Source organism: Cheilinus undulatus, linkage group 11 (assembly GCF_018320785.1).
Source record: "Cheilinus undulatus linkage group 11, ASM1832078v1, whole genome shotgun sequence".
Classification (NCBI taxonomy): domain Eukaryota; kingdom Metazoa; phylum Chordata; class Actinopteri; order Labriformes; family Labridae; genus Cheilinus; species Cheilinus undulatus.
In genome coordinates this window covers 32,511,799-32,752,980 of record NC_054875.1, presented here as the reverse complement: position 1 = coordinate 32,752,980, position 241,182 = coordinate 32,511,799, and the positions used below count along the sequence as shown (strand labels likewise).

General features: G+C 39.6%; 3 protein-coding genes across 3 annotated transcripts; 1 reads left to right on the top strand and 2 right to left on the bottom strand.

Annotated features, from left to right (window-relative positions):
- Positions 1-89,794: 89,794 nt before the first annotated feature.
- On the bottom strand, positions 89,795-130,522 carry slc9a8 (solute carrier family 9 member 8). Its single transcript, XM_041799639.1, has 16 exons — positions 130,179-130,522; positions 127,999-128,180; positions 123,807-123,887; positions 122,715-122,773; positions 108,195-108,278; positions 107,490-107,591; positions 107,233-107,267; positions 103,774-103,917; positions 98,941-99,082; positions 98,753-98,858; positions 98,536-98,652; positions 98,364-98,446; positions 98,169-98,280; positions 94,276-94,496; positions 93,453-93,599; positions 89,795-91,017 (listed from the first exon to the last, which is right to left on the bottom strand). Exons 1-16 carry the CDS (start codon positions 130,421-130,423, stop codon positions 90,904-90,906), a joined length of 1,974 nt encoding a protein of 657 aa, XP_041655573.1. The 5' UTR covers positions 130,424-130,522; the 3' UTR covers positions 89,795-90,903.
- An 887-nt stretch (positions 130,523-131,409) lies between these two features.
- On the top strand, positions 131,410-184,579 carry b4galt5 (UDP-Gal:betaGlcNAc beta 1,4- galactosyltransferase, polypeptide 5). The gene is made up of 9 exons (XM_041799280.1): positions 131,410-131,942; positions 172,999-173,118; positions 173,395-173,508; positions 174,002-174,129; positions 176,698-176,814; positions 176,906-177,093; positions 177,187-177,309; positions 177,771-177,872; positions 180,624-184,579. The coding sequence occupies exons 1-9, from the start codon at positions 131,834-131,836 to the stop codon at positions 180,769-180,771; spliced, it is 1,149 nt and encodes a 382-aa protein (XP_041655214.1). The 5' UTR covers positions 131,410-131,833; the 3' UTR covers positions 180,772-184,579.
- Positions 184,580-199,945: 15,366 nt separating this feature from the next.
- On the bottom strand, positions 199,946-230,844 carry LOC121517139 (EMILIN-3). Its single transcript, XM_041798680.1, has 6 exons — positions 230,224-230,844; positions 206,678-206,800; positions 205,415-205,737; positions 204,008-204,354; positions 203,559-203,909; positions 199,946-202,696 (listed from the first exon to the last, which is right to left on the bottom strand). Exons 1-6 carry the CDS (start codon positions 230,406-230,408, stop codon positions 201,578-201,580), a joined length of 2,448 nt encoding a protein of 815 aa, XP_041654614.1. The 5' UTR covers positions 230,409-230,844; the 3' UTR covers positions 199,946-201,577.
- Positions 230,845-241,182: the final 10,338 nt, after the last annotated feature.

The following is a 241,182-nucleotide window of genomic DNA, read 5'->3' as shown; positions in this document are numbered from 1 at the left end:
GGAATCTATGGGAAAGGGGGGAAGTTGGTTGCTTAAAGCGCTTTAAATTCAGGTGTTTCAATCAGACCCCTTACCACAGGTATATAAAATCTAGCACCTAGCCATACAGTACAAAATGGGTCTTTCAGTGACCTCAAGCATGGTATGGTGATGGATGCCACCTTTGCAATAAGACAGTTCATAAAATGTCATCCCTGCTGGATATTCTACAGTCAACTATAAGTGATAATTTTAGAGAGTGCATTGAATTGGAAGACCGCAGAAAATCACGATGAGTTAAGGTGTCCCCAAAGCTCTGATGATTCTGTAGCTGAAGAGCTCTGAACCTCCACTAAAATTAAATTAAACAAAAAACTGTTTGCCACCTGCATTAATCCTGACATCACCAAATCCAATGCAAAGCATCAGATGGAGTGGTCTAAAGCACGTTGACACTGGACTGTGGAGCAGTGAAAACCTGTTCTGTGGAGTCACACTTTTCTGTTTGGCAGTCAGATGGGTAAGCCTGGGTTTGGTGGATGCTGGTAGAATTTTGTCTGCCTGACTGGAATGTGCCAAATGGGAAGTTTGGTGGATGAGGGAAAATGGTATGGGGCTGTTTTTCAGGGTTTGGGCTAGGCTCTTTATCTCCATTGAATGGCAATCTTCCACAGCATACCAAGACATTTTGGACAACGCTATGCTTCCAACTTTGTGGCAAGACTTTGCGGAAGGCCCCTTTCTTTGCCAACATGAATGTGCCTCAGTGCACAAAGCAAGGACTATAAAGACATGGTTGAATGAGTCTGATGTGTAGGAACTCGAATGACCTGCACAGCGCCTTGACCTCAACCCATCGAGCACCTTTAGGATGAAGTGGAATGGAGACTGCAAGACAGGCCTTCTGTTCCAACATTAGTGTCTGACCTCATAATTGCCCGACTGAATGAATGGGCATAAATGCCCACAAGAACACTCTCAGGTAGCTGGTGGTAAGTCTATCTTGGATGGTTATAACATTATGACTAATAAGTAGATCTACAATAGCATCATACATTGAATTGAGTCGGTTAGTGATATCCAGGATGTTCTAAAGCTTTTCTTTATTTCCAGGTTGATGCATCTCAGCCAGTTTGCTAATGTTGCTTCCCATAATAAAAATAAACAGGATGGCTGACAGTAATTCTGTGTATATGTTGGGAAACTTGCTGTATAGTATAAAGGCACCGATGCGCTCACTCAACGGCGTCTGCAAACGAGGTTTATAATTTTAACTCAAAACATACAGCCCATTAAACTATGTCTTCATCCACCCTAGTGTCTTGTGGGATATACTTTTGTTTCTTATTTTGATGCGGGGGTGGTTTTTAATTCTCAGTGTGCAAATAATGTTGTATTAAATTGCAATGCAAATGTATTCAAATAAAGAGAGGAGCAGGTTGCACAAGTCCTCTCCACCGCAGTGTTTATTTCCCTAAATGACGGCAATGTGGTTGAAGATAGGATTTCCTCTGCTATGAGTGTGGAACACAAGGGAATCCTTTTTTTCCTGCATTGCTTGAAACAGGCAATTACCTTTGTTTGTTTATCTGATACTGTGGAGATAGCTCAAAAAGAGTTCCTCTCCTCACACCCCCCTCTGGCTATCACTGCTGTGTCTCGTGGCTCAGTGTGACCACTTAAAATACGTCAGCGATAAATACAGGGGTCAATCTGAAGCAACCATTTCGTACACTGCCTGGGAGTTTGCTCAGGTCAAATACACACAGATGGATTTGATAAAGAGGCCTTGTGAGACGTAGTAGAAATACACCATTGTTGGTGTCCTTTTAAATCAAGCCTTTGTCCCATCTGTTTGTGCATCTTCTAAACAGAGTGTGGATACCTTTAATGCAGATTTTTAGACACAGGAAGTATCTTGAATGCCAGAGCTGATGATGGGTAAATCAAGCAACAGATTTCCATCCCTCAAGCAGAAGCATAATCATGAAACAAATAAAAGAGTCTTACTGCACCATGGTGCTCCACAAACAATTCACAATTCATCGAAGTAAGCTGTGATTGAAAGACTGCCTAAGTAGTGCAACTTTAATTCCAAAAAAGCATCCCCTCTTCTTTTAACAACACTCAGTAAATGTCTGGGAAGTGAGGAGACCAGTTGCTGGAGTTTTTGGAGAGGAATGTTGTCCAATTCTTTTCTTATGTAGGATTCTAGCTGCTAAACAGCCCTGAGTCTATTTTGCCAGATTTTTGTTTTATGATGCACCAAATTTTGTCTCTTGGTGCAAGGTCTAGACTGCAGGCAGGCCGATTCAGCATGAAGGCTCTTCTACTGTGCAGTCATGCTGTTGTGATGGATGTGGTATGTGTTTTGGCATCATCTTGCTGAAATTTGTGATGCCTTCCCTCAAAGAGATGTTGTTCGGATAGGAGCATTTGTTGCTCCTCTTCATACTTTTCAGCACTGATAGTTCCTTTACAGATGTGTCGCTGCCCACGCCATAGACACTAACACGACCCCATACCATCAGAGATACAGGCTTTTGAACTGTGTGCTAAAACAAGCTGGGTGGTCCCCCTCCTCTTTGGTCTGCAGGACATGGTTTTCCAAAAGACTTCAAACTTTGATTCATCTTATCAGAGAACAGTTTTCCATTTTGCCTCTGTCCCATTTAAGTGGGCTTTGGCCCAGAGAAAATGGTGGCATTTCTGAATTGTGTTCACATATGGCTTTTTCTTTTCATTATACAGGTTTAACTTGCATGTGTGGATGGCACGGTGTTGATGGACAGTAAATTCTGGAAGTTTTCTTCTGCTCATGTAGTGATAACCTTTGCCCTTCAGAGATTTCTCCAGATTCACTGAATTTTTTTATTATATTATGTACTGTAGATGGTGGGATACTCAAAGTCTTTGCAATTTTACATTGAGAAATATTTTTCTTCTATTGTGAATAAAATATGGGTTTATGAGATTCAAAAACCATTGCATTCTTTTATTTTACATTTTAGATTCCTACAGTGTCCCAACTTCTTTGGAGTTTGGGTTATATTTTAAATGTAAATTTTATTTTTTCTGACTTCACATTCTTCTTTTAGCTACCTGAAAGAGGCAATGCCAACAATTTATTCACAGAATAAAACTTTCCTTCATTTTTTTTTTTTACTATTTTTCAATCTCAGCATCCCATTTTGTTTAACGTGTGCACACTACACGCATCTTGCCCCCAACGCTGTGAATCCCAGCCCCCTTCCTCATCATCATACATCATGATCTCGATCCACCCCCCAAAATGCACATGTATGAGGAGGTTGAACCACTTCACTGACCACATGTTGGGAGAGCATCAGGTGATAGAGTACTTTTCTGAACTACTTTGTCCTTTGATAAATAACCCACACAGATACGGTTTCAGGGCGTGTGATGAAGCAAAGCCTATGGTGAAATTTTTTTCCTTTCATCAAACAGTACTGAGAGGTCACAGTGAAGTGTCAGGAGATTTTACTTACATTAGAGACTTTTAATTTGAATGTTCAATGAGAACTCGGTAGGGGTGTATGTTTTTTCACATCCTCAAGATGTATGCTGTGTTGTATAGGATAACAGGGCATAGTTTTAGGATCTTTCACTTAAAACACTTAAATCCCCAGAGATTAGGGAAGTAGATCAAAACATGTATTTTTAATCATTGAGTTATTAAATAAATGCAAATACAATAATATGTACGGCATATTGCAAAACTGTGTATGTCTGGCTGGGCAGATCATGCAGGGGACAGCTGGAATATCTCATAATTGAGAGAAAGAGACACGGAGAGCCTGTGATGTCTCCCTCTGTCACTGCAGACAGGATCTGTTTGGAATAATGGCTCAGATAAAGCTAACACAAAGACGTGCAAGGACTTTTTTTCTTTTTTTTTTTTCAATATGTGAATACTATGAAGACCTTTTAACATGGAATAATTACTTTTATCACAGGATGATTACTTTGAGTTTACGTTTTTGAAATTCAAGTGACATCACGGCAGCACACATATTCTTAAAGCACATGTCCTGGAAAAAGGACTGTGCACCACAGGGTTGGTGTTTTACAAGGTTTCTAAGGCAAGAAGTCCAGGTGATACAAATGGTTAAAAATAGATTAATGCTCAGAGTGTTACATATAACGTGCCACTTGAGATCTTCTGATCCTGTAGAAATTTTTGTTTTATTGGGTCATTCAGTGCTGGATGTGATGGGACAAACCAACCCAGTGTCAAGAGTCTAGGTGTTGTTGTTAGGTGCTCATGTATTGTTGAAGATTGGTGTTTCTGCAGTGTTTTACCTTATTTTTGCAGAGCTTGAATATTGTACGACACATGTCCAATCTCCAGCTTTCTGGTGTTTGAAGAAACCAGCAACAATCCAGTATCTTCGCTTTATGTCCTACTCAGAGTGGATCATCGTCCTAATTAGCTACAATTTGTTTAATGTGAAGCATGCATCACATCATACAGTTTAGTGTCTCCTGCCATCTGTTGGCTCTTCTGTTCTGTTTGTTGTCTTGCACTTGTAGCGCTGGCTTTTTTTTCATACTTTTGCATATGAATGAATAAATGAATAAGTTTAAAATCTGGCACCCACAAACAAAAATGTGAAAGTTAAACTGTTTATATAAGTTAGGGTAGGTAGGTCAGAGAAAACATGGAGATTCATAAAGGAGGGCATAGATTTCCCATTTTATTATTAATAAAATGTACCATGTATGATGACATGTCTGGATGTGGGTTGCTTTGAGTAGTAGTTTAAGGTGTTTTACACAAGTTTCAGAGGACATGCCTAACAGAATGTGTGCAAACTCAAAATTGTAACAGGGTGATTATCATGTGGATATGCAGATTAACTGTATACGGTATGGTATCTCTATTTATTCTACTTTTTCAGTATACTTGCATGCATTCAATAACTGTGTACAAGACTCTTCAGGCTGAGTGGCATCACACTGTTAGATATGGTTTACATTGTATACTTTTTCAGTCTCTTTGGGATGATTAACCAGGATTTATTGTGTACATCATCCATCCCAAGGATTTGAATGGATGCCTCAGCAGGTGAACAGGCAAACCTTGTGCATTCAAAGATCAGTAGTCATACTACACAACAACCATGACATCAGCACTTTCCTGAATGTATCACATTTCTCATTCTAGGTCTCTCTCTCTTGTCCCTCTTGACTTTCTTTCTCTCTTTGTTTTATTGTTGACTTTGTGAAAGGCACCCTTTACATGTAGGTCAGAACTCTTGCGGTCTTTATTTTTGGAAAAAGTCAGAGGAAAAAGAAACGACTCACAGGAACAAAGGGAGGGAAAGCTATTTGGCTGGGAAAATAAAAGAGAGAACAGAGTTGTCACGTGCAGCGACACGATGGGCTGGAACCAATCAATCATCCTTGTTTCTGTCAACGCTGGTCCAGCAGGAATTGAATGGGACACATGCAGGTGCACTTCCTATGATGCTGACATGAGGTTATCGAACACCACATGTGACTTCAAACGGTTCTCACACTGAACAATATGAGAACACGAGGAATTAGTTCCGCACGTTTGGAGAGATCAAAGCTTGTTCAAATGGTCTTCAAATGTGGATAATTTTTCTTTTTCATGTGTATCACTTGCTCTATTTGAAGCTGATCGTGTTTTTATTCTATATGCATCGGGCTACAAAGGTGACACTGGAGTTTCAAACTCGTGTAACAAATATATTTCTTACACCTGCAGTTCTCCTGTATAATACACATATTTTTATTGTTGTCAGACTGTAGCATGCCTCTATGTGACAATATGCATCAACACTGAGTGCTTAAAGCAGGCCATAACAATGTTATTTTCTTATTATGTCCACACATGTGAGCAACTTATCAAATATAACCTCAACAGGCTGCAGGGATACTTTACACGTAGTGCTTTTCTCATTATCTTACTACTCAAAGCACTATTTTGCACTGCAGGTCATACATTCCAACCCACACGTGTTGGGGTTTAATGCTAGATTTTGGTTATTCTGAAAATATTATATGGTAATATGATATATTGATAATAACTGACCTAGCTTTTAAACCTTTGCCTTTTCTTGAGGGCCATGAAGTGTCTGCCCAGGTCTTAACCTCTTGATGATTTTTAGGCCTGTCTTGAGGGTTTTGTAACTAAATGGTCCTCAGGGTTAGGGTCAACAAAATCATATTTAAGGCTTGTATGTATTTGTGCTGGACCTGTCTTATCTTGAGGCTGATAAACACCCTTGACCTGGAGTTGTATGGCCTAAAAAGAATTACTTGTGAAACAAGAGTCTGTTTTACAACCTATTACGCAAACTGTTTTGTAAGCATGCAGATGGATATAAAAAGAGGACTGGACATACCATACACACATTCTGCCATGGTAATGGTGTGGTCATGGTCAGTGTGTCGCATGAAGGTGTAAATAAAACCCAGACAGTTTCTCTTACTGATTGTTGTTGTTGTCTTAGTCTTTTGGTCTTTTTGAAATTTCCACCACAATAAGTATAAACTAAGTTTAATAAATAATGTACCATTCTGGAGAAAGGGAACAATCACCAAAGGGTGCAAAAATCAGAATTAAATAATACTAATATACTATACTAATTTCTTACTCAGATATATATTTTTTTTTTTTACCATTTTGTCTTGCCTGGACTCAATGTGTTGTAATGCTTGTAAAACGTCAACCATGTGGTGTACAGTCAAGCTTGTTCTCGCATCAATTAGGGACCAAAAAATGAAAAATAATTGTTCTGTGGCAAAAAGTCTTCAAAATATTTACATCAAAAAAAAAAAAAAGGCCTTGCACTTTTTCGGACTGGGTGAATTCAAAAGCAATTCAAAGCACTTCCTGTCTGCAGTGACAAAGAGGGCCACGTCACAGCCTCTCTGTCTCTCTTTCTCTCCATTCCGGCTGTCTCCAATGTTAAGATGTGTGCAGTTTGGCAAAGCATGACATGACAACAGAACAGCCTGCCATAAGTTGTCAAAGCCCATGTAACAACCTTTGTAAGAAAACAATTTGGTGGCTAATGCTAAGCTGTTGGCAGAAACAACTGAAAAATTTTATTAAAAACTGATTAATAAATGTTAAACATCAAGGGTCTTTAAAGATTTTGTTTTCAATCTTTAAAGACCCTGAAAAGTCACCCAAGTTCCAGGCTTGCTGGAGAAGCATCTGTAAGGGTTACGAAGGTGAGGATAGTGTCATTAGAACAGCAAAACAGCAAAACAGGGGATTTCCAGAGGGGGAAAAGTAAGTGGCTACAGTTTATGGCTCAAAACCTTTTAAAGAGATATGCTGGAATATGGTTGCTGTAAACATGTGAAAACACTGAGATCTACATGTGGCTGAACTCTGGATTTTGACTGTTTGAAAGTTTTTCACCTCTTTCTGGGCTTGGTTTAATTTGGTCAGGGCAAATATGTGGGCTCGTGATGAAACGAACAAAAAAGTTTGATCTTATCCTAATGACTGCAGTGAATGACCCCTTTTAATTGTGAGAACATACTGAAGTCTAGTGTCACTGTCCCACAAGCAGGCCAGCATGTTTGGCACACATGTTTGGGGGCTCATCCGGGATTTAAAGCCTGGGTCAATCAGAGCTGTTTTCAGAGCTGGCAAAAAAATCAGATCTTATCCTAATAACTGCAGTGAATGACCTTTCAAGAGTGAGAACATGCTGAAGTCTAGTTTCACTGTTCTGTTAACGGGCAAGCATGTTTGGCACACATGTTTGGGGGCTCATCCAGGATTTGAAGCCTGGACCTTTCAGAGCTGTTTTCAGAGCTGGCAAAAAATCAAATCTTATCCTAATGACTGCTGTGAATGACCCTTTTCAGGTGTGAGAACATACTGAAGTCTAGTGTCACTGTTCCGCAAGCGGGCTAGCAAGTCTGGCACACGTTTATGTCAAATAAATGTTTACAACACTTCCATAGATACAACATTCAAGGCTGTTCAACTCTTTCTTTCCTCTGGCTCTCTGGTTTCCCTTCTCCTTCTGGCTGCAAGATACCTGAGTGCAATTGACAATCAGAGTGGAGAAAGGGTATACTGAGGAGCAGGGAGAGCATGAGGTTGGGCGCACACACACACACACACACACACACACACTCTCTCTGGGCAGCTTCGGTTGAGTAGTTACTGTGTATCCCACTTACTGTTTGCAAGTATCTCTTGTTGTCCTTATGCATGTTTAGATTGCTAGGTTTTTTTATTTTTTTCGGACTGGAGATTGCTGAGAGCCCCATTTCTGGTCTTTTTATTTCCCATTAGGTACACTTACTCTTGGTTGACCAGTTTCAGGAGAAGATACCGAGTCCCTTTGCTCACCACTGGGCTGACTCTGTTATCTCCCCATCTTTTGTTCTGTTTAGCTAGCGTCTTCAGCCTTTTCGGGGGGTTTTTTGTTTTTTTGTTTGTCTTTTTTAGTTGTCAGTAGATGCATTTTTATTTGATTCACAATAAATCTCAATTCCTTCATTCTTCAACCCTGTGTTGCATTAATATGTGTCTGCAGTGATATTGTGTATACTCTAGGGCAGGGATGGACATCTTCAGAGGCTGAAGAGTTGTTCGAGCAGATAGAGACACAAAACAAAGTACAGGTGAAGAGAGAGACTCCCATGTTGCAACCCTGTCAAAGTGTTGTTTTATTGCTACCCAACAGTCTGCAAGGCTGACTTGTTGGAGGAATACTAAGGCCACAACTGGGTTTAGGGATTTCTTCACCGAGCGCTTATCCTTTTAGTATCTTGTGTTTACATCAGAACTTTTGCAGAGCCTCTGGCCACGTCTGTGGTGAGTTCATGTGCCCGTTTGAGAGGAGGCTCAACAGCTCATTGGATTGAAGCAAAGTAATTAATAACTGAATGAGTTCCCAACTTGACAAAGCAATAACTGTGACCTTGTGTTGTAATAAACAACAAGTACAGGATCTTCTGCCTCTGGCATGAACAAACATGCAAGTACAAACAAATCTGCACCATATAGAGAGGTTTTCATTGTTTCTCTTTTGTCATCCACATGCACACATACACATATTGACTGCATGCAATTATGTCTACTTGGGGAATACTGTATTGTATGTGCTGTGATAGACAATCCAATAAATATATGCTGTCTCGTTGCGCATAAATCTCACCATCCATGCAAGACCCAAGTACATATTGACTTTATTCACATCAAGAATACTTGATGTAAAAGCTCTGAAACACCGGAAAGTTACCTGTTTGCATTATTTGCTATTGAGTTAGGAGTTTGCTTTGTTGAAATTTGTTGAAAAGTTTCCACCATAAAAATCTTTGAAATTATGCAAAATGTCAATACATAGTCCATATTATTTAATCTTTCATGAAAAAACAAAGAGAGCAAACCACAAAGGGAAACATAAAACCAGAGATTGTGTACTGCCTGAGGGTTTAGTATTCTGTTTGTGTGTGTTTTTATTCTCTTTCTAACATCACTGTCTGTGTGCACAAGCTTTCTGTGTGTGTTTGGAGACCGTTTGTCACACAGTAGGCAATTAATCACTGTTTGCACTTGGCCACCCTTAATCTTCTCTTATTGTCTTCATTTCATTTCATTTGACCTCTTCCCATGTTGGACTGCCTGTGTTTCATTTTTTACACCTGCTGCACATTTGAAATCTTTCCTTGGCTCGTGTTGCCCTTCAGGGAGAGAAAACTGCATTACGTCCTCCACTGCCTGCTGCCTCAACTTATTACTCCTCGCTCCTCTCCTCCTCATGGCAGCATCTCATGTCTCATGCAACAGATTTGCAGACCCTTTCTTTGTTTGTGCTCGATCTCCCTCCATCATTTGATACATATTAAATGACGTCCTGTTGGAAGCCCTCCCTTCATTTTTAAGTGCTGCTCAGAAAGCATCTTGTAAAGCTCTCAGCCAAGAGCCAAAAATAATTGAAAGGCTTAAGGAATGCTTGGCCAGATCCATCACAGGGTGACTTTATACACAATATTGTCAAGAGGGCTTGTAAAGATGAAAGAAAATCAAACAGTTATGACTGTCAAATCCAAGAGTTTGCAGCTCCAACAACATGCCATATTGATGATGCTGGCTAAATTAGCCCCAAAGCCTACACTGCCAAAACGTGGCACGTTCAGCCAGGTGGGAACAGTTTATAAAAATACAACTACTTGAAACATTACTTGGTGAAGAAAAATGTTGAATTTAGTAGAGCAGATCAGTTAATGTTATCAGTAATTTACTAAAGTGAAAATTAACATTAACTGGTATCAAGAACAACAAAGAGGTGAGCTTTTTGCTATGCCTGTTGTCACCACAGCGACTCTCCAGAAGTATTTTACTTCACTTAGATTTGTATTTCACGATGAAAGCACCCAAGAAAAATATGGGCATTTTGGCTTATTTTTCAATGAGCTTTCTTAAGCACTAATTCTTGAAGTCTGAATAGGAACCCATGGGTGCGTTGTGGGAGATTTTTTGAGATTACTTATAACAATAAATAATTTGGACTTTTGGGGACCTGCAATGTGCAAATCTTATTTTGTTTTTTGTTTTTTTTTTATGTTTTCCTTTGTCTTAGCACCTGTCCACCATAGTTTGGCTGTGCATGTAAAGACTTTATTTGAACTTCTGTACACATTATAGCCACATTGGAGAGCTCTACCCTATAACACTCACCCTATCTACCATAATAAAACGTGAAACAGAGTTTTACTGCCACTGGATAGCAAAAGAGCTAAAGTAAGAGTTATGGATGCTTAGCGAATAAAGAAGATATTGTCCACACAAGGTAGCCTCTAAAGGCCTAAAAGGCAGAGCATTTAAAAATGTGACTTAAGTAAAGTTACAGGTCAGGACTGGATTGAGTCCAGAATTAATGTTATTAAAGTTAACACTGACCAGCCAGCCAAAGATGGCATAGACGGCAGACTTGATAATGAATAACTTCCATGAAATGAAGTTGTAAGCTTACAATGGCCTGTGCCATCTTAAAAGTGGATTAGCAGAAAAAAAATCAACAGAGTTTGGTAATTCATTCTTACTGTGTTGAAGTAGGTCCCCACTGGAGGGACTGAGAAGGTAACTTCACTCTTGGTGCAAAAGCGTCTAATGCCCAGAGACATTCAGAACAAAAATTTGCAATTTAAGGGATAATTGTTGAATACTTTAAGTACAATTACAAAAAATACTTTGATGTATTAAGTATTGTTAACGGAAAATTAAAACTGTGTTCCATCAACACAGAAAAATAGAGCGGAAATAGTATTCATCTTTTTTAATGGATGTATGTAATGCCATAAGCCTATTACTTTATTAAGATAAACATTTTGTGTTTGGGAAGTTAAAATAAAATTTTTCAATTGAACATTTTGTGTGTTTTGTGTGTGTGTGTGTGTTTCTGATTAACTTACTTTTTCATTGTATGTTTTAAACATCATACATTTTTGTTTGATTTCTTGTAAATTCATAACTTCATAAACAAAAAAAGCACTTTTTTTTCTAAATTTACCAGTCCTTTTATTTATTTATACATTCATTCATTTTTAAAGGCCTTAATGCACCTTTGTAGGTCAGTCTACTCGAGAGGCAAACTATAAATCAGGACAGGAATTTATTTGGTTTCAATTTTGTTTTAAACAAAAGCATTTCATTTCATTTTAAGAAAACTAAGATAGTCACTTTACCTGGGATTGGGAGAACAGCAAAAGTTGACAAACTAGGCAAAACTTACTTGGTTGACTATCTACCACAAAATCTTGATTTTAAGTTGCAAAGTCAAACCAGTAAGACTCAGTCTGTCTATTTATTTATTTATTTATTACAAGGGACAATGCGCATTAATGAACATGGACATGTAAATGTGCCAGATTGTAGCCTTAGGTTTGTTTCCATCCATAGTCCCCGTTAGGTTGATGGTATACAACAAAGAGTACATTAAAAATCTGCATAAAAATCAGACAACACCAAGCGATCAGACAACATAGCCAGTACAATAAAATACAAAGACCCAAATATAATGATACAGTAGGGTACTGCATGACCTTTACTTAAAATAGACCAGGAATAAAGCGACCATTGCAGCTGAAGTGCAGAAGGCAGAGGGTAAAGTGCTGTAGTACTAAAGTGCATGTGTGCTGATACATTGCACATGATCATGAGTGTGCTTAAAGAAGAGAGAGAGAGAAAGTCCTTGGGCTGGTTAATTAAAGTGCTATTATTAATACACATAGCCCTATTGCACATAGTTTGCATTAACAGATGTGTTTACGCATGTATTATTGCACCAGAAAAGCTACATAAGTGTAACTATGTATGTAATATTACACAGAGCATGCATAAAGATATTGAAATGGTTAAACATGCTCACAATTCTGGTTTGGGGGTCTCCAGAAGTAAAAGGTTGAGTTTGTCTTCCTGCTTGACAGGTTCAGTTGTGTTCAGCAAAGTCCACAGTTGTTTCTGTGGAGCTCTTTCAGTACAATCTTTTTTCTTCATGGAGAAATTGTAGTCCTGCTTTCTTCTACAGTAATTGACCTTTCAGCCTCTGCTGATAGTTGTGGTGTCCTGTGCATGCCACAACTGCCAGCATACAACCCATCCTGCTGACAGACAGCTGGAAAGCCATTCTAACATCACTCTCTTTCATTCTAAATATTTATACAGCACTATTGTTCTAACTGAATAATCTGATTGGACAAGAGTTCACAAATATTGAATACAACAGCAAGAGGTACTTGTTTGATTGTTTGGCATCTGGTCTCATACCGGTCTCTTCATGGGTTCATACAGTTTGCAATTTAAATGCCTTGATTTTAAGCTTGTGGTGATGGTCGATGTGTTTACTGGTCAATGTATGGATCCAGTTCAGCTGTCATGATAATAGACTTTAGGCTGATCTTCACACAGCAATGAAAGTTAGTTTTACCTCTTGTTCTTAACTGTAACCCTTCATGGGGAAAGAAACCATTTAAGTTCACCTCGGTCAATCCTTTATGGCCTCCCCTCAACAATCTATGATACAGTAGAGGCAATATGACTTTTCACAGCCAATCAGTGGCGATCAGTCCACGCCACTGAAAATACCATCATAGCATCTGGCCAATCAGCAGTGGCCCAAAGCATCTCAGACCTCCCATTTTCACCAGCCCTAAAAAAAATACAATTTTACATCTCTTTTGGTTCTGAAAATATGGGTCTACTCTTTACTTATCATGGTAAGATGATGGAACTCACTGGATTTCTAGCAGATACTGCAATTTTAGCATTAAATATGGAAGCACCATATTTGGACATGACTGTAAAATGGTGCCTTTATTAAAACATATGGTCAATTCATCCTCCAGTTAACATAAAGGGTATTTTCTTGACAAATAACTTTTTTTATAATATAGGATAACAGTACCCAGTAGTGTAGTTAGATATTGCCACAGGTTTGTAAAAAAATTAATAATAATAAAGACTGATCCAGTGGTAAATCTGGTTGATTCATTAAGTGTTCAAGATATTAATGGCTAAATCAGTGTGACTTTGGCCAGTTTTATAACCTTTTTACAGTTTTATTACACATTTGTGGTTTATATCGGTTCATATTTTCACTGTGAGCCTTATTTCTGCTTAAATTAATTAAAAACATTCAATATTTGTGATTTTTGTTTGATTTCTGATGAAATAATGGGAAAAATAAATGGAATAAACAATGAAATATATGTTAGTTAAGTCATTTTTACAACAATTTAACAGTGTTATTATACTTAACTGCCGTATTATACAATTACTCATTACTGCTTAAATTCATTTGATAAGTCCTAACACTTTGTGGGTTACTATTTGTGGATTTTTTAGGTTTCCTGTTAGAATTATAAGGCAAACTGGTGGTACCAGCATTACTTATACAGTATTCTGAAGTTAGCTTTAGCTACAATCGTGAACACTCATGTAGGTAATGCTAACTATGATATCTGTAACAGAGCTATGTAGCTAACATAAGTATGTAGCTAACATTGCTTAAGCTAAGCTCACAAAACCGCTTTGTAAGCTGCATAGGTATGCTATCTACAGAGCTAGCTTTGGCTGCATTAACTTTAGCTGAAGCTCACATTGCTAAAGCTAACTTAGCTACATTGGCTTATGTAGTAACATTAATAACATAGCTAGTGTAGCTACATTAGTTTTAGCCAAAGTTAAAGAAGGTAAATCCAGGCACTTGTCATGAAACTACTTCTAAAAATGGTCTATACATAATTTAATCTCAGATTAGACCTCTGATAATTCTTCTGCTTTGTTTATGAAATGTTTTTTTGTCTGTAATGTTTGCAACATTGTTATGTCATGAATGTAACTACTTTATCAACAGTATAAAGTTGAATTTAAGAATGATCTAAAACTGGGAATAGATTGTACCGGTAAATTACGGCACTTCCTTTCTGAGATTTATAGCGTCTCAGACGAGCCATCTTTAAAGACTGCCTGTCAGAAATGTACAGTCTTAAGCCAGACCCTTTCAGAAATGTGGAAAAAGAGAGAGGGGGACTGACAAGCACTTAAGTTCCCCAGGAATCATGAGTCAAATGTTGACAAAAGGGACCAGGACTGCAGCCTCTGTAAATCAGGCACTTACTCCACCAAGTGAGCTTAACTAGTGTTGCAGTTTTGGGGCAAATTTTAAATCCAGGTAGGATGAGTTCTGCCAAAAACTCAGTCATGCTGTTTGCATATAAAGAAAATACATGTTGAGTTAATTTGAAGGTAAACATTTATAGACAGTTAGAATACATACAAGTTCAAACACCAACCTCAAGGTAAGTAAACTGGCTAAACGCCGGGTACAGAAGCTAAACTATTTGGGACACTCGATTCTTATTCTTTCTTATTCCAGAAAATATTAAGTTTTCTGTCATTTTCTGTTTTCATTAGTGCAGGATGGTACAAACCCCTCCACAAATAGGGGAAATGTACAATTCACCCTCTGGTGCTGACGTTTTACAGTGTGCTCAGTGCCCTTTTCTTCACTCTTTAAAACGATTGGGATGGAGACAATATATACTCACTTACAGTTCTGATGAGGAACCATTAAGTGTTTCCTCATTTTGACAGCCAGTTATTTATCTACTTTTTGACCTTAAAGCGGAGGGGACACAGGAACTGAGGGTTCAAGTCATCACTTTTGGTTAGTGCCCCCTTTTTCTGTCTTGTGTTTTTTATTCTGAACTTTTTTTCTGGTAACCTTTTGCTTTGATTTCTTTAGTGGTGAAAAGACTTCTCACTTAGGTCCTACTCATTTTTCAGCTTTATTTTTCTCACTCTAAAGCAAATTGAAAGGATAAATGAATGTGGACAGAGATAAATATTGTTTTGCCCCATCGTAAATGAGGAATGAACAACACTGGAAGAGTTCTAGAGAGAGGAAGTGAAGCAAGGAAGATGAAAAATAAACATGGCGGGTATTACCCCAAGCCGAGCCCAAAGCTCACAGTTTTAGAGAAACTACAGTGTCCTATTATAGAGTGTATAGTCTGCAGAATAAATTGCATAAGGCTGTTTGTATTAAAACCAAATTGTGTGTGACGAGGAGTGTCTCAAATGACTCATTTCAAATAAATTGGGCTGACATACAAAGATGATCAAGCAGCCATGCTTAAACTCACACCTATGGTCAATTTAGTCAAAAGTTGGTCTCTGTAGGTGGAAGCAGAGAACATGCAACCCCAACACAGAAAGCCCCAGTCCTACCAGGATCTAAACCAGGAACTGTCTTGCTGCGAGGCAACAGGGCTAACCCCCATGCCCCCATGCAGCCTGCTCCACACAGGAAACCCCCAGTCAGGGTTCAAACCTTGAACCTTCATGCTGCACAAGTCTTACCCATCACATTACTGTGCTTCCTTCCAGTGCTTGCTTTTTGCAAGACAGTCTGGCTGCTTTCAGCTTTCAGAGCTTGCATGCCACTGCTGTGAAACGTTGCCTCTATCTGGATAGGAATACACAATAAAACTTTCAAAATAAAATGGGATTGAACCTTTGGTTAGGTTTAGGGTAAGGGCTCAGGGAAGGGTTTGAATTCCAAATGTTAAACGTAAAAAACACGACCTGCAAACCTGAAAACAAAATGTTTAATAAAGTCAATTAAACAGTCTGCTTAGGGGAAGTTTATCCTCTGTGTAAATGCTCTAATGCACCTATGTAGCAAAGGTGCATTACCTTCATGCTGTAGGAGGCAACTTTAAACATTTCACAACTGCACTGCCTGCCAGTGTTTGCCTTTGTGGGATTATATACTTCCCAGAACATTACAGTACTCCAAAATCAAAGTCTGCTTTGCAATGGAAAAAATCCACAACAGACACAATCCTGAAATCCACTGGATGAGAGGTGGCAGTACCATTACAGTGGTATGCCCCCCTGGACTATCTTCCTCTATCTGTATATGTACTGGCTGGTGCAAAGCTCAAGTGATACAAAGCCAGAGCACTAAAGCTAAGGTTGAAGACCCTTGATGAGTTGGAGTCCAGAAGCTGATGGCTGTGAGATGGTAGAGCTTATACACAGCAAAAACTGGAGTGTTGAATTCTCAGTGTTCAACATTTCAGTTTTGATTTTAACACTCAAAGTGTTATTTTAACTCCATTCAGAGTAAATGGTCTTCAGTGTTGGAGTTATTTGACAGTGTTAAATCAACCAGTGTCATTCCAACACTGTAGAGAGTCAGTTGATCCAAGCCTCACCTACTGTAATTTCAAATCTGGGGGGGGGGCAGAGTTTTCCAATCATGCCTTAGTGCAGAGTGTTAAGCTGGGTTCAGATGTTTTTAGATGTATTTAGATGATTAGCTGTGTTTTAGATGTTGCCTGTTGTACAGGGGTCACTGCTGGGATTCACTTGCACATGTTTCTTGAATTATCTTGAGTTCCTAAGTTTTTGATGCATAAACACTTCTGCACCATGAGTGTAGTTGTCTTGTAGGTTGGTCAAGTCTTGGCAGTGGTGACAGCTTATTTGTAACTGTGGAGTGAGAGCAGATTGTCATCTCAGGACAAGTTTTGTCTTTGAATCTGCCTTATAATTCTCTTTTCACTGTCAAATACCTTACAGTGTGAAGTGGTAGTCATTATTGTCAGGTGTGTTTGACTACCAACGCCCATTTTGTGAAACTTACATGTTTTCTTACTTGTTATTGTTAGGTTGATGAACGAGGGGCAGTTGCTATCCACAGCATTTTACACCTGCTGAAATTAATTGTAATACTCACCTTAGTGTTAATTTTTTAACACTGATGCCGGTATTGAGTACTATCAACACTACTCAGTGTTCACCAGTGTAAAATTTTGACACCATACAGTGTTGTAGTAACACTGGTTCAGTGTAAAAAAAGTAACTCTTTGAAAAGTGTTAAATTAACACTCAAAAGATTGGACACATATACACACTTTTCTAGTGTTAGATTTAACACTCTCAGTGTTAATCTAACACTGGCGATTTTGCTGTGTACCATCACACTAATGTGCTGTCCTTGTGTTTTTGGCATTATGGGTGTATGTACTGTCCAATATCTTGGGGTTGGGTAAATATTGCTCAAGAGAAATAAAGCACTTAAGCTCCAGTCATGAAGGGCCTGGCCATAACTCACACCCACTACAATCTCAGTTCAAGGCAGCAGTCACAACCACCACAGAAACATGCCAGCTTGCAATTCTTGCTTGTAGGAATTTATGTTTTTTCAAGTACATGATAGTAGATCAATACCATTTTTCATGCTCCTGTGGGAGAACCCTCTTGCACCACACAGAAAGGCCCTGACAGGGATTAAAGGCCCCATCTAAACAGAGATGAAAACGATATATTGCAGTTTTGTTTTGAAAAAGTTTTCTGTAAAGACGAGACCGTTTTAGGAAATATCCACATAAGCACGGAACCACTGAATCGACTGAAAATGCTGTAGTTCATATGCCAAGTCTGTACGTGGCGCTGTAACGCTGCCACGGAAATGCACTAAAAGTGAGAAGAAGATCACAGAAAACTGACACAAACTTTCTTCTTGTTTCCCTTCTGGTTGTTCACCGCGTTGGATTTAAGAACATAAGGTGTATGCGTTTTGTGGTGGTGGTAAAGGAGCATCAGATTTTGCTGTGAAAGCCATAATAAGCTCAGTAGCTTCTGCAGCACGAACACAACCCTGTAATCAGCTATTGTTGTTTTGGCTGGACCTGTGCAGATGTCTTAAGAGAGCTAAGCTATGTGTGATGTAGTCATTTCAAAAAAGATGCTGTTGGCCATCCATATGGAGATGAACCAGCAGTCGTTAATGGATTTATGCACTCTGGGACCCGTTTACAGTCATCCAAAATGCCGTTTAGTGTGGATGAAATGTCGATAGGACAAAAAACTTTTGCGTATACTCCTGAATTCGTCTCCGTGTGGACGGGGCCAAAGCCAGAACTCTTCGTCTACAAATCACCACTATGCTGCCATGTACCACTGGCTTGCCCAAGCGAGGGGAAGCAAAGTTACTCTAGCTCAACAAGTCCATGGCCAGGGTCATGGCTGTTGTAGTCTATTCCAAACTGGTCACTGCCCCACTGTTACCACCTCAACCCATTTTGTTTGCTTACATTTTTATGCATGACTAAATAAAGTTGGCTCAAATAATGATAATAACTACATGTTTCTTGTTGACATTTATTAGTGGATGATGAATTTTACGTTTGTGTATTGCCGCTCTCATATGAGTAATGGAACTAGGCTCTCCCCAAGCACTGTTTGCTCTGCTCATTAGTGTCTTTTGATGCCCTGAGGTTTGTGTTTGCACAGATAATAGGATGCTGCTATGCAAACAATGAGGGCACAACCACAACCCAGCACACAATGTGAAATGTAACTGTACATCTGTTTTAGTCAACTGTTATGCAAACACTGAGGAATGCACAACAACCCAGTACAGTGGATTCCATGGATGAGAAAGGTTGGCTGTCACAGAATATAAACAGTTATCTAACAGGTTGCTGTATAACAGACTTGGCTAATAGGTTATTTGATTAAAGCTAGGCACAGTGGCTTTTGTTTGTTGAAAAATGCAGTTCCATAATGCCAGAGGACAATGTCTGGAATTTGTGCCCATTCATTCTGCAGAGCATTTATGAGGTCAGGCACTGATGTTGGATGAGAAGACCTGGCTCATGATCTCCATTCCAGTTCATCCAAAATGTACTTGATAGGGTTGAAGTCAGGGCTCTGCGCAGGCAAGTCAGAACTCATCAGACCATGTCTTTATAGTCCTTGCTTTGTGCATAGGGGCACAGTCATTGTGGAATAGAAAATAGCTTTCTCCAAACCGTTGCCACAAAGTTGGAAGCATAGAATTGTCCAAAATGTCTTGGTAGGCTGACGCATTGATTTTCCTTCACTGGAGATAAGGGTCCAAGCCCAGTCTCTGAAAGACAGCCTCATATCATTATCCCACCTCCGCTAATGACTCCGATATTGAATTTCCCTTCGGGGATAAATAAAGTTCTTGTATTGTATTATTGTATGTCAACATTTTTTTTTACTCTTCGTATGGCCCTAATACTCCATTGTAGTATAATACTTTCTCTGTTGGAATCATTAGGGATATTTAGTAGGATAAGTTTGTTAACCATTGAGCTATTCTGTGCTCTCTATATTTTGCTTTTGTGGGATTTTTAGTACTTTAATTTTTAGCTCTTTAAATTTTTCCAAAGGAGACTGAAGCAGGTGATACTGATGTCAGAATTCATTATTTGAGGATACATGGTACATGTCATTGATAGTGTTGTGCAACTTTAGAGCATGTGACCTCTTATGCAAAACCAATAGGTGAACTCATAGTGGTTACATCCATTATTCATGCATTATTTATCTTCCGTATCTTCCATGTTATTAAATGCTTTTCAAGTCTTTGGAAGTGGAATTATGAGTCGGTCTATGGAGTTTTTTTCCCCTTTTCATGAAGTCTAAAATGCATTCTGTCCCAACATTGTGAATCATATCAGTATCATCCTGGCAGACATGCATTAATATTTTCATCCATACATATAATGCTTTTACTCTTTTCTCCATTTGCCCCCTTAAGCACTCAATTTCATTCTAGCAGCAGCTCTACCTCTGAAGTTTCTCGGTATGAATCAAAAGAGGCTGACTGCGTTAGTTATTTTCTCTATAATGACCGCAGGAGTCTGGGTCCTAAGCACACTGTTTATGATGGCTCTGAGTGCAGTGAATGCTAATAAGATGTCTTCAGATGGACTCTTATGTAAGTCGTATGTTATGCTGTGATTATGCTGGAAGAGGAAAAAGATGAAAGTCGCTTTTTTATCTGTGCCATATTACCTATTCTCTCTTAACATGAATTCTCTAATGTTGTAGTGCAAATAAGAACAGTTGGACATTACAATTAATCTTTGACCTGTTAAAGTTCACCACTAGGGTGAGAAAAGAAAACTTTAAATGTCTCACATTTAGTTATTGCTGATTACTTAGAAAAACTGCCCAGCTGACTTGTGGGGGTCAGTATGAGGGGCCTAAATGGGTTTCTTTACTGAGCTCTTAAACTTTCAGTAGGGCTCAAGTATGCTTACTATAAAATCAGTGCAAGCATGAGATCAAAGAGGTTACTCATCAGCACATACTGTCACACCCCAGTCAATAGTCCTGTGTTTATTTTCTTCAGTCTATGAAATTACACTAGCTTTATTTGGAACAGGCTTCAATAAGAGAGAGACCTTTAATAACTGTCTTTTATATAGACCCTTTTCAGGCTGACATCACAGTGGCCTCATTGTAGCGGCTGGAGGCAAGAGAAAGCTCAGTATAACTAGCAAACACACGGAAGAAAGTGGTCAGTCAGAAACTCTGTATACTTTGCTGAGGTCGTTTTCACACCTTCAGGGAGTCTAAAGGGGCCTGCCAGCTCTCTCCCCATGATTCCGGCCAAAAACATGACCCCACCACCTCCTTGCTCACGTCACAGCCTTGTTGGGACATAATGGCCATCAACCAACCATCCACTGCTCCATCCATCTGGACCATCCCGGGTTGCAAGGCACTCCTCAGTAAACAAGACTGTTTAAAAATGAGTCTTCATGTATTTCTGGGCTCACACCGCTTGTGAGCATTAGTTAGGGGTGGCCGAATAGTAGGTTTATGCCCGACTGCAAGCCTCTGGAGGATCCTACACTTTGAGGTTTGTGGGACTCCAGAGGCACCAGCAGCTTCAAATACCTGTTTGCTGCTTTGTAATGGCGTTTTAGCAACTGCTTTCTTAATCCAATGAAATTGTCTAGCAGAAACCTTCCTCATTATGCCTTTATCTGCATGAACCTGAATCAGCCACAAATTTCTTCACAGTACGATGATCACACTTAAGTTTTCATAAAATATCTAATGTTTTCATACCTTATCCAAGGCATTGCACTATTTGAGGCTTTTGGGAAGCAGAGAGAGATCCTTTTCCTTTCCCATATTGCTGAAACCTGTGGCCTGCTTAATGATGTTGAACATCCTTCTTAAGTAGTTTTCCTTTAACTGGGATCACCTGGCAAAATAATTATAACAGGTGTCTGAGATTAGTTTCAGTGATCAAAAGAGCCCTGAGACACAATTTTATTTAGCTGCCCTTGACTTGTAGCTGATCTTAGATCAGGATTATTTGGCCATATTTTTCATGAATTACACAACTTATGTTTAATTGTGTCCCCTGGGTTTTAACAGCTGATCCACACAAGGAGGATAGTTCCAAAATAAATAAATATGATCAACAGCTGAAAACTTATAAACCATTTACAGAGGAGGTTCATATTTAACATGAAATCTCACCTCTCTCATACATTATCAGGACTGTAAATCTCATTTTTCTTTATCTTCCTCTCTGTCTGATCAGCTGCAGATACATTTACACAAGTGAGGCTACATGATGGAAGGACAAGGGAGGATCATTCGCTAGTTTATTGATCGTGAACAGCTTGATACAAATGATAGACGTGTCAACAAAATCACAAAAATTGTCAAGACTTTGTCACAGGTCTGTAACTGTATCTGCAGGATGCATAAAGAAATACCCCCTGTAAAATCCAATGTGTTCTGCATTAGCCTACCTTTTTTTGTAGCCTTCTGAATCTAAAAACAGTCACCTTCAGTGTGTTAGTGATTGCTGTCGTGCTGCATTTCTGTGTTTTCTGTCAGAAATGTGAGTAGTTTATGGTTTATCAGAGACTTTGATTTTACCTTACAATGCATCGTTACACACACTGATGTCAGGGGAAATTCATAAATCATCAGAGGTCCAGAGGTAATACCAATCCCATGTTAAAAGTGCATTCGTCCTTGCTATAGCCTCTTAGTTTTTCTGTCAGAAAGGTGTAAATGTTCGTCCAGTCCTTCAGTCCTGTCACTCATCCAAATGACAGCGTACAGGCCGGCCAGCCTTCTCTTGTTTGTTACTGTTAACTTTCTAAAGTAACATTCTCAGTCCTGAAGTGTTTGTGGCCTCACATATTCAGATATCACAGTTATTTCTCCCTCCATTGCCAAAAACAAGCCTCAAAAAACTTGCTTGCTATCGCTGGCTAATGACTGGAAATGAATGTTTTGCCTCCGGCTAAGCCCCGCCTGCCAAAATACATCGTACTGTTTACTAACACTAAAAGGGTCTATACACCCAGATATACAGGCTCAGCCACTGCCCGGGTCAACATTGTCCCCATCAGGTGTTGGGCATCCAGGGCAACAGGGGGACTTGGGTGGAGAATAATGGAACTGCGAGAAAACCAGTATGCCAACAACCCTTGTGGAGGATGATATACTTTATATGCTGAGGATGTGGGAACTTTGATTAGATCAACACCCAACATTTCTAGGCTCACAAAGAACTGACTACTCATTTACTGTTCCAGAGACAAAGAACTCAAGAAACTTAGAAAATTATAGGTCCAAGCATTGTTATTAGGCAACTGGTGCACTGGCCAAGTGCACCAGTTGGTCTCACGTCTGAACATATTGTACGTTTGACTTAGAGTTATAAGTTATAAGTGACTTAAAGATATTGTTGACCCTGAGCACTACCTGGACATAAGCTCTGTTTGAGTGTAGCGGGGTGTAGTTGGCTTAAGTTTGAAAAGTCGGACTGAAGCAATGTATTGTGAACAGGGATTGGATAGCAATGGTCATACATGGTCATTGTGGATGGATTTATCAATGAAGAGGCATAAAGTCAACAGAGATAGAAAGTCATCTGTGATTGGATGCTAAACCCCAAAGAATACTTTGACAGTCAGCTGGTTAAAAAGCTTTGTTTTTGTAGACGACTTCTATTTGAATTAACAGAATTATATACCCAAAATTTGGTGCAAGATGTGTCAGGTGGAAACACGGAGCTATCCCTGCCTTGCATGTGCTGATCCTCCACATAAAGAAACTAGTGATATACTATGTAGTAAATAAACGTGTGATTGATCCAATTTGATTGAACAGACTCCATAAACCAAGACAAGGGAGCAAGGCAGGCACGAGGGGCATTTTAAACCCCCTGTGAGAAGCACGTAATATTTGAGCATGGAAGTCAGTCGTATCCCACATAGGAGATTAGACCGGCTTTATTTATGTCGAGCTGGTGCACAAGGCTCCAGGTGTTTATCTGATGTGTAGCATCAATGCAGTCCTGGCAGTTAACACACCTAATAGCTAACTCAGAGAAGATCTCTGGATTTTCCCAATAAACCTCAAGAGGACACACAATGTCATTACACCAAAATAACCAGTGACAAAACACTGGCATTGGTGTCAACCATCAGAAAAATTGCAGCAGATCCCAGGAATGACATCATGGATCTCTGTTCAGAAGAGCGCACTCCCAGGAATACCTAAGATACTCCGCAGAACCCTCAGACTCCCCGGCCTCTAGTAGTGAAGCTTGAAGGGGACACTTGATCTTAAAGGGAAAATGATAAAGCGTAATGCACAGAATGAAGGAATTTTGCATATTATGTCCCCTTTAATACTGAATGGGCTTCGATTCTAGTTCTGTTAGCTTATTTGTGGCAATTGCCATTATGTGCTATCATTAAGCTAACCAACTAAGATGCAAATTCTAGTCCATCCATGCAAAACTGAACAAGCTAAATCGCACATTAGCTGCTGATATTAAGCAAAACTGTAACATCTTGACATGGATTCATATTTAGTACATAGTGGTTTATTTTTCACCCAAAGGCCCTGAACAAAGACATATACTGTTTCATTTGGAAGACTGTCAGGTCAAAAACAATAAATATATGAAAAGCTGTTACTCTGAGAGTGTGAATAGCAATCTGATTAACCATCAACAACAAGTCTGCAACAATCCCACCCAGTCCAAGGATGTGGAGGCTAAAACCTCTGCCTCCCTGTCTGTATAGTTCTCCTGACTCACCTCCTGGCCTTGGCTGTGGGCCAGGCTTCTGTCGATCAGTATTCTGTGGTGCCATCTGGACCAGCCTGAACACAGCTTAGCAATGCAACATACAGTATATAAAGAAAGGTTAATCAATTCCACCCTGCCATTGCTGTTATTGTCATGTCTTTGGTTGGATGACTCAGCATGTACTTTGTACAGCATTGGTGCGGTAACCACCATCCCAAGAAGGGCACATGTGGACTCCACACTTGTTTTGCCTGTTTCTAAGGTGTTTCTTTTTATGTGTCAGTGGTTTCAAAAGGAAAATAGATTCACAGCGACAGCTTGTCCACTTCAAGGTGACTGTGGACAGAAGCTCAAGCAAGGTGCATAAAGCGTTCCACGACACACAACCAACAACTTTAAAAGAGAAAACTCAAAAATGACCAAGCAAGAGAGCTGCTCGCTCAGTAGAGAATCATTTAATTTTGAAATATTTAATAAAAATGTTAGAAAAATTAAAAAAAAAAGGCAAACCTTCAAAAATAAACTTGAGTCATCTTGTATTATTTTTTTTTATTGTTTTGCTTTAGGTTTCATCACTGCCCCTGCAACAACATCACTTGAAGCTCTGTATTGCAAGTGGTGAAACTGATGCGGAATCATTACGCGGAGACGTCTGGTGCATTTATACCTAGCGCCGGCTTCCTTTTCGCCGAAACTGATATTCTCCCAAAAGCTAGGGGGCAGTGTCTTCAAGAATCACGTCTGTAGCATGTTTAATGTAAGTCACAGAGGAAGATTTGTTGTTTGCATCATGAAGAACCATGAAGATGAGCTGCTGTGTTTACTGGTGTTGTCACAGCATAAAAGAGAGAGGAGATGGTCCATGCAGTCACTCAATCAAGAAAGGAAGGACGAGGGGGGAGAGACTATGTGAATTTGGATCATACATCGACTCATTAAAATATATGTAATGTTATCTCTGTGCTTGTTAACCCGAAAACTCGCAAATTTTTCGTCTACTTGTACTTGGCGCACCTGCTTCTATTAACATGGCGGCAACTCACAGAAAAAACAACGAAGCAGACGTTTAGTTCAAGTGACTTCTGCTATTAGAAGACGAGGCATGGCGGCGATTTTCTGACTTCCACTGTAAAGTAGAGGTTCTCGGATTCATCCAGGCACTCCTGAAACACGAAGGTGCTTTAGCCCATTAATTAAAGGCATTTTAACTTATTCAAAACAGTGTGCCTTAGTTTTTCTGGCTATGACTCTTTTTACCCTCGACAAAATACAAGTCTGACCCCCCCCCCCCCCCTTCTTTTTTTGGTATCATGAACTTTTCCTTGTGACCTAAGAGCACCTGTGTTTAATACTTACAAATATGTGAAAGCAGCACTCCTAAGCCATCTTGGCCTTATTTTTTATCAATGGTCTGACCAGGGCGGTTGACTCCGAACCCAAGTCCTTACAGACTGTGCTACTGCTGAGAGGTCATCTCATTCGTAAGGGCCATCTTATATTAAGGTTAATATGATGCATATTTTTCATAGTAATTACACTGCACAGCTAAAAGAACGGCCCAGTGTGAATATTTAATACCATGCACCATCAAATAAAAGCGTTGGCCTAACCTCCCTTATGTTTGGCTGTCAGCTGAGCCAACAAAGTGATGTCACTGAGATTAATAAGGAGGCTCTGTTTTATGATGTGGTGCCGTTCTTGGTCTTAAAGCAAAGAAGAGAGAGAAATATTTCCAACATAAAACACTGACTGAGACCTTGAATTTCATCAATAGTTGAGAATTTTTCAGCCCCTCCCTATATATTCTTTGTATCAGTCATTGTCTTGGTATCCTCTCTGACAGTCCCACTGATGGATTTTTCTCTTCAGCTGTTTCTGGAAGTGCTTCACTGGCCGTGCCATGCTGTTACATGTGTTCAGGTTGGGTGTTCAAGTGTTTTTGTGCTTCTAGGACAAGAAGTGTACATGAGAAGAAGTGGGAGTCAGCTGACAGCAGGTCAGGGTGAAATGTTTGATGAATGCGGTCTTTGAACACCCTCGCCTTCTCAGCTAATGAAAGGGTCAGGGGCAAAAACCTGACCTCCCTGGAGTGTCTCTGGCTTTGGCCCACTCACATTGGTCATTTACTGACCGTCCTAGAGTTTCTTTGTAAGACCAGAAAGCAGTCTTATCTGTTTCTGATCGATAAAATCACCAACAGCATGATGATGGTCAACAAATTTTTTAAAAGATCGTTCATCCTTTCTAGCTTAAGGATGAAATTTCTAAAGCTGTAAGCCACAAAGATAAAGCGTGGAAGAATGCAGATGTTTGTTTGTAATTGATGTGTTATAAAGAACAATGATAAAATTACCGGTTTTCAAATTTTGGAACGTAATCATCACCTTACACCAAGTTAGGAACCAATTACATATCATCTGTTGCAAAATATACCTCAAAAGCAGGCCAGACTTGAACCTGGGCTACCCACATAGCTGGGGCAAGCCTTAAACCACTACACCATCTCTGCCCCACAATTAAAGACTTTAAGCATAGATCATTGCATTTGAAATTCTGTATAACTTCAGGGTTTAATAAATGACTTTTAGAGTACAAGTCTGGTAGATTTTGCACTTTAGCAGCTCTGTCCTCATTGCACCAGCTCTCTGACACATCCCTCAATGTTACCAACAAGGACAGCCTTTCTAAGACTTAGAAATGCGTTTAGAAATGCCAACCAAAGTTAATTTAGTTATTACTTTTGGGAGGATTTTATACCAAAAAGCCTTTTCTTTGGTTTTAAATGTCCCTTGGTTGTCCTTGAATCATGCTATTTTGAAACTCCACCATTATATTACTGCTAACAGGGTTCTTTCTCTTCCTCAGTATGGTGGCAGGGCTGTGCATGGCAGCATTCGCATAAATGAAACATGTTTGAACCTCTGAGTTAAACATTAAAGCTGATAGAAGTGCCATCCCTTGTAAACACAGAGCTGAGAACAACATACCCAGCAGGAGTTGTGCATTTTCTCATGTTGCTTAATGGAAGGTTAGTTAGTTGGAACTGGCCTTGAGAGCAGTTTTCCTATATGCACTAGAAATCTTCCTGACAGCGCTCAGTTACCTCCTTGTAGACCGCTACCGTGAGACGCCGCCTCTGTCGGGACAGAAGCAACGGAAACCTGCTGGCACAACCTGTTGTCCGTTTTAGAAGTCAAAGGTCTGATCAGGGATTTCATTTTGTATAGACCAGTTTAAGATGTAGTTAAGTGGGTCGCGGCTAACTTAAGCTTATTAGCTTTAGCTAAAGCTAAGGTAGCTACACTAGCTACTTAGTACATGTTAAGTTACTTTAGCAACATGAGCTTTTCAGATGTAGCATAAGTGATCATAGCTTTGTTAGCTTTAGCTATGCTTGCTAAAGATATGTTAGTTTTAGCTTTAGCTACATAGTTAAATTACCTACAGCTAATGAAGCTGCGTTAGCATTAGGTACATTTGCTCAAGCTTGCATTGCTGAAGCTGAAGTCAATATTGCGTCATTGGCTTGCATAGGAAAGTTAAGCTACATAGGTTACGGAGCTATATGGCTAATGTAGCTTGATTAATTTTAGCCTTGGCTATGTAAGCTGCATAGGGGTATTTTCATAGGAAAAAAAGCATTTTTCTTGTAAGCAGACTATTTACTCCACTTCATTAAACCCCTTCTAGTCAGGTTTGCAGGTCAGGTTTTTGACTTTTCACTTTTTGTATCCTAACCCTTACCTCATCTGTTGCCCTTATGCTAACCAGAATTTTAATCCATTTTTATTTTTAAAGTGTTAGCATGCTTTGCCTTCCTGTCAGACATCGCGTCTCACAGTAATGCTCTGCAAGAGGGTGGCGGTCTGCAGTCAGACAGTCTTGACCATTCCTGTCTATACGCTGCTTTAACAAAAACACTTGCCTCTATGTCAGTGCTACTTAGTTTGACACAGCGGGGTATCAACCAAAGAGCAAAAAGAACAGAAAATGTCATAAAGCAATTTAAATGAGCACACTTAGATCATCATGATCATTCACTATACAGTCTTTATTTGCAGAATATAAACATCATCACTCCCTACCACTCATTTTGGTGAATTTTCCTAAGAAATTCCCTGTTGGGATCTCATCAACATTACCTTACCCCAACGACCTGCTGAAATGTACTTGGAGTCTAGCAGGGAGGAAGAAAAACATTGACTGTCAGCGCTCACAAAACTACAGCCGGAAACTACAAGAAGTTTGCAGGAGTTTTATAAATACATGAATCAGGCTAAAAGTGTCATTTGAAAAAAGTGTTTTCCAACTTTAATGTGGGGTCATTTATTAAACCCGAGCAGTTGCTGTTTGCTTAGATCACTAAAAAAGACACATTGCTACTAGATAAGATTTTGTTGTAGTTTGTGTTTTTCTAAAGAAATAGGACGTTTTTACGTCTTTCAAGAAAAAACGGTTGTGCATTCTCAGCACAATGCAGAACTTAAAGGTGCACACAGTGAGCTCAGTTCCGGTACGTGATGACGTTAAGACCAGCCATGCCATTCAGGAATCAAAGCAGATAACAACATGCCTCCACAGCTGCTTTTTCTACTTTTGTGGTTTCCAGCTCTGAATCTGTGGTCAAGTATGGTGCTCAATAATGCCTCAGGCTTTCATTAGCCAACAACTACAGAGCCTGGTGTCTTTGAATATGTGAGAGGAGGTGAGATTTTCAGGTCATGGCCAAGATGTGCCAACAAAGACATTCAAACATTAACATGTAATACCTGTTTTAGAGTTTCCTGCAATCTGATTTGATGTTATGAGGTAAATCAGAAAAACACTGTGTTTCAGAACATTGGATCTTGAAAAATCTTTTTATGAGGTGAAACACTTATTTCAATAACATATTTGGGAATTAAATGGGGTTTAAAAGGCGAGATCACACCTGCCCTTTATAGACAGGATTATTACCTGTTTGAAGAATAATGTTTCTTTGAGGTAACTGATCACCTTAAAAGCTTTTATTTGTATCCAGTAATGTTTTCAATAAGATCTATTAAAATTATGAACAAATAAAAATCTAGACAGTGATATTATATGTAGAAGAAATGACTTGCAGTAAAGATAATGGTACCCCAACCCAGGGGTCGAGCTAGGGATTTTCGACCCCCAGACAGAATATTACACAGGGGCCCCCTTAACTGGCTAGCCAAGCAACAAATATTTAATCATTTTACCAATATCACTGCATTTTAATGTATTTTTGAACCATAAATTCCCCCAACTATGAGCAATAGTTTTACTATATTAAATTTACTTTGCGATTTCAACCTAACTTTGAAACAGTTGTGTTGGAATGTCAATCTTTTATAATGTACAACCAAGAGTTCATGATTTATGTACTCACACTGTTCGGTTCTAAGTTAAATGGCAACTTGAGTGCCCACACTGTACGAGTGAAGTCAGGATGGATAATGATATCAGTCAAAAAAATGTGGTTGAGGTCTGATTAAATTGCCATTTTTCTACAGCTACATCCAGGCTAAAGCTACAGTGGTGGCAGCCATTGTATACACCAGCTTATAGTACAGCTTAACCCCACCTGTAACGATGGTAAACTCATACTAAAGCAGGTTCAGAGAAAAGCGAAAACATGTTTTCCATCATGAAAAGTTTTCAGTGTGGTTCTTTGTGCTTGTCCAGTTTTGATAAAACTGTCGCTATGCTATAGCTACATCCGATCTAATTGCTACACCAGTGGCAGCCATTGCTATCAGCTTCCAGTACAACTTAACCCCAACTGCAGCTACCATCTCGATCTCTTGAAATGACCATGACCTGCGCAAACTTTTCAGATTGGAGCTTTTCAAGATGTATTTGCCTGATGACAGATATGGAGGTGCAAGGTCAGTAACAAATGAGAAAAAAGAGAACGACTCTCATTGTTACCACAAAAGAGCCGGCTCTGACAACTGGCTTGGCCAATATCAATGCCTGAAGCCTGGCTTCCTTTGATGCCACAGGACCTTAAATTAGGGCTATACTGTAGATGAGTATGATGGTGCTTTTAATTTTGTACTTGTTGTTTTCCAGCTGTTATTGTTAGACAGTTACTATCAACCATTGTTAACAATCACTTTCCAAAGTACCCCACCACCACACACGGACACACACACACACACACGCGCGCACGCATTTGGCCATTAGAAAGCAGTGCACATGCTTCTTGACACTGATTTAATGCTTGTTACCCTTGCACGTGTCACCTTAGCAAACTGATGGATTTGATTGAATCGAAACATTGAGTCAGTGTCACCTTTTGGGTTAAATATTTGACCTTAACAAATTGATCCTGATGGAATCAATGCCACCCTACTATCTGGATTGAGACAGGTTCTGCAGATCTGTTTCAAATCAGTAGACCAAACATAACTAAGAAAGAAGAAATACATGATTTTGCAGTGGTCAGAATTCTTTCCAAAGGTATTTAAGATAAGACTCAAATTGTTTTTTTTCTTTGGTGGTAGTAATGTATGACCTTGAAAGGCAGATGGATACGCCTGCTTTCATGTTTCTCACCAGCGAACCCATCTTGCAAAGCTCCCGTCTGAACCCGGTTAGAAAGTGACAGGACAAATCAGCATCGAGGGGCATAACTTTCAGGTGCAGTGGAGTCATGAAGTGAGCAAGCAGCAACAAGAGACTGGTGCTATTATGGCAGGAGACATTAGCGTGGATGCTTCTGAAGCGCCATTTTTATCAGAACTTGACAACATTTCTTTGTTAGAAGAAAGAAAAACAACATTGAGTTGTTTCTTTTCAAAAACGACACAAGTCATGTACTGACATGTCTACAGTTGCTATGGTTCACATTGTGGCCCATAGAGATGTGACAGAACGTTCATCCAATCACCCTCCCAGTTGTTGTTCAAAGGCTCTGCCCTTTCCCAAACGCTGTCTATGAGAGGTTTATCAGATGGATGTGTTTCACACGTGCCAGGTTAGGTAATGTACTAATCAGCAGGTATTTACTTTTGGCCTACCCAACTACTCAAACCTTGTTCCCTCTAGATTTACATATGAAATGAATAGTGTGCTACTCATTACACACAGAATGGTGCGAAAAAATTCAGAATTAGTCTTCATGATTTTCAGCATCAGGGAATCTGTTCTATGCTTTTATAATATTCACTTTGCAATAAATACTCCATATGGACAAAATTATCAGCCATCTGACTATTACACCAACCAGCTTTAGTATGAGGCTGCGTACCGTACTCATGTGCTGGTATAATAAAAGGGAAGAGACTAGATTAAACTGTGTGCATGCACTGCATAACCACATTTTAGGGGGGAAAAGCTAGGTGTGTAATCCAATAGTGGCCCTTTTCTGACAAAGAATATCATATTATGCTGTTTACATGACTATACTTTAGTAAAAAAGGCAACCCCAGAAATCAGATAATAATTGGTTTATTAGTGTGCATGTAAAAACATTCATTAGAAAGGGTTTTATGTAAACCACAGCTCCTCCTTCTTTGACGTTTTGCTTAAATAATGGAGTCATCTAAACCCTCCCCCAGCTTAGATCTATTTTCTCATGCATTGCCCTGCTTGAAATTCCAACGTCCCACATCTACTCCTCTCTGCATGACTGAGTACCATTCTAACAGCTGTCAATTTGAGAAAGAATTAGCTGACATTATTAACTCCCTTTTCCGTCACTTTGATTATGTAATTTGCCAATCAGGCGGACACTGAAGATGACTGTGCAATCCCTCTGAGTCCTGCCTCACGCTGCTTGTCATCTTGTATTAATTGCCATCATTAGTTGGGGTTGATCCATGCACCAGTGCCACATAATAGTTGAGATGATTACAGCCGGCACAACAGGACGTATCTGCACCTAGATATTCATATTCAGTCTTGTCTATAAAAGAAAATAACATATATCGATAGCTGCAAAGAAATTCATTTGTATTTCTGACATTTAAGGTGTCATAATCCCACATTCGATGTGGCAAATGCATTGATCCATCCTCTTTTGCTCTAGCTGTTGGATATTTATCAAATGTGGTGATGATTTTAGTAAAAAACTTTGTCGTGTATGAATTGCTCATGTTAAACAATGATGCATGTGCATGTGACTCACAGGATCTAGACTGTGCGAAAAAGCCTGCCATTGGCTCTCTATTTTAGATATACACTTTTTTGCCTATGATGGTGCAAACAGCAAGTTTAGACATAGATTGCTTCTTTTATATCACAATCTCAGCACAGGTCTTAAAAGCTTTAAGTGGTATGCTCATCTGCAGGGGTTAACAAAACCCCTGCAAAAGAGCGCTCCCCCCTACACATGCATTTTTTTCCTCTTGGTTGTACTTTGCGGGGACAGTGTCACAACATCCTGGGCATAAGGCTGTTGGAATTTCTTTTAAAAAATTCCAACCCAGGGAGTCTTTCTGCCTTTAGTTCAGGACTGCAGTGAATTCAGTCTGACTGTTGAATGGATGGAGCAACAGCTTGAGTGTAGCCAAAATATATTTATAGCTTTCCCCTCCTGGAGGCAGGTAGTATAGGCCAATGGTTCTCAACTGGTGGGTCGGGACCCAAAAGTGGGTCACAGATATGTTTTCAGTGAGTTGTGGAGTTTTACTTGGCGAAAAGGGTTGCATAATGTCTACAATGTTATGAGGCCGTGGGGGGAGGGGGGGGGTATATAGTGCTGATAAAAAGTATACACCCCCTTGGATGATTTACCCTTTTATTTGTAGCTTTCGTTGTATGCTTTGGGTCATTTTCTTGCTAGTAATTAAAATTTCACCCAAGCTGTGGTTCTCTTGCACATTGAATAAGATTGTCCTCCAGGGTTTTCCTATATTTGACACTCGACCTTTACAAGCATTCCATAGCCAGCTGTTGAGAAGCATCCCTACAGCATGATGCTGCCACCACCATGCTTCACAGTGGAGATGGTGTGTTTACGGTGATGGGCAGTGTTTGGTGTCCACCAAATAGCATCTTGTCTAATGGGCAAAAATCACCATATTGATCCCAGCAGATCTAAGAAGAGTTTTCTTCCACACTGTCTTCCTCTTTGACTGTCTCCCATAAAGCTTTGTCTGGTGAAGAAGAGCTGTTGTATGCAGAGTCTCTCTAATCTCAACTGCTGAAGCTTGTAACTCCTTCAGAGTAGTCATAGGCATCTTGGTGGTCGCTCTCACTAGTCTACTTCTTGCACGGTCACTTAGTTTGTGAGGACGGCCTTAGGCAGATTTACAGGTGCTATATTCCTTCCATTTCTTCATGATGGATTTCACTGTTCAGGGCCTTGGAAATTTTTTGTGTCCATCCTCAGTTACTTGGATTGTTCTTTTGTCTTCATGGTGTAATGGTAGCCAGGACTACAGATTAACCAGTGACTGGACCTTCCAGACACATGTGGCTTTATACTACAATCACTTGAGACATTCACTGCTCTCAAATGGTCCCCATTTTACTTATTGATAGACTCCCATCCATCTTTTTGCTTATCCAGGGCTGGGTCTCAGTGGTAGCAGGCTGAGCAAGTCAACCCAGACATCCCTCTTCCCAGCAACATTTTCAAACTCCTTCTGGGGGATCCCAAAATTTCCATAGACATTTGTGTCACAATATCTCATTAAGGAGGTGTTGGTGGGAATGAGGATAAACTAGGTGAGAACCAATGGTATTGGCCTCCTCCACCATAACAGATGGGACATGGGTCAAATATTTTAGTCAAAATACAAACACTATTGATATTAAAAAGACCAAATACAGTGTCAGGATAGACAACTCTGCTGGTAAATATGACTCTTCCATCGCCATGCGGCCCTGCCTTGCGCTGCATCACTCACATGCAGTCAGGACACTGCAATAAGAATCAATGTAAGCAGGCTGATGTTGCTCGCTAGCACCACATTCAGTTAGGACAGGGTTTTGCATTATCTAAGATGTTTTTGTCCCTTTCTTTCAGAAAACTTGTTATACTAAGGATATTTCTTGCTAGTTGAGTACGGACAAAACTGTATTTTTCCCAACAGAGAAGCTGCATTCTCTTGTAGTAAAGTTTCATATTTTCAAAATTTCAAAAAACTTCAAACCAGAACTAAAGCGGGTTCTCTACATACCTTAAACGGCCAAAGGGTAAAATCTACCCATTATTAGAGTGCTTTCATTTTCATTTTCATTCTGATCAACCCCAGAAAGTGAACTGGATCCCTGTTGGATGATGATCCGGCCCATCCAAAATCCTCTCAGGAGTGATCACTCTATTCAGAAATGGCTTCACTGTCAAATTCGTCTTCAATCTGAGAATATCTTATGACACTTATGATCTACTGGCATGAAGGATTTGCAAAAAAGAATGGCAGAAAATTCCCCAATCCCGGTATGCAAAGCTTTTTGCGCCATATTCAAAAAGACTTGAGGCTGTAATTGCTGGCTCAGGTGCTTCAATTAAGTACTAAGTAAAGGGTCTTAATATTAATGTCAGTGTTAAACTTCAAAGTTTTTTCTTTTTATTAGTGTGCCGACATTTTTAAAGTTCTGTTTTCCCTTTTTCATAATTAGAAACTAATTATAGTTTAATGAGCAAATTTAAATGGTAGTAGCATCAGGCACAACATAAGAAAGTTGAAAATCAATGTATGCATTATTTATAACATGCTGGTATGGATTTGCTTCTTTTTTGTATGTTTAAAGTTTGTTTTGAATAAGAAATACAGCAGCAGCCTATCCTCTACTTGGTTTATACATCCTCCTAAAGCCTTTGTGTGGACCTAAGTGTGACTTGAATTAAAACTATTCAGTAAGGGAGAGAAATGAGATGAACATTTCTTCAGTTAACTGGATAATTAAAGTGAGCTGGAGGAATAGATAAGGCTAACAAGTGAGGAATAAACTTTTTTTTGGTTATGTAGGCACAAAGGAGCTTAAGGTAGCAATTAAAAGTGTTTGATTGATATAGTCTCTGGTTTCAAACTCTGACAGTTTTAATTAAATATGATAATAATATACACAGTATTACCTTTCACTTAACTTTTCACTTCTACCTCACTTTCCTCATGTACAAAGAGCTGCAGATTCAATACAAGTTGTGAAAGTAAAGCAACATCTGCAGTCACGATAAGCTTGAAGGCATGAGGCACTTTCAGCAGCCTTTGCAAGCTCTTTAATGAGGAGAAATTGAATCTATCGTGCAATCATAAAGGTTTCCAGGAAGAGAAAGCATGCGTGTGACATGGACAAATTTAATGGGTTTTTCCATTCTCCAACCCTATCACTGCTTCACACTGAAAACATGCATACAAACACAGAATGCATATTTATCGCATGCATCTTCAGTTGCATTCTGCCAGGCAGACGCTGCTTGGTGGCTAATGTCTGTGAGGAGCCAGATGCTGAAAGCAAAATGTGCAAGAAAAAAACATGCTTGGATTGCACCACACGCCCCACTGCAGATTACAGATTCTTTTCACAGGGGGGCTCAACTTGATTGTTATTGTAATATTTCATCTTTAACCCACCCAGATGAAGTGAAATGAAGGCAGCATGTGAACTCTGTATGTAAGCAGAGAGAAGTTTCATGCATGTGCCAGCATATTGGGTCTTCAATATGATTATGCTTGATGGAAGTGGCAGACACAATGAGGACTCAGTTACCAGGCCACTCCAACAATGTGATGACCTTTAATGAAATCCAGCAGCTGCCTGATAACCCAGAGATGGATTGTGGGCCTATAATCAACATGTAAGAGGTTTAAACTGCTCGAGAGAATAAGGTGAAATAAGCCTTTTTTGAAATGCCTCAATCACTTACCTCTTACTCCCAGGCTGGCGCAGTGCTGCCAAATAGTCAAATAGCTTAAGGGAGTCCAAGCGTGTGTGCCCTAGTTGCTGCATTTGTGCATGTTTTCTGAATCACTTGGTGATGGATTTCCATAGCATTACTCGGTCACACAGGTCAGGGTTGGTGCCTGCTACCTAGATGATATGATGTAAATAGGCTTGATGATTGCAGTCGAGTGATGTATTTCAATAACCTTTGTCAGCTTGTAAATTGCTTCTGCTTTTGCTGAAAGAGTCCAGCAATCCCCTTTACCTCAAGTGTGGAAATGTGCACGCCTGTATGCGTGCAAGAAGAAAAAAGTGCTTTAGCTGCAGGCTTTAAATTAGACATTTTATTTGGTAGTGAATAAAGACTGCCCACACACCAACACAGTGTAAACAGCTGAGAGGATCAAACTCACACAGGCAGGCCGGGAACCACGCATTAAGTCGGTACTTTGATATAGCCCTTTAACGAAAGAGATTTCATTTTGTTCCTGACAATAAAAACTTTAAACACAGATGCCTGTGTAGACACGATCCACAGGCATTACATGAACAATAAAAGCCTTTTATTAAACTTGGTTTATTTTCATTTACATTCACTTGAAGAAAGAGAAGAATGAACCTGGAATACAATGAGTTTTTAATGTCACTGAGCCCCTCTTTTTTTGTCCAGATCTGATCTGAAAGCTTTTGTGTAAACTTTTATTTGCCAGCACCCATGCACAAAGCTGTAGTATGTCTTTGCAGATTTTGTTTTGTAGATTGTGTTGCCTAGTGGCGTTTGCCACTTCAGGGGTTGACTTTCTTGGTTTTCGTGGGTTGGCTTTTAAAACTTTCGTTGGAGGGCTTGTTTTGTGGGGAGTTGGTAACAGGGCAGTTCAGCCAGATAGCTGGGGACAATCCACTGTCATCCTCTTCAAGCATAGGACAGGCAATGCTGTGAGTAGTTGTATTATTGTTGAGATATTAGCTATTATATTTTATAGGATATTTTTAAAGTATGTTCGTCTAATTTGTAGTTTTATTTCATATGCATGTGAGATGCAGTTGTTTTGTATTATAATAGAGAGTGAATGTTTTTGTATTTCTTTTCTTTTTTTTTTTTTTTTTTTGTTTGCAGTTTTCACCAAATGTTAATGTGGACAAAGTTGAGTAAATGACAGAAACCTGACTACGACTCCATCTTCATTGACATGGTTTAGCTTGGTGTTACGTAAAGAGTTACACACTGGACAAGAACACTATATAGATGCTTAAAGGTGAAAAAAGGCAACATCTAAATAAAAATGTAGCAGATATAAAATAAATGCTAACTAAATAGATGAGTAAGAGCTTTCTCTAAAGAAAAAAGTAAAACTCCTGGATTTGTTGTTCTCAGCTCATTGTTCACGCAGGTGGTTTATGTTTTACTTGAAGGCTTAAACATGCTGCAATAAGAACTGCCATCACATAAGGAAAGAGAGGCCCCGCCCCCTCAGGACCACTCCACTTAGAGTCAAAACAACAGAATACAACCATAGACTGTTGAAAGAATTGGAACAACCCTGTGTGACGTCAGTTGTCTGCTTACAATAGGGGGTCTAAAACAGCTTTTGAAGCCAATCCGTGGAGGCTTCCATACTGAAATCGCGGTCTCAGCCGAACCTAACGCTGCCCACTAAGCGCAACTTCCTGTCAGCCTGCTAGCTAGCATTCTGGATGACAGAAATGGAGCCTCTGCCTGCCGAGCTATCTGTCAATCAAATGAGATGCGCCAATCAGCTTTCATCCTAAATATAAGCCAAACGATTGTGGTACAAAAAAAATTCACCCCCCGTACAGTGGGAGCACAATAAGACACTAGCTAATGAGACATGTTTGGTGTTTAGAACCAGGCTGCAAACCAGTTTATTTCTAGTGTCAAAACCAGCTGTTTAACGTGTGTCCAGACGGGACTTCCGCTGTTCCTGCAGCCAGCCTCAAGTGGACACTCGTGGTATAGCAGTTTTTTGCACTTCCGCACTGGCTTCATTTTTCAGGATCGGAGGTTGCTGCTTGGCTTCAATGAGAGCAGCAAGGCCATCACTCTAACATTTCTCCATTAGTGCATGTCCATAGGGACCCTGTTTGTGCATGTTTGCATGTAACTCAGCCTAGGAGTGTGTAATATGTTCAACAACGGTGTGTAAACTGTGAATTTCCCTTCAGGGATTAATAAAGTATGTCTTCTTCTTCTTCTTTCCAGCACTGGAAATGATAAGTGGATAATCTTTTAGAATATGACAAACCATGAACTTCATGAGAAAAGTATGCAACTTTTAGATTAGGTAGTATAAGCAAATGGTTTATTTTTATATGTGAAGGGAAATCAGATGGCCAAACGGCCCAAAGTACGAAACAAACAGTATATACAATATTTAAGGTTTAATGTCCATTGGAATCATGCATGCTCAATTGCATTTTTCTGTAAATGTATTAGTTTTTGTTGAGTTTTGTCAGAAATGTACGTATTTTAAATAAATTCATGTCAATGCATCATAGATATTAATGTATTAAACCTTATATCTTAAGGTTTCACATCACAAATGATATCAACCAATCATCATCTGGCTGTAGTGGCATGATTTGCCAGTACAATGGATTTTCTGTTTTTTTTTTTTTTTTTTTTTTTTTTTAGGTTTTTATTAAGATAAGATAAGATAGGATAATACTTTCTTGTCCGATTGCTTGGAAATTTGTCTTACATCACCAGCTCATCCATCACCACAGTACAATCACATCACACTTAAAATAAGAGCATATCATTAAAACATCATAAAAAGGTTAAAAAAAAAATCAGACTATCCAACAACAGTCAGAATATAAGTTGTGCCTAAATACATAAGAATGTCCAAAGTCAGTGTCAGGGGTGTGTAGGTGGAGCTGACCCACCTCCAACCTACTGTTTGTTAAATAAAGAAATGGACTGAGGAATAAATGAGAGCTTGTACTTATTTTTCTTACAGTTTGGCACCCTAAAATGTCTCCCTGAAAGCTGATACTCCTCATGGAGGACATGAGAGGGGTCTTTTGTGATCTTATCAGCCAGTCTGAGGGTTTGCTTAGAGCAGCTGCTAAGAAAACAGTTCTCAACACTCTGCCCCACCAATTTTGAACAGATAATCAGCAGCCTAAGAATCCTTGCTTTCAGTTGGCCTGTGAAGCCACAGAACCAGACTGGGCCTCCATACTGCAGGACACTTTGAATGGTGGAGCAGAAGAACAGGTGTAGAATCCTCCTGCTGGCACCAAAAGACCAGAGTCGTCTCAGAAAATAGATCCGTTGTTGGACCTTATGACAGATAAAATCTAACGGGGGTCCGAGAAAGAAAGAACGCTATCTACATGCACTCCCAGATATTTAAAAGAGGATGACTGTTAGTATTTCCAAAAATGACCTCCTCTGTTTTCACAGGGTTTAATATGAGGGTGTTTTGGTCACACCACTGGACTACTCTTCCTACACTCTGGTAGTACAGGTCTGGCTGCTCACCCTCTGCCATCAGTGCTACTAGTGCAGTGTCATCAGAGAATTTGATGAGATGGTGATTAGGTACACTGGTGACACAGTCATTGGTGTAGATGGTGAATAATAAGGGTGAGCTTACAGATCCTTGTGGGGCACCGTTGCTTGATGTGACCAGAGGGGGAGTACGTGTTGTTGACTCTGACCAGCTGCTGTCTGTCGATGAGGAAAGAGTGATACCAGTGAATGAAATGTGGATTAATCTCCAACTGTTTCATTTTGAAGAACAGATCCGGTTTCATGGTATTAAATGCAGAGGAAAAATCGATAAACAGAACCCTTGCATATGGTCTGTTTTTTGAAGTGTCCAGATGTGTTGAAACTAGGTGAATGAGGGTGGCTACGGCATCTACAGTGCTGCACTTGTGCTTGTAGGCAAACTGGTAGGGGTCAAGTTTGTCCCGTATGGAGGAAGAGAGCAGGTGGATGATGATTTTTCTCCATTGACTTCATTAACACAGAGGTTAAAGCTACGGGACTAAAATCATTACACCCTTTGGGGCATGTTTTCTTAGGTACAGGGATTATATGAGAGGTTTTCCAGGCTGTTGGGAGAGTGTGTGTGTCTAGTGAGGTCTGGAAAATTGGTTGCCATACTGGGGCACGTTCCTCACAATAGTGCTTCAAGACAGAGGCACAGAGGTTATCAAGGCCAGATGACTTGTGTGCATTTAGATGTCGAAAGGTATTAGCCACCTGGACCACTGAAATTTCCACCCTGTCTTCTGGATGTACCTGCACTGAGCTCAACATGTCGCCACAGCGCTCTCTAGATTTAGAGTCCTCAAACCTTGTAAAAAAAGGTGTTAAGCTCCACATCCGAAGCCAGCTCATCATTTGTTACAAAAGGCTTCCGCTGTGTATTTGGCATCCCTGCCATGTTCTTCATGGTCTCCCACATCTTCCTGGGGTTGCCAGCATTAAGAGCCCCCCTCCAGGTGTCTCTTATGCACCTCTTTTGCCTTCCTGATCTTGCCTCTCAGCTCCTTGTTTCTTTTGTGCAGCTCCAGAGAGTCCTTGTTTTGAAGGCTAGTTTCCTCAAATTCATAATCTGTTTAATGTCTTTTGTTATGTAGGTTTTGTTGTTAGGAAACACTTTAACAGATTTTTTTGGGATGGTAGACTCTACACAGAAACGTATGTAGTCAGTTGTGACTGTGCATGCAGAGTCCAAAGTGCCATCCCTTGGCGACACCACCATTTATGTAAACACAGACACCTCCCCCTTGCGTTTTCCCCGAGGATTCATTCCTGTCAGCCTGGACAGGTGAGAAGCCGTCTATGTCATATAGAGAGTCTGGAGCAGCAGCATGCAACCAAGTCTCAGTGAAGCACAGCAGAGCAGCCAGAATTCAAAAGAGTACCTTGCATGTATCCTCAGCTCATCCATTTTGTTCTGCATGGAGCGTAGGTTAGCCAGGATTATTGCAGGTAGTGCCAGTTGGAGCTTCCTTAGCTGTAGTCTCTGCCTTATTCCTCCCCGTCTACCTCCCGTCCTCCTCCGGGAAGCCAAGAAGCTGGGCACGCTGTGAATGGAGACAAGCGGTCAGTGTCGCCCACTGTGCCGGTGCGGTGACCGCTTCAGCTCTCCTGGAACATTAGCCAGCAGTCTGGAGGGTTCAGCTGTTAATCCTGCTGAAATCCATAGATCCAGTAGCGCTTGACGAGTGTATCTCAACACAGGATGGCTCTCTTCGCATCACTTAAGTTCCATCTTGTCACTGTTGCACTTGAGTGGCATCAGCACAAACAAAAGAAGTCCAGTAACACTAAGGGCCAGATCTACTAAAGGTTTGCGTGTATTAAAACGTCTGCAAACTCACTGCACACGCAAAAAATGTACAAACTGATTTATGAACAGTGTGCGCTAAGGGTTGCATCTTTCAAAGGTGCAAAATAGCGGGGCTGCATCCAATTAGTACGTCCGCTGCAATGAATATGCAATATGGGGCGTTTACACGCAATTGTAAGTGTACTGGGAGGAGAAAATGTATATATATTATTTTAGCACATGCAAAGCGATTTATCAAACCTGAAAGCAATTTTGCTCATAGAAACTGCGTCTGTATTTAACATGTCTTGAAGGGAGGTGCAAACTGTTTGTGTAACTGTCGTATGTGTAATTGTGCACACATGGCTGCGCTTATTGTGGCAAGGAGTAGACATGAAACGATGAAAGAAGATGCAGAGAACACATTTTTCACCCTCGTGTGAACATTTTTGAAATGAATGAGGAAACAGTCATTAAAACATATTGCCTATCCAGCCTTGCAATTTTGGAGCTGAAGGACGAACTCAGAGCGGATTTGGAGACAGCCTCAAGAAGGAGTCACGCAATACCTGCAATGACAAAACTCCTTGCAAGTTTACTTTTTTGCATTTGGGTCATTCCATTGTACAGTGGCTATTACAGCTGGGATCTCCCAGTCGTGTTTTTCTGATACTCTGTGTGAAGTTCTTACACTTAACTTTTCTCAAGCTGGCGTTAAACACACACAAGGGGTGATTTTTAAGGAAAATAGAAAACCTTTTAAAGTAAAGAATATATCAAAATGCAATACAACAATTCTGAACAAATATAATCAATAAATCTCTCAAGAGAACGTAAAGAGTTTAAAGCGCTTCCCATTTAATTAACACCTCCCCAGAACATAAGCACACGTTGTGCATAAACTCAAATGAAAAGTAGGTCCCAACAAAATTAAAGATTTTATCTCAGTCTTTATAATTTCATAATAAACTAAAAGTCCAAATCTAACAAAAACAGCAACCTCGTCCTTACCCGAACACTTTTAAGTGTCTTTTAAGTCTTTTTAAAATTTCTATGACTCACATAAATGCAAAGGCAAAAGTTTATAATCCACCAGTCTCCTCAGAAAAAAAAAAAACACAATAAATCCACAGAGCAAAAACACCCAAAACACCCAAATCCAGGAAGCATAATCTAACAGGGAAAACTCTTTTTTTCTTCTCCCCGACTCCCTGAGGGCTTCTTTGCTGCAGCTCATTTAAGTGTTTGGCTTCATCCATCAACTCCTCTAATTCTGTAAGGTTGATTTCATTTTGCATGTTCGGCTCTCATGCTGCAAACCATGAAACACACGAAATCCTCATTTAAATAGGTGTGTCTCCAACACGTTCGCACCTCTTGTCTTTTGCGCAGTCACTCTCAGTAAATCACCCGCAAACCGCGGTCCAACCCAAAACGCAAAATTCTAGATTGCACACACAAATCAGTACACGCAAATTGGGATCTTAGTATATCTGGCCCTGAGGGTTTTCACCACTCTTGGCCCGTATAAAAACATTCTACTTTGTTTTTTGTTCCCTAAGTAAGTGTTAAAAAGAAACCCCGAGCATTAGTAGTTCCCACAAACAAACATACGCCACACATGATTGTCAGAGCAGCGCCATGTGTAAATTCTTTTTAATTCAATTATTTTAGTTACGTTCTTGAAATAACCACATTTCAAACATTACAAGCTAAGTGACATTTCATACAGGAAATACAAAAAAGGTTGGCGGTCTAATGTGGTTAAAAATATGTATAGACACGATTTAGAAGTAGTTATTAGCTTTAGCAACAGCTAATGTAGGTACACTAGCTATGTAGTGAACATTAATTTATATGCCAATGTAGCTCCACTGGCTGCTTTGTAGTAACTCATGCTTAGTGTCTTTGTGTATGCTGCATACTACTTCATATTTGATTATGATTAAAGATCATAAAATAAAGGGCAGGACAGGAATCTTGAGGGCAGATTAGACTATGAAGTATGCACTGCCAGGACACATTTGTGGGCCTCATTTGACGAAGTCTTTGATTCGCCATTGTGACATAATCAGTCCTTAAATGGAGCCTTTAAACTGGGAAATACATCAGATATCTGTAGTTCAACTGGACTGATTGTTTGATCCTTGTTTCTTTGTAAATGTCTATCATATTGCTTGATGATTTTCAATGCCACATTGGTGGAATTTTCTTTTAACTGACTTTCTGTAAGATCAATCAATTCAGTTTAGTACCGCAGCATCTACTTTCGAGGAGGCTCCCAACATGATACACTTTTTGAGGATTAAAGCTGGAGAGTGCAGCCAGATGGCCAATTAGACAGCTAACAACCTCTCATCTGAAACAGAGAGACAAATGAAGACTACTCTATTCATAAAAGACAGTACTGTGCATTCAGCTTAATGACTTTAGATTCAGAGTCCTTCATTAAACATAGGCTTTGGGCTTTCTGGTGGCACTTCTTCCCTCATCAGTACTTCATTATGGTTGGGATTTATTTTCTTTTTATGGTGTATTACTGCTAGTCAGCTTTGCTGTAGAGCCATATGAGCCTCTTTGACTGCACCAAGGTTCTGAAACTTTCCTCGTCTTGCAAAGTCTTATAGTTTTCCCTCACTTGGTTTGGAGTCAGATGAGGTGAAGACATTTTTTTTGGGCTGTGAGACACCTCCCGTGTTTCTAAGTATCAATCCTGGTCCATGGCAGCATATTTGACTCGGCCCCTGACTGATAACTCAAATCGATGCGTGCTGTTGCATCTGTCAGTCAGGGCCAGCCATCGTATCCGTGGTCTCATTTCTCCAAAGATTTGTTTCCCATTTCACGATTTTTTTTAAACATAGTCATTTGAAAATAAAATAATGCTCTGATGGAAATGTTTCAGGTACTATTTATAGGGAAATATAGACATCCCTAAATGACCAGGCCTGCTCCCCCACACCACAGCTCAATTTTCAGATTTATTGACTTTATACGGTGCACTTTAAAACAAGCTAGCACTTGGATGAAACTAGATTCCCAACACTATAAAAGTGTCCAGCCAGATTATCAGAGTCTCTTCCTGGATTCTTCAAACTCAGCAGGTGATTTCTATGTAATGATCCACACTGCCATGAGGACAAAGCACACAAATGGCAGCTCAATAATCAGTCCAATCAACATAAAAATCAACACGTTGACCTTTGAGCTTCATTATGCCCTCACAGTAATTGGAAGATGGAGACACACTGTGACTTTGAAGTCTTTGAGTTGATGAGGAGAGGGTTAGAAGATTTAGACAAAGGAGGAAACGTGGTGCATGATGTTATGTCTTGTTCAACAAAACTGTGAGTTTTAGATAAAATATGAAGTCACTCAGGGAGGTTATGCTTATATTATGCTATATTATGAAAAGAGTGGAGTTTAAAGATTGCACTCTGGAGCCTTACATGTCAACGAGCAGCCAACATGTAAAAAAGGTGTCGATTTTCAGATAAGATCATTGTCATCTACACATGGCCAAAGGCACACTCTCCAAAAAACATTAAGCAAAGTGATTTTAAGTACAATAACCACATTTTCTTCTAGTTATACAGTTCAAAGAGTGGAACAAGGTGCAGAGATTTTGGGTTAAGTTGCCAGTGTGTTTTTAGCCAATCAAATCAGTGCAACAGCTCTTATTTCCTTTAAGAGCTAGGTGCACCTACAAGCTTGAACGTTGTTATTTACATGGCAGGATTTGGTCTTTACTCTTGAAAAGACCAGAATGAAGTTGGTTCTTTTAACTTTTCTCTTTTCATTGTTACCTAAACACAATGAACACTTAACGGGACACTGCAGGAAATCTGTTAGTTTCATTTCAAGCATTTCTGCAACATTTGAATGATCAGAGTCTTCCCAAATTAACATACTGGCAGCCAACATTTTCATATGAGGCACAAGAGCGTGTCCTTATTGACTATTCAATGCCCAGGCACACTAATGGTATCAGACAGGATTTCCTTGTGTGTTTATTAACTTATTAGACTGAGGGTGTAATGCAGCATTCATTTGACAGAAGGCCTAGTGTGTTAGTCGAAGGCAGAATTTTTGCATCTCTGGTGACTGGTAAAGAACTAAGCAACAATTGGTGTATGCAGAGTCTCTCCCATCTCAGTTGCTGATGCGTGTAACTCCTTCATTGTAGTTGTAGGTGTCTTGGTGGCCTCTCTCACTAGTCTCTGATGGATTTAACAAACTCTGGGGGATGTTCAGTGCCTTGGAAATGTTTTTGTTTCCATCCCCTGACCTCTTTGAATTGCTTGGAGTGTTCTTTTGTTTTCACGGTGTAATGGTGGCCAGGAAAACTGAGTAACCAGTGATGGGACCTTCAAGATACATGTGTCTGTTCCTGCATCATTAATCATGTAATGTACAGAGGGCCATGCTGGCCAACCACGGCTCTGCTGCTCCCGACTGGTTGGATGGATTTCTTTACAACTGCACACAGATGCACAGTGAAAGCAGAACCAAGAGCAGAATCCCCAACTCTAGGGCATTTTTGCCTCCGAAACTGGTTGACAGTATTGTAAATCACCATGACAACAGTAGAAATGCCTTTATATGTGCCTTCTCTGACTATAATGAAACATAAACAAGATGGAATAAGGCCTAAATCTCCTGCTGGTGTAGAATATTTTGTTATTATTTAGCTACTAGTTGTGTTTGCTTGTTTTTCAGTTTGTGTTTTTGTGAGGGAGATAGCAGGGGCACTTTTGTCACTGTTGCTAGTTATTTGGATTGTGAGGTAGGTAACGTCACTGGTTTTTTTCAAAGCCTGTCCCAGCTTCGCTCATACAATGAGCACTCAGGTCATGCCTGACTGTCAGTCGGAATATTATAAGCCCATAAATCATACACACTCAGCTCATACAACTTAAATCATTCAAATCCCACTCCTTTCCTGTCTCTTCCGGTGTTCCCCAGGGTTGTGTTCTAGGCCCCCTTCTCTTCATTATCTACATATTTCCTCTTGACCGTATCTTCTGTAAATATTCAACATTAATTTCCACTGCTACGTAGATGACACCCAGCTCTACCTTTTCACCAAACCCAACTCCACCCTCCCTCCTCCCTCTGTGAATGCCTACAAGAAATCAAATCCTGGTTCTCCCACAACTTTCTAAAACTCAACAGTGATGAAACCAAAGTTCTTCTTATTGGCACTAAGTCCACTTTAGCCAAATCTGACAGTTTTTCCCTCACAGTTGATCAGTCCACAGTTTCTCCCTCCCCTCAGGCAAAGAGTCAGGGTGTCATCCTCGACAGCACACTATCTTTCCAACCTCACAAATATAACGTTAACAGGTCTGCTTACTTCCATCTACGCAATTTTAATCGCCTTCGTCCTTCCCTCACTCCAAGCTCTGCTGCTGTTTTAGTTCACTCACTGGTCACTTCCCGGATCATCTACTGCAACTCCCTCCTCTTTGGTCTCCCCCAGAAACCCCTCCACAAACTTCAGTTAGTCCAAAATTCTGCCGCCCGCATCATTTCCAGAACCCCATCCAGCAATTACATCACCCCTACTCTTCAGCAGCTACACTGTCTCCCGGTCAGCTACCACATTAATTTTAAGATTCTGCCCCTGACCTTCAAAGCCATCCATAACCTCGCCCCTCTATCCCCCTCTATCTCTCTGACCTCCTTCACATCAGCACCCCCTCTTGCACTCTCAGGTCCTCTTCCTCTCTCTCCATTTTCAAATCCCGTCTTAAATCTCATCTTTTCAAACTGGTATTCAGTCTGACTGATGTCTTTCAGTCGACCTACACTGTTTAAATCATTGTTTTAACTTATTGCTAACTTGTGTGTATTTTGGGGACTAAACTTTTCTTGTAAGGTGACATTGAGTTCTTTGAAAGGCACCTAAAAATAAACAAAATGCATTATTGCAAACCTTGTGGTGATTTAGTCACACATTTTGAGCTAACGGACCACCACAACTGTCTACAGAGTTGGGTGAAATCATACGCCATGCTTAAGGTGCAGCAGACCTCTAAGAGATAGCAGTGAGTAACCAGATCTCAGATCTAAAGAAATGTAAAGATGATGGAGAAGGGACAATAAACGCTTTCATCCTCCTGGCACTCTGTGTCATGAAAAACTCAGTTTACATGTGTCAGGACATGCAAAAACGTATAACTGAGGGATGGGAGCACTGCTGTTCATCATTGTGTCTTATACTATAGGAATCTGTTATGAATTCATTTATGTAGGTGCTCCTTTCAAACGTGCCTTATGATTATCAGGAGCTTGGACTGCAGCTTTTAGGCTTGGTCAGTTAGAAATGTGTGCACCTGACCACACCTTTTATTAAGACAAGAACACCAGTGGGTGCAAATATGAGCACAAATCTGCTAGGTTTGAAAACAACGTATGTACTTGTTGTGAAAAAGACATGCTGCATCAGATGGAAAACTGGAAAGACGTATGCTTTACTAATGTTCAATGGGTTCCTTTATCTTTCAATACATGTGTATTTCCTGTGCCTGGGTGTATGTGTGTATGTTCTGTTCATAACATTCATAACAGCATGTGTATCCGTGTGGGAATGTCCACAGCAGGAAGTCTGCGCTCACCTCCAGGGGGTCTAAACTTAGACCTTATTAGTATGAAAGATCAAAAGAAGACACATTATGTCTGTTTTACCCTGAGGACATGAAAAAGTTTCAGATGAAGACTTTATAAAGAGCTCAATGCTGTTTTGATCAGCACCTCAATAGGAACCACTGATGAGTCTTTTACACCTCGCAAATTGCAGGGAAATCTACCCTGTAGTAGAGATAATTTCTCTGATATATCTACAGATTAGCAGGCACATTGCTGAGTGGGAAACAGGCATGGATAAATATGGAGTGAAAAGAATCTTTGTGACGCCAGACAGTCAAAAAGCATACATGTTGATCAAATTTTCCTTTAATGACCCCTGTGCTGTAAATAGAGAACCTTGTTGATGAGTACAAACACCAGCCAGACACATAAAATGGAAGAGAGACCAGAGCAATTTATCAATTTTCATACATATTTTATGTTTTTACTTTTCATCACTGAACTCTTTGAATGCATCCTCTAAGGTACGTGATGTAAGAGGAGTTATGAAGAGGAATGAGCGCCAAGGTCTAATGAAAATTACTCCTACTGGGATGGTGAAGGGTACGGAGAAAAGAGAACAGGAAAACACTTGAAATAACCAACAAGGAAGGTTCAAATGTTACTTAAAACTTTGCATCCATTTTGTAACATCACCTTGTTTTGCCTTTCACCTCTCTGACACGAACACACTGCAGAAGCTTAACTACCAGTTAAATATAAAAATCTCCGGACTGCTAAAACAACAGAGGTGGTTCAAGATAATCAAATTTACATTTTCTTCACTAATTTTCTTGGAAGATGGTGACATTTTTGTAATGTTGCTTGATTTTAAAATTCTCTGCCATGGTCATGCCAGCTTAAATTTTCAAGGATGCTTCCACTCACATATCAGTCAAATATCCTCACTACAAACACAAGCATCTACTAAAGCCCTGAGTGGACAAACATCTATTCATTCTTTTTTTTACATTCTTGTGTTAAGAAATTTCCAGTGGTTTAGTGAAGATCTCCACTTGTCTATGATGTTATCTTGACACACTGGACCCTGTCATATGCTTGGCACAAAGCGTTTTGGCGTGCAGTGCCGATGTCTCTCTTACTTTCCACATGATAGTGTTTTCATGTTTATGTGCACTCAAGGCCACCCAAAAGGAGGGATAGAGGGGAAAGCCTTCTGGGACTGAGCCAAATGGGGGGCCAAGGAGGTTAAGCTGTGATAACCCTTTAATTCTTTTTTTTTTTTACCTGAATAATAACAACCCTTAACAAAAAAGTTTTGTATTTATTAATGCTGCCGTACAATAAAGCCTTTTTGAATATGTAAACCCATTTCACAAAACAAACAGAATTACTGTTTTTTCTTCTTCTTCTTCTTCTTCTTCTTCTTTCTTTTTTTTTTTTTTTTTGCTAAAGTTGATGATATGGATTGGCCCATTGAAGTCATTGGTAAAGTAATGTCAGACTTCAGGTGCCAGGAAATCAAGTAAAAGAAACTGAGACAAATTTGGTGAAAATTAAATGATTGCCAAATGAAGCAAAAAGGGGTGAAAGTGGCTGAAAGTGGGTAAAAAGTGGCAAAACTTGGTTATAAGTGGTCATAATGGGTTTAATTAGGCAAATATTTGAGGAAAAAGTGGTGAAAATGGGTCAAAAGTTGTAAAAAAGTATCAGACATTGGTTAAAAATTGCAAACAAGGGGGCAAAAAAGTAGTAAAAAATGGGCTTAAGTGGCAAAACTTTGTTCTATGAGGCTGTGAGTTGCAAGAATTACTTTAATTAGGCAAAAAAAAAAGTTAAATAGGCTAAAAAATAAGTTGAGAAAATGGGTCTATGGTGGTAAAAATGGGTCAAACATTGAAAAAACAGTCAGAAATGGATTCAAAGTGGCAAAAATGGTGGTTAACATGGGTTAACAGTGGCAAAAAATGGCTGAAATCAGTTAAAAGTGACTGTATAACTTGGTTAAAAAGTGGCAAAACTTAGTTTGAAGTTGCAAAAAAAGGCAACAATGGGATAAAGTGGAGGAAATGGAGGAAAGTGTTTGTTAAAAATGGCACGAAATGGGTCGAAAAAGTGGTCGAAATGGGTTAACACTGAAAAAGGTGGCTGATATTGGTCAAAAGTACCAAAAAAGTGGGGAGAATGGGCTAATATTGGCCAATATGTGGCTAATATGGGTTAAAAGTGTCCAAAAAGTGGCAAAACTTGGTTAACAGTGGATGTAATGGGTTTGAATAGGCATAAAGTTGTTAAGTTGGCAAAAAAGTAGTGAGAATTGGTCAACGGTGGGCAAGATAGGTTAAGTGTGGTAATGAAAATGGGTTAAAAATTGCAAAAAAGTGGCAAAAGAAGGTTATATTGGCAAAAAAGAGTGGTAAACATGGGGGAATGTGATTACAAGAAGCAAAAATGTGTTAAAATGGGTATAAAAGATTTTAGAATGGGCAAAAATTAGTTAAAAGTGCCAAAAAAGTGGCTAAAATGGGATTATATGGGCAAATAGGTGTTAAAATAGGAAAAAACAATTGATTAATATGGGTCAGCAGTGGCAACATTTAATGAAGACAGGTTAAAGGTGGCAAAAACTGGCAAAAATTTATAAGAAGTGGTGAAAACATGGTGAAAATGGGTTAAAAGTGCAAAAACTGGTGTTAAAAGTAGTGAAAAGTTGTTTGAAATGTAGCAAAATTAAACATTTTTAACATCAGACCCAATAATAGCTTGACGTACTTCTCACCCCCAAAATGATGGAACTGTTATCCTGGACACTAACACCAATGCTACTGATCCAACACACACGCACTGATATAAATCACAGTAAATCACAGATGAGGAGGGCCCATTCTAATCAGGGCCCAGCTAATTCTTTGTGCCCTCACGTTCTTTAAAAAGCAAATGAACCTGACATGCTTACCTGTACGTGAGGAGTGGTCAGCAACAAAGCAAATAAGTGGCTCCACTTTTATCACCTAAAACCTGATCTAAAGTCTGAAGACTGTGGTACAGTTACAGTATAATATTAGAGCATGAGCATACATATCGGTGAGTAATAACACACCTTTTTCATTTCCACAGAATGTATGACAGCACACTTTCTCCTCACCTTTAATTCCGTTTAATATCAGGGCATTGGCTGATAAAGTTTTTAAAAGGACTGAGAGTGAAACTGTGTTTCTGTTGATAAGTTCTCTTGCGTGTGTGTTCTGTCTTATAGGACACAGACACACATGCAGAAGCGCACACACTCCATCCTTTCGTGCAACACAGAGAGCAGGATTCATCATAAATCATATAGATGAATATCATTCGCATGAACGCTACTGTCAGTATATCCCACAGATATTAATACAAACAGCACCCTTTACACAGGTTACAAGCAGACATCACAGAATACACCCAGAGGCAGCAGAGAAAATGAATATTTAAAGGTTTACATCCTGCTGTTATATCATGTTGAACTCGCAGATTATTTACATAAATCCTGTCTGTATGTCTGGGAATGTTATGTGCACATAACATAATGCAGAGCGTGTTTAAAAAATATTTCTGATATTCTGATAATGCTTTAGTGAAATATAGATTAGAATCCTCCCAAGTGGACAGCTGAGGTCACGTTGTAATGTACATGGTGATAGTAATTAAATTAGCCTCAAGAGATTGTTTTGTCCCTTTAAGAAGTCCAAAAATCAACACTGGCTTAAATATGCACAATACAGGAAATGATGATGTTTCTTTCTGTCCAGAAATCCTCAGTTCATTTTTTTGAGGTGCAACTATTTGACTTTTTTCTTCCACCTCACTATACAGTCTTATCCTCTGACCACCTTGCTGGATCTTAGAGCTGTAGTGAGGTCAAGTGCCGGGTACTGGAGTCTACATCGTGTTTGCCACTTTTAACATATTTTTGCCACTTCAAACCTATTTTCCTATTTGCAAAATCCCATTTCGCTACCATTTCTGTCCATTCTTGCCCCTTTTTAACCCCTTATCACTTTTTATGCCAGTTTTTGCCACTTTCGCCTATCTTTTATGTTTTAGCCTTGTTAAACCCCATGTTTTGCCACCTTAAACCCATTTTTGCCTCCTTTCGCCCAATTTTTTTCCACTTTTCAATCCTATTCCACTATTTTTTCTCCTGTTTTTGCCATTCCTAACCCATTTTTACCACTTTACATGTATTTTGCTTCTGTTTTAACAATTTGCCACTATACCTTTAAACCTGTTTTTATGCCCATTTTTCCCACAATCTGCTTATTTTTTTCCTCTATTAACCTCTTAGTACCACTTGAAGCACATTTTGCCACTTTTAACCCATTTTAACGATTTAAAAAAGGGGGTTTAGGGGGTGGGGGGTTACGAAGAAGGCTTCATACTACGGCATAAACAAAAAAATAACTTGTCGGTTGCTTAAAAAAGAATGGTCACTATCTACAGTTAAAAGATGAAATATGGTTATCACAGCTTGACTTTAAAATTGACCATGATTTTGCAGACCTCCATGGCCCCCCGGTTGTTTGGGCCCCAGAAAGCTCTCCCCTTCATCAGCCTTGCTGAAGATTATTCCACAGTTTAAATATCCATTTCCTTCTGCTTATACAGGGTCACATGGCGTTGTCAGCAGGCTAAGCAAATCAGCCCAGACATCCCTCGTCCCAGCTTCATTTTCCGCCTCTTCCTGGGGGATTCCAAGGCGATCACAGGCCAGATGAGATATATAATCCCTCCAGTGAGGCCTGGGACTACCCGGTCTCCTCCCAGTTGGATGCGCCTGGAAGACCTCCACAGGGGGTCATTCAGGAAACATACTAATCAGATGCCAAAACCAACTGGCACCGCCTCTACCTCGAGCTCCCTCCGGATGTCTGAGCTCCTCGCTGCACTAGGGCTGAACCCAGGCACCCTCCAGAGGAGCCTCGTTTAGAAACCGCAGTCTCATTCTTTCGATCATTACCCAGAGTTCACGGCCGTGGGTGAGGGCCGGAACAAAGATCAAGCTGTAAATTGAGAGCTTTACCTTCAGGCTCAGCTCCCTCTTCACCACAGCGGTCCAGTAGAATGTCTGCAATACTGTCTGCTAAAATCTCTTGTGGCTAATAGAAGTGTTATTTACAGGTGCATTATACAACCCAACTTCAAAACTACCAAAATATCCTCTTAAAACAGATTGAATCTTTTACTCTACAGTAACCAGTTCTTCTCCAGGCTGAAATCAGTGACATCAGTGTTTTGGTAAAAACACTGGTGTGAGTCTTCTTACAGGGAAGAGCAAGTCCTGCTTGGGGAGGTGACCTATTTGGAAAATAATCCATGACTTAATGTGTGCTTGAATCCAAGGCTAGCTTATCAGAGCATGTACCTCTCAATTTATCTTTATCTCTCCTGATCTCTCCTCACCTCACTTCCTAACTTTCCAACCTTACCTGTTTTCACTCATAGTTCCATCTCTGGGTATATGTTTGAATTATGATATTCCCAGCCTGACATTATAGGATCAGTTAATCGTGAATTCACACCCTCTTAGGACTTCTGTAAAATGTATATGTTTGATCTAATATGAAGTGTCCTCATTTTTGCCAGCATTTGTTCATGTGTGATTGTCTATTTATACATTTACAGCGTGTACATTCATGTTTTTTATGCCTGCATGTACTTATGTGTATGCCACTAGAAGTCACATCCCTGTGTGTGTGTTTATGTGAGCACTTACGTAATCCAAACCCCAACAGTGAGAAATAATAAAAGGGAAAAAACATTGCAGAAGTCATTATGGGGATGAAGCTTTCCCCTTCTGGCTCGGGCTCCTGACACGACTGCAGTTACTTAAAATAGACCCCCATGTTGTTATCCACACGAGGGAGTCAGCCGCATGGATGGAGGCCAGGGAGGGAGAGACGGAGAGCCTGATGCGGGACATTCAGATTGGTTGTGGGATAAATGCCAGGATGTGGAACTCTCTGTGTACTAACAGTATGTTTGTGCCAACAATAAAATAAACAGGACTTGGTATTGTATCGTTTTAATCTTACAATCTAACTGTGTCTCTGGCTCCTATATCTTATGAGGTGCTGGTACTATGTGCAGTTGTATTAATTTCTAGGAAACAGGCTGTTTAATTCAAGATTTTTTACTACGCTTTTTATGCTCTTTCTGATTCTATGTCCCTACTTCATGATCAGACTTAAAAATTATGACAATACTCTTATCTTGCTTTTAGAAAGCAACATGGCTCCCCATTTCTTTAACAGACACCAAAGGCATCCCCTCAGCGTGATGCTGCCACCACTGTGCTTCACAATAGGGATGGTGTATTTGTGGTGTTGTGCAGTTTTTGGTGTCCGCCATAGCATATTGTTTGATGGCCATGAAGTACCATTTTGGTCTTTTAAGACCAAAGATCTTTCTTCCACTTGACCATGGAGTCTCCTACATGCCTTTTGGTGAATTCTAGTTGAGATTTGATATGAGTTTTCTTCAACAGTGGCTTTCTCTTTTTTGGAGTTTGGAGTTGCCTGGAGTGTTCTTTTCTCTTCATGGTGTAACTGTATCCAGGAATACTGATTAACCAGTGACTGGACCTTCCAGATACAGCTGTCTTTCTACTACCATTACTCACCACCATCAGCTGATCCCCATTTCTCTAATTGTGAGACTACTAGCACTAATTGGCTGGACCTCTTTTGAATTAGGTCAGTTGCTTTGAAGGGGGTGAATATTTATGGAGTCACTTATTTTACATTACATATTTTTATTTAATTGATGTTATTTTGTAGAAATCTGTTTTCCCTTTTACGATAAGGAGATTTTTTTTTTCTAAAAAGGCAAATTACATTGACCATGATTGAGTTATAAAACCAATAAAATGGTAAAACATCCAAGAGGTGAAACTTTCTAAAGCCGCTTTACATATCATCATGCCAGTGGAGTAATAAATGTTGCTACTCCCACTACTTAAGAATTGGTTTGAGACTGAGATAAACCCCATCATGCTAACATGGGGATCCTTAGCCTGTACCATGTTTACCATTATAGCCAGCTTGGTTAAGCACTTTGCTGGCATTCACTATTTGACAGACATTTTGATAAAGGATTTATAACCTTTTTATCAGTCAGCTGTAGCCTTTGTGTAAATGGCACCTTCTCTACTAACTGAGCAACATTCATGTCCCTAGCATAAATGTTCATATGCTTATAAAGAGGGATTTTTTAATGTCATGGATCGTCCCAAGGGAAGCACGAATGCATTTTCCAAATGTTGTGCTTGTCATCCCAGTAACTATTGAGACATCTGTCATCCTTCTATTATCTACCACTAAAATCCATCCATCCATTTTTTATACTGCTTGTGCCGTTGGGGGTTGCAGGGGGGCTGGAGCCTATCCCAGCTGTCATTGGGCGAGAGGCAGGGTACACCCTGGACTGATCGCCAGTTAATCACAGGGCTGACATATAGAGACAGACAATCAGGCACACTCACTTTCACACCTACGGCCAATTTAGAGTCACCATTAACCTAATGAGCATGTTTTTGGTGGTGGGAGGAAGCTGGAGTACCCAGAAAGAACCCATGCACCCACGGAAAGAACATGCAAACTCCCTCCACGTGGAGGCCTGAACCGTCCTACACACAGCGGAGTCCATTAATCCCTTATAATTGGACACCTCGAAGTGCATTAACCTGCTTATACCATGGTCACTTGCCAACAAAAATAATACGACTAATTTATAATTTCATACGTTTTGTGATCAAAATAGAAAGTTTTACTAAAACAACAATTTCTTTCCCCTAGCAACACCTAAGGGCTTGACTAATAACTGGAATAGCCATTCTAATCCCATAACGTTCTTAGGGAATGTAAATGTTTTTCAGTACTTCAGTAAATAGGGCAGGCCATAGATACGATGTCACAACGGGAAAAAAAACTAGTCTGCTCAGCGCACTTTCTGAACAGATTTATCAATGAAAAGACATGAAGACGAGTGAGACGGAGAGTCATCTGTGATCAGACTATAAACCTGTAAGTTAACATGAACAGTCATCTGATAGAGAGCTTAATTTTAGCAGACCAGCTGTTTGAATAAACAGAATAATTCCTCCTTCTGCACTACGAGGTCACAGACGTGAAACAGAGCTGTCCACGCCCTGCAGGTGCTGATATTTATCAGATATTATCGTGTCAGTTTATCAGAAGCATTTCCTTTGGCTCTACAAAGAAATAATGGCTTCTTTTCATTTGTTTATGTTATTTGAATTTCTGACAATAGTTTATAGCAGTTAGAACAGGAGGGAAGTGAGTTTTTTGCAACACTCACCTCTCAGTGTTAAGGTGAGCCTGGAAACAAGACGTACATCCGATATAGAAGATAAGAGCGTCTTACGTTACTGGTCTTAAACCTGGAGTCTGTCATTTTACTTATGTCAGTTACGTGATGGTTGATGCCGGTCCACAGGCTCCTTAAGTTGACAGTGCCGTACTCCCTGCTCAGAAAATATGACTGTCTCAGGTCGCTATGTAACGGCTTACCGCTGCTGCACATTAATTTGGAACAATGTAAATGATTTTTTGACCGGAACTACTTGTGAAGTTAGAACGGGGTCCATCTATCAGAAGTTAATGGACACCAAGGGAATTTCCAGAGCCAATCAGAATCGAGTGTTTACCAAGACCATGGTACAATGACTCCTTAGTTGTTACATCGACAAAAGGCCGTCTCTTATAAAATGGATGGATTGGTTTAAAAATTCAAAATTTTGTCTTGAACTTTTTTCCACCAAAAAAGTGGGAAACTTTTGTTGACTTTTTTTTTTTTTTTTCAAAACATTTACCAGACAAACTTGAATCTTTCATTTAAAGGGGTCTTTCTTTATTTTTTAAGGGTTGTATAAGGTACTTGGCAATAGTATTAGTGATTTTTGGCAAGTTTTGACAATATTGCCAATTTTTAAGCTCTTTCACTCAGAAAGCCTTTGTGTTTGGCGCTTATTATTTCCTTTAACAAAGCCCACAGACCCAAACAGCTGTTCAGATACGCTGAGGCTAAAGGGCACATAGCAGGACCAGTGCCACTAGTATCATCAAGCTCCTTTTACAACCCAACTTTAAAATTCAGAACTATCCCTTTAACAATTTCATATAGTAGGACTATTTTTTTAAGGTATGTATTGAAAGTGTTCATCAAAGCTGAAGCTGGAGCACAGGGATAAGATGCCAATTCCAGCAGGTATTTAAATTTTGAACCTACTTGTAGTGATGCCGCAGCATCATACTCTCGTGCCACCTTGCAGCCTCACTATTTAAACACTTAACTTTTCTATTGCCACATGGGTTTGCTAAAACATTAGGATTCATCCTCTGAGAACTATAAGCATCTGAATTAAATTCTTGGTGGTCCAACGATCACAGGCCTGAATGTAAACAGGATGAAAGCTGCTGTAGTGAATGAATGAACTATGTGAGTCTACTGGGCCAGTGGACTAAAACAGAGGTGTTGAGAGGTGACCGCAGGAGGGGAGGGGGAATCACAGGGCAGAGCGGTACTTGTTCATGATATCCTCCTCTGTGACACCTTCTCCCTCCGGGTATTGTGACATCCAGAGGACACGTCCAAGCAACTCTTATCAGCCTCTGCAACACTCACACACATTTACACATGTGCGCTCTCAGTCAGGGGACTATTCCCACTCTGGCCCCAGCTTGAGGAGAGTGTGCGCCATGTAGGTGTGCAATGACACGACTGTTCTAGGAGATTTATTTGACGTCTCACCCTTTTAGTACGGATTCTTTGCTGTTATGGTCTCTGACACCAGCTCACGGACCCCTTTCAATTCAAACAGACAATTAAGTAAGACAGATAATGACTTTGATGTGAGGGCTGTGTGAGCTGCACCGACTTGCATATGTGCTCTGAATCATTAGGGGGCCTCTTTATCTTCAGACCTCCAGTAAGCCAGAGACTGCTCATGGTTCATTTAGGCAGGGACTATTTCTGTCCTGCACATCATGCGGAAAGCCCTTCAGTAACATGTATGAGGGGGCTCCTCTCACGTGTGGCCATCATGTGCTCGGTATGTATGACACTTACAGTACATGGCACTATGGGGACTATAAATGGCTGACACTGAAAGAAGATAAACACTGGCACTGTGTTAGGCAGTTTGCTATGCGGGCCTTTAAGAAGTGGAGACAAGGTGATAAGCACCGGAGGTGTGCCATTTGTTGTTATGTTTGAATACTGGTGTTTGTGGTGAGGGAGAGATTTCATTTAATTCCATTCAGAAGTCTCTGAAAGTTGAATACGTAGACGCTAATGAGAGACATAATCATTCCAAACTTTATTGATACAGGACCCTTCAGACAAAAAATAAAGGCAGGGTGCAGGCAGCCTTGGGTTCAAATCTGGCCTGTGGCGCATGTCTCTCCCCACTCTCTCATCCATGTTTCCAACTTTCTCTACTGTCCTCCTCTATCAAATTGAGGCACAAAAAGCCCAAAATAAATCTTAAAAAAATAAATACATAAAGCCTGAAAATTCAAATAAAATTCCCTCAAAAATCCACATAGATTTCTGAATATTTTATTAAATACAAATATTATATAACCACAGTGTTCTAGTGAGCCTGGAACTTGGGTGACGTCCTGGGACATTTAAAGATTAAATCCACACCAGTAACTCTGATACTGAAAGGGTTTTTTTCCATTTCTTAATTCATTTTTGACTGTTTCTGCTGTCGGCTTAGTATATTGCATCCCAAAATGCTTTGTAACAGGCTGTGACTACCAATGGTAGGCTGTTTAGTCGTTGTGTCATGATGTGTTAAACTGTGCATGTCTAACTCGGCAGCTAAAGCAGGAGATGGTCTTAATAGCTCATGATGGGGAGACAGAGAGCCGTGATGTGACCCTCTGTTTCACTGCAGACAGGAGCGGCTTTGAATAATGGCTTCTTTTAACTAGGGATGCACACAGTTAGCCGCGCTAAAGAGCTGAAATAGAAAACAGAATGCAAAAGGTTAACCAGTTGCTAAAAGTAATTAAGTATCCTTTTTTAATGGGCCTGAAATTCTGTCAAAGGCTGTTATAAAACTGTAGAAAAGAACCCCTAGTGTAGAACCATGAGTAGCCGCTTTAGCTTCAGTTGATACCGCTCCCTTCCTGCCAGAGTTTTACCCGCTGCACCTTGCCAGACATAAACATGAGAAGCTTAGCGGTAACTTAGCTGTTAGCATATCGTAGTAAGAGTATACCCATGTATAACTACTCAACTGAAGTGATGAGTAAACACATTAAGCACAATATTAATCTGTAAAGAGGAACAAAGGCTGACAGAGCTGCTAACTTAAGCCACGCTTTACCAGGCACAGCAGCCCCACATCATATACCCACTTGTGATGACTTTGTTTTCCAAGCATTTACTCCCCTTTAGGATAACCAGATAAATGCAATTTAAACACCAAAAACCATCATGTTTAGTGGCTCCCCGCGCCAACTAAAATGAATGGCTTCATCTCAAACCAGGTTCTTTCCTGCATCAGAGCTTGGCTGAATTCTGCACACTTAAACATTCACACAGCTGTATTTTCAAAAATAAAACAGCACCAGACATTAAACGAGTGTGTGCGTACGAAAGCAGCTGGAGGGAGCAGATGTAACATGGTGTCTCAAGGGTAGCAGGAGGCAGAACACCATCTCACCCTGTCCAACTCTTACACAGACACACTGGCAAACAGGGAGGACTAGACAGGCTGGGTGCTGCAGGGGGGCCAGGGCAGGGAAATCTGCTAATCACTGATGCTAATTAGTACTGAGAGAAGAACTGTAGCGCACTGACTCCAGCTTTCATAATCAGAAGGGTCCGATTCCATTTTTGCATGCTCTTTCTTGCACCCTCTAGTTTTTTTTCCTATGTAATCAGTGGCCTATTTGTTTCTTCTAAACATCTGTCCCTTCCTTATAGTCATGCTTTTATCTGTTTCTCCTTGTTCAAAGAAAAGCTTGTATGTGACTGCGTGTCCCTCCAGTTCTAGGAATCTAAGCAAGCATTGGGGTATCTATTAGTTCCAGAAATTATCTAACAATATGATATAAACATGGCTCAATATAACCTAAAACCATATTTTACCAATATGTAGTTAAATATGTCATACCACAGACAAGGAACCCTTTTCTATGTCTATTATATAACAGTGCTTAAAATAGGCATCGCCTCTACACAGACATTGCAGATAATGCAGAAACTATTCATTCACTCTTTTTCCCAGGGATGGACTACCAGGAACTCCTGCTGTGGTTTCTATACTTTTTCAGGCTATTTAGGTATCTTTGGCCTATTATTTCTGCCTCAATGCTATTCTTTTTCATTGGAGTCCCAGCAATGGAGTGAAAATTGCCCCTTAGCTGCAACAGCAGGCTTGTATCTATCTTTCTGTGTTGAGCCCTGCCCAGCAATCTGTCCAGAGAGGGCTGTCCATCAGGAGTCCAGGTGGAGATGGAGGCCACAGGAATTATTTATTTCTCTAATAAATAATAAATAATAAATCTCTTGTCGCTCTGAAATGTTTTAGATCATCAAAAAAATGTTCATGTTAGACAAATATAACCAGAGTAAATACAAAATACAGTTTTTAAATGATGATTTCATTTATTAAGGGCAGAAAGCCATCCAAACCTGCCTATGTAAAAAATAATTGCACTCTAAGCCTAATAGTCTTTTACGTCATGGTGGAGGAATTTTGGCCCATTCTTTGATTCTTTGATGATCCTCAACTGAGTCAAATGAGGCATGCAGGTCTTTAAATGTTGCTCTCTTGGAGTAATTTTGGTAGGCTGGCCAATCCTGGGAAGGTTCACCACTGTTCCAAGTTTTCTCCACTTGTGGGTAATGGCTCTCACCATTCGGTAGAGTTTCCAAAGACTGATAGATGTCAGTGACTTTGTTTCTCATCTGTTCTTGAATTTCTTTAGATTTGGCATCATGTGATGCATTTTGAGATCTTTCAGACTACTTCACTTTGTCAGGAAGGTTCTATTGAATTCTTTGATTGAACAGGTCCAACAGAAATCAGGCCTGGTTGTGGCTGGGAAAATTGTACTCAGCTTTTCTAAAAATGTGGTTAATCACACTTTTTCATGGCACTTTACCTCATGTAGACATTGTGTTAGAAGGTTGCCATCTACACCCACAGGGAACACACCTGATCCATTATATAATCATAAAGAGAGAGAAAACATCTCACAATATTGTTGAACCCAAGCTTTTTCTGCAGGCTTAATAAAACAGCGACAGAGTTCACATGCTATACACTTATCAAAACAGGCAAAAAGCAACGCACCAATGAACATCCATTTTATATATTTCTATTTAATCAGCTGAATCCAGCCTTGTAACCTGTGGGATACACGGCAACACCAGACTAAGTGCTGTCTTCTGTGTGAGTGTGTGGTTTTTTATTTATTGGTTTGTTCAGTGCAGTAGTGAACTGTGATGGTTTCTTGGTTGGGGCTCCTTTTACATGAATCATCGCATCAATGCAGTGTGGTATGGAGGCGATTAGTCTGTGGCACTGCAGAGGTGTTATGAAGCCCAGGTTTATTTGATAGCGGCCTTCAGCTTGTCCAGCTTGTCTGCGTTGTTGGGTCTGGTGTCTCTTTCTCTTGACAATACCCCAGAGATTCTCTATGGGGTTCAGTTCCGGACTCCTCCTCCAGACTCTGGGACCTTGATTAATTGCCTTCCTGCCTATTCAAGACAAGCAATGTCAGCAATGCTTCATTTTCTAACTAATGTAAAATGTACAGATGGATGAGAAAGCTACTCACACTTATGTTATTCTGTACATAACATGAAATCTTGGGGTATTGTTGAAGTGAGGAGAGGGGGAGGGGATGTCATTACCTGACTTTCCTGGCACCTGACTTGGAACTCATTGTAAGTCACGTCACGCCTCATAGCACTCAAACTAGGCAACGTCTTGCACGCATGGTCAATTGTGATTCCTCTTGGCTGCTTTATTGTGTGTTTGGTAGAATGCAAGGGGTGTTTGTGCTCAAGGGCAACTCCCTGTAGAGTAAATGACACCGAACACCCAACCAGCCCCCTCCCAGTCACTCCTCATTGATCCAGCGTGGGGGAAATAAACAGTCTTAGTGATTTCTCTGTACCTGCTTTGGAGACCATTCCCAAATATAATGAATCCTGTGGAGGAACATTTGAATTTAGCACACATGAGCCAACAGCAGTCTTTTTGAGTAATGCTCTCCATTTAATTCAATAAACCTTTGTATTTTGGTCCAAAACTGATGTGGTCTTTGCAGCCATTGTCCCACTATGATAACTTTGCAAAGCTGATGCACTGACCAGATTCCATGCCATGAAACACTTGTTCCCAGCCAGCAAACGACCGGACAAATCAATGTCATTTAAGGAGAAAGAGGAGGTAGCAGGTATGGTTTAGTCTTGAATAGAATACAGTAGATAGAAGGGGAAAATGCTGTAGAATTTTGGAAGCATTAGCAACCAATCTGTCATGAAAAGATCCTAATTTCCCTTTGGCCTGACATTTCCATAGTTTGCATGACAGCAGCACAGATAGCTGAATGGTTGAAGGCTTGGAAACTATTTTTATATAGAAAAAAGATCATCCAAGGTAGAAACCACCTGAAACTATAATTACAGAGGGAAACTTTTCATATTAATCGTACCAAGGCCACAGTGGATCTAGGTTTAATTTCACTCCTTTAGTGTGAAATTTGGTGTTGTGTCTTTGTGTTTCTGCCATGTGCATCAGTTTTCTCTATCCATTTAGATGGAAATTTTGCATGCACCCATGATGATTGAGTGTTTGACTGATGAACTGTTAAGGGGCTATTGTGTTGTTGTTGTGTTTATTGTTGTTTTTATGTATTGTGCGTATTTGGTATTGTTTCATGTCAGGACACCCTCTTAAAAGCTTTTGGAAGCTTACTTGGATGTCCTTTCATGCGCCTATCATTCCCCAGCTGTTTTGTTCGATGTCTGTTGTTTAGTTGGTGTATGAATTAAATAAAATAATAATGATGAAATGAAATTTCTCATTTGCTCTTCTTCTTTATGTTGCAAAGCTCTAAGTGACCGTGCTCTTGCATTTACAACAGTGAGCTCAATTATCTCCTGCTTAGCTGCCTATAATCACATGGCATAAGTGGCAGTCTGTGCTGAGAGCTACATCTGGAGGATGTTCTTCATGCTGTGTCATTTAAGTGGATTGTTGCTTAGCCTTTTTTCCCAACATGAATTGTTCTCATAACGATGAAGTAGTCATGAGTATGCTTTTAATTTTTCCTGGAGAGGATCCTGATTTATTCATGTTTTTAGAGTCATATCCAAGGAAAAGCTGAAGGCTAGCATGTAAATCTGTCAACTAAAGACAAAATTTCCACCATTAAGGTGTTGAAATGAAAACTTTAATTACCAGACCATGATACAAAAGGAACTTAAAGACAAGTGCATTAATCTTAAGCCATTTTCAATTTGAATTCTTGAGAAACAACACAAATTTCACTATCAATTAAATCACTCTTGTTATAAATGAACACTTTTCATCCTTTCCTGATGGAAAAATCAACAAAATAAGTCACTATATTCAAAGTTTAATCGCCCCATTTCCCATAAACTAATTGGGCAGGCATCCATAGAGCAAAGAGGCATTGTTGCTGCAGACTGCAGATCTTCTGCAGACCACTGCTGTGAGACACCACATTTGTCAACGCTCTAAAACTTTCAAAATAAAATCAGATCAAACATCTGGTTAGGGTAAGGAAAGTCAAAAATTCTGACCTTCAAAACCTAGCTGCAAATGTTAAATAAAGCTGAGTAAGCAGTCTGCCTGCAGGAAAGAAGCATATAATGGAAACACTCTAACACAGCCAACGTAGCCAAGGCTAAAGCTAAAGCGGCAACATTCCCTTCGAGCTAATGCCGCTTCATTAGCTTTAGTTACATTTGCTGAAGCTCGTGTTGCTATGGTGAATGCTGGTGTAGCTACATTGGCTTAGGTAGAAACCTTTTTTACTATGTAGCTAGCATAGCTACAATAGCTTCAGCTTAAGCTAATACAGCTGATGTGAGCCAAAGTTAGCTACTTCTAATACAGGTCTGTACATAACTTAATCCCAGGTTATACCTCTGACCTTTTTCTCTGATTCATTACAAGATGTCGCTAAGTCTGTAATGTTTGCAATGTAGTTATTACCTCCGCCAAGGAGGTGATGGGATCGGGTGGGTTTGTTCGTTTGTTAGTTAGTTGGTTTGTTTGTTAGTGTTTTAGCAACATAACTCAAAACGTCATGGACGGATTTTCATGAAATTTTCAGGAAATGTCAGAAATAGCATAAGGAAGAAGTGATTACATTTTGGGACTGATCCGGATCACCGTCTGGATCCAGGAATATTTTAAAGGATTCTTCACTATTGGGAGATAGGGCCAATGGCGGAGGTCTGCGCTGTTACCACTCTACACCAGGAGATGGCGGACATGAGTAACTTCAGTCCCAGCTGCATGTTTTTGGTGTGTTTCTATTCAAAGTTTTGGAGTTCACAGAGTTTGAAAGACGCACGCCCGGTCGAGGAGACAAGTCGGAGTGTAACGGAGAGAAAGCCAGCGAATTGTAGCGAGAATACTCACAATGCTGGGAGGAATAGAGGAATATTCACCCTCTGCTGTGACTTTCAGTTGTCCGGTGAGACCATGGGTGCTTCCACCATGACAGTCCACAAGTAGCAAAGCCAGCGCTTTGCCTCACCGTGTCTCCACCCCACCGGGGAGGGAGTAATCGGCAAATTAGATTTTTTATGAATAAAGTTGGGGAAAAAAACCCTCCTAAAACTTTGTCCTGGCAAATTATGTCCATTCCGATAGAGGTGGGCTCCACAGTAGCGGTCCACAATTGGCAGCGTCTGAGACCCCTCTCCTCTTGTCTGTCCATCATGTAAGAAAGGAGTCAAATATAACTTTCTGCTCATTGAAGCTTTAAACCATCATGCATGATGCATGATGTTGAATATCACTGGGCTATTGACCATCGATTGCGCACTACTTTTTACAGTGCATTGTGGGATATAATGAACCCACTGCCTAGTGTATAACAGTGTTTAGATGTCACTGCAAAGTGCCGTATTCACTGTGCCAGCATGTTCATGTGGGCCCCACATGGGTTATAGCAGGCTACAATATAGACCCCATGTGGGTTTGTCCATGGGTTCCATGGTGGCCCACATGGGATTGCCCATGTGAACTGTAAGTGTGGATCAGCCCATAAGAGACCCATCTAGAGATCCTTGCCATTGCCAATGTTTACTACAAGTAGGATCAATCACTGATCTCTAGAGATGGGGCTTATATGGGACTCATATGAACTTGCAGTTCACAGGTGGGGCCACCATGGAACCCACAGACAAACCCACATGGGACCCATACTGTAACCCACATATAACCCATGTGGGGCCCACAGCTACATGCTTGCTGGGAGTGAATAGGGAATGATTTTAGACACAGCCACTGTCTTTAGAAGTGATATGGTGCTACCATTAGTCTTTTTTAAAGCTTTTGTAGGGTCTTCTCATGCCTGGAAGGTATAGGATAATGCCACTTGTAAAATGGACAAAATCTTAAAGCATGTAGGAATGTTACATAGTCGTTATCTACATTGCACTTATTCTAATGCTATATATACAGCTCTGTTTGATTTACATGGCACATTAAATCTTCTTTCACACATCATTTACTTTAAATGTGTTTTTGCCTTCTTTTCTTCCTTTGAGACCCATCTCTTACCTCTGTTTTATGACTCTTACCTTCAAGTATGACTACAACTCTTCAGACACTGCAGTACATACTACAGAGTTTATAAATTACCTTGGGTGAAGAGGCAGCTTTGCTCAAAAGCATAGATAAAGTCCTGAGCCATTTTCAGCCAATTGTCCTTCCAGGGCCTCCTACAGGAACATATTTTCTCACTCAGTGACCAAGAAATATGACCAATAAAAGGCTTCAAACTCTATCTGGAAACCTCTCTGTCATACTATGATGAAAACAATTATTTTTCTTTGTGCTGGGTAGATTGAGTTGCCTCTTGCACAGGAAAATACTTAAACTTAATAACAGTTCATTTGATTTGAATAGGGATGGGGCTATAGTAGCAGTTACAGTCTTAATGGTTGCTGTGCCCTTTGTTTTATTATAGAAAATTGGAACACATTTCAATTTTATATCAAGTCACATGCACACAAAATTTTGAAAGGGAAGCGTAATGTCATCTGAATGCAGATGCATATGCAACCAGGCCATAACATCTTCTGACTGAATGGATCTACTGTCCATGCATCCCCATGGCCTTACAATTTGATTCTGTGCATTGCCTCTCTGAGATAAACCGTTTCCTTTCACCTGAGGAGGACACGGGGGAAATCATCAATAGATATTGGGTAAGTACTGTAAGACTACAAAGGCAAGGCTGCTAAAATGTTTTGACTCTGTTCAGTACAGAGTAAAACTGGATGGTGAGAACAAATGTTGCAATATTCTGGACACAACCGTAGAGATCATCAGCTGCAGCTAAAAGCATCTAGTGTGCTCTGTGAAGGGAGACAAAGCAATCGAACATATGGGCTAAGGCTCCATAAACATTGAACAAAGCAAGAGTAAATCTCTGTAATTAAAGTCACTGGGGTGAAAAAACCCATAATATGACCCACAGCTCTCCCTCAAGGGCACTGATGTCATATATGTATGTGTGCTATTTCTGCAAGCTGCGCATTTTGTGTTGGTTCCAGGAAATAAAATTTGGCGATAATATGTGGATTCAGTTGAAAACAGTTTCCTCTCTTAGGATCAGAGGTGCATTTTCTGGGCATCTTGTGTTTCTTAAATTTTCCCATGAGAAGAACGAAATGAACGGAAAATAAAGCAAGCTCCACGCCAAGGTTGATGTCATTTTTGCAGCAGTATCTGTGATAAATTTCTTAATCATATGCGATTTAAGGCTACATTCATGACCTGGAAAATAAAAGGCCAGTTTTTGAGTCACACAAGGTGCAATGTGAAAATTTCACCAGGGGAAGGAGTGGCACACCAAAAAGATGATACCGGAAACTCAGCAACCAACAGATTATTTATGTACAAAGGATACAGATGCAGTGTAAATCACAAAGAGCAGGTAGATATTCAGTTGTTCAGCTGTGAGATAATCAGTGACAGAAATTTCCAATTGACCTTGGACTGGAAGAAAGATCAGCACCATGGACAGCAGCCAGAGAACCCCCTTGGCGTCCTGTGGAAATGTCAGCACAGCAGCCGGCTCATGTTTACCGCCACATCTGTGCACCAGAGGTACGGAGAGTGCAGTAGTAATCAGTTTGGCATTTGCACATTAACACAAGGAAAGTTTCTTGCAGGAGAAGAACATGATTTTACAGTTTAGCTGACATGCTCACCAACATATTCAGTACAGACTTTTAAAAGTTATTTTTATACCTGTGAGTTTGACCTTAATAGGCCTTTCTTAAATGACACAAATCACTTTTTAAAAACTGTGTATGACACTCATCTGCAAGATAGTGCTTAATGTCTACATTCAGTTCCAGGTTTGGGTTTTGCCTGTGCAGACAGCATTAATAGTCAGAAGGGGAACAAACGTGAAAACCAGAGAGCTGTCTATGGTTGAAGAACAAGTGATTGTGGAGCTGAGAGAAGATGGGAAATCAATCAGAGCCATGGCAAGAAAAACAGCAGCAGCTAATGACAGAAACATTGTGAGAGCTGTAAAGAAAGACCATAAAACAACTGTTAGTGACATCAGCAACAACCTCCAGAGGTAAGGAGTGAAGGTATCATCATGTACTGTGCAGAAGACTTCATGAACAAAAGTACAAAGGCTACACTAAAAGATGTAAACCACTTATGAGCAAGAAGAACAGGAAGGCCAGGCTGGAATATGCCAAAAAGGTACAGACAAGCCTAAAAAAAATTGCGGGGCAACGTTTTATGGACTGATGAAACAAAGATGAACCTTTACCAAAGTGATGGAAAGGGTAAAGTTTGGAGAAAGAAAGTATCTGCTTATGATTCCAAACATACAAGCTCATCTGTGAAACACAGTGGAGGTGATGTCGTGGCTTGGGCTTGCATGGCTTCTTCTGGGACAGGCTCATTAATCTTCATTGTTGATGTAGCACATGATGGTAGCAGATATAAACTCAGAAGTCTACAGAATTGTGAATTAAAAAAAAAAGATGAAACCAAACTGACTGGGAGATACTTCATCCTGCAGTAAGATAACGACACACACTACACAAAACAACAAAGGAGTTCATCAGGGGAAAGAAGTGTAAGGTTTAAGAGTTGTGTAACCCAAATGTTTTCACTCTAGAGCAAAAATAAAGGAAATGGCCTCACTGATCCAATGCTTTTGGAGGGGAGTGTATATCAAGGGCTGGCTGGGGTATGAAACCTTAGACATGAGGGGTCTTCTATTGTTTTATTTTCCTGTAGGTTAAATGTGATTCAGTTAGTTAGTTAGGAGTGTCATGGTGTAAGTAATGCACCTCTTATAGTAGCTACCTACTACTCACTCTGGTGACAAATGCTCACTATACAGTATATCAGTGCCAATCACTGGGGTATCTTGGCTTCACTTCACTTTGTACAATAGAGGCAGATGGAGACAAGCTGTCCAAAATCTTTGTTGTGAATATATTTATCTCAGTAATGTCAACAGTGATTGTGACCATAAGGATGGGTGACACTGTGACCTTCTGAGTCACAGCAAATCTCACACTCTCATTGTGTTCATATTTTATTCCTCTTTCTGTCACTTTTCATTGTCTTCTCTTCACCAATTCAGCTTCTCAAAGACTCAGACACGTCTGCTGCACATTGCACTTTGTCATGTTAGGTGAGAGCAAATTGTTGATGGTGCAAGATCCAAGGTTGATTGCCTCTCTGGATGTTTGAAAGAAAACGGTTTAAATATTCAGCTGAGATGAAGTAAGAATCTCCTGACTTATTTACATTCCAGTAATGTCACATATTTATAGACACCCTGTGCATAATGCTTTTGATGGTTAAGGTCAACATGCAATCCTGAGCATTGTGAAACACCATCCCACTGGTAATGAAAAGTTTAACATGTAATGTAAGTGTGTTTGTATCCCTGATTAGATGTGTTTGCTCAAACACACGCAGATGCCAGAATGTGATGCTTTATGTGTGATCATGTGAGCTTTGCAGATTATAGACAAATACGGAGTCCTCAGACCTTAGATGCAACTCTGCATACAAATCAGGGATAAAACTGCTGCCTAGTTAATGTCTTACATGTCATACAATGTCATTCATGTCATACTATACAGTGGATCAATGGATGGATGCATTGGTGTTGGCTGGGTTAATTTTCTTGTGGTTAATTGGTTGTGTGGTTGTACGGATGGAGGGATGTTGATGTATGGATGGATTGATGGAGGTTGGTTGGCTGGATTGGTGAGCTGTTTGACTCTGTTCTTGGTTGGGGGTTGTGGACAAGGGATGGAAGGATGGTTGATGGAAGGATAATTGAATGGATGGAAAGATGCTTGCTGGTTCTATGGATGGATGGATGGATGCTGGAAAGTTGTATTGTGGGTCACTGAAATGGATGGGTAGATGTATGTATGTATGTATGGATGGATGGATGGATGGATGTTTGTATGTATGTATGTATGGATGTGTGGATGGATGGATGGATGGATGGATGGATGGATGGATAAATGGAAATTGGATGGATAGATGGATGGATGGATGGATTTTGGGTCATTGAAATGAATGGATGTATGGATGTATGAATGTATGGAATTTATTTTCTTTAAAATGTTAGATTATGATGCACAGCAGTAGTTTAAAAAAACGAATCATGGTAGAAACAAAAGACACTGTGTTATGAGAAATGTAATATATGAACAGAAAATACATGTTAAAAGCACACATACACATTCTGGGAGCTGGAGGTGTTAATGTGTTAAACATCCTCTGGATCCATGTTTTCTTCTAATTGTTTTTCATTTGTTAAAAGAACTTTTTAAATGACAGCAGTCACAGAGTTTTTCTTTCTTTCATGCATCAAATATGGAAGTCTCTAAGTCAGATTTTCATCATCAGGGCCAAATACAGATTCGGCAACAGATATTTCTTTAAAGTTTCACCAATCTGTTTGATCTTTTATAACTTCAGAGTTTTGAACATACAGAACATTCACTGTCATCCTACTTGTAGTGTGTCCAGAGTTCCCACTGATGCCCAGAGTAGAATGAAAAAATAAAACAAACAGCTGTCGAGAAAGTCTAACTTGTGATTAATAGTATTAGACTGTGTGTACATTTCTGTATCAAAGTAATGACAGACAAGGCTCGGCTGCTAAGCACTGTGGGGGAAGTTCTGGGAGACTTGAGATGTTTTATATACAATATTTGTTGATACGTTCCTATGTTCTACTTTCACTAGTATGTGCTGTTATGTCATTACAAACCAGAAAGACTTTTTTTTTTAACAAACAGCACTGAACAAAATAGTTTCCATGCTGCCTAAACCCATCCTGACAACTCTTCATAAATGAACAGGAAATTCTTCAGGGCTTAACCATTTCTATCTGTGTTACAGTTTTGGTTCGTATCTTTGCTGTGACACAGACAATCACTCTTGAAAACCTACCTCACTCCCTTTCTTTACACCTGTGTTCATGAATTATGCAAGCTATTGATTAGAGAGCAAATACATCTAGGATTTGCATGCACATGTGCTACTGACCTTTACTTGTAAATGTGGTAATACAGCAACACATGCAGTATGAAATTGTCTACTTTAAAATAGTAAATTTTACTTTACACCTGTTATGTTTTATAAATATCATTCAAGGTGGATCCTTATTCATTAAAGGAATGCTGTTATGAAGAATCTGCAGGGTAAATTGGGACACAGGGCAAAGACAAAATATCAAAAAGAGATTCATTGAAGGTTTGGGGGAATTTGCTTTGGAATTTTTGGGCATTTGTCAAGGCAAGACAGGTTTATTTATAAAGCACATTTCAGACATGAGGCAATTCAAAGTGCTTTACACAATTACTGACCAAAATAACTTAAAATTCTTTCCATTTCATGGAAATTAAAGAAATTTGGAATTGATCTTAATGAGAATTTATCCTTTTTAACCCAGGCCTGTTTCCTAACTGACCTAATAGTTAGTTTCACCCACTCTTATTCAAAGTGAGTCAGCATGCAGACAGAAGAAAAGAGAGAAAATTTCTGTATCATGAAATAGAAGCTACAACCCCATTTCCAAAAATATTGGGACATTGTATAAATGTCCATCCATCCATCCATCTTCTACCGCTTAGCCAGGGCTGGGTCGCAGTGGCAGCAGGTGAAGCAAGTCAACCCAGATTTCCCTCTCCCCGCAACACTCATATAATCCCTCCAGCATGTTCTGGGTCTGCCTCGCGGTCTCCTCCTAGTAGGACATGCCCGGAGGCACCCAGGAGGCATCCTGACCACCTCAACTGGCTCCTCTCAACATGTAGAAGCAGGGGTTCTACTTTGAGACCCTTCCAGATGTCCAAGCTCCTCACCCTATCTCTAAGGCTGAGCCCGGCCACCCTCCTAAGGAATCTTGTAAAAATGTTAAAAAGATATTTTCTTTTAATAAACACAGGATACTTGTGCCCTAGAAAGGATCAGTGCTAAGTGAATGAATCCCTAACCACTGTTAAATCCTCTATTCACCCCTACAAGTCAACCGTGCAGGCCCATGGGTAGCAAAAAGCCAACTCTTTACTGTGGTTGTCAAGTGGAAACCCTCCGTTGTCAGTGTTTTGTCTAGTTGGTCCCAGGACACCTCTCCACCAGGTAGTGACAATGCTGACTGTCGTCCCTAACACCACTCAACTCTGCTTTTTGCAGATAATATGGTTCTGCTGGTTTCCTCAGCCAGGAACCTCCAGCAGGCACTGGAACGGTTGGGATGAGACCCAGCACCTCCAAGGCCTGAGGTCATGGTTCTCTGCCAGAAAACAATGGATTGCTTCCTGCTAAGGAGTGAGTCTCTGCCTCAGATGAAGGACTTCCAAGTATCTTTGGGTCTTGTTCACGAGTGAGTGAGATTGACAGGCAGCAGTACTGCAGGCGTGGTGCCAGACCATGGTGGTGAAGAGGGAGCTGAAAAGCAAACCTGTGTGGCTGTGATCATCAGGCCCTCAGGTAGCTCAACATTAAAACGCAGCCACCATTCTGTCCAGTAGCTACTTCCAGTACAGTCCATCACTGCATTTACAAAAACAAGCTGACACTAACATGTAAAGAGGAAACTGTATCTGAACCAGATCCAGTAATTTTGCAAACCTCTCTGGGCCAGACTCATTTAGGAAGGACCGAGACAAAATGGTAAAGTGTGTTTTGGTCTCACAGGAAATAAGTTGAATTTCTGTTTGGAAATCATTGCCACATTTTTCACTGAGATAGGAAAGAGACCAGCTTGCTTGCTATCAGCACTCAGTTCAAAAGCCAGCATCTGTGATGATATGAGGGTGCATTAGTGCATATGGGGCATCTGTGGAGGCACCATGCAGCATGATATAAACCACTCTAGAAGTAAGACGCCCAGCTAGCAGATACTGAACTAGACTGTGAACTGCATGGTTTGATCCTCATAAGAGCAGTCTCACCATATAAAAGCTATACCTCGAATATATGATTGTCTAAATAATAAATAATGAAAAGAAAAAAAATCAAAGAAAGAGTAAGGATGCATACTGGATTTCTGAAATCATACCATAAATCCTATAATAATAGCAGTGGCATAATGGGGGGGGGGGGGGGGCAAAATTGCAACAATTTTGTTTTTTTTGTTTTTTTTAAATCTGTACATATTTATGATTTTGTCACAAATATGCACATTTTCAAACCGATACACCCAAGAAGTCTTCTGAGTAGTGTCAAGGACAATTGCACGCCCTGAAGAAGACCCTTTGTCAGTCAAAACAGGCTGGCATTCTCTGTGATTTTGTTGTCTTTTAGTAGATATGCCCTGAGCTATTAAAGCCTTTTTCACTTAATCCTTGACTTGAGCGAGTGTACCTAAATATAGCCCTGGTAGCTTCTCCCTTTTTTTGACAATTGGAGCAATGTTGTGGCGTGCAAATCGAGACAGACAGACAGACACGCCACCAATTAGAGGCTACCAGGCCTTTATAAGAAGGAGGCTGTTTATTTGGAGTCAAGCCTTTATTTCTAATTCTCTTTATCTAGGAAGTACAATTGCTCATGTCTGAATACAAATCAAAAATCATAATTAACTTAAGTGTTGAAAGTCTACAACACAATGTTTTATGAAATTTGCACAAAGTAAGGAAATTTGGGTTTGATAGGTATATTTTTGCTGTAGCAATGTTCATTGGCAATTAACCCTTAAACTGTTTATTCTCCTTTTAAATTGTGCCACATTTGACTATAAAATCATATTTTGTGAACTATGTTCTTTCTTTATAACTACATGATCTTTAGTCTTTAGGGTTTTTTATTTTTTTACATTATTATTTAACTTCCTGATACACTTTCAGCACTGAAAATTCACATCTTCTCTGTAGAATAGGTCCTAACTTCTTCAGGTGCCTGATGTGTATGGAGTTTCATTATTAGTATTCTGGTTTCTTACTCTTACTATTTGTAGAATTTAATGACTTAAATGGACTACTCTACAAGGGAAGAAAATCTGAGCTAAAGCTTTCTTAGTTGCTTAATTGAGGTTGCCATAGTGACCACTTACACTGAAGAAGATGTGCTTTACCGTTATTAGCAGTAAGACATAAATCAATGTGACAGTTATTCAGTGAAACATCCACAGTTATGTAACAGCTCATACGTGTCCTAAACATGTGCAGTGTGATTAGAATCCATCGATCAATCCTATCAATTACTGAGTCAGGAGATTGTGAACCCCAACCAAAAGAACAAGAGGTGTATTGAATGAGGTGGTACATTTTGGAAAATATTGGGAAAAAGATGCAATATCTGATTAAAGCTGTAATATCTGACACCTTATTTAACGGTAAAAACATTCCATGCACTTAACACGGGTTTAACAACTGTTATTTTACAAGTTTTGAAATGTTTAGAAATGTGCAATGTCTTTGACGGCTGGACTCTGTTGTGATGTCTGAATTTGAAGGGGTGGTGAGATTGACAAGATAGTGGTGGTAATGATTGAAGGAGTGGGATAAGATTGGCCCAGACACTGATGAGGGGACTTGGAAGTTTAGTGATGAAGGGATGCAGGATGTACTGAGAAGCTGGACCAGAGAACTGATAAGATGGCATGGAGGTAGCTGGGGTGGAGGAAGATTGCAGCAGTTGCAGTGAAACAACAACAGATTTTAATATATTACAGCAGAAGGATGATTCGATTGAGAAAGGCCATGGCAGAACAGGATTGCCTCAGAACTTAAAGTGAGTAGACATCCAAATTAAGAGGAGGAAACAGAGCTGGAAAAGGGAGACATGTGAGACAGTGATTATGAATGAATAAAAGGAATGTATGGAAATGAATCAGTCTACCTGCTTGAACCTAAAGCCTAATTTCTATTGATGGAGTTCTACAAATATGTCAAACCATGACGTTCTTGAGGCTGAAGTCAAAACTGCCTGATCAACAACATGTAAAAAATCAATCAAACAAATGCAAAGTGCTTGTAAAAACGTGTTATCTGCTTTTTAGTTCAGATGAAAAGCTTTCCTTTACAATAAGAGCAATGTCTGTGCAGGTGGCTGATGTGTGAATCTCCACAGGATGGTGTACTATGATAAGGATGGGCAGAGATGGATCCTGCCAGTGAAAACTGTTATCAGAACAATTAAAGAATTAGCATATTGATTCTAACTAGAGAAATGAACCATTTTAAACCATTTTCAGATCAATTTAAAAGGTGTATTTTATGTTAGTCTCTGAGCATCTCTACAGCCTGATATGTTGCGTTTGTGTTGCTGGTCATATGGTTGTGGCCTGTGGCCTGAATGAATCTAATCCTTTAATAGCTTTGGTCCAGTGATGTTTATTATTATCTAGATTGTCTGTGTTGGATGTGTCTATGCGTGATACCCTTCTTTCTGTATCTGTGTAAATAGCTTTGCCCACCTCCAGGAGGTGATTTATGGCTCGACTTCCTGCTCGTGTCGGTGGGTGGGTCCCGCTGTGACTGCTGATAGGCTGTGACAGAGGTCTTTCCCTACCAAATGAGCACAATGTCACCACCTCAGCACAGAGAGAACCCTATCTCTATTCTCCCAAATGGCCGTGCAATGTTAGCCTTAACAGAGCTTGCAGTGAGTTAATGTTCTGTTTGACGATGTAGATGTGAATCACCAGTTTACTCAGCCTTTTCTGCTGTTTTTCAAGTGATAGCACATGCATTGTTTACAGTATCCCAGGAACTATAAGACAGCTCTCTAGCTGTGTTACCATCAGTCTTAAATTTTGGCACCAGAGACAAGACAACAACTTCTTGTTAGCCTGATGATCAGTCACGTTGTACCAATCTATCGTTTTCTTATCAGTAGCAACCAATCACAGCCAGCCAAAGATCAACAAGTGACAAGATAGTCATCTGCCAGGAGAGGAAAGAAATAGTTCTCCTCTATGGCCCAAAAAATAACAGATGACATTTGCATTCCTAAAATGGGATTCATGAAGGATTCAAACATTCTGATATTCAAGGCTGTCCTGAAAAAGAATTAGATGTCCAGAACTTGATTGGGTTGAGATTCAAAATGAACATCCAAGGGTTAATGCATATTTCAGGCTACAAACAAACAATAATAAAAGCAACACAGCTAACCATTAGAAGTCCTCCTGCATCTGCTGATCATGATATTTCTTTAAAAACAGTCCTGCTGCACCTTCTGCTCAAGAAAAAGACCCCACAATCTACATCAAGGCAAATATCTAGTCCCAAAACATCTGAAAAGATCCATTGACTGGTGTATGATTTCCTTTTTTCTTTTGTTCTCAATAGTCTGTCTGTAATGTGTTTTTCCTGGCAATTATTAACAGTGGTATATAAAAAAATGGCTGCCAACCTCTGACATTTAGTTTGACACCTCATTTGATCAGTTGGGACTTTCCTTACTCAGTCTAGATCAGTGGTTCTCAACTTGTGGGACCCAAAAGTGGGTCGCAGAGCAGTTTTCACTGGGTCCTGACAAGGTGTCTTTACAAAAAAATGGTGGTAAAAGTCCTGAATTCCTTATTGGACATGCATCAATACCTTTTATTACCTTCGCCAAGGAGGTTATGTGATCGGGTGGGTTTGTTCGTTTGTTAGTTTGTAAGTTTGTTAGCAAGAAAACTCAAAAAGTTGTGGACGGATTTTGATGAAATTTTCAGGAAATGTCAGAAATGGCATAAGGAAGAAGTGATTCGATTTTGGGACTGATCCGGATCACTGGCTGGATCCAGGAATTTTTCAAATGATTCTGTACTATTGGGAGATAGGGCTAATTGCAGAGGTCTGGGCTGTTACCACTCTACACCAGGAGATGGCGGACATGAGTAACTTCAATCCCAGCAGCAGTTTTTGGGTGTTTCCATTCAAGGTTTTGGAGTTTATAGAGTTTGAAAGACGCACGCCAGGTCAAGGAGACGAGTCGGAGCGTAACAGAGAGACAGCGAATTGTAGCGAGAATACTCACAATGCTGGGAGGAACAGAGGAATATTCACTCTCTGCCATGACTTCCAGTTGTCCGGTGAGACCATGGGTGCATCTGTTGGCACCCATAGCAAAGCCAATGCTTTGCCTCACAGTTTCCGAGTAGTCAGCGAATGCCGTGGTGGGGGGCACATGGGGACGGGTCCAGGAATTTTTAAAAAGATTCTTCACTATTGGGAGATAGGGCTAATGGCGGAGGTCTGCACTCTCTGAGTGCTTTTCTGGTTTTATCATGTTCTACTGTGAAATTGGGTAAATTTAAATGTTTGATCAACTTTTCAACCAATTTATTTCCTCTACTTGATAATGTTACTTTTCTCATCATAATGAAGTAATTTGACAAGTTGTCTGGAAAATTGGCAAACATTGTTAAACATTGATGGGGAAAAAGGATATACAGTTTGTCAGTTTTGTCCCTTTTTTATATCAGGTGTTTTAGTCCAATCATGCTCCAAACTGAAAACATATTCAATTAACTAAATATCCTTTGTTGGAAATTTCTTGGAAACTTGGGTCACGATCTGGTGTAAGACAGACTGGTGGGTCCTGAGGCCAAATTAGTTGGGATCCACTGGTCTAGAGCCTACAATAGCCAATGAAGTTGTGAGTTGAAGGAAAGTGCCCGCCTTTCTTATGATGTCACCAGCCCCACCCATATAAGGATTGGTATGCTGCCAGAAACATGAAAATTAATAATGTCTACAGTTGTGTAAATATGAATGAGCTGTAAATGTAAAATTTATGTTTTTATTTATACATCATGAAAGTTGCTTTTTTTCAAGCTCATTAATGATTCACAAAGGTACAAAAAATTAATTTAATTTAATTTATTCCTCTATTTCCATGCCAGTAACACTGATAGTGATTCTGGACTGTGGATAGGATTCCTCTGAGTGCCACCTTTAATAGAGACCAATATGATGCCTGTATGGTGAAACATTTCAGAGTGGCAGCTTTTTTATTTTGGGCATATGTCAATAGTTACCAAAGGTCTTTTTCAAAGTCTCCAAATGAAAACACCTGGACTTTTCCTTTCACAGCTGTAGTTGTCTACAGTCCTCTGTTTATCAAAACAAGAATTTTTTTTTTTTTTTTTTTGTTAGCAGCTACAGTGACTTTTAAACACAGCATCCAATTGGTTTTGGGTAATCCTGGATATGCATTTCTGACTTTTTTAAGGGGTTTAAACCATTTTTCCTGTTTTCACACCACACAATATATTACCAAGACAATCCAAGTAAACAGGAAGAGAAGATATCTTGTTTGCTCTCTGGTCTAGTAACCATGTTTTAGATGTCTTTAGTGCTTTTCTGATCTTTGATTAATCAGGCAGATCTCCCTCCAGGCAACCTGAGAGGCTCACAGAGGAGCGTATATCATTCTGCCATTCAAAGTGAATTAGCGTAGTGCTGCTGGCTACTGCTCTGTTAGCTTGGGTAATAAATGAGCAGCAGCTCTCAAGACAAAAGGAATCTAAAATTGTGTTTGAGATTTAATGTGGTTTAAATGATTTCTGCTTATTGGCTCAAGATTGAACCTTTATTTATCATTCGCAGTATATATCTCACATCATCTCATGTTGGGAAATCTTTACAAAGATGGTGGTCAGATGTCAATCACTCAGCCCAATCCTTTGATCCAGACTCAAATATTTCATATGCACTCAGGTTTTGATCCCTGTGCTATATGGTGCAGATATTCAGCGTGCCCAGAGGAGACATCTTAATGACCTCCTGATCCCCTGACTTTAGCTCCATCATAGATCAAAGTTTGCATTTGTTCTGTGAAAGTTCACAAAATCAACTTTGATGGATTGCCACGTAATATTATCAAAACATTCAGGCTTCCCTTCAGCGTGAGTCCATGTAATTTAGTTGATCCTTTCAGCTTTGCTTCAGAACCACCATGAGATTGGCACTCATGCTATAAGACCTTCAGTTTGCTGCAGATATCAATAAATGTGGTGGTCTTTTTATCTTTAGATAGTGGCCCACTCCATCATAATGAAGCAAAATATTTGGTTCTGCTGAAATGAACCCAAAAAAAAAAAAACGTTGTTTTTGTTGTTTTGGTCAGTTCTGGTTTCTTTTTGTTCCTCCTCTTTTTCCACAGGCACAACTTCCTGTTTTCATACTCGTCACTTCTGTATCTGATCCTAGAAAACAAAAGTTTGGTGCCGCCTTAAGGACTGAAGGTGTCATGACAAAGATGTTGCCATTTTCAGTGGAAACTAAAATGTCCCTTACAGTTGGTCAGCCAATGAAACATTAATGGTGTTAGCTGCCATAAGCCTTTCCAATCATCTAATTACCTCCTAAATGTTAATCATCAGTCTGTACCATGGTACATTGATCACTCTTATTGTCACCATTGACTTTATGCCTCTTTCTGCTGACTGCTCAATTGAATCCGCTCACATCCACTCCATGTCCAGCATGAATCAGTTTATCAAGGGGGCACACGGGCATAAACATAAGCACACATGCAACTATCTTCATTGTTACACACAATACAGCCTGTTAGATGTATTGGAAAAGTGTCCAGGTGACACCACAAACTCACAATCACACGTCATACATCACCTCTGAGCCAAAAGCCATTAAAGTCTCATTGTGTAGTCTCCTCCCTGTCTCAGTGAGACACCAGTTCTTCAGTACTGCTGTCACTGTGTGAAACAAAATCTTACAGTTCACATTTTAAATGTCATGATTTTAGCACTCAAAGACATTGTTACACTCAGGGTGGTCAGAAATGGCAGCATGGATAAATAATACAAATCATATACTTTAATTTTTTTTACAAACTTTTTTTGCCTTAATATGTTGATCAAGATCAGACCTGATGATAAATATCAAATATTAATTAACTTTTGAGAATTTAATGATTTAAATGCCAAGTAAAGTGCAACAATCCTGATATTTTTAATGTAAAAACATCAAAATAAGAATATTTTTGATATACTTCATGCAAATTCATGCAAACCTTATTAAATTACACTCTAGTAGTAATATCAATAAGTGCCCCCATGCAATTTACTTGAAAATGTCAGCCCTGCAGTTCCACTTTGTTTAACAAGTGAATTTGTTTTTTTTTTTCTTTATGTTTAGAAAAAAGTGCCTGATGTGCTACACAATCAGAACCCTGAGGTAACCATAAAACTGTCTGTAATTAAATCTAAATCCCTCTCTCCAAATCCCCCAGGTGTTCACTTTCTAGTTGAGCATCACAGGGGTTCTGCTTTCAATGCTTTAGTCATCCGAGCACCCCGACTGTGCAGTCAGCCCCCTGCAGATCCCCACAGGACATCCACACAGCACTCTCCTAAGACTAACACTCAGCTTTCATAAATGTGATTGCACACCCTTATACTACTGTAACGCTAAATTCCAAGAAAAGAAAGTACAGGATACATCCTTTACTCTTCATTTCTGACATTTATCTGCTCTTTAAGGTTGTGTTGCTTCAATTTTAAAGAGAGAAAGAGAAATAGAGTGGGAGAGGGAAAAAGTCCCTGTACTCTATAGTTGTCTGTAGTGGTCTGGTTGTTGGCTTTGGGCAATCAAATTAACTTTATTTTACCTCAGTGGTAAGGACTAAGGGTGTTTTATTTTAAATGCATTATGTAGCTCTTCAACAGACTTTATCCACAGAGGACTTTATAAGAGAATAATAACTGTCTCTGAATAGCTGCCAATACTCTTTCATGAATTTCTAATTTGGCTTTTTTGACAAAAGAAACTCTTTAATGTCAAAATGAAAACAGATGTCGATAAAGTAATGTCAATTAGATAAAAAATATGTAATGACAAGTAACTGCTTGAATAAATGAATGTCTTTAAACAATTTCTGTGTAGCTTTCACTGTAGCTTCAGTTCATTGTCTTGCTGGAAAAAAAAAAATCCTCTCCCAAGCCGTAGTTCTCTTGCAGACTGAATAAGATTGTCCTCCAGGCTTTCCCTATTTTTTGTCGCATTCATTTTACCCTCTACTTTTACAAGCCTTCCAGGGCCAGCTGCCAAAAAGCATCCCCACAGCATGATGCTGCCACCACTATGCTTCACAGTGGGGATTGTGAATTTGTGGTGATGTGCAGTTTTTGTTGTCCATGAAACATCTTGTTTGATGGCTAGAAAGGACCAATTTTGCCCCATCAGACCACTTGACCACAGAGTCTCCCACATGCCTACTGGCGAACTCTAGTCAAGTTTTAAACAGTTTTCTTCAACGGTGGCTTTCTCTTTGCCGCACTCCAATAAAGCTTTGACTGGGGAAGAACCTGGTGAACAATTGTTGTCTGCAGAGTCTCTCCAATCTCAGCTGCTGAAGCTTGTAACTCCTTCAGAGTAGTCTTGGTTGTCTTGGTGGTCTCTCTCACTAGTCTCCTTCTTGCACATTCTCTCCATTTGTGAGGATGGCCTGATCTAGGCAGATTTACACATGTGCCATATTCCTTCCATGCTGGGTCACATAATTGCAACGCACTGCTGTGTCGCCTCCTCACATTGCTGCGTAGTGTCATGTCAATTCGTTGCATTGCACTGTCTCACTGTCCTGACACACTGTCGCATTACTTTGTTGGGTCGCATTGTTGCGTTGCGCTGTCGGATTGCTTTGTTGTGTCACATTGTCACCTTACATCTCCGCGTCACTTTGTTGCGTCTAATCGTCGCATTGCACTGTCACATTGCACTGTCGCATCATCCCATCACACTGTTGTGTTGCTTTGTCACATTGTCATGTTGTACTGTCAATACCCACTGTCGTGTCGCATTGTCACACTTCAGCTTTGTGTCCAATTGATGCGTTGCATCGTCTCATTACATCGTCGCATTGCATCATCGTATTGAATCATCCCATTGCATCGTTGCATTGCACTATCGCATCATCCCATCACACTGTCGCGTTGCTTTGTCACATCATCATGTTGCACTGTCAGTTCGCATTGGCGTGTTGCACTGTCGCATTGCATCTTTGTGTCACTTTGACACGTCGCATCATCATGTCGTATGGTCATATCACAATGTTGTGACGCATGCTTTGACGCATCGCTTCGTCACATTGCATCATTGTATCTCATCATCGCATCACATCGTTTGACCCACCTTAAGTGCCATCCTGAACATACGCTGGTAGTAATGTGCCACCTGTCAAACTCACCACCAGCCACTGCTGAGCCAGAGGCTTGATACCAGATCACTCGGGCTTGCAAAGGTCCCCAACTTATTCTGCACCTCGAACGGAAGATGGTGCTAAATTTCCTCCTCCATGCTCTCACCACAACCAAGCTGCAACCACGACAGCTAAGATGTACAAAACTGCTTTTCTCTCAGGAAAACATTCTGCCAGGTGTGGCCAACTGCAATGGGCATAGTGCAGTGCCATTTTTTCCTTTTATTCAAAAGAAAATTTAGTTTAATATTGAAATAATTAAAATTAATTCTCAACTACTGTGATGAAAAATTGTGTATAAAGGAGCAAAGAGGCCAGAGAGGCTCATTGGAACTGATAAAGAGCTTTTGACATCCCAGAGGAGTTTTTTCCCCTCTAATTCAATGCATATTAATAAGTGAATTCCCCCACCGCAGGCCTGTTGTTCCAACCATCTCACACACGTTTACATGCAAATACAAACATGTGGACATAATCAGAATATGTCACCCTGCCAGTGTGAGATGTCAATTCATCGACAGATGAATTATTCAGAAAACATCATTTTCACTTGCCTCATGGCAGGGCTCTCACTTCACTCACTGCCTGCTCTTGATATTTAATTTAATCACTGACACAGCGCTGGTAAATCATGAAAGAGATGGCACATTCATTGTAATTCAGAATTTGGTGTCATGAAAGTAAAGTGCATTTAGAAAATATTCAGACCCCCTTCACCTTTTTCAGTTTTGTTATTTTGCCGCCTGATGCTACAATTATTTAAATAAATTTTTCTCTCATTAATCTACACTCAATACCCCATCATGACAAAGTGAAAATAGAATTTATGAAATCAGGGCTCCTCCAAGAGCCAGTCCCACAGCCAAAGTGAGCGATCTGGGAGAAGGGCCTTAGTCGGAGAGGTGATCAAGAACCTGATGGCCACTCTGACTGAGCTCCAGAGATCCTGGGTGGAGATTGGACAAAGTCCCAGAAGAGCAACCATCAGTACAGCCTTCCACCAATCTAGGCAGAATGGCAGAATGGCTGGACGGAGGCTTCTCCTCAGTGCAAAACAAATGAAAACCTACTGGAGTTTGCAAAAAAAGAAAAAAAAAAACACTTAAAGGATGTTCAGACTGTGTGAAACAAGATTCTCTGGTTTGATGAAATCAAGATTGATCTGTTCGGCCTCACTTCTTAACATCATGTCACTCATTCACCTGCCCACTACCATCCAAACAGTGAAGCATGGTGGTGGTAGCATCTTGCTGTGGGGGTGTTTTTCAGCAGCAGGGAGTGGGAGGCTGATCAGAGTCAAAGGACAGCTGAAGGGAGCAAATTACAGAGATACCTTCAATAATCCTCAGGTTTTTATCTGTGATATATGTGCAAAACTTTCTAAAATTCTGTTTTCACTGTCATGATGGGGCACTGGGAGTACATTAATGAGAGAACAAATTAATCTTAACGATTGTAGCATCAGGCTGCAACATAACGTTGAAAAGTGAGGGAGGGTCTCAATACTATCTGAATGGACTGTATACAGGAGAATACTTGTTGTTGTGATAATGGTTTGTTGGTTGTTAGAACACTTGCAAAGATGTTTATATAATGTCACAATGTGTTTAGGAGCAGAGCACCCCTAAAGCTCTGGAAATCTAGTCCTTCATGTGATACTGAGTATCAGTCTTTGTCATGAATCTCTCTGGTACGTGATCCTTCAAAAGTATACAGTCAACAGTGGTTTTCAAAGTGTGAGGCGGGCCTCCCCTGGGGGCGCCACAGAGCTTCAGGGGAGGGGAACCATCAACCAGAAAAAAAGGTGATTTGCTTTGTAAACCTGTGCGGTGCATGCAGCAAAATGGATAGACTTATAGTTACTATAGGGACTATGCTATAGAGCAGTGTTACTCAACCAAAGAGCCATATTGTTGAAAAATACCTTTGCAAGAGCCACAATCTAAGAGGTGAAAAGTGGCAAAAACAGCTTGAAGTAGTAATAAAAACAGGTTAAAGGTGGCAAAATGGTCGAAAAGCAGCAAAAAATAGGTGAAAATGGGGAGGAAAAGTGGAAAAATGGTAAGAAAATAGTAGAAATGGGTGAGAAATTACAAAAAAGTGAGTGGAAAGTGACTTAAATGGGCAAAAAAGCAGTAAAGAATGGCAAAAATGGACAAAAAAGAGGAAACAGGTGGTAAGTAATGGCAAAGGGTAGTTTTAATGGGTAAAAAGTGGAAAAAGAAATTGTGAAAAAGGGCAAAAATGGGCAAAAATGGCAAAGAGAACAGGCAAAAATTGGGGAAAAGGGAAACAAGTGGTATTAACTGGCAAAGTGTAGCTTAAATGGACAAAAAGATGCGAAAAATTGTAAAAAAAAAAAAAAAAAGGGGGGGCAAAAAATGTGATTAAAGTGGCAAAAAGAGCAAAAATGAGCAAAAAAATTTGAGAAAAAGGGATATCTAATGATGAAAGGTAGCTTAAATGTTTTAAGATTAGACAGAAATGTTTGAAATGTTGTTGTTTAATTTTTTTTTCAATTTGAATCATTTTGTGGTTGGTGGTCCGCTGAAAGAATAATTTCTTCTTAGGGGAGGCTCACTCTTCCACAGTTTGGAAAACCCCGTTTTAAAGCATGCCCTCTAGTGCAGCAGCCTTCTCACGTGCTGATAGTTATATTTATTTTCTCATATTCATTTTACAGGCTGTTAACTTTCATCCTTTATCTAACTGCTATTAACATAAAGCTGTCACAACGCTGTTGCTGACTGTGTGATCACTGCGTCAGATAATGTCAAATATCTCAGCGTTGTGATCGCTGTTCTTGTGTAGGGTGGCGGATGTGAAGGCATCCCTCACAAACAAAATCCCCATACAATCCAATCTGCTTTGAATGGACTCACTTTCATTCAGTGTTTGGAGAACATTTCTCCTCTTTATTATTAACAAAAGTGCTCACAGATTTTCTCCTGAGGGAATCATTTAAGGGCAAACATGTGAAATCTGAAAAACTTTGAGTTTTCCCATGATCTACTTTTGCGTTAAGGGAAAACTCTTTGAAAAGTCCTGATTTATTTTTGTCACTTGGAGCAGATCTTTCTACTTACAGGGCTCTATAATTAGGGCTACCACTGTATTAATCTGCTTTTTTTTACCATTATCATTATTACAAATAAGAGAAAATCAACACACTGAACACTTTCATCATCTTGAAGGCTTATAGCTGTGCCATGAATGAGCTTTTACACTCACCCAGAGCAGGTTATGTTGTGGTTGTATTTTTTCTCAATGTGTGCCAGATTTCTTCTTTTTCACATTAGTAATTTCTACCAGTGTCTGTCAGTGCAAATTTTAAAATTCAATTCAACTGGCTTTGTTGGGCTGAATGTAACAATAACAATATTTCCAAAACCTTAAATGATAATAATTATCAAAAAAAAAAAAAAAAAACAATAATGATCATTAATTATCAACAAATGGTGTTCTGACAGCTGAGTGTTAATAAAATAAATATGAAAGATGATCCAAATAATACAAAACTAAACTAAACATGGAAGAAAAACAAACATTACCTTTTTATTTTTTGTTAATGAGTGTTTTATGATGTCTGATTGTGTATTTAGTCTGTTGTTTGTGTGTCTGTGTGATATTTCTTATATCAGAGGTGTTGAATAACAACTGCTTCATTTGTGGATTTGTTGTGGATTGAGACTCCCCCTACTGGCCATACATAAGTGTTACAAAAATGCTCCACCAGCCAATCTGAAATCTTATGAGTAAGTGATTCAATATAGAAATATTTATCTTAAACACAAATACATTTGAAAGGACTGAGCACAGCTTCTTTAGGCAGTCAGGAATTGAATGGAATAACTTGTTTTATTTTGAACATGTAAAAAAAACTCATACAACACAAAAGTCATTATTTATAAATGTATAAATCTATTACCCCATTGTTTACTTTTTATCTAAATGTTTATATTGTCCTCAAAATGTTATCACTCCTTGGCCTGTGCATGTGTATGTAAGTGAGCATCAAAATAAAAGGAATTTGCAGTGAAAAGGATTATTTTTTAAAAGATATTTATCATTATTCACTTTAAGTAATCATTGATTAAGTAAATTAATTGTCATTATTATGATGTTAGTTTAAGATGTGATTTTAAGAATTTACCCATTAGATTTTAAGATTTTACTTGTCACTTTTTGAAGCATGGGTCTGGCAGATCTGGCTCCAAGCTTTACATCAGAATTATCAATCTTACAGCCTTAGATCCTCCGGTAGGGGCCTCCTGGTCATTCCAAAGTCGGGGCTAAAAACCTAACATGAACAAACATTTTCCGTCAGGGCCCCTTGACTTTGGAGTGACCTACCTGAGGAGAGAGACTGTGCAGAATCACTGCTATCTTTAAAATCCCTCCTTAAAACATGTTTTTACAGATGCTTTAATGTGATGCCGTCTTCTTACTTAGCCTTATTTTCTAACACATTTTTGATTATTTAGCATAGTTCAATCCTTGTTAACCTTTAGTTATTTCATTGCCCTTTTGGCTGTTTTTGTTATTGCCATCCTCATTTTAATGGTTGTATCTCTTTTATTGCTTTTCTTCTCTCTGCCTGCCTGTCTTAAAACATTGATGCATTTGTGGTCAGACTTTTGTAAGAGTAATGGTTTAAATGCAGTAGAAAGCTGCTTCCATACTGTCCTCTCTTCATTAATGAGCCTAATGAGATCCCAGGGGACATCAGATGGGGACATGAGGCTGAGGCTGCTTAGGGTCAGACCTACTGTATTAGTTCTGCCTACAGATTACAGGATCTTTTTCCCAGCATGACGACACATTAACCTTTCCATGGGTTCTAATTACTGGAAAACCAGGTCAAACTGCCTTTTGTACCCTGACTCAGACTGCCAACACACCGATGACATACGAATTATGTTTCAGCCAGGTATAACTTAATACAAGTTTAAGAATAACTTATTTTACAAGTTTGAAAATCTGTTATACATTAGGCAAGTAGACTCCATTATGATGTCTTTATGAACTTCCGAGGAACTTGACCCAGATGAGATGAATTAGAAGTAGCGATGAAGGAAAGCAGGACGGCACAAAGGAGCTGAACCTGAACACTTATGTGAGGTCATGAGGTGGCTGGGGTGGAGGAAGGCTGCAGCGGATGCACTGAACCTACTCACTGTTGCGGAGAGACCAGATTTTAAAACTTGACAGCAGCTAGCTCGAATCAAGAGAAGAGTGGCAGAATGGGACTGGCTCATGAAACAAAAATAAAGTACTGTAAGGCTTAAAAAAATGAAAAATGTTTATCATTTTATCAGGATTAGATAAATATGGAAATTCTTTTGGAACTTTTAAAGGGGGAAAATGGGATATTTTGTCAAAATTTTAAGATATATTTTTTAAATACTTAAAAATATTCAGTTTAAGGCACAAATATTTAATCAAAAAGGCATAAATCTGGATTGAAGTCAGCGGAGAGTTAAAAAAACCATTTACACTCATTCAAGATCACTTTTCTTGCAAAGTCTCTGATTTTAAGGCACAAAATGGTGAAGAATGTAAACTCTAGACCAGGGGTGTCAAAACTTTTTCCACTGAGGGCCACATACAGAAATATATAAGGATGGTGGGGCCACTTTCATTTACCTCACCTTAAGGACAATAACACTGGTAAAAAGCAGTCTAATTTAGGCTAAAATATGCTTAGTGACTGAGTATGCCACTTGCTGCCATCATCGTTAGAAATCAAGACATATTTTGGTTTGAGATATGTTTACCGTTTACATCGTTGCCTCAGTTTCGTCTTGAATAAAACAAAGAAATTCCCCTTGTCAAAATGTTTGTTTACAGAAAAAAACATGTGGCATGGCCTTCTGCTGAAACTATAAAGAACAATATAGTCAAGCACAAGCTTCATGTTCTACTATGGGCCACTTCATTTTTGGAACTTGCTGTGGGCCAATCAAAAATATACTGCACGCCACATTTGGCCCCCACGCCATAGTTTGGCCAACCCTGCACTAGATGGAGATCACTGCAACTTTTTTTTTAAAATTCCTGTTTCTTTTATTTAAACCCAAAGGAATGATCAAAGATAAAGGGAATGGTTATTTTTTAGTTTTTACATCTTTGAGACTTTGCTTCTTTTTGTCCTGTGAACTATAACATTTTAGAAATCTGTGCAATTTAAGGTTCTATCCAAAGTTCTTAGATTGTAGCTGTAACGGTGGTCAGACATGGAGGTGATAGTTAACATAAAAATCAATAAACTTTCATTATGCTAAAAATTTAGAAGACAATATAGAGAAGTAGACCGAACCTTTACCAAAGCGACTAATGGTTTAACTAGACCACTTCCCTGTAGAGCATGATTGCCTGTAATAAGGGGGATTGATTCTCTCATTTATTATTTTCTCCATTGCCAAAACACATGTAAAAAAATAGTTAACCAGACGTAATAAAGTTCTTCACATTTGGAGTTATCTGGAAGAATGCAGCAGAAATGAGCACACAAGACCCTGACCTGAATTTCCAAAATAAAATCAGTTTATCCTTTAGACTGAGCTCTTGTTCAATTGAAATATTTCTTCAGAGGTTGGCGAGATATTTGATTTCCAATGAAAAGCTAAAAAACGACCAAAAATAATGTTGATTAAATGTTACTATTTTAAGACTTAGAAGTAGTAACTCATGCAATATTTAATCATTCATTTTGTCTGATTTAAACATAGGTGTCATGGTTTAATCTGTGTTGGACTAACTGATGACACTCTACTTCCCACTTTCAGAGTCCTCCTGGGTTTTTGGAGACATTAATGCCACTTAGAAAGATTTTGCTGGGCTGAATGTACGTTTACAGAGATGACTTAGAAAAGAACATGTAAGTGATTTTGCAGATGCCTGATAAATGGCACCAGCTCATTAATTTTTACTTTGTGACACCACAACGAAGCATTTTCACTGAAATCTCCTGATTATACAGCGAAAATATTACAAAGAAAAGGTAAATACTTTGATTCTCATGTTTAGTTGTACAAGGGTTTAACGGGGCCCAGAAGATTTTCATTTCTCAGATTGGGCTGCAGCAATCTGAAGTTTTGGAAAGGCTATTCTAGTGTATTTTTATCCCAGAGTGAAGTGACCTTTGAACTTTTGGGTAACAAATGTCATCACTTCAACATGTAAGGCTAATAAAGAGGTTTAGCATTTGTTTAAAATGGTGCAATAAAAGTTTGTGGGTTCTTAAAAAATGGGGGAAAATCTTTCTCAGGACCTTGACATTTTACTTTGTCTTTAAAAGTTGCGCCTCATTGAATCTAAGGGAATGTTTTTTTTTTTTTTTTTTAATAAATTTCAGGAAATTCCCAGAGATGTGACGTACAAAAGAATGAGAAGAGCAGAAATACGTGCAGATGAACTACAGAGAAAGAAAATGCCTTGGAGCTCTCATAAAAGGAAATCTAATGACCCATATCCCTGAATAGCACAAGTCCTTTTTTACCATACTTGAGCACTTTAGTGAGCAAAGTCATCCAAGTCTAATTTAGCAGACTTTGCATAGCGTATGTAACCCCTGTGTCAGTGTGTCTCAAAACCAGGAACGTCTTTCTTCAAAACAACAACAACAGCCCTTTCCCTTTAAAAGCAGATCAAAAACAACATTTCTGGTGTCAATATTTATTCATATTTATTCATTATAAACATCTTCTGCTCTGTGGTGCTCAGAGCTTGTATAAAAGCCTTTATCCCATACACAAAACTTAAATATCTGACATATAAATAGAAAAAAAAAACATTCAAATAAAAATTTTCCCATTACCCTCACATTCATTGGTGTGCATCTTCATTTGAAATATTGAAAGAAATCACAAAATTAACATTTCTAGTTCTTTTTTCACATAGTTTAGTGGCAAGACCCATGACAGAAAGTAAACAGAGAAAAGTCATTGAGGGAGTCCACGCTGGGAGTATCCTTCAAAATAAAAGCTTTTTCCAGTTGTCTGGTGCATAACTGTTCTCCTGTGAGCCACATCTTTAATGCAATATAACATTTAGTAAACATGTTTCACTAGTTTTAACTCTCTCTGGTGTGTATCTGCTGCTGGAGGGTGAAAGGCTAGCTCATGCATCACTGTTGCTGTTTTATTTTCATTACATAGTGTGGATATAGGTGTTAACTCAGAATCATTAATGCATACAAATGCAAAGTAAAACCCAGAGAGGACAAAATTACTGTTCAAAGCAGCCACTTGTGACATATTACATATTCTACTTTAAAAATATAGCCATTAGCAACCATATAATCCATCCTTCTCCCTATCACAAAGAAAAACCTCCAACAGACCATAAAGAGCCCAGTGCTACAGCGCGATGACAAATATAAAAGGGAAGAGAAGACGTGAAAAGGTGCTTCAGTATTGCTTTGCATGGAAATTATCCCACTCCACTTCCCTGCCATTTTCCCTTCAGGCCTAATTCTAAATAAAAGAAAAATGTAGGAAGGTAAAAGTTTGGCATTCATACAAGGAAAGTCATTTTTCAGCTAGTTTTCCAGCAACTCCACCGTGATTTGACACATTCCAGTCAGTCTGAGTGCGGACAGCCACTCTTCAGTCACATGAAGACAGAAGCAAGTAAACAAAAATGTGCATATGACCGACACTGACAAAAGAAAGAAATAAAACAACAAAATCCCACAGAAACGCACACACACTCCTCAGTCAAGGACACACAATGTCAATTCATGCGTCTCCACAGAATACAATGGTGTTTGATCCGTTTACAAGAGCTCTGCTTCATCCTCATCATCCTCCGAGCCCGAGGGTCCCTGGCGAACTTCTTCATACCACTTATTTGTGAGGGTCTTCATTTGGATCCGGCCGTGTAACAGATCCTGTTAGAGACACAAAACAAACAACACCTATAAGTATGTCAGCACACACAAAAATGAATGAACATACATGAAGAAGCAGGGGAACTAAATGTTCTTACAGTACAGAAGCACTCAAGCTGATTCTCTGAACTTTCTCTAGTTTATCTTGACAAAAGTTTAGATGTTAAATTCCTTGGCATTTCTTGCCAACTACACATTGTTTGTAAATGCTTCGTACACCGTATCCTCCTACGACCCTGCATAAATATATTACATATACTGAACATTATAGTTTGATTATACATTCATGCTGTTTGTATTTTAGATAATGTCCAGAATGTCCATTCAAGGTGATGTGATTTGCTTCAATGTTAAGAGAATTTGCTATGAGACTGCCAGAGAAATTTTAGAGGCTGTTTGGATATTTTTAACGTACTTTCAGGAAAATTTGGGGGATCTGCTGATATATTATTGTAGTGTTTATCTGTAAAACTTTAGGGGATAAATTTCTTTGAAATGCTAGGAATCAGAAATTTGATTGGATTTTTTTTTGGAGGGGAGGGGCCCTTAAAATTTTCAAAAATTTTGATGGGAATTTTCAGGAAATTTGTCGGATTTCTGGGTGAATTTTCTGTCATTTTCATTAAATAATGGGGAATATAATTTTTGGAAAATTCTACAAAAAATTTAAGGGGAGTTTTGCTTTGAAATATTATGGCATTTTCATTGGAATTTGGGGAATTTTGTTAGGTTTGGGGGGAGTTGTTTGAATATGTTCAAACATTTTTAATCATAATTTAATTATTTTTTGGAAGAGTGTGCCTTGAAATGTGTAGGTATTTTCAATAACTATATGTTAAATTTGGGGAATTTGATAAGGATTTCTGTGGGGATTTGCTTAAAAAGTTTCGAGAATTTACATGGAACTTGACTGAATTTGTTATGAGAACTTTTAAGTTTAATAAAAACGATTCACTTAAACATCTGGGAATTATTTGAAGAAATTTTGGGGTACTTTTCAATAAATATTAAAAAATATATTGAAGAATTCTCACAGAAATTTAGGAATTTTGAGGATTTTTGGAAGGAAAATTTCCCAGAAATTCACAGTTTTTAGTGGAAATTTTGTTTTGGTCCGTCATCAAAATAACAACAAAAATGACTCCCATACCTCTCTCAATGACTGACATCATTTTCTTTGGTGCAGAGTCAAGCTTGAAGCACCCTTTGTTTTTCAGACAACCTAAGCTTAAGGAATATGTGTGCTGCAGCAGTGTTTAATAATAATAATAAAAAAAGTTATGGGACTGTAAATTAAAAAGTAAACAGAAACAAAACTCAAAGATTTTTATGTGTGACACACAGTAAACAATAATGACTAAGAGTTTTTTCACACAAACTTGTTCCCCCATCTCTGAGGGACCAAAAAGGGAAAAATGATCATTCTGTGACAAAGAGTCTTAAAAACAAAAACAAAAACATCCTTGCGCTTCATGCATTCACTGTTTATGAGCCATTACTCAAAGCAGTTCCTGTCTGCAGTGACGCAGAGGGACACTTCCCAGGCTCTCTGTCTCTCTTCCTCTCCATTCAGGCCGTCTCCATGATTTATGATTATTATATTTATTGATTTAAAAAATGGGAAGACGTTCAATATCAGATTTACTGGTGGATTTAAGCTTTAAAACCCCTGGCAAGTCACCCAAGTTTCAGGGTTGCTAGAAAAACTTTGCTAAGGGATTCAAAGGCATGAATAGCATCAATGGAACTTCAGGAGGAAGCTTCAAGAGGAAAAAAATGAGGCCACAATTTTTGTTTCAAAAGTTATTCAAGATTTAATAACATGTGTTATGTCTTGTCATATATGCCATAACACTGGTTAGAGAGGGTAAGTAACTATACCGCAACATGCCAGCAGAAGGAGCTCAAAATATTCTGGCTTCACTCCCAGGCAGCTGTTTCTCTGTCCATCTTAATATACAGTCTTTGGTTCAAAATGTCAAATAAAACCTGCATTTTTGTGTAGAAATACAAACATATCTAGTGAATGGGCAAAATGACCAACTAATAAATCTATAATGTTATGCTACATCACCAGTACAGTATTTATTTTGGGGTTTATTTAAGTTTATAATATTCATAGTTGATAAAAGGCATGCTGAGCCTATTGAAGGGGCTAATATGACCCCCAGATCACCAGTTAAGCAACAGGGCTCGGCAGCCTTACAGCAGAGGATGAGTTCTTATTTTTCTAAAGAAAAAAAGCTTCAGCACTGAAATTCTCTCTGTGTTCAGCCACAAACATCATTAAATTGGTGTTTACTTTGTGGTTGTTGCAATGCATTGCTTATCTGTTGAAAATCTGAGCGCAAAGCAGCAGGACTTGAAAACAATAAAATACATTTAAAGGATTTTGACTCCACCAGTTTACTCAGATATCTCCCCCTCCCCCTTACCTCCTGGGTGAGCCTGCGAGTGAAAAAGGGGTTAAGGTATTTAGCATCAAGCCACATAAAGCCCTTAAGATCTTGTCTCTGGTAGATCTGAGCCTCGTACTCCTCCTCTGTCAGTTCTGATAGGTGCTCAGACTCAATGGTGTTGCCCTGGGGAGAAAAAAAAAGAGGGGGGAGTTGGATGAATTGCATAAAATGAAAGGAGAGGGGCCAACAAATGAAGCCGAGTCGAAATAGATGGAAGAGAGGATAGTGAGGTGAGAGTGCTGGAGTCGAGATAACACGGAGAAAGGACCAGGGATGAGGGAGATAGAGCAGAGGGAGCAAAGAGATTACATCAAAGCCAGCATGAGAGCTTTAAGGACAAACGGAGAGCTGATAGATGTAGTTGATGGAACTCTCTGGTATAATACTGAGCTTTAGAAGACATCAAACATGCAAATACAACTCGTAAATCACATAACAAACCAATAGTGACCTCTGGTAGGATGTCGTTAAGCTTGCAAGGTCTCTAAAGTCTGTTACAGATCAGTCTGTATTAAGTTGTCTTGCAAATTGTGTTACTGACAGCTGATAGGGTTCGTTTGTACTCACCAGAGTTTGATTGTTTCTATGTGTGAATTTTTGCGATGAGAGAGGTTTACCCCCTGCTTATTTGATGTCCTTCACACAAGCCACAATCAAACCTCTGAGGCCTTTTAACTCAGGAGAGAAAAGAAGAGTCTGATGGCAGATAAGAGGATGGCACAACAAGTGCAAAGTAGCAAGCAAACTGCACGGATCTGTATGTGTTTGTGAGTGCACATCTAAGTGCCTAGACCATTACCATTTTCTGTGTCTTGCTGAGATTAACGTCTTTCTTGTTCTTTCGCCTTGACTGGCTCTCCTCAATATCCATGAGGCGAATAAGTGGCATCGTCCCGCCCCCGAGGAAGAGAATGGTGAAGAGTACAATGATGATAGTGGTGGTGCCGATTAGCTGTCGTTTCTCAATAGGCTCCAAGCCAAGATGAAGGCTCAAGGCATAGGGAATAGCACCTCGCAGACCTGCCAGACACAGAAAATACACTATTTACACCTGGTATCAACATGCGGTTTTAGGGATCTGCTGCAAATAGACTGCACTTGAGTAAGTAATCTATCTCAAGCTACCACTGTGACAGCGTTTTCATGTGAGGAGGCAGTGCTGTTCACTCACTTCTAAACACTGCCACTACACTGGGCATTGTGCAGAACCTCACGATTCGATTCGATTTCGACTTCTTAGGTTTCAATTTCATTCGATTCGATATTGATTTAAATGCGTCGATGTCGATTCAGTAAGAAGTAGAAATACACAAATAACCTGTTAACAATTTTATAATAATTATTTTCATGCCCATGTGAATATATATGGTTAGTCACCTCACATTTGTCTTAGCAATAAAACATCAGAAAATAAAAATTTGCACAATATTAACTTATTTTGCATATGGAGTACAAAAGTAAAAAACATGACAGTTCTGTATAAACACTGAAAAAGTAAAGTGCATGTAAACTTACATAATATTTCTTTCCTCTTGGAAATTGTGATAAACCTCACATAACATACTTATGGTTGGTTGTTGTTTGGTTAAGTGTGGCCTCCGTCCACACAACGCGAATCACATGCACCCACAATGGCCAGGAGGTGAATCGATTCAGAGGATTTGCTGATTCGATATTGAATTGGGAGGGGACATATTGCGATTCATCGATTAATTAATATTTTTACCCACCCCTACATATGATGTCAATTAAAAGGCAGCCTTGATGTTGCCAAGAACACATGGACCCTTACTGTTTTAAATGTGCAACAGTTTGTAGGGCTGAAGTTTATCACATCAATTTAAAAGTGAGGAATCACTGGGGCAAAGACGAAGGTCCAACTTAAAGGCTTTTACTTTCAGGCTGTCAAGTGGTGTTCTATAATTAACAAAAGGGAAAGGTAACATAATTGATTAATTGATGGTTTTCAAATGACAAGTACATTTAACACAGGATAAAACAATCAAATTTGATAAAATATATCTCTTAAATCAAATACCATCAAATAATGCTTACTTTTGATGCACTTGACAGCCAGTGTAGGAACAGATCTTGACAGCAGCTGAGCAAACTGAACAATAGGCTCTGGAGTCCTTTATAGACCTCTGATTAGGCCTCAGTGGCTGCAGCTGTGGCTAATTGTTGCAGGCTGCACACTTGTGCCTGCTGATCCCAAGAGGAGCCACACAGACATGAAGGATCTCAACACTTACATTATCAAATAAAACCAAATGGGTCCAAGACTTCCTCTCTATGGGGTTTAAATGATGTAATCTTAGCCATCAGCCATTACACATTCACACGTAGCATTAATGCTGCCCACTTAGGATCTAATCATCCAGGAGGAATGTTAATGCAAGATTTAAACTCAGCAAAAGTTCAGGTGAAAATCACTGATAGTGAGATTTTTGATTATCCATGAATGCATTTATGAATGCTCAGATCAACACTTCATAGATTCATTGGTAACTGTCTGAAATAGAGACTGACTTTTGCAGCATCATATCCTACAATGGTCAGTCAGAGCCAACTCAAAATAGAGACGGCGAAAGACTGCAGGTTTAAGGAAAGATGAGACTGCTACATGCCAATGTGGAAGGCTTGAAACAGATGATTGGAAACTGAGATGCCAAATGTATTCTAGATAATACATTCAAGATGACTCAGAATCAGGCAAGACATAGACACGGTCTAACCTGCTGTCTTTATCTTACAATAAAGCTCATAAAAAGTTCCAGTCACGCTTTGCATTATAATTGAGTCTCCACAACTGTTTCTGCTTTAGTGTTATCAACAGTAGACCATCTTTAATTAAATCACTTCCAAATATACAGTGCCAGTATTTGGTTTCACCCACAATGTGATTTTTAAATCAGCTGATCCGCATGAAGAAGTTTAATGTCTATTAATTCACAACCAGAACCAGCATGGGAACTGTATGGAGTTTTATAAAAAAAATCACAAACTAAACAAAGGCAGGAGTTGACAATTAACAACAGAGGTTGAACGATGAGTGGATTAACAGGAGAGCCACTTTTTACCATGTTGTCTCCCCCATTAGTTTATAATTTTGCGTTCAAAGAAAACAGGTAGACTGATAGTTAAATATGCCTTGTTGATTTGACTGAAAATACCTCAATAGGTTCTTTGCAGATGAACCTTTGAGGGCAAGTAGTGATTTCTGTAGAGATGCTACCAAACAGCCATATTTTGAGCTATTTACCGCTATGCTAAGAGTTCAAAGTGTTACTGTAGTATTACCTGACAAAGTAAATTAAAAAACCATGTGTATGAAGCCTGGTGGTGTCACACAATCCTCCTATAAGGTCCGTGTCCACAAAGCGGTCTGGATTGGTTCAGTACAGTTTCACCATGGTTTGGCACTCTGATCTTACCAGTATTTCCATGGCTGATGTCCACCCAACCTCTTGTTGTGACTGGAACTCAGTCTCTTTTAGGAGAACAAGATCATTTTTCTTAGCTCAGTAGAGTTGGTTGTTTGGCTCTTCATTAGGTTGCAGTTTAGCTTTTAAATGTTGATCCAATGATGACAAATCAATGACAAAAGGAAACTGCAACTCAAATGGACGCCAGCTACCATGCTCACATTAAGGAGCAGTTTCATAGCAGAGGCTCGTTCATGAATGGCACATCATCACTCGGTCGACCACCCCACAAGGTTTATTCAGTTTATTCTGCACCGCCATTTTGATTACAAGCTTGTTTGTGACAAAATTAATGTTTATAAATGTTAAAAGCATCCTTAAGACTCTTGTCTCCCTTCATCTGTCTAGACAAAGCTAGATGCTAGGATATCTGCAGTACTGGGTAATGTGTGATACTGATCACCTCCACGCCAGGTAAATTGGTTAAACTGTGGGAAATCTTTTTTATTTTAAAGTGTAGGGATCATTCTCAGCATATGTAGAAATTATTCAATGAGAATTGCAGCACACAGGTCCATTTAGAGCTTTAAAGTGCTAACTTTCGTCCATTCCCATTCTGCTGTCCTTCACTTCCTGACCTCCAACTGTTATTTGGGATTACATGATTGCAAACAACCTAATTAAGTACAACAACTGACCAGAGGAGATTGGCAGGGTGACTTGCGGACTGTGCCTCTCAACTTCACAACAATCATTGCAGGCTTAGCTTTAACTATAGTATTATAGCTAGAAGAGGTTCAAACTCTGGATGGCCTAAACACATGATGAAAGAGCTACACTGCTACAGAGACTGGATGTTGTTGACTTTGCTGAATGCAAAAGAAAATGTCACACCAACCAGATTTTTTTTTTTAAATTACTATCACAAGTTATCAGTGTGAATACTTGTAGGTGAGTGCTCGGTCAACATACTGTCTGATCAAACAGACCATATGCTAATGCAAGGTAAAAGAGGGCCAAGTGTGAGATGGCTGCATGACAACACATACTTGGATACATCTTATATTTAAGCACATTAGATATGGTATTTACATGCATTTTACTTAAGATAATTATATGTACGTTGACCGAAAATGTAGGTATGAGACTACTAAATTTCTTTCATTTTCCTGATATGCGGGTCTACAAGTGACAGTTCATAAAATGTACATCTTTGTTTGAAAAAAGCTATATTTGTCAAAGCCAAAGGTTCTTTGTATCAACTCACCACTAAACCACATAATGAACATCATTTTAGGTGTGATCTTGTGGTCTCTGAAAAAGTTCAAGAGGAACGACAGGGGGAAGATGTTCACTGCTCGGCCGAGAAGAACCAAAACCTATGGAGAGAACAAAAGCCGTCATGTTGGTAGTCATGAGAAAGAACAGATTGGACTTTTTTGTAACAAGAAAGAGCACTTACTATACACCAGATGACAAAGGATATCTCGAATTTATGAGGAAAGCTGAAGATGGACAGACCAAGGAAGGCGAAGACACATGTCTCTGGAGAGGAATATTTAAAAATAGTGTTGAAAATTTCTTCCAAATGAACAGAAAAAAATAATAGTGGCAAAAAATGGGAATTCACCAACCACACATGAAGGCCACTGTGCGCAGTGTCTGCTGCATGAGGATCTGTGTGACGGGTGACAAGTTATGATGCGTGTAGTGGGACATCACGATTCCAGCAAACAGGATGGACATTATTCCTGCAGGTAAATCAGAGACTGTTAGAACAAGTTCATGAAAGTAAAACATAATCACATCACATCATTACAAACCATGACATATAAGAGTAGGTGTACTAACCAGACAGTTTGATGCCCTCTGCCAGGCCGTAGGGGAGGTACGCAAAGATGATCATCATACCAAACTCCAGTGAAGGGGTCTTTCTCAGATCGAAGTGTTTTAGAAACTAGCAAATGAGTTAAGGAGTTTCCTTGAGGTGAAACCAGACAGTTTTAAATTTCACTCACACACATTATGAGTAAGGATACAAGAGCTGAGATGAGTCCAGTGAGGGTTCCCAGGGCGGCAGAACCAAAAAACATTTTGAGGAAATACCCCAAGGCTTGCAAAAAGGTCTCCCAACCCGTCACCATGGAGTTGTCTGACTGGGAAAAGAACCCCTCTGCTGTGCTGAAAGACAAAAAGACACAATTTTACTTTCATTCATTCTTTGTTGTAATACATTTATCTGACTCTAGGGGGCAGACACATTCCACTACAGAATCTGTTTGTCTGGGTAAACATGAGGTAAAGAGTGTGTTTGTAATCTATCAAAATCCTGTTTGCTTCAAAGAGGTTGGATTTGATTGTACTGGGCTGTTGATATAACATAAATGTATTTAAAAGGGATTTACTGGGTTTAGTCATACAAAAGAAACAATTGTCAGAGCAGAATATACATTGTGTTAAAAACCTGATCATTAAACAAACAAAATTAAAAAAGGAAAAAAAAACCCTGTAGAAACTATCAACCATTACAACTCTTTGTTCATAGTAGCTCTTCAACTGTGTTTTTAACCTTGACCTTGTACAGTCAAAGACATTATTACCAAGCTTGTTTTTGGAGAAACTACATTCAGGAAATTCACTTTTTTGGTATTAGAACACACAGAATCACTTCTGTTGTACAATTCAAATCTGTTGTGGCTAGTGGTCAGACAAACAGTGCAGAATCTATTAAGTAATCTGGTTTTAAACTTATAAAAAAAGCAAAACATCGTCATCCTCGCTCTTATCTAAGCAAGAGTATTTGTCTAATTTGGAGTCCCATATCTAATTTATAACAAACCACATTTACCTGACCAGTCCGGGTAAACATCTTACTGTACATAAAGGTATCAAAAGCAAACATTCAGGCCAGAATTGCATGCCAACAGGGGAGGATTTTTTCTTAACCATTGATGAACTTAAATAAAGACATTATCCAAATAAGTTGGTATTATTTCCTTTCTTCATCCAAATTAATCAGTATGAATGTGGCTTAAAACAAGAGCAATTAGTTTTTGTTTTTTTTTTTTAAAATTCAGACAAATACATTGCATTCAGTAAGGATTCAGACCCCCTTGATTTTTTTCATTCATCTTATGTTGCAGCCCGATGCAACAGTCATTTACATTTTGTTCTCATAAATCTACACTCAGTACGCCATCATGACAAAATGAAGGCAGATTTTTTTGTTGTCAATGTATGAAAAATAAATAACTGAAATATCACATTGAAGGTGTCCTAAATACTCTATAAATGCACCTTATATCAATATATTCAAAAACGACATAAAGGAAAAACAACATTGTTTCTACAGGTTTATTCTGAGGTTGAAGTTGATTAAAAAAAGCAAAAAAAAAACAAACAAAAAAAAAAAACAAACAGGTATAATGTTTAATAAAGAGTATTTAAAAAAAGAGCCATACACAGTAATGCTCTTATTGACCACAAGATTATCCATTTGAAATAAATAAATTCATTTTCTTTTGGAAAATTTATAATGTTAGTAAAAAGTGTGGGTGCTAATAAATGTTTGATACCTCACAAACTAAAATAAAACTCCCAGATGCCCAATAGTTTGTGATTAATTGTTTTAATTGTTAAAATTGTTGGCAAGCTCTTGCTGACTGTCTTAATTTCCCAAACATGTTGGGAACATTTGTGGAATTGGGTGTGAGCAGAACTTTCACTAGTTTTTCCACCCATGCTTTCAAATGTTGCCAATGTTTAGTGTAATCTAGACACTGCTCTTTCTCTCTTTTGGTTAAAACTATGACTGCTATTTGTATTTTTGATACCACAGGTCACTGGAATATTGCAGATTTCATGATTTAAAAACACATGGTATTTCAGATTAAAGAAGAGATTTCAAACCTCAGGATGCAGAAATGTCGCCAATGTTTTTGTAAAATTAAGAAATTCTATTTGTCTGCAATTTTTTATCAAGAAAAGCTAAAGGTAGCCAGATATTGAGCTCTGGGCCTCAAAGAGGTTCAAAAATTGTTTCATTTTTTCTAGAATCATATTAATATGTATCCAACAGTATGGCATTGCCGAAACCACTTGTTATTTCTTTACAAAATAAATTAATGAATACATTAAATAAAAAGCAGTTCAATGTCCTGTGTCACCATTCAGCCAAAAGTATTGAGATATGATTTTTTTGTCCATACTTACCCCCCAGCCCCAAAACACACTTGCTTAGATTGGAGTTTAAAATGTAAACAGCACTCGGCCGTTTTGTGACGTAGCTTTCTAAGAAAGCTGTTCGGTGAGGTGCTAACAACAAGCTAACAGCCAGAGCTGTTGAGCCTATCTATTATTCATGCACTCATTTACTCTTCGGGGCCACGCAGACACTTGAGATCACTTTGCACATTTAGCTGGCTGTGAGTAGGAGAGATAAGGCACGAATGAAGTGAGTACTGAGACGGCAGATAGGATGACAGCAACACATACAAAAAAGCGAATCCTGCCAACTGTCTGTTTCCGTCTAACTTGTCTGTCAAGATTTTGTTGGTGTGCTGGCATGTGTGACCCACAGTCAGTTCACACAGCTCTGTCTTTGTAAACAGTCATGAGAGACTGGTGCTCTGATGACTTTTCCAGGTGACATTTTAAAGATTTGTGGCACTTTCTCTGAAATATAGTGAAATTTGAACACTTATTTCTGGTGATCTGGGTTTCAGGTATGACACAGTTAGTGCAAAAACATTCCATCATTAATCCTCGTCTGGGAATTTCATGAATGCCATCCACAATCATCAGACCAACATTTTAAGGCCCTAAGACCTGGAGAATTTAGATCTATCAGACTTCAGCACCATCATCTACACTTAGGAAAACAAGGCGCTGTCATTCAGTTCATTTTCTTAGCCATTTATTGGGTCACTTGTTTAAGCCTCTCTCCCTGGATTACAGTCAGCAATGTAAACAAACATTAAAGTTCATTCATGATGAAAGTTAAACTATTTACTTAACGCACCTACTTAAAACTTGACCTTATGTTTTCATCATAGTTTTCAGGGAACTTATGTTCACATCAAATAATTATGAGAGTCTTTGTAAAGCAGGTTTTGAGGTTTGAAAAGTCAGAGTGAGCTAAAAAGTCTGCACTGTAGGCTTTCATGTAAATAAGTGCCTGTTTAAAATGTTTAAAATGTCAATTGAGAGCATCATAAAAAATACCATAAGATATTAAAGGAAGCAGAGCAGATAGCTTTAGTTGAATGCTTTCTGTAAAGATTAATTTTTTAATGATGCTGTAGTTAAAAAGTTTGTAGGATGAAGTGGAGAATACTTCTAGTTGTGTATATTTTATTTCTAATTAATTACTTAAAGGTGAAGCTTTAAACTCACACCAAAGAAAACTGATGCCCATAGGGGAGGGATGTCCAGACTTTTTTCACCAAGCACTACATACAGAAAAATATTAGACTGACACAGACACTTATATATCCCCCACTTTTAGTGATTTAAAGTTAGTAAAAGCAGTCCAGTGCAGCTCAAGTTATGCTTACTGAATGAATATATACTTCAAAAAAAGAAAGCCAGCTTTAATGACATTAATGGCTGACAACCACTCACTGACCGTCCACCTGAGACACCATACATCCCTGAACAGAAATACATGCTGAACTTATGAAATAAAATTGGATTAAACTTCTGATTAGGGCTAGGATAAGGGTTGAGGTAACAGAATACCAGAAATTAAAAGCCTGACCAAAAAACCTGAGTACAAAATGTTTAATAAAGCCGAGCTAACAGTCTGCCTTCAGGTTCCATAAGCTACGTAGCTAACGTAAGTGAAACTAAGCTCAGAAAAGCAGCTACGTAAGCTACTTATCTGCATTATCAACTAAGTTAGCTTTAGCTAAGTTTGCTCAAGCTCATGTTGCAAATATCTAAGTCTGCTATAGACAATATAGATACGTATCTAATGTAGCTACAGCTAAGCTCACATAGCAGCCATGTAAGCTACATAGCTACATGATCTGTTTCTTTGGCTATGTTTGCGAAAGCTCATGTTGGGAAAGCTGACTTAGCTACATTGTCTATGTAGTGATGTTAGTTACTTAGCTTGTGTAGCTATGTTAGCTTTAGCTAAAGCTAACGAAGCAAAAGCGAGCAACCATTCACATAACTACCTCTAAAACAGGTCTATGCATTATTTAATCCTGGTTTATTCCTCTGACCTTTATCTCAATTTTATTTATGAAATTTTGCTTGGTCTGCCATGTTTGCAATGTGGTTATTTCATGAATGTAACTCCCAGATGTTGTTTATGAATATGAACGTAGATATGCAGTGTCTCGGATGAAGGGTCCGTGAGAGCGCCTGTCAGAGATTAACTGTCTGCAGCCACACCCCTCTCAGCTCATCACCAAATTCAATATGTTGAACATATTACTTACATTTAAGCACAAGTCTAACTTCATAATTTTTGGTTTTATTTTAATTAAACAAATTTAGGATCTATCTATTTTAAATAATGGAAAAATGATCACTTTGAATAATTTCAAACTGCTTTTTGTTTTTGGGAAACATCCCGCAATCCCCATTCAGTGTCTGCCAACGCCTACCACTGCTTTAGATGGATGAAAACTGCTTCAGAATTTGTTCTAAATGTGTTCCCCTACATTTCCACACAGAAGTTACAGTATGGTAATATGAAGAAACAGCATGAGATATAAAGTAACTGAATTATGTCTTGAAAGGATGCCACAATCAAAGGGTACCTTTGATGTCCATAGTGTGAATTTTATAAAATCTGTGTGTGAAGATGTGTGATCTCTGTTCAATAAATTAGGCATGAGTAAGTTGATTGTGACTCTTACTTTGTGAGGACAATGGAGACGGCGTCGTTGAGGATGCTCTCACCAAATACCAGCATGTTGAGGACTGGGTCCACATTGAGGGCGTTAAAGATGGCAATGGTAGCCACAGGGTCCACAGCCGAGATCAGGGAGCCAAATGCAAAGCTACAGGAAGAGTTTGAAAATAACCAGCAGTTCCACAAAAGATATGAAATACTTTTGCGGTCATAACAGACTTTAGGGAATTATGGGTGTGGGAAAAAACAATAAGAAAATGATACATGAAATTCCAGAGAAAGTCAGAGGGAAGGAAATGCGTCAGAAACAAGACATCACATGCATCCACTAATGCAACACAAGCTTTTAAATTACTATTGTGTACTGCTTGTTGTTCAAGTTAGTGTGATTTATCTGAGAGTCCCTTGTTAAAGTCTGTGTCAAAGAGGCCACACATACAACAACTTGCTCAGTAGGCTTTTGAAAGCAGTGTCTTATCACCAGCAGATTTATGCAATATGTTTATTGTGTCTTATTAACTGAAAATAAACATAAAAAGAACTTTTTCATGACTATTCATATGCTGTTGGGCAGAGAAATGGCTGCAAACTGTGAGCAGAATGTGGCTGGTAGACACAGCACTTGTTGACATAAGAAATCCCGGGAAGAAAAAAAAAAAAAAGCAACATTTGGGACTTCCCCCACCCATTTCTAATTGAGTCTTTCTTGGCTCGTGCTCTGAATTCCCCAGAAGTTCACTCAAACATGTTTAGCTGCTCCAAAGCCAAATGAGACTGGAAAGACATCCATGCTGTTCAAGAGAAAATATAAAAATACCTGCTGTGCCCACACACTTTTACTGCTTTCACATGCACTCTATTGTTCTGGTAAGGATGGGATTTAAAGTATTTCTTAAGTGTTTTACACATGTAAGCAGCATTTCCTGTTTTTGGAAATCTGTTTAAGCCTTTATCCATGTTTTAAGAAACCTGAAACTCAAACAGAAACCAAGAAAATGTGTTGTGTAAACATAATCAGAGTTTCAGAATATTCTTAGTGGGTGAAGAAACTGGTCTCAACAGACTAAAAAAACAACAACAGGTTTAGTGTGTTCTATATGAAATCCAAAAACAGACTAAATCCAAAATGAGGTTAAAGACTGTTAAACCCAAATAGTAATGTTAATGTAAATACAAGATTAGTATCAGTAAAAATACTCTAAAGAACAAAGGGGCATGGAGTGGTGCTCTGCTCATCTGTCTATCCTCTCTGGCACCTGCATCACTTTCTTTCACAGCGTTGCTAAAAATTAACCCCTTCTTCTAGTCCTTTCAATTATAAACTCCTGAGACCTGAGTTTTGTTTTCTTTTTAATGCATTTTAAGTTTCTACCACTTATTTGTAATCAGTAAGACCCGATACGTATAAAACCCCCAGCCTTGTCTTTGAACAGGAAGTATTTTCTTTTTTTTTTTCTTACCAAAATGGTGTTCACAACTCCCCTGAAGGTCCTGTTCAGAAAATACAGCACTGGGTTGGTTTTTGAGATGATGTTTTGGGTGTGTTGGCCATTTGTTAGGGGTCTTCAGTCAGTCAGAAATGGTGTTAGTCAATGAGAGAGGAAGAGTGGAGTCATTTTCTTGCTATTTTGATGATTGCCCACAAGGACTTGTTAAGGCAAAGTGGCAATGGAAGTTCTGAATTTCTTTTAAGTATTCCTTTCCCAACTTCCACACAAATTCTCTCAAATTTCAAAGAAACTACCTAAGATTTCTGAGAAATTTCTTTATATATTCCCCAATGTTTCAGTGAAACCTCAGCATAAAGCCAAAAAAATTGAAGTAAAGATTTCCCCAAAAATAACATGTAAACTTGAGAACATTTTCTAGCAAATTCCCCAAAAAATCCAAAGGAAATTTCTTACTAAATTCCCCCAAAAATACAAATACTTCCCTCAAAATGGAAGAACATTTCCAAGACAGTCTGGAAGCAGCCGGTTAATTTGTGATGACCACTCTTACAACGGTTCATCTTGGAACGGAAATACATGCTTAAAACTTTTGAATTAAAATCAGATTAAGCATCCATTTAGGGTTAGGGTAACACTTTTGTTCACCTAAAAATTTGGTGTTCTGTTACAAATAATGCTATCTTCTAAATTGTGTATCAGATCCTGATGTAAATACCTGGAAATAAAAGCTTGAATGTTGATCTCTTGTCTCATATTCATCTTTTGATGTTAAACCAAAATGTTTTCAGTCTACAACAAAAAGAAAGGAATTGGCCTCACTGGTTCAATTCTTTTGAAGGGGACTGTACATTCCTCAAAATTCCATTTAAAAAAAGGAAAAAAAAAAAAAAAAAAAAAAATCTAATCATGATTCAAAAACATTTCCCCAAAACATGAAATTCTTGAAAATACAAAAATTACAACAAATTTCATAAAATATATCAAAACCTTTCCAAACAAATTTAAAGTTTTCAAATTTCCATGAAATTAAAAAAGAAAAAAAAAAAAAACTAAAGCAAATACTTGAAAGTTTAAAAGCTTCCACACTCTCCAAAAGATTCAAATGAATTAGTTCTATTTTGGTAGCGTTTTAAATTTAGTCTCAGTCTTCAGATAAACAGTATTTTTTTGTGTGTTAGTCACATTTTAGTAACATCTAATCTTGAAAGTTTAATTCCACTTTTAGTCAACAAAATAAAAATAAAAAAATAATCAAGTTTAGTCAATAAATTGTCAGGCATTTTAGTCTTTCATTTAGGCAAGGTATTTATTTTCTTTGTAATTATTTAGTCAACCAAGTTGTAAAATTAATATAAATGCGAAGCACTCACATTAATGAACTATCACTACTATAACTGATTTAAAACATACCCATAAAAATGCTCACATACTTTATATGCACAGCAGAGAATTATGGATTTTTAACATCCAAAAGTGCAGCACTAACATTTTAGTCAAGTTTTAGTGTCCATGACAAAAAACACAATTACTTCTCATTAGTTTTTGCTAGTCTTAATCTCATCTTCCTTTTTGAAAAAAGTTGTGGACTAACATTTTTATTCATGGTTTTAACTGACAAAATTAACACTCAAATGAATTCCCTACAATTTGCATGAAAACTCCTGAAATGTACTGCAAATTTCATAAACTTTAATAACATCCCAAAAATTCTAATAGCAGAAATGATAACTATGTTGTAAATGTATATATGAAAAGCCAAAACGTAATGTCCTTATATGCACATGCGGGGGTCTCAGGAGGTTAAGACAGACTCTTAGTGTCAGTGTGTGAGAGTATCATAAAATACAAGTATCAAGTGTCTTGGAATTCATTACGGGCACAAAGAGTTTTGTTCATATGTGAAAGGCCTGCAGGCAAACTTTGATAGAAATCCCCTGTTACTCTGGAGCAGGAATGGATCTTCAAGATAGTTGCAAAATAAATGCTTTTTAGAAGGAAGTAGTGATACGTACCTATCAGTCATGGACATCTTATAGATCACATCAGCCTGAAAAAAAAAAAAAAAAACACCAGGACACAGACATTGTTAAATGTACACAAGGAAATCTGAGGCCACTGGAGAGATTTTGTCAACAGATAATAATGGCTATGGCAAATACAGCTGGATAAAGCACACACACAAATATGTGTAAAAGTTCCCACTCTTTCTCTGAACAGGCCCTGGCAATGCCCGACTTGTAAACAGATACTATACTCCTAAAATTCTCACCTGCCCAAGGAAATAGATCCCTCCTCCTACGATGAAGGCAGAGAAAGCCGTGCCAATCACAGCAAAGAGAGTGATGGAGCCTATGTTCTGGAAAAAGTTTCCCTGAAAGAACATGGACACAGCTTGAGTACTCATGGGTTCAGTAGCATGACATTTGAAGTTACACTGTGTTACACAATGTGCAGGCAACACTGAAACGGAAAGCCATTTTCTGTCTGAGTAGTGTTGCAGAATATACACAAATAAGACATCAGAAGAAACAGAAGGCCATTGAGATCATTAAAAATGCATCACTATTTGTAATAACTTTGTATTTGCCGCTTTATTTTCAACCCCAGTTTGGAAAATATATAACAAAAATGCTTATACATGAACAATGGAAGAAAACAGCAGTCAAGCAATAATACAGCTGACAGAGTGCAGAGCTGCTAATGCTTTTATTCTTTCATGTCATAGACGGCCTGCGGCATAAGCAAATGTGGAGCCTGCTTACGTCTGTTTGTTTCTGTATTACCATAAGTGAATTGTATTGTGTTGCACTAAAAAAAAAGATTCATAAACTTTATAATTGAAGTTACCAACAGAAAAAAGTATGTATACATTATCATTCTTGTACAAATGCTTATGCAGCATTCATTTTGTGCTGTGCTGAATAGCTCATCATGAGCTGTGTACATTCATCTACAAGCAGAGCCTGTGTCCTACCTTATGTAAAGAATATCCTGATTCAAAGATGATGGGCGGCAGCAGCAAAAGGAAGAACATGTTGGGTCTAAACATTTCCTCTTCCTGTAAGATAAAGACAAATCAGGGCCAAGAAAATGAAATTTTGAGATTATGAAAGTAAAATAGCATGACACAAAATAAGAAATGCACATTTTTTTTAATTTAAAAAGTTGCGAAAGAAAGAAACAGAAGGGTCCCTTCTTATTTGACAGGTATATTGCATTTCTGGCGTTTCCAACAAACCATTCAAGCTCAGTGGGCTGCAAGTATATCAGCACCCTTCGAAGTGACTGATGGGGTCAGACAATGTAGCATTTCATCACCTATCCTGTTTAATTTGTATATGAATGATTTCTCTGGGCAGTTAAAAGCTTGTTGGACTAGATGTATGGTGGCTGATAGACTTGTTAACCATCTCATGTATGCTGATGATTTAGTCATCCTGTCACCTTTCAGTGCTGGCTAGGAGCAACATCTCAGAATCTGTTCTAGTTATGGTGGGAAGTATGACATTGAATAATACAGTAAAAGGAGTGTCATAATGATAGAGGAAGCCAAAAACGATCACAATCAGAAGCAGCATTTACTTTTCTTTATCTCTGATCAAGCCCAGATGACGATGATGTGTAGTGTCATTGCTGCAAACTGATGTACAAGCTAATGTGCTGGCAGGCAAATTTCTTGATGTATATGGACAGTATTAAAACAGCCCTTTATGTCAAATAATTCTCATCGGTCAGATCTCTAAAATTATTAATACTGTGGTATCCTTTATAAATAGAACCTTTCAACAATAGGGTTGGGACCACTTGTTTTTTCCCCCAATACTGATACTAACTCGATAATTTTAAAACGGTATCTGAAACTAAACTTTCAGGAGAAAAAACAGGCTAATGGTTAATGACATCAACTCTTTAAACCATTGTGTCTGGTCTGGACTTTTTGTCTTTAAAAGCTTTTAGAACATCAGCCCTGTGGTGCACAGTCAAGCTCTTAGCATCATTTTCTTCAGGGCAACCTGCGCTTTAAAAATATGTGCTGCAGTTATGTCACTTGAATTTTTCAAAAAGTTATGGGACTATAAAGACAAACTTGTTCTCCCATCTCTCTGGGACCAAAGAATCTAAAAAATCATTCTGTGACAAAAAGTCTTCAAAATATTCACATAAAAAATGCAATGCACTTTTGGAAATTGGAGTCGTTATTTAAAGTGGTTCTTGTCTGCAGTGACTCTGACGGCTACATAATAGCATCTTTGTGTCATCTTCTCTCTATTATGAATCTTTCAGGCTCTCTCCTCCAGTTTATAAGTCTGTGCACATGTGCTGTTTGGCAACTTTCCTCATTTTTGTGTAAAAGGTTGACTATTTTCTCATATTACCTACAAAAATAATACATCTAACCGTACACTAAAGTGATCTTTTAAGTCCTGTAAATTTACAACTTTAACTATTAAAATTATGTCTTGAACCTTGAACTCTCTGATTTTTTAAGCACCTAAAAATCCACTGTAAGACAGAGAAAAGAGTTGACTTGCACCACTAAAGACAAGCATGTGATCAAGTCACAGACATGTGATTTTAACCTTTCTTTTAGTTGCACACTAGTTCAGAATTAAAGATTATTGTAGTGAAGGAAAAAGCCACGTTCAACTAGGTGCTGGGAGTAGTGCCAGCATTCAGAAAACACTTGAGATGAAATAAATTAGGGCATGTATCCATATACGCCCGTACTGTAGCCTGGACATCACGCCGTGTGTTGCATGGCGAGCTGTGTTTCACATGGACGGCTATTTGTGTGGCACAATGTACTTGTTTTCTCTGTTACTATAATGCAACATGCATGATACGAGGTGTGAAAATCACGAAGGAAGAGAAGTTGATGCAGTGATGCTTACAGGCACGCGTCCTGCGTTTTTACGCAGCCACTGCCTGTGGCTGGCAGATATGGCAATATGCCGGCACCAGTGAACCTACGCAGATCTCCAAGTCGATCTTGCCTGCATGACTCGCTGGAGTGAGACAGCACTCAGTTTGTGTCTGCAGACTTTAGGGAATTTCATAAACTTCTGGTTTATTGTGCCGACGGTTTCACGGAACACCGTCAGGCGTCACGAATCAAGTCCTGTTTTGGGGCTTCCCTCTCTCTCTCTCTCCCTCTCTCTTTCTTCTGCAAGCGCACTCATACATTTAATTATACATTATTTAAAATTCAGCACACTGATGTCTTGATTGCAGTGTATTTTTCAAAAAGTGTCACCATCCAAAATAATTTTTTATCACTTATATTGACAATAAATTCACACCAGTTAAATAGAAACAACCTATTGCCACAGACATTGACTGAGACTGAATAGGTCAAAGTTCATCATCATATAGTCAGGATTCAACAGGTCACAGAAGCAGCTCTATCCCTTAAAATGCGTTCTCCATGTCAGTGGATGGTCTTAAAAGGTCATATTTTTATGGTGGATGAATTCACAAACAAAAATGCGAAAAAAATTAAAAGTGAACACGCTTTGAAAATTCATCCATATTCCTGTAATCTAAAGGTTCACCTTTCAGACATCATCAGACCTCTGTGTGAATGATGGAGCTGTATTCTTGCTATAATGTGAAATATTACACTCATGTATAAAGTAGAGGATGTTAAAATGATTGTGTCCCTTTACTTTAATGACAAATTGGAAAATAAAAATAAACTACAATAGAAGAAATAAAGTGTTAGCACCCAAAATTTCCTGGGAGACGATCCCTAAAACCCCAAATATGGCATAATCTAATGTCATTATTTAACTTCCTTTCCTTGTAACATTAAGAAATGTAAACTGTCATCAGAACTTCATTGCACTTTGTAAAATATATTTTCTTTAAAGAATAATACCAATTTTAAATATAGAAGTAGGTCATGTAAGGGACCCAGCTTCTTTTCTCATTTCTCTAGTACTACTTCTCTTGAAAAAGGCCAAAGTGACTGAACAAAAATGCAATATTTCTTATTAGAGTACTTGATTAATTGTCAGAAGAATCGACAGAGTACTCAACTACGAAAAGAATCTATTACTGCAGCCCTAAAATAAATAACAACGTGCAGTGACAACATAATGTAATAAACTTATTTCCAAATATCTTTGCGATAGCAGAGATGATTTGTATTTTCTCACGCTGTTTTATCTTTTATGAGCCCTGAAAGGCTTTAAAGACAACACACTCATGCTAGTCAGTACAGTTACACACGGACATGTGATAGGATGTGTCGCTGACAAATAGCATGCTTCTGGTCATTATGCAATCCTCAACAAACATTCTCTAATATTCAACAGTCACATCAGCTGACTTCAGACTGAGTCACTGAGGAGGGAAAAGGATGCTGGGCGATAAGGAAGGCACGCCTCAGCTGTTACTAACAAGACATCTTTGACAAAAAAATTTGGATGTTGACTTCTGGATGGCAAACACACACAATCATGCACACCACACAGACACATGGATGTATCAGATGCTCGTCAGGAGGAATGCCTGCCTGGTAGCCAATTCCTGTTCACCACAAGCAACAAGCTCTTTCTTTGACATAAACTGAAAGAGGGACATGTGAATTCCTTTTATTTAATCTCAGGGTCAAAGACACACTCACGGTATCCCAGTGACCTGAGCTCTCTGATTATTTCAACGATATAATGAAATCATTGTTGCTTCTCGGCTAAACGGGCCAGCCTGCCAGATCAGGCGTAGGCATCATGTGCCCGTGCATTACGCTCTGGCTGCCAATGTGTCTGTGCATGATGCACCATGTGCTCTTGCACAGGCCAGTGTACAATGTGTGTTTGTGGTCTGTGCATTATCTATGTTTGAAATATTGCAGCGGATAAAATAATGCATTAGTGATTTTTTCAAGGAGAAGATCTATTTCCTGTCAGTGGTTAGCACAGATGAAAAAGAGCAGGCCTGTATTTATTCCATCTAGCCAACAATCAGTGTCTTTGTCCGATGGAAACCACTTTAGATAGCAGCTGGATGAGTCCCACTCTCCAGCCCAGTGATCGCCCCACAAACAGATGGACATGAAGTCAGTTCCTTCAGCTTGTGGGCGGTTTTCCTTAAAGATAACATCATGACACGTCTTAACACCAAAACCTTCAGAAAGATGATGACCAAAACAGTGCAATTTATATGTATTCCTTTAAACCTTTTTGTTCGATGCTAAGAATTAAATACACAGAGGGACTTTCAAAATTAACTGCAATGCAGCTAGCATAAGAAAAATCACACATTTTGCTATTTTTACTGTAGACTCTTATGTCTTCTTATTCTCCTCATTCTTCTATTTGCCTATTTCCATATTATCCTTCATTGTTTCCAATGCTTTCTTGCCTTTAATTTTCATGTTCACGTTTTTATGATTTTGATATTTTGTGCTATTTATTGCATAATCTGGTTGTTTCTCTTCATATTTCTGCTATCTCATTTGAGAGCTTCTATCCCCTTTTATTGTTTTAACACTTCCAATTGTGTTTTTATTCTCTTTTCTATTGAATATTTAAAAAAAAAAAGATAGAAATAGGCAATCAAAAAAGGAAGAAGTTACATGTTCTCAATTCCGTCCCACAAACAGAAATAAATAATGAATTAGAAAAAGATTTTCATACATCAATGGGATCCTAAATATGCCCATGTTGTCAAGAATACCCCCTAGTCTCTACATAGGTCTGATCATCTGTCTGTTAAACTCTTGTGAACACAGTATCTCATGAACACAATGAAGGATTTTTGGCAAACCTTGCACAACCATCCCCTCTGAATCAAGGGCAAACTGATTTGATTTGGAGGTCTCGGGATGCTGTGACCTCAAATCTTGTGAGCGCATTATTTCAGGAATTTTTGTCCAATCTGGCACAGACCTACACTGGGACTTGAGTATGAACTGATTAGATTTTGGAGGCCAAAGGTCACTGTGACCTTACATACTGAGAGGTCACAGTTACCTCATACCATATTGTAGCCTCTTAGCAGCCATAGCTTCCTTTAAGCATTTCCTTTTGTGACTACAAATTTGTCTTCAATTATTTTGTGCATCAATTTGACCATCATAACTTTACAAGCATTGTTAACCAATGTTTATTACAAAATATGCACTTGTACCGTTACCCATGACAGCAATTACAAACACACCAGCCCCTCTTCATGACCCACCACTGTACCAGTGTTATTTTCATCGACTAAAACTAGGACTAAGAATGTTCCACGATTAACTATTTTATCCACGAGGAAGACTCGGCTAAGACTAGCAATGCAAAACTCTGACAAAAATTAAGTTACATTTTTGTCAAGGAGACTAAATCGAGACTAAAATGTAAATTTTTTTTATCTAACAATAAAATCCACAATGTGAGAGAGCACAAGCTGTTAGGTAGGGCAAATCTTCAGCTCTTTTGCCTGTCAGCCGTAGAGAGCAGGGGTACCAGGTTTTGCAGTGCATAGAAGACACAGGTACAATTCGCACCAGAGTCAAACAAAGAGAATACATGTTTTAGACTAAAAGTTTTGACTAAAATACAAAGAGTCTTTATGGACTAAAGCTGGACCAAAAAGATTGTTTCTTTTTGTTTATGAAAACTAGACTACAAGTATGGAGAATACCACAAAAATGTGACTTAAACTAAAGAGCATTTCAATCTGAGACTAAATTAGAAATAGATATCAAAATTTACAGTGAGCTGTACTTAACATGCCTGGAAATTGTAAAGCTCACAGAGAATTAAAACCATCAGGCGGTAGTTTAGTTTCTTCTTGTTTCTATTACTTTTAATTTTACTAAAATCAGTGAAGAACTTCTCAGCGGTAATTTTTTTTTTTTAATTATTATTATTTTTTTTAATCTCATGCAAGTATTTCTTTCCGTCATATTCCTTGCTTAACTTGTGTAGCTGGGCTCTTGTGTTGCCTGGGTACTAGTGATGTTTGGGTCTTTTGCTATGAAGTTTCATAGCTATCATAGCTATGAAGCTATGAAGTTTCATACTGACTTTTCTTTGTTTCTAGAGGAAGGGGGAATTTAATATTAGGGTTCTTAAACTTTCTCCTATGTATGCCTCTGCATGTATGACATCTTACTTTGTAACCCCTTGTTTTTAAAATGCTATACAAACAGACTGATGATGATGATAATGATGCTGATGATGAAAAATCTGCACCAAGATTTACCATGGACTCAACAGCGTAAGTAATGTTTTCTGTTTGCTTTTGTCACTAATTATTAATTTATTGTACCACAACACCAAATCAGAGATCTCATATGAATAAACCTCCTTACCAATCATCTTTAATATTGAATCCAGACTGACTGTACCACACAGAAGGTTAGGTTTTACACAAGGAAGGTAGCTTATCAATATACAATAAAAATTCTTTATCTCCATCTCACCAGTCATTCAGGTTTACGATTATAGAGCATACTGCTATTAGGAAATTAGGTAGTCTGGTATTACCCAACACTGGCTAATTAACACCGTACATGTAAGTCAAGATGATAACCGCAGCTCCACTGATACATTTGTCAACACCATCCCTACACTATTCTTGACAGTAGCCCTTCAAAGTAGGTCAGACATAAAGAGTAGTCTATAAAGTACATATGATGGAATAAAAAAGGCTTTGCTCATGCTCACGTTGTCATATTACGCATTCAAATTGCTGGAAAAGTAGGTCAGCAAGGAATGCTCCCAGGTTTCCACTTTTTCCTTGACACTTATCTCGACAGAACTATTCCCTTCCAGGCAGGTGAAAGGTCAGCAATGAATATTAACACCTGAGTAAGAGGAAGGTATGCTGTAAAAGCTCAATGTTCCAATATCTACAGCTGTATTTCTGCTTGAATTCATGTTTGCACACGTTTCACTGACACATAAAAGTGTAGTCTAAGCTGGATATGCACACTGATTTACACACACAGATCTAAACAAGATGATGGCATGCTAGTACTCTACATGATGTGTTGAGAAGGCATTAAATGCATGATTTTGTAAAAGCGTAAGTACAAAGAATATGCAAGACATTATAAACAGAACATGCAAATGTAGATGTGATTGTGCATTATGCATAAGTTGCAATAACCTCCGTGTATAACACTGAACCGTGTGTCAAATAAACAGGGTGTTATGTATTAGTTTAACGGCGAAGTTTGATGAAAAGTTTTAATTTTAGTAGAACTATACTGATTGTACCCATGATACATAATTATAATAATAATAATTTCACTTATACCATACTTATACCATCAATACGTTAGCATAAACAGTCAAGCTAAGGTTAATGCTCGGTTAGGTAATTTATTGGGCAACTGTTTTTTTCCCCAGAACAAAAACACTGTGGGAGACTCTATTGACAGACTGCCTCCCTCCACTACTGTCAATCTAAAATAACCCATTTCTGCTAGTGAGTGTTGGACATTCTTCCTGTTGACCTTGCTAACGAGTTAGCAAACAGCAAACTAGCCAAGACAGGAAGCAGTACAGTTAATGGAGTTACTGAAAGACAATAAGCAACTATACAAACAAGTGTCATAATACATTATGAGACATGATAGAACTGAACCAACAAATGTTTGTCCAAATTTAGCAGAAATCATGAGAAGTATAAATCAGGCAGAACATCTACAACCAGACGTGTCTGTCTCCATCACATCTGACATACACTTAAAAGGATCCCATGAGACCTTTGGAGCAGCCTTTCTTCCAAGTTCAGTTCTGACCTTTAGAACAGACAGTAAGACAAGATCCTGGGATCAAAGATTATAAGCTCCTGTGCTCTTCTGACTGATGTAGGTCAGGAGGTATGAATGAAGTAGACATAGAATAGGCTTTTTAATAAGAATATGCCAGTCTAAGTGTAGAAAGAAAAGATCGTCCAACATGTGCACGCAACCTCAAATCTCCATGATAAACAGTGTCCACAGCGTGTAAGTCGTGAGACAAGGCATACCTTAGTCCAGTGCAGACACAAAAGTGGCGGCAACCAGTCTTTGTTAAGATGCAAAAAAGAGCAACATTTGATCCAGAAATTAAAACCCAGTTTTAGTTTGAACCGTTTAAACAGCTTCTGAATGCGAGGAGCGAAAGAAAGAGATCCACTGATTAAAATACTAAGATCTTAGGGTTCACATCAGTGTAGCCTGAGATGTGAGGATTAAGGACAGGTTGAGTTACTTTTTTTAGCATTTGATTTTATAAATCAACCATGGTCAATATAATTTAGATTTTTTTGGAAAAAAAATCTTTAATGTCACAGTGAAAACAGATTTCTACAAAGTAATGTCAATTAATCAAAAATATGTAGCCTAATGTATAATAAGTAATAAATATTCACCCCCTTCAAGTCAGTATTTAGGAGATTTACCTTTGGCTGCAATCACAGCACTGAGTCTGTGTGGATGAATCTTATTTTGGCTTGCACATCTGGACACTGCAATTTTACTCCATCCTTCTTTACAAAACTGCTCAAGCACAGGGATCAGGCGTGAACAGCCCTGTTCAAGTCCAGCCACAAATTCTCTATTGGATTGAGGTCTGGCCTTTGACTCGGCCACTGCAGAACATTCCCCTCATACTCTTTAACCCATTTCTGTGTAGCTTTCGCTGCATGCTTTGGGTCATTGTCTTGCCGGAAAATAATTTTTCTCCCGAGCCGTAGTTCTCTTGCAGACTGAATAAGATTATCCTCCAGGATTTTCCTATACTTTACTGCATTCAGTTTACCCTTAACCTACACAAGCCTTTCAGGGCCAAGATGCATCCCCACAGCATGATGCTACCACCACAGTGCATTTGTGATGATGTGAATCATTTGGTGTCTGCTAAACATGCTGTCTTCTTTGGAGGTCGAAAAGCTCCCTTTTGGTCTCATCAGACCAAAGAACTTTTTTTCACTTGATCACGGAGTCTCCCACATGCCTTTTGGCGAACTTTAGTCCAGATATGATATGAGTTTTCGTCAGCAGTGACTTTCTCTTTGCCACTCTCCGATAAAGCTTTGACTGGGGAAGAACCTGGGCAACAGTTGTTGTATGCAGAGTTTCTCCTATCTCAGCTGCTAAAGCTTGTAACTCCTTCAGAGTAGTCCTACTAGTTATAGTCTTGTTGGCCTCTCTCACTAGTCTCCTTCTAGCATGGTCACTCGGTTTGTGAGGACAGCCTGATCTAGAAAGATTTACTTATGTGCCACAGTTATTCCATTTCTTGATGATGGATATAACTGAACTCTGGGGGATGTTCAGTGCCTTGGATTGTTTTTTTTGTATCCTGTGTTACCTGGAGTGCTCTATTGTCTTCATGGTGTAATGGTGGCCAGGAATACTGATTAACTAGTGAGTGGACCTTCCAGACACAGGTGTCTTTATACTACAACCACTTGAGACACATTCACTGCACTCAGGTGAACCCCAGTTCACTAATTGTGAGACTATGAACACTACGTGGCTGATCCTCTGTTAAATTAGGTCAGTCACTTTAAAGCGGGTGAATATTTATGCAGTTACTTATTCTTATTGTCCATGATTGACTTAAAAAATCAATAAAACGTTAAAACATCCAAAGAGGTGAATACTTTTTACAGGCCCTGTAGATATGTTAGTCTGACTTTAAGAAATCTGACTTTGGACAATCTCAGTCAGACTATTTTATTTGAATTGCATGCTGACTCACCTAATGATATAAAGCAAAGAAAAGCAGGAATTCATTCTAACTGATATTAAATACCAGTTCATTTGTGGCACTATACACAACAGATGACCAATTCATCAATTAACAAAATTGTTAATAATGTAATCACTGTTGATTGATTATTGATTAAGCACAGCGGTGAAGGTCAAAATGCCCAAGGTGCCTAGACAACGTGAGAGGCATTCTTGGAAAGGGTAATGAGATTTTAGAAACACTGATAATGACAGATAGCAGAGAAAGCACATTGTAAGGGGCTGAATGATGAAACGGATAAAACTAGAGAGCAGAGGATGGGCGTACTTGGGGAAGTGCTTTGGCAGAGCTCAAACTAAATGAGAAAAGATGAATGCTATAGATGAAGGGAGCACAGTTAAAAGAGTGTCGAGAGATAACAGAAAAAAAATGAGCAGGAACGATGTAGAGACCTTCGTTGAGAGTGCAGGCTCCCCAGAGGCTTGGGTTTGACACATGGTGACATCACCGCATGGGAAAAAGGCCCCTCAAACCACAATTAAAACTGCTCTCCCTGTGTCGCTCTCTCTCTTTCCACAGCATGGGAGAGATCTATTAAAAGTATGTGCTGCCCTTTGGGGCTTAAAACACACAACTGCAGCCACTGAAGAAAAATGATGAGCCTAGGAACAAGCAAAGGCTTGAATACTAAGACTAAGAGAGAAACCTACGTTCCTACCTGGAGTAGACGGGAGATGTAAATATATTCACCTATGTATACCTCTCTGTGCATTGCCTGACAGACATATTGTTGAAGCATGTTGCTTTGTAACAGCATTTTATTTCTTTTTTAAACTGTGTCAGAGGACAGGGGAGAGATGAGCAGATGAGAGAAAGGGAAGAGGTGAACAGTACCAGAAAGCACACAAGGGAAATACCTCTCCTCATATGCTTGATTGTGGTGAGCTGACTGGAGAATTGATAGCAATAAGCAAAGAAAAAAGAGGGCTAGTTAAAGGTGAGAGTAAAGCTAGTGATGGCAGGATGCTGCTGCCTGTGGGTGTTTTGTACCCTCTTTGACGGCTGTGGGGTTTTGATGATGAAGGCTAGCTATATTAGCAAAGAGGCCCAGCTTAGAAACAAGCTTGTTTAAGCATGAAGGGTAAGCAAAGCATGAAGATGCAGCTTGTTAAATTCTGCAGAAATGTGCTGCTGGTTAAATAAAAAAAGATGAGGCATTTTCATATTGAAATATAACCATTTTAAAACAGCTGCAGTCATTAAAGTGACACTGAAAGAATCAAAGCGTTGTTACTGGCTGGTTTACTCACTGGACAGGTTAAGTGTTGCATGCTTTTTCATATGAGCTCTCTCAGAAGCAAATATGTTGGACATAATAGATTTCCTTCACAGCATAAGATGTCTTTAATAGCCTATAAGCAACACTGCATTTGAATATCCCCACAAAAAAAATTGTGGCAGTGTCACTACATGAGACTCAAAATAGGCTGTGCTAATGTGCTAATAGGCCATAAAAGCCACTGCCTACTACATATGGACAGGTGAGCAGGGGTGCTGGCTTGGAGCAAAACACAAAACAAAGAAAGCTGTCCAGAGATTCACAGGACAGGGGGTAGAGCAGGGAATGGGGCTCCGAGGGCTCTGGTTACTAGTGCTGATGATTCAGCAACGCCCTGGGGCCCCCAGGCTAAAAAACAAAGGGCCCCAGTGTGCAAGGAACATTGACACAACCTGTCCTCTTTTCCTCCCTGCCCCCTCACTCTGCATTTCTCTCTCTCTCTCTCTCTCTCTCTGTCTCCCGCTCTTGTTCACTGGTTCTCTCGCTCGCTGGCAGAGAACAAGGAACGTTAATTAAAGGCTTTGAGAACCAGGAGAAAGAAGCAGGGCTCATAGGGACAGAGAGGGAACAGATAACAGGCAAAGAATGGTTCGTGTCACTGTGGATAGGTAACACAGTGGAGATACAAAGATTAGATTTGTGACAAAAATGGTAGCTAGTAAATGAATGACTGAACAAAAAGAAAATCATAGAAAGAGAGATGAAAAACTACAATACAGGGACAATAATTGTTTATTGGGTTGGAGTGGCTTTCTGTGAACTGTGAGTTTCTAGAGAAATTACCATTAGATTAAATACTCTCATCGTTTATATATGTTTATGTTTCTGTCTGATCCAGTAGCATAATGGTCTAGATCAGTGGTTCTCAATTGGTCTAAAGTCAGGACCAACCCCTGCCTCCTTATCCATGAATCGCTATCCAAATTTCTTAAATTTTTCAATAATAAACAATTGTTTCTAATGAAAAATGGGGAAGTTTGGACTTCGGGTGGAACTCAAGATGTGATGAAACAAAGAGATGGAGACACATCCTTCAAAATAAAAGTGCATCAAAGACTGTGACCCACTAAAAATGGCTTTGCAACACACTTTTGGGTCCCGACCAACCAGTTGAGAACCATGGGTCTATATCATCTACTCTCATGTGCCAGTGACATTAAATGTTGAAGGTCACTGAACTTTTAAAGTTGAAACTCAATACTTCAGCACATGCTATAGCAACCTTGGTCTGCTACAAAATATGACAATAAAAGCCTTGGGATTTTAAGGGCGCACTCACACTAGGCGGTCCATTAACTATACAGAGCCCAGTGAAGAGAGAGAGAAAGAGGTTCACAGCAGAGAGTTATCACTCACAGCATATAATCTTGAGCCTGATCAGAGTTCAAAGCACTTCTGCTGAATGAAACCCAGACATTTTAACTTGTATGAACCCCTACGGTCATTACTCTGCGTGTTCGTATACTATCTGAATCCCCCTGGCATTCCTTTATGAGCCATGAATTGTGCCATCTCTCTGCGTCATTATGGATGCTTTTCAGTGCTGCACCAAACAAGCTCTCATGCATTGGACAGCCTGTGTCCAGAGCAGGGTTAAATGTTCAGTGAAAAGATTTTTTTAACTGTGACAAGAGCAATTTTAACCATCTGAATGCCATAGGAGTAATAAACGATGTTCTGTTCAAACGTCAGCAATTCAAAATCCCAATTTTACTCCTTGATAACATGAAATAGAATTAAAGGTAGGTTAATTCAGTGGATGATAGTATGGCATTCTAATTTTATAAGATAGGTTAAATCTGCCGTGTGATTAACCCCGGCACACACTGTCCTCTTTTCTTCCCTTCCTCCTCTACTTGTTGAACTACAAAGAGACAAAATATATAGATCTCTCCAACTCTTTAGAAAAAATCCTGCTGTCTCTAGCATGCAGCTGCTGCCTGGTGTGCTCTGTACTTGTAACTTCATGTTACATTACATTCCCGTGCTTGTGTTCCTTCATTTGCATCCATGCCTTGCCTAGGCCCACCTCATCCTGCCGTGCTGGGGCCGAAAAGCATGCCGTGCCAAAGCGCGGAAAGATTGCAGTCACACTGGCCAAACGTACAAGACTTTAGGCTGAAACGGGCCCAGGGATGGTACGGATGGCCTAGTGTTAGTGCGCCCTAACCTTGCAAAGCAGGTGGATATGCCCGTTTCTGTGTTTCTGGCTGGCAAATCCATCTTGCAAAGCTCCCATCTGAACTGTTTGGGCCCGGTTAGAAAGTGACAGGACCAATCAGTGACAAAGGGCAGTACTTTCGGCGGAGTCGTGACGTAAGCAAGCAGCAACAAGAGGCCGGTGCAATTATGGTGGAAGACATTATCGTGGATGCTGCTAAAGCACCAGTTTTATCAGAACTTGACCACATTTCTTCGTTAAAAGAAGAAAGAACAGCAGTGAGTTGTTTTCTTTTCAAAAATGACAAAAGTCGTGTACTGACATGTCTATGCAGCCCTCCATGGAGTTTACTCCTTCAGTAAGGGCGCAGCTCGGTAGCGGCTACGTCAGGTGTTTTGTTGCTCTGACTGGCCCCTAAAGATGTGACAGACAGAATGTTTATCCAATCATCCTCCGAGTTTTTTTCCAAAGGCTCTGCCCTTTCCCAAACTCTGCGTATGAGTGGTTTTCCAGATGGATGTGTGAAACAAATCCATCTACCAGGTTACTGGGAGTCATATTTGATGCAGATTTTTGTTTTGATGCTCATGCTAAAAATACTTCCTGTCCTTTTTTTTCCATCTGACATGAATTTCTAAAATTTCCTCACTGTATCCTGCTAATTTGCACTGTTGGCTCTCTGTTTTTAAGCAGGCACACTTTAAAGCCTCAAATGTCCCTGCCTCTATCTTTAAACCCCCTTATGACCTGGTGTTTCTTCCAGCTAGTTATTCTAAGCTGCCAGATTTTAACTTAAGGTGACTGAGCCTTTGCATTCAGAGCACTCAGACTGTTGAATCCTCTGCCAACACAATAAGACAGTTGACATATTTAGCTTCTTTTTAATCTCCCTTAAAACATTATTTTGGACAGGAGGACCACTGGACTCCTAATTGTCAGCTTTTTTTAAAATATCTTCTTTTAACTCCTGTCATTTTTTTACATTTTTTCTTCTGTGCTGTTTGCATATACTTTTCTCCTCATGCTCTGCATTTAGTGTTTTAAACAGTGCTTCATAGATAAAGCTTATTATCGACATTTTAACTTGTTTACAAATTGAATCAGTCCTTTTATAGTATACAAGACATTACTGTCCAATGATGAAATACACTATCTAAATGGAACAAGTTTGAGTAAAAAACGTTCAAAATTTGCTTTTTTCAGTTTACTACTTCTTTGTATGTGTTTTATGCTTAATGTAAGCAAGAGTTGTGGTCAGGGCAGTGTGCACACATGGATCGAAAAAGGAGGCGTAAACAACAAGTTGAACTATACCTTCCAGTTGGCAAGTTCCTGGAACTCAATGATCTTAATGAAGCCTCCCATTAGAATCCCTGAAAAGAGCAAAGAGACATGAAAAACAATGCCACATTTTAAATATTTTTATATTTCATATAAAAAAATCAATGCAACCACAGTACAGATTGAGTGAAAACCAGAGGCAAAGAGCTATTCCAGTGGTTAAAACAAACAGAGGCCTGACTAATGTCCTCTAGGGATAAATTAGACACGAGGAGTGGGGCACAAGGCCTATTGTCTTAGGTTTGTCTTTGAGAAAGTCCCTTTGGACCTAGAACCCTCTTGTTACACAGCCGTGAAGAACATTAATTAAAAGGGCAAGGAAAACACAGAGATGTGTAAAAAGCAGAGAATGAGAGATAGAAGTTGTGAAAATAAATCAAGCTCAAGCAAGTTCAAAGCATTGTGTCAGACCTGCTGGCAGATGGAGAAGGATATTGCAGAGGAAGACAGCACAAAAAAAGAGTTGTTGGGAGTCAGAGGAAGCGATGAGGAAGGAAAAGCAATCCTTCCTGATTTGTAAGCAGAGTGTTATCTCTCTTCAGCAGATTCCCCAGCTCCTGACAACTCTGAGATGAGCTACATCTCACTTAAAACATGTAAGGCATGTAGGAGGAAAAGGTTTTCAGGGTCAAGACAGGTATGTGTCACTGAGCTTTGAGTGAGCGTAACTGCGCATGCATGCACAGCCGGAAACAAGGGAAGTCTTTGGAGGACGTCAAGTAAACTGACAGTAATCTTAAACAAGCAGCAACGGAACTCTCTGGGGTAAAAGCAAATCTGTTTTAAAAACAAAACCTCTTCCTTAACTCCCTACTGGACAAATATTTATGGGCACTCATGTAAGGAATTTACAGTCCAAAATGATATGTCCAAGAGAGAAAACACAAGCAAGACACGTTGGAGAAAAAGATGTAAATCCAGAGAAAAGGCATCAAATCCATTATTTAAACATGTCCTAAAAAAAGAAAACATCTTCTAAGAGAGAATTTAAATAAGGAAGCACTGTTATGGTACTTTCCTTGACCCAGCCGGTGCACAGCAACATGTTACATAAGAAATACTCACCAAGGGACACGACAGCCACACTCTCCGGAAGAAAATGTAGCTTGAACTTGATAAGCAGGTGCACCAATATGATGCAGATACCTGAGGATGAGAGCAAGACTAGTGAATGAATATTCAGGTCATATCCATCCATGTCCCAGCCATCATGTCACACCAGCTCGAATCAGCCCAAAAATAAACCCCCATCGTAAAGTGTTAACATCTTTTCTTTGGCTGCTTTCCGCCCCATAAACTACAGACTGGACGCAGAGAGAGTCCCCATAAAACATGGAATTTTGCTCTGCTAAAATTCTCTTTTAGACCATCTAAAGTCACGTCATTTTTGTCTTTAAAAATGTGTTTCATGTAAATTAGTTCACTTACACTTGCTTGACATAAATACGACTACAAAGCAGTTGCTTGACATTTAAAATTAGAGTAGTTAAGACAGTACAATAAAGGATAATTGCCCCAATTAAAATGGAAAATTAGCTTGTAACAGTACCATAGGGCATTCACCGAGTATGTCAATGTGTTAAATCAGTGCATATGCACATTAGCTAATTACGATGAGGAACCCCAAGGCCTCAATAAAGTAAAGCAAACAGCAGTTTATACATAATGTAAAAATGCAGTTCAGAAAATGAGATAAACACAACACACAGAGTGTGCCAACAGAGGTCTGATCATCAAAGTTAGACTGTTTTCTCAAAAGGGAGACTGAATTCAGGCTTAAATAATGCTGAAGGGAAATGGTCCATAATGTTGGCAGTTTCCAGAAAGTGCTATTTAGGACAAATGGTTGCTTTCAAGTATGTAATTTGAGGTTTTCTCTCATTTATTGACTTATGAGAGCAACAAACTGCCCCTTGGACATTGTTCCCTCAAAATTATTGAAACAAGTGTTTGCCACGGTAGGGCCTTCGATCCTGGTTTTAATTAATGCTTCTTTGACCTCTGGATGTGTCCCAGATGCTTTTAAACATGCAGTAGTGAGACCCTTGCTTAAAAAAACAAATCTTGATTTTATTGTTTTATCCAATTTTAGACCTGTTTCTAATTTGTCTTTTATTTCCAAAGTTCTTGAAAAAACTGTTTTTACACAACTACAAGTGTTTTTAGAATATAACTCCACTCTTGAGAAATTCCAGTCTGGGTTCAGGTCCCGACATAGCACAGAGTCTGCACTGTTAAAAGTCCACATTGATATTGCCCTTTCTGTTGATACCAAGCACCCTGTTCTTTTAGTACTCCTAGACCTAACTGCGGCGTTTGATACAGTCGGCCACTCTGTCCTTTTATCTCGCCTAAGAGACTATGTCGGCATTTGTGGGACTGCACTTAAATGGTTCAAATCATATTTGAACAACAGGACTTTCTCTGTGATGATTGGTGACCTCTCCTCTTCTGCTGCATCACTATTCTGTGGAGTGCCCCAGGGCTCCATTCTGGGACCTATGTTGTTTTCTTTGTATATGTTGCCACTGGGATCAATCATTGCAAGGCACAACTTAGCATTTCACTGCTATGCAGACGATCTGCAGCTTTATCTGCCTGTGCTCCCAAATCAAGGCGATGCTCTTAAATCCCTGACTGATTGCATCTCTGATATTAAGCTGTGGTTACGACAAAATTTCCTCCACTTGAATGAGGAAAAAACTGAATATATCTTGTTTGGTGATGCAGCCCTTTCTGACTTCAGTCTTTTAGATTCAGAGCTCAAGTCAACTGTAAAAAAAACCTTGGGGTTGTATTTGACAGTAATTTTAGATTTGACAAACAGATTGACAGCGTGGTCAGAGCTAGTTTTTATCAGTTACATCTTTTAGCCAAAGTAAAGCCCTTTTTAAATTGCACTGACTTGGAAAAAACAATTTATGCTTTTATCAGCTCTAGAATTGATTACTGCAATGCACTTTATGTTGGTGTCTCCCAGTCCTCTCTCAGTCACCTCCAGCTGGTGCAGAACGCTGCAGCACGTTTTTTAACAAACACCTCTAGACGTCAGCACATCACCCCTGTCCTTTACTCCCTCTACTGGCTTCCAGTTTCTTTTAGAATTGATTTTAAAAATTTACTTTTTGTTTTTAAAGCTCTTAATGGCCTTGCTCCTTCATATCTGTGTGAACTTTTGTCTGTCCGCAACCCAAACAGGGCCTTAAGGTCAGCCAACCAGCTCTTGCTGGAAGTGCCCAGAGCCAGATATAAACACTGGGGAGACCAGGTATTCTCTGTGGCGGAGCCCAGACTTTGGAATAAGCTGCCCCCGGACATGAGAACCATAACCAACTTTGGCCTTTTTAAATCCAGACTTAAAACCTATTTTTTCAAACTGGCTTTTAACATTCAGTCGTGACACATTACTTGTATTCGTTTTATTGTAGTTTTTTATTGGTTTTATATTGTTTTATATTGTTTTATTATTCCTACTGTTTTGATTTTATCGGAAAGCACTGTGGTCACTTTATGTGTTGTAAAGGGCTCTACAAATAAAAGTTGATTGATTGATTGATTATATAATCTACAATTCAAACTACAACAAATGGTTTTTCACTGCAAGTTATGCTTCATTTAGCAAGTCATAATATGTTGCTTTTTATGAATTTGTTATATCAATATATGCAACACAACTAAACTACAATTTTCTGTGTCTATTAAGTGAATTAGTGCAATTGTTGGCCTTATGCATAATTTACGCTGATTTTTGGTAAGCCTTTACCTTAACCCCAAGTGACAGCAGTATGGAGCTATTATTGTTGCAAAAGTATTTGCAAATGCGTACAAAGGTCTGTGCACAAATCCACAAGATTTGCAAATGTGTGCAAAGTTTTGCAAATTTGTACAAAGATCCACAAATGTGTGCACTAATCTGCAAATATGTAGACCAATTTGTAATTGTGAACTTAATTCATTTTGGTTCAGATTCTGCCTCTCAGTTGGCTGTCATAGACACGTGACTTTTGCAACACTTGTATCGCGCACAATTTGTACTCAGATCTGTAAGCGTGTACTTAGATCTGTAAGCGTAAAGGCTGGGTCTGTTGCCCTCAGTGCAAGGCTCACATGCAAGGCTGCCTTTCTCATCACATAGGCCTGAAGCAGCAGTTAAGACTTAGTAGCGGCTCTATATAACGTCAGTGTGGAAGGAGAAATGTTATCGTATTATACTGCTATTGTTATTATTCATATTGTCATTAAAAGAGTGAATAAAATAATGACTTCCTTATCTCCAAAATGGTATCACAGCAGTGGTTGAATTGCCATTTCTACAGGACAGGGATTCATTGTGTTGTATGTAACAGAAATCCCCATTATGACGCTGTATGAGCCAGGTGATTTTAGCGATAAGATCAATGGAGTTGTCTGTAACATTTCTATTTATATAAATAATAGGGGAAGGGAAAGATTGTCGGTTTTGTACAGAGCTCAATGGCACCGACCAATACTGACATTTAAATCACATCACTTGGGCAACATTGGATAGGTGGATGAAGTGGCAAAGTGGCTGTGTCGCGGACTTTCAACAATATAATCCAGGGTTCGAATCTTGAACTGTCTCGAAAATGTATTTCTTATTACCTGGCCAGGAAACATATAGGACTTGAAAATCTGCTTCAATGTGTGATCAAAACGACTGGCCTAACAAAATACTCATTTCAGTCCATTACAGTTCGCACCAAACAGTCGTTTTAATATTTTGATTATCTGTTCTGACATCACGCCGATAGCTCCGTCATCTGCCCTTAAAATAGAAAATCGCTCTGCAGTCCCCTCAGCAAAGGAATCCCAACATAAAAACAAACTGTTTTGAAAATTTATTTCTTATTACCTGTTTGTTTTTTGCTGGTAACTGCCAATTGAGAGGCAGATTGTGAACCAAAATGAATTAAGTTCACAATTACAAATTGGTCTACATATTTGCAGGTTAGTGCACACATTTGTGGATCTTTGTACAAATTTGCAAAACTTTGCACACATTTGCAAATCTTTACACGGATTTGCAGATCTGTGCACGCATTTGTGGATTTGTGCACACATTTGCAGATCTGTGCACGGATTAGTGGATTTGTGCACAGATCTGTGTACGCATTTGCAAATACTTTCACAACAATAATAGCTCCATACAGCAGGAGACGGCAAAATAAAAACAGATAGAAAAACAGAGCGAAATATTTTTTTTTTTGCAATAACACAACAAAGATGGACAACTCACCAATAACCAGCAGGCTAAAAAATATGGTCAACCCACTGGACTGCTCTTCTTCTTGGGCCTTGACACCTGTCTGCACGGGCAGAATAGGTTTGGGTGTAGGGGGAGCTGGAGTCGTCGGCTTGGTGGCAGGTGTTGTAGACCGGAGGGTCTCATTGCTGCTGTTGTCTGTGTCATTGGACTTGCTGCAGAAAAGCAAGCAGAAAAAATGGAAGTGCATAACATTAAATCTCCAGCAGGTAGTTAGGCGAGGATCTGTATTTAAGATACCAGTGAGGGATGCACCAACACCAGACCAAATGTGAGCACAAGTACTTACATTTGGCTACTCATCGATACCAAATACATATATGAGTACCTAATATTACCATAACTGTTCTTAAAATTATTCAATTTTTTTTTAACAAATAATAAGTGCATAATTTTCATTCTCCTCTATTTTTCATTATCATTTATGTTGGAGTTATCACCAAACTGCAGACATGACTCCAACTTTGACTTCATAATGAGGTGTTAACTTCATGCTTTCAGTATATTCTTAGGAGTACGAGTACTAGTTTTACTAAGTTTTTACTGCTGATTTGTTTGTTTAGTTTAGTATAAATTCTACAAAAATTATTTTTTTAGTTTAGTCTTTATATGTTTGTGTTGGTTTTAGTTTTTTTTAGCAATAAGGGATACTTTTTAGGGGTTAGACCAAAAGGGTCAGAAAAAGTAAACATTATATACATTTTTAAAAGGCATTCAAATTGGTCACTTTTCATTTTATGTATTCAAATGTGTTTTCCTGATACAACTAAAGACCTCAAACTAACCATTATATGTTAATGGTTAATTTTAGTGCTGTTGCATTAAATGTTGTTATTTTCAGCAGATGTTCCTCAACCCTCTTCTTGACAATTTATTAATGCATAGTCTTGATTCTCCTCTACTTTGTTAATCATCATTTAAAAGGAAGGTGCCTGGTACTTCCATCACAAGCCCGGAGATCACTAGCCTGACTCTTCTCCTCTGCTGTCCCTCAATGGTGGCATGCATAATCCAACTCCACTTGATCCCCAGAGTCCCTTTCTACTTTCATAATAAAGCTAAAGACCCAGCTCTTTAGAGAACACTTTGCACTTACCTAGACTCTTCTCCGCTTTTGAGTAAATGAGTCTCCCAACTACTGTTGGCTCACACTGTCCTGCTCTACTTCTGGGGTTTTGCACCCTGTTTTTTGTGAGTGACCCAGCACTTGGTACTTTGGTTACTATTTGTTGGTAAAATATGACCAAATTGCAGACATGGCTGCACACACCATTTGACTACATGCCTACATGCTTACACAGATGCTAACCTTATGCTCTAAAATGATAATTGAGAACAATATCTGCAATGTTTTATGAGTTTAAGTATTTAGGCCTGGTATCAGCACTGATACACAATACCAGTATCTGTCCATCTGTGCATCCCAACATAATATAAGCACCATTGTACACAAGATAAAAGTTGACTCCTTCATTCAAACCTCTTCAAAAATTAAGTCAAACATTTGTTGCAAATCAGTTTCAATGACTTGAGTTTTTCTTCCCCTACTAGTATGTAAACAGTTACTACATATCTAACTTACTATTTCTTAATATGCACATTCTTAATGATGAAATAATGAGTAAACGTACTTTACTTAACATGTGTTACACTGGTAACAATTATTACACCTGATTAAGCTACAGAAAACTGAAAGATGGGCCCTATCAGTTTTGTTTGAGATTATTGCAGACTTATTATAGAAACGTCCATTTTAAACAGTACCCCAAAATGATTTTCTAATTCAAACACTATCTAAACAACCTTGTACAGTTTGACTACTGTCATTTTTAAAAGCATAGTGAGATACTGTTAACATATTGCATGAAACGTACATATTATTAACAGTAAAAGTAATAAAAGTAGTTCTCTGTCAAAGCTAATTGTACTGCTGACATTACTGACAAAAAAATAGTATTTTCTTGCTTATTTTTCCCTATTCTTCATTGTGTGTCGATAAGCTGTGTCAGTTATTATCAGGTAGTCATAACAAGCGTGGCAGATATCATGACCTAAGACTTATATTGACATTTTGAAGCTATTGCTAGCTAGTTAGCAACGTTTGGCTAAGGTACTGCAAAGTCAAACTGAAAAAAAGCATTATAGGTAAAAACCTGAGAGACTGGTCATCCTTCTGCGGCCCCTGCTGTGGCTCGACTCCATCCCCATTCTCGTCTTTAACAGCTGTTTGCTGTTTTTTACTTGAAGTCTCGTCGTTGTGGTTTACATTCTCTCTGTCGTCGTCATCTCTCTCGCGTAGGTCCAGCGAGTCTTCCCTTTTGCCACGCTGCGACAAGCACGAGTTTACGAATAACAGCAACAAACACAGCCACAAAATTTTGTGACTAACGCCTCTCATTCTCAAACAGGGGAATTCAAAGACGAAAACAGCATTTAGTGATAAAAATGACTTGGAACTTCATATCGACAGCACACAGTATCTGTTGACACCACGACACTAGTTCCTGGAACGGGGTCGAAGGGAATTGTAGTCCTTACTTAGAATGCATGACAAGAGGCTAATATGAGGAAACTGACATAGTTTTTTTTCAGCTAATGCGAGAAACAAATGTACATATATCACCCATTTTATGATAGTTTTAGACAGAAGATTGAGAATAAAGTGTTGTAGTTTGTCAAAAAAAATATTTGAAACTCAGTTTCCCATGAGCCCCAGTAATGTCGATTCAGTCGTCTGCCTGGTAATTATGGATAATGTAGTTTTGCATGTACTGCTAATTACCCACAGATGTTGGGTACAAAAAATTCACCTGTCACCATGAGAGGGGGTTAAATGAATGTTTGAAAATTAATATGTGAAATAAATACTGTAATGTAAGAAGTAAACAGATAATAAACAGGCATATCAATGTAGTAGTAACCCTTTAATCTAAAGGAATGCAAGTCTAGTAAAGATTTAGGATCTGTATAGCTCTGGTGGATCTCTTACTGTCTACAATGTTTGTGTACAAAATCTTTGAAACACCCACGCAGTTAAGGATCCAAAAATGCTTACACGTGGCTTTTTGTAGCCTCTGGACTCCCCTGCATAAGGTTTAAAACGTTCATTAATAAAGTTTAAGCGGGAAAACTGCTGGAAAACGATCCTATTTAGATAACTTAGCGCTGTAAACGCTCACTAATAAAGGGCAATGTGAATCCTGTTAAGCTAAGTAGCTAGCTTAATCATTTCATACGCCGTACTGCTGTGACGAGGCTGCGACGGTTGTCAAAGTGGACATAAATTTCTTTGCCAGGTTACGTTTTTGAAATAGTGTGAGTACGTAGGCTACTTGTTTGTTGGGTAGTGTTAACGCCCACTTTAGGTATTGCTCATTTTGCGGAGGGGCTGCCCCATTCATAGGGCTTGTAGGCAGGGAAGCAAAGCGCAGGAGCGGCCAAACACCATCAGCGACGTAGTGTGTGAGCCAAATGATGGTCTCTCACTGAAAATACCAGGCCGGGTAAAAACTGCGCTATCATTACCAGGCGTTTCGACATCGGAGACACTCTGTTTCTTAACCGTCCTCTCAGGAATGGGATTTGAATGTCTTGACTGAATACTGGAGGTCCTGTGCTAGACCTGCCGCGGAAATAGACTTCCTAGCCGCCTCTGGTTCCTCACCGCTGCCGCAGACCGGCCACCCTACTCGGCTCATTTAACCCAATCTGTCCGTGGACCACTGGCTCTGGCATCTGGACACATCGGAACTGGTCTGTCGTCGTTGGAAATACGCGAAACGTGCCTGTGTGTGCTTTTGCCGCCTGTATGATGCCGACACATTTGCGGTTCCGGAGAAGGTCATTCCTTGGGCTTTTATTCCTTTTTTCATTGTCCACCTCCGCATTGTACTTCATCTACTCCGCCCCCGGAATCGGTAAGTCAAATTACACTGATTTTATTTATAATAGCCCACTTAGACGTTAGGATGGAGTAAGGTTGTTTGTATCATGAACTGTTAGGTCATGTGTGACAGCTCGGCTTGCCATAGGGAGTGTAAGCGGAGGGGCCATGCGCCTCTGTGAGCCTTGATCTCTCCCAATCGATGATGAGACACGGCTGGATGCTGGAGCTAAATCCTTAAATATGCATGTACCTGGCCCTGATAATAATAGTGCTACTGATGAGCATCATGGCCACTGTAATCATGCTGATGTAGGTAGGCCTAACAGCTATGATTACTATTGTAACAGCTGGTTCCACAGGCCAAATATGGCCTTTATTTTAGGATCATTTTGGCATTTATGGAATACCCGAAGTTGGCACATGTGTAGGTTACTCCATAATCCTCACTGACTGTCTTTTTTTAATCTGGCAGTGCAAAAGGTCATGCTAAAAGTAGCTCACACACCTAATTAATATCTGTAAAGTCAGAACATTCAGGGATAACTTTAGATCATCACTAATACCATTAGTTGCCTTTGAGTCACATGCAGTTGTGTAATATCCCATGTCCCAAATCCTTCCTATCATTAATTACTTTCACATCCTCCCTTCCCTTTTCTTTTGTCTGTCACTCTTTGTCTTTCTCATGGAATATGTGAGTGGACTTGGGTGTCACGTCAGTGTTACTGGGTGTCTTTGATCGCACCCCATCCTGTCTTGGAGGGCCTCTAGCTTAAGTCATGATCCACTTGTCCTATCAGCAGAGATAGGTAGAGCCAATCATGGCTGCTATTTCAGTCATTATCACACATGTGATGTCCAAACAACTTTCACTGCATGGCTGCTAATCGAACAGAGCTTATCTAGAAACATAAAACTTGATGTAAAATTGGGACTCTGAACAGATTCTGTCCTTGACTCTTTGCCACCAAGTAGACTGAAGACTTTGATAAATGCACAGATGGGCTGTTTGATAAGTTGTATTATTCTAGGCAATGAAAGTAACAAGGAAATATTTAAGGCTACCTAGGGTGCTACTTGGACTTATTTCCTAGATACAGCTTAAGCCATTGTTGATTAGATACTCTGTTGTGCTCACTGAACAGGCATCCTTGGCGCTGCTTGGCTTTCTTGATCTGGCTTCAATTAAACTAGTTATCACCAAGAGATTGGTATCAATAACCTCAGCTGAAAACAATAAAACAGCAACAAACAGAATGAAAGATTTTGATTTACATCAGTTTTACAACCAGTGTGTTTTGTCCTGTGTGACAGTAAGGGCCTTTCATGTTGTAGTGGTAAACTAGTATTAATGTCATACTTAAGTAGCCTTTCTAAAACATCACAGACCAGGCTGGTCTGTCTTACTCATCAAAATGGATATTGATCCATTCACGCTTTTTACCTGGAGTGGACAAGTTAATCAATAATTGAATCAATTCTCATATGGAGGGCACATTACTGACAGAAATAGCCCATGTAACTTGCAATAATGCAGAGCAATGATCCCACTTAATGGGAAATAAATAAACATTTAAATTGTTGCAAGAAGGATAAAAAATAATTCATCTTCCACTCCGCCACTATTTTTCCATCTACAGTATTGATGGTGCCTGTCTGGTTACAGCCGTACACGTCCTCCTGGGTGTCGACTCTTGTTGGGCTGTAATGGCCACATGGTTTTACTGGGGGTTAGTTGAGCAACAGAACAAGGACCAGCAGCACCAGTCCATTAATTATAGATCTGAGCTGCATCTGCTGCTGTTACTAAAAGCTACGGTTTAGGCTTTTACACAAGAGGGTGTCTAGTGGTGGAAGGAAAAACCAGGTGGGGATTTAAGAGCAGTGTTTGAAGGGAGTGGTGCACATTTTTAAAATGATATAAGATTTAATTACAGGGACACTGATGCAGCAATAATAGGCAATTTTTTTTTCAAATCCTGTGGTCAGACATGCATCATTTCTCAGCAGCTTATGAAACCCCATGTAGAGTTAAATGCAGCCAGTTAACAGAATCAAACCACAACACTGCATTAGCATTTAAATTTATTACGCCTGGCACAAGCAACTCGGCTTTATTGGCTAGAATCTCCTCCCCCGCACCCTCTTTTTTGAGAGGCAAGTAAGGTATCAGACATACAGTGTGATCATGGGCATAGGCGGAGCCAGGGGGTGGCTTACAGGGCTTAAGCCCCGGATGTTTTCTCAAATCCAAAAATCTTTTAGGCTTGTGAAAGTATTTTTTCTGCTAAGTGTTATGATAAATTGCTGCTAAAAAATCATTTATAGTATGCAAATGGACATAGAAATTTCCTCCTTGTACGACAACTGAATAAAATAAAACTTTTTTTAGAGGAATAAAAATACTTTTAACACTGTACTAGATATAAACATTTTCTTTTTATATGAAAATATATCGAAATCTAGAACCCTGCATTTTGTGGTTTCTGCTTGACCTGTGCCAATTGTGAACTTCTACGCTAAATTTGAACCCTATCCATGCTGATTCAATTTCAAAAAAAGAGATATCGGACAGTTTCTGCCTGTTTTTAGGTAGTAAAAGGGAACATTTTGATCCCCAATACAGTGTATTATGGTTATAGAATGACAGGCACACTTTAGCAACTATAGCATTTAAAATAAATGAATCTTGGCGTTAGTTCATGCAGGACACGGTAGTTTTACGCCCAGCCATGATCAGGTGACGGCCAGCTGATCCCAATTCCCCCCCAGCTCCCAAACCAATCACACCTTTTTATCTCAACACAGAGGTGTATTCAAGTACAGCTTAAATTCATCCCCACTCGCAGTCATTCTGATGCACCCCGCTGCTGCTGGCAAAGTGAAACCTCCTCCACCCCAGCCTCCTCCATCATAGCATAAAGCTTGTTGCACACTCATTCAGATTCATGCTACTATGGATTAACTGCTTTTGAACTAATTTTATTGTATTCAATACACATTGTCATAAATGTCTATCCATATGGGGGCTTCTAGCCACGCACTCCCTGGAAAGTCAAGCATGCTGGTTGACTAACTCTGGGAGCATCTTTTGAACAGAGCCTTCGCCGCCAAGTAAAACTGTAGATCAATTTTGCAATAAAATAGTAAAATGTTTGATGAGAGTGTCCATGACTGAAATTATGTTTGCTGTAAAGGATGCTTTTTAAAGATAGGGCTGCATCATTTTTGCCCAAGTGATGTATAAATTGGTTGGTGGTTTAAATCTAAATTTATATTAAGATTACTTGAAAACAGTGCATATAGGTGCTTCATGAGCAAAACTCAAGAGGGGACCCTTCTAAGTTTGGGCTAAGCCCTGGATATCAAACACTTTTGGCTCCGCCCCAATCATGGGTATTTTAAAGTGTTATTTACTGTTACTTTTCCTGCAGCCTTGCTTGAAAATATGACAGTAACATCCTGTAAGTTTCTTTAACAAACATGCTGTGTCTAAAAATGTGTCCTACCCCATTAAGAGCAGGTGGAGGCAGCAGGGGCTTCAGAATACTTCTAATCCTTTTTCTATACTGTCTCTCTTAAAATGAGAATGTGAGTTCGCTAATAATGGGAGTTGTCTACATTTATGGAAACATCCTGCTATTTCTTTGGCTTTGGACTCTACAACACACCTCGTCAGATTACAGCCCTATCCACAAATGTGCAAATCATTGCATGATTGCAGACATACTTTTAAGGTGAACAGATTCACTGAGAGGGATTTTGTATGATATGAGGGGACACAATGAAGAGTAAGCAGGATAATTTAGAGCTATAAGAAGGATGGAAAAGGGCAAGAGGAGGAGGAGTGGGGTGAAATGGAGGGAGAAAGATAAAAGAGATGATCCAAGCTCCTTTCTTTCTGCTGGTTTGCACATTGGGGAACCCGCCCAGAACACCTGAGCAGGACTTCCTATGATACCCAGGTGGCCTTTAGTGCAGAGTGCCCCAGTTTCACAGCTTAGTCCATTTCTCTCTCTTTTTCTACTCGTCTGCTCCTCCACTTCGCTGTCTCCATGTACTCATATGCCCTGACACCCGGCCTCTATGTTGCCCCCGAGCATGGCTGTTGACTGATGCAGGCTGGGAATGCAGGGCACAGCTGGGCCTGATTGCAGCAGTTTATTTAATTAAAACATGAGAAGATCCCACTGGAGCGAGAGCTAGGGAAGACACAGGCTCTATTTATAGGTTTGAACGCAGATGCACACACACACACACACACCTCCACATCCGGGGAGAGCGAAGTAGACAGGTGCTTCCCTTTGCCTTCGGAGGCCAGGCTCCATCTCCCATCTGAGTGGCTAAGTGTGTGGGGGTGTGTGTCAGGCTTGTTTTTATCCTTCTGCGTAATATAGTACAGTAAATGTCTCTGCATTTACTTGATTTGCAATAAGGTGTGGCCTGCTGGCATCCTTGACAGCATCTCTCAGGTTGTTTCACAATGTTAAGCAACTCAGGGAGGGACACAGTTTGCCAGAAATGCAGGAATCTGCAGCTGTAGACCACCCTGCATGGTATATACACAAAGGTGAGATAAGAAAAGGCTGAGAGTTGCAACCTTAACCCAGCTCAGCCAAACATTTGCAAACTGCGTTATAAATGTAGATGTCATGTGTTGTGCAATTGGACATTTGACCTTGAAGTGCTCTTACCCTTTTTACCCCTCCTCAGTTTATTGACACACTCACATGCCTCATCCTGTCAGCCCCTCCGTAGAGCATTAGTGAAGGTGTAGACTGCCTCAAAGCAAATGATAGGCTAAAGCTTCCTGCTCCTTTGCCCACTTAATAATTGCAGGTGTCATGTCTTCAAGTTAGACTGCCTCATCAGCATATCTTAGTAACAACTACTTATAAACATATTACTGCTGCATAATTCAGTGTTTATGCAGTTCTAATGTGCAGCCTTATGAGAAAATGTCTGCTCTTGTATATACGCCCAGTGTCATGTGACTTTTTCACAAGGAAGATGTCTGAAGTCTAAACAAAACAAAATATTTAACTGAATTTAGAGACAGAAGGCAAATTTGCTAGCTATTTGCTTGCTACCTTTGAACTTTGAAACGTCAACTAAAGTGCCCTTGCTCTGTTTTTAGAAGAGAATATGAGGTATGGCTATTAAATAATGAGACTGTGCTCATGAGGATAAAACCATGTGGTTCACAGTCAAGTGCACATGTTTTTGCCAAGGTGTTGGAAATGATTAGCTAAAATACAATGCATGAACTTAAAAAAAAAATATTTACATTGTAAATGAACTTAGGTGTATGAGGAACACCGCATGCCATGTGCTCGTGTGTTTGAATGGCACAGAAGATTGAATTTATTGAAGGATAGCCCCTTGAGATGCAGCATCTCGTTTTCAAGAGGGTCCCAAGAAGATTCTGTGAAGGCAGAGAGGATGTCCAAGAAGATGAACGTTCTGTGCACATCAAAAACTTCTGAAAACATTCAACAGATTGAACCAATTGTTTGAAATGATTGACGACTCAGAGACAGTTTGACAAATTTTGCATGAAAATTTGAACCTGACAAAAGTGTGTCCCAAAGTTGTCCCAAACCACCTGACTCCTGATCAAAAGGAAAAAAAAAACTACATTATTATTACTGACTAATAACTGGAATAGCCATTCCAATTCCATAACGTTCTTAGGGAATGTAAACACCATTTAGTACTCCAGTTAATAGGGCGGGCCATAGATACGAAGTGACAATGAAACAAAAAACTACTCTGCTCAGCGCACTTTCTGAATGGGTTTATCAATGAAAAAACATGGAGACGAGTGAGACTGAGTCATCTGTGATCAGACTATAAACCTGTACATTAACATGAACAGTCATCTGATAGAAAGCTTAGCTTTAGCAGACCAGCTGTTTGAATACTGATAATGTTATATAAATCTACTTCAAACCAACAACTTCAGTCCTAAAACACATGTTAAAATCTAAGGATGAATAAAGTAACAAACTTTCTTTGGAAGACTTTAAGGTTTGTGGAATGTGGACGTATAAAGAAAAATACTCCGGCTGATGTAAGTCTGTTGGTCCAGCCTCAAACACAAATTTATTCTAACATATGGCTGATTTTTACAGCCAATATAGGCAGTTGTTTACAGCTGATATATCATCAAGATTTTCATATCTTCTGATTTTAATAATTAACTTTATAAGCTACTATCTACCAAAACCAATCATGATAAAAATAACTGTAACAACGTACTGCCTTTGATTCTATTGAAACAATGCAAAACATGGTAGCTTCTTTCTCCACAGTTAATCTGACAAATACATTTATCATAACAAAATATCATTAATAATTTGTAATTATTGGTCTGACAATGAGCCAATTTTTTTATTATTTTTATGACATAATGTTCCCATCCCCTCCATGGCACAGATATCAAATACTTCTTCCTTGATCATACTGGCACCATACTCTTTCCACTGCCCTGCCACGGTCTCTCTACAGTGTTTGCAGGAGGCTTTTTTTCCCAGAGCTGATTCTACATTTCCTCTGTTCACTTCCAACAAACTGTGTAAGTGTACACATAGTGTACAGGACTGCCCATACACTCCTCTTTCTATTTGTTTGTGCAGCCACCTCCTACAAGACTGACTCTAGCATTAACATTGAGTGGCTGCCATCTGCCAGGAACATTTGAATCCTAATTTGAGTGAAAACTAGCCCTGGTAAAGATCAAGAGATTTTCTTGGGGCTGTTTGGTGTGTTGCATGAGGAGGAAATGAAAAGGTTTCTAGTTGACATGTGTTTGTTGCTGCATTATGAAGATGCTAAGCTGGCCAGCTTTTGTAGGGTTTCTTTATTAACTTTATTGAGGTGAAAGATGAATGGAATTTTACTTCCCGCCTATTAGCCTTGTGCTTATCTTGCAAGATGAAGTAATTCATTACTAGTTTATCACCAGGGGTCAAACCTCATCTCTAAATCCAAGCTGTGGTTTGACTGCCTCTATTAGTGTTTTAAAAGTGGTTGTTTACAACTAGACACTGAAATCTGGAGCATTGTGGTAACCATTGAGCCTGAATTGGCAAGAACTAAATACGTACCCACTGGTGTTTCAGAGTTGTAGCCCCAGGGAAAGTTTTAACCCAGAAATATCTGATTTGATTTGGTAGACACATTGGTCATCCCAAGACTTAGAATATAAGTGGCAAAAATGGGTAACAATGAAATGAGAGCAATGACTTTAAAGTGACGAAAAAAGAAAAAGTGATTAAAAAAGTGATTAAAGAAGCTGAAATGGGCAATGTGGTAAAATGTGTATAAAGGAAAAAAAACTGGCAAGAAATAAGTGGAAACAGTAGTGAAATAAGGTTAAAAAGTGATCTAAATAAACAATTTTAACATCAGAACTGAATTTTTATTTGACACACTTTCTACCTCTTCATAGTAGCAAAATGAGGGAACTGTTAGCTGTTCTAACAGTACTACTGATCAAACACACTTGCACTAAAATCCTTTAAAGCTAGAGAGGGCCCTTCCACTGGATTTTCCAGCGGCCAATTCTGTGGAAAAGCCTGCATGGGGAATCCCAACAGTAATATAGCCATTTTTGGGACATAAAAGTAAAATTGACCAAATTTTGCCACTTCCAGCCCTCCTGTAAGTATGAACTCCTACTAGGACTATAGTTTTACCCACTTGAAATTTGGTTTACAGCTTGAAGAAATTTTAATGACTAAATGTTTTTCAGCGCATGCACAAAACTAATAGGATGGGGCAATGGCAAGCCTTGACATTTGTATGTATGTATGTAACAACTAAACAGGAAGCAGATTTAATCTTAGTGGTACATGCTCCAATCTGACTGATACTTGTAAGTATGAGCTGGAGTCACACCACAGTAGTTTTACCCATTTTATGCATAGTGGTCATGCTCCTTCTGTGCTGACGCCTCTCTTTAAATGCACTTGAGCTTTTCGTGCACTCTTACAGCCATCCATCTCTAGTTCTCTAGACACACTGTACAGAAACCCCCAGCCCTTCCCCCGTCTCTGCAGCCTAATTGATCCATCCATTTAGCTCGATCCAGGCAGCATCGTAAGGCTAATTTCTAGGGAAAAAGCCGAGGTGAAATATTAACTTGGTGCCAAGCGTCCTCCCATGGACTCCATTGTGAATAACCAAGCAAGCTACATGGTGATAAATTATGCAGCTTCTTTACACAGTCCACATACAGTAGTTCTCACGGCTATTTGAAACTTGAATATCACCACTTTAGAAATAATTCATAGAAACTGACCATTAATAAATAAATAAATAATATAAAGCTGCCTGAGGTGGAGGAGTTCAATCACTAGAATTCCCTCTGTTCGAAGCACTTCAGGTTTGTCGTTTGACATTTCCACTGCAGTTGCCATGGTTCCCTGAGGGCTTGTTCCCATCCGGGACTGACTCTTTTTTTATATTGTCACAGCAACCACTGAAACATGCCATCCATGTTCCCATGATGACTGGAGTGACAACAAATCCCCAAGGATACATTCATTGCAGTCATTTGGGACAGAGCCATGAGCCGTCTCTTCATCTGGAACATCTGTACACTATACAGGGCACCGTCCAATGAAAGTTGTTCAAAATAGTGTCAATGCCTAAAGATATGGCCAGACTGTCCTCACTCTTTAACCCTGACAGGTGAGAACAACACAACCCCCATTATTTTAACAAACACTTCAAAAGTGTTAGTCCTTTTCCAGCTCGACCTTTTAAACTTGCGTAAATCTGCCTGCTGTGGTGGTCTTTTACACGCCTGCACAGTCCAAGGACATGTGACTCGAAATATTCCAGTAACAAAGGAATTTAGTTAAACATCAATAGAGTTGGAGTTCATTGCACCTTGTGAGTCAGTCAGAGGCATGAGCAATCCTCTTAAAGCCTTTGGTTGACCGTGTGACACCATATCTGTTATCCCCAATCTCTAACACTTATCTGCTGTACCCAGAATATATGGTGTACTGGAAAGGGCACAGATTACATAACTTTTTAGATCATAACCATAGAAAAAACTAAAGTAAGCATAATTCTTTGAGATAGTTTGGTTTATATTAATCCCAGTATGATCCATGACTCAAAGCTGCTGCTCTACTTTTTTTTATATCGGAATAAAAGCGTGCAAATTATGTCTGAGTCCCATTGTAGACCGCTTTACCACTTTCTAGCTTTGTAGTCAGCTGTGTCTTCACAGATACCCATTCATCTCTTTAAAGTTGTTTGAGGGTTCGTCTCCCTTTGCTAAACGTGCATGGTCCTTTGGTGAGTCATACCTGCCTTTTTTTTTTTTCAGGATATCCTATTAAATCAATGATGGGGCCTTTCCCTTTAACAACACTCCTTTGTAGAAAGTGATTGAAGAGTTTTTGAAGAACTTCTTTCTTCATTGTGAAGGTTTTTCATGCTTACCTCTTTGGTTAATGTTTAGGTTGTGAATCACAGAGATTTAGTTCAAAATCTTTTTTATTCTCTCTCATATGAATAAAACTGGTTCTATCCAGGCACCTTACTTCCCCTCATCTTACCCCACCTAGTGCAACCATGCTACGGCTGAGCACCAAGAGACAGGATTACTCGACTGCAAAAAACCTATTGCTGTTAATTTGGGGTAATCATGATCCTGTTTTTAAGAGACATGTCTTTAATGCCTAAATGACTAAAAAAACACAAGCGTTTGCCAACATGTGAGTCTGAATTTACTACTGCTCTATTTTTCTCTTGGCAGATTTGGTTGACAAAAAGATCTGTAGATTTTTTTCAAAACTAGGACTATTAAAAGCAATTGTATCATTTAAAAACACGCATTTAAAATCATAATCAAGTCTTGTCTATTTTTTGAGACCCATAGCTCAGATGGTACATTGTATATATCTTTGTGAAAACATTGCATTTTCTAATTTAACTGGAAATCATGTGAGTTGAAGTTTCTTTAATTAAATATTGAATGAAGCAGTTGTGTTTTTATTATGTGGGTCTTGAAGTCAGTTTTATATTTCAGGTATCACACACATGTGTACCCCTTTAACAGTAGCTTTGAGAGACAAACACAACAGAGGAGGAGGAAAAGAGGACAGACAACAGATAGAGGGGTGACTATTCTGTTCATAAACTTTACAAATGAGGTTCAAAGTTAGATTTAATCATGATCAGCCCTATGAATGCAACTTCTATCTAAACCAAAGCTCACTGTGTTGACCTGCTGTGACTCACACACTGAGGTGCACACCTGCAGCTTTAACGTAAACAACTGGCATGTTTGTCACTCTAATGTACCGTATATTAATGAGAACTGGGATAGCAGGAAAACACTCATTTAAGATCTGCCTCGTGTTATTCAGCATCTGCCTCGAGCATAATGCCAGTGTATCTGTGACAGCAGCAGTGTCACCTGTAGCTTATATGTAGCCTACAGGGACACACAGATGCTGCATGTAGAGGGCTCAGTTTTGTGATGATGATCTCAGATACACTTTCAATGCAGATTAGTCATTTTCACCTGAAACCTTGTGGCTGTGGTTTTCACACAGAAGTGGCAGCATGATGTGCTTAAGGTCACAACTCACCACACACATCCTGGGATTCGGCTCTCTTGGACCAAGTGTCACAGGGGAGCCCATGGAGATTAGCAAAGACATGGTCTATCCTAAATTTTTATCATTTCTAACCTTTTATTTCAAACCTATCAACCTTTAATTACAATCAACAACAAGGCAGGCCTGTTGATCTAAACTGTTAGGACAGTAATGTCTGTACGTACAGCCATGCTAGAACCAGCTATAAACTTTTTTACCCATCTACTGTAAAACTGATCAGAGCCAGGCCCATGTGGCACGTTAACAAGGAGGCAAGTTCTACCAGCACACACTGGTTTTACAAGCACTAATGATGTGATTATTAATATTATTAAATAACATCCGGGGAAGGCCTATTTATTGTGCCTTTCGGTGGCCCAGCCATTTCTGTGGGTGGGCAATAAAACCAACTGTTCAGCCCTAATACAGATGCTATACAGAGAATAAAACTAGTATAATGTAATTGCCTCAAAATAGGTAACAACAAACAACAACAGCAGATATTAAGAAAAAGACACATTAGTAATTGATAAGAGCAAATGAAATAAAAGACACAGTTTCCAATTGAGATGAACAGTGCATAGGTGTAGTACAGTAAAACTCGATACTAGGGTATTTAAAAATAGCCACAATATTGTTGTAATTACTGTCATGGAAACAGTGTGGTGCAATGAATGCATGTTTATCGTAAATGCCTTAAGTGTGTGTGTTACTTTCCATGAGCAGCACCACTGTCTGTGTGTAGAAGCCATAAAAGTGATGACAGAAGTTCTGTAAATGATGTAGGCCTCATTTGTCAAACGATAAACCTGTAATAAAAAGGACACAGACGCACAGAGGGATAAGAAAAAAGAGACAAAATTTAATTTGAATTTAAGATGCACCAATTGTTTAAATTAGGACTGATGCAGAAACTGATGTTTAAAAATGGTCTATCTGATGGCTCTCAGATGAGAATGTTTTTATTCATTTTATTATTTTCTCTAATTTTTGGCAATGAAAACAGATCAACATTTGTCCAGTAGGTTACTTTTTTGCTTATATTTTATCTTTTCCCTGAATTAGCCATAAGGTATCCTAAATGTCATTAGAGTCCCTGTAAAGTGATAAAAAAAAAATCTTTATTTTAGGTTTGTTGTATGACAAGCCACAGTGTTATGAACCACCATGCAAAATTTCCGTCATGAAAAACATCCCTGAGTTTATAAAATTAAGCTTCAAAATCATGAAAAAAGAGGCAGTAAAATCTGCTTTAGGATGGTGTGGGCGTGTCAGTTGAATATGCTGAAGCCACACCCCTTCACGAGAAATTCAGTCCTTTCAGACTTGAAAAAATGCTCCTGATAAGAGCAGAGAGACAGAAGTTGGGGATTAGAGTTACTGTTTTCTGGCACATATCTCTCTGTTATGGTGCTTTTAATGAGCCTCAGGCCACTGCTTCTGAAAGATTCGGGAAATTTATCTCATAATGAGTGGAAACACAGCAGCTAACTGGCTGTTAACTTTCAGTGAAGGAAGTGACATCAGCTAACAACAGACTGTATTGGGATGCAGACACAAATTTTAACTTTCACTTTACAGGGCCTTGAGTTGATATGATAAACCACTTAATATCTGCTACTTGTATCTATTCATGTCCACATTATTTCCTGTTTGCCTGTGGGTCAACAGGGCCAATACTGGTAATAGCATTGAACCGATGCATCTGTGCATCCCTATAAAAAATGGGCACCATCCAAACCAAGAGCGCCATAAGAATGGAAACAACCCAAATTCCTGTCCCCACTGTAAAACCATGTGATAACATCTTTCCTTAATAACTCAAAACACTGACTCCTAATTATGTGTTTTATAAACAAGACTTAATAATAAGTTTTTGGAAAAGCTGATGTATTTTTGGCAGGCCCATATTGGCTGTTAGTATCGGCCAGCGATACACTGGTCTAGCTAGAACATCTTGTACATCTGATAACTATAATACATCCTGTTTCCTCTGCACTGTATTTAAAATCTATATGGAGTCGACATTATGTAAACTTCCATTTTTCACACTGTTTGTGATACTGACAACCCCACCTTTCCTCATCAGAAGTTTTCATCTGTCTTATTTAACCTCAGCAAATGTCCATTTGGTCTTCAACTAGGAATACACAGCATGCACGGCAGCTAGAAGTGATCCCTACACACATCGTAAGATGTCTGTAAGACGACCCATGCCCAACCCCTATAGTGTGGATATTTGACCACAGACAGATGGTGGAGCAGAGTGCAGTGGGGTGAGCGAGGGAGGGGTGATGGAGGTGTACCAGAGGATGGATGGAGAGATGTGACTCATTTCAGAGGCAGACTGAAGGTCTTGTGTTGAGGCACTAATCATTTATGTAACCTAATCACCCTGAGGAGAATCCCCCGTCTTTGTTGACCTGGTCTGGGCCTCCCTTTGTTGTTGAGACTGTTGCCATGGTTACATTGGTCACGTGTTGGAGAGCAGTAAAACTGTAACTTGTGATGAGCTGGCACGCAGCAGGGGTGATGTCAGTGAGGGATAATCCCAACACAAGTGTTGATAACAGGGGTAATAACAGGTGAAATGAAGTGGTGATTGTAGGGATGAAGGTGGTGATGACTGCACAGTCTGTGTTCAAGGAAAATCATATACTGTGTTTAAATGTAGCTCATGGGCACCCATAGATTCCCTTTTACTTTATGAAGGCTCTTTATAAGAATCACAATGTTTATAATACACCTCAAGGGCCTAAGCTTGCTCGTCATTAAAAGTAGACATATGTATGGATCACCTTTATGCCTTCAGCTGAGTATTATATTTCCATTGGGGATATAATAGATTTTCCAGCTAATCCTTGTTAATTAAACACCTTGCTGCAGTGACTTAAATGTCAAAGTTTCCAAGTGTCTCAGACAATATCAAAACTAATACCAGCTTTAAGTTGCCACTGTGTAATTGAATTACAGAGGCAGTCTTTGTGGATGTCTGGCTGTTGAAAAGGTTTGCAAGTTATGTGAAAACATCAAAATATCTGGGAACAATTGATTTTTGTAAACCCCAGGAGACGGGCTGGAATGCAGCATAATCTCTTTGTTGTGTTTTTACTGTGTGGAAAGAAACAACAAGAAGGTGTGGTGCTGCTGTGAATGTGTTGCTACAGGTGCTCGTGCTATGATGACATAAAAACCGTTAAGCCCAGGATAATGGTCGATTTGCTTGCCAGACACTAATGTGGAGGAAGATCACTTGGATGAGCTTCTGTGATCATTGGACGTAACGTCTAGGTAACATATAGACAGGCCATCACTTAAAGAATAATACCATCCACACGTGCTATGTCAACAGTAGCCTGTCCTTTATTGTACAAGCAAAGGTGCTCACTCAGAGACTTCTCATTCCTCTACAATGACCATTTCATTTTTTAAAGTTGTGTCCCAACAACTTTAACCAATTGTATGAAGCAGTAGCAACCTCTCTAGTCCATTTAGGCATCTCTGTTCCTCATTCAACATAGTAGTAGAGCAACAGCTTGTCTATGTGTAGGTATGTTAAAAGGCCAGTCAGTAATGTTGACATCAGCAAAAGTTTTGTCATGCCATGGAAATGAAGTACAGCATTTAGCGATTAGCACACGATTAGCTGTCTAAATGCATACAGTCTGATCTCTTGGTAGTCTGCACCAAAATTATGAGTCGGTAAACCTAATTCTTAATATCTTTGTATCAGTTCAGGCCTAGAGTCTTGGTTGGACTCCCCGTCTTGTAAAGCAGCCTCCTGTCTCTAATAGCCCACGTAGCAATTCTTAATGTCTAATCTTAGTCGGATGCAAACAACAGTGAACAGATATCATCAATAGCATCTTGTAGGAACAGCGTGGTTTAGCGTCATTTTTATCTAGAAAATGGGGATAAAGTTATTGAGAGGTTGTAAGGTTATGCTGACACAGCTAAAACGCTGAAAGATAATAATCAGTTCAGCAGTGTTAATTTCGTCGACTAAAACTATGACTGAAAATGTTCGTAGACAGCCTTTTTTTCCATGATGAAAACTCGACTAAGACTAGCCAAAAATAGATCTGTGATTACTAAAACTGACTAAAAGTAAGTTTAGTTTTTGTCAAGATGACTAAAACTCGGCTAAAATGTAATGTAGTTTTCGTCAGACATTAAAAATCCCTGATATTTCTCCACTGTGGGTAAATCTGTCAAAAACAATGCATCTGTATCTCTTTTGCCTCTTAGCAGTAGAAAGCAGGAACCCCAGGTTTGACAGGGTGCATAGAATACAATACCATGATTTGGTACCAAATTTAGGCAAGAGAATAAATGCTTGGACTAAAAGTAAAGACTAAAATGTGAGGACTTCCTATGGACTAAAACTATAAAGGGTAGAAATGACTGAAATGTGACAAAAACTAAAAGACATGTAGCTAATCAAAAGACTAAGACTAAAACTAAAAATAGCTGTCAACACTGCAGCTCAGGAATGTGGTTGTTAACCCACAAAGAGTTTAAGGCCAGCTGTGCTAGCACTGCGACATTACCCAGCCCCATTAAATGTGGCTATCATGTACTGATGCTAAATCAACACTTTATGAATGGTTTCAATGCCTAAACGTTGCCTGAATTGATACTTTTTAAAAGGAAAAAAAGGCGTGTTAAAAGTCATAGTGTAAATAAAAGCATATTGGAATTGTAAATAATTCATAGAAATGTTAAAAAATGCCAATAGAACATAAGATTATAAAGGAAACAGAAGCCCAAGCAAAATTCCACAACCTTTTCTTGTGCCTTTCATTTGAAGTGGCGGGGAGTACCGAAATGAGGCATCTAAATCTGTGTTGTAAATCAGTACAGCAGGTACTGTATTTTGATACACATCCATAATTATAATCCCGCATCATAATGGTGTGAATTGGTTTGTCAGTACAAAGTGAAGTTGGTTCACAGAATGTGCGTACTTGTCTTCATACTTGTCAACTGAATGCATAATGATAAATACCCTAATGGCATTAAAAGCCAAAAACTAAATTTCCCTAATCTACACATGAATGCTGTAAACAGAGTTTCTAAAAATCTTTACCCTGGAACTAGTTTTCTCTAAGGTTATTTTTAGTGTCCTAAAACACTATTTTGCATATCTTTGAAAGGCCAAAATTAAATAAAACTTCCATTAAAAAATAAGATACGGCTTATGTGTGGACAAATACAACAGCATGATGTTAAACTCTGGAGGTGCAAGGAGATCTTGCTCTAATTAAAGGGCCAACACAGTATCTTGCTTTACACTGACATTGCACTCTCCAGTCTACCTTATTCTCAGGTATCCAGATCAACAACACAGGTTGGCCATGGCAGCAAAAAGCAAACAATCAGCACACAAACTAAGTGGGAGCTTCATTAAAAACCTCAACTAACAAAACCTCATGAGAGCAGTATAGTCCATGAACAGAGCACAGCAGAAGAGCCTCCAACAGATGATCATTCCTCAAATGTTTATTGAGCAGCTGCCTTAATGTTACTTTAATGTGTAACATCACTAAAGTTTAACATTAAAGCAGCATGATTACAGCTGATTTGATACTTCACTTATGTTGGAACTTGTTGTTAGAGTTAAAGACTTTTGGAAGTGATGGGGTGTAAAAGAGACTGGGATGAGAGAGTGGGGACTGCCAAATGACATAATGGCGAGGGTCAGGAGCAAACGCAGGTCACCTGCTTCAAGGACTACAGCCTCTGTACATCACATAGCAGCTGTGGCACTGACTTGTGCAGGAATGCCCTGAAATCCATGCACACAGAAACGAAAAGCATGCAACAAATCTCCCCGTATCTACTTTAACCACTAGCCTTAATGTAGAAGATGTTAGGTCACCTAACCTGACCCTGAGCCTTTGTAAACTGGCTAGATTTGAATACTTCACACAGGAAAGCAGCCTAAAAAGAGGACACTTGGCTACTTTTACTATTTCTGTTTCATTTTGGATTAATCTGCTGTTTGATGGACTTCCCTTTTGGATAGCGGGGAGCTGAAGGTGACATTAGACCAGAGTTGAATGCATTCCAGTTACTATTAGTTGATAATTTGGGGTAATTAAAGGGATACTTCAACATTTTGGCAAATTCGTCCATTGCCATAATTCCTATAGTCTTAGCAATAGGTTCGTTATCTTCAGTTGTCGGTGCAAGCTGTTTTTAGATCGGCCGCTGTCGAGTTCAGACCTGCTGTGCCAACTCAATGTAAGCAGACGGTATTCCGGCTTTCCCTCATCAAACTCATCAAATACACAATCCAACAACTCCAAAACGCTCTTGTGGACAAGTTGTGACCTGCACATGACCTGCTCAGAGTTTCAGAGTTCAGGGGGTCATTGGGGATGACATATCTGACTGGTATCTTGGAATTTCAGTTACTAGATGAACTGGAATGCACCATGAACCACAGGATAGCAGATGTATGGATTGAAAGGAAATAAGCAGGGGTGGAAAGTAAGTAATTAAATTGACTCAAACTAATGTGATTGAACAGTTTTAATGTGTATTTGTAGTTTTTGAATAGTTTTTTTTATATAAGTAATTTTACCTTAAGTATATTTAGGTTGAAGTACTGTACTAGACTAAAACAAGCATCACATTCTGAGTAAAAAGATTAACACTAAAAGCCAACATAAGCAGCTCCAGGCTTTCTGTCAATGACATGAAACTGGCCAGTAGTTTGGCTTTGATTACACATGATGGTTAGCAGCGCATAACGAGGAACTCATTCCACCATTCAGCCCAAAACAGCTGTTGAATTTTTACTTTAGGTTAAGACACAAAATAACCTGATTGGAGATTTATATTCTCTTGTTGTTATTGTACATTAAGGAAAGATCAGATTTCACTGTAAAAGCTCCTTGAGTAGCCAAAAATAGCAAGACAGTCTGGCTGCAAACTGTTCATCTCTGACAGCCACTCTCACAGACTGTTATTCTGAGATGCCATATCTTAGAACTGAAATACACCCAAAGAGAAAAGGTTGATATTAGGGTTAGGATACCAAAAGATAAAAGTCAAAAACCTGACCTGCAACACCTGATTACAAAATGTTTAATGAAGCTGAGTAAGCAGTCTGCTTACAGGAAAAAAGCTTGTCCTCCATGAAAAAATTCTTACATAACAAGCGTAGCTCACATAGCTCCATTAGCTGTGTAAGCTACATAGATAACAGAGCTACATAGCTAGACCTAAGCTAACAAAGCAGCTATTTAATCTACATATCTACATTATCTGCATAGCAAAGTTATCTTAAGCTACATTTACAAAAGCTTATGTTGCTAAAGCTAATTTATCTATGGATAACAGTAGCTAGCACAGCTTGTAGCTAACATATCTAAAGCTAAGCTCACAAAGCAGGTACGTTGCACTTTCTCTGTTTTATTTATGAGATGTTGTTTGGTCTGTAATGTTTCTATTGAGGTTATTTCATGAATGTAACTGCCTGACTTTGTGTATGAATACAATTAAATTAAAAAAAATCTAAAATGGAAATATGTTGGCAAATTATGCCACTTCCATTCCGAGATACATGATGTCTAAGATGAACAGTCAGTGAGAGTGGTGGTCAGAAATGTACGGTCTGCAGCCTGCCCCCTTTCAAAAATGGCTACTCAGTACTCAGATTTATTTTGAGTAAACTTTGGATGAACTACATTTTAAATTCTGCTTCAATCAGTTCTAACCAAACTGTGCTTTCACTTGAGTACAACAATATTTCCACCTCTGGAAAGGCAAATTCTTCATAACTCAAGATGCATGTGACTTTTGACTTCTCCACTTTTTTAAAGTGAAATGAGACATTAAAAAGCAGTCGTTTACTTATTTCACATCACTGTGGCTGCAGGGGGACATTGCGGTGACCTTACCACAGTGTGCTAAAAGTAACAATGAAGCCTGTGATTAATGCAGACTAAATTATGCAGTGATTATGAACTTAAATTGCACTGTGACAATCCAAAAAGTGAATTTACCAATGTCTTGCAGGTAGCAAAAATATGTTAGAGACAATCAGACCCACTATTAAAAAGATCAAAAGCAAAACATAAAAGTATTTAAAAAAGGCAAATATTGACAAAATCGTAAAAAACTCCAGTGTGACATCTACCGAAGAGCCCGTAGCTTAGTTTGAAGGCGTGTGCATGAGAGTGTTGATGGGTTGGGAATGTTCTCCCTAGAAGGCTTTGGCATAGATTTATGAGGACATAAAATGGTGGCATATAAATCTGAAATTCATAAATCCTTTCATTGCAACTTTGAGTTGATTACTCTCAGTGTATTAAGCAAACTTTGTCATTTGAAATTAATAAACAGGAGCCACCAGACCTTAGCAGAATTTGAATGTGTTTCAATGAAGACATTTACTACATACAGTATGAGAGGATGCATTAATTTAATTATGTCAACATTTTTTCCCTTTTACGATGATGTGACTCCCCAGGTTGATGCCTTGCAATGATTTTAGGTGTGTTCTTGAACCACACTGTAGTGCATAACTCCTGTTGTGTAGTGGTGTTACAGAGGCGTTGAACAGTTGAAATTAGATGTGGAAATCCAAAGGGGAAGCACATGTGTGGTTTTTCTGCATCTTGCCCAACTGTACGTAGCTACTGTGACAGTGCGGTGCACTAGCTGCCTGCTCTGGCCCATTTGTTCAGTCAACAGGAGTAACCTCCAGCTGTGAAGAGACCTCATCTTTCTGCAGGGAGGAGGAGAGGATGGGGGGGGGGGGTAGGAAAATAGAGCAGGCAGGAAAAAATAGGCAGCACGGTGTGCATGTGAGTGTGTGTTAATGTAAGGGTCATTACATGCTCATGTGTGTTTGAGCGCATACGTGTACCTGTCTGTTTGTGGGTCCTCCATACACCGAGTACAATGTCCCACTGCAATAACACAAGAATGTTCTGGACAGCTGCCAAATATAAAAGCAGGCGGAAATGGGCTGGCAGAGGAGCAGCAGGGGTACTGCAGGAATGAATTACTGCCCGCCAGCCCGGTTCTATCAACACCACAACAGTCTCACTTACCGTTCGTCCTGACATTGAGGAAAGGACTTGATCTGAAATATACTCTTGTAAACTCTTCAGTGGTTTCAAACAGATTATGCATGCACAAGTTATGAAGTAATTACTCTCTCTGTCATCAGAAATTGTGAAAGGATGCAACAGGGCTTGGCTAGCAGTGTTTTTCACCAGAGAGAGAGACTGTGGTGAGAAAGGAGGCCGAGGACACATGGAGAGAAGACACAGGAGTGTATCTTGGTTTGATTTATTGACCTGCAGTGTGGTTACATTTGGCAGGAGCTGAGTTAAAGGGTGATGAAACCCGCAGTTTCAGTCCTTTCTCTGCACACATAAAAAATGCCATCACATGGAGAGGAACAGCAGTAGACAGGGAGGGGAAGCAAGGGAGGGGTTATCATCTCATGGAGGCATACTTACAATAAATGCCGCTTGAGAAGGCTGGCCAGAATCTAAAGCTGATTGTCTTTGGTCCTTGTTATCTGTTTCTCTGCATGCTTGTGTAGAGCGGGTAGCGTGCATGAGATTTAAGGGCATTCTGGCTCAAAAGACTTTTATGCAGTGGTTAAAAATGAGCCAGAATAGAGTTGCTAGAGTGAAAGCAAAACAGTGTTGCTGCAAAGCTGCACAGAACCTACTGGAGTTGCAGATTTATTCATAACTGGATGGAGCTTGTAGCGAAAGTTCCTGCCACCTGCTTAGATGAATGTGTTGTTTTTGTAATGCACACGAGATATAGCCGATGCCATGGCTAGAGTAGCAGAGTGATACGTGACAGACAACAGCTCAGTTTGAGTTGGTCATCAGCATGTTTTGCTCTGACACTAAAGAGCCGTCAGATAAGAAGCCGTATGTCACCCATTTGTGTCAGTGTAATCAACGTGAGGCACTGCAATGAGGTAAAACATGATCTTTTCTCTTCAAGTTTAATGTGTAAAAAAACAGCAACAGACAGCCAGTGTCCTGAATTCGCAGAGTACCTCTCATGGCCTATCTGAGACTTTAACACAAGTGGTGGGCTGCATCGATGACTCAGTTCAGCTTGAGCCCAGCCCTGCAGCGGTTCATATATGGTTATGGTTATGGTTATTAAAGCCAAGTAAACAGTCTGCTTACAGAAAAAGGCTTGTCCTCCACAAAAACATTCAAACGCAGCCAGCATAGTTTACGTAGCTCTGTTAGTGTCATAAGCTACGTAGGTAACATAGCTAGAGCCAGGTCATTAAAGCAGCCATAAACGGCATATATATGTTACCTACGTAGCAACGTGAGCTTTATCAAACTTAGGTAAAGCTACGTTTACTAAATCTCATGTTGCTAAAGCAAACTTAGCGATAGATGACAGAGCTACATAGCTGAAATAGCTGCGTATCTAACGTAGCTAAAGCTAAGCTCACTAAGCAGCTATGTAAGCTCCATAGATATATTATCTTCATAGTTAGGTTGGTTCTACCTATGTTTGCAAAAACTCACGCTGCTAAAGCTAACTTAGTTACAAATAATGAAGCTTCATAACTAAATAGCCAAAGCTAAGTAAGCTCAGCAGCCATGTAAGCACAGTAGATAGCTTATCTAAGTAGCTACGTTGGCTTCAGCTACATTTCCAAAAGATTACTTTGCTAAAGCTTAACTTAGCTACATTGGCTTTGTAGTAACCTTTATTACGTAGCATAGCTATGGGAGGTTCATGAAGCTAATGCGAGCCAGCGTTCACATTACATCTTCTAAAAGGGGTCTATGCACAATTTAATCCTGAATTAGACCTCTGAGCTAATCCTGTTTTATTTATTAAAGCTTTTTTAGTCTTTAGTGTTAGCAATGTGGTTATTTCATGAATGTAACTACCAGACAAACTACCAGTTTATGAATAAAGTTGAATTTAAAGTCGAAAATTGACCAATTATGGCACCTTCTTTCAGAGATATACAGTGGCCGTCAGAGATGAACTGCCTGCAGTCAGACCCCTCTCAGACTAACTTAGATAAAAAATAGCTGGGAAAATAAACACTGCTTTGCTTTTATACTCTTTTAATATAGACATACAGACATAATATTTCATGACTGTTTGTTCTAACTAGAATTAAATCTGGTTTAAAGTTTCTGTTATCGTGATAACCCTTGTGTATAATACTGTGGCAGATGATGCCCTGATATCCCACAGATGGCACCTCAGGCAAAAAAAAAGTCTGCATATTCATCAGTCTGCATATCAATGAGCCTTGTCTACCTGCTGGTTCTCTCTGTAATCTCCCATCAGTACTCACATTACCTTCCTCAGATGGTTCACCCGACTACAGCAGTGCTTGTCCCTTCTAATGCTGTTTTAAATCAGTGCACTGGCTTTTGCCACGGCCATGAAGGACTCAGCATTGAGAGGAACAGCCCTACTATTCCCACCCTCAGATACTCTCTTACCCATCTAGAAAATTATACAGGCAGCAGGAGAACAGAGACAAATATAAAAAGGAAGTGTTTACAAAGATAAAAAGTGTCTCTCTCGCACCGACACACATGCACATACACACAATCTGTCAGTCTCCCACTCTGCATCTCTCACTTTCCCTCCCTCAGATCTGTTTTCCAGTATTTGCCTGCAGCAGAGTGAAAACACGGGGTCCTGGCACCACTGTGGCGTTTATGTAATTCTCTTCACCGCGTCTGGTCCCTTGTTTTTTTTTTTTTTTCTGCCATGTATTGGCTCGGCAGACACACAGACTCAGGGGAGGCTCACACATGCACTCATACATGCGCACGCACATACACATGCACACTCTTGGGACTGAGGAGCAGATGGAGGGGCAGAGCGGCGAGTGCAAGACCAAAAATGAACTCAATCTAGACCTCGTGTTGTTCCTCCTGGGACGCTGTGTCTGAGTGTGATGTGTTATTTCAAGAGTTGTTTTTTAGCTTCTATTATACATTTTCTGTGACATGTACAGTTTGCCATTACACAATGAATGTTATCAGCTCTGCTCTCTCATCAGTCAAGAGTATCAGCATGAAAAGCTCAACACCCCTGGCTGTGATAAGTGTTCTGCTGTGTTTGTCAGTGAAGACAGCACTGCCGTTTTCTCTCCAGCTGGAGGTTAATCAATCGATTAGTGTTATTGATCAACACGGCTGAAGAATATCACTGTGAGGAGGTTGAGTTTGACACTAACAGTATACTGTATACAGTAAAGGGTTGTAAGAACTGCAGTTCTTCATTTCCTCTTCTCTTTTTTTAGAACAGAGGTTGCAGACTAAATCAAGCATTGTTGGGTGTAGCACTGCAGGGAAGTGACCACAAAGTGGGGGTGGGGATGTTGTCATTTATTAGACAATTCTTTTATATTTACACCACTTCCTCTTGCTCAGCATTTTCCTTTCTTTTGTAGTTTTACAGTAAAGATGACATAAAAGTCCAAAATTTCAACTCCTGCTTGACACTATTTCATTTGCATTCAAACAAAACACCCTTCAAGTTTTTCCTTTTACATAGCATGCTGCAATTATTATCCTTTAATGTAGTGGTTCCCAACCTGGGGTCCAGGGTGGGAGACCCTGTATGCTCTGATGTCAAAATTAGATGTACATAGTTAAAAATCATGATAGATCATGATCGTGTATCAGGGCCAACCCAAAAGATTACAAAAATGTAAAGAATCTGTTAATTTTTGTGCAAAAAAAGTCTAATTTTTGAGGATAAAACAAAATATTGAGATTTTAAAGTGATATATTTACAAGACAAGCTCAAACAAAAATGTTGGAAATTTACAAGAAAAAATGAGAAGTCTACAAGTTTGAAAAGTTTTTAGAAGTGTAATCTTAAAACTGTGTAATGTCTTAAATTTACAAGAAATCAAACTAAAGACAGTGGGTTGGATTTTTGACCTTTGAAGTTTATTTGGTTACAGTACATTTACTTCTTCTAGGGTCATAATTTTCTATTTTTTTCTTGAACAGATCCTCTTTTTTTATAGAGTGACCCTTATACACAGCTGTGAGTTTATGTGGATCATGTCTGACTCTGTTGGCCTGTCATGTTGGGAGAGCAAACGAACTGTGCCCAGGCAGGTGGTCTCGGGCGCTATTTAAGCGGACTCCGGCACGGTTCGGATGAGATGTGAATGCATCCACGCCTGGATACAGGACACTGGTCCTATCAACTTTATGACATCATCGGAAACTGCTGTATCTGCGCAGTGCGAGCCCATTTAATCTGACCAGTACATAGATGTGCAGCTATGAGGAGCAAAGTTGCTGGCATCTTAAAAAGTGATTCTAAATCATCCATGGTGGCAGGATGGACTTTTTTACCGGGTTAAAACAAAAAACAGTCTTCGCTGAGGTCATGACCCGAGTGGTTGCCATCGTAGCATCTTCTTCTCTCTCCTCCTTGGCGGGGTTGTAAACCAGCTCTGTGCATACCGCATAATGCTGTTTCAGACTGAGTACATGCACAAGTGGGGCGGGGAATGGATCAGTGATGCTAGTGTGAAAGCAAGCCAGTGGGGGTAAGGGGGCGGTGCAGTTCGAAACAACTGGGCCTAATGTGAAAGCGCCCTTAGATACAAGTAGGGCTGGCCCTGAGGAAAAAGGTTGGGAACCACTGCTCTATCTAGACCGGTATCTAGTAAAACTATAACAAAGAAGCCATGTTTTTGGTATCTTTTTACACTTAATGTCCATGAAAACATATCTAAATGTCATGATTCATGTCATAATAAATATTTATCAAACCTTAGGCGTCCAGGATCATGTGATCTCAACATGTGCGATTTGTCATGTGATGACATGAAATCAAGGGGCTGCACAGTATTAATAGCCTAAACTTCATAATTTCCCATCTCTGATCTACACACAGAAAGAAAAAATAGCATGTTTTGAACCTCACGTTGCCTCGGATGACATTACAGCCAGTGGTGCATGTGTAACAGTTTCATTAATCAGGTCGTTAGCAGGGTTTCATTTATCACATTTATAGCATCTTCACACACAGACAGTGGTGCTGCAAGTGGAGACAGACAAATATTCTTGAGGCATTTATTGTAAACATGCACTCATTACACAGCACTGTCTTCATGACGGTAAGTAAAGCAATAACACAGCTATTAATACCCCAGGATACGTGCAACTATATTACCGCCCATCTGTATTCAAGTCTGTAATCCTCAATTCGGAAAAAAACCCATCATAGATATGTTGTATTTTATCAAAACAGGTCATAGATTTAGGTTTAAAAAATACATGTCTCCAAATATTAACTGTTGTGTGTTCTATACTTGTGCTAGTTGTTCTCCTCTTGTCCGTCTGTCAAGTATGAGAGAAGTCAAAGGTCATTTTCTCCTCATTAAAGCTTTGAGCAACAATGCATGATGGAATCTAAGGTAGTAGTTATTGGAAGTGCACTACTTTTACAGTCCATTATTACACTCAGTAATAAATCTCTTATCCTCATCAGCCATTAGAAGTGCTAAATGCAAGGCATTTAATTGATAAGACACAATAGATAAGACTGAAGTTTATTCTATCATGGGACTTCCATTTGTACTTTATTCCAACTTAATCGATCATCGTCAAAATAAAATGCAGATACTATAATCATCCAAATATTGGCCTCAGTAATTGACCAGGTTAATAATCAGTTGACCTCTAAATAGGACCATAAGTAAGCACTGCATAATGCAAGTTATGGTTTAAGCTGTGCTACAGCTTCTGCCGTTGACATCAGTTCATACCATCATTATCTGACGATGTCTGATGTCTGTCAAAGAGCTGATAATACCCTACTGATCCATTTACTGATATACTACTACTCATATACTGATATATAGCTTTTTTTTCACCATTTTGTCTTCCCTGAACTTCTTATCCTAAATAGTTTTTAAAACATCAACCCTGGGGTGCACAGTCAAACTCTAAACATCCTTTTTCCACAGCTTCAAGTATATGTGTGCTGCAGTAGTGTCACTTGAATTAAAAAAAGGTTATGGGACTATAAAGACAAAAGAAAAAACAAACAGAAATAAAAACTCACAGAAACATTAATGCCAGATACTTTTTTGCACAACCTTGTTCTCCCCTTTTTGGCGACCAAAAAGTGAAAAAATAATCGCTCTTTGACAAAAAAAATCTTCAAAATATTGACTCATTTACAAAAGAAGTCCTTCCTCTTTTTTATATTGGCTGATTATGGACCAAGAAGTTCCTGTCTGCAGTGGCACAGAAGGCCACATCACAGGCTCTCTTTCTCAGTTTTATAAACTATTAAGGCTGTCTCCTTGTGTATACACATGCGCTGTTTGGCAAAGCATGATGGGGTGATGTAACAGCCTGCCATTGGTTGTCACAGCCCATGTGACATCCGTTTTAGGAACTTCATTTGGTGACTAATGCTAAGCTAGCAGAAGAAGCAATTGAAAAAAAAGATTAAAAATGGAGAAAAGGTATGTCAAAACCCATTGCAAGAGTACTTTGGCTTCATTTAAGTACAATGACAGAAGACCAAAAAAGCCCTGCCCTTTTGTTATACTGTCAAGGATTTTCTCTTATACTACACTGTAAATATCAGTCACTTTTATTAAGAAGTCCTGCCCTAACTTCCTTTTTCAAAGGAAACATTCATGACAGTAAATGGCACTTAGCTATTTCGTGAGAATTTCAGATGATGGTTGAGGACCTACTCTTCTCATATTTATTTTTTTTCACAGTATAACCGCTAATTGTGAGTTTCATTGGCTCAGGTGTAGCAATGATTTTAGTGACTCAGACGTAGACCTCCATGAGAGACAGGAAACACAGACGCTTTCATGTCTGTTAGCACACTGCAACGGCTGGCATCTTCAAAGCTGTCTTTGACGTGCCTCAACTTTCCCTTATTTAATCAGAATTTTATGCATGCATTTCAAATGTAGTCTCTTAAACAAAGCTTATTTTTGTTTTCATTTGATACATTTGGGCAGGAGAGTTTGTTGAATAAAAAGTCGCCTTTTTGAATTACATCATTTTTATAATGCATAAAAAGAAAAAAGTGACTTTTATCTTGCTCGGATCGTTACTCAACAGTGTGACTTTGCTCTCAGGTAACACTTTGTAGTGACACGACTAACCCAAAGTGTTATCTGAGAGGTTTTTAAAGCCCAGCACAGACTGCCATCTCTACGTCTGTAGGCCCACTCTGACCTCTGACAGAGAAAGCGTTGAAGAATGTGACCCTAGATTATGTAATCTCTCCAGTTTCTGAAATCACACCCTTAAAGCTGATATGAAAAGCAGTAAGCATAATGGAAATGTGGTATCTGCATGTGTGCTTTCCTGGGTGTGTGTGCAGCTTGTGGGTGGAAGCGTTAGAAAGCCTTGTGGTAATGTGGAGCGGCAAACATCACATACAGAAGAGCGAGTCATATAGAGAGAATAAAAGCCTCTGAAATTTCTCAGGAATGGCTCACCTGCTAGTTTTTCCAATTATTTTTTTCATGTGAGATTTGAGAGAATGTGCATAAATAAACACAGGAAATTTTCAAGTACCAGAGTGAAAGTTTTGTTGATGTTCCACTGAGGGTTTTTTTATTTAAATACACCAAAGAAAACAGTCCAAGATGTTTTCCTTTGGGGTGATTTTTGGAAATCACTCTTTGTTTTCCCTCCCAGGCAGCTGATTAATCCCAGTTCCAGAGTGATGTGATGCCACAAAAAGAGCAAGATTTGGGAGATGGATTCCAGTGAATGAATGAATGAAACTGACCGGCCAAGAGGAAGTGGGAAGCAGAGAAAAAGGAATGGGAGTGCATGTGGTTCAGATGCTCTCAGGAAATGGGCAGAAGGCCAGGGACTGTTATAAGCGCTGACGTCATTTCTCGTTGCAGTAAATGATGAGTACTCAGTCCGTCAAAGAGACATCTGCTCTGGGAATCTTTTCTTTCAAGTTTTTTTTCTTTTACTTGCCGGCTGGAATTCTTGTTTTCTTTATCTCTTGTCTATAAGCCAGCCAATCTCTTTCAAATTTTCATCCTCCAGTCCAATCAAGGAATGAGCTCTTAGGAGATTTTTTTGAAATCCTGTTGTGCACATGGTTCAGGAGAGGCGGGCAGAGTTTAAGAAGATTGTCATAAAGTATAAGTGAAATTTCTTTGACCAGTTCTACATGAGCAGAAGTAAAATCACAGGTATTTGAAACTACTGAAGTTAAAGTAAACAGTATAACATTTAACATCACTTAATGTACTGAAGATCTGATTTACTAAAATAGGGTTACAGCCACTTATGGCTCTAAAAATTGGCAATAATTTTCTCCCACTATCCACCCCATCTCAAGGTCTCATTCATAAAGTTTACTCATTATGATAATAGTTGTACATGCCATCAAATTTGGATGAGAAGCGGAAGTTGTAGAGCAGTTCACCTTCCTTGGCAGCATTATCCATCGACCTGCTGACTGCTGAGCTCAGCCACAGTCTTGGACTTGTGCATGGGCCGATGGCTTTGATGAGCAAGACAGTGTGGCACACTGTGTCTCCAGTCCTTGGTCCTCCCGGTCTTTCTTTACTCTTGTGAGGCCAGGACAATAACTAATGGTCATAGGCGCCAGCTGGACTCCTCTCTGACAGCTTCCGCGAATTTTTGGCTATCGCTGGCACGATCGTGTGTCTAATGCTGACCTGCTCTGCAGGGTTGGGTATCATTTGGATTTTTCCAATACAGGGGCTAGAAGGCACCAGTGTCTAAACGGTGCCTGTATCGACACTTAAAAAAGAAAAAAAGGAAATAGAGAAAATTAAAGCCAGCCGCTGAATGAATGCTGTCTCTGTATTGTAAATGATTCTGACGTAAGATGCCAGTATGGCATTGCCTTCCTTTGGAGTGACAAGGATCATGTTGGGTTGGCAAAGTGCCGAAATAGAGCACTGAAATCTGTTCTGTAATTCAGTACAGTAGGTATTGGATATGTTGGTACTAGTACTGTGTTGGTACTGGATTACAACATTCATGCCTAGTGCTCAGTAGATAGGAGATGAAACAGCAGCTACGGCATATGCTCCCATACCTGAGCTGTCCTGCTGTTAATCCCAAAAGGCCACCCAGTACGTGCAATTTGCTCTTGTTTTGCATCTTGAATGTGGAGAAAAGCTATCTTGAAGTTTATTTGGTGTATAGCTCCCCTTAAATTTTTAATTCTGTCCAGATGTATGAGAAGACAAATTTTTTCAGAGTTGTTTTGGTCCCAGATTTGAAGAATGTAATATGAGTTTTACCAGTTAAACAAAGCTCGTCAAATGGAAAAACAAGTTCAGACCATCTCCACACATGTAGACGAAGTATCAAGCTGCTCCAGACTGATGTAACCCATAGTTCAATCAATGATAGAAATGTCAAAGTAGGCGGTGCAGATGGCCAGGTGGATAGGATGTGCTGGTGGCCTCATGTCTCACCCCCACTCCCACATCCCTATTTCCAATTCTATCTGCCATCCTCATCTCTAAATGTAGACATAACACACCCAAAAAGATATCTTGAAAAGGAATGTCAAAATAGTATTGACAGACTTTGTATATGATTGTTTTGGCTGAATTGTTTTCCTGATCACTGGAAAGTTTGTGTGTGGAATCTCTGATAAATACTGCAGCACATTTACCACCTTTAGCACACAGTAACATTTACACTGCAACTGCACAGGGCATGGGTGTTTGTGAATAATGCACTTTTTGCAGTGAGAGAATTTGCAGCAGACATTTCTAACCAAATCTCTGCAAAATGGTTAGTTCAAATAAGCGCAATAGGCACCAACGCACTTGATCTGCAGCACAGTTAGGGGACCATTTATCGATTTTTGCGTGCTTTGTAAATCAGGCAATGCTTTTATGGGTTTACAGTTGACTTATTGCTGCTCAATCAAAGAACATCTTCTGGGTTATCATCAACATTACTAGAGCTTTTAGCTAGGTCTACAATTGAGTGCAGGTGGACTTTTTCTCTCTGATCTATCTATTCCTGACCGTTGTGTGGTCCATGTAAGCCATTATAGTGGCACACATTATAGTGGAAAGCTTGTATCTCTTTTTAAAAACTACTCAAAAACCACAAGTACACAAACTCACAATAACTTTTAATGATATTTGTTACTTTCCACTCTTGACAAGCTCTTTGGCTAATGCAGTCCTGTCAGTTTCCTGTCTTTGTAGTTGTGCTCACTCACTACTTGGGTGTGGTGTAAAAGGGAGCTGGATTGGTACATCCATGTGTGTGTGTGTGTCCGTGCAGTGCAGCTGTGTGGTTTGGAGGAAGCCGCATGATCCACTTATGACTGAGCACCATGTGATCAGAACTAGCACTGGACAGTTATTGTCCTCACTATCAGCTGCAGCAGCTTATGCTCATGCTGGCATATTTCTGTAAGTTAACAGCCAGGAAAAACACTTCAACCAAAATCAAGCTGCTTTTACATTAATTTAAGTGTTTTTTCATGTTAGGTCCAGAATTACACTGACATACATCCTCCATCTTTGGCTTGTGTCCTCTTACTTCCTGTGGTGAGGGCCATATCCAGGTCTTGACAGCTAAGCTCACTCCTTACTGTACCAACCAGTTGATCTATAGATATGTGTGACCCTCCCTTTAAGTAATTAGGCAGGAGTCACATGACAAACAGAGAAAGACAGACTTATGAACAGTATTCAAACCACAGGCTTTAGCTGCACTGTGCTAAATAAACAGGTGTAACACAGGTGAACGCCTATGAATGTCTGAGTTATGAGGGTTTAGAATTAGTTTAGTGTTACACAGCACTTTTAAAAGTAAAATATTTCATTGAGCGTGGGTAATTAAACACGATTTATTAGATCACCCTACTGAATAAAACATGGCCAACTGCAATTTTCAGAATGCAGAAGGTGCAATATTTCTTTGACATGAAATGTATGTCAAAATAGTTAACATATTTTTTGCAGTAAAAATCTTCTGCTTTATACATCATGCAAACATTGGAGTGGGATATTTTTCTAGAATGGTTTGCAACAATCCTACTTTCCTATTTTTGTAGATTTTTTCATATCGAAATGAAAATGACATAAAACAAGCAGTTGCAATTAGATATTTTTTCGTAACTGTTCAACCCTGTCTGTGATTTTATTTCACTTCTGATTTGAGTTTTTTTCCTTTTTTTAACCAGTGCTGCAATCAGTGATAAAATGTACATAAAATAATTTTAATATAGGAAAATATATTAAATAAGGTATTGATTAGAAATCCAAAAGTTCATATAAATTCATGTTTATCCTCAATTTATGTAGCCTATTTTTTTCCTCATTATTTTGACTTTTATTTCATGTTAAGACTTACTTGCATATAACCCTGGCTTTTATCTAGAATATTTTAGACTTTCTAACTAGCATTCTCAACTTTTCAATTCAAAAATTTGCTCATTTTATTCTTGCATCATCACGACTTTTTCCCATAACGCTTTCTCTTTTATTTCATAGTTACTATTGACTTCTTAAATTTTGACTTTTTATTTTGTGATATTTTTACCTCACAATTTTGGCCCCTTTACCCATAATTCTGACTATTTGCCCTATAACTTTGGCTTTTATGTACTAATTTTGAGTTTATGTTGCTACTAGGGGTGTAAAGGTACATGTATTCGTACTGTACGGTCTAGTACCAAAATGTTGCAAATAAATACCCTCCCCCTTTTCTTTGCAAGTTGCACAGTTTGCAGATGTTTGTCTTTGAAATTAATTTTTTTTGCCCCTTCTTGCAAATGTTGACATTTTATCTGAATGCTGATGTTTTCTCAATATGACTTTTATTTTTTATTATTTTTTTATCAATGATAATTCAGACTTAAGTTATCAATTCAACCTTTTATCTAATTATTTAGATTAAATATTAGCATTTTTAACCAGTTCTCTGGTTAAGAAATGTCCCCTTTTTTATCCATTTGACCATTTCTAAATGGTCAGATTTTTTTCAGAATTTAAAAAAAAATTTTGCATAACTTATAAGGAGGCAGTTTGGGCCAAAAATCAAGGCTAAAGTAAGACGTAGATGTGGGGAGTAATCTGCCTGAGGGCACCATCGGGCAGGAAGGAGGATTGACACCACCCCTGTAGTGCTCTGGATGTCCTTACATATTATCAGGTGTATAAATAAGCTAGAAAAAATAACTAAGTCTACACCTTTAAGGCAAAGTAAGGGATGGATGTGGCAAGTCAGCATTGCCCAGGGTACCGTCTTGGCAGGTAGTAGGGTTGCCTCGATCCCCTTGTAATGCTGTGGATGTCCCAAGGGCCTAAAATCGCAGTCAGTCCCTGGGCGTATTATCAGGGTTGTTTTTTGCCCCTTCTTGCAAATGTTGACATTTTATCTGAATGCTGATGTTTTCTCAATATGACTTTTATTTTTTATTATTTTTTTATCAATGATAATTCAGACTTAAGTTATCAATTCAACCTTTTATCTAATTATTTAGATTAAATATTAGCATTTTTAACCAGTTCTCTGGTCAAGAAATGTCCCCTTTTTTATCCATTTGACCATTTCTAAATGGTCAGATTTTTTTCAGAATTTAAAAAAAAATTGTGCATAACTTATAAGGAGGCAGTTTGGGCCAAAAATCAAGGCTAAAGTAAGACGTAGATGTGGGGAGTAATCTGCCTGAGGGCACCATCGGGCAGGAAGGAGGATTGACACCACCCCTGTAGTGCTCTGGATGTCCTTACATATTATCAGGTGTATAAATAAGCTAGAAAAAATAACTAAGTCTACACCTTTAAGGCAAAGTAAGGGATGGATGTGGCAAGTCAGCATTGCCCAGGGTACCGTCTTGGCAGGTAGTAGGGTTGCCTCGATCCCCTTGTAATGCTGTGGATGTCCCAAGGGCCTAAAATCGCAGTCAGTCCCTGGGCGTATTATCAGGGTTGTAAATGGGGTGTGCATACATCACCAATAACAGTAACAGTCAATTGATTATTCAGCTTATTCTTGAACAATATGAGCTTAAATCACTGAAATTCACTTAATCATGACTAAGTAAATTTTGAAGCAGTGTTTATCAAATGGTGGGGCTGATGGAACGCATTTAAACATGCTTGTTTTGTTCTGTCTCTTTGACTTGTCACGTTATATACTGTCTGAGGTCCAAACTGAGTTCCCTGAGTTAACCTCAACGATTAAGAATCACTGTTTTGAAGCATCCCCGTTGGCTGGCATATAGTCCCAGCACTTTCTGTTTTCCCCTTAACTGAGGTGTATTTTCTTTCCCACTGAGGATGCAGCTACTTTATTCCTCTGTGTAGATGTGTCTCTGGAGGTGTGTGTGTGCAGAATGGCCCCTGGGGAAAGCATTACACATTTCTTGCTTACATAACCTCAAGTTACCCATGACAACAGGAGTGGATGGAGGTGGGGAGGGGTGAGGGTTACAAAGGAAAGATAAATAAAGACCGAGATAAGTGACAGTGAGTAAGACTGAGCATGGATGACTGAGATAGGAGGTGAAAAGTTACACTTTGAAGAACAGTAAGACTTTTCCATTACAGATAAACAACGTGGTGTATTCAGTGTGGCCCTTCTGTTACTGTAAAGAGGATGTTTCTACTAGAGTCACCAAAACTACACTGGAGATGGGATCTAATCTGCAAGTCAAGTATTTATAAATACCAGAGCTGTGCAGACTTTCTTGTGTGGTCCAGGTTTAGTGTCTGTGACCTTGGAAAACATCTCCTAACAAAGGAGGGAAATTACACAGAGATTTGCACAGAATTTCAAAAGCTACAGTTTACCACAGGGTATGACTTTTATCCTCTGGGGACGCTATTTTAGCACAATGAGTCAAATTTCAAGAACCGTCATGTTTACACAAAGCAAGAGGAAACTGTGTGGTTTTTGGGAATTCTGTTTGTGTGTGTGCAAAGGGCATGAGTGTTTTTTTTTAAGTGATTGATGGCTGCAAGTAGGATGCAGTTATCTTTATGTGGGTCTGAGTGATAAACTGACCCCCCCCCCCATGACACTGAAGGGCCCTCCCATCCCGGCACATGTCAGGGTTTGTGGCAAACTCGGGTGTGTGGGAATACTTGGGTGAAAGCAACCCATGGCAGAGAGACCATGAAGGTTCTCCCAGAACTCTCATTTAAAAAAAAATGTATTGTGGATCAGTGTGTGATCATCCTTGTGAAGTTTGGTGATGATTGAAATAAACACTGAAAAGTTCTGAAGCATTATGGGGAATTTTCACTCCAAAAAATCTACCAAAAGTAGTTTAAGTCTGGGCCTGTATTAAAGCCCCGCCGTTTGGTGAATAGTCCTAAATAGCACAACTTTAGGTCTCAATCTTGTCTAGTATGAGCAAAAACATTCTGAAGTCAAGCAGATTGTCCAGCCCATTTTTTGAGTTTTGTCTAAAATTATGTCAATTTGGCTTTTTTCTTCTGTTTTTTTGGTGTTGTTTCACTTCAAATAAAGGAAATAAACATATATATACCAAAAAAAAATTGTAATTGCAACAATTTCTTGGAGAAATGGTGTATTTTCTGGGAAAAATTCCAGGGGTCCCAGTACTTTCATCCATGACTGTATGTCCGCATTTCCTGTACATTTTAGAGAATGGTTCCAAGAGCCTTTTTTTTCTGTCTTATCATCATACAGATATGTACCAGTTTTCATGCAAATAGGTCTTACCCAGTCCTGCATCTCACGTCAAAGGCCACCATGGAGCCCCTGCGTGATGGACTTCCCCAAAACCACTAAAGTACTATAATATCCACTGGGGGAAAATTTTCTGGAAAGTTTGGTGAGATTTTGAGCATGTTAAAGCTCCCAAATAAGCAATTTATTTTGCCAGAAGAAAAAAAATTGCACTTTGCAGTTTGTATATGAGGTAGTACTGCCGATCAACAGTAGGTGCCATGACAATGGAAGATGCTTATATGTAAAGGTGATCAAGCCAGAACCAATATTTATTGTGCAAAATACAAAGAAAATGGGATGTATTTTTTAGGAGTTACAAATAGCTTGTTAGAGTAGGTGGTGCAGCAAACCATGGAGTTAACATTTAAATGTGAAGAAGGCAGATCCTGATTATACTGTATATGTAAGGGAAATTTGAAGATTTATCACAATTAGGCCAACTTCCTGTGAAATTAGCGAGACATTGAAATGCTGGCCATCAGCAGCGAGGCATCCTTTAATAAGACATGTCAGTGTTGTGGACAAATATTAAATGACTTTTGTTTAAAATATGAGCTTGATAGATTTATTTCAGTAAGAGGCTACAGCATAGCGGAGAGATAAAATAATTCCTTCAGTTTTAATAGGGTCCTCACTCCAAGGTTGGTGCTAATGAGTTTTTACTTTTGCACTCTTTTATTGTGATTTATTTGCATGGAACAACTCTAAAGTTGTGTCAGTTACTTTAGCTTGGAATTTAATGTCCATTAATTCAACAATCTAAGGTATAACTTGAGGGAAAGTATGGTATCACATGTATTTGTCTGTGTGTGTGATTTGCATATTGACCTGGAGGCTTCTTGTGTGTATGTATTGATCAGCCACATCCTCAGGGCTTCTCTGCACTGCTTACAGTAGGTTAAAGGAGGTAAAAACACGATAGTCCCCTCACATAAGATCCAATAATGGTTCAAAAGGAACACAAGTGTGTTTAAAACTCGCCCCGGAAATCTATAATCTTCATCACCATCACATGTTAGCTCTAAACATCCTCAATACATCAATACAGTGAAATGCAGCAGTTGTTGCAGCTAATTGTGAGGGATTTAGAGCTAATACTTTAAGTAATTGGCTGTTTACTTTCCAATAAGGAATCAGAGTGCACTGCTAAATCATGTATAGTCAATTTAGAGTGTTACATTGCTGATAGTGCCATTAATTCAGCTTTTACACTGACATAATACAAATTCAGCATTCAGCAAGAAACGATTTATATGCACCCATAGCGGCCTACTTCCTGGATGTCTTTATGCATGTGCCGGTCTGTGGGTGTCGCTGATACGCAGTGGCAGGGAAAATGACCCTTTCTGTAAGTGACAGCTTTAAACGCTGAAAGCTATGAGTGTATGTATGGTGTATCGCTGCATGTGTGTATGCCAAAGCCATCTCTGCAGGGAGAGAAAACAGCCTTTCAGCTCTTATCAGGAAGCTTCCAGAATGGTACCGATCACCTCCTACTGCTGAGCTATCAATGTGGAGTTAATTGCCTTTCAGAGGCAAAGCATGTTGGTGGGCTGGAGGTAAGGGTGGGGGTTGTGTGTGTGCTTTTTTTTTGTTTTTTCTTTTCTTTTCTTGATTCACCGCAGTTACATTCTAGTGCCTGGAATGGCATCAGGGCCTGCAACCCTGCAATCCATCATCTCCTAGATTATTTACTTAAAGGACAGGAACAATCGGACCAGACAGAAACTGATACAAACCACATTACACAGAGACAGCCGCTCTCAGAGATGAAGAGGGATGATATGGAGGAAAAGACAGATAAGTGGAAGGAGGGATGTGAGAGAGGGAGAGAAAAAAAAAAGAGAGAGGTGGGCTGGACTTGGCATGCGGACGGCGTGTTCTGCTAGCGCTATAGAGGACAAGGTCATTCAAGGTCTGCTGTCATGCTTGATGGGTTACAGTGGGGGTTTCTGATAGGATAAGAAGCAGTGGGGGTAGGGCTATGAAGGGGTCATCAGGAAGTTTTGTATGCATGAGAAGTCCCATGCTTGTGACATATTAAAAACCTGCATGTGTGCCTATGTGCGTGAATGCTCATGTTTATACGTCCACTGCTAATGGCCTTGTGTTGCAGCGTCCTCTGAACTCTACATCTCTCATGTCTAATTGCATTTGTCACAGTTTGTAGCCTTGAATACCTTGGCACTAACCATTACTCCGGTCTCTGGAGTGCACGTTTGATGGAAGAGAAATTGTGTGCTTGCTGCTTTTTGTTCACATTCTCCATTTTTTTAGCATGAACACATTTGCTGACCCCTTAAAGAAGGCAACTTTGACCTTTTGAAAAGGAACTGAGAAAGGCTCCGAGGGAGAATACTGTATGTAAAGTGCACATGCACGCTGCTACACTTCCCGATAGGGGCATGCAAAGATAATGTATCTCCATACGTTCAGCAGGCAGGGGAATGAGACGCCAACATGTCAAAATATGTCGGTGCCTGCAGGACTGGATCACACCCCAGAAGCCTCTTAGCATTTTTCCATCATATGGCGCCCCAGAAGGCCATCAGTGCCTGTGTGTGTGTGTGTGCACGATTACTGATCCACTTCTGCATGTGTGGCAGTGACAGCAGACAGGATCTAGTCTGTGCTCTTCCTTTTCATTATTGCTATTATTATCCATTGCAGATTTGCTTTGGCCTGCACTGTAATATCTGCATGTTGCAGAGGTGAAATGAACATTGATTTCAGTTACTGCTTAGCCACTAGTCTCTGCAAGCCAGGCAGTTTGTATAAAACAAGACGAATGTGATGGAAACTGTAATACAATTACTAATGACAAATCACATCCTGTAGTTTTCAAGCTCAGCAGTATTACGCACTCGCACACAAGCATGTACGCAGACACACATCATTTATGCTTCCAGACTGGTACGGGTCCTACTGGGACTGCTTTAAGATAAAAGAAATGATAGAATTACTGGGAGGTATGGTCAGATTCAAGATCACAGAAGAGATCCATCAGTGTGCAGGCATTCTGTGCCCATTCAAGAGTCATAGAAGTTGGAAGTTTTTAAAAAGTATAAATATGAAGTCATTTGAACAGTCTTTTATATGAGCCTTTTCTATGGTCACAGTCCTTTCCAATAAATCTGATACGGATTCAGATTCTCAAAAAAGTATGATACTGCCTCTTGCAGGGTTGAATAAAGTTGGAAAAGTAGATCTTGTGATGTCTTTTCTTTCTGAGATATACAGTGCCTTTCATGATCAAAATAATTTGGCTTTTTGACAAAAAAAACAGGAAAAAACTCTTTTTATGTCAAAGTGAAAACAGGTTTCTACCAGGTAATGCCAATTTAGTAAAATATGATATTCCCAAACTATCCCCACTGTGAAGCACGGTGGTGGCAGCATCATGCTGTGGGGATACTTATTGCCAACTGGCCCTGACAGTCTTGTAAAGGTAGAGGGTTGAATGAATGTGGCAATTTAAAGGAAAGTTTCTGAGGACAACTAAACAGTCTGAAAGAGAACTACAGCAAGTCAAAGACCAGACCTCAGTCTAATAGAGAATTTGTGGCTGAGCTTTAACAGGGCTGCAAAGGAGAATGGACTAGCATTGCAGTTTCCAGAACTATCAACACAAATTCAGTGCTGTGATTGCAGCCAAAGGGGCATCTACTTAGTACTTATTTGAAGTGGTTGAATATCTATGGAGACATTCACTTTGACATTGAAGATTTTTTTGTTAAAAAAATGCCAAAATATATGACCATGATTGATTTATAAAATCAAACAGGTAAAAGATGTAAAGGGGTGAATATTTATAGGCACAGTACACTCTCTGATCACCGTATGAGGCATTCCAGCCCAGCTGCACATTGGCCAATCAGCCAATCATATGGCAGCAACTAATGCATTTAGCCATGCAGTCATGGTCAAGATGATCTACTGAAGGTCAAGCCTAGCGTCAGATTGGAGAAGAAAGGTGATTTTAGAGACTCAAACTGCCATGGTGGTGCAAAATGGACTGGACTGATTATTTCAGAAACTGCTAATCTGGGGTTTTTACACCCAACCATCTCTAGGGTTTACAGAGAATGGTCTCAAAAAGAGAAAACATCCAGGAAGCATCAGTTCTTGTTGATGCCTTGTTGATAGCAGAGGTTGTTAGAGAATGGCCGCATAGACTGGCACCAAAAACTGAAATTACCAATCATTACAAATAAGGTACACAAAAGAGCATCTGTGAACTAGGGCTGTTGTCAAATGAAGAAAACTTAAGCTGAAGTTACATCAACATACCGACAATCATTTAATTGTTGGGGGAAGAAATGAAATTTAAAGAGAAAACTCCAGTTAGCTGACTAATTAGTTGCAGGGTGTTTCTCATGAGTCTTAAAAACAATCCCACACTACATTTCCAACAGTTACATCGAGACTTAGCTAATAGCAAGTTTTAGATTTCTCAGACTGCTCGAAAGCAGTGCAAATAGCCTTTCTCGTTTATTGTGATGAATTCAGACTTTTGCTACGTGTTTTTTGTGAAAGCTCATATTTTAATACTGCTAAAATTGCAGTTTATTTTGCAGCCCTATTCTCCAGTAAAATGGGAACACATATCTACTGAACAGAGACACCCTCATGCAAGTGCACAGCTCTGGCCAATGCTGTGCATTGGAGGTGTGCAAGAACTCACAGTTAGACCACATCCCCCCTCTGTTTCTCTGCTTTTTATCCACAGAACTGCCTTCTCTTTGGTAGGTTGACCTCAGTTGTGACATTATATAGGTCAAAGCAAACTGAGCGGAATTATAACATTAGCAGTTATAACAAGTGTTTGGTCAATTTGAATAGGGGATTTTCAACACCACATATGAGGACGGTCTTGTGATTGAGTGACAGCAGTTTGTCATCGGTCATCAAGTTTTACAGTTTTATGCAGGCATATGACGGGTTTTGCAGACACTGTTTAATTCTGGCAAAAATCTTGAGTACTTCCCCTTTTTGTGTGGCTATTTTTCCACTTTGGTTTTGTCCTGTGCAATCACAACTGGCAGCACAGTATTATTAGTAGTAGTGCAGCATAATTAGGAACAGAGAAAGCCATCCAGTCATTCATTTTAGTTCTGGAATGAGTTGTAAAATGTTCCCTCTTCAACTCCTATTGTAATGGATTAACATTCTAACAGTGGGCTCCTATGGAAAAAAAAAAAGCCCCTTGATGTGTGGTAGAAAAATCCCCTTCATTAAGTCACCATGGCAGATAATCAGTTTTGGCCAGATCAGGTGCAAGAGTGTGCTTACAGCAGAGCAGGCTTTAACATGCTTGTGCTACAAGTTTATTGTTGTACTGTTTGCGTTGATCTACAGAGGGAAAAATGTTGGTCATGAGTTTAAAAACTAGTGAAGATAACACTTTCCTTCAAAACAAAAATCATGAGGTAGTAAGCTGCTTTTTGTTTCATTATTTTAAACCCGACTTTCAAAAAAGTTGGGGCATTGTGTAACATGTGACTTAAGATATGTAGCATCAAAATTGTACCTCTTTATTGAAAATATGCAGACTTTCTAAATTGAATGCTTGCAACATGTTCCAGAAAAGTTGGGACATTGTGTAATGTGACTAAAGATATGTAATGTTCAAACTAATATGCTTATTGAAAATACACACACTTTTTAAAATTAAAGCATGCAACATGTTCCAAAAAAGTTAGGACAGCATGTAACATGACTTAAGATATGTGATGTTCAAACATTTATACTTTATTTGAAGTATGCACACTTTCTGGATTTAATGCACACATTTTTCCAAAAATTTGGGACACTTTGTAATGTTCGATCTGTTATACTTTATGGAAAATATGTACACTTTTGATTTTTTTTTTTTTTTTTTTTTTTTTGCATTTATATCCCATTAAAGTTGGGACAGGATTAAAAAAGACTGGGAAAGTTTAAGAATAAAAAAACACAACTGAACAATCCACAGATATGTAGGCAAATCAATAACAAGTGAAAAGGAGCACACTGTCAGTAATGGTGCAAAGTTCTCCATTTTGTGACTGCATTTGCAAAAAGTCCAACAGTTTATTAACTGTTCCTTCCAACAATGAATTCCCATGACCCTTAATCCCTCAGATGTCCATTAGGAAGGACTGCTTTAAAAACTGGCATCATTCAATGATGGATATTGGTCACTTGCATATCCATGAAGGCACCATTAATACTGAGAGGTAAATACTGGTCTTAAGGCGACATATGCTTCCATTCAGACCATGTCTTTTTCTGCAGCACCCCTGCAGCATGGCTTCACAGGAAGAGTGTGGGTGTTAGACTGACCTTCAGCCACTCCAGACCTGTCACCCAATGAAAATGAAGGATGTATTATGAAGCACATAATGCAACAATGGAAGCCCCACACTGTTTTAGCAACTTCAGATGTTCAGTAATCACGAAACAGGAAGAAACTTTCAGTACTTCAACAATTAGTGTTTTCAGTCCGCAGAAGCTTACAACGTGCTGTTAGAATATCACAGTGGTAAACATCCTCCCATCCCAGCTTTTTTCAGAACACATTGCTGTCTTCAATTGAACATAAGTTGAAAGGATTTACATGCAAACTACTGTATTCCCTTTCATACCAGCCGTGTATCTTAAAATCTGCAGGTTAAAAAAACTTCTGACTTTCCCACTTTGTCCAAGATTGAACTGGTTTAACTCTTTGTCCTTTCCTGCCTTTTGTCCACAGTGAATGAGTATGTGTTCATGGTCCAAGCCAGAGGGATCCAGATCAGAGAGAACGTGAAGAACATTGGGGCTCAAGTTCTGGAGCAGGTGGTGAGAGGGGCTTACAACATCAATGGCACAGGTAAAAACACAAACACAAAAGGTGTTTTTCTTAGAAACTGTGTGCAGAGGAATGTAGTTTTGGCCAAGGTTAAATAAAGAGAGTATGAGCTGATGTGGTGCAGTGTGTTCCAGCCCGCCTTAGATATGCATACACGGTGTTAAGCTAAGGCAGCAGGGAAAGAGGTGAGAAGATTAAAAGCATCAAAACAATAGAGCACAAAACTAAGCTCATGCTGATAAAGAGTGGATTAAGCTGCCTCTGATGGAGATGCTGGTACTTTTTTGTGTGTTTCAGATTATTCATACGACTTCAACGTGAGCGAGAGCGATGCTCCTCCCACCACATTCCTCCCTGAGGACTTCACCTACCTCCCCTCACAGGTCTGCCCTGAGAGGCTGCCCTCCATGAGTGAGTGCCCTGATTTTGACTTCAAGTTTGCCTGTGATTTGAGCCTGGCTTCTGATTTTGTAACTTACAAGTATTACAAGTTTCCTCATTTGACCTTTGAGAACTGAAAACTGTGCTTATTTGAGCGTGTTTGTTTTAACAGAGACAACTAAAATGGTTAAAAGCTTTCATTTTATGTTAGTTCTGATGGATAATTCAGACAAATGTGTTGTAATGGAACAGCTTTGTTTAAAATGTATAACAGATTGCTCAATCTTTACCGGTTTTGACATGCTTGTTTTTTTTCCCCTTCCTTCCTCCTTTTCTTTCTTTACATCTTTCAGTACTATTTTGGTCATCCTATTCCTTTTATTTGATTCCTTCTTCCTCTTTCACTTTTTCATGTTTTTTGCATGCACATCATGGCACACCTCTTCTTTTTCTTCCTCGCTCTCGAATCCTTTTTTGGGTAACATAAATCTAATCTTGTTGCTCACTGTTTTTCCACACACAGAGGGAAGGTTGGAGGTGAATATGAGTGAGGTGTCTCTGGAGGAAGTGGAGAGATCCTTGCTGAAAGGAGACTCTAGCATGGCCTCGGGAGGCTACTGGAAGCCTAAAGACTGTCTACCTCGCTGGAAGGTAGGTGTGGATGTGATTGTGTGGAGATGACTGTTCACTGAGAAACAGTGCTGAAAATACACAAACAAGTGAGTGGAGAGACATAAACAGATCCTGCCATCAAGAGGTCCCTTGATGTCTTTGTATAAAAATGAGTGCAGACCAAAGGGGAGATATTGCTCAAACCAAAGTATTTAACCCTTGTTGAGTTGAAAACATACATGAGTTAAATAATAAAAAGGGCACCAGCTGAATGCAGTGTGGCATCAAACACCACCCACAAAAGGTGGTGAAGGTTACCTTATAGGGCACTTTATCACATATTGGCCAATGATAGTGTATCCCAGGGGGTAATTTATCATGTTTGGTCCACTCTTTTTGGTTGATAAATGGCCAAGAGGTCAACCTAGGGGGCACTTGGTCATTGTCCGCATTTTGACCACTGAGAGGGCGGTCTAGAAGGCACTTCCATATTTGGTTCTCTGGAAGGGCAGTTCATTGCATTTTGGCAACTAAGAGTTCATCCTACAGGGCACTTTATCACAGTTTTGCCACTTAGAGGTCACCCTAGAGGGTTCTTTTATCTCATTTGGGCTAGTTGAAGGGTACTTCATCACATTTGGGCCCCCAAGAGCTCAACCTAAAGGGAAAGTTATCACACTTTGTCAACTGGAAAGGCACTTTATCGCATTTCAGTGATATTGTCCTCACTTAGAGCGAACCCTAGTCAACACATGTCAACTTCAAGGGCGTTTTACTAAGAGGTCACCCTGTAGGACATTTTATCACATTTGGGCCACTGGAAATGCACCCTCACAACTTTGGTGGTCAACCTAAGGGGGGCACTTTATCACAATTCTTGCTCCTAAGAGGTCAACCCAGGGGGCACCTTATCACAATTTAAACTCCTTAGAGGTCAACCTAGGGGGCAATTTATCACAATTTTGGCTCCCAAGAGGACAACCTAGGGGGCACTTTATCACAATTTTGACCCCTATGAGGTCAACACAGGGGGCACTTTATCACATTGGTCCAATGAAAGTGCACCCCAGAGGGCACTTAAGCTCATTTGCTTTATTTAGAGGGAACCCTAGAGGGCACTTACTACATTTTGACCGCTGACAGGGCAGTCTAATAAGTACATTTGTTTCACCGGAAGGGCACTTCATTGCATTTTGGCTACTGAGAGGTCACCTTACAGGGCACTTAATCGTATTTTAGCCACTGACATGTCAATCTAAAGAGCATTCATCACATTTGCATCACTTAAAGAAGCCCTAGAAGGCACTTATTATATTTTGACCACTGAGAGGGACTAGTGCTGTAGATAACGGATGTATGTATGGATGATCAGGCACATCACATTATGTTGTTTGTATGAGTACTATTCAGGTAACTCCACAAATCAGATAATGCAGAGATTCTTAGTGTGCATGTAAACAAGTAAATTCTTTATTGATTTATGCTTCAGGTTGAATGTCTCAAAGCATTAGAAATTTACATTAAATGCATGAAAAGGAAAGTAAATCAAGCACAGCTATCTAAAAGATTATTTAAAAACCCACAATAAATTGGTTCAAAGGACAGCAAAATATAACAGGCAGGGCATAAAAGTAATAAGGTTTTCAACGAAAGTAGATATTAATATAGCTTGAAATGTAGAAGGCATTCAAATTTGATTGGAGAAGTCTTAAAAATATGACTCAAAAAATTTTTACATAAAATGCCCCCTTTAAAATCATACAGGGGCAGAAAATCTCCCTCAGATTTTGAAAGTATGAAGTGTTCATAGTCATACATTCCACATAGTTCCAAGTCAGTGTCATATGCATCCCATCACTTCCTGCTTATTCAGTCTTTCACTATGCAAATCAGGATGATGTGCTTGCAGCTCTTTCCCACATTTAAAAGCACACAATGTACACATTTTTCCCTAAACTAGTACTGGTTTCTATGTGTCTTGTAGAACAGTTTCAGTCTCATATTCATTCTCTACTGTTTTTTTTCAGTTTTCTTTTACTTTCCTTTTATGGCTAACTGCAGTCTTCTCTGCCATCTATCAGTCTCTCACATTCACGCCCTGAGGGACTGTGTCAGCTGTCTTTCTATCGCTCTCATTTACCAGCAGTCATATCCTTATCTAGTCTGCATCTTTTTATCTTAAACACCCTTTGTTTCCTCATGCTTTTGCTTTTTATTCCTTCTGTTTAAAGTTTGCTTTTTACAAAGCTTTAAAGGAAACTTATGAAAACAGGGGCTGGCATCGCAGTAAGTAGTGGTCTATGGGGGAAATAAACACCTTAACAGACGTTTAGAGCCTCAGTCTCTCTATGATTGATGTGTGCCACATCTCATTGTGGAGATTAGATTTCAAGGACTTGACACTTGTTTGTCATGGATCTTTATGGTAATTAGCGTTTTTTTTTCTGTCTTCACCCACACTTTCTCATTTACCTACTGCTGAGAGCTCACATCTCCCTGAAACATTCATTTAGTACCATTTATTTTCCTGTGCTTATGTGTCTCACCATATATTTACACACAAGTCTCTTAAAATGTATTGCACTCTGTTTCTTTTGTGTCCCTTAGGTGGCAATTCTAGTTCCATTCAGGAACCGACATGAACATTTACCCATTCTCCTGCGGCATCTGGTACCAGTGCTGCAGAAACAGAGACTCCAGTTTGCCTTTTATGTCATAGAGCAGGTATGAACTTGAATATTAAGAGTCAAAAAGCAAACCCTGTCAATTAAGAGAGTCGAGAGTTACTGTTATAAATGTGATTTTTGTTTCTTAGGGAGGTATGGAGCCGTTTAATAGAGCCATGTTGTTCAACGTGGGCTACAAAGAGGCCATGAAGGACCTGGACTGGGACTGTCTGATCTTCCATGACGTGGACCACCTCATGGAGAATGACAGGAACTACTATGGCTGCACAGACATGCCCCGACACTTCGCAGTCAAACTTGACAAATACTCCTACATGTGAGTCCTGGCTGTGTCCCCATGTTGGGAATACAGTAAATGTAATCCTAACTTAATAATGAATCTAATATGTATAATTGTCTGCCCCTGAAGGCTTCCATATAATGAGTTCTTTGGTGGAGTCAGTGGCCTGACGGTGAAGCAGTTCAAAAAGATTAATGGATTTCCTAATGCATTCTGGGGCTGGGGAGGAGAGGACGACGACCTCTGGAACAGGTGAGGGGAACACACAAACTACACGAGGCAGTTGGTATTGTTGTCATGCACTGTATTCAAGAGATAGGTTAGGCCAGCTTGGACCACAGCAGGCTTTTGTAATAGTTTTCATGTTTTTTTTCATCTATTTGCACTTGTCACAGCACTGTTGTCCCTCCTCCTGCCTACGCAGCTCTCAGGCAGCTGTACACACTCACTCTTCTCAATAAACGCACCATCAATTCTGACTGATTGGCGGTGTGTTTTTGTTGCTGTTTGTAATGATCCCTTTTGTGTGCTGTTGCTGTGAAACCTTCCCCTCTTGTACATGTGTATCTTGCAGCACACAAAGTAAACAGAATTGCAAAGCTAACAGGGCAATCACTTGTGTGCTTCCTTTGAAAATATAACAATAAAAGACATCTACTGCTTGCTCTGCTGAGTGTACACTATAGATTAATAAGCGTTAATTGTTTGTATAGGGTGCAGTTCGCAAACTACACAGTAAGCAGACCACACGGAGAGCAGGGACGCTACATGTCAATCCCACATCATCATCGCGGGGAAGTCCAGTTCCTCGGGAGGTTAGTATCCACGCATTCACAAACACAAATTATGGGGAAAAGTTAGAAGCTGATAATTGGAATGAGGCTTAGCCTCATGTGGTGTAAGCCAGTCACATGAAAAGCCAGAACAGTGACTTTAAGAGAATTTCAACTCTTTCAAAGACTTTGCATGTGATAGGCTTGCATACTTCAAGGCTGAATTCCAATCATTCCTTCTCCTGGTGACATAGAGCAGCCCTAAGAATAAATCTTTCTTTGATTCTTTGATAAGAGGTAGAAAAAAGTACATTTTCCTCCTTCAAACAGATTTATTTTTGTCAAGCTTCCATAAATTAGTCATGATTAATGTAGTGTGCTCAGGCTGACTACACTGCAGTGATCTACAGATGAGTCATTCCAACAGAAAGAAATGAGCAACCGCCACTTTTTGTCTGATGCTCACTATGTCAGACAACTTTCCTGTTTTGTGTCACCATGAAGGAAAATGAGACCAGTTCTACTGCTTACCTCTTTGTTCATTAATCCTCATGTAACTTGTCTAACCTGAATATTAAACTTGTTTCCTGCCTACAGTGCAGATCTGTTGTTTAGTATCTAACTGCAGACACAGAGCCAAAACCCCAGGTTTGACAGAGCCCCTAACCAGACAAAGTCCCAATCGTGACAGAAACGGCGTTTATGATAATTGTTTCTTGGGAAAAAAATCACCATGGTGTGCCGGTTTAGCTCAGTTGGTAGAACAGGCATCCATAAAAAGACACTGTTTGGTGCATGTCTTCCATTATTTCTTCCTGTAGATCTTGTTTGTCTTCAGCTGGCCAGTCATAATAACGGAAAAAGCCCAAGAAGTCATCTTAAAAAAAATCATGATGTACATTTCCTACCTTACAAAGTGGCAATAAATTAAGCCGGTTACTTTTTTCAGCTAAAAGTGATACTATTTCACTTTCTTCTTTTTTTCAGTGAGCATCATACAGTAAATAAGCCCCCTTTGAAAAAATAACAGTAAATAATTGAATAATAATAATAATTGTCCAAGTTAACTTTAGGCAAGCAAACCAGTTGTCTAAAATGCACCAAAACATCAGTGCAGGAAATCTGTAGTGATAATTGGCCTAAAGTCTTCCTAATTGTGTTAATAATACATCATAACAAAAAAGAACAAATAGGCTAGGTTGGTGCAGCGCAGTGATCATGTGTAGTTTACCTTGAAAGTAAAACAAATCTTGCTCATATTCTCAGCATTGCTGTTTTGTTATTGTTTCTAAAACCTTAAAATCACCCAACAGTAGGAAGAAAGGTGCCCAAATTTCTTCAAAACATTCACTTTTCCTTTTCAAGATACTGACTATCTTTAAAGGAATTTTAACATCACCAGAATATTGTGTTGTAAGACATGTTTACTTTGAGTTTAACATCAAGAAGTAGTGATACAAAAAGTAAATAAACCAGCCCTGTATTTTGATCATTTGTCATTTTAGCCTTTCAATCTTTCAAAACCTATATAGACTGTTTCTTTCATGTCTGTCTTTATTTTAGTGTTTCTGTTGTAAATAACTGATAAAGCAGCTTGTAATTTTGTAATCAACGGCTGACAGCCGTCGTTTGCAGGCCACTTGACTATTCAGCAACATCATTTGAATAAGATCGCCATCATAACACTTCTGCCAAGGGCTTTGTCAAGCAGGGGCTTGAGCTCTGGATCTCCAGCTTGACACTTAAACTAAACCTAACACAAGAAGTGAGGAAATTTGTGCTTGGTAGATTAGATTTTTCTTTGTTGCAACAATGCTTCTTGGCAATAAATCTTATACCATTGGAAAGTCTGTTTATTTCCCTTTTAATGGTGCCACATTTGTAAGGAACATGTATTTGTGGGATGAGCAGTAGAGCTGAGTATGTGGGCTGCGCCTATGAAAAAATTGCCAAATTTTCTCTGCCAATGCCAAACAGCTTATTCTGCCATTGACTATTGTTTGGTGGATTGGATGAATAAAGTCTGGAGAAACAAGACATACTAGCAATTTAGGAATTAATTTATTTAACAAACAGGAGCCTCAGTAGCGTGTGGAAGAACCATACACTGCCACAACAGCCTGGCACCTCCTCCTCATGCTGGTCACCAGCCTGGTCACACACTGCTGTGGGATGGCATCCCATTCTTCAACCAGCATTGTGGTTGTGTTGGTCACTCTGGCACAAACAGCTGACCCCACAAGTGTTCAATGGTGTTGAGGTCAGGACTGCTGGCAGACTCTTCACTCCCAGATTCTAGAGGTAGTCTCTGATTAACCCAACTCTGTTTGGGCCAGCATTCTCATCGGCCTCAGACTGTAGAGATATGGGATTTTCACTGGTTTCAGAATCTCATCTCATTATCCCTCTTTGTTGAGATTGCCTCTATGATGACAATCAGACCCCTGATGTAAGCAACAGCAAAATATGTGTTTTTGTCATTGGCAGGGAAGATTTGGTAAATTTTTATTGGCGCAACCAACAAACTCAGCTCCTCTGCTTATCTCACAAATACACGTTCTTTATACATGTGGCTCCATTTAAAAGCGAATTAAACAGGCTTTCCAGTGGTATAATATTTATTGCCAAGAAACACTGTTACAACAAAGAGGTAATCTACCAAACACAAATTTCCTTACTTTTAATACTAAGTTTATTATTTTTTAAAGCCTTCCCATGTCTGCTGACTAACTTTCTTTGTTTTGTTTTGTTTTTTGTTGTTGTTTTTTTTTTTTGTTGTTGTTTTTTTTGCAGGTATAGTCTACTACGCCACTCAAAGGAGAGACAAAAAGTGGATGGTCTTAATAACTTAAACTACTCCCCCCTAGTGTCCAGGAGGCCTCTTTACACCAACGTCACGGTCAGCTTGAGCAGAAAGCTTGCACCTGTAGCTGACTACTGATGTAGGCACAGCTGGACTTAAAAAAAACACCTGGGAATCAAAGTCCTCTGGGACATCAGCCATATCTCACCAGTTGCAGCACTGCTTTGGACTTTTAAGTTGATTGATTCTTTGCTTTGCTTCTTTTGTTTGTATGCAAAAAAAGGAGACTCAAAAAAGAAGGACGTCAGATAAAACATAAAAAGAAATTAAGGATAAATGCTGCACTTGCTTGTGCCACAGTCCATCACTTCTCTCATCATGGCTTCTCTAGTCTGCAGTCTCAACATGCCTTTTGCACCATTTTGGCCTTCAGCATCCATTCATTCATTTACGTATTCAGTCAACGATTAGGACAACCCTACATTTGTGTGCTTGTTCATTGAAATAAGCCATGATACACACACATTAGCACACACATTAGCTGGACTTACATGTACTGACACAGTCTCCGAGGTTTTGACTTATTTTTTCTTTGCTCTTGCACTTCTTTTAGCAAATGCAGTAAACCTGTGAAAACATTTTGCATGCACACACGACAACATAACAACTTTAACTGAGTGGACTCTTGCAGCTGGTTCTGCAGAAGGTATGCCAAATCTAAGGAAAGAGTGAGAGAAAAAGCCCTAAAAAGAGAGTGTGTGTTTTCAGCTCTGTATACTGTATGTGAAATCCTACACTTAGAGAGTATTAATACCTTAATCATCTCTCACCGACTGTGTTTTGTCCTGTGAACATACCATTTAAAGACTGTGATGTTTGTGTTTGCGTAGTCGCATTTGACGTTCTGGCTGCCTGCAAGTGGCTGTATGTTGGAGAGCAACGCTCATCCTGTTAGCAATAAGCTCTAATATCTGACAGCAGAACTTAGTCATGACTTCCTCACTCCACAGATGCAATAGCACGGGTGCTAGCATACCCTCATTGGACTACAGAGACGGAGCGACTGCGTATGCAAACTTCACACTGAACACACCTTTGCCTAAGCAAACATGCTGCCCATTTCAGAGCATGTGTGTGTGTCTGCGTGTGCATCTGTGTGTATACAATTGAGGAAGAGCTATGCAAATGGCCTGTATGTATCCTATTGGCAGTGTAAAGCTCTTCAGGGTGACCTCCTGGAGACTCTGAAACTGTGACAGATTGACTTGAGACCTCACTCTGTGTGCGGTGTGCAAGTCCAGGCCAGGGAGGCAAAATCATTTTATTTTTTAGATCCCACAATACTTACACACCCTCATTTCTATGGAAAATGAAGCGGAGGGAGAATACTTGATTGCCGTCACTGTCACTGGTGTTTACAGAAGCTTTTGCTTTGTTACTTTTTAGATTGTGTAGTGTTTGCAATATAGCTAACCAACCCTCGTCCACTGAGGGCGCTGGCAAAACTGTATGTCTACAAGAACCAATCTATGGCTGCCTTTATTTTTTTAATAACTCTTCTAAATCCAGGTGTGGGTAGGGAAAGCAGACGAGAAAGCAACACGTGATAAATCACTGATTAGCGCTGTTAGCATGTGGCTAGAAAGTGTCCTCATGTAAACCTTGGGGTGTTTTGATCTCAGAAAGTTGGGTGGCATGCAGCACTGTGTATTTACATAGAAGTTGCTAGAGATATCCCTTTTCCCGATTTGTGTGCTTGAAGCTGTCAACTTTGAGTAAAATATCCCAATACTGTAAATGTAGAGAAAAAAAAGACAAACATACAGACACTTTCTCCTCACTGTCTGTCCTCTGGCTCTGGTCATGCAGCTACTTCATTTCACACTGATCGCCTTGTATGCATTTCTTAACATGTATGTTTAAGGGGGAATAACATAAGTGATTGACAAAATGTTGTGTTCCCACAATGAAATAAGAAGTATAGAGGCTGGACCTCATTTATTTATTTGATCTTTAATGGATTATTTTCTGTAAGTTTTTATTTTTCTTGCGGTTGATGTGACGATCGAGCAGGTAACATATGACAGACTGTGTTAAATGCACTGAAACCTGTAGTTATGTGTACTTATGTGGGATTGTGGGGTTCAGGTCTGTGTAAACAAGGTGCTGCTCCATTCCAGACACAGGTTTTGATGGAATGGAACAGGACCCGTCACCTGGTGTGTGTTAACCTGCTGAACAGACACGATGGAGGAAGCCATTTTGTGTGACGACCACAGGAAGAGCAAGACGCCTAATCAGAAAACGCAAGCAGCCCCTGTCTTTCACTGAGCACCTCCTTTTATACTAATTGATAATCAATGGTGCTGATCTGTCAGAGCTTCCTGTAAGGAATCCTCTGTCTCTCTACGTGCTCACTGGAACCAACGATTTCACCATAAATGCTAGTGTCAACAGGCAAAATATTCTTCAACTTTATACGGCTCTTTCACATTATTCCAACCTGCATGTCAGCGATTGCTTTTGCTTCCATGTAAGGTTACCCTGGCTCCTTTTCATCCTGCCAGGTGAAGGTGAAGCTCATTTGTGTATTTATTTTCCTGCATTATCACAGACAGGAGCACGTGTTTACCTCTTAGCCAGGCACTCAGGAGGTGCTCAGTGGAAGCCACGGACAGTAGCGGTATATGTGTTAAGTTTTCTTTTCCATGTGTGTTTGAGTGAAATGGCTCACCTTTCAGAGGTCTGACTGTCCTCCATGTAGATTATATTATTTTGTTTTACAGCACTGAGATGTAGTGCAACCTGGTTGTGAACAACTCACAGGTCCATTTCTAGGACTTCACACATACATGATGTTCTGTATATTATCATTTCTGTTTGCATTGCTTTAAATTAAAAGCTAAATGGACATATAGTAAAGGCCAATTCAGGATTTAAGCAAAGAGGCCCTCTTTAAGTCTGTTTTTTGGGTCTCTACTCCTCAGTGTAGATTGAGCTGACAACATAACAAACAAGATGATTTTTGTCCAAAATGGGCTCTCTTCTGCTTTTTATCCTCAGTACAGGAAATAGATTGTTTTCTGTTAAGAGCATGCTGACAGTCGTGTTCCTGTTACTGTAAATGGTCTCGATTCAGGCAAGACCAGGCCTGCTGCTCACCTGAGAGGATTTATCATCCCGTAATCTCACCTTCTCTGATCCATTTTATGCCAGTTTGAATGAAGGGACCAAGCTTTGGCCATCTGACAAAACTGGCAGCCTTAAAGCCTCTTAATTTATTGCAGTGTTTTGTTTTGTTTTTTCACTCAAGTTTTTATTTTTTTTTATAAGCGAAAATATTTAAATTGAAAAAAGTGCATATCAAGAAAAAGGTCATTGTAAATATTGTTGTGTGTAGTGTTTTAGAAGTTCTATAAGGTCTTAAATCACTACAGATGCTAGCATAAAGAACAAGGCTTTTGGAGGGATTTGGCTGGAGGTTTTACCGGGTGCCATTTAAGTGCTAGTAAAGCTTACACTGCGACATCAATGGCTTTACATCACTGCTTCCCTGCACAGCCTTTTTTTAACTAAAGATATCCTTATCCCATGAATTTTTAAAATCCCTCTCTCGATCTCCGAGGTGCTCTCTCTTTCCGGAGGCCTCCCCTGCACGTTCTATGTTGTCGCCATTGAAGAGACATATTACGCCAGACATGGGCATCAGTCTTCACATGTTCGTTCACTGTCCTCGTTTCTGCCTGTGATGTCTCTTTGATAGTGACAGCAGCGTGGGGTAAGGCGCCGGTCAGAGGAAAGCACTGCAGGATGCCGAGTGTCAGCCAAAAACACCATATGCTTACAATGCAACAAAACACAGGCACCCAAAACCAGCCACACAATCCACTCTAAAATCTACACTGATTCATTTTTGTATGAAAGCTTACTATTAATAAAAAAGAAAACAGATTGCTAAATTTAGATTATATCTTCTCTGATTGTAAGGAGAGAAACTCTCCTTGAATTGAAGCCATTTGAAGCCACTTGTCAAAACTTGATGTCAGCCTTATGTGAATCCGTTTGTGTATCGGCATATTATCTTTTGATTATTGAAATTTGTATGATGGAGATTTTTCTTTTATACCATCATTGTTATTGTCAAAGTACACCAATAAATTAAACTTGTAAAGATAAAGAAGCCCTTGTCTCTGTTTTCATCTGTCAAACCTCAGGTATAACATATATTATTTGGACAAAAGTATTCGACCACCAAACCATTACACCAACTGGGACTGTATTGATGTTTTCAAATTCATGTTATATGGAGTTGTCCCCCTTTTGCAGTTATAAAAGCTTCCACTATTGGAAGACTTTTCCCAAGATTGTAAGTGTTTTTTAATGTTTTAGAGGGAATTTGTGCCCATTCATTCTGTAGAGTAATTATGAGGTCAGGCACTGATGTTGGACGAGAAGGCCTTGCTCGCAATCTCCCTTCCAGTTTATCCCAAAGGTGTTTGATAGGGTTCTGTACCACATGTACATGATTGATGTATCTCATCAAACCATGTCTTTATAGTCTTTGCTTTATGCACTGGGGCACAGTCATGTTAGAGTAGAAAAGGTTCTTCCCCAAAGTGCTGCCACAAAGTTGGAAGCATGGCATTATCCAAAACACCTTGGTATGCTGAAGCATCAAGATTGACCTTCACTGGAGATAAGGGTCCTATCCCAAACCGCGACAAAAGCCCCACACTATTATCCCTCCTCCACCAAACTGCACAGTTGGTATGATGCAGTCAGGGAGGTAACATTCTCATACCCAGACTCACCCATCTGCTGCCAAACAGAGAAGAAAGACACTCCACTCATCACTCCACAGAACGGTATCGGTGGGCTTTACACAGTTGGTTCTCAAGTGGTGGGTCAGGATCCTAAAGAGTTTTGTAAAGCCATTTTTCAGTGGGTTGGATGTATGCCTGGGAAAAAGTATGGAGTAGATTAGATGGATACTTCACTGATCCTGAATGAAATTAAATGCAAAAAGTACAGAAATTAAGGGGAAAAAATGGCAAAAAGTCTACAGTGTGCTTTTATTTTTAATGAACTGACCACATCTCTTAATAAATCCAGCTTAAAGCTTGAGTATGTATCATTCTATGAGAACTGTGTAGAATCAACTGTACAGCTGTACTGGACAGCTGTAGGGCTAGCCAAGAGGGCAGCTATCTGGTCAAGTTCTCAGATGACACGGCTCTGCTGTCTCTTCTTCAGGGTTCTGAGTCAGGCCATGGGGATGCTTTATCAATGTTTGTTAAATGGTGTGAGGACAGCTTCCTTGACCTTAATGTCCAAAAAAACTAAAGAACTGGTAATCGATTTCAGAAAGACTGGCCAGGGGCCTTCACCTGAGGCCAGCATCATTCATGGTGAAGATGTACAAATTGTTGACTCTTACAAGTATCTTGTAACTGTGTTTGACTCTGAACTAAAGTTTGTTCCGAACACAGGCTCAATAGTCAAACGTGGTCAGCAAACGATCCACTTGTTGCGGAAGCTGAACTCTTTTATTGTTTCTGAGGGCATCTTATCTTGTTTTCATCATTCTTTTATTGAAAGTCTTTTAACTTTTTCTTTTGTGTGTTGGTTTAATGGACTGTCTGTAAAGGACAGGAACAGTCTAAACCAGATAATCAAAGTCTGCTCCAAGATTATTGGTGTCCAGCTGGAGGACCTAAGCTCCCTCTGGAAGAAACGTGTGGTCCAGAAAGCCAGAGGAATAATAAATCAGCCTGACCAGATTCTCTCCTCTGACTTTTCTCTTATGCCCTCTGGACGGCGCTATCATGCACCCCCAAGGAAAACCAAGAGATACTCAAACTCATTTATCCCTTCAGCTATCAGGCTGCTTCATACTGAGAGGTGAACAGAATCTGATTGGTGTGTTTTGCTTATTAATGCATCCTTGACATTGTATTAATTGTACTTATTGTATTTATTGCTGATCCTGTGGATCTGTTGGCACTGAATGTGGTTGCTTATTTGCTGCAGTGAATATTTTGGATTTGTTTGTTTTTGTTCCCTGATTGTTTAGATCATTTCAATAAGGCAGGGTAAACTGTAAACTGAAATGCCCTTCAGGGATTAATAAAGTCGTCTGAATCTAAATCTGAATCTGAATCAACTCTACACCCCCTCTCTTCCTGTTCTTCTCCCTGATTGAGCTCCATAGCTCCACCCCCCTTCTCACATACCTCCTTGCGAATATGCATTTCCATTGAATCGAATACTGTCTACAGGAAAGCTCTCGTGCAGTGATTTTGCTCCACTTTTAAACTGAAATCAATGGCTGAATCACAGGTAAGAAAACAGTTTGTCTTAGCATGAACAATTTCTGCATAGGTCCGAACACCGCCAGTAACTACGCCATTGTATCAACTTCTCACTGAGCTGAGAGGCGAAAGCACACCTACCACAGTGGCCAATAGGAATGCTCCCTCTGACCTGACCCTCGACTGGCTGCGAGTACTAGCCTCCTAATTGGTTGGAGCCTCGTCCCTTGGTGGTTTTCCTCAAGTGAGAGTGCAGCGTGAAGAGGTGTTGCAGAGGTGGGTTATTCTGTTAGATGGCTTCAATAACAAGACCCTGATGGGTTGTGCTGTTTCTGTGGGCATACAACACTAAAATTAAATTGCTTACTACAGCTTTAAGCTGTCTTCATTAACTGAACTTGGCTATGATTGAAAAATACAAGAAATTAGGGCCATGATTTTATTATTAATGAGGTGGTCATGGGTCCTGACACTAAACGCGTGAAGAACCGCTGCTATACACCACTCCATCGGACTCTTTGGCATTGGACTTGGTGATGTGTGGCTTGCATGCAGCTGCTCGGCAATGGAAACCCATTCCATGAAGCTTCCACTGCACAGTTTCTGTGCTTACAGTAATGCCAGTGGAAGGTCATAAGCTCTGGAATCAGCAGGGCGTTGGCGACTATTACGCCTCATGCACTTTAGCAGTGGTTCACACCACCTTGTTATTTTATGTGGTTTTCACTTTTGTGGCTGAGCTTTTGTTGTTTCTAAATGCTTCCACTTTCTAATAACATCACTTACAGTTGACTGTGAAATGAAGTTTTGCATACTGTCTTAATGCTTGATGGCATCCATCACAGTACCACACTTGCAGTCACTGAGCTCTTCAGAACAGCCCATTTTGTATCACAAATGTTTGCAAAAGGAGACTGAATGGCAATGGGTCTGATTGGAACACCTGAATTCAATTATTAACAGTTGTGGCCAAATGATTTTGTCCATATATTTCATTCATTACACTTTTTTGAGCCACATTCACCCACTAAGTCCAGACACTAATCTTTTTTGTTTTATCATTAAAAAACACAATATAAAACTATCGCACATAACTTATGACGTATGATAAGCCACTTTCAACAAGGTGTGTGTGGAGCTGCTGTGCTCTGCCCCAACTGTACAGGAATGCTGAAATGCTCTGTGAATAGATGCAATATCACACCATCTTAGCTTCAGTATGAATACCGCAAGGCATGAAGACACTTCGTAAAGGCGTTGCTGTTGAAATGCACTGTGATAACACCTTTATGTTAACTTGTCAGCAGGCCATAGTTCTCTCACAAGAGGCGCAAACAGCTTTACAGCAATCATTCACACACCAGCCTTTAGCTCAAAAGATGCCACTTTGCATGTCTCCATACTGTCTGTGGGCGTATTTATAATGTTCTCTAATTGGTCAGAATAACCTCTACTGGTAGACAACTTTGAGACATCAACCTGAAATAAATACAAATGAAATAAATTATTTTGAGTCATGATTAATCTACAATCTAATTAATGATGAAACAGTCTAGATCAACATGTTTCTGAAGCTCCTTCAGGTCTGCCTGTGGTTTTCAACACATATTTCTATGGCCACAGTGGCTGGTTCAATCCAGTAAGCTAAATGCTTTCTGAGTTAGGCCGGATCAATGTCGGTTCATGTTATGAAATGAAGCTAGCTTCATAAGCTGTAGCTTAAGCAAACAGAGCTACACTAGCTAAGTAGTTAACACTACTACATAATCCAATGTGATATTTAGCTTTAGCTATGTGAGCCACGTAGCTAACAGAGCTACATTTGCTACATTGGAATGTTTTCTTGGCGCAAGCTTTTTTCCTGAAAGCAGACTGTTTACTCAGTTTTATTAAATGTTTTGTTATTAGGTTTTGCAACCTAATAACGTTAAACTTTTGGTATCCTAATCTAGGGTGACCAGATGTCCCCAATCCCCATTAATGGGACCTGTTCTCAGGTTGTGCTGGCCAAAGAAATAGAAGTAGCACTGGAAGTAGAGACACAAACTGTGATGTGCTTAAGCCTTGTCAGCTTTGGCTAAAGTTAACATAGCTACACTAGCTATGTAATTAACCCCACTACTTAAGCCAAAGCAGCTAAGTTAGCTTTGGTTGTCAGCTTTAGCAAATGTAGTTATTAAAGTAAATGTATCTATGTAGCTAACATAGCCACATAGCTAACATTAGTTTTATAGCTTTGCAAGTATAGATATCCATGAGCTTTAGCTAAATTAGCAATATGGCTCCTTTGTCTATGTAGCTTACACAATTAAAAGAGCTATATTTGTTAGCAAAAGCTAACATAGCTATGCTGACTAAGAAGTTATCGTTACTACATAATCCAATACAGCTAGGTAAGCTTTAGCAATGTGAGCTTTAGCTTTAGCTACTTAAACAGCATTAGCTACATTAGCAATATAGCTCCATAATTTTATACAGCTAACAGAGCTACATTTGGTACTTTTAAATGTTTTCAAAGTGGAGGAGCTTTTATTCCTGTTAACAGACTGTTTACTTGGCTTTATCAAATGATTTTTAATCAGGTTTTGCAGGTTAGGTTTTTGAGGTTTAACTTTTGGTGTCCTAACCCTGACCTCAACTTACCTTAACTTAGTGAAAGTTTAATCCGATGTTTATTTGAAAGTTTAAACGAGTATTTCCTTTCTGACCGATGTGGGATCTCACAGGTTCGGTCAGAGAGAGGGGGCATCTGAGAGCTTCAGTATGGCGTCAGACCCCTCTCCCATAGCCTTGCTTTGACAGGTACAAAAAAACTCTGATCAGTTTCTTTTAGAAATTTCATCTAATTCTAAAGACAAAAGTTTTCTTGCCACGCTTGCAGATTTTCGTACTTGTCAGGTGAACGTGTTTTTGCACACATGGAATGAGATATTTTAGACAATAAAAACACTTGCTTCGAACAGAGTTTGTGCAGTGTCACTTCTATGCTCTGGCCTTGGCTGAAAATTTCCTCTCTGTGTAGAAGTCACAAGAGGCTCTATTTTAGATGTTCAGAATAATGATGCGGTTGTTCTGCGTACTATAGCTGCTTCACAGAGTGTAAACAGGCGCACACAGGCATGCCTCCTATAAAAAGACATTTGGTTCGCACTTCATTACTCAGACAATACGCAGAGCATGAATTTGGCAACGTTCTGATCATGAGCTGCCAGTGAGGGGGCTCTTCTGGGAGAATTGTACTTTTGTTTGAAACAATGGCCGTCACTTTTTGTAGCCTGCCTGGCCCAGAGGAGGAAATGATAGTAACACTGAGATGTTCATTGATTGTGTCCAAGAGTATTTCTTTCATTTGCTTAGTTTGATTGTTTTAGGTTCCTCTATTTGCAGATGGTTCATTAAGTTTCTTTGCAGTTCAAATACTATATTTCTTTGATCACAGATGGTCCAAAGGATATCAAAAGGATCAGCCATTTCTCATGCACTTGCCTAAAACAGTGAATTCTTGTCTGTGTTTTCAGCTCTTGTGATCCACATCTAAATAGCAAATCCCCTGTTTGGTGCAGTTCTTTTAATAGTCCCACTTGTCACTGTGTGCACTGTGTGTGTTCTTCATCCAGATCCAGAGACAAAGATGCCTCTTGTTCCATGCTGTCACCCATAGATGAAAAACAGCGATCAGAATGAGATGCTTTGACGAGGGGTCACTTAAGATTCAGTGAATCGGAGCAGCTCCAGCCCTGTGGCATTTAGCACATTAACTGCACATCTCCTCTAGTTAACAGAAGTGACAGCTGATAATTGAATTATGCCGCCTGGAAAGGAAATGCTAAGTGGCAGGAAATATACATGGTAATTTGAATGCATTCCCTTGAATTTTGAGAGTGGTCTGGCTGCAGACCATACATTTCCATGGATTTCTTCCAGGACACAACCACATTGCAAACATTGCAGACTAAGAAACACTTCAGGACTAAATGAGAAAAAAAGGTCAGAGGTCTAATCAGGGATAGAATTATGCATAGATCTATTTTAGAAGTAGTTACACGAATAGTAGCTTGCTTAAGCTTCGATAGCTTTAGCTAAAGCTAACATTGCAAGGGTAGCTATGTAATTAATGTTAATACATAAGCCAATGTAGCTGAGTAAGCTTTAGAAATATAAGCTTTACTTAAATAATGCACCGATGTAGCTTTCATAGCTGCTTAGTGAGCTAAGCTTAAGCTACATGAGCTACTTAGCCGCATTAGCTATTTAGGTAACATATCTACGTTTCTTATATAGCTGTTTTGTGAGCTTGGATTTAGCTACTTTAGCTATATTAGCCACATTAGCTACACAGTTATGTTATCTATAACTAAGTTAGCTTTAACAAGGTGAACTCTAGAAAATTTAGATTAATCTAATTTGCTATGCAAATAATTTAGATGTGTTGCTTATGTTGCTGCTTTGTAAGCTTAGCTTTAGCTATGTTAGCTAAGTGGCTACATTATCTCTTGCTAGGTTTGCTTCAGTAGTGGGAATTTTAGTAAACGTAGTTTAATCTAGTTTAGCTATGTGGATAACTATTTGTGTAGCTTACATAGCCACTTTGAGAGCTTAGCTTTTGCTCTGTTAGCTCGGTAGCCTCATTATCTACTTAGCTAACAGAGCCATGTAACCTATGCTTAATGCATTAGAGTGTGTTCATGAAAGAAAAGCTTATTTCCTGTTGGCAGACTGCTTACTTGGCTTTATAAATGTTTTGTAGTAAGGTTTTACATGATTGATTAACAATATAATCTGGGGGGAAAAAATATGCTTAGATCGATTCTGGAAGTAGTAACAAGAATGGTGGCTTGCTTTAGCTTCATCCACTTTGGCTAACACTAAAATAGTTTACTAGCTATGTAATTAACATTTCTACATAAACCAATGCAGCTAAGTTAGCTAAAGCAATGTGAGCTTTACCAAACATAGCTAAAGCTAAAATTGCTATGTAGATATGTATCTTTGTATCTTATATAGATGCTTTGTGAGCTTAGCTTTAACTATGCTACATTAGCTATGTAATCTTACCTTTACCCTTACCCTAAGGGTTATCAATCCAATTTTATTTAGAATTTTTTAGTATGTATTTCTGTTCTGATATATATACATGTACAAATATTCACTTTGACTTTAAAAGACAAAATTGGATGCAGGGTTGTGAGAGTAGCCGCCAGAACCAGGCTTCAGCCACTGTCTTTCAAATTCTTGCATCAATTTCCAATTCTGTTTTTCTCTGCAAAAGCGAAGAAATAATGTACATATGCTTCAATTTATCCCGTATAAATATGTCTCTGCTTGTAACAGTGCTTTCTGTGTGTGAGAGAGGCTTGGCAGAGGCTCAGAGCCCGGCTGGAGTAGCCACATCTTAATGGAGTCTGGGAAACACTGGGCTTTGGAATGCTAACACTAGTGTCACTTAGCTGTCAGACACACACAGAGGGCAGCTCTTAAGATCTCAAGAGTCATCTTGGCGTGTGTGTGCAACACACGTCGGCACACATACACATCCGTTTTTAATTCATCCACACGTTCCCTCTTGAGTGTTTTGCCTCTCGCAGGCTTTGATGCCTTTGTATGCTGCTTGTGTGCCTGTGTCAATGCACTTCTCCCTGCCATGTCTTAAACTGGAATCTGCATCAGGAAGTAGCAGAAGAACTGAATTTGTGGCTTTCATTGGCGCTGAATCACATCACGCTCATCATGCACTCTTTTTTTCTTGCGTCTTTGTTTGCATAGAGTGTACCCGCTCGGAGACACAGCCAGAGAGCCATGCCCTTTAGCTTGGACCAATTTTTAGCTTTGTGTATAGCTTCTATACTATATATGTGCTGACATCATGCATTAAAGGGCCCATCCTCTCATATCTGCTTAAATCAGATGTTTGAGTAATAGAGCACAACAGTGCCTTATGGGAGGCTGTGTTTGTGTGTGAGTGTGCTGTCTCATGCATGTGCAAAAGAAGGAAGAAGAGGAAAAGAGGAGCCACTGCTCCTCCATGTGTAGATGTCACATGAATTTGTAATGTCGCTCTGTGTTACATAACTATTCGTCATGGTTTCAGGTTTGAGCATTACACAGCGATACAACTTCTCTTTGCTTCCATTAGTATCCTTCCTTGTTTTCTGTGTCTTTGGCGGGTCACAAATAGGAAGCTCCCTTGTGTGTCGCAGCCTCCCAAGGGACGGCAGAGCATCCAGCTGCTGTCAGGCCCTGGGGTTTAATGTAACACTTCTGCTGTTTGTGTTTTGGTGTACGCTTATGCATGTGAGCAAGCGCGTATTTTCTACTGTTGTGACTCCTGTCTGCTTTCCTGTCAGGATGCAAGGGATGGAGCCGTCATCCCAGAGGGACCGGGAAGGTTGTAAACACATCTGCTTCCCGCTCTGGCGCTCTTCATCCTCTTTGACACGACTGTGCTTTCTGTCATGATGTCCAACCTTTGTTCTCCTGGCCGCCCTGCCCCGTCACATCCTTGTCAAGAAGCGTCTCATCACGGCCTTCTTCCAACATTGACTGTCACTTCTTCTACATCGCATTCTCAGATTTTTTTTTTAACCTTCCCTGTATCACCTACTCCCATTGTTTCCCCTGTTCCCATTCTATGTTGTATTTCCATATTTGCCTTTGCCTGTGACCTCCACCCACTCCATCCGTTCCAGCATATTTATTTCATGTCTAGCCTCTGGTTTTCATTATGTTATGATTGCTCCATCCTGTTCTGGTTACTGAGAGATGTTGTGTTTCAAAACTATGTGCTGATGCTGTGCAGAAGACCTGCTGACGGCGCTTCACTCGTGCAAAGTCAACTCGCTTTCACAGCTCATTTCACTCAGCTTCATTCATTATCATTGTGTCTCACCCAACCTCTGACTCCACAAACATTGTTATATCCTCCCACACTTTTCACCTAATGACCTCACCTTATCATCTGACCGCTTCATGTGACTGTGGTCTTGTGAGCGGGGTGCAGCTTTGGTGAGATGTAGTCATGCTGGTCTGAGCTCATTTTGATCAAATAGACACATTTTTTCTCTATGTATCAATTTGATAGAGTCAGGGGAAAGAATTTCACTCACAGAACTGCTTACTGTGTGCAGTCATACCTCAGATTCCTGCAGCCAATATGCTGCGCAGCATTTATTAATGATACACTTCTGGTCCCCATTACACACTGACAGCCGGTTAATCACTGAGAGATGTTGCTGTCTTAAACTATGCGCTGATATTCAGCAAAATCCTGCAGACAGTGCAGCCTGACGAGGCCAAGACATAATTCAAACTGTGTTTGCTGTCCTAAATCTGTAGTAGAGATAAAAGGGGAAGTAAATGTGATGTAGCTCTTTTAAAATTCCTCTTTGAAGCTCATTATTTTCAGGTGGAAGTGATATTATTCAACTGGAAGTGATATTATTCAACTGGAAGAGATATTATTAGAAAGTGGAAGCATTTAGGAACAACAGAAACTCAGCCATGAAGGGGAAACATCACAGAGCTGGGTTAACGACTGCTAAAGGCTTATTTATTCTCTACATTTGAACCACATATGGATAAAGGACGGATCTTTTTTTTCATACTCTGCGTTCATTTTATGTTTTTTTGTCTGTTTTCTCAAAGCTTATGGATTAGGACCAAATGTTGCAATATAGCCACCAATTGTGGGGGCAGTGTTGAGCAATGCACCCAAAGGTTTCAACCCAGAGTAGCAAAACACAGTGATGAAGAAATATTTGGGAGAAAAGGCGCAACTAAATTGAGATTTGTGAGGACATACAGTATCAACGAATATCAAGTAAGTTTTTAGGAAATACAAACATATGAATGCTGTTAGCTCACCTAGGCTAAAAGACAGATAACTACAAGAGCACAGCCGAGCAGGGGATGGACCATTCTTTCTTCAGTCTGTGGGAGAAAAAAAGTAGCTCCATGGAAGACAGCTCCCCCTAATGGAGTATTTTTCAGTGTTCTGTCCCGCATAACAGATACAGGTAAGTATGAGGACAATGATGGTTGTAAAGTTCAAAACACACACATCTGTTTTCATGCTTGCATAGAGCATAAATGAGCCTGGAGTATGGTACGCCAAACCACCAATGCTCTACTGCTAAAGAGTTCCCACTGCCGTGTCAAAGACTGTGCTGCAGGATCTTCATGGTATGGTTTCCATGGCTGAGCAGAAAGTCCAACGGCAATCGTCGAATGGAGTGTTGTAAAGCACACTGACACTGGACTGTGGAGCCGTCAGATATGCAAGTCTGGGTTTGGTGGATGCTGAGAGAACGTTACCTGCCTGACAGCACTGTTCCAGCTGTGAAGTTTGGTGGAGGAGAGATAAAAGTGTGAGGCTGTTCCCCTTATCTCCAGTGAAGGGCAATCTTTAATGTTTCATCAAGAGATTTTGGGCAATGCTATGCTTATGACTTTGTGGCAACACTTTGGGGAAAGCCCTTTTCTATTCCAACATGATTGTGCCCCAGTGCACATAGAAGGAACTATAAAGACATGAATGAAAAGTTTGGTGCGGAAGAACTTGACTAGCCTGCACAGAGCCCTGACCTCAACCCCATTGTGCATCTTTGGGATGAACTGGAATGGAGATTGTGAGCCAAGCCTTCTTGTCCAACATCAGCACATAATCTCATAAATGCTCTACTGAATGAATGGGCACAAATTCCTACAGAAACACTCCAAAATCTTGTGGAAAGAAGAGTGGAGGCTGTTATAGCTGCAAAAGGGGGTTTGGCTCTAGATTGTGAAGATTTACAGGGAGGAGGGGAAAACCCAAAACAAAATGGTATAAGACAACAACCAATAAGCTCCCATTCTGAAGAAGACTGAGAAAAGAGGAAACTAAACCACTGCTGCCATGCAACTGATTAGAAACTTGAACTCTTAAGGAGACTGAGAAATCTATCCTAAATGAAACAAAAAGGCCACCATACTAGTGTTGAAAGAGATCCAGAAAGGCTGGGTTACTGGCATCCAGCACTAATAAACTTCAACCTCAGAGCAACTGGTGAATCTCAGAGAATTTCCACAGAAAAGTTTCAGACATGCTTAAGCCAAGTCTCACCAACCACACAAGTAAACACATCATACATCTGATGGTAAGATAATGAGTCAGGACCAAGTGTTGCAACTCAAGACTATGTATAAACTTACCACACCTGGACTCCATCAGGGCCAATCAGCCACACACATACCTGGCACTGCACTGTCAGTGAGTGCCTAGAGTGATTTCCCTCATACTCAGCTTGTGTGTATTACTGGCTCTGCTGTCATCTTCTTCTTGACGTTACTCCACAGATTCTCTGAGGGATTCAGATCAGGCCAGTTGGCGGGTAAATCAAGCTCAGTACTACCATGGTCAGCAAACCAGTTAATCTTGGTTCTGTGTGCAGGAGCCAAGTCCTGCTGGGAAAGGAAACCAGCAGCTTCCTAAAGTTTGTCAGCAAGAGAAAGGATGAAATGCTCTAAAATCTCCTGACTGTGTTGACACTCTGCTTTATTAAAACACAGTGGAACAACACCAGCAGAGGACTTGGCGTGAAGTTTTTGATTTTCAAAAAAACACAAGCCTTAAAATATCTAATTTTATGTGAGATGAATCTAGGATATCTGAAATTTTTTTACAAAAATAAGTAAAGAACAGACTCCTCTACAGTATTCAGATTTTTTTTTAAAAATGTTGAACCCACTGACAGATGTTTAGGGTGACAAATTGCAATGATTTATGATGCCTGACACCAGCAATATGAATGAAAGTGTCAGAATTTGGAGATGTCAATGAAAGCCTGCTAGATCACCATCCATCATGACATACAATCTCCTTTAATCCCCATTCAGATACTTGGTTTGAACTTCAGCTGATCATTTTTACTGTGTTCATACCCAAAGGCATTGGTTTGTGATTTGATTTCATGAGCGTCATTTTTGTCTTTTTTCTTTTTTTTTTTCTTTTTTTCCCTCTTTTGACTAATTGGTTTAGTCTTCTTTTCATTTTTCATATTTTTTCTTCAATTTTTTTTTTTAAATTTTTCATTATTTTTTTAGTCTTTTCTTGTCTTTTTTAATTTTAGTCGTCATTGTTTTTTAGCTTTTTTTCCCATTTTTTTCTTCATTTACTTCATTATTTTCCATCTTTCTTTCATCTTTTTAAAAAATCTTTACATCTTTTTTTAAAATCCTTTTTCCTTTTTTTTGTCCAGCTGAATGGGTGTCCATAATAAAGTGGGTGATGAGATTATATCTTTCAAGGAGTTCCCGCTTCTTGCCTCGTTGGTTCCTCTGGATCATTGCTGTGAACAGCCTGCTGCTTTGGACCTACTTGATGTCAATGGCTGAAAATATCAGTCCGACATCTGTTATCATTTTTATAAAAGTGTATCTCAGAGCTGCTGAACATAATATAATTACCAATATCGGACCTCCATTTCAGTCATTATAGTTGTTCAAGTTAATAATGATCCATCTGCTAAAATTATGTTATTGTTAATACTACAAATAGTTTGACCCAGTGGCAGACTCAGGATATTTGAGGGGCAGGGGCAAAAATAGTAAAAAGGGCACCTGATATATGCAGTTGGGCACTTGTGCAACAAAAGTGGTCAAATATTTCACATAAAATAGTTTCAAAACCTGGATAAGATAAAAAAAAAAAAAAATCAATATGGTCATGTCTCATAGAACTCTGTAAAAACAGACAAGGAACTATACATTTTGCAGAGATAGACAAGGGAGGATGTTAGTGAAAATGAACTTTATACCAAAGAAGTTATATCACTTACAGTAGATGCATTTTCTCCACCACTGGACATGTGCCCTCTCAGGATTCATCCACTGAGAGGGCAGTATGGAAGGCGATTCCTCATGTATTGTCCATTTAAAAGGCATCCTTGTGGGCACTCAGTAAAATTTTGTCCGCCTGTAGGGCACTGTTGCTAACTGTTGCTGAGGGCTGTGAATAAGATTTTGTGAATAAGATTTTAAAAAAAAAGCCCAATTGGCTTTCACATGGAGTTTTTGGCAAACTCAAAGTGGGTTTTTGACTGTTTTTCACTGAGAAGAGTCTTCAGCTTTTCTACTCTGCCATTAAGCCCTCTGAGGAGGACTGCAGTGATGGTTGTCCTTTTGATATGATGTCAGCTGTGAGGCCTTCTACAGAGAGGTGTGTGCCTTTCCAAATCACTTTCAATCAGTGTCATTTACCACAGGTGGATTCCAATTAAAGTGTAGAAACATCTCCGCAGAAATCAAGTGAAATGGGAAGCACCTGAGTGAAATTCACATGTTGCAAAGGATCTGAATACTTATGCCAATGGCTGTGTCCGAAATCACTCCCTATTCACTATATAGTGAATATGCTGTTTTGTAGTGGTGTCTTAATTCTGAGTGAGCATTGTTATTCACTATATAGTGCACTCATTTTATAACACAATGCACTGTGAAAAGTAGTGAACAACCCATGGTCACCAGCTAAGCAATATTTACCATCATGCATCACAGTTGCTGCCCTCAAACATGACGGATGAACACGAGCAGCACAGGAACACAAATAAAATCTTTTTTAGTGCTGTTTTTGTTAGTTTTAACCAAAGTGTATAATCTCATGTTGAGGATTCAAAATTGAGTTATTTTGTTTCCCCTGTAAGGATTATAAGAAATGAGACCATCATGTCTATCAGTAGTTCTTAACTGGTCTGGCCTTAGTACTCACCAGTCTTTCTTACGACAGATCGCAACCCAAGTTTCCAAAAAATATTCAGAAATGCATGTTTGTTCACTTTCATATGTTGCAGTTTGGAGCATGATTGGACCAAAACACTTGATATATATATATAAAAAGAAAAAGGACAAAACTGACAAATTTTATACCCTCTTTCCCCATCATTATGAGTTAATTTTTTTTGCCAATTTTCTACTTGCGAAATGACTTCATTATCATAGAAAAAGTAGCCATTTATTGCAAGTAGAGGAGATAAATTAGTCAAAATATAGATCAAACATTTACATTTACCCAATTTCACAGTAATAAAGGGTAAAATAAAAGATATCAATGCATGTCTAATAAGGACTTCGGGACTTTTGCCACCTTTTTTTTTTCAGACACCTAGTCGCAACCCACTGAAATCTATTCCATGACCCACTTTTGGGTCCCAACCCACCAGTTGAGAACCACTGATCTATATCTATATATAGATCAGTGGGTCAGATCTATATACAAAAATGTATTCTGTTTTGTCTAAAGACAAAACATTTTTTGTCTACTAGTATTTTTATTTTTTTGTGAAGAAATATTACATTCAGTATCACTTTTTAGCAAAACTTTACCATTTATTTCGATCCTGAGCTGTTGTTGTGAAAACCTATGAGCCATTGTTGCTAAATGTTTTAAGTGTGAGACAGTGATGATAACATCGCCTGCGGCAGGAGTAGTGTCTAAAATCAATTTTGTGTTTTGTAGCTGAGTCCACTATATAGTCCACTATATGCTGCTCACTACAGAGTGGATAAGGAGTAGGGAATGAGTGCGTGGTTTCCAACACAGTCAAAGTGATATTTTCATTTTATTATTTTCTATAAATTTGCAGAAACTTCAAAATGCTGTTTTCTGTTTGTCATCATGGAATACTGAGTGTAGATTAAAGACCCTGCAGTGAAAACGAATCTGTATTTAGCTTTGTTGTATGACAGGTCAGCCCTGTGATTGACTGGCGACAAGACCAGGGTGTACCCGGCCTCTTGTCCAATGACAGCTGGGATAGGCTCCAGCCCCCCCGCAACCCCAAACAGGGATTAGCGGTATAGAAAATGGATGGATGTATGACAGGTCACTGTGTTCTGAACCCCCAGGTCAAATTTCAGTCAAATAAAAAATCTATATCTTTGTAAAATTAAGCTTCAAAATTATGGATAATGAGGCAGTAAAATCTGCTCCAGGATGGTGTGGGCGTGTCTGTTGAATGAGCTGAAGCCACACCCACTCAGGAGAAATATGATCCTCTCAAATAAAAAAAATGCTACAATCTGAATTGAGGAAAGCACTCACGCTGTTATACTGTCTCTTGAACTTTTGTTGACCTTAGAAGAGACAAAGTCAGTTTTCTGGCTCAAATCTCTGTTATGGTGCTTTAAATGATCCATACTGTAGCTGATAGATTTGGAAAATTTACCTCACAATGAACAAAAAAACAACATGGGATAGGGGCCAGCCCCCCTGGACCCTGAACGGGATAAGCAATATAGAAAATGGATGGATGGATGAATAAAGACTGATTAAAACCTGATTTGAACATGTTCAACTGGTTTTCATGGGACTGAGAAAACACTGTTTTGATAGCTGTTGCCCAACCATGCTGTCTTAAAAGTATTTATATACAGTTCATGGTCACAAATAACATATTTGGAGTACTCATACTTGACACAGGACCAATAACGTTACAAAATAGACATAACAAAAGACAGTAGTGATAATTAAGGCTGAAGTGCATTTAAAGCTATTTTATACGATGCTGGAGGTCAAATTTCTTTCTTTATTTCAAGCAAAGTTTGTTTGTTTTGGTTATTAATTCCTATTAATCATGCCAAATGCTTTAGTCTGGCAGAGAACAGCGTTCTTTTGTTCTCACATTCATTGTGTGTATTGTTGACACACAATAAATGGATTAAGGCCATAGAGTTTTTATCGTCCGTGAATGAAAAAGCAAAGCACATGGGATTTCTAACCATCCAACCAGAAATGATTACATTAATAATCATCTTTATAATAACCCATCCAAGCTGCAGCATCTAATTCCCCCATCAGAGATCAGTTATTTTATGAAACTTCCTCTTCAGAACCTTTGCACTGAAAAAAGGTATCACTTCTTTATGTGAGCCCCGAAGACGCCTCCACCTCTGACTGATTCACTTTTATTTCTTTCTATCATTCCATGAAATGTGTCGTCACTGTCCCCCAGTGGCCACTTTGGGAACTGCTCTGCAACCTGGAGCAATGCGGCAGCAAGTAAACACAGCTGTCAAAGCAGAAATACATATAATTTTTAAACACGTTTACAAAAATGTAAATAGCACCATGATGACGTACAGTATTTTTTCAAAAAAGACCAGACAAGTGTCCACACAAAGGGATGTCAAGTGTGCTTGTCAGTAGAAACCCGTAGCAGCGCATTAGTCCAACATCATCCACTTTGTTTCCTTATCATTGCTCTAAACAAACAGTCTAATATCGTAGCAATGCAGTCACTTCATATAAGTTAAAACAGGGTAACATGTTGGAACATAACAATCAGGATCGGAGGAAAAAATGCCCTATAAAATAAAATCTCAAGGGAAAATATTGCCCAGATTTACAACCATAGGTGTGTCTTTGTGCTCTGTTTTTTCCTGTCCTCATCTCACTGAACTAAATACCCAGGACATCTGGAGGCACTGGGGTAGAGAGCTAATGGGAAATGACTTTTACCGGTTCAGTTAAGTTGCATCTGTGCAGATGGGATTTGATAGAGAGAGGAGGGATTCAGAGAAAGTCACATAAGCCTGATGAGAAACACTCACAAGTCTCTTTATTTAATAAAAAAATGGTAGCTTAGGCGCCACTGGTCTCCTTTTTAGTTGGCTCCCTCCTTGCCTGCGCAGTCTTTGACCTCCCCTTTTAACTCAGCTAGCTGCTCTGAATGGGCAGCCAGTGTCCCGTTCACCTGAGCTAGGTAGATGTCCGAGTGTCTCTCCAGCTCTGCCCTGATCCTCTCCAGGTGCTCGGCCAGCTCCCCCAGGTTGCTGCATTGACCCTCCACCTGGCTCACCCTGCTGTTGAAGCCCTTCACCTCCTTTTGGACTTCCATGGCAGTGCTCCTGCAGCCCTGCAGCTCCCCAGACAGCCGTCTCTTTAAGGCCCCGAGCTCCGCCTTCAACTGGGCCAACCGTCTCTCTCCGGCGCCCAAGAGGGAGGCCTGATGGCCCACGAGTTTGGTGATTCCATGCACCTGGTTGACTAGCTGATGCTCTCTCTGCTCCCAGGTAGAGTTAGCGTGGCCCACTTCACTAGCAATGAAGTTAATGGAGTCCTTGAGGCCCTTCAGAGTGCGGTTCACCGAGTTGATGTTGACCTTTAGCAGGGTGATCTCTCCCTGGACAGTGCCCTCTGCTTCCTCCTGGGTGATACGGTACAGCAGGTGGTTTAAGGTGTTGTTTAGACCAGCTAGCTGCTCTGAATGGGAGTCAAGTCTATTTGTCATCTTCTTCTCCATGCCCTCACAGTTTTCCTCGTCTTCAGGGGCGCCGACACCCCCTGCTGACGGAGTGGATGGTGAGCAGGAAGAAGTGCAAAGAAGTTCCAGATCTATTAACTGTTTATGAATGCCACCCAGGTCCCCCTCCACTCTCCTCTTCACAGACTCGATCTCTGTCTCCAGCGCTGGCACTACCTGACCCTCCAGTAGAGCCGGGGCAGTGGCATTACTCAGCTCCTCCACTGCTACAAACACTCTCTCCTCCAGGGTCTTCAGCTTGTCCTCCAGCATGGTCTTGAAGCCATCCAGACCACCAGGGAGCCCAGCCAGTCCATCGCCTCCCCCATCTGTGACATTAAAGCGGCTCTCGATGTCCACCAGGCGGGTCTCGATGTGAATGGTCTGGTCGGTGAGGGCTGCCTGGAGCTGTCGCTGAGATTCTGTCAGACCTTTCACTGACTCCTCGAGCAGCAGAACTCGATGGGACAGACTGTTCACCTGCAATGATCAATAACACATTAGTTAACTGGAATTCTGCCAACATGCCCAGTACAAGTCAACACAAAGCAAACCCGACCATCTGAGATAAGCAAGATTCTTTATTTACTAATTTTAATGCCTGAAACTGATGACATGTGGTAGGTGTAGGACTGTTAAAATAAAAAAATATGAAATTCTTCTTAAAAACCCTGCTCACACATGCAGTGTAATGCATTGTGCACAGGCATCATGAAAATTGACGTAAATCAAAAGTTCAAGGCAGTCTGGCTGCAGATGGTAGCTCTCAGACATTCCTTCTTGAGAACTGTTCTCTGAGACGCTGCCTCTGTCAGGATGGAAATACACACCAGAACTTTCAAAGTAAAATTTTGTTTATCATTTGGTTAGGTTTGGGTAAGGGTTAAAATGAGGGTTCAGGTACCAAAAGTTTTATAAAGGCAAGTAAACAGACTGCTAACAGGGATGTACGTAGCCAATGTAGCTAAAGCTCCCAAAGCTCCAGTATCTGTATGTATTAAGCTACAAAGCTAAGTCTAGCTAACTTTAGCTACCACTGAGTGGCTGGAACAGCAGAGCCTTGCATGGGTATGCATGTGAGTCTACATGCATATACCCACCTATCTACATAGCGTATCAAGCCAGCATCATTTGAGGTTAAAGAGGCCATAGCTATGAATGCAATTTATTTTTACTGTGAGCCAGTTATCAATGGCTGCCAGTGAGGTGATTAGCTCACTTGTCCACAGAGGGCCCAAAAATCATTGCAAACCAAAGTTAGCTCAAAGTTCCTGCAAGAAAATTCAACAAATCAGCAGTTTAACAACATGCAGCTCATGTTTCATTCCCATCCATGTCATACCTGTCCACAGCAGCTCTCAGTGAGAGTCAGGCCCTGGATCTGAGCCTGCAGAGTGCCCAGCTCCTCCCTCAGCCCAGTCTCTCTACCATCCAAGGACTGCTGCATCTGCTCCTGGCCGTCCATGTGCTCCCTGTGGCATTGCTTCTGCACCTCCCCTATCTTGAAATCACAGTGGTTTTCCAGACTGGTCAAACGCCGCTCAAAACCATCCAAGATCTCAGCCCGTACATCTGCCAGTTTAGCATCAAGGATCTCATCTATTTGAGGGGTGGAGCCAGGGCCTGGGATGGGCCGACCTCTTGCTCCGTCTAACAGTTTTTTCAGCTGACCATCGTGACCCAGAACCATCCCCTTAAGAGACACAGGAGAGAAAGACAAAAGAGAAGGAGTGAGAACCAAGGTTTGATTGATTGTTGTAATGTTTTTGAACAGGAATCTTAGTCTAGTACCTGAATCTCCTCTAAGATGTGAGTTTTTGCTCGCAGCTCATCCCTCACTTCTGTAACTCTTCCTGCTAAGTCTCCAAAACCAGTGAACCTCTCGCCTCCTTCCAGTCCATCAGGAGTCCCGTCTGGGATCACCCCAAATCCCACTGTAGAGTCAGACACTCGAGGACCACTGGGTATCAAAGACACAAGGATTTTGTTGGTGTCTTCCCGCAGGGACGTGCGGAGTCGCTCCTCTAGGCCAGCAACTACCCCGTTAAGAGTGTCCAAACCCTGGGTGAGGCGACGTAGGTCATCCTCCATGCGGTCCAGGCGTTCTCCAGTTACCCCTGAAATCCCAAATTTATTCCCTGTATTTTCAAGGATGGAAAGGCAACATGTTGACTCAGATGCACGCAGATGAGCAGTAATCTTTACATTAATTGGTTTGTTCAGTAGCACTTTATTTAAGTGTGCCTAATTACCTAGTAATTTTATAGTAATGAACCTGTAATTTTAATAGTAATTAGCACAATTATTTAGAAGCCGCATCCAGGTACCAGAAATATTTAAGAGACTTTTCGGGGTGTTTTCTAAATGCTATTTCCTTCCAGTGGGCCAGATAGATGTCAGCATATGACTGAGCATATTTCTGGCCCATTTCACAGCTGCACAGCTGGAGATAGTGTTGGTTGTTAGTCGTTACGGGTAACTAGGGTAATTGGCATTCGGAACTGGATGGGTTTGGGTGTTGAAAAGTTGGACAGCAGCAAGGCCAAGCGGAGTTTCTAGAGTTAATCTATGTCTACAGATAAGAGGAAGGTATGACTGGGTACTTGAAGGTTTTATTTTAATTCATTAACAAAATCCTATGTGTCCTTGATGTAGCTGGGGTGGAGTTTGGATAGTGGATTGATGAAATGGTCCATGTATTCTGTAGGATACTGAAACTCAGTCACTGACAATGGGCAATACCCCAACAGAAGAGGGGACCATCAACATCCCAGCAGGCTTGTGAATTTTGGGGAGTAGATAGAAGAGGCGGGGCCTTGGCTCATCAGGACCATGCAATCTGCCTAACTAGTGTCTGTTTCCAGTTGATGTGAATGTGCTGTTATTTAACTGATTGTGTGCTTTTAAAATGTTGTTGTTGACTATTTAGGCCCCCTTAGAGTGGACTAGGGTTAGGGGTAAGGGTAAGGGTAAAGTACCACGATATAGCAAGGAATTGCTTTATAATTATTACATTATAACTAGGTAAAATACTTTTTTTCATTACTATTTTTCAGAGTTATTACTTGGTAAAAGGCCAACTTATTACTTTGTAATTACACTTTATTCTGAAAAAATTACTTGATAATTACTCTTATTACTATAAAATTACTCAGTAATTAGGGCCAACTAAAATAGAGTGTTACCAATTGTTCTTACCATAGTTTGGTTTTCCATTCCCAGCAGGCAGCTGTCCTGTGGGTATCTGTCTTTGGTCAGGCACGCCAGGAACGGGTCTGCCAGGCTCTATCTGGCCTCCTCCAGGTTTATGGTCCACGGGAGGTCTGGGCCCATGGGGGAAACCCTTCATCCCTGGACGATGGGGCAAACCCTGACCTTTGAAAGGAGGCATCATGACATCAGGCAGAGACGTGGGTCCATCGTAGCAGTTTTCTCCAGAGTAGCCAGGACAGCACCTCCACTCCAGCTCAGTCACAGTCTTATATCCTATCTTATACGTTGGCTTGTAAAACGTTCTGTACCTGCAGGAAATAAAAGCTTACTGTAAGTGTTAGTTACCATTGTCACGTTAGAAGCTCTAATAGTGCTGTGTTTGTTTTTACAATTATAGGAGCACAAAGCCAGGGAAGAGGATGGAAAGATGGGAGGCACAGAGCAGAGATAAAGGGATGAAGTTGTTTTTGATGGGATTACACATGGATTAGAGGGAGATTAGGAGATTAAGATAAATGTAACGTAAATGATGTGGCATCAGAGGACCGAACCACGGTCAGCACCCAAAGTCAGCTTTATCTTGTTAAAGCTGAATTTCCTTTGGATTCTGATTAAATCTTTTTATTTTTTTCTCTGCAACACATGAACACATCCATCTTCTTTAAAAAGTTTCTGTTGTAGGGGCTTTGGAGAGATAATACGTACACTTGTTAGAGCAGAGAAGGAAAATATTAAGCACTGAAGAGGTCAAACATTACATCAGACCTCCATTTGTTTCATGATATTTAAAAAAATCCCTTTAGAAATTACCTCTTTATCTGTTCTAGTTTTATGATTTATATAATTTCACAAAGAGGTAAGGGCAGAAGAAAAGAATATGAGGAAAAGTCAGCTTTAAAAGAAAAAAAAAAAACTGGTGCTCTTGGTAGTAGTAGACAATTTGATTTGAAAAACTGTTGTGTTTTTGTATTAGAGCTGAATTAACACAATCTCCCCCAGTGGCGCTGGTCTATAGAAGACCTCCAACAACAAACACAGCTGTGTCTGCAGCTGTGGATCTGCATGTTATAATGTGGACGGTACCTGCAATGACCACTAGAGGGCAGCATTGCTACAGTCTCCTTGGTCTCCATTCTGCACTTGCTGATAAAGACTTCTTTGGACTCTCAAGTCCCAGTCTGAGCTTTCTGGAGACATTTACACTTTTTTATTCCTTCCATTGTGACTTTTTTTTTTAAAATAACTTACATAACAACTGGACACTTCTGACCCCAGATGCACTTGGTGGTGTACTCAGCCTTCACATAGGTAGACACTCCATCCTGCATGGTGCATGTGATGTTCTTCTGGACCACGTAGGCACAATGGTTTCTGTGGAGACAGCAATGGCATCGCAGATCAGCAAGATGCAACCTCAGGCACCTTAGATCATCACACTTAGCTCTTACTGCTAACAGTATGCATACTTTTAACATTTTACTGGCATTGTAGGCAAACATTTGTTTTGTCCTTTGTTGTTATTGCTTATTGCTGGCATTGGGCCAAAATCTCATACCTCCAAAATCAACACTTTTCAGGAAATGAACAAAACACTGTAGTTATGAATTATTTAACACTGAATGGGCATAGTCAGCATCTTTAACACTTTTAACTGGTTTAAGGGTCATTTGTAAAAGGTACTGTAATGGAAAACTAAGAACTGATATAAGAAAAAATAAAGCAAAATCATGAAAAATGGAGATACAGGGTTTTGGTCTGACTTTTTGCCAGATAATGTTTCATATGTCCTATGCATGGGATTTTCACATCCATCTGTGCAACCGTCGATAGTCTGTACCTGGGAAAGGCAGAACCTTTCAAAAACTTCTTTGAGGGTTACTGGAAGATGGTCCTGTTTGCCAAATTCGGTCCAATAAGAGAAACAATACTTACAATTTAGTGGGCATGCACAGCACCAAAGAGTGAACTACATTTCAGTCAGGAAGACTCTTGTCAAAAATTTGACCATGTTATTGCAAAACAGATATACAGTTTTACTTGGCGGAGAAAGCTCTGCTCAAAAGATGCCCCAAATAGCTAGAAACCCCCACATGGATAGATGTATTAATGACAATGCATACTGAATACAATAAAATTAGCTCAAAAGCAATTAATGCATAGTAGCATGAATCTCAATGAGGGCGCAACAAGCTTTATGCTATAAAGGAGGAGGCTGGGGTGGAGATACCAGCAAATCTGACAGCAGCAGTGTGGCGCATCAGCATTAATGCCATCGAGGATTAGTGAGAAGTACGTCATATTTATATTTATATTTAAATTCTGTGTTTAGAGAAGGAGCTGTGATTGGCTGTGGGAGCTGGAAGCCAATATTTGGGATCAGCTAAATGTCAGCTGATCATTCGTTGGGTGTATGACTACCTTGTCCTGCATGGAAGAACGCTGAGCTCATAAAGTGAGCTTGGCAGGTAGCAACTAACAGTGGAGCCAGATTGTGAATCAATTTCTGAAGCCAGTCAGGAGAAGAAGAAAAATTCCATTTGCACCAGGAAGAGCTTTCAGTGGCAGCCATTGTTCACTGGTTTTCCATATAAATGAACCATTGAACAAGTGAACCTGTAGCTACTGCCACATTTTTCTTATATGACGCTGATTGATCTACATTCCCAGACCTGGCACAAATGTTTAAGAATAGAGCTTTGCAAGATAGATTTGACAGATGACAGATATGGAATCTGGGCAGTCCACTAGCGTTGCAAGGTGAGGATTAAAGTTGGTTCTTTATAGGAAAGAGTAGGGCTCTGCTTACACCGACCTCCTACTAGGTATAAAGTCCTCTGTACCATATAGCTGTCATGGTGATAGTTTTGAAATGTTGGTTAATTCGGAGGATGATGAGGAGCTGAGGATTTTACCAGCTGTTTGGTGTCAGCAGTAACACCATGATCAATAACATTGCTGTTTTCCATGAGCGGAGACAATCTCTGTCAACCATGGTTAAATTATCCTGTGTTATTGGCGATTTCAATCTGTCGAGTATTGACATATTGGCACAGTAACAGTTCATATTGACAATAATTTTTGAAGGATAGAGTTTAATTGTTAAATTGCTTACGTGTATAATTGGATACATTGTTCATAGATACATAGAATGTCACTAGTAACTAGATGATTGCATTGCTGTATCTCAGTTACTCCACTCATTAAACTCACTGTGTTGTTGGGAAAGAAGAAGATTGGACTTAAAAGTCTTCTTTCAGTCAAGCTGAGAGTTCAGTCACACAGTTTTGGATTTCTTTCTCACTCTTTTGTATAACTTTTGTAAAAGTGATTTCTTTTAATCAATCTTTTAATTCAAGAAACAGTTAAACTCCAACAGAGGTGTCCTCTGGATTTCATCAGAGCCAAATACAAATAAGAGGATTTAGGAGTGTCATGCATGCCTGTACAATTACCTATATATGCAGTGATTAATTAACTAACAACTCTGAGTTATCAATACAGCAATACAAACCTCATGGAGGTTGGCACTAGCTCTTCATTTGCACTTCTTTGTTAGATTTATTGTACCTATTATAATGCACCGGTTCCCAGCCTAAGGTCCTGTACCCTAGGTCAGGCTCCAAAGCTCCCAGGGGGGATGGGAAGTCTTGTCTGTTCTGGGGCTGTCAAAAGTAGATTTACTCATATTAACAAAATTAATAATAACAAATTTAATAATAACAAACTTACTGAATAGTTAATTACAAATGTCTGCAGATAAAACTGTGGGACAAAAATGAGTTTCCTGTCTCAAAAGAGGAGTGGGCTGGGGCTCTAAGAACAAAAATACATAAAACAGAAGATTAAAAAAAGGATCAGCCCTCAAATTTTCACCAGTTTAGCTATTATTAGCCACTATTAGCCTCACAATTTCATGCACTCCTCCATGCATGTCCACTCATTGTCACATAAGAATCAGCTATCAGCTGTACTCCACTCTCTCAGTGTTAGCCGATCATATTGCTGCTGCCTCTAAGGCTTCCTCCTCCACTGGTTTACTCATGGTGTGGTAGCAAGCGGCCCTCCACCTCCCTACCACCTCCAAGATGTCATCATCAGCGATCAACCCTAGCAGAAAATAGAGTGGGTGGCCTCTTTCCCTCATGGTGTTATTGGCCTATCACTGCAAATATGCATCAGCGTGCAGAGACGCTGCGCCATTACGCAGTCATTTGGGGGAAAAACACCCCTTACCATGCAAAGTGGCCCTATAGCATTAAGCACCTAATAATGAGGATGGTAATAGCATGGCAGAAATACAGTCAAGATCAGCCCACTCTCTGTGAGGGATGATGGAAGTGCACTGCAGTTTTAATGACACAAACTTTCCAGAGATCAGGAAACAATTCCACCCCTGTATGACTTTAGAAAAAAATGTTGGTGAATGATATGTAAAAAGTCCATAAATATTACTTTGACATCGCTATTACTAAGCCATAACCAGGAGAAAAATCAGTCTGAGACTTCCAGCTGTTTTTTTAATCTACTTGCAGTACCGTTGCGCATGAAGATGATGTGGTTGTTTCTTAGCGTTTCCTTCATTCAGAGAGTAAACTTAATCAGAGTGGTGCTGAAGTGAACACATCAATATTGCCTTTAATTAAATGACTGCCTGTTATTCTGAATATTTATCATGGATTGTCAGAATCTGTGTGGGATGTGGCTGGGATTTGACACACCTTTTGTGGGTGCAGGTAGGAGTGGAGAGCACATGCTGCAGGAGCAGGCAGTAATGGTCAGGAATCCAGCAAAGAGGACTATAGTCTATGTTAATGAATATAAATCAATATCATATCATGAAAAATAAAAAATAATCTTCACTATTCTCTCCCGATGTAAATAATGACAAGCCATATAAGGAGGTTCATTTAAACACTGAATCACTGACTTTCATTTTTTTAATTACTTATTCTTTAAAGCTCCTTTGAGGAGCTTTTATTTTGTCTGAATTCTGGTGTCCTAAGCAGTGGACAAAGTTGTACCTCTAATATTATAACTACATGGGATTTTTACTTTGGAATATGTTGAGGGAAAAAAAAGTCTTTGTCTGTAATGTTGCATCTGACTTTGTGGACACCTCCCCCTAGCAGTGGTTTCAGACAATAAAAATAACACTATTACTACTACTTTCCTGTCTTGTAGGTTGTATATAGGCATTGATATGTATTTCATTTTAATAAAAGAATGAACAACTCAGAAGCTCTAAAGTTATGAGTTTTTCAAGGAAGACTTTGTAACATCTTCTCTCAGAAATAATATACTTTGACTTTTAATAAACAGGACATAAATCATTTCTTAATCCTACCACTGATATTACTGGAAGCACTGCTGTGACTCCACCTCATAGGGTGTATAAAGTATTGGAAGAAGCCTGATCGACGTCACCTATTTTATTACCGGAGCTGTCTTTGGAATCCAATCTGTGGAAGCCGCCATTCTGAGCAGCTGTCATACTAATTTATGGTCAACCAAAAGATAGACAAAGGGGCAGAGCTGAGGCAGGTCTCCAGCAATTGACAAACAGCCACACTGTGCGGGCTTACAATCATCCATGCCCATGTGGTGAGTAAACTACCTGATGGCACCAAGTGGGAAGGAGGATTGACCCAAATCTGGTGTTGCTCTGGATGTCTGTGCACATTACCAGTGGCATGGGAAAATAATCTGCTGAAAAAGTCTACACCTTAGAGTTGGAGTAAAGGGTGGATATGGTTAGTTAGCATGGCTTAGGGACTGTCTGGGTGGGTAGCAGGGTTGCCAATGTGGCTCTGGTCAGGCTGCGGATGTGCCAAAGACTCGAAAACTATCAGCGGTTGACAGGTGTATTACCAGGGGTGAATAGACGTGGACAAAAGACATGCGGCCAAGGTTGACCTTGACTGCCAAGCCACACGTGTGTATTGATATGTGTTTTGCTTGACTCTGCACCCCTCTCCCCTCCTCCACAGCCCTGGGGTGTGGAGCATCAGGCCCTGTGATGAGTCCTTAGCGGCATCCATGCTTAAAACGTATGCACATGACTATATATTATACATAACACGTGTCCTTATTCCAACCAAAATAGATGTGAATGAAGTTATTTGGATAAGCTGATTAAAATGTTTCATTTTCCTGTTTTCTGGTTTGTTTGTTCTGTTAATCAGATGTGTCGTCAAAGTCAAAACAAGCAGTAGTTGTTTTTTGTTAGACATTTCCGTGTTTAATAACGTTTTCCAAAAAATTAATGTCTTCCTGTGACGTTAGCCAGAGTGATGTCAGATGGCGTTTCCTGGGAATTTTCTGTTTTGAGTTTGCTTCCCCTCCAGCTCAAACACATTGCTTATTGACACATTAATTGATTTACAATGAAAACACGGACTTAAACTCATTAAGAAACACGTTATATAAGCAGGACTGTTTTCAATCTCAGACCTCCTCTGATGTCCAGCATCCCACACGTAATATCTTCACTTTAATAACTACTCTGGGCAGTTGTTGCATCATGTTGGAGCTGGACCATCTCCTGCTTCGCTGCCAGTGCAGCTACAACAACTGCTAAATGTTCCCCTGGCCCCTGTGCAACACAGGAAACGATGATCTGTGTTCTTTATGCTCACATGTGAAGCATTTCTTTCATTCAGAGGGGAGCATTTAGCAACACATGCTGTACTTAAGGTTGCTCCACAGCTGTTCCTGGACAAATAGAAGTGTCTGAAGGAGCAGGGAGGGACACAAAGGCCGAAAAGAGTCGGCAGGCATGCCGAGTTAACACGTTGAGAGGGCTAACAGACAGGGCGGCCTGTCAGAGTATGAGAGAAACCGCTGCACTGCTGCTGCTCTCTCAGATCACTGACAGCTTTTATGTGTTTGTGTCTGTGTGTGTGTCACCACTCATGCTGTGTTGACATATGTTAATAGCGGTGGAATGGAAAGAGCAGGAGTCAGAATGACAGAGCTTCTTTCATACCAGCTTGACAACCTGCTGCCAGGTCAGGCGTTGTTAAGGAAATGGTGGTTATGACCCGGACTGATGTGGTATGATGAGAGCTTTTAAAGTACTTTAAAGCCAGACAGGCCAGCTTCAGGAGGAGGAACAACAATAAAACAAGGAAATCTGGCTGCAAACATTGTTTTTTTTTTAAGTGAAACTATCTGAACACTCATGGTTGTTGGATTATTATTTCTGGCACATTTTCTCTCTCAGCAAAACCCCAAACAGACCATTTGACTCTTTCTCTGCTCTGCTGCTGTTACAGTGCTATCTGTTTTTGCATGGCCAATCCTTCAGGCTCTTTACTTTACAATCCCTGAGGAAGGAGTAACACCGGTCACTCCCTCTGCTCTCATCTGCCGATCACACAGAACACACAGAACCTTTGGCAACCAAATAAATGACTCCCCTTTCTTCTGTTTTATCAGCACAAATTTATTTCAAAAGATAACATTCAAATGATAGTGAAAGAGATTCAAGGAGTAAAACGGTCAAACTGTAACCTCAGTAGTAACTGGATTAAGTTTAATATTTCAGAAACCTCTACAGCAACTATCCTGAGGCAGCCCAGTTTAAAGACTTATAATGTCACATTACAAGCTACATTATAGGGACAAAAGTATTCAAACGCCTGACCATTACACCAACAAATACATGCACTTCAATGTGGAGTTTGCCCCCCTTTTGCGGCTATAACAGTTTTCTTTTCGGAAGATTTCCCACAACACTTTAGAGTGTTTCTGTGTGAATTTGCACTTATTCATTCTATAAAGAATGTATGAGGTCAGGCACTGATGTTGGACAAGAAGGTCTGGCTCGAAAACTTAAGGCAAGGTGGAGGTCAGGGCTCAGTGCAGGCCAGTCAAGTTCCTCAAACCAAAACTCATTCAACCACGTCTTTTCAGTCCCTGTTTTGTGGGGCACAGTAATGGTGGAATAAAAAAGAGCCTTCCCCGAACTGTTGCACAAAATTGAAAGCATAGCGTTGTCCCAGATGTATTGGTTTGCTGAAGCATTATGATCAGCCTTCACTGGAGATAAGGGGCCAAGCTCAAACCCTGAAAAACAGCTCCATACCATTATCCCTCCTCCACCAAACTTTACAGTTGGCACAATGCAGTCCGGCAGGTAAATCCAACCAAGAAATGGAAGGAATATGGCACATGTGTAAATCTGCCTAAATCAGGCCGTCCTCACAAACTGAGTAACCGTGCAAGAAGGAGACTAGTGAGCGAAGCCACAAAGACACCTTTGACTACTCTGAAGGAGTCATAAGCTTCAACAGCTGAGATGGGAGGAACTCCCATGGGAGAGTGGTCAAGAGAAATCCCCTGTTGAAGAAAATTCCGATTAAATCAGGCATGTGGGAGACCCCATGGTTAAGTCAGAGAAAGTTCTTTGGTCTGATGAGACCAAAATGTGTGCTGTTTGGCCATCAGACAAGACGCTATGTTTGGCGGACACCAAGCACACCATCCTCACTGTTGAGACCAGTGGTTACAGCATCATGATGTGGGGATGCTTCTCAGCAGCCGGTCCTGGAGGGCTTTATAGGTAGAGGGTAAAATGAATGCAGCAAAATATAGGACAATCTTATTCAGTCTGCAAGAGAAATGTGGCTTGGGAGAGGATTTATTTTCCAGCAAGACAACGACCCAAAGCGTAAAGTGAAAGGTACATAGAAATGGTTTAAAGGCAACAAGGTGAATGTTCTCGAGTGGCTTTCATAAAAAATACATTTTACTGATTATTGGTGTCAGGTTTTCTTTTGAAGAGGTGTCAAATGTTGTGTTTTTAGGGTATGTGCTACTGTCTATGGGGCACTGAGTGCATATTGTAAGAAAAGGAATACACTTGAAAGGCATTGCAAGTTTGTCCATTAAATACACTTGAGAGCCTTGTTATATAAGTGGCTGAGCTTTTTGTCATTGTTAAAAAAAAAAACCTTTAATAAGAGAACTCCTTCTTAAGAAAATAGATAATCACTTTCTCTGCAAAATAAATGAATGGTTTGATTTATGCTTTTTTGTCTTAAAGGGATATTTCAGGATTTTTGAAGTTGAGTCATATGAGGTGCTTTGCTATAGTAGTGCCTCCAGTGATTTCCATGTATTTTGATCCTGTTGCTATTACGAGCTTGAGAGAGAGAGAGCTGGCGCATCGTGGCAGATGGGGAACGTGTTGTCCGCGTAAATTAATGAGTTTTACAAAAAAATGGGCAAAGAAAATATGTTGGATGGCCTGTGCACTGTGTCGAAAACATACACAGCACTTCATTTCTCCCCAAAAAACCCTCTGTTTTAGGCACTAATTTACGATGCAGCTTTCGCCATTTTGTATCCTTCTGCCTCGGCATACTGTTTACTGTTAACACAGCTAATAAAGAACATTTGTCCGCTTCGCTGCTGTCCACCATTCTCCTTTTTTTTTTCCGTCTCCTCCCTCGCTCTCGCTCATCACAGCTGGACTTGAACTGACCATCTATACTGACCAATCATAAAACAAAACAAAATTACATGTCCACTCATACGATACTTACTTTACATCTTGACACAAAAATACTTAAAATACCTTTGTTTTATTATTATTTCTCTTTTTACTTTCTGTTGATGACTTTTATTCACTTTCTTATTCTTTTCTCTCCTTTTTTTATGTGGTATTTCTGTTATTTAGACATTACATTAATTAAAACATTACATGCACATAAACATTAAATCTTTTTTTACCCTTTATTTACCATCGGGCTACAATGGATTAAAAAACTCAAAAATGCGTTGTAGTAACCGATCCTTAACCCTGCTAAACTGCGACCCACAAAGCTAAACGGAGGATGTGTGAACAGTAAACAGTGTGGAAGGATACAAAATGGCGAAAGCTGCATCGTAAATTAGTGCCTGACACAGATGGTTTTTTTTGGGAGAGAAGTGCTGTGTACTTTTTTGAAATAGTGCACAGGCGAGCCAACATATTTTCTTGGCCCATTTCTTCGTAAAACTCGTTAATTTACACAGACAAGACGTTCCCATCTACAGCTGCTATGAGCCAGCTCTCTCCGAGCTCGTAATAGTAACAGGATCAAATTACACGTAAATCACTGGAGGCTATTGCCACTACTATAGCAAAGCACCTCATATGACCCAACTTCAAAAATGCTGAAAAATCTCTTTAACTGTCATGCATCAGTTATCCAGTCTGAGATTTTATCTTCCTGGTAAGGGAAGGCCTTCGATGTCTGTAGCCCAAGGGCCTAAAATTATTTTAAAAGCCCCTATGCCAGCGATGGTCAACCAGCAGTAATTTAAGACCCAAAACAGGGCCCTCGCCCACACTTTGGGAATCAGTGCTCTACAGTGTTTATTAGGCATATGTTGTAAATTTATTGTCTGTTAAAAGGAGCTGTTAAAATTAATTTTTGTGTATGTGAAGGCTGCAGAAAGCTCCTCTAGGTATCCAAAGATCTGACAGCTGACGGAGAGCAGACTCAGTGCTTGAGTATGTCTGTGTATACAGTACAGTAAGAGTGAGAGCCCTCTCACATTACACGCAGAGCTGATCAGCAGAGTGAAGAGTGACCATGTTCGCAGATTTGTTTGTCAGGTGCACATCTGGGGGGGGGGGGGGGGGGTTAACCTTCAGAGTCACACACAAATGTCTGAGAAGTGCATGAATCCAGATGTACACGGAAGGAAAAAAAACACTGTGTTTCGGCCCGTTCCGCTCTTTGCCTGTTTTCACAGATCTGTCAATGTCATTTGGCTCTGTGAGTGATATTTTATCCTCAGTGTCGTTCAGACAAAAAGGGGCTCTGGCTTTGCGAGAATCAAAGTGGAGCGCTGAGATAAATCCTGTCCCCCTGTGCCGCAGTGTCGGGCAGGACAACCGCAGGTCACCTCCTCTGGCGTGTAAAAGCAGAGGTTCTACGATGAATGTGGAGGGGTTTTATAAAAACTTGTAAGGTTTTGAGAATGTGATTGAGTAGCACATATAATACACATACTATGCAGCTTTTGACTCTTTTATGATACATCCATGGAGACCACATAGCTCTATCATGAGAAATAAGAATGAGTAAATCATCATGTGGGGAGATAAGGTGCTTTTTAAGTGTTTGGAATTGTCAACACCACATGCAGCTGCTGCAAGATAGATGGAAAACATGTTTTATTTGTTTAGTGTGCTTCTAAAGCCTTAGTAAGACCGCACTAATCCTGACGCTGTGGGAGAAAAAAAAAGCTGAGAAGAGAAAGGAGGAACACCATTTAAAAAAGAGGACTTGTTTGAGCTCTGTTACACTCACCCCTTTACCAATGTGGCACAAGGAGGCTGCTTTTAGATGATATAAATACTTTCTGATGTTTGTTTTAGCGCTCATAGCTGACTGACAGGGGCGGTTAGCCTTACAGGATACCTCAGTCAGTGCCAGACAGCAAAAGTCACTCGGGTCAAGTTAGCTTTATTTATGACACACTGAGGAGCAGCTTTCACTGCACAACAACCCACACAGCTGCAACATGAAATTATGAAAGATGTAACAAAATCTGCCCTTTTTTAACTTTCAATTAAAGGTGAAAAAAATGGTTTAAAGATGTCAACTGAGGGTAGGTGAGGTATTTCTCTTCTTTGGGGCAGAACAGAAAAGTCACAGTGAACTTTAACTTTGCCTTTGGGTTAAGAGAAAGTGTCTGGGGGAAAAGAGGAGGAGGTCAGAGGAATAGGAAGCCGCCTGTGTACATAATAAATCTTAAAGAGTCTGAAGCGGTGCAAGCAACTCTATAAAGCTGAACTCTGGCACAGCTGTGCCTTGAGATGCTAGCATGTGCATATGACACGGTGTCGATGTTGAGCATGTTTGAATACAGCAGTTTGGCTGTAAAATAAGTTGCTGATTAAATGAACTGTTGCAGATGCTAGCTACACTATGTGGACAAAAGTATCTGGACATCTGGTCATTGACCAACAGAGACTGTAAATTCAAGATTTAAAAAAAATGAAACGATACCAAATGTCAAGTTCTGTCATTTTTGTGTAATAATAAAACTCTTCAGATGTTGATTTTTTTTCTTGACCTGAAATAACTCTTTTATTATTTACTTGATACATACTCAAATAAATGTGAATGTATGTAGATATGTATGTATATACTGTATATATGTTTGTGAAATCCACACCGCGCATCAGGACAAGAAAGAGAAGTGTTCAAAGTGACTTTGAACTTTGACATGATACAACTGCTGACCTACTGGGATTTTTACACCCAACCATCTCTGGGTTAACAAAGAATGGTGAGAAAAAGAGCAAATATCCAGTGAGCAGCCGTTTTCTAGTCCAAAATGCCTTTATGATGGCAAAGGTCAGAAAATGACCACTCGTTACAACAGAAGAGCGTCTCTGAACACGTTGAAGCAGATGGGCTACTGCAGTATTACTAGTGCCACTCCTGTCAGCAAAGACCAGAAAACTAAGGCTACAGGTCATATGACCTCAGCAAAATCACTGTACAACAGGGAAAACACTACCTGGTTTGCTTTGTCATTACTTCTTCTGCAACATTCAAATGGTAAGATCAGAATTTGGCGTAAAAATGAAAGCCTGTCAGACCACCAACAACCAAGGTACACTGAAAGTCACTTACAGTGATTGTAAATATTATTTACCCCTTTGGATGTTTTGCCCTTTAATTGATTTTAAAAATCAGCCATGGTCAAAATAGTTTGGCTTCTCTGACAAAAAATCACCTCTTTAATGTCAACGTTCAAACAAATTTCTCCAAAGTAATGTCTATTAAATAAAATGTGTATTATAAAATAATTGTCTGCATAAATATTTTCCCCCCTCAAGTCAGTATTTAGTAGAAGCAGCTTTGGCTGCAATCACAGCACTGAGTCTGTGTGGTTGGGTCTCAATCAGGCTTGTACATCTGGACACTGGGATTTTACTCCATTCTTCTTTGAAAAACTGCTTAAGCTCTGTCAGGTTGTATGGGAATCAGGCATGAACAGCACTTTTCAAGTCCAGCAACAAATACTTTATTGGATTGAGGTCTGGGCTTTGACTCGGCCACTCAAAAATATTCACCTTGTTGTTATAAAACCATGTCTGTGTAGCTTTTGCTGTATGCTTTGGGTCATTGTCTTGCTGCAAAATAAATCTTCCCTGAAACTGTAGTTTTCTTGCAGACTTAATAAGATTATCAAGGATTTTCTTATATTTTGCTGCATTTATTTTACCTTCTACGTTTACAAGCCTTCCAAGGCTAGTTGCTGAGAATCATTGCCACAGCATGATGCTGCCACCAGCCATGTATCAAAGTGAAGATGGTGTGTTTGGGGTGGTGGTGTGTTTGGTGTCCGTCAAACAAAAAGGGTCTTGTCGGATGGCTGAAAAGCTCCATTTTGGTCTCATCAGACCAAAGAACTTTCTCCGACTTGACCATGGCGTCTCCCACATGCCTCTTGGTGAACTATAGTTGAGATTTTTTCTTAGTGGCTTTCTTATTGCCACTCCCCCATAAGCCTTTGATTGGTTAAGAGAACAAGCAACACTTAGTGTATGCAGAGTCTCTCTCCCATCTCAGCTGCTGAAGCTTGTAACTCCCTCAGAATCGTCATAGATGTCTTGGTGGCCACTCCCACAAGTCCCCTTCTTGCACGGTCACTCAGTCTGTGAGGACGGCCTGATCTAGGCAGATTTGAACATGTGCTTGGAGTGTTCTTTTGTCTTTATGGTGTAATGGTAGCCAGGAATACTAATTAACCAGTGACTGGACCTACCAATTCAATTGTCCTTGGCTAAAAAAAGGCAAATTATATTGACCTTGATTGATTGCAGTGGTTGTCGCCTTGTGATTGGCTGATTGGAAATGCATGTTGATAAGCAGTTGAAAAAATCTAGCTTATAAAGTGTGAGTGAGTGCATATGCAAAGTCAGCTTTAAAGAATGTCCAACATTGCAATGCTTTTCTTCTGCATCTATTTTCATTGGTCTCTGATTGCGTGTATGCAGCTTCAAGCAGAATTAGGCCTTGCAGGACTCCCCTAAGAGACCTACGCCAGAGTCAGATAGAAATCATTGCATGTTAACTTTTCAGAAATGTAAAGCCAAAAAATGCACATTGGCTTTCTGTACAACTACTGATTTAGATCATTCTGCCAATATTCAACATATTTCCTGCCACTTTTTGCAAGCATCAAATATTTCTCTTGTGTTGTAAGGAACTTGCACGTGGACTCCCATTGTAAACAGCAAGAAAACACCCAGAATAATTAAAAAATACGTCTCTAGATGATCCACACCCTCTCTAAATCACCCAACCCAACTGACATAAGACATATTTATATTCATCAGTGTATTCAAGTCTTTCTTGCACCTCCTACTGTCACCTGACCTTAATCTCCCCCTCCTCCATCAATATTTAAACATCCATCAGCGTCTTTAATTGAAACAGGGGAATCACACTCTCTCCGGACAACCATCCTGCCTTTAACGCCAAAAAATTGTCTACCGTCATTCTGTGTGTCATTTTTTGACTGGTCTGACTGTAAATATTTCTGGTATAAAATTAAAGCTCCAAAAGCGCTTCAAAGCCTCCCAGGGGAAAAGCAGAATTCCCATCTCAGATTCTCATGTGGAGTGTTTTTCGGCAAATATTATTACTTCTAGACCTCCACCCTCTGCTGGGCCCAAAACAACTCACCTTTCAATCTCCTTTTTTTTTTTCACATAACCTGCTTTTCCTTTTTTTCTGCAGCGTCTGCAAAGTGCAGGTAATCTCTGTTGACTTATCTCAGCGTAGCAGTGCTGCTCTTGCATCTATTTCTAATACTCTGTTTTCTTTCCTCTCTCGACTGAACACGAGGCCCCCCTCCTGTGTGCTGCCTCATCATGACCCTGACTTTTCCAGGCCCTCTAACCTGCCACTTTTGCCTCCATTGTTATGACGCTGAGGCTCTAAAAGGACTCGCGTCCCTCATTACTAACTGCTCTCTCACCTGCAGGGTTCCTGACTGTTTGAACTCAGGCCACTGCTGGTGCCTCTGACAGATTTATGGCCACAGCAGGCCAGATAGAGGGCTGTGCAATCTTTAATAGGACCTTTAACAACCGTGTCTGTAGGCTAGAAACTCTCCTCAGGGATCATCTCTTTCCATATATATGCTTTTAATGAAACCTATTTCTAGCCAACTGGCCGGTCTTGAAGGAGCCCTCGTGCAGGGTTGATTGACATTAGTCTTGTGGATTCTGATTAGGGATAAAGAAAAGATGTGGTACTTCTAGCACTGGAAGGAAAGGGAACATACTGTCAGTCATTTCCAGAGCTGGCTATTATAACTTAAAGGCAGAATATTACTTTAACATGCATACATTTTGGTCATAAACCTCCAAACCTCAACATAAAAATAGAACCATGCAGCCAACGCCGCCAATAAGGGGGTAAAAAAGGGAGAGCTTTTTGGGGCCCAGCCAAACTGGAGCATGGAGGTCAGCAAAATCATGGTCCATTGTAAAATTAAGCTGTGAGAACAATATTTTATTTTAACCTGAGTAATAACCACTCTTATAAAAGCAATAAAACACAAATTTTATCTATTTATGCTGTAATACAAATATAGCATTTTGAAAAAAGTAAAAAGCTTATGGGTTGAAAATGACAAAAATTAGCTGACAAACAAATGGTACAAAGTGGTTACAATGAGGCCAAAGAGTTAAAAGAGGCAATAGGATAATTGCTACAGAAATGGGGTAAGAAAGACAAACATTGCAAAAATTGTGACAAGCAGTTCCAAAGTGGCAAAAATTGGTTAACAATGACAAAACTGGTTGAAAAGGGCAAAACAAAATACAAGCTGCAGATCTTGGTTGAGAAATGCAAAAACTGGCAGTTAAAAATTGGTAAAAAAAAATTGGTTTAAAGAGGCAAAAACAGGATAATAGGTGCAGACATGGATTAATGTAGGCAAAAAAAGGCTAAAATGGGTAGAAAAATTGTGAAAAGCATTTATAAAGAAACAAACTTTCTTTTTCATCGGTAAAGTTAACAATGTGGATAAGCACTCTGAACCAAACCAGTTGGAAAACAATGTTAGACTTCATAGCGTAGCCATAATGGGCACAAACTCTAGGATGCCAGAAAATAAAACTGAAGGAAAAAAAAAAAAAAAAAAAACTGAAACAACTGTAATGGAAATGTATGACATAACCATGTAAAAGAGGCCAAAAAAGTAGGCAAAAAGGGGCCAAAAACAGGTAAAAATGGGCAAACAGCAGCAAACTGGGGTAAAAACTGGCAAAAAGAAGTGGCAAACATTGGCAAAAATGAGTGAAAAGCAACTTAAATTGAAGAAAATGGGATATAAGTGTCAAAAGGAAGTATATAAAATGGGCATAAAGTTGCAAAAATGGTTGTAATTTGGCTAAAAACTGGTAATAAAGGGTGAAAAACAGCAAAAATTGGTTAAAAGTGGCAGGAAAAAAACAGGAAACTTTAGGTAATAAAAGACAAGGCAGTGGCAAAAATTTGTGTGAAGTGGTAAACAACGGCTAAAAGTAGCAACAAAGGGCAAACAACAGTCAAAATGGGTTATACATGACTAAAAGCAGTAGCAAAAATAAGGGAATAAAGGGTTGAAAAGGGTTAAAAAGGTAGCAAAATGAAGAATTCCAACATCAGAACCAAGTTATAGCTTGACACACTTTTAAGGTCCAAAATGAGCTAAATGTTAGCCAGGACACTAGCACCTATTCTACACGTCCAACACACATAGTACATTGATATCTTAAATTAATCACAACTGTGGTGGGTCCATTCTCACGGTTTTCAAAGGCCAAGCCAATTCTGTGGACAGGCCTGCAAGCAGCTATGGAAATTCAGATCCTTCCTATTATTTTATTTTCATTCCATATCATGCATAGAAGCACAAAACAATAACAATAACAGTCTTTACATTGAGCTTTATGTATTTTTAGGACAATGCCCAGCTAAATCAACAGTAGTGAAAAACATACATTGCCATATTATCCTCAGGCATTTCCCAAAGCTTGTAATCTTCTTTGAGTAAGAATAGCTCTCTGTGTTTTTAAAATAAAGGGTACTGGAACAGATTTGTACATTTGTTCGACTCGACGTGCAGTATGCTTGGGTATTACACCAGAAGCAATAAGTTGCACTGCAGGTGGAATCCAAATAAACTAGTGAAACAATTGTCAGACTTATTGGTAGGCCACGTAATATAAAATATATTTTCAGATAACAATCTATAGGTTTCACATGACATTACTCACTTACGGAGCCTACCACCAGCGACAATGCATACTTACTGATTTGCTTCTCTCTAGCTAGTTACTGGACTCTGCTGTACCTAAGTGTTTGAACCAGTTTAATGAGGAGATTCCACTAGACTTTTTTGTTTGGCTGACAGTTCTCAAGAATTTCCACTATTTAGAGCAACTACTGAACATTTGCTTTAGAAAGCCATGAGACCAATAACCAGCATTTAACAGCAATGAAACATATAAAGTCAGAAACACTGTGACACAGCTTCATGTCTGTGCTAAAGCGGGACTGGGGACACACTTCTTTCCAGACCTGACCAAAAACCAAGACACTAGAGCCAAGTCAACGGTAAACCCGGGTTACTGTCACCCTGTCATTACAGCCTGTTTGACACATGGCCAGACCTCGGAAATGACTCAGAAAGACATTCTTTTATTTGTCTTTGTGTAAGTTATTTAAACAAACATATGCTTTCGTTGCACAAATTCAGTCTATTGCAAAGTATATGCCTACAGTTAAACAATAAGTAGAAAGCATTTAGCTTCACATTAGCATTGTTAGCTCTAAGTTAGCTCATTAGCTGCTACAATAGCTCAGCAGCTAACAACAGCCAAATACCATCCTCCACTGAAAACACTAATGAATCGTCCCAATAAATAGCAAACCAGTGCTCCATTGACTAGACAGCACCTTAAAACTCTGCATTTTCATCAGATACGTGTTCAGTCCACCTCTGCTCCATCCCGGCGCACAGGTTTCAGTTTTAGTGAATGAGAGTGCTTCCACCAGCTCCTCTGCTGTACATCTCTGCTCTGTCACAGCTCCGGCAGTTCAGAGACCTCTGCAGTAGATATGCATGACTTCTACTTTTGTCTGATTTAGCACGGAGCAGCTCGAGCAAGGCAAGAAGTTTCACCAAAATTAAAATATCTGGTTAAAATTTAGAATAAAATACTCCTTGATGGTGGCGGACGAATGCCAGTTCGTATTTCACTACTACATCCACAAAACGTCATAACAAGGTGTAGCCGAACCTGGAGTCAAGATGTCAGAGGGACAAGGAGCAGTTTATTTATAACTTACCTATAGAAGAAGCACAAAAATCAGCAAGACGGGATAAAAAAAGGAGACAAATCCAAGCAAGTCCACCCTTCTCCAACTCCTGCAGTTTGGAAAAATAGGTTCACATGTGTTTGTTGTTAGCAGTATCTTTCTTGCACCACCAGATAAGACTCTATAATTACTGTGTGATCTCGGTCTCATAGTCTGGTGGTGATGCTCCGTGCTGCACTACAAATGCAGTTGGTGGGTTTTGACAGATGGTGGGGCACGCCATTTAACAGCAGCACAGACTTGATGGACCGAAGATGGACCCAATGGAAGTCCCAGGTTAGTCCTCATAAAGTATGATTTTAAATATAACCTCTGCAAAAACATTAAAACCCTTTTTTCTTTTTTTCAGTAGTCCCAAAGAAAGACAAAAGCATCCACTGCTGCTGATTTGCCAGGACGCCCTGAGCATGAACAGTGAGATGGTGCTCTGGCCATTGGCTCTAATGATTCATGCCTTTCTGCTTGACATTATTCTGTATTGGTATAGTAATAGTTTAGTTTTCAGACAGACATTTTTGATGTTAATATTATTTTTGGCAAAACATCCACAAGTGAATCTGGCCAAAGACCGGTAAATAACAGCTAACAGAAACTCTGGTTTTATGTCGCCACACCAGGGATAACCAAGCCTGGAGGCTTTTGTTTTCAGCTGTCCATCTGTCTTGTGAGTGTGATTTCTCCAGCATGCTTTGATGGATGATGTTCAAACTTTCACATATTTTCAAGCTGACTCAAGGATAAAATGATTAAAAGCTATACGTCAAAGGTCAAGGTATCTCAAGGAGACTTTCGTGGATTTTCTTTAGATTTTGCACAAATATTTACTCTGCCTCACAGATGAACTCTCAGATCTTGGAAAAGTGAAAGGTCAGGGTGAAAAGTGAAAGGCCAGAGTTATTCTCAAAAATATATATACTTTGCAGGCAATGTAACAACTAACAGAAGTTGGTGAGGTGAAAGTTAAACATTATCGCTGCTGCTAACAAGTAAATAACTCAGCTGAAATCCATCTTGTGGCAATCCACTAAGGTTGCAACTTTTGTATGTAGTATTCTTTCTGGAAATAAGTAGATTTTAACAGGCTAATGCCCTTAACATGCCAACTTTGTTGATGAAACTATAAGTGTGAGTGTAACTGTGCCTTCACTGACAAGCATTAAGAAATGACCGTAGTTCCTGCTTGGATAATGGTCTGCTTTGTATTGATCGTATAATGGAATCAGTATCAATGCAGTCTTTCATAACCAGTTAAAACCTCCTCAGAGATTTAAAGGTTTAAAGATACCAAACATTATGGCAGAAAGGTCAATGAAAGCAAAACTTTACATAGATTTGTTCTAGTAAGGAGCTTGGGAATTTACTGCCCAGCCTCTGTGACCCTTAGCTGGAGACTGGCTCCATTCTCGTCCTCAGCTGGACACTCAACACAAACTTACAACGCCAAGCGCTAACCTCTGATCCCGACCAACTCTCTGACCTCTCCCCTTTGATCTCTGTCCAATGCATCATGGAAAAGCCCTCGGATATGTCTCTAATCTGATCAGTGAAGACATGAGGCATCTGCAGGGTCCCTAATTGATTTATTCAGCCGCTTCCCAGGGATGAGTCCAAGGCTGCGGGATTATGTTTCACCTGTTGTGATGTTTATGGATGCTACGCCGCATGTGTGAATTCAGAGAATGTTGAATTATTTTTCTTTTTTGATGTTAAATATGAGTATGTGAGACTGCAATGTGTCCTTTGAAACAATGTTGCCTTCTTCACAAAGACTGTGACCTTCACACAGTCCAGAAATCCTGAACTCTTGCAGAGATATATCATCACGGCCCGGTGTAAACTTATTTGAAATAAAATTGTGAAAGGTAGAGTATTGGAACCATCTAAGACGTCACAGTCAGCGACCTGCAGGCTTTAGGCCAAAATATTTTCCCTCTGCAGCATGTGGTCGCTCTGAGTGAAAGGAATGACTGTGAAATCAAATCGCTGACGTCGCTGCCAAAACACAGTTAATAATTCGACATGAAGAAAAAAAACACTCTCTGGTGCACCGACAGCTGAGAATTTTTAAATATCTGGCCAGAAAAAGCACGACTGTCCTCTGCTTTGTCCATGTGACTGAGCGGACATGAAAAAAAGTTTTTATTTACAAGCTATGAAAGCACATGGGTTGAATCCCTTCACAAAAATACACATAAACATACACCCATGCATACATGTACGCAGATACACGCACACATCGTGGCACGTGTGTTATTTTTAAATCTCTATTTTCACTGACCAGTCAGGCCACAACAACTGAGCTCATATATCTGTGGTGGTGGTCTGACACTCACACGTCCTGGGGGCCCACTGTGTCCAAGGTGGGTCAGCAGTGCTTGTATAAACACTATAGTTGGACACAGACACATGTTAGAGCGGGGTGGTGATGGGGCGGGGGGGTACAAGCAGCTACCAGAAACAAGCAAGACCATCTGCCACTGCTAATCACTTAGTTTGGAATAGAACAAACTAGTTAATCTATTAATCTGTGGGTTTAACATTGATGTGTGGCATTAAATGGCTTGGATGAATAGAAATAAACCTCACTGAAGGGCGGTAAGATGATGCTACTGTCATGTGCCTCATGCATGCAGGAGTTAAAAGCAGATAATTGAAAATAGCAGATGTGAGGACAAATTAACAAACAGTGAAGAGCACAAAAAGAACATAAAAACACATGAATAAGCTAAGTTTTATTAGTAATATGCGGGATAAATCACTGTAAGCAACATGAATTATTTGATTTGAGAAAACCTGCTACCATGAGTAACCTTTGGCACTACTTTTTAGCCTTGCAGCAATGAACAGAGGTCACAGTCGGGTTCAAACCTTGAGTTTGGGGTCATTGTAGGACCAGACTTGGGTGAGAACCTTAGGAAGTGGTTTATGTATTCAAGAAAGAATGTGTGATTTAGAAAATCTTGGGCAACTGACTGGAATGCTTTCCATGTTTTTTGTCCTGCTTTGATCGATCTGCTCTTCATGATGGCTTTGTTTTGAAACTGGCCTCTGTCCAAAAATTGATATAGGGTGAGTTCAGGCAGTTGAGATCAGCTGATGGCCAGCTGATTTGCCTCTTAGCACGCTATTGGCTAATTGCACTCAGGCTGCCTTATTTAAACTGCACTGGCCTTTGCTTCTCCCTCCTCAAGCTGTTTTTTTTGCAACCCTCCTCCACCCCAGCTCCTTCTTTACTCTGCTTCCAACTTAATCAATGTCTTGCTGTTGTCACTGATGCCTGCTCTGCTCTAGGTTGTTGCTGCTTCAGGCTCTCCATGTATGCACTGAAAGAGTAGCGTGTGCTGTTCCTGTTTGATGCTTTCCACCTAGGCTTGTTGAAGACTAGGGGGATCCCAGAACAGCCAAACCGTCAAATATGGATAACAGCAATAAGTGCTAATTAGTAACTCCCAATGAGAGAAAGTATTTATGACTGCAAATCATGTGCGTTCCTTAAAGCGATCCTGACTGAAATAACCTTGATTCATATCACATTGACACTAGTAGTCAGACCCTTTACAAAAACATTTAAAATTTAGCTCAGGTTCCTCCCATTTCTCTTGATCACTGCTTAGATGTTTCCACACTTTGATTGGAGTTCACCTGTGGCAAATGAAATTGATGATTTGGAAAGGCACACACCTCTCCATAGAAGGCCTCACAGCTGACATTGCATATCAGAGCAAAACTGCCTCCATAATTCTCTAATGGGAGAAGTTTGCCACAACCAGGATTTTTCCAAGAGCTGGTTTCCTGGCCAAACTGAGCAACTAGGGGAGAAGGGCCAGGCAACCAGCTCCACTGCCCACTTAGCTTCCACATGGAGTGTTTTGCAAAATCCAAGTGAGCTTTTTGTGTGTTTTGCACAGAGGAGAGGCTTCTGTCTAGCCTGCCATAAAGGCCAGATCAGTAAAGGGCTGCAGTGTTGGTTGTCCTTTTGGATCATTGTCCTATCTCCACACAGGACCTCTGGAGCTCAGTCCGAGTGACCATCAGGTTCTTAGTCACCTCTCTTATTAAGGCCCTTCTCCTCAGATTGCTCAGTTTGGTTGGACAGCCAGCTCTTGGAATAATCCTGGTTGTGCCTAACTTCTTCCATTTTAGAATTATAGAGACCACTGTGCTGTGTGAACTTTAATAACAGATTTTTTTGTAGCCTTCTCACTTTCTGAATGCACTGTATGTTTGACTGAGTGGTACTTTCAGGAATCATCTGTTTATGTTCAGAGCTGAAGGCTGTGTGAACTCTGTGGTATTACAATGATGTATGGACTTGGAGAGTGTTGCAGCATGCGGTCATATGGGGCTGAGGTGGCTGTCAGTCATTGCATGTTCAGTTGTTAATATCCACTTTAAAAATCATATACAATGTTTAGTTTAAATTGTATTTGCCTTATGTGTTTGCATGCATTAAAAGACAAAATGACGCCTGAATGGAGAGGGGACGAGCATAAACATCCCTACATATTAAAGTTTATTGCAGCCTTATGCAAGAAGCAAAGAACATTCAGCAGCACTTTCACTGAAAGAGTATTAAAGACCCTGTAAAGTGAAAATAGATCAGTATTTAGGTTTGTTGTATGATGGGTCACTGTGTTATGAACCCCCAGGTCAAATTTCAGTCAAATAAAACATCTCCAACTTCATGAAATTAAGCTTCAGAATCATGAAAACTGAGGCAGTAAAATCTGCTCCAAGATGGTGTGGGCATGTTGAATGAGCTGAAGCCCCGCCCACTCAGGAGAAATATGATCATCTCAGATTTAAAAAATGTTACAATCTGAATTGAGGAAAGCTCTCATGCTGTTAGCCTGCCTCTTGACCCTACATTGACCTTAGGAGAAGAGACAAAGTCTGTTTTCTGGCTCAAATCTCAGTTATGATGCTTTAAATGATCCATAGACCACTATGGCTGATAGATTTGGTAAATTTACTTCACAATGAACAAAAAAACAGCATTTAAATGACTGCTAACTATCAATAAAAGTAGTGACATCAGCTAACAACAGACTGTACTGAGATGAACTGCTCTGTGATTTTATGTTATAGTGTAAGAGAGGCGGGGCCATTTCCCACTTTGGGCTCATGACATCATCAGCCTACATATTTGCCCCGCCCCCATAAAACCCAGCCAGGAAAGAGGTGAAAAACTTTCAAACAGTCGAAATCCTAAATTCACTCACATGTGGATCTCAGTGTTTTGACATCCTTACAGCAACCATATTCCAACATATCTAGAGTGTTAAGACAAAAACTTTGGATTTCACTTTACAGGGTCTTTAATTGATTTCAGCTTGTAATTTTGTTCTAATATTGGCCATATTACTATAAAAGCAATGGTTTTCTGGCTCACTAAGCTGTATACAGCAAAATGGGATGCTTTCCCACAACTTGCTGGAAAAGAGATAGATGACGGTTTTATGGTTAGCTAATAAAGTTAAAGGTGGAGACTGATGCTGAAAGGCCTGCTGCCCCGAGGAGAGGAGTGCACAGTAGACGGAGCAGGGCTGAGCGATCACTGGTGCTCTGTGGCAGTTTGAGTGAAGCAGCAGGTAGCTGGGGAGCTGTCCAAAGACATAACAGTGCTCAGGGGAAGCCAAGCAAAAAGAGACGAGGGAAAGGGAGGAAGAAAAAAAAAAAAAAAAAAGACTAAACCAGCCCTGCAGGCCAAACATCAAGCCATCTCTTTCCAGGCAAAATAGGCTCTGTTTCATGTCACAGCTGCATGGATTTCTAATAGCATGCATAGTTTTGGATTATTATTCCTCTGTGCAAATACAGTTTGACCGCCCTGACAATAACACTCTAAAACCTGAAGATTCCTTCTGCTCTGTCAATGCACTTCTGCGTTATTTCTTTTACATTGATGGGAGATTAGCTGTACCACTCCCTTCTGGCAGCAGGTCCCCAGCTGTGCTGTCAGTCCGGCCTCTAATTGAGCCCTCCTCCCAGCTAACACACACAAAAACACACACTTATAGGGCCTGTGAGGGATCAATACTGTTGTCATCAACTCAGCACCCCCAGCTGAACAGTAAGGATCATAATGATGGCTTTGTTTTTGTAACGCCGCATGTCATTGTTGCTGTATAGTGTTTATCCCCCACCACAGATGGTTTTAGGTGTGAACCTCGGAAAAGAGCTGTTGGTGAGTAAGAGAGAAACAGAGAGTCAATTCAGGGATCCCTTACTGATGCCCTTAACTGAAACCATATTTCTCTGCAACTTGCCGGTGACATGTGTTTCTCAGAGGAAATACAGTATGAGGTGGGTCCTGGTTGGAATGCTTTTTGGATTCAGTCCCCTGCAGGATGAGAAGGGGGAGTAAAACATGCATCAGCGTTTGGGAAACAGAGCACTTACTTGTGACGGGTCATGGGCTTGTTTGGTGAATGGTGCGGGTTGAGTCCAGCCTTGTACAGGTTGTATCTGTTTCCATATAAAGGGTTGATAGGGCCTCCATAGAAAGTTCCTTTACAGTCCACAACAGACAGCAACACTCCTAAGAGAAAGATCTGTGCAAAGAGCTGCAACAACTTGGTCCGCATTTTGTCTTTTTCTTTGATTCTTTGAAAAAGTTGAATAATTCCAAAGCTTTGGAACTTCTTTGGAGGAGAGACAGTCAGGTTTCAAAGTCTTGACTTAAAGCTCCCCAGCTCACGTGCAGTGTCGTCTTCCTCAGCGGGCCCTGAAGGAGGCATGGAACCCAAACAGCTGTAGCATCAGCAGCATCTCACGCTGCACGCCTTCAGCTCGCCTCACTCGCCACAGTCTGAGCACACAGGACAAGAGCAGAGGGAGAAGTAGAGAGGCTGAAGAGGGAGGGGAGAGGAAGAAGAGTGGGGAGAAGGAAAACAACACAAAGGTGTGCAGGAGGAGGGGAGAGGAGAAAGAAGGAGGGAAGGAGTGTCTCTAAGAAAGTTTCAGCGCCATACACGCTCATGCACACACATGCAGGAGTCTGAGGAAGACTCGACCCTCTGAGTCCTCTGCACTCTGCATGAGTGAGGGTTTGTGTGAGCACAGTGCTGCTCTGCTGCCTCTGAAGGGGCAGGCAGACAGACGGCCTGGATTTGCATATCCCACCCCAACTCTGCACCAGAGGGGGGAGTGACGGCTGTTATGGTTTGGTCACTCTTCCCTTGTTATTCCCCTTCTTTTACAATCACAAAAACACAAACACACACTTTTACATCAGATTTAAAGAACTTTACAGTATTCTAACATCTTACTACTCAATACGTGGAATAAAACTTTAATGAATTACTTTTACTTGAGTAAATTCACAGACCAGCAGTTCCATGTATACTTATGTCAGTCAGTGTAGCTGTAGGCTATTCCTACTTGAGTGCAATATTCATGTAGTCTTCCCACCTTTGCAGTATTGTTTGAGTTATACTGTTTAAGTCCTGCTATTGTGACAACTCTACAGACAAGCAGAAAAAAAGCTTAGTTACAATAATTAACAACATTCATCAGAAATATAAATCTCATTAAGCAGGCCTGCCCAAAGAATCTGCAGGGTCCCTGAAAGAGTCGGTAAAAGGGCCCGCCCCAGTCGTCATTTATTGATTATATCAATATCAGTGTTGAATCAGGAGCGATGGTGCTTATAGCCTTTCTAACATATACCTCATTCTAGAGCAGAAAGTTTGTACAGCTTTTATCGAGTTCAGATGTTGAAGATATTCATCCTATTGCTGAAAATATGTTTAACCTCTTTTCACCACTTTTTATCCCCTTTTCACCACTTTGTCGGCCAATTTAAAGCAATTTTTTTTACACTTTTCCCATTTTTTGCCTATTTTAACCCATTTATGCCACTGTAAACCCATTTCTGGCCACATTTAACCATTCTTTGCCTCATTTAATGAATTTCTTTACATTTTTTTCCACCATATCTTGTCCATTTTGCCCTTGCCCCTTTTTTACTCCCTATGTAACAATTTTAACCAATTTTTGCCCATTTCCGCTACTTTTTCTCTACACCCATTCGCCACTTGTCCAGCCAAATGTGATTCTTTTTGGGAAATCCTTGCCCATTTTCTCCTCTCTTAACCTATTTTAGTAAATTTTGCCCTTTTTGCCTCCTTAAACCTGTTTTTTTGCTACCATCAAACCATTTCTGACGCATTTAACCATTTTTGCTTCTTTTGACCTTTTTTTCCAATTTTCAACCCCTTTTTACCACTTTCCTGCCCATATCTGCCACTTATAACCTCTTTTTTGCCCTTTCACTAGTTTCCTGCCCATATCTAACACTTTAAATCCATTTGACCACTTTTTGGCCTCTGTGCCTTTTTGGCAATTTTAACAACTTTTGCCTGTTTTCACCACTTCCACCACTTTCTAGCCCATTTTAAAACTTTCTGGACAGTTTTTCCTCTCTCAGCCCATTTTCTTCTACTGTTAACCAATTACTGCATTTTTTAACTCCATTAATCAAATCTTCCGACTTTTAACGCCCTTTTCACCATTTTTTTCTGCCTGGCTCTACCGCTTTAAATTTCTAAAACCTTTTCACAACCTGCCTATATCTACCAGTTTTAACCCCCTTCACTACCCGCTGCTACCACTGCCAGTGTTTGTCTCTTTATGGACTTTGTGCCCTTTAAACCTCTTGAAACAATTTAACAGTTTTTTCAAGTTTCGTTTGCCTTCTTTAACCCATGTTTTGCCACCTTTTTGACCCATTTTCAGCAATTTCTCTGGCCATTTATGCCATATTAAACTCATTTTTGCCACTTTTCGTATATATTTTTAATCATTTGTCCCTCAAATTAATCTCAGTTACCTCTACTTGATTTTCTGGTATCCTGATTTGTGTGCAAATTTTGGTTTAGCTTTGAAGTCTATCATTACATCATAAATAGTTTAGTTCAATGTGCCCATCCACATAGTTAGCATTACCAAAAAGAAAAAAATGTTATTCTGTTTTTAGAAAAGAGGTTTACATTTGGAAAAAGGTTACATGGTAGCACAGCCTAATTCACTGTTTGTTCCTTTGATAAGAATGGTTTTTATTCAGGCGAATATAATATGGTTATTGCAGCTTAACTTACAATGGACCGGGATTTTGCTGACCTCCATGGGTCCCCCCATTTCTCTGGGCCCCAGAAAGCTCTCCCGTGTACCCCCCATTATGGGCGGCCTTGCTTTTAAGTGTAATTTAGATTAGTGATCATTTTTCCCTGTAACTTAGCAGGGGCTTCAGTAGTGCTGACCATGGTGCTGACACAGACTTTGCTAATAACTTAAAAGTATTAATAATACTATTTACATGTCACTTAAAATTTATGATACGTTATCAACACATAACCATGTTACACTGCAGCTACTACAACTACTGGCTCTGTTTACTTCTTGTCCATCTTCTTTCACTCAAATCTCCATCTGAGTTTCTCTCTCTAATCCCTCCACACTTTTATTTCTCTTCTTTTCTTCCTCCATCTGCCCCTGCAGAGGCTGTACATCAAAGTGCAGCCCCACCAGTGTGAGGCTGTGGCCGCTGCCAGCTATAAGACGCTGCAGCTCTGGACACAATGGACCTCCTCCTTGCCTCGCCGCGGCCACTCATTAAAAATCCCAGCCACAGCTTCAGTTGCGATCCACACCCAGACCCCCTGCTTGTGTGGGGCTGCACTTCCATGTAGTTGTTGAATTCAAGCATAGCTTCCCTCTGTGGTTTTCACAAGGTTTGCACCAGGGAATTAGGCGGAGTAATTCAATTTGATAATAAGAAAGCATCAGAGTTCAATTGAATGTCTACTGAGCCCTGAGTAATTTCTCTAAACCTTCTCTGGTGAGGATACTGTTGTCGTTTGATGCCGGTTTCATTTAGTTTTGGAGTTGGAGTTGCATTGTCTCTATAAGTCTTTTCCCAGACACATTATTTCAAGAGAACAAGACTAACTCCCCTTTAATGTGGTTACAAACTCAATGATGTGTTACGCCCCCCCCCCCCCCCCAAAGAAAACACAAATTTTATAAGAAAGGTCGCTTATGAGGAAACTAACAAAAAACTGCATGGACGAAACCAAATGGGTCTAGGGTTTCTAAAAGGTGGCAGGGGATTATGCTTCCACACTGCCACCTACTAAGTCTATCAAACTGATAGATGGACTGAAAATCTGACCCATAAACAAAAATAGGTGAGAGTCATTGAAGAAAGGGGAAGGTGAATCAACAATATTTTGGGATTAATTCCCTCACACACGCACACAAAGCAAAGTTTCTTTTTAGATCAAACACAAAGAGAGAGTCAACTGGTGGTGTTGACCCTCACACACTCACAACCCCGACTCAAACTGAGCAGCAGCCTGCTCCCTATATAGCCTCCCAGCCCTGCTGATTACAGGCAGCCCTCAGCTGGGAGCAGCCACCTCAGGTGCACCAAGTTTGCCTAAATGAGTAGGGTGAATTTTCACTGGGTTTTTGTGGGGAAAAAAGTAATCTAGTTTCTTAAAAATCTAAGAATTCCTAACAGATGTCATTTCAAGTACAGATATTTAAAGGAGTCCTTTTCTTTCTTTGGTTGAAATTGTCTCCAACTACTTGAGACCAGGGGTTATTGGCACCTGATTCGGCAGGCACCTCGGACAGTGATCATGTCTTCATTAGTAACCTGCCAAAAACTGGTACTGACTGGGTTTTGTTCAGTGCTAGCGTTGGTCATTGCTACTTTGTTCATGGTAAAATGGAAACAAAATCAAAATATTTGGTTTTGGGGCTCTTTCCAGTTTTGAATTCTGGAAAGTTAACCATCTGCTTTAAAATTGAGAGGGGTCAGACTGCAGACAGATGCCCCCTCTTGCAGACCACTATAGTGAGATGGCACCTCTGTCAGAACTACAGTGACATAGTTTGCTGTTGTAACGTACATTCTATTTTATAAGATTTTTCTTTTGTTTTTTTCTTTTTACTTTACTCATGAACAGTTTGGCAGCTATTTTCATGAAATAATAACATCGCAAACATAACAGATTAAGCAGCATTTCATTAATTAACCTTAACCCAAACTGGTAGTCAATGTATTTTTCTTTTGAAAGTTTAGCATGTATTTCCGTTCTGAGGCACCATCCCATAATAGTGGTCTGCAAGAGGGGTTGTCTGGGAGACTGTCTTGCTAAAAATGGCCAACGATGCAAATTGAGGTGTCAGCGTTCTGAAGTTAGAACCTGCAGATAAGTATCGTGAACCTCTTTGCAAATGCAAGCAGTTACGACAATGTTCCGGTGAAACCTTCTGAATTATTGCTGTTTTAATTTCTCGTGAGATCGATCCATTAAAGTGGCTGCATTACAATCTTGTCCCTTTCCAGGTTGTCAAAACTTAGATACTCTGTGATACTGCATGGTTGGAAAAAAATCTGTCATTTTAATGGTCTATAGTATGAAAAAGTACCAAAATGAGAGCTTGCAGGACTGTGAAGGCATTTTTAATTGAAAACAAAAATAATCCAGCACAGAGTGTCTAAACCTTCTTTTTAAAATGCTAAATATCATACAGGTATACAGATATTGCTTGAATTTTACTGGTATTTATACAATAGATTAAACTGTAACCACCCCAGTCCTCATGTTACTTACAGTCATACAAAGACAAAGGATGTCTTATCAGTGATTGTGGTTGGTACTTAAGAAGCCACCCAGAGAAGGAAGACCTGAAGGAAGTGGCCTGAATTGTCTGAATTGGCCTTTTTGTTTGGTCAGTTGGTTTGCTGTGTCCTTCTCACCTGTGTGTGGACTACGCATCATTTACTCTGCTGTATTTGCTCTTCATTTGTAGGTCAGTGTGAAAGAAAAACACACAGCTCCACAGTATGCAAAGAGACACCTAAGTGGAAGAGTTTCCAGATATGTTAAGTGCAAAGTTACAGCAATGGAAGTGGTTGATGTATCAAACAGTTTTTTGGGGAAAAACCTGCAAAGCACTTGTGAGTTATGGTTCTTTCGTGCTTTTATCTCATTCTTTGGTATGCATTTAAGCAAAGTATCAACTTTGCCTGGTTGTGATTCCTTTTATCTATTCCTGCAGACCAGATTTCAAAATGAACAGAGAGTGAAGCTGCTGAAGTGTTCAACCTCTAGGAAACTATTTCAGAGTCTTTGTCTATTCTGGCAGCCAGATCTGGACTTACATTCTATTTTTCATTGAAATGACTGGCAGAGCTTTCAAAGAAGTCAGGCCCGGTACACTGTCCAGATGTTTACGCAGAAAAACCTATCTCTGAATCTCACACAGTAAGTTTATGATAATTTGAAGCATTTATTAGAATCGCGCTGGCCTTGTAGGATGAAAAAAATCCAACCATAACATATAAAATTAAAGAACTGAAAGTGAGTGGATCATTTTAATGTTCGCCAAAAAGCGCAGTTTGTTTGAGGCATTACTGCAATTAGTGAACGTTAATAGCTTATGTTGGCTCGATATGTACATCTTTCTTTAACCATTTCCTTGTTTTTTTACGAAGAGTAAATGTTTAAACTCGCGATGTTGGACTATATGTCTTTTGTGCTACATCTGTGAGTACTTTCAGATAAGTATCTTTATCTGCTCCTGACCGAGTCTCTATTCAGAGTGGATATCTGATGTGAAATTCATGCAAAGTTTCTGAAGGCTGCAGTCTCCTGAGCACTTGGGCTTCATATTGAACAAGACAGTAACTGGGAAGAAATGAGACTCACAATGTGCAATTTCCTCATCTTTATATGCCTGTGAACCCAGCTTTACATGCCCTTTTTAAATAGATATACATCCTATGTTCAGCTTTTTACTCTTGATTTGAGAGCTTAATCTGCATGCTGCAAAAGTGCTAATCTTAGCAGATTTATTTTCTGTTTCTTTTATCATAAGGTATAATTTTATTGGTTATAGGCCACATTTACCTGAGAAGTCTAGATGGACTTCTTAAAACTAACAAGGACAACACTGAACAGGCCCTCGCACCTTCACGCACATCACGGTTTACACGTTCTTGTAGCACAGCTGCAAAATGGGCTGCTTCATTGAAGACATATATATCAACATTCGCTGAGCAGCATCTTAAGCTGACTCTATTAGATCTCAAAAATAAGTTACCTTCTGAGATACAAACAAAAGTTTGCAATGAGAAATGTTAGCAGAGGTCTGTAATCAAACAAGTACAGTTTCAGCTACTTTGGACCATGTTTGTTTGATTAATAGAAATATTCCTGACTAATGCTAGACATCAAAATTTGACAAAGTGTCCTGGCAATGCCCTCTGAGTTTTGTAGCGCTGATAAAATGTCCTTTCACAAGGTCCTGAGAGAGTTGGATTAACTCAGTAAAAGAAGTGAGTCCTCAAAAGAGACAGGACCTGACAGGATACTTATGCCCACTAGTTTTTGAAATCCTAGGTTGACCTGCCACTGGGGCTCAATTTTTGAAATATCATTAACGGGTACCACTGTGCCAACGAGCCACGCCCACCAACAGTAATCATATCAGTCATGTACATTAATTAATGTATTTTTGTGCCAACTTTCATTGTTCTTAAAGCATTTTCAGTCCATGAAAATTTTACTTCCTTTTTTATGGCAAAAGAAAATTGTCATGGCCGTGCTTTTTTTTAAGTAGACTTTTGACCCTAAAATATGACCTTAGGATTTAGCTGGGCAAATTTTAACATGATTTGATTCAGAAGAGGAAGTCACAAGCTTTGAATATCCGGTTCTTTCAAAATACAACACAATGCACAGACTCCCGATCGTAAATCATCACTATATCAACATTACATCTTATCCTGCAGTGAGAGCAAAGGGTCACCAAGAGGTCAGTGGGTCACAGCGCTACAATGGCACCATTAATGAGGAAAGTTAACTTTTGGGGATATTTAGCCAGAGAATTTTGCATAAAACCACAGATCCTTTAAGCAAGCATTAACCTTTTAACTTCCTAATGTACTCACCCAATGGCGGAAGCAATAATATCATGGACTTGTACCGGAAAGGATGATAAATTAAGCCCAAAAGGTAAAATACTCCACTGTTGACATACTATTCCTGCGTGAACTTGCAGTTCTCCCGTGATCTCTGCGTGCCACAGTGCAGCGCTCTAGACTCGCTTCAAATGGTCGAGGTCACTCGCCTACAGTCGGACCAAACCTGCAGCGCTTCAGCTGTCCTATGTGGAAACTGCGGGTCAGCCTTTTCATCAAACCATGCAGAAATGGGCAAACTAGCATATTTTTAGCTAAAGGATAATATGTAAACTTGTGTTGTAAAGCTGTACTCATTTGACATATGGTTTACAAGTTCAAGTGTGCTAAAAAAGAGGCTCCCGTGGTGCTCTGTGGCAGAGGAATACAGGCCGTTCTCCAGGTTCAACTCATACTTTTAGAATGACTTCTAAACTACTATTTTTAAGTGAAAAAGTTACAAATTGTTGCTGTAATTGGTCAATTTTGCCTTCTGCAGTCATTTTAAGGTCTGAAAAGCAATTCAGACATCATTTTTGCCCTTTACATCTTAAAATAAGAAGTTTATTGCAACTTCTCAGGTAAACATGGCTTTTAATAAAGTTAATTTGACACTTTGACCAAATATTACACTACAAAACTTCATAAATCTGTGCTTTTGCCCCTGCAGAGTCTGCAAAACAGTCCTGCAGAAGTTCATGAATATACTTTAAAGACAGCTCAAAAGCTTTAATATGTCTATGAATGAACCCTATCCAATAGTCTCTTCCTAGACTTTCACAGGATGCACCTTTATCAGATTTAGACACCAGGACACAGACAGAGGGGAGAAGAAAAAAAATGAAGATTCCAGTTTAGTGACATCAGCTGCTTAGCAATAAGAAAGAAACCCAATCTCTTTTCACAGTAGTGACCTGGGAAGTGACCCAAACTTCATAAAGACATAAAAACAGGGAGAATAGCTGTATTATTTCACATTTCCCAAGGTGAGACACAGAGAGATAGTTCATGTTTTTTGTTAAATTTTTAGATTGAAAGAAAACCTAAAGCCATGAACATTGTAATAAGGTGTGAAAAGAATCCTTTCCCTATGCATTCCATGCAAAACCACTTCAAAAACAAACTTCTATTAGAATAAATTGTTTTCCATTCAAGCCACTCAGCATGTTAATCTCCTAGGAGGTGAGACCCTCCATCACTTCCACTATAAACTTTGCTCGTTAACATGTGACACCAGCAGTAAAATCAGACCTCCATCTACTACAGTTTAACATGGACAGTGATAAATTACACACTCTCTCCACTCTGCGGGTATTAAAGACCCACCGGTGGTTTCCTACCAAAGGGAGAGAGAGGAAGTATTCAGTTTGTGCTCGGGGATGGTAGGATTTCATGTGGAGAGCATGGAAAATATGGTCTTTGAAGGAAGTCTTCTATCAAACACACTCATGAGGAGCATGCTTGGTTTAAATGTAATGTCCTCAAATACTTATATTGTTATTTGATGAAATACAGTAATTCTGGTAACTTCATCTGTTGCCACATAGCAGGGTTCACCAATCAGGGTTTAGCAAAATACATTACATGGACAAAAGTATTTGGCCACACCTATTGATTATTGAATCCAGGTGTTTCAGTTAGACCTGTTGCTACAGGTGAATAAAATGAAGCACCTAGCCGTGCCGTCTCCATTTGCAAACATTTTTGATACAAAATGGGTCATTCTGAAGAGCTCAGTGACTTCAAGTGTGGTACTGTGATCGACGCCACCTTTGCAGTAAGACGCTTCATGAAATTTCATCTCTGCTGGATATTGCACAGTCAACTTTAAGTGGTATTATACAAAGTTGGAAGCATTTAGGAACAACAGGGACTCAGCCCCAAATCACAGAGCTAGGGCACATGGTGTGTAAAAGTCCCAAAGCCTTGCTGATTCTATAGCTGAAGAGCAACATTAATCCTTCAGCATACTAAGACATTTTGGACAATGCTATGCTTCCAACTTTGTGACAACAGTTTGGGGAAGGCCTTTTTCTATTCCAACATAACTGTGCCCCAGTGCACAGGACTATAAAGATGTGGTTTGAAAAGTTTCGGGTGGCAAAACTTAACTGGCCCACACAGAGCCCTGATATCAATGATCCATTGAGCACCTTTGGGATGCACTGGCCAGGCCTTGCATCTGACATTAGTGCCTAACCTCATAAATGCTCTACAGAATGAATGGACACAAATTCCCAAAGAAACACAGCAAAATCGTGTGGAAAGATGTCTTCAAAGAATAGTGGAGGATATTATATCTGCAAAAAGGGAACAAACTCATCGATTGCACATATTTGAAAACAATGTTGTTACAGTCCCGGTTGGTGGAATGATCAGGCAGATTAATTAATTAATTAATATTTTTTCCATATAGTGTAAATAGTCCAGTTGGCAACCATAACGTAGACCAGGCCTGTTCAATTAGCATCCCAGGGGCCACATGCGGCCCAGAACCAACCCCCAAGTGGCCCAGCCTGTGGTCATGCCAGAGGTGCAAGGTGCAACCTGTTTCGCAAGTTTTCATAAATTCCCACAGTATTTCAGACCATGAATGCATCACTCCATGGCTAGCGATGCTGACAGAAGTAGCCCCAAGATACTGAGTATAAAACAACTGTAGCTACAACAACTGTGCAAATTTAGTTTTTATGCACTTTAAGATGTGCCTGGGTAAGATGTGACCAAAATTATTATTTACGGAAGTTTATTGTATTTTTTCATTCTATTTATTTAATTTTTATTCAAGTGAAAAAAAACAAAAACATTTCTACTACCTCAGGTTAGGTTCAAATCCAGCTCTGTTGTTGTGTTTTTATGCACTTTTTGATGTGCTTTTGTCATGTTACCAAATTAAAAGGAAGACTATGAATATAAAGTGCATATATTTTTTCAAATTGATCTGTATTGGTTCGAAATTTGACATTACCAGCTGCTTACTGGGCGCCAAACATGTCTGGTCAGGCACAGTGTATGAAAACTCATGTTGTTGCAACACATCAAGAAGTTTCTCCTACATTTCTGTTGTCAGTCTGATTTTATGTTTCATCCTCACTATCTCTATGACTGTGTTTATCACAAATACCAACAATCCACTTTTTTGGCATTGTTGCAGGACCAGGATTGTAGGTGGCATTTATCAGGTCATGCATTTATTAGCTTGATCAGTTTCACATTTATAGGATCTTTGAATAATTCAAAAGATTTTACCTTAACTGAAACCCAGATTATTTGGTATTTGTATAGTATAATGCGTAGTGGTTAGTATTCATAAAATTCTCTAGAGAAATGCTAATGTTATGCTGGAATTATCTGATAAAAAATCATTCAATTTTCACATTTCT

Coding starts and splice junctions, on each gene's coding strand:
- b4galt5 (XM_041799280.1), top strand. CDS start 131,834: ATGATGCCGACACATTTGCGGTTCCGGAGAAGGTCATTCCTTGGGCTT. Junction 177,094..177,186: donor CTTGACAAATACTCCTACAT/GTGAGTCCTGGC, acceptor CTGCCCCTGAAG/GCTTCCATATAATGAGTTCT. Junction 177,310..177,770: donor GACGACGACCTCTGGAACAG/GTGAGGGGAACA, acceptor TTGTTTGTATAG/GGTGCAGTTCGCAAACTACA.
- LOC121517139 (XM_041798680.1), bottom strand. CDS start 230,408: ATGCGGACCAAGTTGTTGCAGCTCTTTGCACAGATCTTTCTCTTAGGA. Junction 205,738..206,677: donor CAGAAGTGTCCAGTTGTTAT/GTAAGTTATTTT, acceptor TATTTCCTGCAG/GTACAGAACGTTTTACAAGC. Junction 204,355..205,414: donor GAATGGAAAACCAAACTATG/GTAAGAACAATT, acceptor TTGAAAATACAG/GGAATAAATTTGGGATTTCA.
- slc9a8 (XM_041799639.1), bottom strand. CDS start 130,423: ATGAGAGGCGTTAGTCACAAAATTTTGTGGCTGTGTTTGTTGCTGTTA. Junction 103,918..107,232: donor AAGATGTCCATGACTGATAG/GTACGTATCACT, acceptor CTCTTCCTGTAG/CTTTGCATTTGGCTCCCTGA. Junction 98,653..98,752: donor AGAGGGCATCAAACTGTCTG/GTTAGTACACCT, acceptor ATTTACCTGCAG/GAATAATGTCCATCCTGTTT.